Source organism: Eutrema salsugineum, unplaced genomic scaffold (genome assembly GCF_000478725.1).
Source record: "Eutrema salsugineum unplaced genomic scaffold, Eutsalg1_0 scaffold_22, whole genome shotgun sequence".
Lineage (NCBI taxonomy): Eukaryota > Viridiplantae > Streptophyta > Magnoliopsida > Brassicales > Brassicaceae > Eutrema > Eutrema salsugineum.
The window spans coordinates 1,307,420-1,526,628 of NW_006256812.1; the positions used below are offsets into that span (position 1 = coordinate 1,307,420).

Here is a 219,209-nt window from a genome sequence, read left to right on the forward strand (position 1 = left end):
GCATATGCGCGGATCTTGTTTTATTTTATATTTTAAATAATACCTTTTTAGAATTTGTTTTGAATTATATTTTTACCATCATTTTTTCGTTTAAAATATTTATATTTTTTTCGATTTCTTCTAGATGATACACTATTTGTAATTTCTTCCACATGAGTTGTGCCAAATATTTTGATTTTTTCCTATGGTAATGAGAGACTAAAGATCTACTATTTTAATTTATGTATAAAAACATAATATCTCATAGAAAAATTTACCAATTTGAGTTTTTTTGGTTATATATATTTTATTGATTGTATTTTTAAATTTTTTAAAAAAAAACTTTGTATGACATTTTGATGTATCTACTCTTCTTTTTACTATTACTTTTTTAATAACTTTTATTTTTTTAATCGTTTATTGAATATTTAGTCTTATAATTTTATTAGTTAGAGTTTTATATAAATTTTTTTAACTTATTCAGTCTCATAATTTTTTTTTTCACTTACATAAAAATTTAATTATATTTTTAGTTTGAAAATGTAGTTTAAGTCACTTGAAAAAAAGAAATAGAATGGTGCATTTATAAAATCTTGTATTATATAATATTTTAAAGTTTTGATATATTTAAAATAAATTTGAATTTTATTTATTTAAATAAATTTGTTCATATACATATTAATATTTATTAATGTGCTTTAATGTTTTTCTTTAAATGTGATTAGTTAAATGTTTTTCTTTAAATGTAATTAGTTGTTTATTTTATTAAGATTTTAAAAAGACAGGTGGTGCTTTCTCCAATGCTGATGTGGCAAGGGCAAGCAGCTGGAGAAAGTTGGCGAAGTTTTATATATAAGATTTTCTTTTGGCTAACGACCTTTATTTTAATACTAGGGGCTAATCCGCGCTTCGCGCAGAATTTTGTATTGTATTTATTGATATATTTAAAAGAAAACTCTACAATATTAATATTTTTTATTAAATTTAGTATTTCAATTTTTTATATATACTTATAGTATTTAATAATTTTATATAAAACATTTAAAAAATAATCAATTAATATATCAATTAAAACTTCAAATCAAATTTAGTTTGTAGATATCTTTATATTTATGCGGATTTATGATTTTGAAACATATATAATTCTTGATTATTGCATTCATGAAAAAATATATGTAATAGACAATTAATTATTTAAAAATATCTCATTTTCCTAACATATTTTCAAAATATATTCATAATTTTTTTTTTTACACCCATTCTCCTCGCCATCTCCCTCTCCATCTCCCTCTCCCTCTCCCTTTCCCTCTTCTCACTCTCCTTTTCCCTCTCACTCTCCTTTTCCCTCTCATGTTCTCTCTCTCATCAATGCAGCATGTTGAACTACACACAACATATTGGACTGGTTGAAATTTCTATCTTTCTCAGGTTTTTCTTTTTTCTAGTCACTCTCAATGTCACATCTCTAACCTAAGCTTTGTATAATATTTTAAAGGGAACTTCACCCATTTTATGTTTCAATGATTAGGTTGAACATGTTAACATTTTGAGATAGCACAATTTGTTTCACAAATATGCATTCTCACGTCTCTATATTATTATTTAAGTAGTCATTTTAAAAAATAAATTTTATTTCGTAAATTATTACATGATATTATATTACAAATAACAAAAATAATTAAAATACAAAAGGATATAATTGTTATTTGAGCTTTTTGAACTCGTGCAAATATTCCTAACCCGTCTATATGCATTTTAATTTTATAATATATTATTCTAATTTTCTTTAAATTTATATCTTTTGTTATATTCTAGTGTTTTATATCGGTTTTAAAACGAATTTGGATATTTTTAGATATTAAAAATTTTGGATCCGAGAATTTGTTTTTCGGATTTGACAAAACTGGATCCAAATCTGGCTATCTTAAAATTTTATGTTTTACTATACATATCTATTGAATCATATAAATAAAATAAATAATTTAAAATAATAATGACTAAATGTATTAATATATAAACTATTATTTATAAAGAGTGTCTTTTCATATTGTTGTTATATTAATGGATGATAGTTACTATGAGAATTAAAGTATAATAATACAAAATATAATAAATTATAAATTTATTGATGATGTGTCAAAATTTTAGAGTTTGAAAAAATGATGTGGCATCATATCATATGAGAAGAGAGAACATTTTACTTTATATATATAGATAAATGAAAACTACAAAAGAAGCCGACAAAAAAAAAACTACGAAAGAAACTTAAACACGGAAAATAAAATCATATATTGATGTCGTTTCATATATTTATACTCCCTATTTCTTTCAATCATTTTGTTACTGTTTCCAAATAAATAACGCTACGTCATTTTCTGTACAACATAAAAAGCAACTTTATTCCTACAATCTGTTGTTGTTGTTTTGATTATTAATAAATAGTGAAGAAACACGGATATTTTAAATGAATTTGAAATTTGTTTCTAATAATTTTGCATCCAACGAAACCATTATTTAGTAGGAAAAAGAGAGAGAGCTATCTAAGTACGTTTGTATAAAAATTGTGACGGCAATATTTTGTTTTCTGTATAAAGAGCTTTGGAGCCAGTTAAAGCTTGTTGCCATATTTACTGGTTTTTGTTTTTCGTCTAAAAAAAAAGAAAATCTGAGATTACTTCGGCCTTTTTCTCTTTTTGAGTTTTACAAATTTACCACTCTTTTTGGAGAGATTTTTAGTACTTTGACTACTTTCCTTTCTGTGGAAGAGATTTATTTTCAGTTTTTCACCACCTTCCTCTGTTTTAAAGGAACTCTTTTCACCATTATTTTTACAGAAAACATTTTTAAAAACTCATTTTTAAAAGCATTACCAATTAAAAGCTTTGTTTGTTCGCATTTAGGTGTAAATGAATTATTTCTCTTAAAAGAGTTTCCGTTTACTTTTTATGATTAAAACTGACTATCTTAATTTTATCATGTTTTGTATCTTAATTCTATTTCACGTTTGAATTATTTGACAATAAGTTTCCGGTTTTGTTTTATTATAATTGTAGTTTAGGAATCTTTAACTAAAAATATAATCGTACTTAAGGATTAATATTAGTATGAGTCGGACAAAAGAAAAAATATCCTAATTCACGTTTGCTTAACAATTTGAATGGAGAATAATCGATGCCATTGTCTCAAGCAGAAGAAATTAAAAAAAAAAAGAAAAAAAATCCAGAAAAGCTCCATGTCGCATTTTGTCGACGATGGGTCAAACTCCTGATCTAATAATTGAAATTCCGAAAATATTTTTGTTGTTTTTTCCTCTTTTTCTCGAAGAGATTATGGAAGTCTACACTACACTGCTCGTATATATTAACCACTTAAAACTTAAAAATTTTGTCGATAGTATTATGATATACTTTGAATACTAATAATCACACTAAGATAGCAATATAATCGTTGCACCAACAAAAAGAAGATATGAATATATTCACAATATTAACAAATATGCCGATTGATTTAAAATATCTTATAGTTTTAAAGTAACGACCTCGAATCAAAATTTCAATTATAGTGATCGCTGCTCCAAAATTTATAAAATATTTTTTTTTTTAACATTCAAATATAATCAATTTACCAGAATTTAAAGTTCACACTGCATGTGCCATAATTTCTCAAAGGTGTTGACTCTTGTTCCCTCCTCTCTCTTTTTAAGATATGATTGAGCAATATACTGAGACAATTAGATGTGGTTGACTTTTTCATTTCTCCATGCTCGATATTCGAAATCTACTAGATTAAAGTAAGATCTATATCAAGAAAAAAAGGTATGCAAGATATGGCGTAACCTGTTATTTTCATGGAAACCCGAATATACTATTTTGCAATAAACGGTGTAGAATTTCGTAACAAGAATCTAGCAGCTTTGTTCAACTTTGCCATACAAGAAATAATAGCTATAAATATTTCGTACTAACTGGCCTGGTTTAGCGGGTGCGCGAATATCATTTTAGCTTACGCATTTACAACGATCGATCTCGAATTTTAATCAATCATATAGACATGATATCAATAAATGTATTCAATGTTTCATGCGTACGCATGCACTATGAAGGACTAATAGATTGATAACTTGACTTTTTTTTGTTAAAGATAAATGGACATTTTTTATCTGTTGTTTTGATTGTGATGTATCTTTGATGTTCCATGCGTATGCACGACTAATAAATCGATAATCTAGCGTATTTGTTTCCGTAGATTTTCAAATCCAATCATTGGACGCCTCTGTGTCGTGCTTTAATGTTTGGAAAAAAGGACAATTGCCTAAGACCAAAATAAAATGAAAATGTTATAACACATATCATATATGGACTCTTATACCGGCCCATTAGGCCCATCAGGGCATTGTACTTAACCTAGATTCCCTATGTACTTTATATATACATTCCAGTGATTAATAAAGTTTCTAAGTTTTCACAACACGTTATCAGCACGATAAGACTCTCTGAGCGAAAAACCCTAATAAATCCGGCCACCACCAAAACCATAAAAGCAAGTCGAAACTTAAAAGACGCATATCTTCCAAACCGCCCAGAAGACGATCTACATATCAAATCGAAGCCCTCGAAGAGACGAATCTACTGGTGAAAACCGTTTGTCGATCCAACGTCGGACGCGCCCTCACGCACACTTATAGTACACGACGATCAACCGAAAAAAAAACCAGATCCGAGTTTTTCCTTCTTCAACCAGCAGCTTCTCCAGTTTTGGTGATCAATCCTTGGAATTTGTAGCGGCTAACTGAGGTCTATTAGCTCCCAGTTTCATTAGCCTGTCAGAAATCCAAAGGTGGAAAAGCACACCAGCAAATGGAAACCATAGTCGTAGATAGTGGATCCAGCCACACTATCTTAAGAAACAAAAGTTACTTCATAAACCTAACCTATCAAACCGCAAATATTAGCACCATCGTGGGTCCCTCAAACCTTAAAAGGATATGGCCATGCCTATGTGTTGCTATCAAATGGCACACAACTTGAAATACCAGATGCTCTATATTCTCCTAGTTCGAAGAGAAATCTTCTGAGCTTCAAGGATATAAGACAGAATGGTTTCCACATAGAAACCCAAAGTCAAGGGAACAAAGAATCCCTCCTAGTCACTAAAACCGTAGACGGCCATAAACAAATCCTCGAAACCATACCCGCGCTCTCTACTGGACTTTACCATGCTAAAGTCAGTATGATTGAAGCTAATACCACTCTCAAAGCCCGGTTTACTGATTATACTATTTGGCACGACCGGCTCGGTCATCCCGGTGCAAATATGATGCGTAAACTAATTCAAAACTCTCAAGGGCATACCCTCAAAGAAAACCGAGCTTATCCTCAACACCTCATGTGCAGCTTGTTCTCAAGGCAAATTGATCACTCGGCCTTCACCAGTTAAAATCTCTAAACAAACACTTCATTTTCTAGAAAGAATCCAGGGCGATATCTGTGGACCTATACATCCATCTTCCGGACCATTCCGGTACTTCATGGTCCTTATAGACGCATCGACCCGTTGGTCATATGTTTGTCTCTTGTCCTCTCGGAACCAAGCCTTCGCTAGGTTTTTGGCCCAAATCATAAAATTGTGGGCCCATTTCCCTGACTTCCCACTAAAGACTATCCGCCTTGACAATGCTGGTGAATTTACCTCACAAGCGTTTAATGACTACTGTATGGCCATGGGGGTAACCGTGGAACATCCTGTAGCACATGTCCATACTCAAAATGGATTGGCTGAATCATTCATTAAACGCATTCAATGGATAGCCCGACCATTACTCATGAGATCAAAGCTCCCGGCCTCAGCATGGGGACATGCAGTATTACATGCTGCTGAACTCATACGCATCCGGCCATCTAGTGAACACAAATATTCCCCATCCCAACTACTCTCGGGTCATGAGCCAGACATCTCCCATCTCAAAACATTTGGGTGTTCAGTATATGTACCCATTGCTCCACCACATCGAACCAAAATGGGACCTCAAAGAAGGATGGGAATATATGTTGGTTTTGACTCTCCCACCATCATAAGATATCTCGAGCCAACCACTGGAGATCTCTTCAAGGCCAGATATGCGGATTGCCAATTCGATGAATCGGTATATCCCTCTTTAGGTGGTGAGACAAACAAGCTGGTCAAAGATCTTTCATGGAATCAAACATCATTAAATTGGCAAGATCCTCGGACTCTAGAATGTGATTCACAGATCCAAAAGATTATTCATTATCAAAAGCTAGCTAATCAATTGCCAGATTCCTTTGCTGACCCGACCAAAGTAACCAAATCGTACATCCCAGCTTGTAATGCACCAGTACGAATAGCTGTCCCAACGGGACAGACCCAAGTTGCTACAGAGTCTGCACCACGTCTCAAACGGGGCAGACCTCTCGGTTCCAAAGATAAGAATCCCCGGAAATCAAAGAAAGGTGCAATAGCCGAAACCGGGATTCCTGCAATATCAGACATAGCCGCGGCTGAGATTCAATCTAATGAACCCTCAATGGAAGTTCGGGACGCCGAATCTCTAGGTTCAGAAGATAACAATGAGATCTCCATCAATTACAATATGTCCGGAATACAATGGAATCGAAAAGAAGTCGACTTAAATGCACTCTTTGCATACAAAGTAGCACTTGATGTTGCGCTCACGCAAGAGGATCGAGAACCCACGTCAATAACACAGTGTACACATCGAACAGATTGGCTAAAATGGAAAGAAGCCATAAACGTGGAGTTAAAGAGTCTCAAACTCAGAAACGTGTTCGGTCCGATCATCCGGACCCCATCACACATCAAGCCAGTGGGCCACAAATGGGTCTTTGTGCGTAAAAGGAACGAACTCGGTGAAGTCGTTCGATACAAAGCACGGCTTGTAGCACAAAGATTCTCACAGAGACCCGGAATCGATTATGAGGAGACTTATTCTCCAGTGGTGGATGCAACAACATTCCGATTCCTCATAAGTCTGGCCATAAGAGAAAATCTTGATCTGCGGTTAATGGATGTTGTAACCGCATATCTCTATGGGCCCCTGGACAACGAAATATATATGAGACTCCCAGATGGCATTGAACTAAAAGACAAAAATGCATCTCGAGATCAATACTGCATCAGGCTGAACAAATCCTTGTATGGACTGAAACAAAGTGGGCGTATGTGGTACAACCGCCTCAGCGATTACCTCATCAAAGAAGGCTACAAAAATGACCCCATCAGTCCATGCATCTTCATCAAGAAGTACTCAAACAAAGGATTTGTAATCATAGCAGTATACGTGGATGATCTAAACATCCTCGGAACATCTGGTGAGATCTCCCAAACAGTCGACTGCTTAAAAGCAGAATTCAAAATGAAAGACCTAGGCAAAACAAAGTACTGTTTGGGATTACAACTTGAGTACATCAAAGGAGGAATCCTTGTGCATCAATCGGCTTATATCAAAAAGGTACTCAAGCGATTTAATATGGACCAAGCTCACCCATTGACCAGCCCAATGGTAGTTAGAAGCTTAAGTGATGACCCTCTTGGTCCCAAAAAGGATGATGAAGAAATCCTTGGTCCTGAAAAGCCATACCTCAGTGCTGTAGGAGCGTTAATGTACCTGGCCAGTCACACTAGACCAGACATATGTTTCGCCGTGAACCTCCTCGCTCGATATAGTTCATCTCCAACTCAGAGGCACTGGAACGGTATAAAACATCTCCTAAGATACCTTCGAGGTATTCAAGACTTAGGACTCTTCTATACTAACCAAAATAAAGATGGGTTAGTCGGCTTCGCCGATGCAGGATATCTATCAGATCCGCACACTGCCAAGTCTCAAACTGGCTACGTTTTTACGCATGGAGGAACAGCCATCTCTTGGAGATCAATGAAGCAGACACTCACTGCCACTTCATCAAACCATGCTGAAATCCTAGCCATTCATGAGGCTAGTAGGGAATGCGTCTGGCTGCGCTCCATGACTCAGCACATCCGCAGAGATTGTGGTATGGACGAAGACACACAGCCCACGGTGATGTATGAAGACAACGCGGCATGCATAGCTCAGCTCAAGGAAGGATATATCAAAGGAGATCGGACGAAGCACATTCTACCGAAGTTCTTCTCAACCTCAGACTGGCAGAAGGACGGCACTCTCAGCGTTCAGCAGGTCCGATCCAGTGAGAATTCAGCTGACCTCTTCACCAAATCATTGCCTACTTCAACACACCGGAAGCTCGTCAAACAGATAGGAATGTATAGACTTAGAGATCTGCAGTGATGCTACAATCAGGGGGAGTAATGCGTGTTGTACTCTTTTTCCTTCACCATGGTTTTGTCCCACTGGGTTTTTCCTGGTAAGGTTTTAATGAGGCAACATTCCCCAGCGCATTATCGAGATCCCGATTGAGTAGCTGACCCGGTTCACTCGTCCAAGGGGGAGTGTTATAACACATATCATATATGGACTCTTATACCGGCCCATTAGGCCCATCAGGGCATTGTACTTAACCTAGATTCCCTATGTACTCTATATATACATTCCAGTGATTAATAAAGTTTCTAAGTTTTCACAACAGAAAAAGAATTGTAAGGCAAAATAATTTAGTTCAATATTATGTGTTGGGCTTTTCTATGAGAAAGGCTTCGTTTTAAAATAAAATTAATGTAAAACTTGGTTATAAAACTTGTTTATGTAAATCTGGTGAACGATTTTTGAAAGAGAATAAGAAAAATTAAAATAATATAAGATTAGTTACTCAGTAACAAAAATAGCGACTGATGAATTTAAATATATCAAAATTAAAGATTCGATCGCGCAGTCCAAGCTAAATGAAGATTTGATTCTCAAAGTTACAGTGTATTAATGGAGGCACATAGACTCAACTTGGATGCAACATCTCTCTATGTCTCACCTTGAAAATTCCCCAACCAAAAAGTGATGCAGCATTCTCTTTTTTTTCCCATAATCTCATCTCTCTCTATTTAATATTTATATTTGCACTTTCAAATTTGATAATCAACTAGTTAGATTGTTAGAATATGACAATATGTATAATGTATCAAATGAAACTTTTGACCTCATCGCCCTTTGTCACTTCTTTTTCTTATACGTACCAACTGGCTACACAATGTCGTCCCATTAGTTTTTAACTTTTAAGATGGATAAACTTCCTGATACAAAAAAAAAAAAAAAAAAAACACTACAAATTGATCGAACTCAGATCAATCATGCACTAAACGCTAAACCAGATTTTGACCAGGGTGTTTGAAATGGAGTATTCGCGGACATAGTTCTACAGTTATAATTTTGCAATCTACGCCAACTCATTTTGTGTTTATTTTCATCTCTTCTTAATCAATGAAATATATAACCGACCCTCTCTTTTTTTTTTCTTTTTTTTTTTTTGACTTTTTTGCTAAATGATAACCGACCGTCTTATATGCCAACTATCAATTGTCAAATTCAGCAAACGATTTATAACATATAACATATCCACAAGATATATCATCATATATCCATAACTCTCTTGCTTTAATTAGTTCGTTATCAGCTATATTTATATATACAAACAATCACATGTAATCTGGTGAATTGTGCTAGAACTATCGTTGTATCAACAACCGGATTCATTACCCGCATAATAATAAATGTCGACTATGAAAAAATAAAAATTGTTGTTTAGTATCCGCACACGAGGTCAATTTGGTAAATATAACTTCGGAGATTCTTGTTAGATAGATGTGAGGTCGATATGATTTTCTCGAAGTCTTTTAGTGAGGTCAACTTAGCGAGGTAAGAGTTAGCAATCACAAGTATCGAGTATTTTAGTCTTTATTTCAGATTACGGATCCCGTAATAAATAAAGTTACAGGGTTATTTATAGTGTTCAAATTAGGTTATATCTCAATCAGGGTAGCTTGGACGACCGGGTAGATAGATCTGATCGACCGTCTATCGGAATGTCACGCTGGTGAGTTGTTTCATCTACATCGACGTGGCGAGCTGTTTTATCAACGTTGACGTGGCGAGCTGCTCCTTTGATATGGGAGACTTATCTCTTCGAACGACCTCGTTTTGGCTTTGTGAATGGGTTTGTTCATCTTCGATCTTGCTGGGCTTCTCCAATTTGTTAACGGACTCGGTGGAAATTACAAAAAATGGGTTGTGCTCAGCCCACCTATAACAAAAAAACACCTTGAAGCAAATTCATCAGTGCAGATTTGTCAGATAAGTATACTTTGAACTCGAGATATTAGAGTTTATATGGGCACAAAATAGAAAGCCCATATATTAAGTGTTAAAAAGCCTATAGGATCTGTTTCTTAGATACGACGTCGTATCGAGCTGATCGACATAACAGCACGAGAGGCACGGAAGATTTTTAAAAGATAATTCATCGCAAAGAGTAATTCACTAATTTGCTTCTTTCCTTTTCTCGCTTTATGTTGCCGAGAAAGTTTTGCTCCGTGACCGTAAAATTTCTTGGTTATTCCATTTCTTGTTTCAATTACTTTTTGTTTCAGCAGGTCATATCGATTGATTATGTGTATTTAGTCTGCCATTATTGTTTTGTGAAACCCAATGGTGAATTCGGAAAGAAAGAAACCGTTTCATGATATTTATATTTGGCTCTGTTTTGATGCTAAATGTCTTGTCCTTAGTTCTTGTCTTGATCCTTAGAACGATATAAATTGTATATGATTCTATTGCCTTTTGAGTATTTTTATTCATCCAAATCAAGTCTTAAACTTACTAGTTTGCTACAAAGCATGATGACTACTTACTACTACTTATAACAGAATGATTAACTGAGAGAATATACGACTTTCTAACACACAATTTATACAGACAAAGACCACATGAGATTTCAGCTCAAAATCCCTGCTGCTGCTTTCGACGAGTCATTTGCTGGACCCAAAACCTCTATATCCGTGGCTCAAGTCATGTGATGGATACGTTTGCTTTTGTAAATTTCGGTTTTTGAACATGTATCCAATCTCTCTATTCAACATCTTTTAGTCTGCAAAAAGACTAAATATGTTTGCCTCTTCATTTTTGTTTTCATGACCAAAAATCCCACCATGGGTAATTGCTGCTTGACTGGTCCAAGAGATTAGTATCTGATCTGAAACCTCTCCAGTCATCAGATGATGTCAAGCAACTATCAGCTGGCTCCACAATGTTCATTAACTGATCTGCTTCTTCCTCAAACCCGCCCAAATATTCTCTCTTGATGTTGTTGTTGTTATTATGACCATCATCATGATGGTCATGATGACCCTTCTCACACATCTCCATCTCCGGTCTAAGCTCTTCCTGTTCGCGCCTCGGGTTCTCTTCGATTTCTGATTCATGATCCGTGCTGCTTAGAGCCACCACCGCTTGATCACCACAACACTGCCTTTCTTCCTCCTGTGTTTTCTGCATCGCCTCGTTTAACCTCTGCAACTGCCATAAGAAAGTATAACAACAACAACAACAACTCATCAAAAATCTCTTCTTTGCTTCAATAAACCATAAAAACAGAGCCTTTTTTATCTCCTGGTCGGTCCTGAGTTGCAGTATATAACCACTAGAGCATAGATTCTTATCATTATTAACCATTAAAGCACATAATCACTCTCCTTAAATTAGTCATGTTAAGAGAAACAGAGTCTAAACATACCTCAGAGACTAAAGCTTGCTTTTCTTTCTTGAGGGACTCAAACTGAGAAGCCAAGTCGTTGTAGTTTTGTCTGAGGATGTTGAACTCTGTCTCTAGCTGCTTTGACTTCCAACGAGCCCTCTTGTTCTGAAACCATATTGCCACTTGTCTCGGCTGCAACCCAAGCTCTCTCGCTAATTGAACCTTCTTCCTTGGCTCAAGCCTCGTCTCTGACTCGAACATCATCTCCAGTGACTTGATCTGCTCGTCGCTAAACCTTCTCTGGTTGTTGTTCTTTTGATTGCTCTTCTTCATCTTCTTCATGCTCATGAATGGATCTGCTGACATCATTATCGGAGAATATTCTTCTCCTTCTGTCATCTAATCGGAATTTCCTCAGAGGACCTATGATTTCTTTTTCTTTTCTTTTCTTTTCTGGAATCTCTATGTTTGTGTTGTTGGCTCTCTATATATGTGTGTTGAGGCTGAGATTATTATGTTAACAGTTGTATATATACAGATTTGATAATTTTATTTATTTTCTTTAATAAGATATAAACTTAAGGGGTTGCTTTATTGTAATTTTTTTTTCTTTTTTCTATTTTGAGCTCAACGATTTGTGGATCGACAGGTAGCAGTAGGGGCGGAATTTGGCTGCTTATAGAGGCGTCGCCATCACTTGTTAAGTCGAGTTTCGTTTCAACGCGAACTAACAATTAATAATAATTAAAACTATGAATCATTTGCAATTTTTGACTAATTATAAAACAATTCTAGTGGTTCGTATAGGAATTTCTTTGTAATTTGATATGGAGCTTTAAACGCGGATGGACGTGATACAAAATATCAAACGCTTACCATAATTTTAACTGATGATTGCAACTATTATTTTGTGAATATTTTAATACTCCTATGAATATGTCATCATGTGAGTATATTCTTTTTCAAGTATACATCTGATGTATATAACTATATAAGGACCGATGACATAAAAAATTGGAACAGAACTAACATGATGAAAAAATATGAGTTCCAATTTTTTATGATTCTGCAACAGAACTAACGTTCACAAGTCCGGATGTGGGACGGATGTTAGTATTACGTATGCCACAGATCATATATAAAAGATCTGATCATTTTTTTTTATCGCAAGTCTTTAATAGAGAAGAGCTAGCTAGCTCTATAGATACGTTTTTTTTCTATAAGGGTGTCGTTCTGTTGTATTTAAATCCGATTGTTAATAACCATTGAGGATGTTATAATTAGGAATATTAATCAGCGTTTTTTGTATTAGGTGAGTTTTTGCTTTAGTTAAAGAATTTTTTTTCGTCGTCCATCTCTTTGATTTTTTTTTGAATGAACATCCCTTTGATTTTTGTTGTAATAATGTTTGTGTTAACATTCCTGCAAAGAGGCTAGAACATAGAAATGTTGTCTTTTTACACGTTTAAAACTTTGTTCGTAAGAGCTTTCTTTTGTGATGAGTCCGATTTTTACTTAATGATTAATATATGAGATTTGCCGTAAAAGTAGATAAAAGTTATACTTTATAGATAAAATGTTAATAATCAATACACGTAAGACTTCCATGCAATTATGCAAGTGATTACCTTTGTCAACTCATACTCATATGTGATAATATTTGTTGGCTTATTTCACCAAAAAGACAGATACGTTTTCATCCCAAAAAAAAAGAAAAAAACTTAAGAGGTTCTTTACTTGTTTTTCTTTTCAGGGATCAATATCTCACAATTATGTATTTTTTTTGTCGATCGAAAAACCAGATTTGAACGAAATTGTATAAACTTTATCTTCTACACGGTAGCAATTTAAAACATAGTGGTAGTAGTGTGAAAAGCAACTTTAATTTTTTTTTGTGTGATTAGTTTAAGGTTAACGTTTACCTTGCTTGTCGGAGATTTCTTTTGACTAAGTATTACCAACAGCAAATTAAGTTGGGGCCATCTAGGCATGACATTTTTCAAACCCTAGTTTTATTTTATACATCTGATATTTTGGAGAAAAGAAGAACATAATTCACAACAATAAAAAAAAAATTAACGTAACTTCAATTGATAATTTTCGTTTAATAGGAAAAAAAACATTTATAAAATTTGATTGAAAATGTAAAGAAAGTGGCAATCGAAACCATCAAATGCGGCCACTGAAAACTAGCCAACGGGTTGTAATCAGAGAATGAAAGATCTTTGCTGTGGGACATCAGATTTGATAGAAGAGATGACGTGGCGGTTGATTTATGGTGGTGTGTCTGAATATTTTAGCAAAAGTTCACACGTGTCGCGATTAACTCGCCGTTTCTGATAAGATTGTAGGAGAAGACAAATTCTTCACTTCTTATTCTTTAATTATATTTTATATTTTGTATTTTGTATTTTAATTTCGGAAAAAACGTTTTCTTGTCTATGTTTGTGTTTGCAATCTCGTCGACTTGCCGCGTGTAATATTAATGTTTTCTTGTATTTACAATCAATTAGGACCTTTTTTTGTTAAATAATCAGTACGGTGTCACGTTCACAAAGTTTTTTTTGCTTTTTATATGATCGCAATAATCAAACGACGATCTACCGTATTTCATCATTTCCTTTTTTTTAATAAAAAGGAACTACCGTATTATACGAACGAAATTAGTTTTTTCCTTTATGAATTATGATACCCAATTACCCATAGATTTTTGTCTTCGTATCGATACTTACCGTACTTATATTACATTTCTCATCAAATTAGTTTACATTGGATCTAGTGCTTCTAAGCCTTGTATGTAGTCCATGAGAATCAGTCGTAATTATTCACTTATTTGGTTTGTGACGTTATGTCAATGTTAGAGGCCAAAATATGAATTCGTAGTGATTTTTTTATTAGACGTTAAGTTAAGTTTTGATGATCAAAATATCGATAAAAAAATGCAAAGAACATGCCAAGAGTTTTCATTCAAAAAAAAAAACATGCAAAAAGAATATTAAATGGTAAATATAAGTTCTAACATTTGTTTTCTGCTGTGTGTACTTAGGCGCAATGCATTTCTTTAAACAGTTTTTTATGTTATTTGGTAAAACATACTATATTATGTCTTTACCTTATTTTCGTGTTTAGACCGTAAATTTTCTGTTGCTTCTATAGAGAAAGTTTTTCCTAGCTTCTAAACTAATATATGTGTTACCGCTAACATTTGGTTCAACAACTAAACTCACGGCTAAAGTAATAGTGTGTGAAACAACTGGACGACTTAAAAGTTAATAAAATCTTGATATACAATTAGAAGAATTTACTCTTTACAGTTTACAGACTGTTAAAATGTTAACCTATCTTAGTTTCCAATGATAATATAATATTAGTACCACATTAAATATTATGAAAAGCAACATCAACGTTAATCAATACAAAACAACTCTCTTTTCATAATCTCCAGTTTCCCACAACTGTTTACATAATTAAAAGGGAACATCTATTGGAAACCCTCCATAATTATGGAATGGTATTTTCTTAATGATTATCAGTACTATCTAGAGTAACACTATCACATTCAAATAAATTAAAACGTATATTTGGGTTTTAAATGATAAAACATTATTGTTCATCTACTCTTTTTTTTTTGTTTACCAAGATTCATAAATTAGTTTCGTCACATATTTTTCATAAATTTAATTCTACAATTTTTCTTTTCATGATTTGGTCTTCCGTCTGTGTTTATTAAGCTACTAACTAGTAAAAGGAGATATTTTCGGAAAAAAATGGACAATAATAAACCCGCGACATTCGAAACTTTTCCAATAAGAGAGAAATTTATTTTGCGAAACTCCTAGATATGATGCTAACGAGGTACCAATGAGGACGAGACATTTCGCACCGTCTTATAAAAGCTTATCTTTTCCTGATAATAACTTTATGGGATTAATAGATGAAAACGAAATAGTATATAATTACTTTTGGTCAAATTCATCATTAGTTTATAATGCCAAAAAGGATTTAATAATCATAAATTTATTGTCACAGACGATCAAGTGGCCAACAATTGTACCCTACTTCTTTAACTACTACTACTCGTTAAAGGGATATTGGGAAATAAAGCGGCTCCACTTTTCTTACCGAGTAACTAAACAAATAAAACTCCATCTTTAGATCAAGATATTTTACTTAATACACCGAATCTCCGATTTTAATGATTCATTCATCTAATTTTTTTATCAACTCATGTTTCAATCTCAAAAAGCATGTTAGAGACATCGACAAAAAAAATTTCCAATATATTTATAAGATTAACTATTGAACCAGAGTTACAGTTAATTTTTTATAAGTAAATATAATTAAAATTTGTTACAAATTATAGATTACAGCTTTTTAAAAAGAAGAAACGAAATTAGGAAGAAAACAAAAGCAAATAAGTGAATTTTGATAAAGATAATGAGTGATAGGACATGCACTTTATCCATTATAGAATTTTTCTTTCTTTTTATTTGGTTTCGCTTTCTACGTGGAAAGAATATCTACAGTATGAGGAAGTACAAGTACGTTCATTGTATATGAAAGACTTCATTACTTGCTTATTTTTCATAATTATCTAAACTATAACGTATATTAGCTATATAAAAAATTAAATGTATTGGTCATGACATGAGCTGATGATACCATCTAAAGAGAGAACCAAAAAGATTAGGTGTTAGATGGTTTTGAGTGCTGACTTTGTCGGACCATAGACCTTCACCTGAATTTAGTCACGTTACTTTGTTCGTTTGCTTTAGGTTTCTATCTATTTCCACAGCCGAAACTAATTTCTATATTAAAATGAAGACAATTCTCTTAAATAGCTTATTTTATTAAAGAATTGTTCTAAAATAGCATAGCAAATTAAATTTCCAAAATAACATAAATTTAATATTAAAAAATGATTCAAAGCTCTTATCTCATAAAAAAACTAATTGCTAAACCGAAAAAGAAACTCTAACGTAATGTTTCAATTTTATTTGTAAACTATCTAGAGTAAACAAGTATTTTCACAAAATGATTTGTGCTATTTTATGATATTTCTCTTATCATTTTATAATAGGTCAGTTGTTTTGTTTTATCATATCTATTTCGGCCCACAAAAAAAGCTTATATCTTACCCTGAAATGTGTTATTTGTTATCTTCTGTAAACTTAATCTAATTCCCAATTTTATGAGGCCCATAATAGATGTTTGAGGCCCATTCTGCCTTAGCATTTCTTAAAAAAAATGAAAGGAAGTTCCTTAAGACTCGTTTGAAGTGAACTATAAGCCCACGCTACCCCAAATGGTAATATGTATATATATATGTATATATATATATATATAATATGGTTTAACTGTCATAATCACAACATTCAATGATGAAAGCAAAATGAATTCATAATATATGAAGACTTCATGTACATTGGGTTTGTGATTAAAAAAAGTACGTTTAGTACTAATCGATATAATGTGATTGTTGACAAAGATCGTGTACTTTTTGTTCTTGTAATCAAAGAAGTTTTGGACTTCTGATTTATAACCTTTTCAGGCTGGAGATAGTATAGAACATGTAAATTTAAGTCTCTCTCAAAATCAAAATGAAAATCGAACTCGTGACGTTGAGACCCCATAGTGTAACTTTTGTATTATCAGTTTGGACACGCCACTAATTACGGAGACAATTCCTATATGCTTGTTGGACGATATTGTGCATTAACAACGGACACATATATGATGTATGGTATATGATATATTTATGTGTGGAGATGAAGAGGGGTAAAAAAAAGATTGATGGAGATATATCGAAGATATGGTTAAAAACACAGTGAATAAAAGTTTTTGACAAGTGAGGGTCTCATCAGTAGACATTCGAGAAAGGGTCTTTATGTTCATTACCTTGAGATCCACACTTTTTCATTGATCTTTTCTTCGACATTATTTATCTTTTGTTACATTACGTACATGTACATTTAATACATATTTTTGGGTTTATTGTTTTTTCTTCTTCTTCTTTTACAGTCTTTCCACCGTAACCCCGGTAACATATAGATAAGTGTTAAAATGTGTAAATAGGAAATGTTTTTTTTTAAACCAAAAAAAAAAGGGTGAAGAGGAAAGATGGTTGAAATGGAAATTTAGAATCTGATATGAGGAATTGAATGGGCAGAGAGAATACGTACAAAGAGGCATTAAATGCTCTCTTGTCCTCTCTCTTTCCCTAATTTCAATGCTACCCCTCTATCCTCCTCTAGTTCTTAAATTAATACTAGTAATTACCAATAGTATGATTTACTATATTTTTCTTAGATTCTAATTGCTTTACTTCATTCAGTTTTTATAGAACACCCAAGTTTGATATCAAGTGCCATTTTACATCAAATTTAACAAAGAAGTATATTTTGTTTAGTGGTTAGTCGATTTATGGGATTGAAAGACTATTGTAATATTTTATAATTTCATCTAAGCATTGCAATTTAGAGTATGCAAAGTAAATGCTTGTCCAAAAAAAAAATGAATCCAAATAACATGATCTATCGTAACTTTCTATGCCGTGAATACAAATTTTCAGTTTAATTCATTTAATGTTATAAATAATTAAATTTCAGATGTTAAATTATGTGTCATTGCATCACTTTAACGTATCAGTAATCTTTAATAGGTTTTCAATAATTTGAAAAAAATGATTATAATAATCGCACAAGAGAAATTCCATAGAGTGGACTAAAAAAGGGGTGTCTTTATCTCAGTTGACCGGTCAATTAAGTCTATTTTTACGTGGAGATATAAACTTTTCTAAATAAACATAACACAATAGAGATGGGATAGAGATAGGTAAATGAATTAACCGATAAAATATGTAAAATTAATTAGCGTTTGTTTCTTAAAGGAATGTAAGAATGGACAACGTGGGTTCGGATATGCAGGGATTTGACATTTACGTCGTCTCTCTCTCGGACACAACACAAAACACAACTCTCGAAGACTGTCAAAAACGTTGAAATCTGTAGCCAGAATCGTCTTCTCCATTTGTCATTCTCATCCACAGTTTCTACCTATTTCTTAATTATATCATTCCATTATATAAAAATCTACGTGGAAAATTCATTAGATTTCTTGGACACTAGCTACCTAAACAAAATGTTGCAGCACTTGTCGCGGGCACTCTCTGGCTCTTTTTTTTTTTCTGTCATTAGTAAATTGATGAAATATGTACCATATATATATACTGAATATACATTTACAAATATAAATGAGAGTGAGACAATGACATATCAAAATGGTAATGCACCACAGCGTTACATCTACATGTTTCCATACACTAATTAGGGTTTTGGTAATCTATTTACATATCCTATGTTAATCTAATTAGGGTTTCTTACATATACATTTTTTACCAATTAAGTATTTGTATTCCAGCTGGCTGATTGATTAGCTTATTTTAAAAAGACAATTGTTAAAGCAGTAAAATTAAACAAACAAAAGTAGATATTAATTAGTTGACTAAAGGACAGAAATTTATTTCTAAAGTGAGTCATAGAAAAGTGATTACTTTTTCTTCCCCGTTTTTAGCGTAGAATTATTATTTACAATGCACAGATTTGACATAATAGTATAATACTAGCGGAGGCAACCGAAAAAAAAAAAAAAACCATTTTGTAAGTTTGAAGAAATTAAATTAGTGTATAATACACTGGAATATATAATCGTGTTAACATAATATAGTAAAACACATTTTTCTGATTATAGAAAAATAAATGAATGTTGCCAAAAAAAAGAAAAACAAATGAATAAAGATTGATGAGCTTAATTATGGCGTAAGAGGGAACAATTATACTAACTGCCAGTTTCATTAAAGTGATCTGTTTGCGTGAAAACAATGCACAGACAGATTAAATCTCTCGCTAAATCTCGAAATATCAGAGTATTAATTACCAGATTGATTACATTATTGCTTTTCTTTTCCTTCTTCGTTGACTAAAACGTTTACCGTTATAAGCACATGATGACTTCATCTCCGTTACATGCATTGTCACAGTTTTTTTTTTGAAAAAGGTAAAAAGTAAACCTTGTTGAATTTTGAGAAACTTTTTACGTAGCAAAATTAAATCCAAGTCGAAGATTACCATAAATTCCATTAATCTGTACGACAAGTTAACCAAGTAGACGATACCTTTTGAAGTAATCAAACAAAAATTCTTTAACCCTTCAGTACTGGGTGAATACTGAAATGGAGATATATGAATAAAATTATTTAGGATTAAAAAACAAAACAAAGAGTTATTGAGTTAGTTAATGAATGAATTCTTTACTATATAAAAGTGTATGAAAAGGAAGAGAGACTTTGACTTAAAACAACAAAAAAGAGTCACCGAGGGAAATGGTCCAATATTTAACTCATGGACCATTACACGAACCTCAACGACTCGAAACTTACAATAGAATAACATGATGAATTTGAAAATATATTGCTGTTAAAACCTCAGAGTTGCCGGTATAAACGCATTTGGTCTATTAGTTCGTAAAATGATTGGCGCCGTAACAGTTTCTTATATGTTACGAGTCTTTAACAGAAAGATATATTATATATATATATATATATATATATATAACAGAAAGAATTTGAAAATCTATATATATATATATATATATAACGAGTCAAAGTTTTTTTGGTGTCTCATCACGTTGCAAATTAAGTGGTTCGTCATGATCCTTCGTATTGTAGATGAGATAGTGTATTGGGATAACTGTAGTAGTCTGTCGTAAACGGTAGAGTTATCATGGTCTGGTCTCGAGTAAGTGAGATTGTATGGGCGTTGGCCAAAAAACCTCCTAATTATCTAAAAATATTACTGTTTGTAATTTGGAAAATCTCGTGATAAATACTGTCTAGAAATCTCGTAATAAATATTCTCGTGATAATTATCCTGTTCTGGTGTCGAGTATGTGAGATTTTTATATACTGCATATATTGGTCGTTATTTTTAAAACCGTGGCTTAAAAAAATGAGCAGAAGAAAATTTAAATGCATCGAGAAATAGGGGATGTGTAGTAAAAAAAATGTGGAGTTCTTTTATAAGTATTAAATTTGAAAAAGAAACGGGCGAATTTACTAAAGGTAAAGCAAATAGTATATTAAAATAACGAAGGAAACAAGAAAAAAAGGCGACAGACAATAAATGAAGAATGCTAATATTGGGCAGATCAATAACTCAACCACTCCTCTGACTAACTTTTATAGTCACTCCTTTTCCCCTTTTATTGATTCCCTTTCCATTTCTCAAATATATGTTTTTGTTTTATTGATTCGTATAATTTATTTCGTGATTCATAGTCTTTGTACTTTTCCTACTTTTTTTCATTTTCTTTCACCGCTCTTACGCGGTTATTCCAATTTCTTTTTATTATTCTATCTTCTGGGGACCATAGAGCTAGCTGAATCAATTTGTTTGGGTAATAGCTAGTCATATAATAGTTGGAGATATAAAGTTACGTTCTAGTATTGGTAAATGAGTTATTAGAAATTTGAGGCTGCTAAACTGGTGTATGCAAAATAACAGGTGATAGAACCCGATGCTCGTCTATATATCTCCATCTAAAAACAATATTGGAATGCAATTTTTTGGTTGGAAAATGGTTACTTACCTTGATTGATATCACCAATTTTGTTGTTGTTTCTGTGTTTATCATAACATATAATCCATTTTGCTCCATTTTGAAAAATGAATATTTAAATGCAATTCATTTGGGTTTCGTTTATTTAGCACTTTTCTTCCATTTTGAAATATGAATATATTCTTCTGATGAATACCTTGTAGATCACTCAAAAATATTAATTCTGTTATTAATAGTAATAACAGTCTAATTGAGTCATTCAACGTTTGAACTCTCGATCTACACTAATCGCATATATTACGTACGTTTTGTCGTTATATACCGTTAACGCCATTTAAAATTAAAACCATGACAATATATTAGAATAAATCATCAAACTGTAAATTTTTTTAATCATTTTATTTTCTAATTTCAACATTACGTAAGTAAATACATCGAGAACGTTGGATAAAAAATTAGTAAAAGGGGTGTGAACTTATATTTTTGCCTGAACAAGTAATAACATAGTAAATGGGAATCCAGTGACATGTCTCAAAACGTAAATCCAATGTTTTTACTGCCATATATATACACAGAAAGATAAAATATATATAGAGAGAGACAGAGAGAGAGCGTGTGGGGCCAGAGACACCCATGTTTCTTGTCTTGTATAGCTTTGGCTCTCCACTACTCAATTTCTTCATAAAAACCCCTTTTTATTTCTTCATTCTCTCTTCCATCATCACCACTCACTTATCTTCTTCTCTATCTCTCTCTGGTTATCCCTTGATATTAGCCGGATCTCGTGGGGGACGAACTGATAGAGAAAGATATTTAACGGAAAACTACAAACCCTATATTTTAATATCAATCCATGATGGTTCTTGTAAAGGAAGGGGCTTTCTCTTTTGAGGGGAATGTTGTCTGGCTCGAGGACTCTGGCTTTCTCTATTCATGTTGGATCTTCTTCGATCTAATTGAATCGAACCTCCAGGTTTGAGATCAGGTTTGAGATCTGATTAGGGTTTTAGCGTCGTCGGACCAGGCTTCATTCCCCCCAATTATTGCTCCCTGATTACTCCAAAGTTCTTCTTCTTGCCTTTCTCTTAATTTAGGGTTTCAGTTCTTGGGATTTTACCTTGATTTCTCTGATTCAATTACATGTTTTATCGATTATTTGCATTATTTTTTTTTCCTTTTATGTGTCTTTGGGGACCGGTAGAAAAACAAAAAAAAAGTTTTTCAGGTATTTGCAGATTGGTGTAATGATGAAAGAATCTGACTTTCTTACTCCTCTTGGAATCTGAAAAGTTTCATCATTACAACCTTTTCCACAGAATTTTTCTGCACTGCTATGATTCTGCTATGATTGTCTTCTTTTTTGTCACGAAGTATTAAGTTATAAGATTGGATCTTCATGGTAATGCATGATGATGATAGTTTAATTTCAGATCTGTCTGCAGTCTGTTTCTTATCAACTCACCAGATCTACTAGTTTCGAATATTTATTCTTAATTAAGTAATATATGTGACACAATTATTTTTTTATTTTTTAAAAAAACTTTTGTGATACAGTTAGGGTTTTCTGAAATTAATTAGTTACATATGTGAATTAGTATTTAATACAAGTTAAATCTAAGGATAACTTATGCAGATTGTTTTGCATGGGACGATCAAGAGATTGAATTTGGATGTCTTTTTCTCCTTCTAAATTACACGCATTGTAAACTGTATTTATCTTTTTGTATCACTCGGAATAAACTTAATTTTGTATGGTCTATTGTAATTACTTAATTGCTATATATAATTCTCTTTCGAATATTGTATCATCTGCTCGTGGAGAGTTGTTTACCGCATACCTTAGATCTTTCACTTGTGTCATAAAGAATCTTCAGTCCAGACTTATTCTTGACATCTTATCCTCTTAATGTGCGATGAATAAATTCCATATATTTCATAATCTAGACGAAGTCTACCCAACGTAAAGACGAACAAATTAAGTGGGTAATGTTATATATGCGAGTATGTAAATTTCAAAGTAATACTGTTACGCAAACTGAGAAACGCTTTATTAGTAATTTAAATCAAAGAAACAAAATTAGTGTGAAGTCGGGGGAAAGGATCGTAGTTGTTGACCAAAAAGAGCGTCTTTAAGAAACGATTAATACAAAAAATTAAATTAAATTTTATAAATGGAAATATGTAGTGAAAAATCTCTCTAAAAGTTAGTATGTGTTTTTGGTCGTCCTAAATATTTTCACGGATTACACAAGTTTCGATGACTCATCGGATTTATCTTTTTACTATGTACTTTTAACCGAAGACTTTGACCACATTTTTTTCTCTACGGTTTTCAGTATCTTTCCTGATAAAAACAACGGCTGTTATTTTATGTCAACTTAATTTTTTGTTTTTAATGACTTAGAAAGCGTGTTGTCAACTGTCAAGCACTTAAAAGGCGGTTTTACCACATGTGATATTCATCAATCATATTTAAAAGAATGCATTTTTTTCATAAAAGTGTATTGATTCTGGAAGAGGTTGATTAGACGGATTTCTGAAAAATGTTTGAATTTTTTAAACCGCTGTAGTACCAAATGTTTTTTTCAGTTGAAACTTAAATAGTGTCGATAGTGCACAGTCCAACTAATTTTATGTTTCCTTTCTAGTTTCTATCTACTTTATTTTTTATTTTAAAAAAGTAGACGTCTTCAGATTTTATTAATAGACTTTTTTAGGCTTTTTCTCACAGATTAAAAAAACACATTAAAATTTTGATTATAAATGCATCATTTTTGTGATTAATAATTTTATATATTTGGGCCAGGACCAGCCATCATATTGAATTAGCCAACAAGACTTAATTTAACACAAGGCCCATTACTGCTTTTATAGTTCATTATACAGATTATGAATTATATTCCTTTTGGCCCATTTTTTTGAGTGAAAAAAATAATTGGTGAAATAAAAAGTATATAAGGGGATGATAAAATAAAGATATTATCCAATGTCGACCCACACCGTCCCACAAAGTTGACATTTTTTGGAATATCGTTGTCTCATTTTTCACACAAAGTGAATATTGTTATCATTATTTTTAGTGTGCTCTGCTTTATCTTATCTATTTTGTATTTTTGTCGATCCAACTTTTTTTTGGGTCTGAAAGTTATATTGATTTCCTTGAATAGATTACATTATTAACTCATACGGCACTAGTATTAGCCCATAGAAGGAAAACAAATTCGAAAGGAAGAACAATTTACAAATGAAACTTATGAACGCAGGTAATAACAAAACAAAGTTGCAACGACCGCAAACTAACACACTTAAAAGTTAAAACCAATATTATCCTTTTAAAATTTTAAGAAAAAAGATCCTTGTTATTAGTTAATGAAGTTTTAAACGCTAAATAAGTTGGAAATCTGAGTCGAAGTACAATTCTCCAAGGCAAAAAAGACGTAAACGCTTGGGAATATCCCTTTTTTTTGTCGGATCCAACTTATCTCTTCTCGTATTTTTATTTTAGTAACAAAATTTTAAATGGATCGAAGATATTCATTTTCTTATTTAATTTTTGGTTCTAGATACTGATAGAGTGACATGTGCCTTTCTTTTTTCTTTTACTTTATACAAATTTTATATATATATTATTTCAATGTTCCATAAGTATTCGCTACCATGTCGTTACCACCAACTTGGACGGCCTCCTTTTTTATTCAACTCGTCAAGAAATAAGATCGAAAAACGATTTTCGTCAAAAAATAAAAAGAATCGAAAAACATATTTGTACTTTTAATATATATTTACTGTATATCTACGAATTCAAAGCTGTGGTACCAGTAAGCATAAAAATATTAAGCTAGAATATTCTTTCCCCAATTTCTCTTCTTATTAATTTATGTGTGTTTTTTGCACAAATCTTAGCCGTTTTCATTAGTTACTACTGCCTTACAATCTTTATTAGATTAGATAATATAAAACGCTCCGAACGAAATCGAACCGGCTGGTTTATGCTAAAATCCATTTAACCCAAACGACGGTACCGAATAGTACTATTTTTTTAGTGAGGCTTGCATATCAAATAAAAACCAACATATATTAAAGCTGAAAATTTCAGCCCAATGGTTAATGAAAAGGTAAGTAATGTTTTTATATAGAAAATTTTGGGATTCAATTTCCAGAAAGTATGATTTTTCAAAAATAATAGAAGTAAATTAATTTATTTTTTAAAAATAAGCATGATGTAAGTGGAACTGTTCATATATCTTATTCATTGTAGATTTTCATAGAACAAACAACTTCCGTTAATAAATTTTCTTATATTTGTTTTCATAATTTATAAGAATAATGATATAGATTGCCAAAAAAAATAGTTTATACGTGGACATGTCCTTAACCGGCTGCTTCTTGTTCATCTAATTGTCCCACACTTTGGATTTATGTCATCTCTATAAGAGTACTTAAAGTCTAAAACTCATATTTCTAAGTTTTAAATGATATAATATTACGTATATAGAAGCGACGTTTTGATTATAAAAATTCGAAATATACATCACCTTCACAATCCACATCTTCATCAAGTGACGACATTGATTCGGTTTCTTTATAACTAACAATACCTAAGCCGCTCCAATAATGATTAATTTTTTTTTTTTGTTTTGAAAACGAATAATTGCTACATGTATATGCAGTTTAACGAAACGAAAGCAGTCGACTGATCGGCATAATGCCAATAGCTTTTAAAATGTCATAATTAAAAAAAAATTTATCAGATATTCAAAAATAATAATTAGATTAATATGTGCAATAAGTTTCTTAGAAATTGTTTTATCCGTTTTAATAAAAATGTATTCCTTTTCTCAAAAAAAAAAAATGTATTCCGTTTTTCTTTGTATATATATTTTACACCTATATAAAGCCTATTTCGTTTTAGTATATAATCCAAATATAAAATTTTATTTTAACAAGATAACATATTTTACACTAATGACGAAACAGTTTTTCAATATTTATATCTCTAGCTAATAAATTGACATTTTGGATATATTTATATTTTATTTATATTCCTATTAAACAAGTTTACATTAAATTCTACAGGACATTAGTTGTAAAAAAAGATGATATATTATGTAATAGAAGGTGTATACGTTTTGGTCGAATCTATTTTAGATTTCTACTATTTTGCCCTTTAATATTTTTTTGGTGAAAGTCGAAACCATGAAAGATATATGGTATTTTTCTTTTATGATCAAACAAATTTGTTTATGATAGTTATAATTTAATGCCAATTTTCTTAGCTTAAAAATTCTTGAATGTATGAGAATGTAGGTCAATTCTAAATTTCATTTCTAAACTTTGATCACGCTTTTAATGTTTTTAATTGCTGTTACATTTTGCTTCAGGTTTTAGGTAAAACAGTAATATGTCCACTAATTTGACTAATTTACTCGGTTTAGTACTTGATTAAAGTTTAACCTTTTTTCTTGAGTCACCAATCCAATATTACTCGGTCGTCATTACTCATTAATGCTCAGACCTCAGTTGCTGACCACATTGGCACGCTTAAAACTATTTTTGAAACTAAAGTAAAATTAAGTATGGGGTGTGTATGAGCAATATATAGTAGTCAAAAATATTAATACTATCAGTTATACAAAGAGTTTTATATAAACAACTACTATATCTAAAAATATTCGTTCCGTTTCTTTTCGTTTTATGTTGAAATGTAACATCTAGGATCCGCAAAAATATAGATTATTTATGAGAAGTGGAATAATGAGGCAAACATTAAGTAAGAAAACATTGTTAATGTCTTCGTCGTGTCTGTATGTATTTATAGCTTTATAATTTCTGATTTAAGTTAAAGAAAAGTACTACGGGGAAAAAATAGACAAGAAATGTAAAGACCTAGAGAAAAAAACAGGATAATCTAGCTTTAATGGTTATTTTCATTCCACTTCTTTACATGAAATTTAGGCAAACAAATGTTTTAAAAATATTTTACAAATAAATATATTGTACATCTGTACTCAATGCCAATGGTAAAATAAAAAAATACTTGTATAGCTTATGAAACGAAGTATTATATTAAACAAGAATATATGTTGTCTTCTAAAGTTTCGCGCTTCACATTCTTTTATTATAATGTCTTATTGTATTTATTTATAATATAGGAAGTACTACTCGATAGAATTTCTCTTAAATATTACTATGAACTTTCGTTGATTTTTCATAATAATTGCAGATTATAAAGTTCTTAAAACACCCATTGGTTGATATCAGATTTTTAAAGCAAATGACAACCAACTAGGAAATTTTGAATTACCACCACTGCATTTATTATGAAAAATCGAATAAGAAGATATGAGCGTCTCATCTCCTTTTGATGGACTTTTTTTATTTATTATAGTATGTATTTTCTCTTTATAAACAAAGCTCCCTCATCTGATTGTTGTTATCTCCTCTCAAAAAAAAAAAAAAAAATGAGCAACATGACTGATTCTCTCGAACTCTCATCTCTTACACTTGAAGACCCATGGCCTGCTTTCTAGCCTAAATTTCCTCGAGATTTTTTTTTCTTAAAAAAACACAAGAAAGCTAGAATCTTTTTTCTTCTTTCTGAGTCTTTCTTCTTTTTTTTTCTTCATCTTATAAAACGTTTTCTAAAAATCATGGGTACTGGAGAAATATCTCTGAAAAACTTCCATTTACATCGCAAACAAACGGTCAAAATCAAAGATGTTCCAAAAGGATGTTTAGCGATCAAGGTTGGATCACAAGGAGAAGAGCAACAGAGATTTATAGTTCCTGTTTTGTACTTTAATCATCCATTGTTCATGCAGCTCTTGAAAGAAGCAGAAGATGAGTATGGATTCGATCAAAAGGGCACCATCACAATTCCTTGTCACGTGGCAGAGTTTCGTTACGTTCAAGCTTTGATTGATGGAGAGAGATCGGTTTATAATGGTAATAATAACCATCATCATAGACATAGCGGTCGTGACCAGTATCATCACCTTGTTGGATGTTTCAGAGCTTGATGATTGATGAGTGATGAAGATGAATAGATGGTGGTCAACAATTGTCTGTCTAAAATTTTTAATCTTTTCTTTTGGTTGATCTTGTGGAGTTGTGGAGCCAAAAATGGCCTAACCCAAGAATGAAGTGAATTTTCAGAATTTTTATCGGTTTTAGTTTATTTCTGTAATTTTCATGGTTTCAAGATAAAAGGAAGTTACGTTTCTGATTTTTTTTGGTTCTTTTAGTGGTTTAGCCATTTTTGAATGACTAAAAGATAATCACGACGACGATGATCACAAAGAAACGAAGAAGATGACACATTTTTTTCTTCTTTTTCGAAACTTGCATTTGTTATTTAGTTAAGAGACGTACACGATTGAAAGCAGTAGAAAACTTTATAGGAGATAAATATTTTAGCAAAAACAATATTCCAAAAATTCTGCAAAATAGTACTTTTCGTTGCCAAAATATAACAACCTTAGAAAAAATTAATTGAAAACAACTCAACTTTTTGGTTTATGAGTGTTCATAAATGATTCAGTACAATTTTTGGAAAAGTTTTCATATAGAGTTATAGACTAAATTTGTTGAATTCTGGATATAATTTGGTGATATTGGATAATCGAGCATATACAGTATATAGTATTTTGGAAAAAAACATTACTATTATCTGTCCATCAAATTTTATTTGAATATAGAAACAAAAGAAAAAAAGGAGTGATTCTCAAAATCTTTTTTCATTTAAAATATTTCCTTTTATCTTCCATTGTAACGGCTGGTCCTTTAAAGCATTCAATTTCATTTGACTTTAAATTTATTACTATTGTATTTTAATAATTAGAGAATTTACATACACTGATACACAGTCAAGTAAATAGCAATACATCTTCCATTGTTAGCAGGTGAGTAAATGCATCCTTGGGAGTCATTAACTATCATGCGTTAATTCCAAAGATCCTATTTTACCCATCACACACATAAAAAGGATATTAAACGACGAATTTTTTTTTTTAGTTATCATTATGATAATTATACTTTTCCCTTCAGTTTTTATCTTTAGGATTTTCATTTAGATTTATATTTTAATATGACTTGTATGTGTTGCAATAAGAAACGAATCATTGGTTTTACTCTCTTTTTTTTTTCAGAAATCTATGATGGTATTTTATAAACTTCACGGTTATAATTTCTTTTCTTTTGATTAATGAAACATAAAGTACTTGAAAAAACAGAAAATGCACTTAAAACATTTGATTACAATAACAGGGAATCTACAATTCCCTGTATTTCCGTAGACTAATGGGTACGAAGAAACCCACTCAGCTTACTTTCATAATTTGTAATAAATAGTCATGATTCGATTGTCGGCACCATTACAGAAAAGGAAAGGCTTAGCTTTTTTTGGGTTATCTTATCACTAATTGTTGTTTTCTAACTTTCATTTCAATTTTAATTTTGGTGATTTGGACAGCGTAACTTTCTTGTCCCTTAGCTACATAGCCCTCTAAACAAGATTACATTTTGTTTAGTACATCTGGTCTAAAAAATAAATAGTTTCTTGTGCATGAATCATGTATTAGACTATACAAAAGATTGCTGATAATGATTTAATGTAATAAAGATGATGAAGCGATTCGCTTTAAGAGAAATGCAAAAATAAAAAAGCAGATAACATATACATCTTTCAAATAAATCTTACTCGAAACCATAGTTTTCCGTCTTAAAATATATTGCAAAAAATGAGTGACATCCAATCTACCTTATGCACATTTTTTTTTCTCCTCTTCGTTTTAGTCTTTTCTGTACCTTCAAATTAAACTCTATGATATGATAAAGAAAAAAACCAAACGGACGAAAATACCCCTCACGCCTCTCAGAAGTCTGTTACTCTGTTCTGATGGAGAAAAAAAATATATAAAACAAAAAGGAAAAGAAAAACCTAAAAAAATTAAGGACGACTATCGAGGTCTTGCGTGAGCAGCACGAAGAGTAACACCATGCAAGAACTTTGTGAAACCTAAGAAACTCAGCTTCCCGTCACTGCTCCTTACCCACTCTCTCAAGTGTCCGTACGCAGACGCACCCACATTCAGTTCCTGTACAAATAACCGAAACCGGTTTGAAATTAGATCCCAAAAAAGGCCTGAAACCGGTTCGATGAATAGGATTCACATCATTTATTTACCCTTGCTAGTTCTTCGATTGTGATCACTCGGTTTCCCTCGGTTTCAAAATGCTGGAAACCGGCGGCTGCAATCCCATCCCAAGCTTCAACAGCTTCTAGTTGATGAATGCTAATTGCTGCTGCACAAAACTCTTCGAAATACATCTTTCTATACGCTAGAGATTCCATCTGTCAAAACAGATATTGATTGAAAACCCGAGCTCAGTTCCAGGTCTAAACGATTTAAACAAAAGGATTGATTTTCGGTTTATAATTGTCCTCACCGTGTGAAGAATTTCAGGAACCCTGGATTCTCTCATTGCGTCTGTTGCGTTTTGCATAACCGCCTGCAAGAATTGAGCTTACTTAGAGGTTCAAGAAAATCAAAGAAAACGAATGTGATTATGTCTTAAAACCAAAGGCCTTTCTTAAGGTTAGCTAACTTACCATCTTAAAGTTTTCGAGGGAGACGCTTCCATCTTTGTTTGGTCCCAAGAGCATGAACTGTGCTCTAAGATAGACTAGCTCGTTCTCAGTCAATGCTTTTGCTAAAGCCTGCATACATTTGTTCGAAAAAGAAACAAAAAAAAAAAACCCAACATTTCACTGCTTTAATCTTCCCAAGCAACTCTAAACCACTATTTTGCAAAGACGATCTTCTTGAGCTTTATGTATACTTTTGGGAATGTTTTTGTATAAAAAGTCAGGGGATACCTTCAAAGCAGCCCGTCTAAGAGGTGTTGCGTGCAAGTAGGATTTGACCAACTTATAGATCAGAATATCTAAAGGAATCGCTCGACTATCATCCCGTAGCCACGGATGAGCTGGCAATAAGAATTTAAACAGGATCATCAGTTCACAATAATAGAACTCCATGTTCAAGTTTATTGTAATCACAGGTGGAAAAAAAGAGAAAGAACTCACTCAAAGCTTGAACTGCAGACATTCGTTTCCTATAGTCTTTGTTGAGAAGTCTTTTCACAAACTCTTTACCTTCTGATGAAACAGAAGGCCAAGGTAAGTCATCGTAGTGCGGTTCAGTTCTTAGAACAGTGCGAAAGATTCCAGATTCTGTCCGTGCCCAGAACGGCCGGCTTCCACATAAGAGTATATATGTAATAACTCCAATACTCCATATATCAGCCTCAAGGCTATATGATCTGTGTAGAACTTCAGGCGCAACATAGTAGGCACTTCCAACAATATCATTCAGCCTTTCATCTGTAAGGAGAAGTTGAAACAAAAGTTCACTATTAGACTGCAACAAAAAAATTGTAGCTAATCAAGGAAAGCCCTTAAGTACGAAAAAATCTTACCGGGTCTGACAAAGTCCGAGAGACCAAAATCAATAAGCTTTAAATCTGAGTCTTCGCGGCTCGATGTAAATAGAAAATTCTGTTGAACAAGGTCATAGGAGATTTTTTAGTATTGATCTACTGGAGACAGATATAGAGAAAGTTTAAGAAGAGACAGACCTCTGGCTTTAAGTCCCGGTGCACAACTCCTTGGAGGTGACAAAAAGAAACAACATTTAGAATTTGTACGACAATAGCCTTTGCGTCATCCTCTGGGTATTTTCCACCCCTGAGACAAGAGAAATGCAATGTTTGAGCATATATGGATATGCATACATGCTGTAGAAAAAAAATAAAAAAATCCAAGAGCAATCAGATCACACACCTTGCTAAAATTCTGTCTAATAGTTCTCCACCATCACATAACCTGGCAAATATTATTTTAGGTACAGTAATTAGTTACAAGGTTCCTCTGGTTACAAAGATAAATGTATCAAGAAATGGAATAAAGAATTTTGTAGCAATGGTATAGGTGTGCTTTAACTGCTAACAATCCGAAACAAAAGAATATCTGATATGAAAGGGAAACAAGACATACTCCATGACTATGTATACGTTATTGGCGTCCTCGCATGCATCATAGTATCTGATTAGATGTTTGTGCCCAGATAATGATTTCAATAACTTCACCTCCCTGCGAACATCTTCAATTGCAATTGCTGTCGTCATCTGCCAAGCGAAAAGAAGATTAACTAGTCAGCAAATCACACGCTCGACTAACTTTTTCTTGTTTTATCGATGACAATGATAGCACCAGACTGTGACGACAAGCTTTCGTTACTAAGGTAAGCAAACAGGTGAAGAGACAAAATCATGAACATTCCAAAGTGAAACCCATACTTCAACATTATGTACTAATGCAGACAAAAGGATCTACCAATCTACGTTTGTCATCTTTTCTTGAAGATGGAACAGTCAACAAATATTACACTGAAGACCATAACATGCTTACAAATCGACAGCTAGGTAAATCAAATGTAACCTAAACGTGACGACGAGATTCACTACTACAATAAACAACGACATGAAGAATACAAAGCTCATGAAACATTAGAATATGAAACTACATTCTCTGATGGTGGCCATCCTGTCCTAATGCAGACAAATCAACAAAAGTTCAAACTATGGTCTACTCAACTCACTGCCAGACAAAAGATTTTCCTATCTAAAGAGACAACACTGTTCCTCTCAAAGAATTTGCAGGAAGAAAAAGACAATTCACTGTCCCACAGCCATTATCCAAACCCAAAGAATCTACTTTCACTACCACAATGTAAAGCATTACTCATTGCAGAATCCAGAAAAGAAAAAACCTCCACAGATTCTTCGCAGCGGTAAACAAACTCAAAAACTAGATAATGATCAAAGATGGAGGTTTAGACCTTAGCCTTGGAGATGATCTTGACAGCAATAGGATGATCCTTAATCTCTCCCTTCTTCCCACGCCCAGAACAAGTGTGACCGAAATGCCCTCGACCCACTTCTTTCCCCAATTCATACTTAGCCCCGAAATTCTTGCCATAGCCAAAGCTCTTATCAAGCGACTGCTCTGGCTCCGTTCCTCGCTCCTCCGGGATCGGGCCTTCCTTAGGCTTCACTCCAAGCCGTTTGATCAACGAAGCCTTGATGTGTTTCGCCGGAGACGGCGGAGGAAAAGGCCGCCGGAAGAATCTCCTCGGAGTCGAAGTCCTCGCCGGAGACGGAGAAACGCCGGAAGGCAAAGGACTGGCTGATCCGTGAGGGAAAGGACTAGGCCAAGGACTCGGATTCGAAGACCTAGATGGAGTGTTCTTAGCTCTTCCGTTTCCGTTACCAGGAGTGAGAGAAGGCTGAATCTGATTCCCGTCGCCGGAAACCACATAAGTAGTCGTATTAGCTTCGTCTCCGACATTAAGCTTACTCTGATTAACCTTCCCGTAACATTGCCCCATCGCTACTACTCCCACACGCAAATCCAAAAGGGGAGAGTCAAATTTGAGGCATCGGAGGGAGATGGAGCGAGAGTGAGCCGATACGGATCCGATCAAAAGGAGGAGAGAGAGAGAGAGAGAGAGATCTAATGTGGAGGAAAACGATAAACCAAAGGAATGAGAAAGAGGAAGAAGCAGAAGACAGAGACGACAAGACAGTGTTAAAAGAGACAAAAGAGAAACCAAAGTGACAGGCAGCAAAACGGAACGGACCTGGACGGGACGGTGGTGTTTTTCTTGTAATAGCCGTTGGATTAAAATCCGAGATGTTAAAATGGAAGGTGGAGATCTCGATGATTTTGTTTATTTAATCCTTAATGTGAACCATTTAACTCGTTCCAGCATTCAACAACTACCCTTCCGCTACTCCGGTATCTTTTTTTTTTGTTGTTGTTTATATATTTGATCAAGAAAAACTTTTTTTTTTTGTTTTGTTGTTGTGGATCGGTATATCAAGTGAGACGTTGGGAGATTGGGTATGGAGTTTGTAAATTTTAAGTATTTAGTTCCCTTACTATTTTGGAAGTAAAATTTTAGTTTATTTTCGATATTCGATTCAAATATGATTTTCGCGGGTAATTTGATCTATTTGATTTGAAAGTATAATGTATAAATTAGCACGTAATTTGAGTCTGTGTAATATAATCTCATACAATTATTCTTGATTTTTGGTAATATAAAACAAATAATTTGAGTCCGTGTGACATCAAAACAAATAATGAAAATATATAGTGGTAATTAATTGGTAAAGCGACGTCTATGGATTTGGGGATACTTAACACAAACATTACTATCTAGTAGGTGAGAAGCAGATTATTTTGAAATTATTTTTACAGATAAACCCCGAAAAAACAATTATACCTAAAAGTAAGATCAGTGAACGTTTAGAAAAAAACATTATTCGTGTGGTTGTATCAGCAGAGTTTGATAAAATATTATAGAATAATTAACATCGATACATGTCCATACCGCCGAACATAAGGATATAATTGTAAGAGATTAGATGTATGTTATATTTTTATGCATGTTAATTTGTAAAGGAAAAGTAAATGTAAATGGGGAATTGAGTCGACCTAAAAAGCAAGATTGGCTAGTCATAAGGTGCATGCTATTTAAATGGAGTATTAATTATTTTTGGAATGAGTTAAATACTAGTATTAAATATTGAACCGGTCGACTTGAAGTTAGTCCACCAACCTCGCTCTTCTTTAATTTAATTCACATATAATATACACAAAATAATTGTGATTTGAGTTCGTTTTCTATACAAAGTCAAGTCAAACGTCTAATACTGCTTTACTAGAGGTCGAGAAATATAAAGAACAGCGGGAAAAAAAGAAGTAGAAATCAGATATCATAGCCGCGTATGCTTTGGCCTTTGCGATTCTAAGACATATGATCCGCAGACTCTTCGTTTGGACTTATGCCCAGTGTCCAACATACATCGTTTAAGTTCAGTATATTAATATTTTCTTATCAACAGTTTAAAAATATTATAAACAACATGCATAAAATTTTATAATTTTCAGCTTACTATAAAAGTCACCGGGTATCATTATTTCAACTAAAAAATATAAGAGACCTAAAAATCACATAATCGACTAAAGATCAAACAAAACTATATAACTTACTTTAATTCCAAATTTAAAAAGCATACCTAGCGTACAAATTTCTTCTCATTAAAGATAGGGTAATTTACCATTTTTTGAGCTTTGATCGAGCTGAATCTCTTTTTCACTCTAATATGGGTGTAACTTTTTTCTGGGCCGAAAACATGTAAATAATATCCCGAATTGATAAAAATAATTTGACGAAAGGTTAGACCCAAAACATTTGACGACAAAACATTTAAGCCCAGCGTATCGTTAGCAGTGTAAGGCTTATTATAAGTATTCGAAGGGTATCAGTCTAATTAATATCGGCCCAATTTAATCCTTTTCCATGCCAAAAATGTCAACATAAATTAATAACTATCAAAATATTTCTCAATCAAAGTCAATAGAAGAATCCATAACGAAATAAGGAAGAAACAAACATAAATCACACCGACCTGATTAAAAATTACTTTTGCTTTCTTTCAATTACTACTAATGGTAGCTTAAGGGCTAAATCAAATGAAACATTGAAAAGGGCAGCTTGTATCTCTATACATACACTAGTTGGTGTGGTTTTGGTTAAGGTCGTTGCCACAACACCTAAATCTAGTGACGAGACATTATAAGAATCGAAGAGTAACTTTGAAGCTAACACTATTAAAAAAGCATACGAATGTATGTCAATGTCACTTCCTATAAATAAACTTCATTATATTCCAATCCGGGAATCCCTTTTCTATGCATACATGCGTGTATGTTGTATTGCTGTTTATAAAAAATACGTATTATCTTAAACATTAAATTTATATTTATATTTTTGCTTCTGCAAGAAGCATGCAGTCGAACATTTGGACCGGCGTTTTTTGGAGTTGTTGGATTGTTGGAATCATCTGATAATCTCAGCAGACGCATATACATTATATTCCCAATATGGATTTCAAGAGAAAAAACATATGGACTAACGATCTGAAACTGTATAACTCTCTTTAATTATAACCGCAGCTTCTTTTACTATCTATATTCAAAAACTAATATCTATATATAATCCGAAAAATAAACGGATCCATGAGACGCGTGATTATGAAGGGAAAAACTACACTATAAGAAAATCACTAGTTTGGTTTATTAAAAAAATTAGATAAGGTACAATAAAAAAAATTATAACGATGCGTTATTTGTTTGACATTTGACATTAGCTTTTGCCCTTAAAAGTTCATTTAGTGGCAAACATTTGTCCGCATCGACGGGATTAAAACAATTAAATGATCAAAAGAAAACAAAAATGTTACTTTCCCTAAAGAAAACTTTATGCTAACTTTTACTATACAGTACTTCATGTTTTAACTAGGGTCTATATGACAAATTGACAATTAAGATGGCGACACGCTAAAGAACCGGGAGAAATATTAAACCCGGTTAAGAAAATGAAATTTTGGATTTAGTTTTATTATTTCCTGGTCACATTTCTAGTGACATTATAGAAAAGGCAACATTAAATTATGTGAACATTTAGGTAATAACCTCATAAGTAAAACTGTACAAGTACTAGAGAGGATACATCACGTGAACCGTCGGATTGTTTGTTATAGTGTCTTCATCGTACGGCAACACGATGAATTAAAACAGAAGATATCACGTGAACCAGTGCTCATTAAATGCTAATGCTATCGTTAACTCAGACTTTAACGGCGTATACTCCCGATTTAACGCCGTCAGTTCAATAACTATAACCTAAATAATACTCCGGTGCAATAAATTACGCTCTTAATTATATAATGCAGCCTCTATTTGTTTGTCATAAATGGAGTATACGGGTTGGAATTTATAGGAAAAACAATCATAACATGTCGAAATAAGATCGCAAACGATGACTAATCTTATACATTTACAATGAGAAACAAAAGTTATTGAAAAAGCGAGAGTACATTGATTGTGATTAAGTGGTCTAATTATGGAAAGAAAAAACTTATAATTAGTAATGAATTAATGATGATATCGAATAAAACCAGCACGATCGTTTTCTATTATTCAACATTCTACACCTAAACAAAAAAAAGTAATGCGTTTATTTATCATTAAGCTTGAACTATAGAAGCACGATCTAAGATAGGTATGAGTTATTAAAAATATGTTGTCACCGAGCGAATCACATTGTATGAAAATACTTAAAATACAGACCATCAATTTTTTGTTTTATATAATTAATCTTAAACGAATCATAATAGGCTCGAATAATTTTGATACAAAATGTTTGATTGTGTATCTGACGTTTTTACAAGAATTTCGACGAACCAGTGCACATGTAACCATGTGACAACGTATCCCCAAAACAAAAACTAAACAAAAAAGAAGCCAAGACAATACAGCGAAGTCGTCTTTTTTTTATGTCGAGTTATATATCGTCGTCCCCACTAAACAACGACGTCGTATCATTAAATGTGCTTACAATCATATATATTAACAATGGAACGAAAAAGTATGTTTGTTCTTTGGCGATCTGTTTTTGTGTTTTTTTAACAATTCAATCAATTTAGCAATATTTGCATCAAGTTTGGGACGGTTAAATCCGAAAATCATACCATATGTTATTTTGGTATAACTTCTGGCTTTATTAAAACTAATAAACATTGCAATTTAATACAAGGAGTGGTAGCATGAACATTTTCAAATTCACAAAGATCAAACTCTCTTGGTCAAAAGAAGTGTCTTAATAACATGAGTCATAGAGACTGAAGAGCAGGGGAAAAAAATGAGCCTTAAGAAAAACAAAAAAATTATCATTGAACTAACCATGTAAATGAAACAAAATCAAAGAAAGTTCCAAAAATAACACTGACTCGTATGTCCCCCATTCTTACTTGTCACCCATCTCATCTAATCATCTCCTAGGCAGCCTCACGAGCCGTCGAACTATTCTATATAAAATCTTATCACAAGTATGACATATATATGTATATCATTGTTTTTTTTTCTTTATTTTTCACCATTACAAAACCTTGAATATTACTTACTTCCTAAGTTGATTTCATTCTCATTTACGTCTCCGTCACTCTTTCTCCCTATCCACTAAACACAGATCCCAAAAACAAAAACACAAAGGTAAAAAAAAAAAGAAGAAGAAGAGAGAATAGTCCCTTTGTTTCTACGCGATTTATCTGTAATTTTCCTCACTTTCTTTCTCACCAAACAGTCCCTTATATCCCTCTCTATCTCTCTCTCATTCTCTCTTTCTCTCACATTTAAAGCTTCTTCTGCTTAACTTCCACCATTAATATTACATTCTCTCATATTCTCCGGTAGACCAGAAAAGACTGACGATGACTAACTTCTCCCGATCCAAATCTACTGGAGCTACCGGGTTCCCGAATTTTAATGCGACCCGACCCGGTCCAGACATATACGAGAACATCAATGACGATGACGAAGACTACGAAGAAGAACATAGCACTACGAGCACAGACTACTACGACGTATCCACGCCGTTGAGCTCACACGGGTCGAGATCCGGGTCCGGGTCCGGGTCGGGTCAATTCACGATCCTCGACCTTCTTGCTGCGGTTCTGAGGAAGTCGCTGGTGATGTCTTGTAGCATGGAGAGAGGTGATGATGACGTGGCGACGTCTATGGATATAGGTTGGCCGACGGAGGTTAAGCACGTGAGTCACGTGACTTTCGACCGGTTTAATGGTTTTCTCGGTCTTCCCTCTGAGCTCGAACCGGAGGTTCCTCCTCGAGCTCCTAGCGCCAGGTCCGTTATATTTTTCATCACTATATTTTTGATTCGTTTGTGACATTATTCCATATCTCTTGAAAAAAAATATTAGGATATATGTGAGGGATTAAATAATTATTTTCATAGCTGGATCCCTGCATTTTACATGTTACTGTGTTGGATAGTATCATTAAGATGGTTGTTGTTTAGATTTAATGCATGATTATGACACGCTTTTTTTTTTCACAAAAAAAGTCTCTCTTATTTGTTTTTTTTTTTTTAAATAGAAGATTAATCAAGAGTCTGAAAATTCAAGAACCAAATATTCTAACCCACGAATATTATGATATATGAAACAATCTAGGCAGAAAGCTTGGTTTTTGTGATTATCTAACTTATAGGCAGTACTTGATATAAAAAAATTAGGACCCTACGTACAAGAATTTTATCATATAACAACGAAGACCTGATTACATATCTATATCATTTATCATACACGACAAACCGACTCTGTTTATAAGATATTGAAATTTGTTTTTTGTTTTGGTTGATAAAATCATTCAAAATTATGTTGGACGAAAACGTCGCAGAAAAACCATACACCAGAAATCTATCTCCTTCCGTTATTAGTTTATAAGTACTAGATTTATTTAGTCATGAAATTATAAAAGTGGATATCTAAGAATTGTGGGGCCACACGCACAAGAAAATGTTACATGAGTGAACAGTTAAAAATGGTTCTTCATACCATGAAACTTATGGATATTCACTAGTCTGGTTTGTGTATGTGTAACAAGTGATTTCTTGTTTCAGTGTGAGTGTCTTTGGAGTATCGGCAAAGTCGATGCAATGCTCTTACGACAACAGAGGAAACAGCGTCCCAACGATCCTTCTCAGGATGCAGAAACGTCTTTACACAGAAGGAGGTCTTAAAGTAAGTCTCCAATCTCTCTCTCTCTGGTCTCTTCAAATTTCTTAACAATTTTGGATTACTTCGGTGTCAAAAGAATCATGCTGATGATATTATGTATGATTGTTTGTTGCCTTAAGGCGGAAGGAATATTCAGAATAAATCCGGACAACGGCAAAGAGGAGCATGTCCGAAGACAGCTAAACCGCGGTGTGGTACCGCGTGGTATTGACGTTCATTGCTTGGCTGGTTTAATAAAGGTGTTAAAAAAGAACAATAATACTAGGTTTCTTCAATATGTCTGAATTTTTTAAGAAATAGATGGTTTGATTTGTTTGTTCATTGAAACAGGCGTGGTTTAGGGAGCTACCGACAGGAGTGCTTGATGTGTTGACACCAGAGCAAGTGATGAAGTGTAACACAGAAGAAGATTGTAGGAGGCTCGTGACTCTTCTTCCTCCGGTTGAATCTGCGCTTCTCGATTGGGCCATTGGTCTAATGGCTGACGTGGTGGAGCATGAACAGTTCAACAAAATGAATGCTCGCAATGTAGCTATGGTTTTCGCTCCAAACATGACCCAAGTCAGTCAACAATTAAAAATGCTGTTTTTCCTTTTAAGAGAAAGCTTTGATCTTTTTTTATGTTTTAATTCTCATGAAAATGTTTTGATACTGTAGATGGCAGATCCTTTAACTGCATTGATCCACGCGGTGCAAGTGATGAACTTTCTCAAGACTTTGATCTTAATGAACCTCAAAGAGAGGGAAAACGCAGATGTGAAAGCAAGGTGGATCGAGAAACAAACATCAGATCAATCAGAAGTATGGGAATCACAACACTCTGAGATATTAGGCCCTGAGAAACCCAACAGTAACCCTAAGTTCTTGAGAGTGGCTACTCTGTTTAGGCTAGAGGCTGACAATGAAGAAGAGTTTTGGAACACTGAGAAGAGAAACGATCGTAAAGATACAACTGAAAATACTGGGACTGTTCAGAGGCTGTGTAAGCATCCATTGTTTCAGTTAAGCAAATCAACAAAGAAACCTCTTGTAAGTAATCAAGATGAAGGAAGAAGAGGACGAGATGCTTGGGGTTCACGTCTCTCTTCTTTGCCTTGGTGAATTTCACTTGCCTCCCTTTCGTTCCCTTTATTTTTTATTCTGTTTTTAAGAGTGTAAAAAATATTGTGAAATACGATTATAGGTGTTAGTTGTTTGATATAGGTATAACGTTTATTCAATGAATTCAAAATGAACGTATAAGAGAAGAGATCAGAGGTTATCTTATGTCATTTTCTGGAAACCTAGGTCTCTTGGTTCATTCAAACCGACTTCGAGAGGTGTTTTTGAGATCTTAACTGAATTGAACAAACCTGAATCCTTATGCATGTGAGATCTTATCTGAGAGAAAATCCTACTCTGTTCCATGAAACAGAGCCATTCTCTGTTTCAAAAACAGAGTAAGCACATATAGTCTTCTCTGACCCTATTAGCGATTTTTCTTTGGTTTTTTTGTTTGGGGCGTTAAACTCACCATCTCTATATTTCAAAATTACTCTTATAAAAAACAACAATTAGACAATACTTAGAAAAATCATAGACCACTCGACCAGCTATTTTAAGTGCAGGGATTCGATAGCAGCTCCAAAGGACAAGTACGTGTCAATGGGCTAAAAAAATATACATTTGTGAACTAACAATACAAGTATGATGTCTACAGTGTATAGTTGGTAGTGGACTAGAGACATAGGATCAATTGGGTATCTCCTGAGTTCGACTTATATTTGGCGAGTGCGCTAACCTGGACTGGGCATCGGCCTGGTTTTTTCACCCCGAGATTAGTGGGGCTTTGGTTCGAATTACCTTGTAAGTAAAGAAGAAAAAAACAAGAAGTCTAATCTATTAGATTATTACAAATTTCATGAGATAAAGCTTGAAAACAAATATATAACACCAAATTAATACAACATCTCATTACTATATTTGTTGGAAGAATGTTCTCGTACATCCCAATCAAATCACATATTCAAATAACATCTTGATTATTGTAAATCATCCTTTTTAATCACATTTTTCTGTTTAAATGCTCTGAAGTGAATAGTTGTTGTGATTGTTTCATGCATTTATCTCTAATCCTTTTGACATACAGTCTTCTTCCCCTATCGAAATTCTCACGTTTTGTAAATGCTTGTTTTAAAAGATGCAAATATTTTTTTCAATTCAGAGTAGTTCGTAGAATCTTCAAATAACTTTTTCTTGGTGTGAAACGAGAGCATTACCATGCTTTTCTTTTACGTTTTCGTCATCTTTCAACTTCAACACAGTCAGCCACAACAGTAGCATTGAAATTCAGATTTTTCATTTTTGCCATTTTTTCATTAAAATAAAAACATCTAACCGCATGTTATCTACGGTGGCTTATACTGAATTACTGCAAAACCTTAGCTGTGAACATTTGAGTACTGTTTTTTGGGTATAACCGAAATTCTTTGATCAAAATCTAAATTAGACACAATATTTGTAACAGTGGAATATGATGCAGCGAGAGTGTACATAGTGAATATTCATACCGATCTTCGAATAAAAATACTAGATTTTCACTTAGAAATAAAAATACTCTAGATTGTAACCACTTGGCATAATAAAACCATGCCGTTTTATCAGTTTTTTTTGTTTGAAAGTTACAAAAATCGATTATGTATATATAGGCCTCGATATATAATAGTACAAGTACAACGATACAATCAATGCAATACCAGCAAAATATAGCACAAAAATGTGGAATACTGACTCCAAAAAAATATAATAACTATCAAAATTTGTCAAAAAGGTCTATAAAAAATCCAACATATTTTCAAAATTTTGCAATGGCTGTTTTTATCCCCTAACTATATTGTTTTGATTGATAAGCTTAACTTATACATTTTTTCAAGTAAATCGATTTCTTTTGTTGGGTTAATAATGTAATTCGTTTATTTCAAGAACAAACATTCTAAACGTCCCAAATTATTTGTCAGGCCAGCCTTCAAATAATAACAGTAGAATAAATATGTTCTTTTTTGTAACAACAAACAAATACGTTGAGCATGTACATCAGGGGATCAAGAAGGGTTCATTGCACAGTTTTTGAAGCAAAAAATCTTAATATTAAAGAGATAGTATTATCCCGACGAACCTGAAGAGACGTTATCATCCCAAAATAAAGCATCCTGATTGGTTGAAAATTATAATAATTAAAAAAAAATTTAAAACCAAAAAAAATATATTATTATATTCTGATGAACCCCTTTCTGATGAATCTTTTAGGGATTCACTGATGTACATGCTGTTAGTCGTATTTGTTGAGCAACATAATACATCTTTCTTCTTTCATGATGATCTAGTGCGTTTAATCTGATTGTGTTGTTCGTTGCAATCATCATTCAAAACCACATAAATATAGATATCTTTATAAACATCTGCATATAAGATATTTCCGTAAGAAAAGTGTGATGTAATTAACTGAGACGAGTTTGTACGATGTTGGATACAACAATATATGGCTGTGGAATAACTGTGACTTTATATATACGTATGTTTAGATAAATTAAATGGCCCAACTAACACACCGAAAATGTACGAATACACTGTCTCAATATATTTGTTTCTCATTGGTCCACTTCCAAGTTCCAACTTGGCCAGCCACTGACCACTTCACCTACAATTTAAAATAGACTGACAAATCTCCAACCAAACACTGATCCGTAATAAATCCTCTCTCTCTTTTGGAGTCCTTTCTCTTTTCGAGTTTCCTCTTTTGGATTCATTAGTTAACTACATAAATCAATTTGAGGGAAATCACATGATTCTAACACACTTCTTTCACGTAAAGTGTAAAAGTTTCGAAGCCGATAGATATATAAATATATGACAATTTAATTACTATAATGAAAGCTGTACGTGCAGTCGACGCGAAAAGATAAGAAAACTATCTATGTTTGGGAATAAATAGGTTAACAATATAATGGTTAAAATGCTTAAATAGTGACTTGAGATATCTTTTAAGTTTTAACTAATTGCTCTATTTTTTTCCGGAAAAAATTTGCTCTGTTAATCACGATCGAATTATCAAATTATTTTTCAATTTGTTTGAATCAGTCGTAATTATTTGTTCTTGGCGGCTATAATATTTGGCAACACGGCACTAAAAGATAACCAACTTTTTGTATGTCAATTTTTTTTTTTTTAAGATGACCAGATTTTTGTTTAATGTGAGATCACATATGGCTTGTTAATTATTTATACAACTTTTAACAAAAAAAAAATATTTATACAAATTTCGCTACCACATTTTTATGTTGCTTTTTTTCTTACGTTGCTTACTTGCTTATAAATTGAAACCAATCCAATAACCAATTGTTTCTCATATGCTCATCTCAATGGCAAATTTGAAGCTTCCTTTTCTTATAATTTTCGTTCTTTCTCTCTCTCAACATCATCTACTTCATTTTCACCATGACTTCTTCTCTTCTTTTCCGGTCAAGATCGGTTTAATCATTATATCTATCCTCTTCTATGCCTACTCAACCACCCGATCCAAACCGGTTTACCTCGTCGACTTCTCATGTCACCAACCCACCGACTCTTGCAAAATCTCATCCGAAACGTTCTTCAACATGGCCAAAGGTGCTCAACTCTACACTGAAGAAACAATCCAATTCATGACGAGGATCCTAAATCGGTCCGGTTTAGGAGATGATACGTATGCCCCACGTTGCATGTTAACCTCCCCGCCAACACCATCAATGTTTGAGGCGAGACATGAAGCCGAGTTAGTCATCTTCGGAGCTCTAAACTCACTATTCAAGAAAACCGGAGTCGATCCGAGAGAAATCGGAATCTTCATTGTAAATTGTAGCTTGTTTAACCCTAACCCATCTCTTTCGTCCATGATCGTAAACCGGTACAAGCTCAAAACCGACGTCAAAACATACAATCTCTCCGGTATGGGATGCAGCGCCGGTGCAATCTCCGTCGATCTCGCCACAAATCTTCTTAAAGCAAACCACAACACCTATGCAGTCATTGTTAGCACCGAGAACATGACTCTTAGCATGTATCGAGGCAACGACCGGTCCATGTTAGTCCCCAACTGTCTATTTCGAGTAGGTGGTGCAGCGGTTTTGCTCTCAAACCGGAGCCAAGACCGAGTCCGGTCCAAGTATGAGTTGACTCAACTCGTAAGGACTCACAAAGGCGCTAGCGATAAACATTACACTTGTGCTGACCAGAAAGAAGACGACAAAGGTATTGTTGGAGTCGCACTATCTAAAGAACTAACTGTTGTCGCTGGTGACACGTTAAAGACGAATCTTACGGCACTTGGCCCGCTTGTTCTGCCTTTATCTGAAAAGCTCCGGTTTATCCTCTTTATTGTAAAGAGTAAGCTTTTCCGGTTAAAGATTAGTCCATATATTCCGGATTTTAAACTATGCTTCGAGCATTTCTGTATTCACGCCGGAGGTAGAGCGTTACTTGATGCAGTTGAGAAAGGTCTTGGACTCAGTGAGCTTGATCTTGAACCGTCTCGGATGACTTTGCACCGGTTTGGAAACACTTCCAGCTCGTCCCTGTGGTACGAGCTGGCTTATACGGAGGCTAAGTGTCGGGTCAAGCGAGGAGATCGGGTTTGGCAGTTGGCGTTCGGGTCGGGTTTTAAATGTAATAGTATTGTGTGGAGAGCGTTGAGAACGATTCCGGCGAGCGAGTCACTGGTGGGTAACCCTTGGGGTGACTCGGTTCACAAGTATCCGGTTCACGTGGCATAAACTTTGGTTATTGATACACGTGGGAATTGAAGTCACGTGACTAGCTGTCGTAGATCAGCTATATATCTCTACCTGCATTCGACGATAAAATGTAGCTTTTTATTTTATGTTACGCAAAAATATAATTTAGGCGAATGAATTATCATCCATATTAAAAAAAAAAATTATCATCAATATAATCTGTATACGTCTGTCTATCTTTCTAAGAATATAAAATATGAAAGGATGATTTATAATTTAATAAAATCTTATATATATATATATAACCTTTTTTTTGTTACTATCATCATTTAATTTCATTTAGCTATACAGTAATGCAGTGGCCTCGGGTGCACATTCTATAGTCCTTGCGTGTAATCAATTAATTCTGGTTACTAGCGGTTTTTTCTGTCACAAGAAGCTTTATTGGCTGCCTTTTTTTATTAAAAAAAAAAGAAAAAAAAACTTTATTGGGCTGTTACTCATTATGTTTAGAACTTGGAAGGACAATAGTCTTATGGGCCTTATCTAAAAAGCCCAAAGTTTACTACTACTACTATATGTGGACTGGATACTCTCCACCACCGCAAAGAAGGTGACGGAGATAAATTCGCTCTCAGGAAATCGGAGTTATACGATGTGGACCGTGAAATCGGCGCCGATGCCGGTTCAATTTTTCAGGGGACGAACCGGAGAAGTTTTCGTCGGATATTCACAGTCTCCGCCGCTTAATTACAACGGGACCCACCGTCGACTTTGTAACATCCCGACGAAATCGCAAACATCCGAATCCGTCGGTGGATTAGGCCAGAAAATCATCCTCCGCTCCGCCGAATCGAACCAGAATAAACCGATCCCAAAGGAAAAGGAAATTAGTGGATCAGACGTGCTCTGGGCGATTCAGAGAGCGACGGCTCAGAGGAAGAGATCAAACGCCGACAAAAAGACGAAGAAGAAGAAGATAACAGGTGTGGAGCTGTCATCTTCTGCGGGCGAGTCCACTAGAGATAACGGTGTTGATTACAGTAACGTGAGGCCGTTAAAGATCAAGAGCGATTGGGGACACAGATTGGACGAATTCGAGAAACTTCTCAAAGAGTTTCAAGACACGGGACTTTGAGTTTGACTTTGACTTTTGCAGTTTACTGTATTCTCAAAGTATTTTTAGCTGTATATATATTATTTTCAATTCCCTTTTTTCTGTAACTAAAAACTACAGTACGTATATGTCAGTCATTCGACCCTAAAAAAACACTATATGTAAAAAAAATATGATTAATATAAATTTATCGCAAGCATACTATAAATGATAAGCTGTATTTATTAATTTTTTTTTAATCGTACCACATTATTATAATTATTACAACAACATAAGCAACGACTTGTCATAATAGATAAGATAAATCGACCCATTCATTAAGTGTTTATGACGATGGGGGAATTTCTGATGTAGAGGCAATGAAGTTGATAAATTATCGGCTGAATTAACCACACTTACGCGTTTATGTTACTGACACGTGTACAAACCCTAGCCTCTTTGTAAACTTTTCCCGGTCGACACAAATAGCCTTTGGTCGGAGCACAATGAGCATCCTCCGAACAAATACAAAGTCCCTCCAATGCACATCCATCATTTACAATTGTAGGGTTTCCTTTGATCCCTAGGATTTGATCCGTCCATTCGCTCGAGAATAATCCGTTGGGATCAAAACTCTCCTTTACTTCCAAGAAAGCAGGTGCGTTTTTGTATTTTTTAATCACTCCATCGAATGCTACATTTCTATTCTTACCCCAATGTGGCAATGCATTATACTTTAAAAACGCAACCTGCTCAATTTCTTCCACAAAATCTTCATAGAGTCTTGGTGCTAACGGATCTTTGGCTCGGTAATATGTTAGATCAAAGTCCAGGGCTTCCGTTTCTTTCCCAAGATAAGCCGAGGAGGTTGTGACATAACGCATTAGAATACCATTGTAAAGTTCAAGGCCACATAGAGATTTTGGATCGATTTTGACAAGAGATTTGATGTCATTGATGAAACTTTTGACTTGCGTGAGAGGAATACTGAAACATGTTTGATGAAAAAATTCGCCTTTCACACGTGAGTCCCATGCACACGCCGTACTTAATCCATCTTGTAAGCTATCTAGACATGATCCCGACGACATCATACTGTTTTGGCTTCCAATAACCGGATAGCCGGTGAATACAACTCCTTGAATATTTGAAAAATAAAGGTTGGATTGAGTAAATATATTCAGTGTCATACTCATATCAACCAAGACATAAACGGGAAAAATAATTATACCATTGTTTGTCAACCCGTATGAGCTAGCAAACAGTGTAGATGAAATCACTGTGGCTCCCGCACATTTCCCATTAGCATCTCTGACCGTCTCTTGCGTCTCCTCTAAAATTATTATACCAAAAACAAACATTTTAATATGTCTCTCTAAATTTTCTTTAATATTAAAGGTCAGAGATATGTTGAAAAAAAAAAGCGAGATGAGATTTTTAGAAGGTCAATAATGGAATCTTCATTTGATATAATTCTATTTAAGACTAATACTATATGGCAACCATGCACGTATAATGGTGTAATAAATATATATCCTCCAGAATTTTTAGAAATAAAGATAGCTAGCGAGGAAGGAACCTGATGATCTTATGGTGGCTATTGCAGCAGAGGGTTGCGAACGGAACGGCAAGTAATCATACAAACCGTTGCCGGACGTGTTGACCGCTACTCGATCGTCCATTCGATACACAACTTTGCCTTGGCTTGGTAACCATACGAAATCAGCAAACTCATGTTTTCTACCGAATGTCAACGCTTGATCATCAAAATCCAAATCGTCTCTCATAACATACTTTAACGACCTTTTGAACATCAGTTGTAAATCAAAAGTCACCTGTTCAAAAGAAATTTTGTTAGAAAGGGTTTTGATCACGATTAAAACCCAAAAAATGAAATGTAGATGGATCTAACCTGAGAGATAACGCCTAGAACGCCAAGAGAAACCTTAGCCGCGTTAAACTCATTAGGAGTCGTAGTCTCGCTTAAGACTCTAACCTTAGCATACCCATCGTTGACAGAACCAGGACTAACCATTCTAATCTCGGTTACATAATCATGGACTGCACTTCCTTTACCCCACAATGAGCTCCCGTGAGCACCGGTCCCCATCATGCCACCCACAGTTAGTCCCCACCAATACGGTGCATGAGGCAACGCCAATCCAACTTTAGCCGCTTCAGAGATTAACTGCCTAAGCGTCACGCCGCTTTCAACCGTCATGGTCATGGCCTTTGCATCCGCACGCACCGTATGGTTTAGAAACTTTGTGCTTATGAACAAACCGTCGGTTCCGTCAGTGCACGCGAGCTTAGGGATGCTATGGGAATATCGAGTTGTTACACGCATTTTCCGTCCGGCTTTAGTGGCTGCTGCCACGATAGAGACAAGCTCGGCTTCGGTCGTTGGGTAAGCCACGTTGGCCGCTCGACACGTGGACCGGTCTGGGAAGACTCCGTATGAGTTTGTGACTATACAATCCGTGTTTCCTGCTACACATCTGACGGGATCTTCCGGTGGTGTTGAGAGCCCCGTATGCACAAGTGTAAGTATACAATGTATCCCGAGAACAATCCGCCAAAACGCAGCGTTTTGGAAACCATGCGAAGGAGAATAACCAAATTCCATTTTCTTTTTTGTTTGTTTAAGTTTTGTTGAGTCTATGCATTTGGGAATGGTGCCGTTGGTATATATAGAGGTGATGTGGTGTAAAAGGTTGGTTCACTGCGATTTAAATATAATATCTTTGTTATTAAAATTAGAAAACGCTGATACTTCATGTGCTAGTTTGTAAGATATTGTAAAATTTCCAACAACATTCGAGCCATTATTTTTTTAGTGTCAAAAGAAATTCATTTGTATCATATGATCTTATAGACCTAAACCATATATAGTAGTACGAGCCCGCATCGGCGCTGGCATCGTTTATAGCTTTTTGAAATTTGTTAATGGAAATCGTTTGTGTTTTGTTATATTAGATAAAGAAGAAAAAAAACAGGGGGGATATGTTCGATCAGAAAAATCTCCTAGTCCATCCCTTAGTATCTTTTTCAAATTTGGCTAAAGATCAAATCATTTTAGTTTCTGCTTAGTATAATTAATTACTAGTTTTCTTCGTGATGTTTTCATGGAATTGTTTTGTGCATATGTATAGCTGAACAAAGAAATTCCTAGCAAATCGATGTTTGTGAACAAATTATAACCCCAATTTTACCTATTTTAACCCACGAGTCGATCTCTACCTATCTTCCACTCTTAATTTCACTTTTAATCAAGAGAATTATTCCGCTATGATTTATGGTTGTTCAACATTTTACACTTGCCCTGTTTTTCAATTTGATGAAGAGAATATCTTGATGTTCTTCAGCAAAACCAACCCGTTTTACAGTTTCACAAAGCCCCATGCAGTCTTTTTTTTTTTTTTGGTCAACCCCATGCAGTCTATTTGAGAGACTCAAAACACATGGTTTCACTTGCAATTTTTTTTTTGGGGTTACAGAAGGGTTTATTCGTTAACAATTTAAAGCTCACGGTCTAAAATATAATACCTGTCTATATATAAGTTAAAGGGCTTTTAGTTTCAAATCCCACTACATGTTTTTAGTTTATATATTTAATATTTGCCTCGTTATTTCTTTTCATTTCATTGTGAGTAACCGTCGACTTTGTCCACTTGCCAAGTTTTCTAATGTTCTAAAACAATACACTATTTCAGCTAGTCAACTGAAAATGGTTATATAATTCTACATTTAAAATGATTATATAATTCTACACCTTAAGAATGATTATATAACTCTACACATGAGAATAATCAATCTTCGATATGGACTTATAGAACAACTCTTTTAACAAATTAAAAAAATCATGCCTCGTCGTCTTATGCTATTTAAAGAAAAATCAGACGATGACTTCAATAAATAGGTGAACATTTAATCAATCATATATATATATATATATATATATATATATACATACATGAACGAAAAATCAACTAGTAATTAATTATCACATAAGTTTCGTATCAGTTAAGAAGTCAACTCTGGAATGCTTAACAATACGATCTATATATTATATGACTGAGGGAATGTTTTTGTTCTAACTTTGGAAAACAGAACATGAGCCAAGACGGGCAACTGTGCAAGTGGTAAGGAAATTTCAAGAAGACGTTTGCAACTTGTAACTTGTAAGAGATGGTGGTTGTGATGTCATAGGAGGATTGATAAGTGGCTGAAATCGCTGGAACATTAGATGGGTTTTATTATAATTATATACAAAATCAGTTGTCTCTGTTTTTTCAAAGACAAATCCGTTAGGTTTTGCCCTGTATTTTCTAATATTAATAACAAAAAGTCACTTTATATGTAAGATGGAGGATAAGAAAGTCATGGTATGTATGTCTCCCACAAGCCATTGTCTTCATTAAAAAAAAAAACAAATATATATATATATATATGTGTGTATATAATCTCATCTATTAATATACCTAAATAAAGAGATTCATCCCCGAAGTGGAATCAGATTGGAAGTGAGTTATAAAACTGTCAAAAACCAAACTTCGTGTTTATGTTCCTTTTGCAACGAAATAATGCGAGCGTTATTAGATCAAAGAATCAACAAAAAATAAGAAAAAAGTTTTTTAAGGCAAGAAACTCATCCAATTCTGAACAATCAGATTGAAATACCACAACGTGACAACCTTTCTCAATAAAGCATTTCATAGTTTACATCAACACCTCCATTTACTTCTTTCTTCCGTTTCAAAAAAGTAATGTGTTAAGAAATTTATTTTTTTTGTCCTAAACATATGATGTTTTCAACTTCTAAGTGCAAGAATTATCAGTTTTATAAAGTTTTATAACTATCTATATTCTCCAGTTTGTTTTTTTTTTGTGCAAATCCTTCATATAGAAATTTAATCAAATCCTTCATATAGAAATTCTTCAGTTTGTTTTATCATGGATTAAATTATGTCTAAGTAGATAAAATGCTGTTTTATTTTATTAAGAGAGATAACCCCAAGGACACCAAGAGAAACTTTGGCCGCCGTAGTCTCGATTCAAACTCTAACCTTTGCAAACCCATCATTGACCCAACCAGGACTAACCATCCTAATCTCGGTCACATAATCATGGACTGCACTTCCTTAATTTACCCCACAATGAGCTGCCCTGAGCACCAGTCCCCATCATACCACCCACCGTTAGTCCCCACCAATTAGGTGCAATACAACGCCAATCCAACCTGCTCAAACTCCCAAATAGACCTTACTAGTGATGCACATAACATATTGAACGTATGAAAATTTTTTTTCTCTTAATGATTTATTACGAACATGCATGCACAACGTAAGAATATACCTGGATCCAGTTCATAATTGAGATGTTGGGTCTGTGGAACCTGTCGTGCTATGGGTGATAGAGAGAGCGTAAGAAGTCGAGAGCCGCTTAAAAGAGCTTCAACTTAGGACACATTGACTTTGACCTTGTTTTTTTTGGAAAAAATTGTGATCTTTTCTTATTTCCTTCGTAGGATATTTAATGTTAACTTCTTCCATTTTTATCTGTAGTCAAGCTGTATATTTTCAAATTTCTTCATTGTAAATTTTTTATATATATTAAAATCTAGAGTCTAAACTTGTCGCACGGACGAGCATAGAAATAATTATCACCAACATAGAACCCAAATTTTTAACAAAAAAAAAACACAGTGAAATAGTTAAAAATCGTGATGCGTGCCTCTTGAAAATTCCAATCTTATTGCACTCGCGAGATTATTATATTTATGTTAATTAAAACAACATCAGCTATCACTCGCCATGATAATTATCCAATCACACGTAAAAGCACTTTCTGATACTATAAAGAAGCAATGAAGATTAATAACTTACTGATTGAATCACACTTATGCCTCTGGTACGTGCACAAACTCTAGCTTCTTTGTAGACTTTTCCCGGTCGACACAAATATCCTTTGGTCGGAGCACAATGAGCATCCTCTGAACATATACATAACCCCTCCAATGCACATCCATCTTTGACTATCGTCACGTTTCCTTTGATTCCTAGGATCTGATCTGTCCATTCACTCGAGAATAAACCCATCGGATCATAAATTTCTTTTACTTTCAAGAATGCCGGCGCATTCTTATACTTTTTAATAACTCTATCAAAAGCTAAATTTCTGTTCTTTCCCCAATGCGGCAATGCTTTATACTTGAACAATGCAATTTGCTCAATTTCTTCGATGAAATCTTCGTAAAGTCGTGGTGTTAGTGGGTTTTTGGCTCGGTAATAAGTTAGGTCAAAATCTAAAGCTTCTGTTTCTTTCCCAAGATAAGCCGGCGAAGATGTGACATAGCGCATTAGAATTCCGTAATAAAGCTCAAGTCCGCATAGAGATTTCTGTTCAATCTTGACAAGAGATTTGATGTCGTTGATGAAACTTTGGACTTGCGTAAGTGGAACACTGAAAGTTGTTTGGTGAAAGAATTCACTTTTTATACGTGAATCCCACGGACACGCCGTGATCAATCCATCTTCAAGACTGTCTAAGCACGATCCTGACGACATCATTCGGTTTTGGTTTCCAATGACCGGATAACCGGTAAATATAACGCCTAACACCGGTGAATATGTGAAACAAGAAGGTAAGAGAGGGTTAATATTCGAAGTAAAATTAATGAAAATGCACACGTAAATGTGAAATTATATATTTTTTTCAAAGTATTACCGTTGTTGGTCAAACCGAATGAGCTAGCAAACAGTGTAGATGAAATCAGTGTGGCTCCTACACACTTCCCATTCGCATCTCTGAACGTCTCTTGCGTCTCCTCTAATTAATACGAGACAGGAAAATAGAAGAAGAAGTTAAGTAAATGTACTAACTTTTATAAATAGGGGGATTTTTTTTTCTTTTTTTTTGGTTAACGTTAAAAAATAGTATTATTTAATGATAATATTTAGCTATCTTTCTCATACGTAAACACACAAAAATAAATAAAAGCTTTAGAAATAAGGTGAACCTGAGGATCTTATAATTGCTAATGCCACGGAGAGTTGCGAACGGAATGGCAAAAAATCAAACAAACCGTTGCCTGATGTGTTGACCGCTACTCGGCCATCCATTCGATAGACCACTTTGCCTTGGCTCGGTAGCCATATGAAATCCGCAAACTCATGTTTCTTCCCAAATGTCACAGCTTGATCCTCGAAATCCGAATCGTTTCTCATAACATACCTCAACGATCTCTTGAACATCGGTTGCAATTTCAAAGTCACCTTTTCGAACAATTGTAATAAATATGTGTCAGAAGTATGCTATTATTTTTCTTTGTAGTAAATTGTAAGATAAAAAATTAATAATTAATTAAATCCAACCTGAGAGATAACGCCAAGAACGCCAAGAGAAACCTTAGCCGCACTAAACTCGTTAGGAGTGGTAGTCTCACTTAAAACTCTAACCTTTGCAAACCCATCGTTGACAGAACCAGGACTAACCATCCTAATCTCGGTTACATAATCATGGACTGCACTTCCTTTACCCCACAATGAGCTCCCGTGGGCACCGGTTCCCATCATGCCACCCACGGTCAGTCCCCACCAATACGGTGCATAAGGCAACGCCAATCCAACCTTAGCCGCTTCAGCGATTAACTGCCTCAGCGTTACACCACTCTCAACCGTCAAGGTCATGGCCTCTGCATCTGCTCGCACCGTGTGGTTTAAAAACTTCGTGCTTATGAACAAACCGTCGGTTCCGTCAGTGCACGCGAGCTTAGGGATGCTATGGGAATATCGAGTTGTTACACGCATTTTCCGTCCGGCTTTAGTGGCTGCAGCCACGATAGAGACAAGCTCGGCTTCGGTCGTTGGGTAAGCCACGTTGGCGGCTCGACACGTGGACCGGTCTGGGAAGACTCCATATGAGTTTGTGACCGTACAATCCGAGTTTCCCGACACACATTTGACAGGATCTTCAGGTGGCGTTGAGATGGTAGTGAAGACTAGTGTAGTTATACAGTGTAATACGAGAAGGGTGCGCCAAAACGCTGCGTTTTGGGAAATAAACGAAGGCGTATAAAGAAATGCCATTATTGAGGTATCTTTTTTCAAATGTATTGCGCATTTAGTGTTTCTATTATATATACGTTTGGTATATATAGAGGTTGTGTGGCGTAAAAGGCCAGGTTTTAGTGTAATCTAATTTATAATATCCGGTTGATAAGAAAAGAAGTGAGATATGAGATGCTTGTAAGATAAGTTTAATCATGTGCTCTCATTATTAATTTCATCGATTCATCAATTGCACTCTCTCCATTTTCATTTGTATACATCTCATGGGTTTAAAGTGTATGGCGTATAGTCTATGACCACCAATCGGTATATCCCTTTTCTTACTTTTTGAGATTAATAAGACTTAAAAAAAAATACATTTCACTTCTAAGACTAAATTCTAGCCAAACTCACTTCTCAAACAATACACAAGATTATATTTTACTATTTGTTTTATTTTGAGTTATTAATGATATCTCGATTTTTTTTAGTTAAGTAAAAGCGAATAAATCAAGGTAGATCTAATGAATAAGTTGACGAGCCCTAACCCTTGCTGTTGAATTTACAAAAGACATGGGAGTAGATATACTAAAAAAATCTTAGATTTGTGTATCGTTTGTCGTGTTAATATTATCAGTTGATCTTTCAAAAGAAATCATCATCAGTCATACCTACTTTTAGATTGTACGTAACTACGTATAATTGTATTAATCAAATGAGAGGAGCCAACCAAAAAGAAAAATTAAATGAATGAATCAAATGAGAGGAGCCAACCAAGAAGAAAAATTAAATGAATGACACGTACATATTGACTATTAACCGTGTAATAACGGCACCGTCAAGGGTCAAGCTAGTAATATATACCAAAAGACTTCAAGAAAAAACTATTCGATCTTATTAGTCGTCGGACAATATTATCGAATTACACTCTTATTCTTAAACAAGTTTTCTACATAAAAAACGACTTTATTTTTAATATTATGTAATTTTTTTTGTAAAACTATTAGTTCTTATAATTACTTTTTCCAACAGTTACTTCCTTATAAGGGGATACATGTAAAAATTTTATTTAGGAGTCTAAATGTTATTAATTATACCCTAATTAATCACTATCTTGTATCTCTAGATATATATATGTAAAACTCATTCTAATAAGTTTTTTTTTTTTTGAACCTTATTTTTTAACACATTCAGCACCAATAATAACCACAATACTCCAATGTTTAAAAACGGTATCACCTAAAGTTTTTTTTTTTTAAGTCAATGTGTATCGAAAAATTTAATCGATGATTGTCATATATAACTAGTAAAATGCCAGTATTCGTCACGGGTGTGCCTTGCCAAGAAACTATATAAATATAATAATGTCTGATTTTTGGGCCTACTAAGAGTAATAACTGCTTAGAGCATCTGAATAGAGGTTTTAAGGGGATTTTTAGATGAGGTTTATGGATTTTTGGCATTTAAAATAAATCAATAAAACCCATTTTTTATTGAGTCAGTTCTAATTTAAGGCTTTTTAGAGTATGATTATCGCACAATTTTTAAGAGTTTTTTAGTTCTTTTTAATATTAAAAATAATGCAAAACATGTAGGATCTATTATAATATGCAAGAAACTTTTCATAATTGGAAATTATAAGAAACGTTTCTTGTATGTGGGATCCATTTTTAATATTAAAAATTTGTTTAAGAAACTTAAATGTATATTTAGCGATAAAGATGGTCTGATTAAGGGGGAGTTTATGCATGACGTGGCAGCATTTTATTGGTTGGGGTGGGGAAACTTTTTGTCTGACACATTCTCATACTTAGAGAAAAATTTATCTCTTTCTTTCACGTAAATTTTGTCTCGACTCTTCAAACTTTCTCTTTCTTTCGCATCTCCTTCTTTCAATTTCAATATTTTGTATTTTTTTATTTTCATGTAAATGAATAAAATTGTTTTCATACAAAATTATATATTTACAATTATATATAAAATTAATTATTATGAAAAATCGAATTATTTTTTTTTTATTATTACTATGAACTCCATAAAAGTTCACCATTGTATGTGTGATATTATGAAAGGTTCTAATTTTTATGGGAAGAAAAATTTTATTATTATTATATAAAATTAGAACCCATATGTGGTTCACCGTGCTCTTAGATTGAATGCCAAGTTACGCACGTCTTTCACAAAATTTAAACAAAATCTAGTGAGAGTCAAATGTAGGGAACGAAAAGAAACGTGTGGGTTGGGTTTGTTTTATCAAATTTGATTTCCATATTATATAGTTCTTTTTTATTTGGATGATCTTTTGTATGAGAAAAAGGGGAAGAAATGATCTTATATACTGTATATGAAATCGTCGTTTACAAAGTTCAAATTATTCTCCATAATGCTGGTCATGAATGATGAATTACGCAGAAGCAGAGTCTCTGCTGTGAACTTGATCATATCATTCTACAGATTCTTACTAGAACGGTCCATCAAGCCAACTTAAAAAAACTTCATAAATCGCAATGGATTACGATCTAAAATAAATCGCAGAAATTGAAGTCGTGGTCGTCGCGGTAACATTTGCTAATCCCAACACGGAAACACTAGCTGTAATCCTTGTAAAAATACTCCATCGTTACCGTTTCTTCTCTTCTAGGAGTATATGTTTTTCTAAATGTATGCACCATCTCTACTTTACTCTACTTGTTTGAGTTTCAAGTAGTCATCACTTTATACTGTTTGCAGTCATAGCTTCTAAAATGTTCTTTTTTAAAAAAAAAATTGAAACCCTTTCTGAAAAAAGAAGAAGAGAATACATTATCTGCTTAAAAACTTATATAGCTTCGTGCACGCCTCTTTGTTATTATCGTATAAAATGGGTTAGCCTCAAGAGGGACAAAATTACGTAATTTTTTTTTTATTCTTTGTTCCCTTGATCTAGTCGCCTTTGACTCTGAAAGTCTGAAGCGATACAACTTTTTGGTTGACCACCAATCTCTATTTCAGACTACTGGGCCGGATGTGCCAAATCTATTTCTGATCACTTGATTCTATATGGGATTTTATGATACTTTTTGAGTGGGCTTTTTGAATGAATATAGTAGATGCGCTACTCTTGCTTTTATTACGTCTATTTGTAAATTTTTAGCAAGAAAAGATAACCAACTAAGATGAAAATTTAGTCTTGACTAAACTTTACTTGAAACTGATTAATATCTCCATTCATTTAGCTTTATTTGTTTTTCTTAAGAGTGTTATTAATTTTGGTATATTTTTAGTAAATCTGTATACATAATATGAGGCATACCATTTTCTATATAAATACCCTAGAATCTAGATCAGATCTTCAAGCCAATTATATCAAATGACAATACATTCAAATCAATGACTATAAGGGTGAAACATATTTGTGTGTGAATAGTGTTTCGACAAGGAGTAATACTTGGATCAGGTTCACATAGATCAATACAATTTGGATGTTACATAGGCGCTATACAGCTTGGGTTTGAATAGGGCTTTATGTGCCGAAAAAAATACTTTATTAGTCCATGCAAAATAAAACAGAAGAAGTAAATATATACAATAGTATGTATCTGTTAAAAAAAGACGCCTAAAAAATGGAATGATGGAAAAAAGAAGGAAATCTTTGGATAAAACACCGAAGGTGTTCGTCCTAGCCGCATGTTCTCCGCCTCTTCTCTTCCTGAAAACCACCCTTCTCCTTTGTGGAGAATGTATTTAGAAGCCGGCGGTAGTGTCAAAGAAGAGATTCTCAACGCATCTGAGAAGGCAAGACTCTGTGAGAGATGTTCCTCAGCCAAATTTCAGCATCAATGGCATCAAAAACTAAAATATTTGTTCGGTCACCTTTAACTAACGGAAGAATTATTAATAATCTCGACACTCAAGCAAGTTCGAGAGTTGAAGATCGATATCTGATACTAGTCTTAGACTCCCAATAATTGCGTAAATCGATCACTTCCGAAACGCAGTTGATGGAGTTTCGAGATATTTTTAAGAATATCATCAATCTATTATGCGTTTAATGTATTTTAATTTTTGTTATGTAACAACTGAGAACTTTTCGATCTTAACATTAAAAATAATAATAATAATAATTAATAATAATAATAATAATAATAATAAAGTGTTAGAATCTCGAATACAGATTACCATATTAATTAAACATTCAATATCTAGTTCCATAAAGTGGAAATATTAAAGCTCAAAGCGTATAGCTAATGACACAATTCTAATCACATCAAAATGATGAAATTTAAATTCAAAAAGGCAAAAAGAAATCGAAGATTCCAAGCACCTTTTATATATTGATTAGTATCTTTTCACATTTGAACCACGAATATTAGAGTGTTATGGTTCATGGGATATATATATATATATATATATTTTTTTTTTTTTTCGACATGGATGATAGACCTCGTTGGCACGAGCTTGCACTATCCCATCGCACCTAGTTACCTACCGTTAATCATCTCCTTGATTTTTCTTTTTAAAAAGAATATTATATATTGTCTCCACCAATTTTGCTTTTTAATCGATATATTTATTATCTACCCCTCTTTGTTGAAAATTGTTAGTCCAATAATAATATTCTCACTAACAACTGAAAAACTTATATGACCGCAGTATATTTCAGAAATTAATTAGTTAATTTGGTTTATAAGTTGTAACCCTCCGATGATTAATAATATGTATGGTTTGGTTACGAAAGTAACTCACTCCAATGTTTTTAGAGGGTGATTTAGTTGGCTATCTCTTTCTCATAATGATTTTTAGTTTTTTTTTTCCCTCCATAATCCTTGTGGGTTTGTTAAGGATAAGATAGTATGTATGATTAGTGGTGAGAATTTTAGTAAAGGTGAAAAGAGCAAATGGGTGAACGATAGACATTAAAGGATAGTAGTGGATGAAAGAAGCAACAAAGAAAAATATTGCCTTGCCAGAATCATCCTCAAAATGCGTTAGTGTAAGAAAAATAAGTAACCAAATTAAAGAGAGTAAAATAAAAGCAAAAATTTTTTAAAAAAATAAATAGGCTTGATCTGAAGAGATTAGAAAGTGATGAACTTTAGGGCTATGTTTTGTCGGCAAATCCGTTCTCTTCGGTCTTTGTCTCCTTTTTGAAGTGTTTTTTGATTTCTTTAGTTGCGATCGGAAAATATACTCTGTTGTAATCATAATTTAAATACTAGTGAGATTGTTTTTTTTTTGTTTTTTTTAATTGTACGGTTTTAATTTATTTGTTTTAACAACAGAGTTCATCAACTTTATTTATCTTCTCTTTGTTTGAGTTTTCTTTTGTCTGAGTTTCAATAACAAAGCATAGAAATTGAATTAGCAATCTCTTTCAAAAAAAAAATTAAATTTAAATAGCAAATGAATTCTCGAGGCCAATGAATGAGTTATCCGTCCTTTTTTTCTTTGAGACTTTGATGTTATATACTTTTGTTGTTGTTTGACCAAAAAAAAAAAAATACTTTTGTTGTTGTTTTTTTTTTGGAGTGTTGTTTTCCTATAAATTTTTTGGTGAAAGTTAAATTAATGCAGTAAAAAAATCAAATAGATATTGATGTGTTTATATACATAAAAATATCAAAAAAATTACCTATAAATAATTACTGTTATTGAACTTATTGTTTAGTGGAGATGGTATTTTTCCAATAATGATAAATCAATTTATGAGATCATTCTGTGACGTCCTTTAAGAAATCAGTTTACCATCCAATTTAACGCACGTCTATCTATTCAACCATTTTATATATGTATCCAAACACGTGCATGGTATTTTTCGATTCCATGAGATCAATTATCTGTGAGTACGTACAAACTAAGAACGTTCCACGCAACACCAAGATGACGTGGAATCATATATGACTTTTGAATCGTACGTTGTTGAAATTTTGCAGCCCTTATAAGATGCCTTTACTATACTTAGTAACCCTTCAAATTTTAATCAATGACATGTTTATGTGTATATAATGGAGGAAATGTCAATTATGTGGGAAGATCTAGCTACTATGATAATTGATCTATCAACCCATACCTTACAATTTTCATTATAAATTATTAACAAAAGAAGGAACTTTCATTTTTCAGCTAACTAAGGAGGACAACCCCCATGTTGTTTGTCTCCAAATGTTAATTTATAATCACGGGTAGAAATTAATCAAACTATTATTGCTGATGGATAAATGGAGCGTTTAGTCTATGTTGTAGAGAAATTTCTTTGTGAATTCAGCAACTAGAAGACAAATCTTTTGTAAATAGAGAATAAACATGTGGTAGTTTAGAAATATCGATATAGCTAGTGTCCACCGTCTTTACGTTGGAAGGTAATTTTCAGTATCGAATAATATGGAAAAATATATATAGCTAACAAACGCATTATAAGCCCAGTTATCTTAAAATCAATCGATAAGAATAAATTACTCCATGTCAGTTATATATTAGTTAAGTATTTCTAAACTTTCAATATCTTAACATATTATTTCGAGATATTATGTCACATCTCGAACCAAATTCAATTACTACTATTCACAAATGCAGCGTTTATAGGTACCATGAGCAGAAATATCAATGAACCCCTAAGTTGCTAATCTCTACCTTTTGACATCTTTAATTACTTTCCTCTTTAAATTTTGTTGTTTATATATAATCTATTTTACAATATTTCACATAACCACTGTAATAATCACAAAGCTGACTTTCTTTTTTAATGTCTCAACAACTATATGGTATGATTATATCTTTCTACACAAATGTGAGATATCTTCTTTCTGTGTGTGTCTCCCTCTTTTCCCTTATCCACCACCATTTGACACGTGACAAAATGGGTCAGACGATGATGATAGAGATGATGTCGTCGTATTCCATAGCTCCATCTCCGGTGTATATTCCTGCGTTAAACCGGCGTTGTACGAACCGGACCGGTTTAGGCTAGGGTAGGGAGATCGGACGGGAGGCAAGGCGAGATGATCTTGATCCACGTGGCTTTCGTCGGCTGTGATTGAGTACGATGTGGGGCCGTTTAGCTGCGAGGCCACAAGCCGGTCTAAAGCGGCCCAGCTAGTAACGAAGCTAGTGTCGACCACGTTGCTGACGTGGACATCATTATTTGTGTCAGGAGAGCTGACGTGGCACATGTTGTTGACTGTTTGACTGTTAGGGCTCTCGAGGTTTGGGAGTTTTATGAACGGGTCTAGATTTAGCTCTTCTTTACAAGATCGCCCCATAAGTTCTAGGAATTGCTCGAGAGTATCATCGTTGAAGATCTGAGACGACGACGTCGTCCTCGCCGTGTCTCCGCTGCCGACACTCATGGAAGGTCCTCCAATGGGACTGCTTAGGGTTTTGTGAAGATTCTTCTTCTTGAATATTCGACACACCACCCATCCTTCGTCTTGTGACGCCTCCCCAATAACACTCACCACCTTAGATATTCAAAATATAAATTAACATTTATCAGAGAGCTTGCTCAATCCTCACTTTCGAGTGAGTCATGTCCACCAAAGTTTTTTGTTTTTTTTAAAAAAAAATTATTGATTTATTTTAAAATAATGTTTTGTAAGATATATGTGTTAGTATAGTTTAGTAATTTAAATAGAAAAGAATAAAATAAATATATATCTACACTTTTTACACATGATAGTGTTTGATGATAGTTTTCAAATGAAAATCACGACAGCACTTTAAAGAAATGTTTTTTTAACAAATGCATGTTATTGTCAATATATGGCTCATAATCAAAATCAAAATCGGGATTTTTGTGATGTTAAAATGAGACTTAATTAACAGTCTCAGCATATATGTCTGAATTAGATGTAACCGGCCCGTATAAATAAATTCAATGAAATTGATATATACCTCACGAACGGTGATATCCTCAGAGGAAAAAATGTTGTCGTCGAGTCTATATTCATGCATGATCCAATCAGATTTTTGGCCGTGAGGAGCTCGACCTTTGTAGAAGACAAGAGTCTTTCTCATCCCAATCCTACGGCCATTACTATATATGATCTTGTCGCGGCCCGTTGCTTTCCAAAATCCGGCCGCCGTGGCTCGGTTAGTTCTCGTTCCCGTTGGATATTTTTTGTCCTTGTGGCTAAAGAAATACCAGTCGTTCTGAGGCGTTGTTCCTATTTTACACATCTCTGCATAACGACAAAAATACTTTACCATTACTTATATTATTAACCATGCCTATCTTGGATCTTTGTCGTAACTAAGTCCTAATATAAACAAGCAACAACAACGACTAAGTGTAGATTCTTTGTACTCTAGTCATATTCTCGTAAAAGGATACATAAGAACGTCATGTATCGAAAGTAGTATAAACAAGACAACCATATATATAAAAGTAAAAGTTGATCAAATTCGGAAATTGAATTAGGAAATTGTGCAAAAAGAGAAAAAATTAACACATAAGCCATAAGAATTGATCTTATACTTAGCAAGCAAACAAAATAAAAGGAATTTATCTTATGCCGAAAAAGTAATTTATTTATGGAGCTAAACCTTGAATATCCCAAGGCTCAAGCTTGTTGAGATCGACGTCGCGAATAACGTCGAGATCGATCTTGATGCTATTGACTTTCTTCCGGAGATAATACTGCAACAGCTCTTCCTCAGTTGGGTGAAACCTAAACCCGGGAGGCACTTGAGATTGTCCGTTCACTGATATGCTCATAGATTCCGACACCATGATCAATAATTTTCAAGATTGACTATATAAGGAATCAAAAGATCAAGAACAGAGCATCTACTGTTTTTTATTTTATTTATAACTACCAATATGAAAGTAGAGAGAATGAGAGAGTTAGCAGAGGATGAGTCAATATATATATTGTTGTCTAAAATCAAAATGCATGAGGAAAATGCATGTGTCTCTTTGCAACTTTTTTGTTGTTGTCGATTATTAAATTCAACTCTTATTATAGCTTTTCCATTTGTTTTCATTAACTAGTTAAAACTTAAAATATAGGCCTTTTCAGTTATTAATAATTATTGTGTTTTTTTCTCAATTATTGTTACAATTCGATCACTTTTGCTATTTTTACCATTAATTATATTAATTTGCAAATTAAAACACGAGCCTATTAGTACTAAAACACAAACCTCTAAATGCACAATATGTGAGTATTATCTACTTATCTTCATCCATTCGTTCACAATTTTTATAGAACTATATCAGAAAAAAACTATTCGAGCATCAACCGAAATAAGTAACTCAAAACCATGATACGTAATGATTTTGAAAAATCGTTCTTGATCTATTTGCTATGTTTTCAGAAGACCTTAGTTCTGTATATTGACATTTATGGCAGCGAGTAAATTATCGTGAAGACAAAAAAAAAGAGAAAAGGAAAACAAAAAGGTGATGTAGTTATCAGAAAGAAAAAAAAAAGAGAGTAGGGTCCATAAGGCAACTAGATTGTAGGAAGCAAGCCCACATCGTAACGATGACCCTTGACCTTAAAAATCTCTATAGAAAAGCTCCCTTTAAACAAATTAACAACCCACACATCGTAATAGTAATGCATCCGTCTTCTTCTTTTTCTGTTGTCTTCAAATTTCTTAATATATTTGTAAATGAGCTCTTTTTTTACGTGCACACAAAATTTTTAATATGGCATGTTCAAAGTTTCCCACCGGCCGATGCGGCTTTTGTCATTAATAATCAAACGTTTCACTACAAACGTTTTTTGTTATTAAACCAAAAAAGTTGATCATTATTACAAAAACTATTTGATTTGGCGAAGATTGTTTTTGTGCATGTGACGAAATGTTTAAATATATTTATTTACGTGTAGTGTGTGTAGTATACATATGTTAATCAAATTTGTGAAATTATCTCCGGGAGAAACTGATAAATTATACGCCAAAATCTACAGATAATTTGGGGGTTCGAGAGATGAAGTAACTGGGCGTTGAATGTTCCTGTCCCATCTAAAATGAGGGGTTAATTTTGTATTTATTTTGTTCATTCACCAAAATTATTACTTGATCCTCGAGACGATTTTGTATTCATATGATCATATCTTACTGTAAATATAGAAAACCTGAATGGTGACAACGAAAAGACACATGTGATTAAATAGAACTAACAGAATCAATGTAATTAGTATAGCGAAATGAATTGAAACTGCATTGTAGAAAAAGCTGAAGAAACGTCCACTGATGTCTAAATGTCTATAATAGAACGATTTTATATGTGATGACTATGAAACTTTAAATAAACTTTTTCAACCTTTTTAATGACAAACAATAGTTTTTCTTTTCATATATTAGTTTTCTATTGTTATTCGTACCGGTTGGTTGTTACGCTCCCTGCTAGAGTCACTACATTAAAGGTGAGGCGATAGAAAAGTAATGATGACGTCAAAAGTCACGTAGTTATCACTAACAATGTAAAATTGAACTGTGTAAGTACGTATACTTTTTGTGTAGAAAGTAGAAAACGTACTAAGAAAACAAAGTTAATGGAGTGTTAATGTGATTATTAACAGCGGGTTGGAACTAGACGTTGTTTACGATTAGTTAAGAGGCCTTTTTGCAATTTTCTGAACACAAAATCATTTTGTTTCGATTCCAGAATTCCATGCTTGTAATCATTATTTTTTAGCTTGATTAATGACATTGCACCCAACATTTTGTGTCTTAATTCCATGTGTTTATTGGGTGAGCTTCTAAAATTCGAAAACTCTAATTAATATAAAAACATATCAAGGATAAAAATTTACACGTCATTAATTATTTCCAGTGACGAAGACAAATTTGTTTTGTAGTAATTTTGTTTGATAAAAGTAACTTTCCATCTATAATAGGGATATATCATATATAGATATAGAACTGTTACTTGAAATTGTGATATTAACCAACTGAATAGATAAATAATACTTTCTAAATTAGTATGTGTGCAATTTTAGAATTCAATTTGAAAATATGTGTTGTTTGATAATACAATTAGTCCTCTTTTAACAAACAAATATAACGGTGAATTCATCAACAACTTTACTTTATAGGGTATCATAATCATCATCAAGATAATTAGATACTATATTGAAAACCTCGTTTTACAATATAACCATCGAGATGCGTATCGTTATGTAGGCATTGTGTTTTTTCATAGGGCGCCCGTTATTAAGTACGTAGTTTTCTTTGGTGCCTTTGTCAATTTATATGTTGATGTCGTAAATCTATCACATTACTTTTTCGAAAAAAAAAAAAAAACTATCACATGCATATTATATTTACACGTACGTTTTTAACGACACGCGCGCGCCCATAGAGTTTATATAACAACGCGCCGCCATATTCAAATAATTACTTCTTCTTTTTTTGTTAAAAATTTAATTGATTACACAATTATTTTCTTTCAATTCCAAACTATATTTTTTCACATATTTTGTTCTTATATTAATTATTATTCTAAAATCTATTTATGGGATTGTGTCTAGGTGATAAATTACTGTAAATTGGTTATTTAAATTTGATCTTTCGTTATTTTTTACTAAATATGGAATGAGTATGTTTTCTCCAAAAAAATATGCATACATATGTTTTCTCTAAAAAGAAAATTCAAAATTTCAAGCTGAATCCAAAATTGTTACTGTTTCATCTAAGCTACAGAACAGAATACGTATTTTTCGTTAGTTGTGCAAAGTTACATATACAAACAATTTTTTTTTTTTTCAATTTTCTTAATATCATCATATTTTTAAGCGCCATGGATGTATTAATCGTACATGTTGTCCTGATCTGAGTAGGTAAAAATCGAAGAAAAAAAAGTATGGGATTTTTTGGTATATTACTGAATAAACAGTGAATTATTTATTTTATTTTTTCGACGAAATGGTATAATAAACAATGAAAGGAACTGGTCGTGGTTATGAACTTATGATTAAACTGAGGAAAAAAAGTATGGATACTCACTTTTAACCCCAAAAATAAAAAAATAGAAACTCTCTAGAAGCTGAAGAAAGTTTGCATGGGAAGCAATCTGAGTTTGGTGAATTTTCGTCAAAATTTGTTAAGCCTTAATGGTGAGACGTCATGACTACACACTCCGTCTTGTAATGGCTATGGGTAAATTCGTAGTTTCCACAGAATTTGGACCCATTCATGATATCCACGTGTGTTCATATAACTTATAAGTTCTAATACAGTAGCTAGTATGTTTTTTACATGGTTCTGTTTAACATCTATTTGTGTTGAAGCCTGAAAGGCTACAATTTAAAGTTTAGTTATTGTCGATTTGACATAATATTAGTATTCCTAAATCTTTTAAATAAGAACATTTCTTCTGAGAAAACTATTATTAAAAAGAATTACTAAAGGTTGGGGTTTTGTTTACCATGATAACAAAAAAACTTGGTACAACCTGACCTTTTTTTACTGCTACAACTTGACTTGACTTTTATCATTTATAAATGTTTTCTAATGAGAAACCTCGTTAATTTTTTAAAAAATTGATGATGGTTGATGATGCTGCTGGGACAGCTGATTCCGAATCGTTGCTAGATTTATAATAAATATTAGTCGCTTAATATCCGTGTCTTTCTACGCATTGGTATCTCTTGACGACCTCGTATTAATTGATTGCATGCAGGAGAGGAAGGTGCGTATCTTTTTCAAAAATAAACTAATACGATTGTTTAATTTTGATTCTGATGAACCAAATTTGCATGGTCAAATTGCTTTTTTTTTTTTCCTTTTAATACAAAGATGTCTTTAAATATTGATTTCTAAAAACTATAGTAGAACGTTTTAAGCTTACTTTATGATGCATTGTATGACCACCCAATGGATGCTTATAGAATAATTGTCTCTTCGTGATGATTATGTCCCTATAGATTGGGAACATATATAGTAAATTTTGTATAGCTAGGTGTCCTAGGCTGGAGCATAGCGGTTTGCTAATTCTGGTCAAGGAGTGAACCGTTTCATGATCAAATGTACATTTCATGGAAGTCTTTATCGTACGTTCAACTATAGAGTCGGGCGCGCAATATATATTAGATATGTGTATATTTTAGGATCAAAATTAGATGCTATCTTTCATTGTATTAGTTTTGTGGCCAAAACACTGTACTAATGTTGTAAAAACGTACTGAAGTTTTTTGTTTTTTTAGTCTATCAGGTTTAGCACATATAACAGAATTGAAAAACCAAACTCTAACAACACCAAACCAAAACTAAATCTAAAACTTTGGCTAGAGTTTTTTTTTTTTGTTTTTAAGCTCAAAACTTTAAATGTTATGGAGCCTTTTTGGCTAGAGTTCGGTTATAGTTTTAATTAATCTGAACTAACTGAACCAAACCCGAAACAAGATAGACCGACAGATACACTCATACACCCTTAATTTTACGGGTAAAGAGTACGAGTTTTCTTGAAGTGAAACTGAAACCTTAAATAAAACTTGGTTGGAATAGAAAACATTGTGCAGATGGGCCTAGTGCGATATATGCATAAATAGCTTAATACAGTGTGAACTTCGTTAAATGGGCGTAATAAGAAAATGGACTTAAGCCCACGAAGAGTCTTGCTTCTTCTTGCTAAGTTAATAGGACTAATATAATTCAAAGACATGCTCGTAGTACTGTTAGTTCCCTTTTTGATAAATGATTTACCCTTTTTATTAATATAAGTTCCATTTGCTAAGGAATATTCCACCACGTGGCACAGAGCGTTGACGGTCAAAATAACGGAATCCGTATCACACGCTGTCACGTTCATACGCCACGACACCAGAAACCAATAAACAGAGTCTCTAACGGATTTCAGACTTTAAGGAAACAAAATCGCTGGACACGTCACGCGTCAATACTTTTATAAGCAAAAAAAAAACATAAACATCACTGAGATCAATGATCCCATGCACGCGGGACCACGTACGCGTGAGAAAGTGTTATCATTTACACCGTTAGATTGAAAAGTGCAATTTATCTAACGGTACTCTTGTGCAAGTAGAGAAAATTATCATATAATTTTCTTTTTTAAGTGATACTATTGGAAAGTGGCTGACCACAAACATGTGCATGCCTGCCTGTATCTTGCAGCCTTCATGTGGATTTATCAGTGCGACACTATCCATTTATCAAATAACTCATATATACACTTTCATATATGAAAATATACGTACATTAAAAACCAAATATTGATATCCCAAAACTAACGGATTAGACGTGCCAAAATCAAAGAGATATGCGAAACCCATAATTTGGATAGTCAATGCAAATGAGTTAATTGGTGCCAATCAAAGCTACCTAACAATTTTTTTTAAAAAAAAAATTTTGAAGGTGATAATCACTGATGGATGCTGTTAAGAAAATTTTACAAAGAGTTTTGGCCTGCCGAATTTGATCTCCAGTGCTAAATTGACTTTAACACCTTGATCTGACGATGCATATATGTTGACACAATGGTTCACACTACATATATAAATTTCACTTTTTTCGTCATAGCCAAAAAAAAAAGAAAAATATATCATTGAGATCTGCCAAAAAAATATATCTATGTAACAATCAGTGCTTTGGTTTTTAGACATGACAATTAATTCGTTCTTGTTGTATTGTATCCGCACGCGAGGTCACTTTAGTAAATATGTTTAGGTGGAGCTCGGAGATTCTTGATTAATTAGGGGTGATATCGATGTGAGTATTTCGGGATTGTTTGAACGAGGTAACTAAACGAGGTAAGAGTTATGATTATAAGTCTCGAGTATTTTTGTCTCTATTTCAGATTACGGATCCTGTAATAAATGAAGTTACAGGGCTATTTATAGTGTTCAAATTAGGTTACATCTCGGTCAGAGTAGCTTGGGCGGCCGGACAGTTAGACCTGACCGACCGTCTATTAGAACGTCGTGCTGGCGAGCTGTTTCATCTACGTCAACGTGGCGAGCTGTTTCATCTACGTCGACGTGGCGAGCTGTCCCATCCGTGTCGAGGTAGCGAGCTGCTCCTTTGATATAAAAAAGTCATCTCCCCGAACGACCTCGTTTCACTCTTCGCGCATGGACTTGGTGGTCTTCGATCTTACTGGGCTTTCATCTCGCTAATGAGCCTAAATGAAATTACGAAAAAGGGGTTGTGCTCAGCCCACCTACAATAGTTCTTTGGTAAATCATCGTTACGGTGAAAGATTCTGAATCATGTATTATATTCTCTGTTAAATCGCCTAATGATTGGTAGACAATCGATCGCTCCTTGAGAGATTTCAACTAAGTTTGAATATCAATCCAACTAAGAAATATTTACGACTATTATTATAATATGGAAAATGCATATATTTCCACAATTACCGTTAATACTTAATAGTGCCCATTTGACGGCTCTGATCAAATAAAAGAAAAAAAAAAAGTTGACAAGAAAAAAAGAAGTAATACAGGAACTTCTTAAAAACAAGAACCAGATTCTGGAAAGTAGTCTGGTTCTGTGTTTTAAAACCAGATGCACCTTACAATTATAATTATCTTATTGTTTAGTAAATGGATTTGTATATTGTTAAAATTTGAGAAAAAAAGAGCACCCAAAAAAATTCGAAAAAAAGAGAGAGGTTGTGCCAAGTCGAGAACCACAAAAAACCATTATTAATCATAGACAGTATAGTATTATTATATTATCTTTTTACTGCACAAAGGTAAAATAAAGAAAAAATTGAAAAGCATTTTTCTGGGTAATAAACTTGTATACAAAAATCACCAGCTTATTCTATTGTGATCTCACCGTTATTTATATATTCTCGGAGACGAACGGTCAAAGTTTGGTTTATTTATCACTTATTTTATTTTAGTTTTTATTTACTAGTGATTGCAGATTTCAAGAGAGGAGGTTGAAGACAGCGAAGCAAATGTTTATGCAGCGGACCCAACACATATATATGTATACACGGAAATATATCGATATATATATATATATATATATACAGCGAAAAAGGTGAATTTGGGTCTTCTGGCTTTTCTCATTATTTCAATTGGTTCTCTCTCTCTCTCTCTCTTCTCTCTCTCTCTTCTCTCTCTCTCTCTCTCTTCTCTCTCTCTCTTCTCTCTCTCTCTCTAAATAGCCATTGACGTGGGATCCCACTAGCAGCTTTCTTGTCTTTTTTTTTTCTTTCCTTCAATCAACACAAACAGAGGCTTTCACTCTTCTTCTATTGTTTCACTCTCTGCGTATAACGATTTGATCGTTTTTTTTTTTTGGTTGGGAAAGTGAAAAGTTACATTTTTTTTTCCTTCTTCTCTTCTGTAATCAAAATTTCGAAGCCGTAGATGAGAGATTAGGTTGAAACTTTGATGCGAATTAGGGTTTGTTAAGGTTTTGATTTTGGGGAAAAATCAAATGGCTCAACAGAGACAGTTTCAGATGGAAGGTAGTAATAACAATAACGATACCAAGTTGACGAAAATCTTCGTGGGAGGATTAGCGTGGGAGACGCAGAGAGATACAATGAGACGTTACTTCGAGCAGTTTGGTGAAATCGTTGAAGCTGTCGTCATCACTGATAAGAACACTGGAAGATCCAAAGGATATGGATTTGTATGTTCTTCTTCGTTTCTGATTCTCTCAGACAAAAGTCTATTCTTTTATTCTTAAAAAGTTTGCATTTTTCCTAAAACGGTTTTATTGATCAGGTGACGTTTAAGGAAGCGGAAGCAGCAATGAGAGCTTGTCAGAATATGAACCCTGTCATCGATGGAAGACGAGCTAATTGCAATCTTGCTTGTCTTGGTGCTCAGAAACCTCGTCCTCCTACTTCTCCAAGACATGGTTTTTTTTTTTCTCTCTCTCTCTTTCTCTCCTTATATATATTCTCTCTAGAATGCACTAGAACTAGCTTAGGTCGATAAAAAAGTCTGATCCTTGGATCTTTCTTACTTGATTAACACGTGAAGGAGTTGAGTGAATCTTGAAGAAAACATTGATTTGCAGGAACAGGGAGATTTAGGTCACCAGGAGGAGCAGGATTAGTTGCTCCTTCTCCTCAGTTTCGAGGCTCTCCTTCTTCCTCTGCTTTTGTTCATCATCATCAACAACAGCAACACGCTGGTCAATTCCCATTTCCTTACTCTGCTTACGGGTGAGCAGAATGAATCATCACATCAATAACAAATAGATTGTGTTCTTATGTAACGAAAAGCCTAATGAAATGTTTGTGTTTCTTCTTGTGCAGGTTCTCTGGTTATTCTCAAGAGGGAATGTACCCAATGGTTGGTTAATTTTCATTCATCTTCCACAATAGCGCGCGATTGTTTCATTTCTCGCTGGATCTTGAAGTTCTTATCTATGTGTTCTTGTTGCAGAGCTACTACAATCATCATCTCTATGGAGGGCAACAATATTCTCCATATATGGGACCTCCATCATCAGGATCAGCAGGAATATTCCATGGTTACTATCCTTTTTACGGTCAATACAATGCAGCACAAAGCAGCAACCAGGCTCAAGCTCAAGCTCATCATCAACATCATCAAGGTTTCAGCTTTCAATATACTACTCCTCCTCCTCTGTTGCAGTACCCTTACATGCCTCATCAGCAATTCAGCTCTCAGCCTCCTCCGCCTCCAATCCTCTCCCTCCCAACCTCTTTGGCTCTATCATTAGCATCCTCAGCTTCATCTTCATCCTCTTCAACTTCCACCTCAGGTTTAATTTCACAAAATATCTCTTCTCTGTAATTGAAAACCATTGGTTAATTTCGATTCATCCGTGGTTTGTTGATTCTTGAATGTTTTTGTTTTGTTTTGTAGTAGCTGCAACAACAACAGCAACAAAAACAGTAGTTATTACTACAACAGCAACGAAAGCAGCAGCTGAAGCTAGCAACAAAGATGGTCATGAAACAATTACATCATCCATCAAGATTGAGGATTGATTCAGTACCGCAATAGCCAGAGCCAAGTGACTACTTCATTGTACACTAACTCATCATCAATCTCTCCAACGTGTTCTAGAAACATTTATTCATATACCGTTTTTAGGATTCTAGAATCTTAATTAGTACTTAGGAGGAGGAAGAGGATGAAGAAGAAGAAAGAAACCATCATCACATTCATTGTTTTATTTATTTTTCAAGATTCATATTGCATTTTAGGATAAAGAATCAAAGAGAAGGCATTGGTGGCCTTTTTTTGGATTCTTGGATTGATGCAGAAAGCATCATTCAATTACATTGATTCGGGGATTTATTTCAGGTTCAGAAGAATTGTTTTATGTCTTCTTTTGAACCCAAACAGGATTCCAAGCTTCGGATAAGCTTGGAAGCCCTTTTTCACATTTGTAATTCTTAAAATTTGTTATAATTCAATCTCATTGCTTGTTCTTATTTTTTGTTCGACATGATTATAACATTTAAAAGATAAGATCTTTAATCTGGTTCGTTCTGGGGAAACTCAAACCCCGTTCATAGTTCCCTTTCAGCTGGAATCTTCTCCCTTTTTATTTCTCAACCTGTTCATATGAATTTTTGTCGGTTTTTTATTTAAAACTAAAACTTTAAGCTTTTTATATTAATTTTAATTTTGAATTCGCATGATCATTTTCTTATAACGGTTCTCAGTGTAAATGATCATTGTCTTTGGATTCCAAAGGGGATCTTATGAAAACAAAAGTACCGGTCAAAAGACCGTTGGAAAAAACGGATCTTTTTCTTCGTCTATGGATAAAATTTCATGATTATTATTGCTTAAAAAATAAATTTGGAGTAAACCCCTCTATTTGTTCAACCCTTGTATTTGTTGAACATATATCATCAAATATAATTTGTGAAATTATGTGAGTTATTTTTATTCTTTTATTTTATCTTATATGAGAATTTTAGCAGAAGCAACAAAAAATTGTTTCTGAAAAATGGACAAAAAGTCAGAAACTCTAACGATATTTTCTTTCTTTCTTTTGTTTTGGTTTATCGACAGCTGTTACATATTTGAACAGATTTGAATGAAACAACCAATGAAAAATATGATTAGTCTTTGTGTAATACAAAACTTGAGTGAAATCAGATTCGGGCCTTCATATGGGTTTCAGTTTCACTTTCACCGATGCAAATATGGTTTCAAAGTTGAGCTAAAGTATACAACGATGATGGGCTCTTGTAAATCTTAAGGCCTAATTTATTACAAAGTCCATTAACTTTTTTATCCGTAGACGTATGTGGGCTGGGCAAAATATCCGTTATATTTGCTTCGATCCGTTATTCGTCTTGATTGGATCCGAAAAATCTGGATATCCGTAATTTTATGGAGCAAAACAAATACTAAAATTCAATATCCGTTAAAAACGGAGCAAATCACAAAATAATAAAAACATTTAAGACAGATATCCGCTCTGCTCCGTTATAAATATATATGTATATATAGATAGATAATAATTCATATAAAGTGTATAATTATTATATATAAATATAATTTTTGTGAGTTTTTGTTTATAAATTTGATTATTATAAATATTAAAATTTAATAAGTTAAGAAAAAAAATATTTTTTAAAGAAATATTGTAATTTTTAGCTAAATTTTGAATTTTTAAACTTTTATTTTAAATATATTATTATTTAAATATTTTTATAGAGCGGATCGGATATCCGGCAAATATTTATATTTTTGGCGGATATCCGAAAACCGGATAATTACGAAGTGGATACGGATCGGAAAAATGATTATCCGGACGGAGCGGAACGGATCACGAATATCCCCAAAATCTAGGATATCCGCTCCGCGCTCACCCTGTGCAAATAGTGTGTAACCACATTGGCCATAAAATGCTAATAGCCTTACATATGTAAACACGCAAGCATATGAGAAGTTGTTTATTACATATTAATTGTCTACATCATAGACCAATAATTATATTTTGGCGGATATCCGAAAACCGGATAATTACGAAACGGATACGGATCGGAAAAATGATTATCTGGACGGAGCGGAACGGATCACGAATATCCCAAAATCTAGGATATCCACTCTGCGTCCACCCTGCGCAAGTAGTGTGTAACCACGTTGGCCATAAAATGCTAATAGCCTTACATATGTAAACACGCAAGCATATGAGAAGTTGTTTATTACGTATTAATTGTCCACATCATAGACCAATAATTATATTTTTGTTACTATTTTGATGGGACATTTTTTCCCTACGCAAAGCACCGTCTACAGATTGTTCTAGAACTCAATCCACAGAGAATTAAACAAATTTGCATTTTCATTTGGAGTCCGAGTTTACACGGTGACCACAAAATATGATTTATCAATGCTTCTGGAATGAATTGATTTTTTAATTCCGAAAATTTAAAAATTTGTGTGCAAATTTTAAAAGAAAAAAAATATGATATATACTATGCTTTTTTGAAAAGAAAAAGGCCATCCAATTTGCACGATTATATTTATACAGAGCTGCTAAAAGTAAAAATATATCTACTTTTGAAGCAAACCAAAAACCCTAAAATAAAATTTAGCCACACAGATACATTACAACCCACGTGTCATCCACATGACCACTAGATCATCATTGCTTACGTGGCAATACGAAGACGAAGATCTTCACTTCCGTAAAACAATATCATACTGACACGTGTGCTGTGGACCTGCGAAAGCAGAGGACCACCTCCACCGAATCAGCGGCGATACAGAAAAATCAAAATAATGGCCCATATTCAGCCACGTCAGCCCAATGGCGGCCCGCCTTATTATTCACCGTTAATTAGATTTCCCAAATTGTTTATTTCTCTTTGCGATTTCCTCTAAGCATCGAAGTCGTCTTTCTCAGGGAAGATATTTTCGCGATTTGAGCGGTTGTGATCGAAAGTAAAATTAGATACTAAATATACAAAGAAAGAGTTCTTCTTCCTTCATCCTCACTGCGACTTCACATATCTTTTTCTCTCCTTTAATCCTTGATCGGAAACGGTTTTCTCGGCGAATTAAGATCCAAAATCTCATTGATCGAGATTCTTGTTTCGTTTACGGTGTTTATTTGACTTTGTTGCTGTTATCAAGTTCTGCTTTTCTCTGTAATTTTTGTTTTGAGCTCCGATCGATGGGAGAGTTTGTGGTTTTAAGTAGCGACGATGGTATGGATACGAATGAAGAGATGATGGTGAACAGAGGCAAGTCGTCGGAGGTTGTCCGGTGGGAGAAGTATCTTCCGAAAACAGTGCTTAGGGTTTTGCTAGTAGAATCTGATGATTCAACTCGCCAAATCATCACTGCTCTTCTTCGCAAGTGCTATTACAAAGGTCGATTGATCATTTCTTCATTGCCTTATCTGTTTTATACGATGTCTTTAACTTTCGTTATATGTCTTGATTTGAAGCTATAGATATATATGTTCGATCTGTGAAATTAAACTCGAATCCTGCTTTTGATTCTAAACAGTTGTTGCCGTTTCCGATGGTTTAGCTGCGTGGGAGACTCTAAAAGAGAAGTCGCATAGCATTGACCTTATACTTACCGAGCTGGATTTGCCATCTATATCTGGTTTTGCTCTCCTTGCTTTGGTGATGGAGAATGAAGCTTGCAAGAACATTCCTGTCATAAGTACGATGGTGATCCCCCAAGTCCTTTATAACTTTGAAAACGCTTCTCTTGAGTTATTTTGTTCTGATGCTTTTTTTGTTTGTTTTACTTGTGTTGCGAAATGAATAGTGATGTCTTCGCAAGATTCGATAACATTGGTCTTGAAGTGTATGCTGAGAGGTGCCGCTGATTATCTAATTAAACCCATGAGGAAAAACGAGTTGAAAAATCTATGGCAACATGTGTGGAGAAGACATTCTGTAAGTTGTTTTCCCTGCTTTCTTTTTGTTTCGACTTATGTGTCCTGGTGATATTTTCAAGTTTGAATGACTTATGTCTTTTCGGTTATGAATCAGTTGCGTGATGATCCTACTGCTCGTGCTCATAGCTTACCAGGTTCGCAGCAGAACCTTGAAGATACTGATGAAACTTGTGCAGATTCCAGATATCATTCTGATCAAGGAAGTGGTGCTCAGGTATGGTTGCGACCAATACAATCTCTATGTTCGGAATTGCGTTTTCTATGCACTTTTCCAGACCTTTTGTTGTATCGCATTTCAATAGAAGCTGATATTGTGTACATGTAAATTACGCAGGCTATCAGCTACAACGGCCACAATAAGCTAACGGCGGATGTCAAACCGCTGGATGAAAGAGATTCTGGTAGAATTGACAAAAAGCTTGAATCTTTTGATGTGACAATGGATTTGATTGGTGGAATCGACAAACGGCCTGAGTGTTGTTTTTATGGAGACAACACTGGTGACGAGTGTGTTGGTCCCGAGCTTGGGCTTTCTCTGAAAAGATCTTGCTCTGGAAGTTTGGAGAACCAAGCTGAAAGCAAGCATCAAAAGCTTAGCTTCTCTGATGCATCAGCCTTCTTAAGGTCCGTTTGCTTGCTTGAAACAAATATAAAAAAATAGAGTGACTCAAATCTATGATTAGTTTCTTAATCAATAACATTACGTAACTTGCAGATATGAGAATAGCAAGCCAGCAGAGAAAGCAGTCGTTGCTTTAGATGCGAGTAGTTCAGCGGAGCCAAAGACACCAAGCGAATCACATGAGAAGTTAAGAAAAGTAAGATGCGATCACGGAAGCGCTACAACGAGTAGCAACCAAGAGAATATCGGATCATCAAGCGTAAGCGGACAAAATGAGTTAAGCTTCCGTAACCAAGTTCTTGTTACAAGTCAGAAGCCACACCCGCAAGATTCTCCCTTTCCAGTAGAAACAAGTCGCCTGAAAGCAAGCAAGGAAGTAGAAGTTGGTACTCAAAGCACGTGCAACACCAATGAAGGGATCGCAGGACAAAGTAGCAGCACGGAGAAATCAAAGGAAGAAGAAGGTCTCAGTGCCCAGCAACGTTGGAGTCAGAGAGAAGCGGCACTGATGAAATTCCGACTGAAGAGGAAAGATAGATGCTTTGATAAAAAGGTAAGAGACCCACAAGCTATAGATTCAATTTGATTCATTATCAGCAAGGATCAACAAATTGATTCAAAATTGGCCATATGTATGAATTGGATTACAGGTTCGATATCAGAGCAGGAAGAAGCTAGCAGAGCAGCGACCACGAGTGAAAGGCCAGTTCGTGCGTGCCGTAAATTCAGACGCTTCAACTAAATCCTGAAGCCCAACCAAAGCGTTTTCACTATTTGTTTTGTTGGCCTGGATCCGGAACCAAGGAAAGACTTATCTCTCTTATCTACATGGAAAGACTTATCTAGATTTGTCATGTTATGTCATATATTTTAGTGTTTGAGTGTTTTCTTCTTAGCTAATCTGATCAACTACGGGGCGCAATTTTCCCCATTTTGTACAGATTTTTTATTATAAAATGACTCAAAAGTAATTACGTATCAGGTGCTTAAACATTCTTTCCGCTAAATGTAATCCTTTTCTTTTTTGTCGTTCCGCTAAATGTATATCCAAACAATGCAAATATGATTTTCTTTATTTATTTAATCTAGAGTTTTAAATATTTTCCACTTGTTTTATGCTTAAATTCATGAGAAAGTTGAAACAAATTATCTTTCTCACAACTGTAAGCCAATAAAACCTAAGAAAGAAATCTGAATATCAGAAATTCGGCCTAACCGTGGAAAACCAGTTCCCAATCATTTTGATAAACCGGTTGTTAATCCAACGGCTCCGTCAAACCGTGAGAAATCCGCTCGGTTTAAAGAGAAAACTTTTAAAAAGGCAAGAGAGCAAATATTACGGTCTCTAGCTTTCGTCCACGTGTAGATAATTTTGACCGTCAAAGAAAAACAAAAACAGCAACCATACAGATTCGAGATCCGGAACCAAGGAGATAAGAGAGAAAAGGGACCCAGAAGAAGAAAAAGGTAGGTGGATCTCGTGAAATCGGTGGAGATTCTTTTATAAAAGGGTTCCTCCTTTTTTTTTGAGCACAGCACGAGGAGATTCTTTTAAAGGAGGAGTGTATCAATCAATCAATCAATTAATTGTGAATAATCCCCAACCAGGAACTTGAATCTCGACTCTAAGCTCTTCCTGGTGAGTTTTTTTTTCTGTATTAGGGTTTTCGATTGTTGCCGCTCTTCCTCAGTTTTTAGTGTTTTCTATTCACATTCTGACTTTGATATCTGGAATTGGTCTTGAGTGGGACGCTGCGATTTTGTCATAGTTTATTATTGGGGGGGTCGAACTTGATTCAGTCTTTTGCCTAAGCATCCCTGTAGCTCATAAATCTCGGTTTAGGGGTTTTCTAGATTCTTCTTCACTTTCTGATTGTGACATCTGGAATTGTTCTGACTGTGACCCTTTGATACTCTCTTATACTTTAATTATTTGGGGTCAAAACCTTTGCTGTGTCTTCAATTGTATTTATGGGGTTTTGACTCTTGTTATGATGATTATTATATGCTGTGTAAGCGTTGACTAGTTTGCTGTTTTGTTTTTTTAATAATCTTTCGTATGCCTATGCTTTAAGAAACTCCTCCTTCTGCACTAGCCGTAGTTGGATGCATGTCCTCTTCCTCTGATTTGTTCTTTGTGGATAAATTTCTTTTCTTTTTGTTGAATAGATTGCCATATTCGGTACACAATTGCGCTCGAGATTCAGCGATCTTCTTGTAAAGGTTACTAATTTGTTGTCTAGTATTGAGCTCTGTAGCTCCTTCGTTGTTATCTCATTCCCTTTTTCATTTTTATTTTTTCAGATGGAGTCCTCAAGCCCCCAACATAGTAGTCACATCATCGAGGTTAATGTAGGAAAACCTGATGAAGAAAGAATAATCGGAGGAAGTAAAGTCTGTGGAGAAGCGCCGTGTGGGTTTTCAGATTCTAAGAATGCTTCTGGTGATGCCGCAGAACGCAATGCTTCTATGCGAAAGCTCTGTTACGCGGTGGTGTTATGCCTTGTGTTCATGTGCGTTGAAGTTGTTGGTGGAATTGAAGCTAATAGTTTGGCTATACTAACCGATGCGGCCCATCTTCTCTCTGATGTTGCTGCCTTTGCGATCTCGTTGTTCTCCTTGTGGGCTGCTGGTTGGGAAGCGACTCCGAGGCAGACTTATGGCTTTTTCAGGATTGAGATCCTGGGAGCTCTTGTATCTATCCAACTCATCTGGTTGCTCACTGGCATTCTGGTTTATGAAGCCATTATCAGACTTCTCACCGAGACCAGTGAGGTTAATGGATTCCTGATGTTTATTGTTGCTGCGTTTGGCCTAGCGGTGAATATCGTAATGGCTGTCATGCTCGGACATGATCATGGTCATGGACATGGACATGGTCACGACCATCACAATCACGGTGGGAACCATAGCCATGGGGTGACTGTCACCACCCATCACCATCAGCATCATCATGATCATGGTCATAGTCATGGAGAGGACAAGCACCATGCTCATGGGGATGTTACTGAGCAATTGTTGGACAAAGCGAAGCCTCAAATCGTGGATAAAGAGAAAAGAAAGAGGAACATCAATGTCCAAGGAGCTTATCTTCACGTCCTTGGGGATTCCATCCAGAGCGTTGGTGTTATGATTGGAGGAGCTATTATTTGGTACAATCCGAAATGGAAAATAGTCGATCTGATTTGCACACTCATCTTTTCGGTCATTGTCTTGGGAACAACCATCAACATGATTAGAAGCATCCTTGAAGTGTTGATGGAGAGTACACCCAGAGAGATTGACGCTACAAAACTCGAAAAGGGTTTGCTCGAAATGGAAGAAGTGGTGGCTGTTCATGAGCTTCATATTTGGGCTATCACAGTGGGAAAGGTTTTACTGGCTTGCCATGTCAATATCAGGCCAGAAGCAGATGCAGATATGGTGCTCAACAAGGTAGTTGATTACATCCGCAGGGAGTACAACATCAGTCATGTCACAATACAAATCGAGCGATAAAACCATAACAAACATCTGAGAGTTATTTTGTATCAGCATTCTCATTAACAATAATAAAATCAATAAAGTTTCTACCTTTTTGTCACTTTCTCGTGTTCATCTCTGCTTAGGTATATTGGTATCGTTTGGTTCAGCTCAAGTAAGCACTATTCCTCTTAAAGGAAGAAACTTTTTGTCCTTCTCTTTAAAAGTGTTTCCAAGGACACGACTTACTTAGAACAGATAACGTCATCTTAACTTTTCTGAGCTTAGGTCTGCTTTCATTTAGATCCATCATCTTCCTAGGAGTCACAAGGCTTGTTATTGTGTTAGAAACAGAATCTGATTGATTGTTAGGGTTTTAATTTGATATGTCACAAGTGGGCCATGTTTGTCCTGAGAGTAAGTAACCAGAGTTTGTAAGTTACATCAACAAGTACACACAGAGATGAAATCTCCAAAAACTTAAGTTGTGATACGGTTCCTAAAGCATAAAATACAAGGACTATGCAAAGGTTGAATCTTTTTAACTTGCTTAGGCATTTCTAGGCTGGTTCTTATTACATTAGTATGAACGAGATCTCGAGAATGCAGACAAATTGATTTCGTGCTTCTGAGTAATCTGTGTTAGATCTCGTCGAAGAAAGGGACTAGTTTTGGCTGTGTTAGACTTAACACGTGAGATAAACAGAAGCCACAGTTGAGAACATGGATAAGGTTTCTTATTGTGAGCTTTTATGATCAAATCTGCGTTCTTGTTTGCCCACAAAGAGATAAGAAAAACTTCGGATATGATTGATAACAAAAATATTGCAGAGAAGAATGGGTTGGAAAGGGAAATTGGATTGATTCACTACGACTTTTGTAAAAGAAGGGAAAGAAAAATTACAATTACAATTTTTTACGGCTCGTAAAAAGAATAAATCTGATGAAGAACAGAAAGGATAGTTAGAGGCAGGCACTGGTTAGTACCCGTAAAGCCAGGGCATCGACACTTCTATGCTTAAGAGATAAGAAGCCAAAATTCACGCGTTAATGAATTGATACTTCCTTCACGATTTCACACTTCTATGCTTCCATTCACGAAGAAGAAGAGGGGAAATTCACACTTCCTTCAAAAGGTTCAACTTTTATTTATTGGGTCTCATAAAAAATTAAAGCTTTTTCAAGACACAAATCAATGGAAGCTTTCATCTTCATCTTCTTCTCCTTCTCCTTCATCATCTTCTGTGTATTAACGAAAGTCCCCACAACTGTCTGTCTTCGCTGCCAGACAAAACTGCCACAGCCAATAATGTTTCTTTGAGGGACCTTTCTTCTGTCAGAGACTCTCTATCTCTCTCTTCTCTTTCTTTCTCTCTCCTGTTATTTGCTCTGCTCAGCCTCACCAACTCATCTTCAGTCCTCAAACAAACATCTGCTGTCATCTCTTTTTATTTTTATTTTACCTCTTTGTTTCCTTCCCTTTCTCTTTCATATCTCACTTTCAGTTTCCTATTTTCTCTTCAAAATCTTCTTAGCAATTTAAGACTACTATTCTATATAAAGCTAACGGCTTTAGCTTCAGAAGCTCTCATAACCAGAAGCCAGTACATGAATTTCTTGTTTTTACCTCTTTAAAACCCCTCACAATTATTTCTCCCCAAAGTTGGTCCTAGAGAGAGAAAGAGAAAGAGGTTTCAGCTTCTAATGGAGAGGATTCAGGGACAAAACAAGCTCTGTGTAATGTATCTTATCTCAATTTGGAACGTTTTTCTTATCTTCTAATCTCAATTCTGTAATCAAAGATGTGGACTTGCATTTACTCCCTTCTTTCAAATGACTCCAGAACGGGGTTGCATTCAATGCTATGATGTTGGTTATACCGAAAACACTAACAAATCTGCTCTCAACTGTTTACCTCTCTTTGAAACATTCCATTTTTCATTCTAATTTTGTTTCTCTACACTGACCCACTAACCAAAACCCACAGTAGAATACCTAATTTCACATCTTTCTCTTTCTCTCGCTCACTTGGTAGGTAACTCCTTCCTCTGTTTTTTTTTTTTTTTGTTGTTTTCTTCTTGCAGTCTTTGGATCAAAAAGTGAATGTGAGAAGAAGCATAGAAGTTGAAGGATCTGCAGAGTATAAAAAGAAATTTCTCGAGGACGAGCAATACTCAACTCCAAGCTTGCAAGATACAAGAATTCCATTTCTACAAATGCTGCAACAAAGTGAAGAAGACTCTTCTTCCGTTTTGTCCTTTAAAGACCCAAACTTTCTAGCACTACTCTCTCTCCAGACACTCGAAAAGCCTTGGGAACTCGAAAACTATCTCCCGCATGAAGTTCCAGAGTTTCATTCACCGATCCATTCTGAAACCAACCACTACTATCATAATCCATCCTTGGAAGCCATCTCAAGCCAAGAATATCAGTTAAACCCAATAGACAATGTGAATTCAAGACGCAAGCGCAGAAACAACAACAATAATTTGGCAACATCAATGACCAGAGAAAAGAGAAAGAGAAGGAGAACTAAACCAACAAAAAACACAGAAGAGATGGAGACTCAAAGAATGACGCACATTGCGGTTGAACGAAACCGCAGACGCCAAATGAACGTTCATCTCAACTCACTCCGCTCCCTCATTCCATCTTCCTACATCCAAAGGGTAATGTCGTGTGTATAACCAAAAAACAAAAATTCAGCCTTTTTATTCATTTAAACAAATTTCGTTTGCAATTTCCAAAGGGAGACCAAGCGTCAATAGTAGGAGGAGCAATAGACTTCGTGAAGATCCTCGAGCAACACTTGCAATCCCTTGAAGCGCAAAAGATAACTCAGCAAACCGATATGTGCAACAGTGATAATCCGAGTGGCATTCCGTCGAGCGAGTTGCGTGCGAGTACCGAAGAACAAACTAGTAAACTCAGAATCGATGCCACAGTGATAGAGAGTCACGTCAATCTCAAGATCCAATGCTTGAGGAAACAAGGACAACTTCTCAGATCAATCATTTTGCTCGAGAAACTTCGATTCACTGTTCTTCATCTCAACATCACATCGCCGTCCAATGCATCTGTCTCTTATTCCTTCAACCTCAAGGTACTTAAAAACAAAAACCAAAATTATTTACTTGTCGACATTTGGTGAAAAATCCAATCTTTTTTTATGTTTTGGTTTCTCAGATGGAAGAAGACTGCAATCTTGGATCGGCTGATGAGATAACGGCGGCAGTTCGTCAGATTTTCGACTGCTGATTATTGGATTAAAAAAAAAAAACACGAAAATCCCAACAAAAAAGAAGAAGAAGGAAAAGTAACGATCTTTTTCGTAACTTCGTTTTTTGGAGGAAGAGATGCTTTTGTTGGTATGTAATTGGAGTCTTCTCGGCATGGCACTTGACTTGGTTTAAGGCTACTCTACAGAATTGGGTCCCACCTGATAGATGTATATCAAGTTTGACCTTTGTGTCTTTATATCCATCATCATTGTCTTTTTATTTAGCTTTTTGCCTCTCTTTTGGGGTTGACTATTTTTGTTTAATAAAAGATCTTATCAGATGGCATTGGGTCTGAATGTTCGAGGAACTGTTCGGTCCAAAGATAAATAGCCCACATGTTTTTGTGTATATACAAACGAGGCCCGTTCCATGTTTTCTAACCAATATCACAATTCACACATTTCGATTTGTAATCTTTTGAACATACCTTTCACATTTGATATTTAGGATATGATAGGATCCGTGGAAAACCCGAATTTTTTTTTGGTAAAACAAGTTAGAATAGTTTAACTAGAGCGTGGTTCAGGAATTTTAGAAAGCAAAACGGACTATTTGTAATTGAAAGGACTGCACTAAAAAATTTTGTCGTCGTGGTTTATAGTAAAAATTACAATTTAATTCCGGTAATTTGTAATAAAAATTACAAATTTTTCCTACTGTGTTCTTATATTTATTCCAAAAGAAAAGAAAAAAAAAATCCAAATTTTAAAAATTTAGGCCCAATTAAATTGTAAGAAACCAATCCTATCCAATGAAAACTCAAAGATCGCCTGTAGGACAGCCACGTCAACACTATCCTGATCGGGAAACCCAAAACGAGTGGTTGAATCGCTTTCGACTGGTAACAGAGAAACCATCTCCACAATCCGGGGCCAAAGTAAAGTATCAAAAATCTCTCATCACATTTCTTCTCCACTAATCTCTCTACTAATTTGTTTCCGCCAACATTGTTGGGTTTCAAGCGCCAAGTCATGGCTTCCCTTTCAATCTCTTCCTCATCGACCATCATCGATTCAAGAGCTCCTCCTCGACAGGCCTCCGCCTCTTCTCCGTCTTGTATTTCCCTTCCCACGCTTCCTCCTCCGCCGCTTCAGTCCCAAAGCCGCGCCGCGAAAGCCACCGCTTACTGTCCGTTTTCCACACTCCATAAATCTGAAACCTTTTCTTAAAAAACAAATCTTTTATGTCCGATTGATTCGTGTGTCAAAATGCTAAATTTCGAAAATGGGTTTTGATTTGTAGGTCGGAAGATTGTGAGGAATGTTGTGACGAAATCTACAGGTGATGTTCCCGCCACTACCGAAACTGACACTACAGAGTTACCGGAAATCGTTAAGACCGCTCAAGAAGCTGTAAAGACATTTACTTTACTCCACTTGTTCATAATCCTAAATGATTATCTTGTATTATCTATCTCTGCTATGAAGTGAATCTGATTGTTTCGATTTGTTATTCAAGTGGGACAAAGTGGAGGATAAGTATGCAATTGGTTCTCTTGCATTTGCTGGCCTTGTGGCTCTTTGGGGATCCACTGGAATGATTTCGGTGAGGAGAAACATTCATTCATCTTCAAAACCAACCTTAAAGTGTTTAAGTTCCTTTATCTGATTCCAAAATTTGATCTTGTGAAACAGGCTATCGACAGGCTTCCGTTGGTTCCTGGTGTTCTTGAACTTGTAGGCATTGGTTACACAGGGGTGAGTTTCTAGTTGTACTTGTATCTTATATAACCTGAATCGGAACATGCTTTAGCGAACCTGTTTTTCAGGGTTTAGATGATTCATCAATTACCATCGCTTTTAGATTTAGGATCAGTCCTCTGATTAAAGTATCCGAACCAATTCAATTTAGTGTTTACATATTGAGATCTGATTTTACAAATGGATTGCTGCTTCTCATGAGTGCTTTTGAATCTCAAGACTAGCTTCAATCTCAAAGATTTGTTAGTTGCTTGATTCATTTGTGTGATGGAACTGAATGAGCATGTAGTTTAATCCTGTCGTTTTCTTGACGCAGTGGTTCGCTTACAAGAATCTGATCTTCAAACCAGACAGGTCAAGCAATTCTCTATAACCTGTGTTTGGTTTCTTCCAGTCGTTTAGAGAAAATAAAGCTCACATTAGCTATCGTGTTTATTACGAATGTTTCAGGGAGGTTTTGTTTCAGAAGGTCAAGGACACGTACAAAGACATATTAGGGAGCAGCTGAATCTGTGGAAGAAAAAGAAGAGAGAGCCGTTTTAGGCCGCTCATGAATTCGAATGAAGGAAATCAAAGAATCTAACAAATGCTACACCCTTTCCTTCGATCTTTCCTTGCGTAACTAAATAATTTTCATCCTCTCTCTTTCTCTCTGTGTGTGTGCTCTTTTTTAGCTCAAAAATATCATCCATTTATGTCAATGTTGTAAATTCCTCAAGACTACATATGAGATGTTTATTTCATTTTTCGTAAGTTTTCAAACTCTTATCTCCATTTAGTTTTCAAGAATACGAATCAAAGTCACAAAAGAAACATGATCATATAGACAAAATAAAAGAGGGTAAATTTATAAAATTTCATAAATGTGGGATTAGTTGGTGTAGTTTATCAAACAAGTGGCATAAGAAGCTCTTAAAGCTATAAAAGCGTCTAATATAAATTCACATTCAACTGGTCCCTGATAAACAAATTACAAACACACAAAACAAAAAAAGACAAAAGCAAAGGGATATACAATAAGAAGCTCTACCTTGTGCTATAGACAGTTTCACAACACACTAGTTTCCTTCAGCACATCGTAAGCTCACATGCTCTTAAACACCCGACGTTTGTTGACCTTGGATGACTCAGGGAAGACAGTTGCGGTCACCTATTACTTTTGGTTACAATGTCAAAACTGTCAACCAATCCCGGAGTTAGAGTGGGTGTATGATTGTCACTGTTACCAAACACGCATCGTAACGGGAGTCCCCGTGAGTCTCGTTCCTTGTAGCAAAGAGAAGGAGTAACCTTTAGATCTGACATTCCGTAATTCTTAATCTTTCCCTTGTTAAAATACAAATCTTTATTTTTTCTTTACATTTTATATTTCTTCTACTTACACGTATTTTCGTATACATAACATCGATGGGTAAGTTTAATAATAAAACGTTGATTAAAACAAGAGATTAGCGTTTTGGAGTAAAAATAGGAGAAGCTCGAGGTCCAATGGTGATAAATGTCAGCTAATCAACAGACCATTAGTCTTCCAATTCCCCAACTTCTATACTCTCCTCTCCTTCGCATCTCCACCCTCCATTTCTCAACCTATGCCTCTTATGATCTCGACACGTTTCATATCTCTTTCGCGCTCTTTTGGTCCAAATTCCAATTTTTTTTTTTAATTGTACCTTCCCAAGTGATTTCTAACAAAGACAACTGTGCACACACGCATGTCGATATTCAGTATATACTTATATATTTTCACAATTCCCAAATTAAAAAGTAAAAAAATTCAAGTCCCACGAATGTTGCTTTTGATGCATTGATACAAAGTCTTAATTATTTCTTTTAAGTTATGCAAAACATCTTTTACTCGTTGATTGTTGGCCGAAAAACCTGAAATGCATCCTCTGTTTCTCCATTCTTCTTCCTCCTCTGCTCTGTTTCTACTTCTTCTCCTTCTCCTCACTCTCCAAACCCTAACCTCCATCTCTCTCTCTCAGCCGGAAGCTCTCCGTTCACCGGAAAAGTGTGGAAACTTCTCCATCTCCTTCCCTTTCCATCTCTCCTCCCCTTCCTCCTCCTCCGTCGCTTTCCATCTCTCCTGCGAAAACTCATCAACTCTGTTTCTCCACATAAACCACCAGACCTACCGAATCATCGAATTCTTCACCGACGGTCTCCTCGTAGACTTCCCTTCTTCTCCTTCTTGTCGTCAATTCAACGACTTACGCTCTTTCCCATTCTCCGCAAACCAATTCTTCTCCATCTCTTTCGAAAACGTAATCGGCCTTTACGACTGCGAAGATTCCTCTCTCTGTAAAGCCGGCTGCGAAACCAACGACCTCTTCGGCTGCGATGGCAGAGAAGAAGACGAAACCTCCGGCGGAGATATCGGTTGCTGCTACCCTTTGTCCGATCACAGTGCGTGGCGTGCCGGCGAAGATTTCTCTGTTTTTGGTAAATATGGATGCAGAGGATTCTCTTCGTGGGTTGTTCCGAGAGGGACGAACAGAGGAAAACGAGGAGTTAAGTTAGAATGGGCGATTCCGAGAAACTCTTCCGAGGCTATCTGCGATCGTGAGGCTCGAACTGTCAACGCTACGGCTATTCAAGCAAGTGTTCGATGTGTGTGCCGAGATGGGTTCATCGGCGATGGTTTCTTCCATGGAACAGGTTGCTTAAAGTGTGAGTTTTTCCTTTTTTGGTTGTGATAAAGTTTGGTTATTTTTTAGATATTGGTCGGTTTAAAATGTAACTTCGGTTTACCCTAATGTAATCAGAAAAATGTTTCTTGAGTCACAATCAACTAACTTGACTTACTGGTTTACAGCTTGCTACAGAGATGGGAAGGAAGTATATGGAGACAAATGCGAGATCAAGAAACACAACGGGAAGAAACTCACCGTTTTAGCCGGTAATTAAGATAGCCTCATCTCAATAAATTTAAAATTTTCTTGCTAAAATCGTTTATATGTGTATAAATTATGCAGGAGTTTTAGCTCCTCTCTTCATACTCGGATCACTCTTAGCACTCTTCTGTCTCCTAAAACGTCCAGTAACAACAACTCACAATGATCAACAATTCGATCTCTCTACGAGAACAACTACTACAAGTGTTTCGTTTCGGAAAGGTTACAACAAGACTCGTCTCTTCACATACTGTGAGCTAGAAGAAGCCACCAAAGGGTTTCAAGAATCACAGAAACTCACACAAGGCAAGACCGGAACAATCTACTCAGGCAATCTAACAAACGGAACACGTGTGATCGTCCACAAGGTTCTCTGCGAAAACCAGATTGAATTCTTGGAGATTTCGTCTCAGATTGATCATCTATCAGCGGTTCTGCATAGAAACCTCGCCAGAATCATAGGTTACTGTATGGATATTGGACACAATCCACTCGTTGTTTACGAGTATCCTGTAAACGGATCGCTTGAAGATCGATTGCGTCTAGGGCTTGACTGGTGCAAGAGAGTTAACATTGTAGCTGAAGTGGCTGGCTTACTTGCTCTGCTTCAATACGAGAACTATCCACCGATTCTTCACAACCACATTGGTTCTGGTTACATCTTCTTAGACGAAGATTTTCAAGCTAAAGTCACAGGTTTTGGATTACAGAGGAAACAGAGGATTGATTGCAGTATGTACGATTTTGCGGTTTTGCTTCTGGAGATTGTGACTGGATTGAAACAGAAAGAAGAGACGGTGACTCAAGCGTTACAGAGGATTAGAAGCGGTAAGCTTGAAGAGATCGTGGATCCTTGTTTGTATTTTCATGAGCAGCCAGTGGCTTTGAGGGAGCAGATTGGTCTAGTTGCTGATATCGCAACCCGGTGCGTTTTGTTCGGTGGTGATGGGAAATTTGGGGTGGTTGATGCGGCTAGAGAGCTGTTACAGATCGCTGGAAATAACGGTGGGGGCGGTTGCGATAAGAAAGGAGATGGAATAGAGGAAACGTTTTCGAATTCGAGCTTGCTTCAGATGATTTCTATGTCACCTGATTCTATCTACCTCCCTAAGACCTAAAGAAAACAGAGAAAATTTAAGGGTTTTTGTTTTTGTTTTTGAATGTATGTAATTTAAAAGTGCTTTGCTTGAGAGTAAAGATACGTCTTTTTTTTAACCTCTTCAATGAAGAGATCGTGTTCTGAAAAAAAAAAATCGTGACAAGCAATTAGTATTCACGATTATAACAACGTGCAGGCAAAAAAAGAGAAGAAAGACCTTAAACAAGTACAATGTTTAGATATTCACATTTTCTCTAAATTAGATATTGAATTTCTGCAAAAAAAAAAAAAGAAAAAAGAAATCGAAAGGCTGAGAAAGAATATCTCCGGTACCAAAATCGCTTTTGACCAAATCGTAATGCTATTATTAAACACTTGTTTTTCTCGTGTATATATATTAAGAAACGTAGCTCTGTCTTTGCAGAAGTTAAATCTGTTTTGTCCCTTGTAAACGAAAGAAGATCCAAAGGTAATGAACACGAATCCCTGATTGTTTCTTGGTACAAAAGGTTGATGCTTTTGGATACTTGTCTCGTGACAAATCATCATCATGCTTTGCGATTGATAATAATCTTAACAGATGAGTGAAGAAACATATGAAGAAACTCAGGAAACAAGCCAATCTCCTCGCCCTGTTCCAAAACTCAATGAGAGGATTCTATCAACTCTATCCAGGAGATCTGTTGCTGCACATCCATGGCACGACCTTGAGATCGGTAACTTCACCATTTCTCTCGAGCGATATCCCTTATAATCGCATCTGATTCTCAGAACAGATTCTCAACACAAATTGTCTTCTTGCAGGTCCTGAAGCTCCATTGGTCTTCAATGTGGTATGTTCTCTTATACATACCTTAGAAATAAACCTTTTTTTCATTTCTGTTTTTTTAGTCTGTTAATGAGAGAGCCTCTCGGGTTAGGTTGTTGAGATCACAAAGGGAAGCAAGGTGAAATATGAGCTCGACAAAAAGACTGGTCTTATCAAGGTATTTGAAAATATGAACAACTCTGATCTCAGATTGTGATATTCTCTTCTCCCAATTAAGTGGTTCTGATTGATCCCATGACATTGGAATTCTCGATCTCAGGTTGACCGGATCTTGTACTCATCGGTTGTTTATCCTCACAACTACGGATTCATCCCAAGGACATTGTGTGAAGACAACGATCCTCTTGATGTTCTTGTCCTAATGCAGGCAAGTCTCACAGAGATCAAAAAATCATTTCATCATCCAACCCCATATTGTGTGTGTTTTAACTCGTGATTCTTCGTATAATAGGAACCAGTGCTTCCAGGATGTTTCCTGCGTGCTAGAGCCATTGGGTTAATGCCCATGATTGATCAGGTTTTTAACCTCTGCAAATTTCCTTTTGCAAAACTAAATCTTTCTTAAAAACCGGTTAAGAGCTAAAAAGTGAAAGCTTTTAGCATTGAGATCTAGTGCCTATAGTAATTAGGGAAGAATCAAAGATGAAAAATTTGTAATCTTGTTTGCTTTCAGGGAGAGAAAGACGACAAGATCATCGCCGTTTGTGCTGATGATCCTGAGTACAAACATTTCACTGACATCAAACAACTCGCTCCTCATCGCCTCTCAGAGATCCGTCGTTTCTTCGAAGACTGTAAGAAGAAGATCCTTTTGGACTCACATTTTCGAATTCCAAATCAATCAAATCCCTAATTTTTCCCTAATTTTTCATTGATCGCGTTTGCTTGTAGATAAAAAGAACGAGAACAAGAAGGTGGCTGTGAATGATTTCTTGCCATCGGAGAGCGCACATGAGGCAATCCAGTACTCCATGTAAGGAGTTTTACTAAAACCCTAAAGCCGAATACGTAAAATTAGAAAACTTGAGAAACGAATCTGCAATGAATTTTGCAGGGATCTTTACGCTGAGTATATTCTCCATACATTAAGGAGATGAAGAACACGACACGTTGATTTCCCATACGCGACAGAGTTGCTTCTTCGCACCATCCGCATATATAAATATATTTCTTGGAATATTATTATTTTATATATTTTTCAGAATCATTTCCCTGGAAAAAATATCTGTCTTTTACATCTCTTTTTTTTGTTTTTTTGGTTATGTTTGTTTTTCTTGTGCTATTGCAATTTTGTTGATTTTGTAATTTGATCAAAACTGATACAAATGACAAATGCATTTTTTTCCTATTCTTTTTTTCCCTTTGGTCTATTCACTAATTACAGTCGAAAAAAAGTCTATTCACTAATTACCAGACTGTTAATTGTTAACTCGTCCACTAATGGGCTTTAGACGCTATTTAGGCCCAAATATACCAAGTATTTTTTTCGAATTCAAATGAAATGTAATCAAAGAAAAATCTAAATGCAAATCGAAAGTAAAATTGTACTAACAGTAAAAAACTTATAAATTTAATTATAAGAGAATTTTTTCTAAGTTTATAATTTTATAAAGTATATTTTTATTAATAAACAATTGGAACCTTTTTCACACGGTAGAATGACACGTACTAAAATTGGTTTTATTTGTTATAACTATGCACAAAAAGAAAATCCTAACGAAAGATCTCTCTGAACACTACACTACAGTACAGTGAACATAAACAGGTTTTCTTAGTTGGGAAATATTGTGTAGTGTGGATCCAAATGAGAAAGCGACTAAACATGAGTAGCACATTTATAGATAGAGAATGGGCTTTTGGATTTATCATTTCATATCGTATTTATTTTGGGCCTCACTTCTCTTTTTATATAGGGACCACACTATAGTCCCCTCCATATTTTTCTTTCCTTTTTTCTCTTTTAATTTTGTAATCAACTAAATGACGAAATCAGTCGTAAAATATGGCCCGACATGTGTACGTGTGTATATATGTATATTTATAAATAAAATAAATACAGAAATAGATGCATCTATATAATATCATCAAGATTTAAGAGTGGGAACAGTGATGTAATGAATGAATGAATGAGTAAATGTGAATATAGGAGCTGCAGGGGATGCTGACTTTCGCAGCTACCACAGGGTCCTTATATATCCATGAAGTCAATACATAAAATATTCCAAAGTGTAAATAATATAAAGTTAGAATATATATACAATGCAAATATATAAACTCCTATTTTTGCAAAGAAAGCCTCCAACTTCAATAGTGTTTTTGGCCTTCAGAGTTGAGACAACCTGAGGTGGTTAATTCCTTTGTATCCATCCTTCCATACAAACCGACCCCACCGTATATATTTGCTGCATTTATATTTCATCTAAATCTTGAACAAATCTTATAATTTTCATTATTTGTTTGCTTTTAACTCTAGCTCTATAGAACTCAATTATAAACTAGGTGACACCATTAACATTAAATAATAATGAAAAAGTGAACGAAAGTAAGAACAGCAGAGCATGAAGACAATTTTTTGTGTGAAAATATTTGAAAACCATTTATCATTTTTCTCTGATAATATGCATTTGTTCAAGTTTGAAACTGGATATGATAGAGCAATGACACTGATATCAACTGATTTTTAACGAAAAAAATTAAGAAGTACGTTGAATTATATACAATTTTAATCGTGTACATTAGTTCTTTACATGATCGACTCGATGTTTAATACTGTATAGTCAATTTGGTAGAAAGAATTTCTTCATAACATGTATGTCATAATATCCAATCAAAATGCTATATAGCTTGAATCCATTTTGAAATGCCCATTGTCCGGTAGAGAATAATACTATATATTGAAAAATATAGGCATGAAAAATATAACTTTTGTTGTCTATACGATATATATTTCTTTGTCTATACGAGATTGAAATTTCAAGAATACATATTTTAACTAATTTTCCACAACTAAATCAACTTTCTTCTTTTTATTTTCTTTTTGCACATGAACTTTCTAAGATGCATGCTTAAGAATTAATTATGTTTTTCTTTTAAAAGAGAGGGTTGGCTAGAGAGATAGGGAGAGAGTCCTAGACTCTGGGGGCAAATTGACAACTGGTGCATGTTGTTGCCACTATCGCACCACCAATTCTGTATTTTTTTATATATCTTATAAATATAAGCAAAATAAAATTATAAAAAAATGGACCGCCTTCTACTTCACCACTACCTCTTCGATGGCGACCGATCTTATATGTATTATTATCAGATCTTTTTATACTCAATAATAGTCGATTTAATTAATTTAACCCGAGTGGCTCTACGGAGATCGCGTCGGTCCAAAAAACCAACAATTAATAATATATGATATTTTCTTTTTTAAAAACTGTGAAACCCTAATTTTCTAAGGGCTACGTTTTCTTGCATTGCCCCCAGACAACACACCTCGATGGATCGAACAAAAGACAGATTATAACCATATGTAATCAATAATTAATGTAATTCTACATGGAATTATATGTGTAGGTCGGAACACATATCTATGTTGCAAAAAAATATATATATGTTGGATAGTATAGAGCATTTTTTTGTTGATATTTGATTTATATATTTAAAAAAGCTTTACAGAGATTTTTTTTTGGTTTTGAGATCCAAATGGAATTATTGAGGATATGTCTAGAGTTTGGCGTTGGCATTTCAAAGGAAGCGAAGACTCGAGGGGAAAAGGAGGGTTTCAGGTGATGGACAAATTAAGAGAAAGGAGCGCGAGTGGGATTTAAGCAAGGGTTAATAAGTGTGCAAGTCTGGATTTTTCGTTATACAATTACAAAAGTGGTCCTTAACCTAAACCCCATCCTTTCCTTCTTTCATTATCATATGCTAATATATGTATCTCTATACGTACACCTACTCTACGCCATCATTATCTTAAGCTAATTTGGTACATTAAACAACTACTATAAAGCGGGTTTGCGAAATCCTAGTTTAATCCCACAAAACAACGATTTAATAAACTACTTCGATCCGTTTTTGTTTGTCAGTTTAAACCATAGTATAACGTAAATTGGGTACAAATTTTTAAGGTCAGGATGTTATCGAGGGTCTAAGACCATATATGCATGTTGCGGTTGTGATTATGAAACTATTGCTATATATGAAAATTGGCTATTTTACTTGCTTTCGTTACCAAAGTGTTTCGTTTTCAAACTAGTGGATATTGCATATTATTAGCTTTGAAAGAAATCTGTAAATGATTTTGAAATCTCTAGCAGCTCCAAAATTAATGCCAATTAACCCCTTAATCAAAGAAAGTCGATACAAAAGTATATACTGAAAAAGAGGGCTATCAATTATAAAACGTGATTGTATATTTTTTGAAATCTTTATGATTATATAAAGTATTATAACGGTAATCATTATATTTTGTACTGTCAAAAAAGGAATAATATATATGTTATATAACAGTACTGGTAAAACTCATGTCTGATCCGTTATGCGTTGATCTCTAGCTACACAACTCGAGCTACCGATATCAAGTAGAAACAATTAGAACAGATAACAACTATATGATCTGTTAAGACGTTAAACATTTTACATGCATTGAAACTGTTATTGCTATTTAGAGGATAATTAACACTGTCTATACTTTTGGAGAAGAGGATTTGTTAGCTGAATCTCTCTGGCTATCTTGCAGTTTGAAGATCGATCAAAATCAAGTTGATACATTTTTATAGTTTCAATTCAAGTATAAAATTTAGAAATGGTTGATAGGAATTGAAGAGTGGGATATTAAGAAATAGGGAGGTCCCCTTGGCTAATAGGGCATAGCTTGGAAAAGGACGACGCTACGGTTTCCTCGTAATTTCTTGATATTTATTGTATTGTTCTTTCTTTTTCTCTCTCTCTTTACAAGAAACTAAAGAAATAGTGAGTTGATAATATGTGAATATTAACATGAAAAAACAGATGTAAAAAAAGAACAAAAACAAATAGGGTTCATTTATATAAAGAAAGATTTAACCGTATTCATGCCTTATAATTTGTTGTGTTTCGCTATATTTGCCGATTTTTGGGAAAATAATTTTATCCGTCATATTTGTTTTGCTGATATTATTCAGCATAATACTATAATCTATACATATTAGTAGGGGCATCAGGCGACAAACCAAAAATTAGGGGCGTCATATTATATAAGATGCGCATATAAAGCAACACAACCCATTGTATTTAGAAAGTTTACAACGAAAAGGAGATAAAGTGATAAAAACCATATGCAAATGATTATGTATAAAAGCAAAATTTATCACATGCAATTTGATATATATTATTGTAGTTTTGATTAAGATACGAAAAAATAATCATATAGTAGTGTTGATTAAGATTCGAATTGAATCAATAACGATAAAACAGAAGAAAACAATGTACCGACTAGAGCTTTTGTGTCCAACCAATTATGTACTAAGGATGAGATATTGGACCACGTTTATGAATGTTCCATTACCTACTGCTTTATGTATAATTTCACCTATTTATTTATCTTATGATCAAATTCTTTAAGCCAAACTTAATATTGTAAGCTCAGCCGTCAATGAAATTTTTTGATATACTGATACTAAAAAATTAAAACGTCGGTTAACATGAAATAGACTGGTACAATTCTATTTTTAGTTCTAAGCTTTAATCATTAACCAGCCATTGATTACTGCTAAGTCGCTAAGCTAACCGAAGCCGGAGGAACATGAAGAGTGCTTATACGATTAATATTGACAAAACATGAAAACAATTAATAATTCCTTATTAAGTATATGTGGGTTCAAGTCACTAGTATGTTGTAGAGCAACATATGTAATGCTACTATACTAACCTTGTTACATGGATTATAAAAAAACGTTGTTAATTACATGCAGTTAGAATGCGCTGGAACAAACAAAGGTATCGATTTTCGTTTTATGCGAAAAGTTTATATATCTTGAGCCATAAACAATACGAAGTCTATATTTTTTATTTTTATTTTGGATTGGTTAAAGAGGTTCCTATTTGTTTCTCTCTCATATATAGATGGATTTTATGATGTTCCAAGTGATCATCATGATTTTGTAAATTCCGTGGAATTATACTCATATGCACTGTATATATACATGATCGGCAATTCACGAACCGATGGACAATATTCAGGATTTTTCAAGTAAATATAATATATCAGCTATGCAATTGTACATACAATGGTTTTTTTTTTCTTTTTTAAACATCAATTCATTATCACACGGTAGAAGCTAATACATCACAGATTAAACTTTCTTTTTGTCAACTATATATACTGTCATTATTTAACCAGAAAAACTATACTCATTAAATTTGTGTATCCTATTTTTAAATTTTTGAAGATTTTTTTTTATTAATTGGCCTGGCCAATTCTTTTAAAGAAAAAAGTAATTAATCGAACAACCATCATACTAAGATGGCGATTGATAGGTACTTTTAATTTCATTAGTCATAACTTTGAGAAGGTACAACAACAAATTAAATTTTATATTCTCAATCGGGAAATGCGTTTTTATATCTTACAGAAATTACTTAAACTTAAACTAGCTATATAATATTGATAGTAGACCGTAGATTTAATTTAATTTACCTGTGAAATAACTATTTTAGGTTGAGGATGTTACGTATGTTATAGCTCAGTTGTTAAGTTCTAAATTCTAATCTTCTGCCGACCAAAAGAATAAACTGGTCCTAATTTTCTATTATGGTAAGTTTTGGTGGTCTCACAGACTCTCAGCCCCAAACAAAAATTCTCTCGCATAATATTTGTCAAATAATAGTATGTTTTATAATTAGCGTGATTATAAGTTTATAACCGAATCAATTTTTTGATTGAACTATGATTTTGAATTTAATTATCTATATAAATAGCAAGGAGCGCACAAAGTAAAAACGAAACAAAAAAGGGGTTATTGGATTTTTCAAAAAAGGACGGGTAAGAGGTATAAATGTGTGACGAATATAAAAAGAATCTCTTACAAGTGGGGAAAAGTATACAACAAGTGTTGCAAATGGCAATAGTAAAACATGTAACACTCTCAAACAAAAACCCTCACACACACAATAGTAGAGTATATATGTGTGTATATGTATACACGAAGAAGAAATTAAGAGAGACCAGAACAAAAGGTCAACAGTAACGACCAAGACTAAAACAACATGCCAATCTTGTTTTTGTGAAACCAAAATTGCAGCAAACCTAGAAAAAAGTTCCCCTTTCGATAATTAGCATTTATTAGGGCGAGATTGTTTATTAAACTAAGTACTTACTGTATTAATCATTTGATTGTTTATACTCCACTAGCTTAAAGATTCTAATAATTTAAAGAAAAAACAAAAAGTTCTCCCTAAGCCCACGACATTATCATCTCCCTTCTCCTCATATCCCAACCATCCACGACCTGTATTCGTTGGACAAATCTGATTCTTTTTTCGATTTGGCAATAAAAAATAATTTTTTTTGGGAAATTAATTAAAGGAATATTTATGCAAGGGATGGAAAAAAACCAAAAAAAAAAAAAGAGAGAAGAAACTAGGATAGTGGTAAAAGGACAATAAGGTCACATGAATTGAACCAGATTATCCATGGGTCCCTCTAAATTGGTTCTCTCTTGCCCATATCTCCATCATTCTCATCATAACATTATAACATTCATGATTTCTCTCCTTTCTTTTTTCTCTTTCTCATTCTTCTTCTAAAAAATCTTAACAAGACTTCATTTGTTTTCTTCCTCTAGATTTCAAAGAGCTAGCTATCGCTGAAAACAGTGAGAGACAGAGAAGACAGAGAGAGAGAGAGAGATGGTGTTGATGGTCAGTGAAGTTAGGCAAAAACCAACTTTCTATTTATGTATAATTAGGTCAATCACATCACCAATTTAACTTTTTTCCTCCTCCAATTCTCCTCCTCTCCTAACAAAATTAGGGTTTCTTGCTTCTCTACTCTTTTCTCAGATTCCGAAGTCATTTCATCGGAATTCTCATCAGAAAACCATCGAATTCCATTGAAAAACCCAATCTTGGCCAACAGCATTAATCAAGAGATACTGAATTGTAAAGATGATGACGAATTTGTCTCTAACAAGAGAACTAGGAGAAGAAGACGAAGAAGCAGAAGCAAAGAGGCCCGTGGAAGAAGTGGAGAGAGAGCACATGTTCGACAAAGTGGTGACTCCAAGCGACGTCGGGAAACTAAACCGACTCGTGATCCCAAAGCAACACGCAGAGAGATACTTCCCTTTAGATTCATCCTCAAACGAGAAAGGTCTGCTTTTAAACTTCGAAGATCTCACAGGAAAATCATGGAGGTTCCGTTACTCTTACTGGAACAGTAGCCAGAGCTATGTCATGACTAAAGGTTGGAGCCGTTTCGTCAAAGACAAGAAGCTTGATGCCGGAGATATTGTCTCTTTCCAGAGATGTATCGGAGATTCAGGGAGAGACAGTCGTTTGTTTATCGATTGGAGGAGAAGAGCTAAAGTCCCTGACCATCCGACATCCATTGCTCACTTTGCTGCCGGAGCTATGTTCCCTAGCTTTTACAGTTTTCCGACAACAACTACTTCGACAAGTTACAATCTTTATAATCATCATCACCAGCCACGTCATCTCCAAAGTAGTGGTTATAGTTACCCTCAGATTCCGAGAGAATTTGGGTATGGTTATTTCGTTAGGTCAGTTGATCAGAGGGCGGTGGCTGATCCGCTAGTGATCGAATCTGTGCCGGTGATGATGCACGGAGGAGCTCGAGTTACTCAGGCGGTTGTCGGAGCCGCCGGGAAGAGGCTGAGGCTTTTTGGAGTCGATATGGAATGTGGCGAGAGCGGAGTAACCAACATTACGGAGGAAGATTCTTCATCTTCCGGTGGGAGTTTGCCACGTGGCGGTGGCGGTGGCGGTGGTGCTTCTTCGTCTTCCTCTTTGTTTCAGCTAAGACTTGGAAGCAGCAGTGAAGACGATCACTTCTCTAAGAAAGGAAAGTCTTCATTGTCTTTTGATTTGGATCAATATTGATGATGAGATTAGTTGGTATATATATCAAAATTAAGGAATACACATAATTCTCTTTCTATATATATATGAGACTACTTAATGCACTCGTTATAAACTTAATGCATAGTCCATACAGAGAAATTTTATGGAAATTATATGGATCCGGATAGTCTTTTGTTAAATGTTCTTTGAATATATTGATTGTGTATATAGATGAAGTACCTCTAGCATTTTTAACTCTTTTTTGTTTCGTTTGTCTCAAACTCTCATCATCTATCATTTGATTAAAATACATTTGGCAAAACATATCATAGGCTATGTAACTGTATGGAGTAGACAAATTTTGGTACAAATAAGTGAAATTTATAAGAAGAGACATGAACTAGGATTGGGATCAGTGTAAACCCATATCTCTCTTGTATGTCTCTGTGGTCAGAAAGTTTCAGAGTTTGATGGGCTGTCTTAGAAAAGTGAATTGTTTCTATATAGATTTATTGCATTTTATATATATATATATATATATATGCATCATTAATTATTGTCACTGCAATTAATTGCTTATGGGTTTCTATGTTTGGTTACTAAATATGGCTGCTGCTGCTGCTTTTCTCTGAAGCTATTGCTGGATATTAGTTAGGCAGGTAGACTTGCAGGAGATGGGCAGTGACAAAACAATAATTTTTTTAAAAAACTTATTTCTTTATATAATTATAGCAAAATAAAAAAGAGAAAAAAAACTTTTTTTTTTTCATCTTGGGGCGATCGAAAAAAGGTCTGATCTGTTTTCACATATGTATTCCGATGAAGTAATTAGTTATTAAAAAAGCTAAAGGCTACGAAACTAATAAAATTAGCAAACAGTGTTTTTTTCAGTTATGTAATGTATTTTTGGTTTCTCTTTTCGTCTCCTGGTCTGAACTCTGCAATGTCTATGTCTAGATAACATTTCTGAGACACAATTAATGTAAATACATGTTGTGTTTATACACATACGTAAGACGTGTGTTGATATTTATACCATATACGAGCATCTAGCTAGTAAGATTTATCACATGTGCATCTTTACCATGTAGCTAGCTAGTTAGATCTATATTCATAGATTTATCATAATGGTTGCTGTTATAATGCATATATTCGATTAGTCGCATCTCAAACGTTAGGTTTAGGGTTTATTTATATATGTGGTATATAGCTAATTTAACTCGCCTTATAGGCTCGGAATGGAATATTGATGATGAAGTTGCAAAAATGCATTTGCATGTATCTAAGTCGTGAAATCAATACATTATTATCATCACAAACACATGTTTTTGTAAGTCATTTGTTTCCATAGTTTTTACATCATCTCAAATTCTCAATATAACTTTTTAGTAGTCTTAATGATAGTTTTCCAACGGCTCCCCAGTCCCCAACGTCCATAGACTCCATACTTAGTCTTCTAAAATTTATTTGTCATTAGTTAAGACTACTGTATTATATAACTGAAACTAGAGAGAAAAATAGTTATATTGAGATGATGTGAAAACGAAAACCTAGTTTGAGGAGAATTTGGGATTAATTTTCTCGACTTTGTTGGCGGTAGAACTCACAAGACAAACATGCAGTTCTTGATTAAAACATCCAAACGTTTCGGCGTTTATTATTCGACTTTGATTTTTGATCCTCGGCGCTTGCACTCTTCCGGTATTTTTTAACTCAGTCCCTACACTAACTATTTATATACTTTATTAGCTTGAAAATAACTCATCAGTCCCTTCTTCATATCAGCTGATGCGAACATGACATACACACATGACACATATAATACATCCTAGGTGCTGTCAAGAACTTTCATAATTAACATGTTAATCAACATTACACCATTGGAGAAGAAACAATTGCCGCCGCAGGACCCATACCCATATTTGATTAATTAAGCATGAGTTTGCGGCTTTTAGTTTTGTTTTTTAATTAAAAAAAACTGGCTTTTTGTTACCACTGATTCAATATGACCCCTTTACATAAGCATCCAGTATTAAACTTCAATATATATATATATATATATATATTTTTTAAATACATGTTGTAATGAAAAACGGCCCGATGTTTTAATTTTGTTTCGCAGCTTATCTAAAACTTAAATCTGGTTCTGTCCCAATCATATGCCACAACTATCCATCCCCTACAATTATCGGCGTTACCATAAAAAAAAAAAGAAGGAAGCAAGTTTATATATTTCACGATATGTAGACTGTAGTTACATAATTGTCTACAATTGTTCAGTGTCGTTTATAATTTCCTATCTAAGAAACACCGTCGAATAAAATGCATATTGTTCTTCTTGATTACCTTCTGATCCTAACTAGCTACGTATTATTGTAATTTGTATCCATGGAAATTTTATCCATAAAGTAGCAAAAATAATCTTTTAAAAAAAAATTATAGTCATAAGTATTGTAACTCTATCTGTTTTTGTCAACAACAAAGTTATGATCTCCAAGCGGATGATTGGCCAGCACAATCAATAATGAATAACATTTTATTTAAAATTCATAATATATGATTGAGTGGAACATGGAAAGGGTGAGAGTTTTGCTTAAATAATGAACACTCTTGTTTAAACTCCCGGATATATTTTTATTTTGTATTTGATCACGGTCATTGCGACAAAAATAGGTCCATAATTAAACTGCAACACAAATCAGTTAGATTCAATGTTTTTGTGACAAACCATGAAGAAACAAAAAACATTTTTGAAGATAGCCAATTATGTTGTGGTTTGTCTTTAGATCTTTTCAAAATTATTTCATTCTTGAAAATTAACTTAGTTTTGTTTTTGTTTTCACAAACCATATGACTTGTGTGTTAATATTTTCATATTACGTTGAGCAAACATACATATGACAAAAAACATTTTGGTATGTTCGATTTGCACCATAGATAGCCATTTGATCACTCATATATTCTTGTCATTGACAATATAAATATATTTTGTAATTTAGTGGAACATAACGATCAGTGCATATATAAATGCATTTTACAAAAGATAAGCATAAAGATTTATGTAAAACATTTAGTACATCATTTGGGCAAAAATTTGTTATAGTGATCCCTAATTATGAATTTCAAACGGTTTTCATTCCCTAAAGTTTAAGTATATTGAAATTTTAGTACATCAATAATTCAAGTTCCAAATAATTCTTTAATGATTTTTAAGTTAATGAGTTCAATCACACACAAGAAAAACAAGCATGAAAAAAAATATCCAGAACTTAGTAAATTTTAACAAATAATAGTTTTAACAGCCCTAGAAATGTTCATTGCTCTGAGGAGTATTTGAGGTGGGCACAACAGCCACCAGGGTTCATGCAGACCTTGCATGTGGGATTCTGTGATAAGCAAAGGAAGAAGCTCCTTAGTTTCATCAGTGTTTTACTAGTATAAATCAAATTGGATAAAGAAGTTTTAAAATGATACAGATAATCATCTTGTGTTTTAATGAGTCTGAGAGGAAACATGGGTATTTGAGAAAAATGGCAGAAAATGATTTAGTTGAAGAGTATAAAAAGCAGTTTTTGTGTCGTAAGAAGGTTTTGATCCCAACTGCCCACTACTGAAACTATTTCTTCAACATTCACAAGATTGATTGAAATTGTAGCTGTTCATGCAACAGAAGTGAGAGAAATCTGTGAGTTACCATCTGACTCCATTACTCGAGGATTTAGGAGAACAAGAAAAAATACACTAATAAGAGAGCAAGAAAAAAAATTATTTTAATGCGAATTTAATTTACACAAACCAAACGAAACATGTCAAAGGATAAATAATAATGACAAGAAAAAAAAAATGAACCAAAACCATGCCAATAATACACAATGAAAGGATCTCTAGAGACCCTATTAAAACAAACAACAAAGTAATGACAATGTCTTCAAGTGTTTTTGTCTTTAATGGTAGCAGAATGAGACTTGAACCATGGAATCCATACGGAGGTTGTCTTCTGATAAGCTCTATAAGCTTGAGCTCTGTATTCTTGTTTCACCATACGACGCTCAACAAGAATTGTTACATAGACTAAACATAGAGTATTGACCAATGCACCTATAAAAGTCCATCCTTGACCAAGGTTCCAAGCAAATATGACCAATCCCCACCACCACAATTGTTCTCCCAAGTAATTAGGATGTCTAGAGTAACGCCACAAACCCGAGTCGAGATTGGGGATTTTGGGATGTCCTTGCTCCTTGAGTTTTTGGTTTCCGGTTACAAACTCGTGAAGCTGCGTGTCTGCGTAGTAGGCCATGACAATGCCCGTCAAACAGATAGCCGAGGAAATCAAGTCCCAGATGTTTAGTGGCGCATCAACGGAATGGATGATGTACAAAGGTAGACATATCCCAATGAGGAAGATCTTTTTGAAAAGAAACAAAAGAAAACGAAATAAGAAACAGAAACAAAAATATCAAGAGGATACGTAGAGGTAGAGAATGCATAACGAAAAGAATCTACTTTTCTCCAAATCATCCATCATCATAAAGGCATTTAGAAATCGTAGCAATAATTCACATAGTTAATCAAGATCTCTGCTCCTCTGAAAAGCAAAGCTCGTTCAGGCAAATCATCGAACAGTTGGTGGATAAAAATTACCTGCTGCGAGACGTAAACGGAGAAGAACGAGAGCCACCACCAGTGTTTCCCGTACTGCTTCCGTAAGTCGTTGAACCTCCAGTCTTCTCTAGCACCCCATTCCCAGTTTTCCCGCCGGAAATAGTTATGAGTCAACCTAATACTCCAGATCCATGTCTGGATTATGACAATCATGGATCTCCACTTATTGTATTGCCCCAATGGATGCGATGCGAAGTAATGAGCCAGCATCACGGGTATCACTGTCCAGTACACATCGATCATCTGCAAAATCAAGAAAAATAAAAATCTGACATTTCAGAAAGAGATCAAATTGCAAAAATAAATTGTGATATTTTTCTGGGTATGTGTGTACCCAGTGGCTAGATTGGAGTAAACCGATGACCCAGAAGAGCACATTGACGTTGAAGAAGAAGAGAAGGTTTGCCAGTAGAAGCGGGTGATTCAAACACCACGAATGAATAAAAGAGAGCTCGGAAGTGGAGGTGGAAGAGTAATTACGGAGAAATGAAATGTAGAAGACGATAGAAGGAAGTGGAGCAAGGAATGCGATAATGGCGTTTCGTAAGTTCCGATTCATTTTTCTCGTCGTTGATGGTTGGCTAATACAAGCAAAGAGGAGAGTGTGCAATTCCCTTTATATAATAAACTTAGCTAAAAAAATAACTTTTTCTTTTTTGGGCTTTTGGGTTGAGTTCTCTGTGGCGTGTATGGGCCCACTTTGATCACTGCTCTGCTATGATGAGAGTCTTCTGTTTAATTATACTTTTTGGTGAAAATTAAAATATACTACAAAATCAACTGTTGAAAAAGTTTACCTTTTGGTAAAGGAGCCGAAAAAGTGAGTGATTTTAACAAATAATTCAAATCGAATTGGACAATGATTTTTTTATCGTAATGATAAGGATGGTTTGAAATCTGTGACTATTAACAATATCAAAAAATGAAAGTAACAGTGTAAAGCATACACTAATCGATATATAAATCCAAAATTGTGTAATATAAGTGGTTCAGCAAAAATAAGACGGATATAATTATCGAAATTCAGAGAGAATCACAATCATCGTGAATTCGTGATTATACTACTTTATTATTATATATGTATGTAAAAGTGAATATATATAATCACTAGGAGATAATTAGCGTTGCTCGTGGTGACTCTAATTATTAGCTTAGCCGAAAGCATTGGATTCTAGTTTCAGATTCTTCAAATTAAAATCAATAAATTTCAATGCGGTCCAAATTTTGAAATTTTAGTATGGTTTAATACGCTATACATTTTCTTACACACCATGAGCTAGTTCGATTCCAACTGTGAACAAATATGGAAAACGACGACGGCTGATGAGAACGGCGTCGTTCTTATATGAGAGCCCAAATTTGACCGGTTTACTAATTTGATAATATATGACCGGTATCGAATTGACCAAAACATGAAGGATCGAAAACCAAAAATGCTAGACTCAAGAGTCTAGACTAACAAGCGAAGGATTAGCGTATCGAGATATCATCTCATCGGGTGTCTCCGCCGTCTTAAATCGACCTTGTCGGATTCCGAGACGACGAAGCAGGAGTAAATATGTCTGGGAGGTTGCTGAAGAAAGTTCTCAAGGAACATGAAGAATCGAAACACAGGAATCATCACGATGAAGGGGAGGAGGAAGAAGAAGAAGAAGAAGAAGAAGACGAGAATCTTGATGGTTCGAGAGGCCGTTCTTCGATTAATCCTTTTGATCTCTTGAACGAAGGTGATGAAGATCCTGACTCCGAAAAGGTCAGTCTTTTGGATTTTTACCACCAAAAATTTGACGATTAGGTTGTTTGGTCGATTGTAGTATCTGGAATCATGTCTTATGTTTATATCAGCATATGTCTTCATAAGAGCAATCGTAGATGTCAAATTGGGTATAAGTTGATTCAAATTGAATGCAGATAGTTGATCGTAGATGTTTCTAGTTTTTGATGTGTGGAGCTTATCCAAAATGCTTAATATGTATAGCACTTGGGGGTTTGATTGCAGGAGATAGATATAGATGATGAGTCTATAATTGAGATGAAGAATGAAGATGCTGATAATGTGCAACCGGCTTCAAAGAATAAGTCTAAGAAAAAGAAAAAGAAGAAAACCAAAGAGAGTCGTTCTAATGTGGCAAAGCCTGAGATCACTTTGGATGAAACTTTAGAAGCACTTTCTCTCGATGCTAACTCTAAGAAAGAAAAGTTTCAGGAAACAAAACCACCTTCTGATTCTGCGAAAAGGGCTTCTTCACGATCCGTGCTGGAAATAGATCCCAAGTATCTAAATCTTGAAAACGAGTTGAGGAGAATGTATGGTTCAAAGGTCGTTAGATCACTTGAGAGTAGCAGTCAAGCTGGTGGTAGCTCTAGACAGGGACGAGTAGGAAGACGTGGAATCCATCACATCACAAAGACGGTTTTGATTTCTCCGATGGAGAATTGGTCTCGCTGGGATCGGTCTTTCTCAATGGAGTTTCTAGAGACTAAAGATGGATACAACTACTTCAGGTACACAGATTTTTGTTTTTGTTGTATTTTTGGTGTGTGGATATAGAGATTGTAACTCTGATGGAAATACACATTCCTTTTTATGCACAGATATACCCATTCATCCACATATGAGCAGGCTCAGAGGGCATTTCAGGCCGCACAAGCCATTCATGATTTAAACGGTGTAGCAAGTGTCCTTATAAACCATCCTTACCATATTGATTCACTTATAACTATGGCAGACTACTTCAAGTTTGTGGGTGAGCATCAAATGGCTGCTGATGCCATCGGAAAATGCTTGTACGGTTTGGAGCGCGCGTGGCACCCAATGTTCACTCCGTTCCAAGGTAACTGCCGGTTGAAGTTTAGTCATGAGACAAACAAGCCGTTTTTCACGACGCTTTTCGCTCACATGAGGAACATGGATAGGCGTGGCTGCCATAGATCAGCATTGGAAGTCTGCAAACTCTTGCTTTCGCTGGACACAGACAATCCAGTAGGTGCATTGTTTTGTGTCGACTATTTCGCTTTGAGAGCAGAGGAGTATGCGTGGCTGGAGCAGTTCTCGGAGGAGTACCAAAGTGATAACTCTTTATGGCTCTTCCCGAATTTCTCGTATTCGCTTGCTATTGCCCGGGTTTACCTCGAGAAAATGGAGTCTTCCTCTTCCTCTGAAGCTGGTAGTCTTATGGATACTTCAAAGTCAAGCTCTTTAGATCTCATGATGCAAGCTTTGAAGCTTCATCCGACAGTGCTCAAGAAACTAGTGGACAAGGTACCTTTGAAAGATCAGGCATGGACAAAGATTCTCAAGCATTCTTACTTCCGATCAGAGCAATCAAAGAACCCGTCCTTGGATCACCTTATCAACATATATGTGGAGAGGAATTACCTTATATGGAGGCTTCCAGATGTCCAGAAACTGCTTCGTAGTGCTGCTGATTTAGTCATTGAGTCACTGGAAGAAAACGCAACCGAAGGAGAGGACTTCTTGCGTGCAAGGGAAGAAGCTTTCCCTGCTAAGAATAACGAGTAAGTATATTATTAAAAAAACTCACTTTCTCGATTTTCCTTTTGGCGAAAGCTGATCACATATGGTTCTATTCCATTGCAGGTACTCTCATTTATCAACACATGACTTCTCTGATTCGGTGCCGACTCTCCCACCAGACAATTTGCAGAATTTTGTGGCTGATCCAAGAATGGGAGGAGATCAAGTGGCTGCAGGAGTCGGTGGTCACCACCACCAAGCACCACCACCGCCACGTGGTTTGGAAAATCGGAATGCATTGGCTGTGTTGTTTGAGTCAATTCTTCCATGGGCACAATACGGAGATGAAGATGATGAGATTGCACATGATGCTGATCACCAGCCAGACAACAATGCCTAAATAAATGGGCTCTGTTAGGACTCTATGTGCTAAAAAATGTCGACTTTCTTTAGCCTGAGACAAACCAAGATCTGAGACTTTGAGTGACAGTTAACAGAACACACTTCAAGAACAGAGTTCTAAAATAACAGAGGAAAGAGATTGCAGAGATGATGAAATGCAGAAACTAACTGAAAGAAAAGGAGCACATACAAGTTTAACGAGTTCACGCCGTTAAAGGACGCTACATCTCGCCGAGGCTCACCTCGGAATCCACTAGAACCAATAGAGAACAGCTGTTACAACAAGAAGAATCAAGAGATCCGCCTAATGCCCTTCACTAGCACTTAGACACTCTTCGATTCTTACTTGTATCAAGAAAACTATTACAAAGCTTATGCTAAATAGAATTTTCTCTTAGCTACAATCTCTCTACAACCTCTCAAGTTCTCTTCTGTTCTCTCTCTATCCCAAAGCATCTTCCTTTTATAGTGCTTAGGCACCAAGGGCTTCCTCATGACCCAGCCGCTTGCTCCAGTCGATCCAAAACGCTAAACGCCAGTTGTTGTTTCTTGCTTTAGCTGTTGCAGACTGCAGAGCGTGACTTACTGCTTTTGTATACACGCGACAATAAGCCCTTAGAGGATAGACAATGCTCTTGTTCTTCCATTTTAAGCAATCGCCATTTCCCCATGTATGTGGTCCCAAAAGTAAGTTCACCTTTAGTTCAAAAAATAGTCACTGCAGTTAACTTCCATTTGTTACCGTTGGGTCATTCAAAGAAGAGACTTGCTCATCAAGACATTGTCTCCACAAATCTCCACCTGATGATCAAGTCATTTTCTTGTTCCTTTTGAGAGAGAGACGTTCCTTGAATTCTAGTTTCCTGGATCCCGGCCTCGGATTTCCTGAGTTTTATCACTCAGACCTGACCTGCAACAAGTTCAAAGCGGATTGAAACTTGTTCACAGGTAGAATCTTGGTGAAGATATCAGCTGGATTCCTTTCAGTCGAAATCTTCACAACCTCAACATCACCATTAGCAATCACTTCTCTGATATAGTGATGCTTGACATCAATGTGTTTGGTTCGCTCATGATGCACGTTATTCTTCGAGAGAGCAATAGCACTCTGGGAATCACAGTGAATCTCTACACTCCTCTGTTCGAAACCAAAATCCTTTAACAGCCCTTTAAGCCACAAAGCTTCCTTCACGGCTTCGGTCAATGACATGTATTCAGATTCCGTTGTGGACAGAGCGACTACTCTCTGCAACCCTGACTTCCAGCTTATGGTATTACCTCCCAATGTGAATACCAAACCTGTAATGGATCTCCTTTTGTCAGGATCAGCTGCAAAGTCAGCATCACAGTAACCCACAATCTTGAATTCAGGACTCTTTTTGTAGAACAATCTTGTCTTCAGTGTGCCTTTGATGAATCGCAGAACCCACTTTACCCCAAGCCAATGCTCTCTGATCGGCTTGCTCATGTATCTACTTATAATGCCTACAGGATAAGCTTGATCTGGTCTTGTTCCGATCATTGCGTACATGATACTACCCACAGCATTTGAATATGGAACAGACTTCATGTACTCTTCATCTCTTGCTAGCTTATCTTCGGTTGCTGCACTTAACTTCAAATGAGCCCCTAATGGGGTAGCCACTTGTTTAGCTTCTCCCATTCCATACGTTTCCAGAATCTTGTTCAAATACCCTTCTTGTGACAGCCACAAAACACCTTGTTCTCTGTCTCGAGTAATCTCCATACCCAAGATCCTTTTTGCAGCTCCCAGATCTTTCATTTCAAATTTGTTTCCGAGTTCCATCTTCAACTGATCTATAGCTTCCTTGTTTCGGGCTGCAACAAGCATGTCATCCACATAGATGAGTAGATACATCATTGAACCATCCACCAGAGACTTCACATAGGCACAATTGTCATGTTCACTTCTCACAAAACCGATCTCATTCATATAGTTGTCAAATTTTTCATTCCACTGTCGAGGTGCTTGCTTGAGACCGTACAAGGATTTGTTGAGAAGGCACACCTCATCCTCTTTAAACATTGACTCGTATCCTTCAGGAGGAGCCATGTAAATCTTTTCTTTGAGTTCTCCATGGAGGAAGGCGGTCTTGACATCTAACTGCTCAAGTTCAAGGTCTTCTTGTGCCACCACTGAAAGTAGAATCCTTATGGAGACATGCTTTACAACCGGTGCAAAGATTTCATGATAGTCTACCCCTTCCTTTTGAGCATATCCCTTAGCCACGAGTCTAGCTTTGAAGCGAGGTTCCTCTACACCAGGGATCCCTTGTTTATACTTGTAGATCCACCTGCAACCAATCACCTTCTGTTTCTCGGGCCTTAAGACCTTCGTCCAGGTGAAATTTTTCTTCTGAGAATTCATTTGCTCATCCATAGCTAGACTCCATTCCTTCCAGTGAATGTCTCTTTTTGCTTCTTGAAAACTATCCGGTTCAATTGCATCACCATCTTCAGTTGTGTATAAGGCTTCGGCATAATAGTCTTCATCATCAAATCTCCTCGGTGGTCTAATCTCTCTTCTGTCTCTGTCACGAACCAGACGATAACTAAGAGGTACATGATGGCTTCTTGATGCAGAGTCATCACTTGTTCCTTCATTTCTGTTCGGTGAGAGTGGATTTGATCTTGATGAGGACGTAACACCGGAGTGTTGCAGTGAGGCTCCACCTGAGCTAGAATCTCCTTCTGGCTCCAAGTCAAGATCAAGCAACGATCTGCAGGGATCATCCTCTTCAACTACAGGATGGTCATTCTGACTCTGAAGATCCTTGTAGACTGCATTTTCTTGAAATATCACGTTTCTGCTCACTGCACACTTCCTTTCTTCAAGTAACCAGACTTTATATCCTTTTACTCCAGTGGGATACCCCAGAAGCACTCCTTTCTTTGCTCTCGGACTAAGCTTGCCATCGTCTGTATGTACAAACACAACACAACCAAATCTCCTTAGGTAGCTGTATACAGGCGTCTTACCAAACCATCTCTTGTCGGGAATGTCATAATTGAGAGCAGAAGAGGGGGTCTTGTTTATGAGAACAACCGCCGTGTGAGTGGCCTCCGCCCAGAAGCGTTTAGGCAAACCTGAGTCACTCAACATGGTTCTCACCTTCTCCATAATTGTACGGTTCATGCGTTCTGCAACGCCATTCTGTTGGGGTGTGTATGCACATGTTCTATGCCTCTGAATCCCCTTTTCTTCACAGTAATTATCAAAGGCTTTGTTGCAGAACTCAAGACCATTATCTGTCCTGAGTGTCTTAATCCGTTTGTCACTTTGATTCTCCACCAAGTGTGACCATTCAACAAAACTCTCAAAGGCTTCATCCTTTGATCTCAGAAAATAAACCCATACTTTTCTTGTATAGTCATCGATAAAAGATATAAAGTACTGACATTTACCAAGAGACAGAGGTACGGATGGAGCTCCCCATAAGTCAGAGTGCACATATTCGAGTCTCTCTCTTGTGTCGTGTTGAGCCAGGTTGAACCCAACTCTTCTTGCCCTTCCATAGATACAGTCTTCACATGTATCAAATGTTGACACTTTTTTACTGTCGAGAAGACACTTTCTAGTCATGATACTCATGTATTTCTGACTCATATGACCCAGTCTCCTATGCCACAGCACCGTGTCATCTTCCCTTCTTGTTACTGCAAGTGACTCGTCAACTGCAGGTCTCCAATGAAGTAGATACAGGGTGTCAAATCTTCTTCCTGTCAGCAGATTTTGATCACCAGCTTTAATGCTGATATATCCATTTTCTGATTCAAACTTGTAACCGGCTTTCTCAAAGGTTCCCAAAGACAGTAGGTTCTTATCCATCTCGGGAATGTACCTCACATTTGCAAGTGAAACCGTCAGACCATCTTCGTTCTTGACTTTAACCGTACCAACACCTCTGACCCTGGCTAATGTCTTGTTTCCCATTCTGACAGAACCTCCTGCTTCTTCATTTAATTCATGAAACCAGTCCTTTCTATACGTCATGTGATAACTGCAACCGGTATCCATGATCCACTCATCTTCAAGATGTATGTCTGTAGATGACAAAGCCTCAGACACATAAAGCCCTGTCGCTTCAGCTAAGTTACCTTTCCCACTTGAGGATTCCCCCTTGTTGTACTGATCTTTTGCTTTACTCTGAGGTTTCCCTTTATTTGGACATGAACTTTTATAATGTCCTTCTTCACCGCAAGCCCAACATCCGCGTTTACTCTTAGACTTGGACCTTGCTCTTGACTTTCCTTTCTCTCTTTGTTCACTTCTTCCTCTGGTCTCAGTCTTCTCCTTGGCATAGAGACCTTCTGCTTGACCCTTTATACCCTTCTTCATAGATCCGAACTCAAGTTCCTTTGAGTGTATAGCTGCAACGACTTCATCAAGTGTTAACTCACGTTTTCCTGAGCTGTACTTGAGGGTATCTCTGAGCTGGTCAAACTGTTTAGGTAGTGACATCAACAAGAGAATGGCTTGATCTTCATCCGAAACCTGCACCTCCGTATTCTCCAGATCTTCTATAAGATGGAGAAACTCATCGATGTTTCCTTCTATGGAGATGCTTTCAGAAATTCTAAAGCTGTATAGCTTCTGTTTCAGATAGATCCGGTTGGGAAGGGCTTTAGACATGTACAGTTGGTCTAAAGCCGCCATCATTGAAGCTGCAGTCTTCATCTTTTTGACCTTCCTTAAGACTCTATCTGTCAGGCTCAAGACTATCGTACTCCGAGCCTTCTTGCATTTTTCTTCAAGTTTTTCTGGTTCATCCTTGCTCTCTACGCGTGCTTCCTTCGAGGTATCAGTTTCCTTGAGAGCTACACTGAGTCCTAGTATATCTAGGTGTGCCTCGAGCTTCTCTTTCCACATAGTGTAGTCTCCATGACCGTCAAACTTTTCCATCTCAACTCTTGACGATGACATGGTTCACGGCTTTGAGATTCAGACTTCGGAACCACAGATACCGCAACCTGGCTCTGATACCACTTTGTTAGGACTCTATGTGCTAAAAAATGTCGACTTTCTTTAGCCTGAGACGCAACAAACCAAGATCTGAGACTTTGAGTGACAGTTAACAGAACACACTTCAAGAACAGAGTTCTAAAATAACAGAGGAAAGAGATTGCAGAGATGATGAAATGCAGAAACTAACTGAAAGAAAAGGAGCACACACAAGTTTAACGAGTTCACGCCGTTAAAGGACGCTACATCTCGCCGAGGCTCACCTCGGAATCCACTAGAACCAATAGAGAGCAGCTGTTACAACAAGAAGAATCAAGAGATCCGCCTAATGCCCTTCACTAGCACTTAGACACTCTTCGATTCTTACTTGTATCAAGAAAACTATTACAAAGCTTATGCTAAATAGAATTTTCTCTTAGCTACAATCTCTCTACAACCTCTCAAGTTCTCTTCAGTTCTCTCTCTATCCCAAAGCATCTTCCTTTTATAGTGCTTAGGCACCAAGGGCTTCCTCATGACCCAGCCGCTTGCTCCAGTCGATCCAAAACGTTAAACGCCAGTTGTTGTTTCGCTTTAGCTGTTGCAGACTGCAGAGCGTGACTTACTGCTTTTGTATACACGCGACAATAAGCCCTTAGAGGATAGACAATACTCTTGTTCTTCCATTTTAAGCAATTGCCATTTCCCCATGTATGTGGTCCCAAAAATAAGTTCACCTTTAGTTCAAAAAATAATCACTGCAGTTAACTTCCATTTGTTACCGTTGGGTCATTCAAAGAAGAGACTTGCTCATCAAGACATTGTCTCCACAGGCTCTCTACTGAAGAATGTTACGAGTTTTGGTTCGTTAGAAGTAATATAGTTTGCAAAATGTTTCGTTGATGATGAGAAGAGATACACTTGTGGCCTTGCTTTTCTTGTACAGCGCCATTTTGACGAGTTATATTAGTCTTTTAAGAATCATTATGTATTTCGACCCAGACAAATCAAAAAAAAAAAAGGGAATCATTGAGTACTACTCGCGTGAGATTTGATACATCTGGAAGATTTGGGTCATTTTCGATTCTTTTTTTTTTTTTTTTTTTCTGGTGGAATCCTTGACAGGCTCTCTCAATTTTTTATTGATAAGAGTCAAGCACATGAGCTCAGTTTAGCTCGAGCCGATTCAGTCTGGTCAATATACGGCCACGTAATGTCGACTTCGCGCAAATGAAGAAATATCATCTTTCATTAGATGTTTTTTTCTTAAAAAAAATAAATGACTGTTCTGTGTTTACAACCCAGCAAAAACAGAACAAAAACACTGTTCGCTTCTTTTTGTCTGACCATCGTCTATTAGCTTTTGAGCTTTGAAGGTATCGCCTGAATTTTAAATTTCTGTTCACCCTTTTTCTTTTTCGAAGTTAATTACTATTCCGAGAAATTTTGTTTTAGAAAAAGCTGAATTTTGGAGAAGAAAAACAAAATCTGACTCTTGTGGGATAACTCTGTAAATTGTAATAGTTTCAGCCTCTTTTTTTTTTTATCTTGGATAATCTTTATCCATCGCACGTTTTGGGTGGTGGTGATTGTTAGCTTGAGGCCTCTTTTCCGTGAAGAAAATGGATCGAATTGCGTCTGCGAATTTCTCTTGCCCAGCGATTCCAATGCCTCGCGTCTGTAGAATCAAACCTTTTGGCCTAAGCATCGTTACCGACCATAGAAAGAGATTCTCGTGTCGAGTAGCTGTAGCTTCTGGAGATACGAAGGCTACGGTTTGGTCTCTGCACATTTCTGCTCTTCGTTCTATTTTCTTAACTGAAACAAATGGTTTGAGCATGTTCCGGTGATCACTCTCACTCAGGTCGTTGACAGTGAACTTGACTTAGAACACAAGAAACACAATCTACTGAGAGCTGTTCAAGAAACTCAACGAGGACTCACTGCCACTTCTGATCAACGATCTGTCATCGAAGAGGCTCTGGTACAGTAAATTGTGTTCGATTCTGTAGATGTATGGCATTGAGTGAAGATGTCGTTTTTCTTTCTTTCTTTCTTTATGAGTTTGGATTTGGTAGAAACTTTTCAGGTGACTGTGGAAGGGTTTAATGGCGGCGAAGCCATTGATCTAGTGAAGTTAGATGGAACATGGAGGCTACAATATACATCTGCACCTGACGTTGTTGTTCTTTTTGAAGCTGCTTCAAGATTTCCCTTCTTTCAGGTGGTGATGATCAGACAAAACAGAGAGACATTTTTCTGAGTTTTCGATTTTTAATTCTTTTTGTCGTTTTTGATCAGGTAGGGCAGATATTTCAGAAGTTTGAGTGCAGAGATCGATCAGATGGTGGGATCATCCGGAATGTTGTTCAGTGGAGTGTTCCAAGCTTGTTAGAGGTTTCTGCTTCTTCTCTACTTTTAACTCTTTCAAATTTCACATTTTCCAGACACAGTTACTGTAAAATGAATCCATGGCAGGAGCAAGAAGGTGCAACACTTGTTGTTACTGCAAAATTCGATAAGGTCTCTAGTCGAAACGTCTACCTTCAGTTTGAAGAGGTTAGTTGATTGTCTGTTTTCGAAGTTTTCAGTATAGTCTACATATCGCCGGAAGCAATCTAAACTCGGTTTCATGATTCTTTGCAGATAAGTGTTAGAAACATTAACATCAATGAGCAGCTTCAAGCTCTTATCGCACCTGCAATTCTTCCACGCTCATTTTTGAGCCTTCAGGTAAGAGAAAACTCTCTAGTTACCAATGCCTAGAAACCAAGACCTATCAAAGAGGATGACCAAGCTAAATAACTCCTTCAATGGTTTTCCAGATATTGCAGTTTATACGTACTTTCAAAGCTCAGGTTCCAGTAACCTCAACCAGTCCAGGAAGGTAGATGATAACTTCTTCTTTTTTTTTTAATTTCCATAACCTTTTTAAGATAAGTCTATGGATGCTTAAGATGTTCCTCTATTGCAGGAGATCTGTAGGTGGATTGTATTATCTGTCTTATCTCGATAATAACATGCTCTTGGGTCGATCTGTTGGAGGAGGAGGAGTATTTGTCTTTACAAAATCTCAGCCACTCGAGCTGTGAAAATCAAAAATTTCTGTAAACCTCTGTTTTTTTTTTTTTAACTGTATATCACAGAGATAATATTAACATTATGTTAGCAGATTCTGTTTATGTACAATCTATTCGAATTTAACTGGAGATCTTGTACAACAAAGCAAAAATGTCGACCATGGAGTATCATCAACCAAGCAGACTGTTCCACAGTTCTCTAAGAGAGACATAAGCCTGAGGACAAGGAACAGCCTGTAGCTTAATGTCGCCATCGATCAGTGCCTCTGTTACTAGACCAAGTCTCACCAACGTGCTTATAGCCTTCTCTACTCGCATCTCAACCTGTATAAGTGGTTTAGTGAGTCAGCTACAAGGTGTATTAATGTTGCTACTGAGAGTTGATGTTTTTATACAGACCTTTATTTTGAAATTGTCATACAGGAATCTCTCGCATCTATCTCGAACTCCTTGGTGAGACATATTCTGCAGGGAAATAATTCATTCATGAGCATCTGCGCAAAAGCTTCAACCATCCAAAAATGAGGCAATGAGACATGGCATTAAGCCATTAAGACAAAAGAGTGACTGGTTATGTCTAACCTCATTCTTTCCCGCTTGAAGAATAATTGCATACGTCAATATTGCCTCCTTGTACTGCAGGGAGCGAGTGATTGGACCATGAGTAGTAAGTAAAAGATTTGTCATTGAAATTCCCTCATGCATATTTCGAAAGAATCAAAGGAGAAATGAAGGAGAACATGCCTGTTGCTGCTCCGAGGCATCCAAAAGGAAGTGGACAGAGCCAAAACCACTGGCTAAGGTTTTCTCATAAAGCGTCTTGTTCACTAGCAACTGAGGAAGTAGATAAAATGAAAGGGAGATTTTCAAAACTAGAACACTAAAAGCCATTGGGGTGAAGGGAGTAAGACTTTGGATTTCAACTCACTTGATATCTATCCCATGTCTGCTTGTAACCCAAAACCACACGTGTTGCATATATTACCAAAGCAGTGACGGCGATCACATCAAGAAATAGTGCTGATCTGTATTGCAAACAATGTGAAGCAAAGAGCAAGTCTCAACTCTCTGTTCTTGTAAACCAAAGTGAAATAAAGAGACGCGTGTATAAGAAGACATACGGGGATGATGAGATGTTCTCAAACTTGTAGTTTACAAAGTATGCCGTAAGTCCCAAAATACTGGCGATATCCAGACGTACCTAACAAAAGATTCAAAGTATTGGGTCAACATATATAAGATCAGTAAAGTTGAGTGCACAATTAAACCGCACTTACTGTATCTATGATGCGAAAGTAAAGCTTTCTGTGAGGGAAAATTACCTGCATAAAACAGAAGAAATAAAATAATGGTGAAATCTTCAGGAAAAAGCTTACTGTCATAGAAGAAACATGAGGAGGCACTCATGATGTCGATGTAATATTCTTACAGGTAAATCTGGAATCGGAATTCTTTCAAATATCTCTAATTGTAATGATGATCGGGTTTCATCTTTATTCTTATCGCCCTTTTCACTCGCATCCTTTGTGTAAAGCAAAATTAGCTCTTCAAATGCTGGCTCCTATTCACCAGAGCAAAAACATACACTAAGAAATGTGATCATGTGGCCATAGCTTCTGATTCATTCAAAAGAAGAATGTCTATTACATTTGCATAGGAAAACAATACCTGCAGAGTTGACGGTGATAAAAGAATGGAAATAGAAGTTTTTATCCTTTTCCAGATATCATTTCCGCAAGCTTTCTTTGAAGCAGGTTTCCATATATCACCTAGTGTCATCCTTGATAAGAAAATCGGCCTGAGTGAAGAATAGGTTTCTAGTTAGGTCAAAGGTTTAGGAAACATGGCGCAAAGAATTGTATGCTTGCTTTAAAAAGCTCAACGACATGCTAAACGAAGTGATAAAAACACATCAAGGAATTTTGACACTTGTTTAAGTGAACATATATGCAGGTTCATTCGGGCAATCAAATCCCAAACTAAGTCTTGAAAAACATATCTGATATTGACATAAAAGATTTACACAATCAGCAACCAGACACCAAAATATAGTTTAGTTGGAAAGATGACTGAGAAAAAGAAGCCACACACCTTAAGTAAGGTTCAGATGCATTACTATCATTAGCTAGCTGAGATGGTATTTCATAACCAGGAGATATGAAACCAATCCAAGTGAGCAACTTTCTGAAGAGCTTTTCGCGAGGACCAACAGGTGTGAGAAGCCCCTCATACCGACTGACCGCTCTTTGTGCTGCTAATCGCATGGGGAGGACTGAATCTGAACGGATATCCCCTTCCAAAAATTTGTCAGAAGTTTGGACTAGGTCAAGATATGATTCCTTAAAAAGAGATAGCTCCTTGAGCCAAACTTTCATTCTCTCTGACAAATCTTGAATTTCTTGAGTTTGAGAAGCCTCATTTAGTGCCTATTCATGAGAAATTTGGAGAAAAAAATGTCATTAAAGTTTAGCAACTAACAAATCTCAAAGGTTTTCCCATGGTCAAGTAACATAGCATGTGCCTCACTGAATAGGCGTCAGACCTTGTTTATCAATTTTCCAACTTTTCTCAGGGGTTTTGAAATAGTAGAGAAGATTCCTCGTAGAACTATAGACTGGATATAGTCTAGCTTCTCCACAAGTAACAAACCCTTCTGCTTCTCAGTTGCATATCCGCGCCTGTAAAGAAGATCGATTCATAAGCAGCTTCTCCATTAATGCACAAGGACCTCAAGGTTTGCAAATGGAACATGACTCAAAAGAAACCGGAAAAGATGCCCCACAATAAAGACATTTATTTGGACCACAAAACCTATTGGAAACACGGCAAAACCACAGAATGAAGGTAAAAAAAAAGTTACTAAATCTTCCTACATTGACCCAAGAGGTAATAGAAGTGTTTGCAGTATCCAAAACGCCTCAAAAAGTTACCTGAAAACAATAGCATTGGACTCTGACGCCTTCTTCCAATCAACGTATACAGGCAAGGTAAGAAGGTAATCCGTGTTCAGAGCCGACGTCAATGCCAAATCCCTAGCTGAAAGCTCTTCAAAACCAGCATTTTCGAGAAGCTGAATGAAGGAACGCTGGAACCGGGTTGCAGCAGTAACACTGCATTCAAATATCACCAAGCTATTTTCAGACATTCGTGGCACAGAGATCTTCATTTCTCCCAATTTAATCGAAATGTGAAAATACATGTATTCCTCTATATTCATGCGGATCATTTCTAATACCTTTCAGCCGAACGTCTCTTTGCATGTTTGCCAGAGGATATTAAAAGGTTCCAAATGTCGAAACCATCAGCCAAAGGGAATGATAAACCCTCGTATCCATTAACACTCCTGGGTTCAGATTTCTTGGCTTTGAAATTAATTTCCTCCTCTGAGTCAATCTCTCTACCTAGAGTAGAAGTTTCTTCGTCATCACCAATGTTCACCTCTTCCAGGGACTGAGTGGCGACGAAATCGGCTCTCATTTGCTCTAAAACCCTCTTGTGCTCCGCGTGAAGGATAGAGTCCAAGCACCTAAACAAAGGAGTACCAGAAACACAGGTCAAGAGAGAGTTTCAAATAATAACTACGATGCAATTCGCGTAAACTTAGGATTTATTTATAATCAGCTTACGAGGCAAGGAGGAGAAAGATATCAGCGTCTCCGTCTTGGGAATCAAGGAGCGTTGTTACGATGCCGTCAACGAGATCAGACTTGGAGACACTGATGTATTTCTCACGAGGAACATGAACACTCGAAATCCCCTCTTCCTCCTCCGAATCGTCATCCTCAACTCCTCCTTCACGTCCCTCTCCGCCATCTTCCGCCGTGGGAAGCTCCTCTTTCACCTTCCAGCCACCGCCGTTCTGAAGCTCAGTCAAGCTAGCGATCGCTCGTTCCGACTCGCCGGAGACTACATCAAGAGGCGAAAAAGCTGCCGCCTCGGTCAGTCGGCAACGAACTGGCCGGCGACGCAAAGACGAAGACGGCTTAGACCGCGACGGAAGAGCTACGAAGCTAGTGAGGCTTCGAAGGGAGAGCATATTGGATCTGAAGCGTTAGCTGAAACGAGAGATTCAGACACATTTGCGTGACCATTGAAGAAGAAAGAAGCCGGAAAAGGGATTTTGATTTGATTTCCTCCGCCCAGTGAACGAATAAAGACGAAATCGTGAATTAACGGCTCAAAACGACTCAGACGCGTCCCAGCCTATAACCACCGATCAACAGTTTTATCTCTTAGATTACTGTTAGATCAAATTTCTTTTTTAAAAAAAAAAACTGTGTGAAAATAATTGTCATCTCCTCCTAATTTGATGACTTTCTAAATTTTGAGTAAAAGATAAATAATACACTTTGATCAAATCCTCTGTTCAAACAGAAGATTAGATTTTGGATTTTCAAGGAAGAGAAATACAATTAGGCATTTTTTTTTTTACTTCTGGAAATTGAAAGATTGTTTGAAAACAATAAGCTAATTTTTTTCTTCGTTGGTAAATTCATCTATTGACTTTTTGTTTTCTCTCTGGATAATATTGACCAGACGATCGCCAAATCCTGCCTTCAAGCGACACAACCATCACCGAGACATCATCATGGTACTTCCTTCGATCTCCTTGAGGTATATCCAACAGATCATGAAACTCCATCCCTGCAAACAGATCACACGAATGCTGGTTTACTTTGCACATTAACCGGCTGGTTTACCAAAAACTGTACAAAAGCCATCATCATTCGATTATCCAAACTGTACCGTTCTTGGTGGCTGCTCGAGAGAGAAGCTCTGCAATGAGGTATTGAGCAGGATCGCCTTCAGGAACGTTTTCGATGAACCAAGTCACGTGAGCAACAACCTCTTCGTTGCTGAAGTATTCATACAATCCATCAGAGCATAAAACCAGGAAACGATCGCTTGAAGTGAGCCTGTGATGGACAGTACACGGTTCGCAGTTGATGTACGGATCTGTTCCAATGTAGTCTACTCGGAACATCTCAAGCAAAGCTTCATTGAAATTCGGCTGCAACAACCATGAAATGTTCACAAGATGAATGAGTCTATACATTAAGTAACTATTTGGCAATGAAAGTTTGAAGATTTGTCTCTACCTTTTTGAGAAATCCAGCACCGAAAGCTCGAGTGACTTTGAGTTGGCCTTTGACTCTGTCTTTGAGTATGGACTGGTCATCTTCTGGATGTTCGGATCTAATACGCGATACTTCCTGAAACATGTAACGAAACTTGCTTTTTGGCAAACCAGAGCTACATTGGAGTGTGCAAATCTTATTATTTCACGAAAACTAAGATTCAGAACAATACATATGCATTTACCTCTTCCACACTTGTGCTATGGTCACTTGAGAGTTGAACGGCTCTCATCTTTAACCGGTAAGAAGTTACATCTTTGTTTTTGTTTGAGACACTGATCTGAGTTGTTTGATTGTGTATTGGAGATTCCTCTGATATTCTATCCAGTTCCATACGCACAAGTGATTCTCGTGACCTACTCTTATGCCCCATCCCCTCATCACTTCCAAACCCGGGATTAGAATGACGATCATGGAGCCTTTCTTGGGCTAAGATAGCCCGACTATCCCCAACATTCATCACGTAAACATCTTGGTCCTTCATTAGCATTACGAGAACACATGAACCCATTAGAGCAAGCTCCGGGTTTATGTTAAGAGACTTTTCTACCATTTCCATGTAAGCCTCTTCAGTAGTTTCTAGTGCTCTAGCCATTGCTCTTAGAACAGCATCATGGTCTACAGTTCCTGACCAGCGTCTCCTAATCGGTCTTGACGACTCCGCTATCTTCTCTTCAACGCAAGTCCCTTCTTCCCTGTGCCAATCATAACTCCAAGGAAACAGCTTTTTCCGCAAAGACTTCTGTTTTTGATACATTCTTCTTATCTTAGAGCTTATCTGTGATTTTTTTGTCCCATGGCTTGGTCCCGAGTTCGGAATCCCATCAAGGACACTACGGTTGGTGGTACACGGGTCATTTCCAGCTCCTCCACCCGATGTAGATAAATTTTCAACCTGATTGGTCGTATCATTTAGAACCACACTTCCTCCATGAGAATGTTTAAGTCCAATTTCTTCTCCATCCCACCGTTCCAATTGAAGTAGCTCGTAAAGTCTCGTGCTTTTCTTGCCAAGACCTGCTAGATTTCCAGGTGGACCATCAGCAATCTGAGTATCGGCATTTCCAAGGCTACTGTTATTATCAGTCATAACCTCTTTACTTCCTGCCAGTACTGACTCTGAATGATGCTCACTGGTAGTTTCTCGAACAAACGAGTTCTCTTCTGTAGATTGAGGTTCCTGCTCTGGCTGCAATGGATTATCTATAGATGACTCGTCATAATCCCAGAGAAGACCTTCCAATTCCTTGTCTATAGCTTTGTATAGGTGACTCATTACGAAATCTGGAGCATCCGGTCCACTAAACCCATCATATATCCCTATAAAGAGCCATCCTTGTTCTTCCGAAAGCACAACATGAACCCTGTCTTCTCCAGCTTTCCCATGAGCCCATTGCAAGTTACGGTTGCTCTCTAGACAACTTTCAGGGTCTTCCCCATGTAAATTACCTTCCTTTCCAACAGGCCATGAAACCCTAGTCTCTGGATGCAAGAAGAAACGATGCATCCAACTTAACCCTCCAGACCGTCTAGAAAATGTCCTTGCTAATGTACTTCTCACTGGTCCGCTTACACTTCTCATAAACCGCTGAAACCGAGGCTTTCTGCGTCTAAAAGCAAGCGGCGCCGAGAAATTAGATCTATCAGATGCATCAAGAGGTCCAGACATTACTCCTTTTTCTATAGGCCCTGACATGAAACCGTTGTTTCTATCCAAAGGACCAGATGCATAACCTCTCTCTAGAGGCCCGGACATGAAACCGTTCAAAGGTCCCGAACCACCACGAGGGACCGGCTGCAAAGGAATTGAAGCAAACGAGGAGGTGCTCTCAAATGAAGCAGCAGGCTCCAACACCTCACTTGAACACAATGCCATCTGATTCCCAGTCCTAGCCGTGGAGACATTGGCACTAACCGAAGCACCTGAGATTGCCTTAAACGTAGTTTCCCCCAAACCTTTACTGTTGTGTCTATTCAAGAAAGAAGGGTCATCAACGACCTCGTTTCGAAAAGATCCACTGAGTGTCTCGGAATCAAGGGTGCTTGAATCAATCGTGAACCTCTCCGAGTTAGACGGAGTTATATCCGGAGACTCGAAGATGCTTGGCCTAACGTAGCAAAAGGAATGGCCTAGACCTTCGTCTAAGGGTTCGAGAAACTCCAAATCAACGCCGTTTTTCTCGTTTGACGGCACGAAACAACCGACAACACGGGAAGTTCCGTTTCCCATCACTCAGGCAATACTACAAACACCTTTGATGCACAATCCCATGATAAACCTCTAAAGAGTCTCCGCAATTTCCAGCAGGTGATGTAACGGAAATTCTTATAAACCCTACAAAGATCCGACGGGTTTTGCAGAGTCCAAGCATCATCTGAGGTTCAATCTCTGAACATTGAAACGCAAACAAGCACCTGCTAGTATCAAATTGGGTTTCAAAAGGCGCAAACAAGAGAATCAACGGAATGTTCCCGAAATCTTTGGTTCAGAGCTCTTGAAATGGAAGCTTAAACAATTTAAACAGACGAAATCTTCAGTGATCTGACCTTTTCACCGCTGTTCAAAGCTTGAATTAGAAGATGGATCAAGCAGAATCTGGAAACAGATCTAAAGGAGCGCCAAAGAGACAGTGTATTGAACAACACATCGGTAGCAAATAGAGACTGTAAGGGGAAAAAACACCCCCGTCACAAAAAGTACCCATTTATAAAAAATTATACAAACAAAAAAACAGGAAAATTAAACGAGAAAATATAAATTAAAAAAGGAAGAAGACCTAGATTGAGATTGAACCATGCAGATACGACCAGCTGTTAAAGATCCAGTCTTTTCAGGAAAAACAAAAAAAAAAAAGCTAAAACCCAGAACGGTAGTTTAAAGTTTTCCCCTTCTTTCAAATATACGGAGAAACCGAGATTCAAAATCGACAAAACTAGAAACGTATGCCAATTAGATGAAGACGAAGAAGAAGTTTGAAACTGCAACTGGGTTTGATTTTGATTTTTTTCTAAAGCAGGCCAAGAATGATAATTTCAACTTTTTTTAATTTCTTTTTAGCTCATCGGTGAGCAGAGAAGAAAGAGGTGTCTTCTCTCTTTCTCGGGGTTTTCAAATGGTTTGGGAGGGTAAGAAAGAAAAAAAAAAAAAGCAGAGTTAAAAAAAATGACTAATTAAATCAAAATAAAAAATCAAAGATCAATAGGAAAGAGAAAAAAAAAATACAAACAGAGTAAAAGTTCTAACAATTGCGTTGAAAAATGCAAAAAGTGAAGAGCCTCTTTTAAAGGGTTTTTTTCTTTTCTACTATCGAATTTATAACAAAATGAAAGCTTTTAGAATTTATATTAATGGGGTTTGCAAATGATTGGAGGTATACAATTACAGGTGATTCACGTCATTATTGTTCTCGTTGATGGACCCTTTGCATGGGTTGAAGTTTCTTGTGGGGCCCGTTTTTATTCACACCGATTTTAATTTTTATTTATCTTCTTACTTATGTTTGTTTAATTTATTTCGTTCTTTTGTTATGTTCTTCAATTTTTTGTTTATAATTGGTTGCATTGAATCTTGCTCCTCATTTCAGAATATTTGACCAGTTTTAGTTATATTATATAGTTTGAACGTTGAAGTATGTTAACATTTTAGTCTTCTTTCTTAATATTTATCATTTTCTGGCTAGCAATTTCAAATCATATTATTTTAATCTCAACTGGCTCAAAATATTTTATTGAATGAGGCCAATTTAACATTTTTCGATGTCTGATATGCTAAAAACAACAATCTATACCGTAAAAATGCAACCGATGTCTTATTCATTATTTTTAAGTTACGTGATATGATTCGGGTTAACTTTTTGTTTTTACTGTTACAAAATACCAGAAATTTGGAAGATTGTAATTTGTAATGATGCCTAACATGCAAGAGAGACCAACTCCACGAGCAAATTGATTCGCATTAAATACAAATTTGTTGTTTGACTTACCAAATCCACTCTAGTTTCTGACTACTGACAAACTCTTTCAACGCCCAAGAAAGTTATGCTTATGGTTTCACATTGTTTGTTTTTGTTTTATTTATTTATCCGCATCAATGATTCACATATCCTAAACCGGAGCCATTATCAAATCATCCACTAAATTAACAAGTTACTTTATATATATTTTTGTGTCAACAGTTACTTTATATATTTTTTCTTCAATAAAACAAAAGTTATTGGGAGTAGACATCAATTCAATTAATCGTTTTGTTGGCACTAGTATTGGTTGCCTTTTTCATGTTTAAAGGAAAGTTCCGGCAGGTGGAGATTGTTGTAAGTTTTATATCAATCTTATGATCTGAGACATAAGTCGTTTGTCTTATATCTTTCAATGGTTCAATTCTAATCAGCTTCTACACTAGGACACAAGCAAATCCATGTTTCTTTTACTCTTGAAGGGCCTTATGAAGGTTGTACATCTAATCAGAGTCAAGCATAAATTCATTTTTTTAACTCATTAACATACAATTTTTATAGAAAACACTAAAAATTTGTCTAGAACTTGAACTATTAACATATTATCTAACGAATATTAAAATTTTAATGTATTTAAGGAGTCTTTAGGGGAATGAAATATTTTGAAATCCATAACTATCACTATCATAAATTTTTTGACAAATGAGGTACTAAAAATTTTACATAAATTTTGATGCTTAACTCTGGTATTTCATGGGTTTTAGATATGACCGACTTTTTCAATAAAAAAAGAAAGAAAAACACAAAAAGAAATTATGTTTATGTGTATATCCTTTCGACAAAAAATTATGTTCTGTGTATACTTTTCCAATATTACTAAAAATATGACTTCATCGTCATGAAATATATGCCAAGATTTGGTGCCTGATTTCATTATAGATTAGCTTATAATGAAGTCGTTACCATAAGATCTAACTTCTTTGTTATTTTTTTTACTAAATTACCTATCTGTGTGTGTGGCTTTTCATATATATTTTGTTCAAAAAGAGATTAAAATTTGGAAAATATATTGAAAAGCTAAATATCACTACATGAAATTATAAAACATCACTACATGAAATATAAAATTTAAAATCAAGATAGATTTTCTAAATGGACCAGATGGGTGCCAATAGTGAGCTGGGCGATATTGAATAGGCCCAGTAATTATAAAAGGCCTCGTTGCCTAAGATTGTGATTAGTAAGTGACTTAAGTAATTGAGGAGGAACATTCAACGACAGACACGCTCTTTGTCATGGTAATAAATGTAAATCCTAACCTGTGGAATAGCGGAATTGCGTTTTTAAGTTTTTGCTAATCAACAAAAATCTGCGTAATGAAAAAATATACACAAAAACGCAGACTGCGTTTTTGCTTAACAAAAATACAAAAGAAAAGTCATTTCGCAGAAAAGCGACTTATAAGTTGCTTAATCTATTCCGCAAGATTTTTTCCGTCATTCCGCCATTCCGCAAAGTTACCAATCAAAGCTTTGGCAGAAGAAAAATTAACTAATTTGCAAAAATTTATATCTACTCCCTCCGTTTTATAATAAATGTCGTTTTAGATTTCATTTTTTGTTTCAAAAAGAGTGTCATTCGGTATTTTTAATGTAACATTTTACCTTTATTTCTTGTTTTACCCCTTATTTAAAAATAATAGTTTTTATAATTAAATGTTATAAAAATATATTAATTAGGGATATATTTGTATATTTTATTAATTTTTTAATCTGTGTGAAATGTGTCAGAAAATTTATTATGAAACGGATGGAGTATTATTTTTAGAATGATATTTATTGCGGAAGGAAAGACATTTATTCCCAGATTTTCGGTGACGTAAATCAGTTATTACCAAAAAAAAAAAAAAATTATGCAAATGTGAGTGAGAGAATTTATATGAAAAAGCCCAAAAAAAGGCTTCACTCGCTATATCACACATGCAGTGAGAAGATTCGTCCATTGAAATCGATCTCAAGTCAAATTCTCAGCTCACGATGGCGGCGGAGACGAAGAGCGTGATGCGGATTGCGGCGGCGGTATGCTGGTTATGGCTGTGTTCCGTCATAGTTGTGGTTCGGAGCAAATCTAGCGATGAAATCGGGAAAGTGAGAGATACCGACGATGCGATCTCGCTACTCGAAAATCAACTGATGGTGACATCTTCTTCGCAGCTTCTCATGGTGCCTCTCACCTTGATTCAGGGAGCTTCCTCCAAAGGAACTGGTACGCTCTCTTTCTCTCTCGGAAATTTTCGAGATCCTTAGCTAGTGCTGATTTGAATCGTAAACCCAGATTCCTCTGCTCTCTTTTACTGTTGTCTGATCATAGAGAATTTGAAATTCCTTTGACTTGTTCCCCACATTTATGATTAAATGCAAACTTTGATGTCATTCTTTTGTTACGCTTATGTTGTGGCTCTTTGAATCTGTTTCCTAAGATGAAGTTTGCAAACTCAGTTTATTTACTGGATTGATTGAATATCCACATCGAACACTAAACTTGATTGCAGTTTGCCTGGATGGAACATTACCTGGTTATCATCTACACCGTGGTTCTGGATCAGGGGCTAACCGCTGGCTCATCCAACTTGAGGTATACTTTTATATATATCTAACTCTTATGAATGCTATCTTATTTGTATATTCGCTCATAATGCTAATGAGTTTTGACTATGAAAGATTCTTGGATGATTTCTTTTATCACTCTTCTTCTTTTTTTTTTTTTTTTTTTTTTAAATGTTTATTTAATTTGATGCAGGGTGGAGGATGGTGCAACACACGCAGGAGCTGTATCTTCCGGAAAACCACTCGGCGTGGTTCATCAAATTATATGGAGAAAGTTTTGGCCTTCACTGGAATTTTGAGCGATAAGGCTGATGAGAATCCTGGTTAGTACAGAATTATATATCATGAGCTCAACATTTGCTTGCAGTGAGTCTGAGTATCTTTTCCTCAGTTTCGTTTTTCTTTTTATGGACACTTTGCAGACTTCTTCAACTGGAACAGAGTTAAATTGCGTTACTGTGATGGTGCTTCTTTCACAGGCGATAGTGAGGACGAGGTTAGCCAGCGTATTACAGTGTTCTGAAATTTAGGATTTACCTTGGATACGCTATTTCACTATCTCCCTTTCTCTTGGCTTATATGTATTTCTTTTTTATTTTATCTAGAGTTCACAACTTTACTATAGAGGACAACGAATCTGGCAAGTAGCTATGGAAGAACTGCTCTCTAAAGGCATGCAAAAAGCAGAGCAGGTTTTTCATTTCTTCAACAGTTTATAGGATGTTCTTATGCATTTGTGACTCAGTAAATATCTATCACACAGGCTCTACTTTCTGGCTGTTCAGCCGGAGGATTAGCTTCCATCCTGCACTGCGATCAGTTTAAAGAACTATTACCGGGTACTACGAAAGCGAAATGCTTAAGTGATGCTGGAATGTTTATGGATGCGTAAATATCTTCAACTTGGTTTTGACTTTTATTAAGTTAAAACACTTCATCAAGTCTATGAACACATTGAAGCTTTAAAAGATTTTGATTGAAAATGTAGAGTGGATGTCTCTGGGGGCCACTCGCTCCGGAATATGTTCCAAGGTGTTGTCACAGTGCAGGTAATCTCAGAATCAGAGAATTTTCTTGTTGTAAAGGATTACAACGAGTTCATATTAATTATCTTAACGAGTTAAAGTTTTGTTGTTTTATTTCAAATTCTAGAATCTCCAGAAGGAACTGTCCACTACTTGTACAAAGCATTTGGATCCAACTTCGGTATAGTTCTCACTTTATTAATAATATATCCACTGGTCTTCCAGTGAAGCTTCAATTAAGACACAACCCGAGAATCCTTAACCTAACTCCTTCTGCCCTGTTTCACTTCCTCAGTGCTTCTTTCCCCAAAACTTGGTTTCAGAGATTAGGACTCCCATGTTTATTCTAAATGCAGCTTACGACGCATGGCAGGTTAATCCCTTTCTCTATTACAATTCTTTTCACTTCTCTATCAAACCTTCCATTCTCACAAAACAGAAGGAATGATCTCCGTCAGGTACAAGAGAGCTTAGCTCCTCCATCTGCCGACCGAGGTGGCTTTTGGAAAGCATGCAAATCAGATCACTCGCTTTGTAATTCATCTCAAATCCATTTCTTCCAAGGTGACTCCTTTTCTTCACATCTCTTTCTTATATAACTCTATATCTTTCTCATGAATTCAAATATATAGACTTCAGGACTCAAATGGTGGATGCTTTAAATTCTTTCTCGACATCGACTCATAACGGTCTGTTCATAAACTCATGCTTCGCACACTGCCAGTCCGAAAGACAGGACACTTGGTTTGCACCAGATTCTCCTAGGCTTAATGGCAAGGTAACACACATTTTTTTACAGTTCGTAAATGGTGATTTAGATTTCTGCAAATTTGCTTTTAACTTCTTTGTGTGTTGCTTGCTCCATTTATTTATTTTTTTTTTTGGGTGCAGACCGTTGCTGAATCTGTTGGTGACTGGTACTTTGACCGAACAACAGTCAAAGCCATTGACTGTCCTTACCCTTGTGACAAAACGTGTCACGATCTCATCTTCAAGTGAGTTAACAACATTTTCAAACCCATTACAGCTCCCTGATTCTTTCAACTATACCATAACATTAGTACAATTGTTGAAAAACACACAAACCCGCATCTCTGAAACCTTTTCATAATCTTTACATAATTTATGCAATACTCCTTGATTTTCGCTTAAAATTAAGTCACTATTGCGTGTCTTTTGTTGGTTTTTTTTGTTTTTGTTTTTTGTGCTTGAGCAAACAAACAATTGGGTTTAAAAACTTACTTGTTGTATATTGCTTACGATTTCAAGATATCTTTGATTGAAACAGCGAATCTTGTTAGTGAGAAGTTTCAGATCCTTGCATTTACAATATTCAATGAAAACAGGGGAAAAAAAAACTCTTTAGAATCATTGGACTTCAATACACAAAGCATCCGAATCCTACCCAAATCAATACTCTGCTTTTGATAAAAGTGACCTTTTTTTAAGGGTAAATTTATTTGGGTGCTTGGGCTTTTCATTCTTTTATATAGGGTCCCATTTTTGTGTTGAAATTCCATAATTTGATCGCTTTAGCGTTCTATCAACACTAAGATCACAGACTTCAAGACCAACACTTCAACAAACAAACAAAAGGGATCACAGAACCCCCAAAAAAAAAAACAAAGTAACACATAATCCACGTGAATGGGTTCTTTTACAAGTGATTGTGTAGCTTTATTTCAACATTCAATGAAACAATATAGTATAGCTTTCATATCTACAAACGCCTAAAACGAGTTACCGATACAAGAAAAAGCGCGAAGTAACTCGTAAGACTAGTGGGACAAAAATCTAAATTTTAGAAAGACCAAACCCTAATAAGAAGCGCTTAACGTGATGCGGAAGCTAAAGCTACCGCTTGTGCCCACATCTTTAATCTCGCCTTAACCTCCTTCGGATCATCCCCTAATATAATTAACAATAATCATAAAAAACAAGAAACTAAGACCATGTTCAATGGAGAGCTTTAAAAAAGTGCTTAAATATTATTTAATTATTTTTTGACACCTATTTCATAAACGTCTCGCGGAGCTTAAAGCTTTTGTTTAAGCATTCAATTTTTCTTTATTGCATTTATTTGATTAATTTTTTAAAAAAGAAAACACATAAACATTTCTGTTAAGCGTTCCATTGAACACGCTCTAAGATCCGAAATAGTTTACTCTGTGCATTAGAATTAATTAATGTGGGATTAAAATTAATGTTAAATAATTACCAGGACTTGAGATACGCCAGTTGGCAATGGGAGAGTTGCCGCCACTACTAGTCTGAGTCTCCCGGTTTGACCCGGCAGATACCGGAACCCGACCCGGAACTTCCAAATCGAAACCGAGATCTCTACAAGCCTTAACTTCTTCAAGGCCCATCTTCATCGACTTCTTTCCTCCTTTCACCTTCGTTAACACCGTCAATTCTCTTCCTCCAACGTAACGGTTTCCGTCTCCGTCGCTGTCTCTTTCCACACCGTTAAACCCGTGACGGTAATGATTCCCTCTTTTACTCTTTTCCCTTACTACCCTTCTTTGCTTTACTAAATCACACTTACTGCCATCGGTTTTCTCTTTTTCTAAACCGGTCAAAACAGTGACTTTTCTTCTCCGACGAGACATGATCGTCGGGAGATAGTAAAATCCGGGAGATTCCTTGTCGGAATCAGAATCTTCACCGTCATCGGAGATTTCTCCGTCCGCCTCAGCTCCGACGTCGTCAAAGCTCTCTAGCGACAGCTCAGAGATTAATTTGCCCAATTCTGTTGGGTGATTTGTGCAATTATCTTCGTCATCTTCGTGAAAGGAGCTCGTGCAGATAGATAACCTAGACAAACTGCTCTGCCTGGTCTGATAATGAAACCCATCATCTGTATCGTCGTAATCTTCGTCTAGAATTGAAGAAGAATTGATCATCCAGCTCTCTTCGGACGCCATTTAAGATAGACACTTTGCAAGAACAAGAAAGTGAAGAATTACTGTAATGTTTTGAGAGCGAAATTATCTCTTTTTTTGCTAAAAGAGATTTTTTTTTTTTGTTTCTTTTTGGTTTCCTTTCTTGAGTGAACAAAATGAGTCAACTCAGAGCTTTGCCCGATGATCTTATTTATTATGGCCGGATGTAGTTCATTTTAGTTATAAAAAATAAATCAACCTCAGAAATCAAATTTGGCCGATACGTCAAAAAGTCTTGAATATGAGCAGATTTTAACAAAATAGTAAAATAACCAGACCAAAATCCAAATAATCAAGTACTCTACGCGTAATGTTTATTTTGTTTATTACATACGGTAAAGTCGAAATAATTAATATTGTGTCTTTGGATCTAAAGCTGAGACCATAGTTGGTGACTTTTATCGTAAATCGACTGTCTTCTAATTTGTTTAGAAAATTCGACACTTTTTTTGCTCTTTAACGTCACCAGATCAGTGACCCTTTTTAAAAAAAAATTTAGAGACTGACTATTCAGACATTTTCCAAAGCTATCGATCACTCTCACCATTATAATTAGCGACACCTGTAACGCGTGTTTAAATGCATAATCCAAAATATGTAGCTTTAGGTTATCGACCGTCTAATAGATTTTCGTTCGTATGAGATAATATATCATATGCTCTAAACTACTATATTTTCCCCATAAGCAAGATCGTATTGAGGATCTCTGTTCTAGTTTCGAAATTGCCCCTTCTTATTACAGCCAAGGTTGATCCCATATGCTTCGCTTGTTGGGGGTAATTCTCATTCGGAGAATTACATGAGATATCAGTCAATTAATAATTTCATAGTACCAACACCTATGATTTTTGCTCATGTTTTCTACAATTTTATAATAAGTAAATACGATTTCACTAAAATATTAGTTATGAATTTAGATTATTATAATAATATAAAATTATCCACTGCTGATTTTCGACAATCAACCTAACTCATCTGCATTATGCGAAAAACAAATTCAAAAATCGGAAAGTAAGCTAGCATTCACCAATTTGATCACACACATTTAAACACATTGAAATGTTATAATCACTATATGTGTATCTACAGCATATTTTGCAACAAATAAAACATGTGGTGTGAAGTTGTGAACAAATAAAAGATATCATTCTCATAATTAATTACACAATAAATGTTAAGAGAGTTAGTGGTGCCGGCAGGGATGGCCGTATGTGGCTTACACTTTTTTCCGTCACTCCTCTTCAAAGTTTATCATGTGGATCCTCATTTATGTATTTATATTGATTTTTTTTTCTCACTATTTATCGCTAACGAATTTAATAATATTAGCATGTTATTTTCTTATTTGAACTTTTCAGCTAAGAAATTCAAATTCATTAATCGAATCATGAACCAACGAGTATGACCGGGCCCATAAGATGTTTACGTCTTCTAATAAACTATAAAGAAAAAAACAAATATACTTATTAGACGGGTCATTTTCTAACTTAAATACAATTGTACTCTACAGTGATATTTGTATAAATTATTAGTATAGGATGTAGATTTATTTGATGGTGGGTTGCTAAAGGGCGAGAGCAAGCCGACGGTAGGATTATTGAGTTTAGTAGTATACGTGTTGCATTAAGTAGCAATTATTAGCGATCATGGGCCAAAATGATTCATAACTGAAGCCCAATACCTCTTATTTAATAATGTTTTAACCTAAAACTGGGAGCAACTTCAAGCGTCGAGAGGTTGAAGAATCACCGGTAAACCGTACTGAGGCTGGAGAGTGAGGTGATCCGCCGGCGCGTGCTTATACTCACCGGAAAGATTAAGCCGGAAACGTTGAAGAATCATAGCTAGAGCGGTCTTGGCTTCCATCATGGCAAAGTTTTGGCCAATGCAAGCTCTTGGTCCGATTGAGAAGGCGAGGAAAGCGTTTGGGTGATTAGCGGCTCGGGAAACGCCATTTGCAAACCTCATAGGGTTGAATTTATCTCCGTCACTTCCCCAAATGTCTTTGTCTCTGTGCATCTTCACAATCGGTAGGATTATGGCCGTGCCTTTAGGGATCAATAGGTTTCCTAGCTTCATATCTTCTGCTGCTGATCGGACCATATTTAACACTGGTCCGTATAGACGAAGTGTCTCCAGCAACACCATGTTCATCTGAATAGATCAAGCGTAGTTAGGTTAAACTAAACAGGTTTCTTCTGCCACAAGAAACCTGTTGCAAGATATGTTAAGATGAACATGTTTCTCTAACCGCAAAAACAAAAAAAAAAGAAAAAAAAAATCGTAAGCACTTTGCATTTACCAGTTTGAGTTTGGAGCAGGTCTCTGAATCTGGGATTTTGTCTTTATTACCGCATTCGTTGAAAACCTCTTCTCGTAGTTTCTCTTGCCAATCTTGGTGCAAGCTAAGCAACATCGTAGTCCATGTCAGTAGATTCGCAGTGGTTTCGTGTCCTGCGAAGTAAAACGTCTTGCATTCCTCTATGATCTCATAAATGCTCATCTTTCTCTCAGACTCGTTCGATCTTGCAGCTGTTAACATGATTCCAAGAAGATCATTTCCATAATCTGACTCTATGTTCTTGGTTTTGGATTTTAGCCTAGCATTTATGATTCTTTTGATCGAGTTGTTCACTTTCCTATCAAGCTTCCATATTTGAAGATTCGAAGGCGTAGGAAGGTACCTTGTAATACAAGAAATAATAAAACCAATCTTCAAACCCCTAGAATTAATCAACGAAGAAGTTAAAAGGTAGAAATAGAGATTATAAACTTACTGGGTTCCAGGGATGAATACGTTACTGATAGAAGTAGCACAGCACTTTTGAAGCTCTCTTTGTGATTTAAACACTTCAATTCCTTCCGCATAACTACTTCCAAACGCAGCAGCCGCTATAATATCAGCGGTTAATCTCTTAAACTCTATGTTCATCATCACCACTTGCTCTGTTTTACCACCATTCCCCTGTTTTCTCCACTCCTCGAACATCCTCAAAGTACAATCCACCATTAATTTGGTCATAATCTGATCAATAACATGAAGAAATTACGAAACTTTAGTGATTTTCTTCATCTCCTAGCGTCTTCTAGCTAGTCGATATTGTAGCGAATAAAATTATAAAGTTATTAAAAAAAATAAACCTTGAGTTTGTCCATGGAGAATGCAGGATTTAAGATTCGTCTATGACGAACCCAATCAATACCATCGACAAAGACAAGTCCATTACCAGTAAGTTTAAGGACCTCGGGTCTTGTCTTTGGTTTAACAAAGAAACCAAATTTGTTCGATAGGATTTGTTTGACAAGTTCATGATCAGAGATGAATATCCTCGGCTCTGTTCCTTGCCAGTAAAGAAACGTCTCTCCTGATAATATATATATATATATATATATAATATTGGTAACTTGTGAGTTACGCATCCTTGTCTAATGGGAAACAAAATCGAAACAAAGGAAGATCGAAACAGAGAGAGAGTGCAAAAAGAGGGATGGAAACGGCACCGTATCGAGACATCCATTCTTGAAAATGAGGTAAAACGCGAGGGAAGATATCGTTGGAGTTTGGATCAAGAACCGAAAGCTTGGCTTCTTGCTTCATCTTCCTCATCTCGCGGAGGTTTCCGTGCAAGATCCTGTATTTTGGGCCAAAGATTCCTTGTTTCTTGAATCTTCTTGAAAGCATCAATGGCCGCCAAACTAGGATCCGACAAGCTTCATATATCTTCGGAACTACAAGGAGCAGAAGAGCTAGTGCTAAGAGATTGGTCGTGCTCAGTAGCTCCATTGAAAGAACAAAGAAAAAGAAAAAAAGGAGTCTTTTTTCCTGATATGAGTGCTGAAAGTGGGAATTTTCAGTTTTATGTGTTGTGTTGTTGTGCGAGTGTGAGGTCAGTGACTTGTGTTTTCTGATAAGCACAAGCACTTACTATTTATTTACGTTACGTTTTCAGAATCTAATGCATCTCATGAGAGCTTGACACGTGTGTGTGCCGACGATATATTTGGCCATCTGAAAATAAATGTTCTACGCAGAAATTATGGAAATTCCAGATTTTTTTTATCTATATTCTCTTCTGGCAACAACCGTTAGAAGCCTAAATTAGTTTTTCAAATGAATTTAAAGGTTTTTTTTTTAAAGGATTATGAATTTAAAGTTATGATTTTGAGTAAACCAAAAAAAGCACGAGACCAAAAACCACGAAATGAAACTCATTTGATAAGTTTATGCATTTTTCAAAACGTTAGTTGGCCTGATGACCATCTGTGTGGGGGCAAATTACTAATTTACTAGTGTCGTGTATAATTTGTTGAAACTTGAAAGCAGCAAAACGCTATAAAAAGCCCTAAAATATATAAATAGATATTGGGTAGCTAGTCGATGAAATTTGGAGGAAAGATGAGGTCATTGCTTATGCAAAAATCTTATCTTCTCAAAGCTTACAAGTAAGACACAGAGTTATATGACAAAGACAAGAGAATCGTATAAAATTTACGTCACCATCTCCAAAGGGCACCTTCGTATAATATAATCACTAAAACAACGATCCAGACTTTCTTTTTCTTTATTTTTCTTTCTTTTTGGCGATTTGCTACTTCATTATTATAATTAAAGAATCTAATTTCGGATCCGCTAGGCGCTGGAGTTGAAAGGAAGCGGTAAACTTCCCTTACGTGGATAGTTGACAAACTTTTGCATTTAAATTGTATTAAAAGAATTTTGGCTATTTCAGTCATATGTAATTATGTATGATCCGTTTGTATTTTTAAAGTTTTCTTCCTTATGTTGCGTTTGATATGTATGGCTCGTCTACTTTTTTTCGGTATAAGAACTTCGAGTACAATTTCACATTAATGATGAACATGACTCCTATTTTTAATTTTTTTAGTACAGCATTTAAAACTTGATCTTTATTTAAAAAATTAAAATCCAAAAAACTTCCTCCCTTCCGGGTTGAATTTTGTCCGACAATTTGTTCTTAGCCATATGTTAAAACAACACGAGTTCGTTATCATGATTTCAAAATTATATATCATAATTTCCAACAAAGACTTTTCTTTCAAAGGCCCACGCATGCAACAATTGACGATCACTCATAATTTCAAGTTGCTTTAGCTTTTATTTTTATGATACGATGATTACATTCTACTTTTTAATATCAATAGTTTATTATCTATGCAATGCAATATATCAATATGAAATTTGTGTAATAATATAGAGGAAACGGAGAAGGCAATTAATTAAGTAGTTTCATCATAAATCCGATCAAATTTGGGCATTTTTTTTTAATTACTTGAATTCTCCAAGAGGGTGGAGCATTACGGGTAAGCCGTACTGAGGCTGCACCGTGAGGTGATCCACCGGTGCGTGCTTATACTTGGCGGAGAGGCTAAGTCGGAATCGTTGAAGGATCATGGTGAGCACGGTCTTGGCTTCGATCATGGCAAAGTTTTGGCCAATGCAAGCTCTTGGTCCGGTGGAGAACGCGAGGAGAGCGTTTGGATGTTTGGCGGCTCGGGAAACGCCGTTTTTGAATCGCATCGGGTTGAATTTGTCTGCGTCTTCTCCCCAAATGGCCTTGTCGCTGTGCATCTTCAAAAGCGGGAAAATTATGGTAGTGCCCTTGGGAATTTCTAGGTTTCCTAGCTTCAAATCTTTTGATGCTTCTCGGGACAAAAATGGTGGTCCGTACAGGCGAAGCGACTCCATGAACACCATGTTCATCTGGAAAGACATAAAATAGATTTCTTCAACCACTAGAAATCTACGTTTTCACTCAACCACAAGAAACCTACGTTTTCTTCAACCGCAAGAAACCGTTTTGCAAAAAGGAATATTTAAGTTACCAGTTTGAGTTTGGAGAAAGTGTCTGAATCTGGGGTTTTTTCTTTACCACATTCTTTGAAAATCTCTTCTCTGAGTTTCTCCTGCCAATCTTGGTGCAAGCTAAGCAACATCGTTGACCATGTCAATAAATTCGTAACAGAATCGTTCCCACCCAAGAAGAAAGTCCTGCATTCATCTATGATCTCTTCAATGTCTAGCTTTCGTTCGTTCTCTTCAGATTTGCATGATTTTAACATGATTCCCAGAAGATCATCTTCGTAATCTGATTCTGATTGTAGTCTCGAAACTACGATTTTCTTGACTGAGTTCTTCAGTTTCCTATCCAGCATCCATATCCGAAAGTTCAAAGGCGTAGGAAGGTACCTTAGAATACAAGAAACAAGACCAATATATTCTCTTCAAATTTTAAGAATCTTTTCTGAACATGAAATATAAAATTAAAGAACTAAGCGATTTATATACTGGGTTCCAGGGATGAAGATGTTAGTGAGAGAAATGGCACAACACTGTTTAAGCTCTTCTTGTGTTCTAAACACATGGATTCCTTCGGCGTAACTGCTTCCAAACGCAGCGGTCGCTATAATATCAGCGGTTAATCTCGAAAACTCTCTGTTCATCTCCTTTTTCAGCACTAATTGCTCTGTTTTATCATCACTCCTCTGGTTTCTCCACTCATCTAACATCCTCAGTGTGCAATCCACCATCACTTTTGTCATGACCTGCTCAACATAATTAATGAATAATCACAACACTATAACACTCGGTTCTTCTATGGATCATTTTCTCAAATCAAGTTCAAATAGAAAGATATAAGACCTTGATCCTATCAATGGATAAAGCAGGGTTCAAGATTCGTCTATGGCGAACCCAGTCTACACCTTCGACAAAGATAAGTCCTTTCATGCCTACAAGGTGCAGGAACTCGGGTCTTATCTTTGATTTAACAAAGAAATCTAACTTGCTCGACAAGACCTGTTTGGCAAGTTCAGGATCTGAGATGCATATCCTCGGCTCTGTTCCGTTCCAGTATAGAAACGTCTCTCCTAATAATTATACACCATAGATAACTTGTGTGTTACGCAACCTAGCTCCTCTAAAGAACATTCATTTTTTTCAAAAAACATGTAAAAAGAAAGATCAAAAGAGATTGAGATGGAGCAATAGGCACCGTATATAGACATCCATTGTTGATAATGAGGGAAGATACGTGGAAAAACATCATTGGAACTCGGATCAAGAATCGAAAGCTGAGATTCTCTCTTCATCTTCTTTATCTCGTCGATGTTACCGTACAAGATTCTGTATCTTGGGCCTGAGATTCCTTGTTTCTTGAACCTTCTGGTCAAAATCAATGGCTGCCAAACAAGGATCGTAAAAGCATCGGATATCCTGAGAACAATTAGGAGCAACACAAGTACTGCTAAGATATGAGTAATCGGGACTATGAGCTCCATTGAAAGGGAGAAAAAAAAACGCTCTTTGTTGTGGGTATATAATTGTTGTTGTTGATTTAGTGTTTTAATGTTACAGTATATAAAGACATTCGAATATAAGTACTTTACAAGTATAAATTTGTAAAAAAAAAAAAAAAAAAAAAAAGAAGTGTGAGGCAACTGACTTCGATTTTGAATACGAAGTAAGCAAAAACACGTTTGTTACATTTTGAGACAAATGTAAATTAATTATAGAAAATGTGCCTTATGTATATGGTATGATGATAGAGTACTGGGTTCTAAATTTATCAGTGGCCTATATTGTTACGTAATAATCAAATTAGAAAAGGTATAAAGGAAACGTGGACTGGTGACAGTCTTCTAGCTTGATTAAATTGCTCATGAAACTAATCTTTGGGAGAGTATTTTGGCTTCGGAGATTAGCTTCTATATATTTTTCTTTTAAAAGAGTCTTTATAATGTGCTTATGATATGATATAAATACAGAGTCGGATTCTATAAATTCCTGTGCCAAAATATTGTTACGTGTTACGTGAATCGAGCAAATTACTTATTAAACTAATCCTTTTTTTGGGTGGTGGGGGGGAAGTTAATTTGGTATCTGAATTCAAACGAAATGTTATAGATATAGTAAAAATGGTTAAAGTAAATAAATTAGGATGAAGAATGTGATTGATCGTGACACCTAATCTTAACATGAAACCTTTCGTTTGTTGTTTGCTTTCCACACTGTTTCATATCTAAAAAATTAGTTGGATCTTTTTCTATCCTAAAAGAATTGGTTTAGATTTAACTATCCATTTCCATAAGTATCATGTTAAGCTTTTGAAATAAGAGTAATCTTTCTTTTTTGGGTCGAAAGATAGAGTCATCTTTTTAAAACGATAAAAGTTCACGTTAGTTTTTTCAAACGCACCTGAAAGCTAAAATATCAGCCGTTATTATTTTTTTTAAAAAAAATCTGTGTCCATGCGAGTCCCATATTCATCACTAGTTGGATAATTTCTTATGAGATTTTAACTTTTTTGGATATAGAATTCTTTAAAATCTCATAATAAATTATCCAACTAGTTAATGATGAATATAGAGTTGTTTAAAATTATAGGTTAAAAAGTAATTAATTTATCTAATAACATTCAAAATAAGTTTAGTTATACAAAGCTTAAGGTTGAAGAGTTAATATTTAAATTAGGTAATATTAGTCAAGATTTAGAATGTGATTTAATGTTTTAGAATGTAGATGCCAAATAATATTTTAAAATATACAAATTTAAGGATTTAGGGTTAGGTCTTAGGGTTTAGGGCATAGGGCTTAGGGCATAGGGCTTAGGGTTAGGGTTTAATGTATAAAATGTGATTAAGTTAGTTTATATTAATCTAGAACTAGAATGTAACGAGATACTTTAGAAATAGAGTGATGGTGATTATTTTATTTATTTATTTAATTTATTAAAAATATTAATTTTTATAAGGATTAATTCATTAATTTCGAGATATTTTGAAATATTTTAGTTACCTTGCTCTAATACATCAATACATCATACATAAATTTAGGAACTAGATTGCGGAGGCTTGGATTCCTATTTGTCTTTGATTATCCATGCAAATAAGGGTTAGCCATGATGTTGCTTAGCTTGCACCAAGATTATTTTATTTATTTATTTAATTTATTAAAAATATTAATTTTTATAGGGATTAATTCATTAATTTCGAGATATTTTTAAATATTTTAGTTACCTTGTTCTAATACAGGGTTTACATCCTACATAAATTTGATTATCCATGCAAATAAGGGTTAGCCATGATGTACATAAATTTTTTTTAAAAAAATAATTGATGAAAAAATAACAAAGCTGCAAAATAACATTCAAAACTAGTTTAGTTAATATTGATCTAGTCTTAGATTGATATTAGGTCTTCTAGAAATAAAATGAGGAGAATTAGATTTTTTTTAATTACTACATTTATTCATAAAATTGAATATTCATAGGGGTTAGTTCACTTATTTATAGGTCTTTTCAAAAAATTTAGGTATCTTGTTTTAATACTTAAATACATCCTATATGGATTTAGTAACGAGTCCATAGAGGTTTAGCTTTCTACATGTCCTTAACTATCCAAAAAGTTAAAATCTCATAAAAAATTATCCAACTAGTTAATGATGAATATAGAATTCTTTAAAATCTCATAATAAATTATCCAACTAGTTAATGATGAATATAAAGTTCTTTAAAATTATAGGTCAAAAAGTAATTAATTTATCTAATAACATTCAAAATAAGTTTAGTTATACAAAGTTTAAGGTTGAAGAGTTAATATTTGAATTAGGTAATATTAGTCAAGATTTAGAATGTGATTTAGTGTTTTAGAATGTAGATGCCAAATAATATTGTAAAATATACAAATTTAAGGATTTAGGGTTAGGTCTTAGGGTTAGGGCATAGGGCTTAGGGTTAGGGCTTAATGTATGAAATGTGATTAAGTTAGTTTATATTAATCTAGAGCTAGAATGTAACGAGATACTTTAGAAATAGAGTGATGGTGATTATTTTATTTATTTATTTAATTTATTAAAAATATTAATTTTTATAAGGATTAATTCATTAATTTCGAGATATTTTGAAATATTTTAGTTACCTTGTTCTAATACATCAATACATCCTACATAAATTTGGGAACTAAACTGCAGAGGTTTGGATTCCTATTTGTCTTTGATTATCCATGCAAATAAGGGTTAGCCATGATGTACATAAAGTTTATTAAAAAAAATAATTGATGAGAAAATAAGAAAGCTGCAAAATAACATTCAAAACTAGTTTAGTTAATATTGATCTAGTCTTAGATTGATATTAGGTCTTTTAGAAATAAAATGAGGAGAATTAGATTTTTTTTAATTACTACACTTAATCATAAAATTGAATATTTATAGGGGTTAGTTCACTTATTTATAGGTCCTTTCAAAAATTTTAGGTATCTTGTTTTAATACTTAAATACATCCTATATGGATTTAGTAACGAGACCATAGAGGTTTAGCTTTCTACATTTCCTTAACTATCCAAAAAATTAAAATCTCATAAGAAATTATCCAACTAGTTAATAATAAATATAGAATTCTTTAAAATCTCATAATAAATTATCCAACTAGTTAATGATGAATATAGAGTTCTTTAAAATTATAGGTTAAAAAGTAATTAATTTATCTAATAACATTCAAAATAAGTTTAGTTATACAAAGTTTAAGGTTGAAGAGTTAATATTTAAATTAGGTAATATTAGTCAAGATTTAGAATGTGATTTAATGTTATAGAATGTAGATGCCAAATAATATTGTAAAATATACAAATTTAAGGATTTAGGGTTAGGTCTTAGGGTTAGGGCATAGGGCTTAGGGTTATTCATGCAAATAAGGGTTAGCCATGATGTACATAAAGTTTATTCAAAAAAAAAAATTGATGAAAAAATAAGAAAGCTGCAAAATAACATTCAAAACTAGTTTAGTTAATATTGATCTAGTCTTAGAATGATATTAGGTCTTTTAGAAATAAAATGAGGAGAATTAGATTTTTTTTTTTTGAATTATTGCATTTATTCATAAAATTGAATATTCATAAAATTCCTATAAATTGAATGTTCACTGATTTATAGGTCTTTTCAAAAATTTTAGGTATCTTGTTTTAATACTTAAATACATCCTATATGGATTTAGTAACGAGACCATAGAGGTTTAGCTTTCTACTTGTTCTTATCTTTTTAACCTATAATTTTCAAGAACTCTATATTCATCATAAACTAGAGTGATAATTTATTATGAAATTTTAAAGAATTCTATAGTCATCATTAACTAGTTGGATAAAATTTATCTAATAACATTCAAAATAAGTTTAGTTATACAAAGTTTAAGGTTGAAGAGTTAATATTTAAATTAGGTAATATTAGTCAAGATTTAGAATGTGATTTAATGTTTTAGAATGTAGATGCCAATTGACATTGTAAAATATACAAATTTAAGGATTTAGGGTTAGGTCTTAGGGTTAGAGCATAGGGCCTAGGGTTAGGGCTTAATGTATGAAATGTGATTAAGTTAGTTTATATTAATCTAGAGCTAGAATGTAACGAGATACTTTAGAAATAGAGTGATGGTGATTATTTTATTTATTTATTTAATTTATTAAAAATATTAATTTTTATAGGGATTAATTCATTAATTTCGAGATATTTTTAAATATTTTAGTTACCTTGTTCTAATACATCAATACATCCTACATAATTTTGGGAACTACACTGAGGAGGCTTGGATTTGTATTTGTCTTTGATTATCCATGCAAATAAGGGTTAGCTATTATGTACATAGAGTTTTTTTTAATAATTGATGAAAAAATAGGAAAGCTGCAAAATAACATTCAAAACTAGTTTAGTTAATATTGATCTAATCTTAGAATGATATTAGGTCTTTTAGAAATAAAATGAGAGGAATTAGATTTTTTTTTTAATTACTGCATTTATTCATAAAATTGAATATTCATATGGGTTAGGTCAATGATTTAGAGGTCTTTTCAAAAAATTTAGGTTGTTTAATTTTGATACTTAAATACATCCTATATGAATATAGTAACCAGACCATAGAGGTTTAGCTTTGTTCTTGTCCTTAACCATCCAAAAAGTTAAAATCTCATAATAAATTATCCACCTAGTTAATGATGAATATAGAATTCTTTAAAATCTCATAATAAATGATCCAACTAGTTAATTATGAATATAGAATTCTTTAAAATTACAGATTAAAAAGTAATTAATTTATCTAATAACATTTGAAATAAATCTAGTTATTAAAAGTTTAAAGTTAAAGAGTTAATATTTAAATTAGGGAATATTAATCAAGATTTAGAATGTGATTTAATGTTTTAGAATGTAGATGCCAAATAACATTGTAAAACATACAAATTTAAGGATTTAAGGTTAGGTCTTAGGGTTAGGGCGTAGGGCTTAGGGTTAGGGCTTAGAGCTTAATGTATCAAATGTGATTAAGTTAGTTTATATTAATCTAGAGCAAAATGTAACGAGGTACTTTAGAAATAGAGTGATGGATATTCTTTTCTTTATTTATTTAATTTATAAAAAAATATTATTTTTATAGGGATTAATTCATTAATTTCGAGATATTTTTAAATATTTTAGTTACCTTGTTCTAATACATCAATACATCCTACATAAATTTGGGAACTAGACTGCGGAGGCTTGGATTCATATTTGTCTTTGATTATCCATGCAAATAAGGGTTAGCTATGATGTACATAGAGTTTAAAAAAAAAAAGTAATTGATGAAAAAATAGGAAAGTTGCAAAATAACATTCAAAACTATTTTAGTTAATATTGATCTAGTCTTAGAATGATATTAGGTTTTTCAGAAATAAAATAAGGAGAATTAGATTTTTTTTTAATTACTGCATTTATTCATAAAATTGAATATTCATAGGGGTTAGTTCAATAATTTAGAGGTCTTTTTAAAAAAAATAGGTATTTAATTTTAATACTTAAATACATCCTATATGGATATAGTAACCAGACCATTGAGGTTTAGCTTTGTACTTGTCCTTTTTTTTTTTTTCTTCTATCCAACTATTACAATCACTATTGGCCTATCAAAGAAATGGTTTGTGGACCATCTTCGACTGGCTCGTTATGATTGATTTGGGAAAAAATAACTCCTCTTGTTCGAGCTCCTTTTGCAAGACTATCCGCCCGGATATTTTGAGTTCTTGGAATATAGGATAAGGTGAACTCTGGGAAGCTCTCGCGAAGTAGACGGAGGAATTCCAACTCTGACATAAAAGACGGCCAGTCTGCCGGTGATTCACACATGCTTACGAGGTCCAAACAGTCGGTATGAAAGTGCACCGAAGTCACCTGTCTATCTCTCAGGTATGACATAGCCCATAAGAGGCAATCCATCTCGGCGTGAAGAGCCGAGAGGCTTCTACGACATCCCTGTAGTCCAAAAATCTATTTTCCTCTGCCATCCTTAAAACTCCAACCAAGGCCGCTAGCCTGTCCGTGATTGATCCAAGAAGCGTCAATCCGGCATACCGGGGTCGGTGGTACCTCGGGTAGCAATATCGTGGCCCGAGGGGGGGCCAACGCCTCAGCTTTGTACTTGTCCTTAACTATCCAAAAAGTTAAAATCTCATAATAAATTATCCAACTAGTTAATGATGAATATAGAATTCTTTAAAATCTCATAATAAATGATCCAACTAGTTAGTTATGAATATAGAATTCTTTAAAATTACAGATTAAAAAGTAATTAATTTATCTAATAACATTCGAAATAAATCTAGTTATAAAAAGTTTAAGGTTGAAGAGTTAATATTTAAATTAGGGAATATTAATCAAGATTTAGAATGTGATTTAATGTTTTAGAATGTAGATGCCAAATAACATTGTAAAATATACAAATTTAAAGATTTAAAGTTAGGTCTTAGGGTTAGGGCGTAGGGCTTATGGCTTAATGTATGAAATGTGATTAAGTTAGTTTATATTAATCTAGAGCAAAATGTAACGAGGTACTTTAGAAATAGAGTGATGGATATTATTTTCTTTATTTATTTAATATATTAAAAATATTATTTTTTATAGGGATTAATTCATTAATTTTGAGATATTTTTAAATATTTTAGTTACCTTGTTCTAATACATCAATACATCCTACATAAATTTGGGAACTAGATTGCGGAGGTTTGGATTCCTATTTGTCTCTGATTATCCATGCAAATAAGGTTTAGCTAAGATGTACATAGAGTTTTTTTAAAAGAAATAATTGATGAAAAAATAAGAAAGCTGCAAAATAACATTCAAAACTACTTTAGTTAATATTGATCTAGTCTTAGAATGATATTAGGTCTTTTAGAAACAAAATGAGGAGAATTAGATTTTTTTTAATTACTGTATTTATTCATAAAATTGAATTTTCATAGGGGTTAGTTCACTGATTTAGAGGTCTTTTATAAAAATTTATGTATCTTGTTTGAATACTTTAATACATCCTATATGGATATAGTAACAAGACCGCAGAGGTTAGCTTTCTACTTGTCCTTAACTATCCAAAAAGTTAAAATCTCATAAGAAATTATCCAACTAGTTAATGATGGATATAGAATTCTTTAAAATCTCATAATAAATTATCCAAGTAGTTAATGATGAATAAAGAATTCTTTAAAATTTTAAAAAGTAATTAATTTATCTAATAACATTCAAAATAAATTTAGTTATAATAAGTTTAAGGTTGAAGAGTTAATATTTAAATTAGGTAATATTAGTCAAGATTTAGAATGTGATTTAATGTTTTAGAATGTAGATTCCAAATAACATTGTAAAATATACAAATTTAAGAATTTAGGGTTAGGTCTTAGGGTTAGGGCATAGGGCTTAGGGTTAGGGCTTAGGGCTTAATGTATGAAATGTGATTAAGTTAGTTTATGTTAATCTATAGCTAGAATGTAAAGGGATACTTTAGAAATAGAGGGATGGTGATAATTTTCTTTATTTATTTAATTTATTAAAAATATTAATTTTTATAGGGATTAATTCATTAATTTCGAGACATTTTTAAATATTTTAGTTACCTTGTTCTAATACATCAATACATCTTACATAAATTTGGGAACTAGACTGCGGAGGCTTGGATTCCTATTTGTCTTTGATTATCCATGCAAATAAGGGTTAGCTATGATGTACATAGAGTTTTTTTTTAATAATTGATGAAAAAATAGGAAAGCTGCAAAATAACATTCAAAACTAGTTTAGTTAATATTGATCTAGTCTTAGAATGATATTAGGTCTTTCAGAAATAAAATAAGGAGAATTAGATTTTTTTTTTTAATTACTGCATTTATTCATAAAATTGAATATTCATAGGGGTTAGTTCAATGATTTAGAAGCCTTTTTAAAAAATTTAGGTATTTAATTTTAATACTTAAATACATCCTATGGATATAGTAACCATTGAGGTTTAGCTTTGTACTTGTCATTAACTATCCAAAAAGTTAAAATCTCATAATAAATTATCCAACTAATTAATGATGAATATATAATTCTTTAAAATCTCATAATAAATGATCCAACTAGTTAATTATGAATATAGAATTCTTTAAAATTACAGATTAAAAAGTTATTAATTTATCTAATAACATTCGAAATAAATCTAGTTATAAAAAGTTTAAGGTTGAAGAGTTAATATTTAAATTAGGGAATATTAATCAAGATTTAGAATGTGATTTAATGTTTTAGAATGTAGATGCCAAATAACATTGTAAAATATACAAATTTAAGGATTTAAGGTTAGGGCTTAGGGTTAGGGCGTAAGGCTTAGGGTTAGGGCTTAGAGCTTAATGTATGAAATGTGATTAAGTTAGTTTATATTAATTTAGAGCAAAATGTAACGAGGTACTTTATAAATAGAGTGATGGATATTATTTTTTCTATTTCTTTAATTTATTAAAAATATTATTTTTTAATAGGGATTAATTCATTAATTTCGAGATATTTTTAAATATTTTAGTTACCCTGTTCTAATACATCAATTCATCCTACATAAATTTGGGAACTAGATTGCGGAGGTTTGGATTCCTATTTTTCTTTGATTATCCATGCAAATAAGGGTTAGCCATGATGTATATAGAGTTTTTTTTAAAAAAAAAAATTGATAAAAAATAAGAAAGCTGCAAAATAACATTCAAAACTAGTTTAGTTAATATTTATCTAGTGTTAGAATAATAATATTAAGTCTTTTATAAATAAAATGAAGAGAATTAGATTTTTTTTTAATTACTGCATTTATTCATAAAATTGAATTTTCGTAGGGGTTAGTTCACTTATTTAGAGGCATTTTAAAAAAATTTAGGTATCTTGTTTTAATACTTATATACATCCTATATGGATATAGTAACAAAACCTTTGAGGTTTAGCTTTCTACTTGTCCTTAACTATCTAAAAAGTTAACATCTCATAATAAATTATCCAACTAGTTAATGATGGATATAGATTATTTTAAAATCTCCTTTGTTTCAGCGTTTGATAAAGTCCAATGAAGAATGATTCCATTGTAAAGCCCATCAGGCACAATTGTATGTAAGATTTGTCGCTTCTCTGCCTTGTCATTTTAGATTCTTCATTTTATAAACCTAAAACAAATTGGCACGATTCGTTTCGAATTCCAAGATTTAGGCCGAAGAGGTATCTTCGAATCCACATCTACATGGGGCCTTAGGGTTTACTTGGGGAATACTCAGTGTTTACTTGTGGAAGAAGATAGGAGAAAACCAGAATATACGATTCCGCTGAAAAGTAAGGAATATTCCCAAATTGTTTGATGTTAAACGAGTTAGTGGTAGTTGAGAAAACTTTTGAAACCCTAATTTCAATGAAAAAAATCCTAAGAAGTATGATTAGTGTTCGATGATCTCAACTCATCATACTAATTTATTTTTTCCACTGCTAATTAACTAGGGCTTCTTGGATGTTGTGTGTCATGAAAGCCCAAAAGGTTGGATCATCTTGCTCTAGAGATGCAATCAATAATATCAACTCTCTTCCAGATGAAATACTTGCGCAGATCTTGTCTTTTCTTCCAACAAAACGAGCGGTTTCTACATGTATCCTCTCCAAAAGGTGGAGGAATCTGTTTCCATTGATGAATCATCTCTTTGCTTCCCAAAATGATTTATACTTTGACGACTCGGATTTACTGCATCCCGAGAATCATTACTTAGACGACTCGGTTATAATGACAGAGTATCTACGCTTACGCTTAGGAGAGAGGCGGGAATTATGTTTAGTGTGTCATTGTAAAGGTGAAGAGATAAAAATTATGAGCGAGAAGGACGATGTGCACCGTGGATTCGGGGATTTCGTGGATAAAGCACTTTCCGGTCGCATGTCCATAAAGAAGCTCACGCTAAAATGTCTTTCCGGTAGTATCTCTGTCGCGCTTATCAACAAATGGACACGCATTGCCTTGGACCGAGGTCTCGTGGATCTTGATCTGCGTATAAGAACAACGGGATCGTATGAAGAGGTAGCTCTTTTGTCTTCTAATGCTGTCTTCACAAACAACACGCTGGTTAAGCTAACATTAGGAATAGAGGTTAATCATCTGGAGATGAGTTTACCAAAAGTGTTCCTTCCAGTGCTAAAGAGTCTCTTCCTCCATGGAATTCTGCTTAGATGCCATGACTTGTGCCTTAACATGCTTCCTGGTTGTCCAACACTTGAGGAACTATCCTTAGAATATTACCCAAGCAAGCTCCGGATTGATGAACTAGAAATGACAGAGTTAAGTATATCCCACAATACCCTCAAGAGACTCACATTTCACTACAATAGCTGTTGTGCCCTCTCTCCAGTCACGCAATTCAACACACCGAGTCTTGTTTACCTCGACTTCTCTGGTTTTGCCTTGCATTATAAGTCAGTTTCCTATTTCTTGGATTCCCTTGTCGAAGCCAAGCTAGATGTTGATATGCCACGGGAATGCATTCATCTCTGTCGTCCATCTATGATCATTAATTGGATGAGCAACGTCAAGAACCTTTCCCTGTCTTCTACTTCTGTTAAGGTGTGTGTGTGTCTGCTTCTTCCTTGCCTTATACTTAATATCATTTTCTTGGTCTGATCATATGACCAGTACTTGTGTGTGTGTGTGTGTGTGTGTATCAGCTTATCTACTCAAGCGGTACGGAATTTCCTTACCTTGTAAACCTTGTTAAGCTTTCTTTAGAGAGTAATACATCACATGGTTGGCAAGTGCTTCCGAGTCTGCTCAACAAATCTCCAAAACTTGAAACTTTGGTCCTCAAGGTGTTGTATCATCTATCTAATCTCTCAATTTTAAACTTAACCAGAGAATTAGTTAATGATCTGTGTTCTGCTTGCTCATCCAGGGCTTGCACTGTGTAAGAAATGAGGGAGTCCACATTGATCCAAGCCAAGTGAAAATGTTGGAGATGTATGGTTTTAGAGGAAATGGTGGAGAATTTAGTCAATCCAAGTGCTTTTTACGTCAAATGCAGTCTCTTCAAGTGATGAAAGTGGAAATTGATGCTGATGATAACAAAAGACTGCAACTCATCAGTGATCTTCTTGCTCTTCCTGACCATTCATCTAAATGCCGAATCCAGTTCTTTTGAGATTCACAACCCCTCCTAGTTTATTTTGCGTTTCCGTTTAGGATTTGATTCGGGTGTTTTGCATTAATTTTTTTTTTTTGTCTTAATTTCGGAACTTTGTTTGGTTTTATTTGACTTTCACGTGAACTCAGGAGAGACCGGAGTAAGGCAAAACATTCTCATTACTATATAAAAAGGCTCTTGGGTAATGCACTGGAATAAAACTGTAAACTATATTCTATACGAATGAGTCAAGCATCTACTATCTTTATTCACGTGACACCACTTCACAGAATATAACTTGGTCTGGTTTGGGTGCATTTTTACTAATAAAAAAAAAAGGAAATCAAGTCACGGCTCCTCTAATACTTGTTTCCCCAAGTTTTTTTTTATCAACTTTTAAGTGGACAATGAGTGACGTGTGATTGATTCTGCGAGACTCAGGTCAGTCGTCCTTCAAACATTCTGCGACAATCATCTTTAGCTGCAGCATCTTTCCTCTCGCAGTCTATGAACAAAGACACCAATTTCAGATTAAATGCTTGAAAATGATGACTTAACATTCAGACTTTGATTCTTACTAAGAGAAAGAACCAAGACTTGCCTTGTTGACAGAATTGATTCTTTTTGTCGCATTGTCCAGTTTTGTCTCGATGCCTCCTTCAAAATGCGCTATGAGTTTTTGGTGTGATGTTCCTGTCAATGAGAGAGATAACCTTAAGTGAGACTGGTCCTCCTGAAATATCATTACTCTCCTCTCTTTTGCCAAAAAGTATTTAACTTCGACACGATCGTTCCCATACGATCATGTTTCATAGCAGTTCTAATGTTAGGATAATTCCTTGTATTGAAAAAGCAAGAATTACAACGACAACAAAAAAATGAACATACTTTGCTTCTTTATGGCTCCTTTCAACTCTGAATGGTTTGCTTCAAGCCCTTCAATAGTACTCTTGAAATCTTCAAGATGCTGCCCGACATCGTCCTTGAACTTTTCGTGGATCATTCTCATTTTCTCTTGTTGCTCTGTCAGACGATCAGATTATCAGTGGACACAATTCAACACTCTAAGACAAGACACAAGTCTATCTTTCTATTCTCCTTACAGGAGATGAGCCTATATAGCTTTGCCTATGTTACATGGAAGTTTAGTGTCAATATGAGAGCCTAAAAACATGTTATATACAGCATATCAGTGGACAATTTAGAAGCAGATAGGTGAGTGATGTGTATCTCTTCAGCAGAAATTACGGTACCAGCTAGATTGTTAGCACTTCAACAGTATACAGAAACTAAAGAGCAAGAGTTGATATCCAGTTTCTGATCCATAACCCTGAATCAGGACTACACTACTACGATAGTATAATGAAAAAAAAAAAAGTTATACGCTTTCCTAATGTTCAGTTTATGACTGAAAATGAATTACAGTGATCAATATATGATGCATTAATGTACCTTGTAATCTTGTTTCTGCATGCTTTCTCTTAGTTTTGGCCAGGTTACTCGCCTTTCCCCTGTATCATAATTAACAATATCAGTGAGTGAATACTAAAACGGAGCAATGCAGAATCAAATACAAAAAAAAAACATACGCTTCTGTTATGATTTGAGACTTGACATTCTCCAACTCTAGATGTATCTCCTCAGTGACTGATGCTATAATTTCTGATGACTTCTTTTTAGCTGCAGATTTCAGTTTTCTCTCAAAGTTTTGAAGAGCCACAGCGAACAACGCAACAGCCCTGAGACATGATTAGTAAACAACTTAAGACAGGAAAAAAGATTTAAGGTAGAAACGTAATATTAGTTTATATCTACGAGAGACCTTCCCAAGCCTTCATCTTCATCCATCTCTGAAAACTGCTGGAAGGAATCAGTTTTATGGATCCCTGTTCATATTCCAGGACAAAACAAATGAGGGTGTCGTAGAAAAAGCCACAACAATGACTTAGAAATGAGCATTATACCTTTCGACAAAGACGAGGTAGGACTCATCACGACACGTCCATTGCCCTTAAGGTTAGAGTTCCGTTTAGCTGAGCTAAAGCATAGGTTAGATTTCTCATTACTCCAATTGGCAGTTTCTCTTTCTTCGGGACCTGAATTAGAAAATCAATAAAACATAAGTAAAACATAGATTCTGTTAAGAGAAAAATAAGATCCTCAGGTTTGTATTTGGTCTAGGAACAAAAAGTAAGAAGCATACTGTTGTCATCGCCCAACGCTGGTGAATTTTCTCTTGATCCATCCGAATCTCTTTCATCAGACGATGGATCTGACAGAACTAGTTCTTCATTTGGCTCTGCAGAACTCTCTTTTCTGAAAGAATAATCTCCTTTCTTCTCCAAGAAGTCCTGAAAAGATATAAGGAAACACAAAGGTGGAAGAAGAGAATGTAAAGTCAACACGCATTATTCTTAAGTGAAAATAAAGCAGCTTGAGTTTATGAAGGTTACAGGCAATCTCCTCTCTGTATCTGACGCTTGGCCTTTAGTCCCTTGCGAGGTTTTCTTAGTACCGAAGCTAAATATTGGTGTTTCCGTCTCATCAAAAGCGGGACTAATATTCCTAGGATGCAACGGAGATGCTTCGGGAGAAAAACAGGGGGAAGGGCTTAAGATTGGTGCTTTATATCCCAACGTTGGACTCTGGAATTCGTTTTCTGGCTCAACAGACTTTTCCCTGGAAACATCATTCGGCAATTCCTGCTTTTTGCCATTTTTAGATAATCCATGGAACATCTCTGGCGTAGCTGCTGTTTCAGCTTCTGGCGATGGATGAACATCTTCTTCCCTTGTGCTAATATCTGGTTTCTGCTTCGGGGCTTTGCTCTGTTGATGGGAACTTCCCTTTTTCTCCGATAATGAAGACCTTTTGACAGTTCTCGTGCTCTTGGAACGTAATGGAGTTTTACTCTTGTTCATCTCCCCCTGAATCCCAACAGCATCATCCTTTTCGCGAAAATGAGCCTTAAAGCATTTTACAACAGTATTTTTTGTCCTTCCCCTTTGTTTCTTCGGCATAACAGTGGTATTCATAGTAGGGCCAGTTTTTCCTCGCAAGCCTTCTTCAAAAGAGAATACATTATTTACTTGTTCTGTGCTTTTGCCACCTAAGTTGGCCCGAGCTTTGGTTCTCTTTTGGACACCTTTGGCTCCTACCCCACTCCGCAACAAAGATCTAGTTACCGGCCTTCTGGTTGCAGTGTCAGGGCATTCAGAATCCGTTTCAATAGAATCTGAATTGTGTCTAGGCTTAATACGAGGCTCATCATTTGAACCCTTGTCTTGACTCAACTTGGTCTTCACCACTTCTGGGGTCTTAGAGTTCAAATCTTCATTATTTGCTGGCGAAACTTTTCCCAATATTTCCCACAGTTTTGATCTCAGAACATCAGTACTTCCATTTTTATCCTTCTCTGGTTTATCCATCTCCTCTCTGTGCGACTGCAAGACTGCAGATGGATGTTCTTCCATCCTCTCTGGACTCCTATACATCCCTTTATCGTTCCTGCAGCCGTTCGGCTCAGGATCACTGTGCTGAGGACTCGAGATGGGAAAGTTTTGAAATGAGTCACGAGCTGGTGCCTGATGTTTTCCATTAAGTCCCTTGTTTACTCCTTTGCTACCAGACAAACTAGACGTTTGCTTACAAAGAACATTCTCCAGAGTTCCCAATTTCCGATAAGAGGATCTCGGAGACCTCCAAGGTGATGTCACATATTCTGTGCCCTGAGCTGGTTTCCTCCGCTTGATAGCTAAATCCCCTGTGTCTTTCTTGTTCGCCAGTACATCAGTCACTGTGGCTGATTTCAGTTCATCTCCATCACCCTTATCTGGCCCAGGGTTTCTCTTTGGTTGTGAATCCGCCATAACTCCTATAGAAATCTTTCTGGACTGGCTTGATGGGTGGTAGTTACTGCCGAAGCTTCTATAATCGCTCATCTTTTCCTGAGGAGTATCACCAGAAGGTTAACCATTCTACTTGGGAAAAAGAAGGCGAATATCAACGAACACATAATTCACTCGTGACTAGATCACAATTCATAATAATCAAAATACTATTCTGACTGCAACACAAGCTTGCTATCCCTACGCTGATGGCTAAAGCATTAAAACGCAGGTTACATTGAGCAGATATAATGTGAAATTGTGATTCAGTGAGGATGTCAAATGTACTAGCCAGAGAAATAACACTCGATTCTTGTATACCTATTTGAAAAAATAATGACGGCCCTTTCCAGAATTTTTCACAAGACGCTGTAATGGAAATACCCAAAAAAAAAGACGGTGTTAGATCTGCGTAGTATGAGAAAAACAAGAGGATAAACAGATTATAGATTCCAAATCGCATGGTGTTTTCAGACTGAAAATAGCTAATAGAACGAATTTAACACACCCGATAGAAATGTTCCGGGATTAGCAAACCCTAATCTCTAGCAACAGATTCATCCCAATGTTTTCCGATTTTGCAAGAGAACAATTACGCAGTACTAAACGAGGTTCCGGATTTGGAAATCGAGACGATATATCTCCATAAACAAAAGGGGATCGCAACGAATTTTCACAGAATTCGATAGTAACAAGCCAAAAATCGAAAACGGAATTAGAGAAAAATCAAGCGACGGTGTCAATAGCGAAGAATTACTTACTCAAAGCTCGCGGGTTGAACTGTGAGAGTCCTGGCTCCTGATTCTCGTCTAGAATAAGTGGGAGCACAAAGAGAAAGGAGATCACCTGAAAATCTGATCTGAGAAAATTTTAGAGAATCGAGATTTCTGCACTGGGAGAGATAGATAAAGAGATAAGCGAGGGAAATTGAAATTTTGATTTCGCAAATGGAAAAGCAACCAAAGAGAAAACCTGGGCCATAAAAGTGGACGATTTTGACCCTATGATTTCTTCAGAATTACATTATATCATTACCGTTCGATTGATGCGAAAAACACTTGTCGTCATCTGGTTACTATTTCCTAAAATTTTGGCGCCTTAATTCCCTTCTCAAAATATTTCAATCGGTGCAAACGTGGACGGGCAAGCTCCCGTTAAACTTGACGGTCCAGCTCAGATCGTTTATAACCGCTCAGAAGTTCCGTCCAAAGACTCGGGTCGTTAGAAAACGTTCATAAATTGTGACATAACAGATCCTTAATTTGAATTCTCTATTAACGTTCTATCATAATTTATAAAGGGTAATTGGAAATCATTTACGCATGTTAACAGAATATGTTAATTAGTCCACCAAGCAAAATTCTCTACTAATTAATTAACTTTCTTACAACTATCCAATTACTAAAGATCGATTTAAACTGCTTGAAGAGTCGAAAGGTAGTCAATAGGAGATTTATGGAGAGCTTGGGCCTTGGGAATGAATTCCCCTGGGTTTAGTCTGATAGGTTTAGCTGGTTCTATAAAGCCTTGTAAATCTGATAATTTAATATAATGGGGTTAGGAATAAGAAACTAAAAATCATTTCAGGATTTGGTAAATCTATATATACAATTCATGAATTGCGTGTGTAATCTAAACATTTCAAGGATTTTGATGAATATTATATAGTATCTATAAAAAGACACGCAACGCACGTAACATCTCGACTCACTAGCCGCACGCACGCATGCACGTATCTTTGATTTATAGAGTTTCAGCATAAACAAATGTTTTTATATGAACGTATTAAGCTCCAACATAAACAAATCGACCTCCACTTGACTGTCCTCGTGGACTACGCACCCTTTTTCTATTTCTTTAAAACGACAGATTTTAAAACTTTCGCTAACATACACTTATTTCAACCATAAAAAAATCTATCAATTTTTGTTTTAAAAAAAACAAATTTTGGCAAATGGTACTTTTTTGTTCCTAAATTTGTGTCGTTTTCTATTGCGAATCAGGTTCATTTTGAAAGAAAAGTCAAAATATTTATTTTAGTTGGATATCATATCCAGTGTTATAGTTATTCGTTCCATTTTTTTTTTTTGAGAAAGGGTTTAATTCATTCCTTTTTTCCATCAAATATAACCCCCCTGATTCCTAAAATATATATATACAAAATTAATAGATAATCCGGTATATATATATATATATACACAACAGTTGATCGTTTCAATTTTTTTTTTCATTTTGTATTTCAACTGTTCTGACTGCAAAAAAAGAAATACAAGTTTTATGCATATGCATTAGTGAGATATATTTCCAAACTTATTTCTAAACTAGTAGGTTCATTTAAGAGAAGGGTTTGATAGGAAAAGTGACCGAGTAATATCTCAAAACTTCAATTATAATGAATACATGTATATATATATATATATATATATATTCAATAGAAAAAATTAAATGATCCGATTATTCCAGTTATCTTAAAGCAAAAGGCTATGATTAGTCCAACAACAGGGGCTAGAAAGGCAAAAAAGCCACGAGACATGCAAATGCAATCACGCATCTTAAAAAGCAAGCCCAAGTTTTGACTGACAAGCAACCACGACGCAGTAAAGTCGAGTTCTCAAAATTAGCGCATAAATAAAGAAATGTATGAAAAAAGTACTTGATTTTTGTATGTATGTTTCCAATAAAATGCGATTATAATATATAATAATTTCCGAAATTGTAGTATATATTATTTTTCGTACAAATGAGTGTATTTTTCTTTCAAAAAATTACGCTAGAAACATATGAGGATTCTTTTTTTTTCATAGGAAAATAGTGAAAAACGGAGGGGACAGAGAGGAGGCGGAGCCAGTAAGAAAATAAAAAAGTGAGGATATTGTAATTTGTAGTGTTGTTAGGGAACATCTCTCCTTTATCCTTTCTCTCTTTGATTTTTTTGTTGGTTCCTTCTATATTTCTCCAAAGCTCTCAACTGGTTCCCAAACTAACGTACTGAAACCCGAATAAAATGAGGGGAACCAAGCCGAGCATACCATATAGTTTTCAATTGCGGTCCAAGTCTCAAATCTGTTTACATTGTTCAAGCCAAAGACTACTTACAATGAATTTATAAACGACATATATATATATATAATACGTTTAATTACATTGAATTTTACTCTTGAAATTAACTCTACGATATGGCATGCACCCATTAATACAATGTACATTCTGTGTAGGGCTGTGTTTGAGGGAGTCCATGTGGAAATACAAGTGCCACGTGGAGAATGATAAGAAATGTAGTCGTTGGTCGTTATGTCGTGTGTGTATGTGTTTCCTTTTTCTCGTGCTTGCAAATATGAGAATTGTGACGTCTCCTTAAGTTCCATAGACAAAGGAGCTCTCATTAGGTCCTCTCTTTAAGTGAACCATTCATTACTCATGCCTCCTGTCTTCCTTGGCCGTTTTTCTTTTAAACGTTTAAATTTCTCGATTTATTCATCTTTATTACCCAAAACAACTTCCCTTCTCTGTAATATGCTACGTATGATTTACATCACTAATAATGGGTATGTTTTAACCGCGCGTTTTCACGGTTTGGAATTATATATGGGTTGGATCAGATTAAATCCTTATGTGTTTCAAAACTAACAAAATTTACATCAACCTTGCCCCAATAAAACAGTGCCAAGCCGGTCCGTAGGTTTTCGGATTACCACAACATCTATAGTAAATACCAAAAAAAATTATTTTCGATATAACTGTTAACGTTTTTTTTATTGTAAACAATTTGTTCTTTCTCGAGCGTTGTATGAACGTAATCTCAAAAGAAAGCAATATTAGGAGAAAGATGAAAATTATATTTTTCATTAATTGCTAACACTTAATTATTCGATTCTGAATATTATTTTATTGTAATGTTAAAAACTGATGTCGACTCGAATCATCGTTGACTCAAACGTTTGGCATGCTTGCATATCAAGGACTCACTTTGTTATTTTCGTCATATTTGTTATTAAAAAAATTGAAAAAAGCAGAATTATAGCTAATGAACTTAAGAGAGAAGTGTTTAACCGATGATTAAGTAAGCATTCACCTTAACACTTTTTTATAAAGAACCTCTAAAATTAAAAATGTTAAGTGTATCGGGGTTATATATTAGAAATGAAGTAAAAAACACTTAAGTTCCAAACTTCATAATTTTTGTTTTAAATAATTTGTTATTCAGTTGTTAACATTAGCGAGAAAACCAGACCCACAAAATCATAACCAACACTTTCACCGAATCACCAATTGACACGTGTTTCTGTCTGCTACACTAACAACATCTTAGCGGACGCTGTCTCATCATTCCACCGTCGTATTTTTTTGTACTTGTGTATGAATTTTAAAACGAAATACGAAGGCCATATATACCATATTAAAATAACATTCAAAAATCATTATAGTTTCATCATCTTCTATATAAACACACACGTACAAACCAAGCATGGCGGCTCACTACTTATTTGTCTCTACCTAAAAAAAAACGTTAGAGAGAGAGAGAGAGAGGGAGAGAGATGGGAAGAGGGAAAAGTTCGTCTTCTTCCTCGATAGAGAGTAGCAGTAAGAGCAACCCATTCGGAGGCTCGTCGAGTACTCGGAACCTTAGCACAGACCTGAGGCTCGGACTCGACTTGGGGACATCTTCAGGGACGCACTATTTGAACGGTGGTTACGGGTATTCCGTTGCAACTCCGGCGACGGAGTATGCGGCGGTGGTGGCGGAGGAAGAGGAAGAAGAAAACGAGTGTAACAGCGTAGGGAGCTTCTACGTGAAGGTGAACATGGAGGGAGTTCCAATTGGAAGAAAGATCGATCTAATGTCTCTTAATGGTTACCATGACTTGATCAGAACCCTAGATTTCATGTTCAACGCATCCATTCTCTGTAAGTATATATATAATTACTGCATTCATGCAAGTATCGATCTCTGTATAATTATAGAGGATAATCGGACTGGTTAATTTGTTTGCCTTTCGTAATCTAAAAATAAAATAAAAATGGGAACAGGGGCTGAAGAAGAAGGTATGTGCAGCGAGAAGAGTCATGTGCTAACATACGCGGACAGGGAAGGTGACTGGATGATGGTTGGGGATGTTCCTTGGGAGTAAGCACCGGCCTTATTCTTCTTCTTTTTTTTATTGGTTTTTAAAAAGTTCATTAATTTTATTATATTGTTCTGTAGAAATTAAAAAGGGGTTTGTTTTTGGTGTTTTGTTTTGTAGGATGTTTCTGTCTACTGTGAGAAGACTGAAGATTTCAAGAGCTTACCACTACTGATATATAAGTCTATTTCCTTGTGTTTGATTATAAGTTATATGCCATGGAAAAAAAAGGTTTTGTCTTATGTAAAGTAAATCAATCATCGTATTATGTATTCAATTATTTCGAATTACGATAGTACATACGAAATTCTGAACTCACTCTGATTATTTCCTTGATAATACCGCCAAGAAAAGAAGAGCACAAGAAAAATAGTAAATAAAAGAAAAATCAATTATCTGATAGACAAACCAATCTTGAGTTATGGTTTCTACTTTCTAGCGGATCTAACAATGAACCTTCTCATTTGCTTAAGCCCAAATTTGGTTCCACCCCTATATTGTACTCCAAAATTTTTGTTTGCTAACTTTAAATCTTATATTTACGAAATTGTATAATCAGCTTCAGAAGTATTACTCGTGCATCGTGATGAGCCAGTATAATGTAGTTTTTGTTTGTTAATTTTAAATTAGAACAAATGAAAATTAATGAGAAATCTAGCTATCTTTTGTAAAATAGTTAGATACATAATTACATACAGACCAATCCAGAACTAAGGCTCGTGAAGCAATGACTTCAGGGCAACCTAAAAGATAATATTTTTGAGGCACCCAAAAAAACTTAATTTTTTTTTATAAAAGTGTGTAAATAAGTTTGTCTCACATCGAAAAAATAGAAAAAATAGAAAAAATGGAAAGAAAAAATTACCTATAAATAAGAGTCATTATCTAATCAAATATTTAAAAGAAAAACTGATTCTGGCTTATAATAATCGATTTTGGATTTAAGAAAATCGGTTTTGGCTTATAAAATTGATTTTGGGCTTAAAAAAAAATCGATTTTAGCTTTTAAAAATCGTTTTGTCTTTAAAAATAGATTCTGGGCTTCAAAAAATCAATTCTGAGCTTTAAAAAATTGATCTTAAGCTTTAAAAATTAATTTGAGCATAAAAAATTAATCTTAAGCTTAAAATATTGATTTTAAGCCGAAAAAATTGATTTTAAGCAAAAAAAAATTCGGCTCCATTTGACGGTGCACTTTGTCCGGGCCCTAGACACATATATTAGTTATGGAAGGAAGGAAGTCAACTGAAATATATGTAAACGTAATGACCATCCAGTCCCGAATTTGAATATCTACACACTGTCGTTGATATATTCCACCAATAGTAAAAGGGAAGGGAAGGATTTCTGAGAAATGCTGAAAATGGAAAGACAACGAACAACAATAAAGGGATATAAACGGGCATAATTGACCCTAAAAAAAAGTGAAGGGATATAAAGATAAAAAAATATTTAAGAAGCGGCACTCAGATGAAGCTGAACTAACGAAGCATAAACTCCGTCAGTGATATTAATCAAAGTCTCGTGCTTCCCCTTCTCGACGATGACTCCGTTCTTAACGACAGCGATTACGTCAGCGTTCTTAATCGTCGATAACCGGTGAGCTACCACAATCGTTGTCCGGTTTACCATAACCCGGTCAAGCGCGTCCTGTACCACGCGCTCAGACTCAGCGTCAAGAGCACTCGTTGCTTCGTCGAGTAGCAACACTTTGGGATCCTTGACGATGGCTCTCGCTATGGCCACTCGCTGCTTTTGCCCGCCCGATAACTGGATTCCTCTTTCTCCCACCATCGTATCGTAACCCTGAAAGTAATTTCGGGTTATTTTGGATCCGACCCGAGAACCTATTTCCATAAAAGAAAGCTTGATTTTTTGAAATTTACCTGCTGTAGACCACTGATGAATCCATGGGCGTTTGATAGTTCAGCTGCAGATACGATTTCGGATTCACTCGCGTCTCCTCCTTTTCCGTAAGCAATGTTGGCTCTGATCGTTTCGTTGAACAAGATCGGTTCTTGGCTCACGAGTCCCGTTTGTTGTCTTAGCCATTTTAGTCGCAGGCTCTTTATCTCCACTCCGTCCAGAGTGATCTCACCTGAATCTGGATCGTAAAACCTCTGTAGCAAAGCAATCACCGTTGATTTCCCGCTCCCGCTTTCTCCGACCAAAGCAACCGTCTGAAAAAAAAAACAGAGATTCCCTTTTCTTAAAGGTCCTGTCTTTTGTTTTGACGAATAATCTAAGTAAGGATGGATGGATGCAGAGTTTATGAATCCTAACCTTTCCTGCTCGAATACTTAGACAGAGATCCTGAAAGATTTGAACATCTGGTCTTGCTGGGTATTTGAAACTGACATGACGAAGCTCAATGTCTCCTTTAACGTTATCCAACACTCTTCCTGATTCCACACTTGGGTCAATCTTCGATTCCCTGTCCATAATCGCGAAAATCGAGGCAGCAGCTATATCGGCTTTGCTGGAATCAGGGGATAATGAACTCGATTGAGAGATAGCAATAGCCGCCATTGTCAAAGCAAAGAAAACCTGCATTATTATTATTGTAGTAAACATCATCAGAGACGATCGATCAGAGAGAGAGATAAATCAATCAGTTTTGCTCTGTTTCATTTTCTATAAGTGTACCTTGAAAACAGAGTCGAAGTTTGTTTTGCCGTCGTCGACAAGCCGTGCGCCCACATAGAAACTGGTGGCGTAAGAAGCGAAGAGGACGAAGAAAGAAAAACCGAAACCAATACCACTGACTATGCCTTGACGAATCCCTGTCTTCAGAGGACCTTCACATTTCTTTGTGTACATGTTCATCACTTTGTCTTCTGCGCAGAACGACGCAACGGTTCTTATGCTCCCAACCGCATCATTCGCTACCTGGCTAGCTTCCCCGTACATTTTCTGCCAAATGATTACACAAATCTCAATCAAATGTTACGATAGCACATTTGTAGTATACTTGTATGAAAAAGTTGAAAACCGAAAAGCAACTTCTTTACCTTTGCATCTGCGCTGAAACCTGTCATGAACTTCATATATAGAAATCCATTGAGTGCAATAAGCGGAAGCATCGCGAGGACGACGAAAGCTAACTGCCAGCAAGCCAAGAAGGCAATGATGAGACCAGCCAATATAGACGACAGATTCTGAACCATCTGAGCCAAAGCATCTCCCACTAGACCACGGATCGCTGCTGCATCTGCTGATAGCCTTGCTCCTATGGTTCCGCTCGAGTTCTCTGGCTCATCGAACCATCCGACTTCCATGTGAACCACTTTCTCAAAACACATACTTCTTATCCTCTGCACCAGTTTACATCCAGCTATGGCGAAGAAGAAAGTTTGCGCCGGGTACGCGATGACGGAGGCAAAACCAAGAACCATGAATATGATTGCCCAAAAGCTCGTGTCTTCTTTTAGCTCTTTAGGCGGTTTGAAAAACGCTTTGATAACGCTTGCGATTAGTATTCCGAAGATAGGAAGTATGACTCCATTTGCTGCTGCGGATATAGCTCCGAGTATAAGGACCGGAATCTCTGGTTTGTTTAGAGCAGCGATCCTGCGAATCGACACTTTCTTTTGTTTGGTTTTCGGAACCTCTTCTTGATCTTGAGCTACGTCGTTCCCTTCAATCCCTGCTGGAAAACCAAACATATTGAAAGAATGGCGGCTGCTGTTTCCTCTGGATGATCCTCCTTTGCTTAGAGACCGGCCTAGAGATGATTTTCTCAGACTTGATTGTTTGAATGATTCAATTGATGACATCTTTTGCTCATCCTCAGGATTCTCATCGGATCTCTTCTCTTCTTGTAGACGGATTAGTTGAGAATAAGCTCCTTCCGGGTCCTTCAGTAGTTCACTGTGAGAACCTGTTCATCAAATTCTCCATATCAAATCACACAGCAAAAAAGTGTAGGTATAAAGAATGTTAGTTAATTAACTACCTTTCTCTACGATCTTTCCTTGGTGAATGACAGAGATCATATCAGCATTTCTCACAGTGCTTAACCGATGAGCAACCACAACTGTAGTACGGTTAACCATGATTCTATCAAGCGCTTCTTGAACCACTCTCTCAGATTCTGCATCAAGCGCGCTTGTAGCTTCGTCCAAAAGCAAGATTCTTGGATCTTTTAAAATCGCTCTAGCCACTGCGATTCTCTGTTTCTGTCCACCTGAAAGCTGAGTACCGTGTTCTCCAACCATTGTGTCCAAACCCTGAGGAAGCTTGTCCACAAACTTTGACGCATTTGCAAGCTCCGCAGCCGCTTTAATCTCTTCGATTGTAGCGTCTTCTTTACCGTACGCTATGTTGTCCTTGATGCTTGAAGTGAACAAAACCGGTTCTTGACTCACAAGTCCAATCTTGCTTCTGATCCATTTTAGCTGAAACTCTTTTAGGTTAATCCCATCTATGAGAACCTCGCCGGCTTGTGGATCGTAAAACCGCTCGATCAGACTCACAACAGTAGATTTCCCGCTCCCGCTCTGTCCAACCAAAGCCACGGTTGTTCCACTCGAGATAAACAGTGAAAATCCACGAAATATTTGCTCATCTGGTCTCGCTGGGTAAGTAAAGTAGACATCTTTAAGCTCAATATCTCCTTTGATGTCATCCAACACTTTACCATTTGTACTATAAGAGTCAATGTCAGGTCTTCTCTCTATTGTCTCAAACATCTTGTAAGCCGCAGCTTGTCCAGCTGCAAACGCGCTTAAGCAAGGAGATGCTTGACCTAACGACCTAACAAAGGAACCAAAACAGATCTCAAAAATTAGGTTTCAGGAAAGGAAAGTTAACACACCACAAAAAAAGACGCATTGTTGTCGTCCTTACATGGATCCAGTTAAAACAGAGATGATGATATTGAGGACTTGTCCTCCTGTGTAACCTTTGTCTAGAATCAACTTTCCTCCATACCAAACCGCTAAAGCGTAGCTACAGAAGACTACGAGAAAGAGCGTTCCAAGTCCCAATCCAGTTGAACCACCTTCAATGACTCCTGCTTTATAAGCTGTTACAAGATGTTTATTGTAATTGCTTATCGCTTGTCTCTCTCCCGTAAAAGAAGCAACCTGAAAAATCAGACAAAATCCCTCTGTAAATTTGTCATCTCTGTTTTTTTTTTTTGGTATAAAGTAAGTAGTATAATTATACCGTTCGTATGGAACCAATTGTTTGCTCAACGACAATGGCAGCTTTGGCATAAGCGGTTTGTCCATGAGAGGCTGTTCTAGCAATGACGATGGCCAGACCAGCACCCGCAATTACAAGAAGAGGAATTGAAGATAACATAACTAATGTTAAAAGCCATCCTCTTATGAAAGCTATCACAAAGCCTCCAACAAAAGTTGATAAAAGTTGTATAGCTTTCCCCACCTGCCAAAAAACGTTATCTTTTTATCCACTGTTTCTTGTTCTGGGAAAATAAACCAAAAAAGTTGGAAACTTCAAAATTGTTTTTGTTTTTACTTGACTCTGTGTACCTTCTCTCCCATGGCATCTTGGATTAGCACAGTGTCACCAGACATTCTTCCAACGACTTCTCCGGTATTTGTATCTACGTCGAAAAAGGCGATGTCTTGTCTTAATATTGTCTTTAGATACATACTTCTTATTCTTGCTGCTTGTCTCTCTCCAGAAATCATCCAACCAGACAATTCTGAACATTCATAGACACCAAGAACGTTAAAAACTCTGTTTTTCGTAAGACCTTTACCAAAAAGTTTAAATTTTTTGATAGATCCAATAGCTTACGGAGAAAAGCAGCCGCAAAAGTACCGATTCCAAGCCATACAAACTTCAGAGCTACCTGTGAGTGAGTTAATAAACTGTTATTAGCAAAAGTAAAATCTCGAAACCGATCCTAAATTAAGAGAGAAACATCATCTGATTTATTTACTTTGGAAACTTTGTCGGTAACATTTGAATTAGCCTGATTCTGTCCAAAAGCATCTACTAGATCTCCGAACAGTACGGTCATAATAGGGAAGCCGAGACCATTTCCAATAGATCCAAGCGTCCCGAGGATCATCAAGAGGAAATCCAAGGAATCTGCAAAAGCAAAGAGCTTGTAAAACGGCACCGTTTTTGTTTTCTCATGATCTTCGTCGTTCTTCTCTGTTTTCTTCACTTCTTTCTCTCCCTCTTCTTCTCTGCTTCTCTTGGTCTCAGAAACCTCTTCTACTATATGTACATCTCCGTTGAAGCCGTTCTCGGACGCCATTAGATTTTTCACTGATTCCTTATGATCCTAAGCATTTAAAAGAACAGAGGAGAGACATGATAAGCTTCTAAATCTATGAGTTGAGATATTTAAGAGAGAGTGTATAATTAAATGGGGAACATAAAGGTCAGACCAAGAAGGAAAAAAAATATATAGGAAACAAAATCAAGGCTTTCACAATCAAAAGTTTTGTTTTTGATTTAATATCAATCTTCACCAACCATGAAAAAACCCTAAAGATCTAGTTTATATTTTATCTTTTCCTAAATCCTGTTTTTTTTTTTTCTTAACGAACATCTGAGCAAACGATAAAACCTGAAGCAAGATCCGTCAATTACAACAAGGCTTCACAGAAACGGTGGTGCAGACAAAAACCAGAGCTACAAAGTAGAGAATATATATACATGTATATATAAAGCAGAGAATATGAACATATTGATTTATATATATATATATATGTATATGTGTACCTATTTAGTAAAATATGTACCTGGAACAGGAACAAGAAGAAGCTGAAAAGTGAAAAGGCCGTTTAGCGACTCCTTGTTGTCTGCCGTATAAGCTGTTGAAAATTGTGCAGAGATCTCTCTGCTTCCTACTTATATCTATTTTGTTTATGTATATAATTGTAAGTGAAGTTTGTAAAGACTACAAAAAGCAAAGACTAATGTGAGTTTATTATATATTGCTCTGTTTTCTTGACGAACAAGCCGTGACTTGCTCAAGAGAAAGAGAAAATGGATGACAAACGAATAATAATTAAAATTCATTGAAATTAATAAACTTGGTCTTATGGATCTAATATATAGTCGCTTCTTTTCTTTTCTTTTTTTCCTTAACTCAAATGAATTCGTAAGATACTTTGTTGCTTGTCTTAATTTTAAATGATTTTCCATTCCCATTCTTGTCTCATAATGCTGACCAGACGAGTATCTAGCTGTTTTGTTTAATCACAACTCCTACTATTATTTTAACGTAAAGTTTTCAACTTTTGATTTGGCAGGACCGGTTGATAATTAAAAATCAGGTGTGGACTTCATTACTCTTTAATTTTAATATAAAACCGATCTCTAATAGCTAGCCAATTTCGTATGTACGTGTTTGTCTGTGCATATATGTACGATTACTAGGAGTGACTAGAGAGAGAGTAACATTTTAGTTTTAATTTATGATAAGCTATGTATATAATATTTTTTCAAAAAAAAAAACAAAACAGGTATACCACAAAGAACTCAATACAAAAGAAAAAGCTGATTTTTTTGTAATTTTCTTCCATCGGTTTAGTTGACTTTCTCGTTCGCATTAGTTGTGACTTGTGAGTCTTGTGACTATGATACCATTGGCAAGTGCAAGTGCAACATCTATTTTCTTTTAGCTGTAAAATCTGTAATCATAACTGCGTTTTGACAACGGATGTAAAGCATGTGCAACAAAATTCTGCATCACATACTAGCTTGTGCTGAAAGAATAAATCAAAGGATTTCGAATTCCCAAAATCTAGAATACTTTAATTATACTGCAGTTAAGCTAAAACATTATAAAATTGGATTTTGATATCTGATCAAATCTTTGCATTAACATATTAGCTGGGGAACCACGTGATCTGATTTGCCTTACGAGTTACGAGCAAGAAACTAGTCTAAAATTACTTATGATGAAAACGAAATATTTTTTTTTAGGTGAACTCCAGGAGTAAAAAAAAAGTAAAAAATACAGAATAAAAAAAGAAGAAGAAGAAGAAGAGACATTTCTTTTCTTTTTTTCAGGGAGGAATTGTCAATTGTCGACCATTACTTCTTTTGCGGGCTTTTTCCAGAATCAATGAATCTTTTTCTTATCCATCTAACGAATTAAGAGCCTGACGTCATTCCTGACATAAATGCTCTTTCTGTATTTATATCTATTGCCCACTTCTATTTATTTATCAATCATATACTTTTTTCCAGATTAGAAAATAATTACTCACTACTTGCAATATTGTTCCAAATAATGATGCTACAGTGTCTAAATCATGTGAGGCGCTAATGAGACATGAATTTGTGATTCGATTTTAGATTTTTTTTATTCTTGCTTTAAACTTTGTAAGTGTTCTGTTGTTGTCTCGCAATCTGGCTATTAGATAAAAAAAAATTCTGAAGTTTAATTCCAAATTCCTTTGATCGATTGCAGCAAGCACATTGTGAGGCGTAGACCTTTTTAGGTGGGGGGGGGGAAATAAAAGAAAATAAACCATTATAATCATTGGATTCCCCACTAAACCTTTGGAACTATATAAATTCCCGACGAAACCACAAGTAGATTTTGACCCGGCCCGAGAACCCGGATCCATGGATCTTGAATTTGGAACAACCTTTTATACTTTGCAGTCCACTGACGGAGCCATTGGCCCATGGGCCTGACGACCTAAAATAATGCACAAACGAGACGCAACATTTTAAACGAGACGAAAAAAATCTCAAACTTTTTATCATGTTTTGGCTCTCTAGAGTGCAATCAACAATGCTATGATTTCATTCACACACCAATACACCGGTTATTTCCGGTTCAATCAAATCAGGATTCACCTTCGTTCAACGCTCCTATAGTATCATAGCAGCATCAGGCATTCAGGCCCGTGTCTTAGTATTGTTATATCTAAATTTTTTAAGAATATCCATTTCATCTAGTATAAATCTTGATGGGTTTGCATCAGGATTCGGTTCAAACTGGTTTGAAAATAATCCATTAGAAAACAATGCAATTTTGGGAATGTCTTTATGAATCTGATCAAAAGCATTAATATGCGTTGCTTTAATCTGGATCAAGAAGAGCAAGTCATGGTTTATTCCTCATTTATCGCCACTAAGATAACAAAGAAGACTAACAGCTTCTTTGACTTCAAAAATCATTTATTACACATTGAATTGTTCACCAACTACCACTACACTCCACCAAAAACAGCTCTTTTTACCCATTAAAAACAACGGAAACTAAATGAAGAAGCAGAGGAAAAAAAAAAAAACAAAATGAAGCAATTGGCTCCAATCCTCGCTGTGGTAAACTTGCTTTTCCTGGTTCATGGATATGACGTATCTTCATCATCAGCGGTTGGAGATCCTGGGATGAAGAGAGACGGTCTCAGAGTGGCGTTTGAAGCTTGGAACTTCTGCAATGAGGTTGGTCTCGAAGCTCCTCACATGGGTAGTCCCCGAGCCGCAGATTGCTTCGATGTCTCTACTAAATGCAGCAAAACGCACAGAAAAAAACTATCAAACTGCACAAGTAAGCTTCGTATTCTTCTTCCTCCTCTGTTTTTCATCTCTCTGTTTCCCTCTGTTTTGAAAAAATATGATTTTTGAGCAGGTGGTTATTCCTTGGTGCACAAGGTATCAGATTCCGACAACAAGCTAGGGATCGGGAAGCGTAAATCAGGAATCATATCAGAACCAGCATTACAAAACCCTGACCTTTACGCGGTCGAGAAAGAACTCTATCTAGGTTCTCTCTGCCAAGTCTCAGACAAACCAAACCCATGGAGTTTCTGGATGGTGATGCTCAAAAACGGAAACTACGACACAAAATCCGGTCTTTGCCCTCAAAACGGCAAAAAGATCCCACCTTTTAATCAACAGGGAAAATTCCCATGTTTTGACACCGGCTGCATGAACCAACCGGTACTGAACCACGGAAAGACCGAGCTCCTTGGAGACGGTTACACAATGAGGGGCTGGTTCAATGGAACGTACGAGCTTGAAGCAGATTTGGGAGATGGGTTCGATGGGATAAGTTATTACGAGGTTGTGTGGGAGAAGAAAGTTGGTGGTGGAGGTTGGGTATTTAAACACAAGCTTAAGACTTCACCAAAGTATCCATGGCTTATGCTTTACCTGAGAGCTGATGCAACCAGAGGATTCTCTGGTGGATACCATTATGACACTAGAGGAATGCTCAAAACAGTAAGAAGCACATAATTAACCTTTTTTCTCTAGCTTAAAAGAGTTTTGATCTTTTTGTGTTTTTCAATTTTGAAGTGTTGTTTTTATAGCTTCCGGAGTCACCAAACTTCAAAGTGAGACTAACACTAGATATCAAACAAGGAGGAGGACCCAAGAGTCAATTCTACCTACTCGACATCGGAAGCTGCTGGAAAAACAACGGCGAGCCTTGCGACGGTGACGTAACCACCGACGTAACTCGTTACTCGGAGATGATCATAAACCCAAAGACCTCGGTTTGGTGCAACCCGGAGACTCTCCAAAATTGTCCACCGTACCACACGTTTCGAAACGGCACGAGAGTCCACCGTACGGAAAACCGGAGATTCCCTTACGGGGCTTACCACATTTACTGTGCGCCTGGAAACGCCGAGCAACTCGAGCTTCCGGTGGGGACTTGTGATGCGTTTAGCAACCCACAGGCTCAGGAGATTCTTCAGCTTCTGCCTCACCCGGTTTGGGGTGAATTTGGGTATCCGACCCGAATGGGTGATGGTTGGGTGGGTGACCCGAGAACTTGGGAGCTTGACGTTGGTGCTCTCTCTAGTAGCCTTTACTTCTACCAGGTGACTGGTTGAACCGGTTTGTCTTATTTTATTTTGGTTTCTTTCCGGGTTGAATTTTGATTTTGGTGCGGTTTAATTGGTTTTGTCTTAGGATCCCGGTACGACTCCGGCGAGGAGGATATGGACATCGGTGGATGTTGGTACGGAGATTTTTATTGATCAAGGAATTGCAGAATGGCATCTTTCTGATTTCGATGTTCTCATTACTTAGATTTCACTTCCCTGATTACCTATTAATAGGACCCAAATTGAATAATGCTAATATCAAATTAATTATTTTTCGAATTGTTTTTAATTTTAATTTCTATAACAACCAAACCAAAAATCTAACCAATCCAATCAAAAACAAAGTTCTTTTTCTTTTTTCAGATCAAAGCAAATAAATTCCGACGTATTGTGTAGTAGCGGTGTACCAGAAAGAATGCAATGTGTACTAATTTGACCCCCTAAATTGGTACTTGCGATGTGATTGGGTCCTACCACGTGGCAGCTTAATTATTCTCTACCTTCCGATTTCCCAATGTCCAAATACACACAAAAAAAGTCGTATAAAAAGTACAACATAGAGAGGGTGTTAAAGAATACAAGAAAACGTAATAATAGTTGTACTCTGTTTTTAGCTAAGATCGAAGTACAAGAATTTGCAAACACAAAGAGTAGTACAACTGGTGAATTCTCCCGTTGTACATCACAAAACAGGGTTCCAAAATCTATTTAAACCCGGTGACAAAAACACCAAACACAAAGAAAGAAACTCAAAGGAAATGGCCAAGTTCAAAGGGTAAGCCGTAACCCTTTCTTTAATCATCGGTCTTGCAAATGAAAGAAGAAGACAAAATGGTAACGAGACAGACAGGGAACAAGCAGAGCATGGATTGAGTTTACTAAAACATCAAACGACTGTGTTTTGTCTCTTCCCATGCACTGCCTCTTCCCTGGCTCCCTCTTTCTCTCTTCTCTCTTTTTCTCCTTCAATTTTTCACATCTTTTCTTTCAATGGATTTTATTTCTACTGCTAACGCCCTTGTGACACCTAAGGGCTTTGCTCTATGTTCATCAAGTGGAGCTGAATGAAGCAATGGCATCCATTTCTTGGCGCAAGAGAAGGGCATCGATGAAGGAGTCCAGATTCTCTCCCTGCATCATATCTTCAATGGCGTGGTGAGTGATTCCCACACGGTGATCTGTCACACGCCCTTGTGGGAAGTTGTACGTACGGATACGTCCGGATCGGTCTCCACTGCCAATCTGTTAACGGGATTTACACATTTATCAGCTCAGCTAGAAAATGATGTAAGAAAAATTGAAAACATAAGATAAAACAAAATTTGTTATTTACATATGTAAGGTACCTGTTCTGACCGTAGCTTTGATCGACTGCTCTGTAATCTCAACCTTTCGATCTCGTAGAGCTTTGCACAGAGTACTTTAAGTGCTTTGGCTTTGTTCTGTTATAAATAGAAAAAAAGTGGAGATTTTTCAGTAGGATGTACAAGTGTGTGAGAATAAATGATAGCGGTTGAAGTATTTAGCTACCATATGTTGTGATCTTTCGTCTTGGATCGAGACCATAATCCCCGTTGGAAGATGGATTATTCGGACTGCACTATTCGTTGTGTTGGCATGTTGACCACCGCAGCCGCCAGACCTGTAAGTATCAATCCTCAAATCTTCATTCCTTAGCTGAACATCTACCTGTAAGCCAGATGATCATAGAGCATTTAGGTTTGTAATATTAATCGAGAAGAAAGGTACAATGTAAAGTTCGTAAGATAAATTAAATAAAAGGTGTCAAAACTAAGATTGGAGAAACTTTGATACCTCATCAGCCTGGGGAAGGATGGCAACAGATACAGCGCTGGTGTGAATACGTCCAGATTTCTCTGTGATTGGAATACGCTGTGGAAAGATTTTTTTTAAGTGTTAAATAACTTAGAGAACATTCATTATATGAAAATATGTGAAATGCCAAAGGAATCAGAGTGTGGTTCATATATATCACACCTGAACCCTGTGAATTCCACTCTCGAACTTAAGTTTACCGTAAACACTGGCTCCACAAATCGCCGCACTGGCTTCCTGGCAATTACATTCAAGATCTTAGCTGCAGTAGAACAGAGCAATGGTGGAATACTAATATCCACAGAAGGAATAAAAATGCTTACTTTATATCCTTTCATATCTGACTCGGTGATGTCTACAATTTCAAACTTCCAACCTTTCTTCTGTGAGTACCTTTCGTACCTATCAAATATCAATATCCCAAAACCGGATTAAAAGAAAAAGAAAAACATATTAAAGTTAAAGTTAAAGTACGAAGAAGGATAACTAGCTTCTACTTGCAGTGTATTGATGATGAACTTACATTCTGAATATGTCCATGGCAAACAAAGAAGCCTCTTCTCCACCAGTACCTAACCAAGACATCAACTTGTCAAAAAGAAGATATCTTTTTAAAAATTCATGGATATTGTGGGAAGTGGCGTGGTGTTTAAGAGCATATAGTTCATAAGTCTACCTGCTCTCACCTCCAAAATGCAATCCCTTTCATCAGCTTCATCTTTAAGAAGCAGAGACTTAAGAAGCAATGTCTGCAGTCTTTTTTCTTCTTCCAAGGCCTCATCTAATTCACTTAAAGCCATATCAAGCATGTCCTTGTCATCCGAGCTCTCTGAGACCAGAGATTTCAACCCATCAATCTCCTGCCAAAAGGAATTAAACCTTATACATGATGACCTTTTGGATAAAGAAAAAAAAAAGTAGAGACTGTAAAAATCACAAATTCAGAACCTTTTGTATGGCCCTCAAATCAGTGATCAGCTCCATAGACTCTCTCAGCTTCCGGAGTTCCTTGTTAGCTCTTGAAAACTCTTCTTGTGAGTACTCAGGCTGTCTTCAATCAACAGAATGTCAAAAATCAATTAGCAATGAGTGAGGTGTGATAGATAGCAAAAATCGTTGGATGAGGAGTTACCTGGTTAATAAGCCTCTGAAGAAAAGCATTTCGATGTTCTATCGCCGATAGTCTCTGATCCATTATCTTGATAAGATCTGGAGACAGCTGAGGTTCCATTTCTGCCATCATAGACCGAATGAATAATCACGGTTTAGACTAAAGGGACATTCAGTGCAATGTTTGAACAGCCATCGACGAAGCTATTGATTTGTATTGAGAATATTAGAAGAAAAAACAAAAACGTACCTGTGGAGTACATACGAGCCATCGTCGACGAGAGAAACGGTGGTATGCTACGATCGACTGGATGCGTTCCTCTCGAGCAAGATCGAGCAATCATAACAATTGCCCGAGACATCCCCCTCATCTTTTGTCTTTAGCAGAAATCTTAGGATTATCTTTAGGTCTTTCTGATTAATTTTCAGACCCAACGGTGACGATGATGGAACTTTTGCCGGAAAGGAAGGACTCGAGGGTTTTGGTATATTTGTAATTCCAAATCTTCTTAAGGGTTATCTCGTCATTTCCTTTACTTAGTCTTTTTTTTTTTTTTTGTTCGTCTACCCCTTATTACATCATCACGTGTGACCAGTCGGAGAAAAACTTTAGGAGCCAATCTCGACCGGTTCGGAATGATGTATGTGGGAAAAAATTTGTCCCTTAACTCGGGCTCTCTTTGCAAGACTATCCGCTCGGAGATTTTAACTTTTAGGGATATGGACTAAAACAAATTCCGAGAAGCTTGTGCGGAGGTGATGGAACGAGTCTAATTCAGCTCTGAAAGATGGCCAGTCGGAGAGAGACTCTGACATACTTACAAGATCCGAGCAATCAGTCTTAACGATAACTAAAGAAATCTGCATTTCCTTCAAACATGACATAGCCCATAAGAGACAATCCATCTCAGCGTGAAGAGCAGATAAGTTTTTGCGACATCCTTGTTGTCCAAAAATTTCGCTTCCTCTTCCGTCTTCCAAGCTCCACCCGAGACCACTGACAGGTCCATGATCAATCCACGAAGCATCAATCCAGCAGATCGGGATCCGTAGGACCTCAGGAGAGGATGTCAGGATCAGAGGTGGGACCGAGGAACCATGAGAAGCGTCCTCAACATCTTCAGGTTGATTCGCGATCCTCTAGCTTTCCGCTTCCACCTTTACCTGAATCAGAGTGTCTCTCGGAAAAGTTTCTTTCCCGTTGAAGATCTTGTCGTTTTTTGCTTTCCAAATGTACCATAGGATTCAAGGATATACATCCTTTTGTCGTTTCTCGCTTTCCTTTACTTAATCTCTCTCACCCATTCTTCTCTTATTTGCCATCTATTGGGTATAAATCTAATATGTAGGTCCTTAACTTATAATAATAAGATTAAGAATTTACAGAACAAAACTTTAATAAATTAGAAATCATTTACAAATATTTTAGAAAATTACTTATTAGACATAGGTACAACAAAGTAGATAAATTTCATATATCAAAATATAAAAATAAAAATGAAACAACATATATTGTCAATTTTTTTTCCTCATCTTTCATACGTGAGACAAACAAAAAGCAAATCTTACAACTTCATCTCCGCGCATATTACCTCCTACCGAAAACGAACGTTGTATTTTTCACCTTTTACATGAACACGTACTAGTCCACATTGTGTTTTTTTTTTTGGTAAATTAATTTATAGTCCAAGCGTGACAGGCACGTTAGCTTCTTGAATCCAGTTAACCGGACCTAACCAGTTAGCGACGGTGAAGTCATTGACCTCAGCAGCAGACTTGGCGATCTTAACCCAGTTAACTCTCCTATTGGTGATAGCTCCTGGTCCACGGTTGTTGTATTCAACGTACCTACATGTCTTGTGGAAACTTTCTCCATCCCAAATTTTCCAACCTTCTGGTCTAATCACATCTCCGATCTCAGTGTTAATGATCACGGTGGTCGAGTATTGCTTCCACGGCCTTCCCAAGTATGACTCTACGGTTAACCTCTCTGCCGCTAGTTTCTTGTCAGGAACGATGCGGCAGTTCTGGAGGACGATACCGATCTTCATGGCTAATCCCTTTTCGTTTCCGTCGGCTGTGACCGTGTTGAATTGTCCCTTGTTTCCTTTACGCACGACGATGAGTGAGTTTTGGATAACTGTCGCTGATTTTCCGAAGATGAAGTCGACTGTTCCTGAGACCACGCAGTTCCTGTAGTATTGACGACCGTTGTTCACGTATAGAGTGTCTTGGTAACCGTCGAATCTGCAGTTGAAGACCACGGCTCGGTCTCCGTTGACTCGGATAGCCACGGCTTGGTGTCCCATTGGACCGGCTGTGTTCTTGAACCCGATCCATTTCGCCATGAATCCTTCAGATTCAACCTCTGTACACAACGTACATATATGTAATATATTAGTTAGATTATTATATATAGAGAGAGAGAGAGAATTAATAATTGATTAAGGGTTAATTTGGTGAGACTTACGGACGGTGCCACTAAGAGAAGTGGTGGTTCCAGGGCTGAGCTTAACACTTCTGTTGTAAGTAATAACGGTCTTTCTTGCACCATCTCCGAACATGAAGATGTTGTTCTTCTTCTTCGGGATAATAACTTGCTCTCTGTAGATACCAGCCTTGATGTGGATGATGCATCGTCCTGGGTTTTTCTCGGGACAAGCGTTAACGGCTTCTTGGACCGACTTAAACTGTCCGCTTCCGTCCTTGGCCACAACAAAGTTGGCTCTGATTCTAGCACCGCCTCCTCTTCGGCCACGTCCAGCATTAGCCATGAGCTTCCTGTCAGCACCAGAAACCCATGTTGGGACTCCGGTCTCGTCAATGTCTTCAAGAAGACGGCGAGCAGGACCATCTGGGTCAGCCACGGGGGATTCATCAGCGGCAGGAGTTGCTCCTTTGCCGATGGCAGCTGCTCCTTTGTCCATGATTCCGCCTGTCACGTTCTTGAACTCGTCGACCTTGAGGTTAAGCTTGGCCATCGCGCTGACGACAGTGTGGAAGATGTCGATAGCGTTGCTAGTGAGAATCTTGGAGCTTGCAATGCCTTCAGCAATCGTCTTTCTCAAATCATCTTCTTCGATATCGTCAAGACAATCGGTTTGGTAGTTGTAAACACCAGTTAACCATTGTTTAAGCTGGTCGATTTTGCTCCCGATCTGGTTAAGATCTTCACCCATTTCCTCAACAATGGTACCAAGATCCTCAAGTGCGTACATGAAAACCCTCTTGCAGTAATCAAGAACGGCTTTGTTGTTTGGAGAGATGCTCGAACCCATGTTTCCTTCGGTTTTACCCGTGAAGTTTGATGATTTGGTTAATGCATCTTGGGTTGCGAGCATGAAGGCCTTGATTAGCTTGTTTGGGTCATCGCTCTTGACCGGCTCGAGAGTTTTGACACATGCAGCTTTGTCGGAAGTTGCCTGGCAAATTCCTTGAACCGCCTTCATCTGCGGAGACAGAGGAGTGTCTCCATTTTTGTTAACGAAGGCAACGACTCCTATGACTACTCCGACCACTAAGAGGATGGAGGCTACCGAAACAACAACTTTTCCAATCATTTTTTAAGGTTTTTTTTTTATAAACAAAAAAATAATATTTTGTTTTCTGTACTTTTTTTTGATTTTTTTTTCTCCCTCCGGTTTATTTAGAGAAGTTAATCGGAGAGGGAGGGGCTTTATTAGAGAAAAGCCAAGTTGTTTAATGACTTGGGCCAGTGAAAATTATGATGGATTCGGGAGGTTTTTATATATTTTTTTTGGTTTCTAAAATTAGGGACGTGCATGGATTTTGCATGGAGAGAGAGAGATTTACGGTCGACGAGTGGCTGAGAATATCTGGCCAAAAAAAGCTTTAATTAACTGACGAGATTATGTAATTGCTTAGTTGTGAGGTTTAAAATTGGTCACCGCAAGATAAATATGGCGTACGTCTCCATATTAGAAGGTGTGGTGGCTAAATTGACTACAAATTAAAATCAAGTACTTATACAGATAAATTTCTTTAAAAAAGCCTAAGATATAATATCTTATTTTTGTAATTAAAAATGTCGGGACCACGTACAAAAACCTAAATAACATTTTGTCATAATAAACTTGTTTATTGCCACAAATTCTGTTTTTATAAGTTTTTGCCAATTGGACCTTAATTAGGGGCTTTGTTACATTTCACTTATCAAGCTTATATCGAAAAAAGACCAAATATACTAACGTTGATCGTCTTACGGTAAATCAAGATTGATTTTCTGAATATTAAACATGTTTCTAGCTCTAAATTAACAGCTTGAAATCTTGATAAAGGTTTTGCAAGCGGGTCCTTATCAATTCCTTCTTGGTAGAATGTCTATCTAAAGCTTTTATCTTCCTAAATATGACCAAACGTTCGATTTGAAAAGCTTCTGACGGTGTATAGTTAGTGGTAGTTTGCTAGCTTGAAGTTGTTTGTTAAGCTGTTAGAGTGATAGTTGCACATTTATGTGACTAATTTTATGTAAACAAAGCTACTTTACAGTTTGGTAATTTAGTTGATGAGACGCATTCTTTTTGCATTTCTCTCACTGTCTCGCTCGAGCTAACAGTATTATAATATAAGATCCACAAAAGATGACATTTCTAAGTTGTATTTTAGATTCTGTGAAATATCTAAAACTACAAGCCAGGAAAGTTTAATTGGAAGAGTCTATATATCACTACACACACACACACACAAAAACAGGATTATATTGCAGCAACAAAAATATGATTAGCTGTTCAACTTGGTAAAAGGTCGTTACATACACGTGAATTAAAATCTGTCGTTTTATGCTTTAATTTTTCTATTATGTAGTCATTCAAAATTTTAAGTCAAAATATAGAATCGACGAAGAAGAAAACGAATTAAAGTGTATGTAAATAAAAATAAATTATGCCAAAAAAGTTATTACAATTAAGTTTATTATTATTCGATAATAATCACGGTTTTCCATATCCTTTCCAACCACGAGGTCCATACATGATTATAATCCATAACATATTAATTACAAACATACATCAGAAGGAACCTTTCTTTACAAGATTCCAAGAATATCTGAAAAACCCAATCGATGCAAATTATTCATCACCATCGATGACGCCATACAATTTTTTTTATATATAAGAAATATTATATATTAATATATAAGGAATAAATCAATAGTAGTAAAACGACAAAGGTGGTGGGAGCAACGTATCGGTGTCTTTCTGGTTAAGTTTGGTCTTAATGTTGAAAGTGTTAAAGACTTTGCCCATTCCATCGAACACATCCACTGACTCACCACTCATTCTTTTCCCAAGCCCGATCCCTCCTTCAACCTCTTTCAGCAACGTCTTGTCGTAAATGTCATCGAGACAAGTCGAGTGGTAAGTGAAGATCGAAGTCATCTTCTTCTTACACGTGAAGTAGTTCTCAGCCATGCTCGTTAGGTTTTTTCCTGCCGCTTTCCAGAAATCTGCAAAGTCGTCCAAGGCGTTGTGCAGCTGTTTTTCGCAACCGGCGATCACATTTGTTGCAAAGGCGTTTCCTTTGTATTTGGGTTTGATATCGCCGAGGAATTTCAAGCCCTTTCTAACGGAAGTCTCTGCCGCCGTCGCTAAGTAACGGACCAAAACGGCGGGATCATCGCTTGGGACGTTTCTTAGGGTTATGCTACATAGACGTTTGTCTTGCACGACACTGCAGATTCCTGCGACGGCTTTTTCGTGTTCTGGTGTAACCGCGTCACGTTTGGTCGGGACTACGTATGCGGTTGCGGTTAGGGCGATGCAGAGAATGAGAAAGGCGAGTTTTATTGGAGTGTTCATTTTTTTTGTTTTTTTTTTTCTTTTTTTTTCTTGGACGTGGATTGGAAAGGAATAGATAGAAAAAGGAAGAAGAAAGGGTACGTCTATATATATAGATGTTTATATGGTTTTGCTAAATTTGGATGTTTTTAGTTTTTGGTTTTGACTATTTTCAAAGACGAATGGATGATAATGAGTAAATTGTGGCGTTTTTAATTAATATGTGGACATGCCATGATCCTGTCTTCAAAGAGACACTAACTCTTCATCTTCTTTTTTTCTCCTTTCTAATTTCCGACAGAGACACTCATTCTATCTTTTGTAAGGAAATTAGGGGAGACGATTAGAAAATGATCTAACCATAGTAAAGAAAAAGGGTATAAATATCAAGATAAAAATTATAAGTCCATAACATAAAAATTAGTTGAAAGAATTTAATAGTGTATGATCAGCGTACGCTTTTACCACAACATCAATGAAATCCAACAATAATATTGGCAATTTAGGCAGAGTCAGCAATTTTGTGGGGCGGTAAAACAAGAATCCAGGGATTTTCTTTTTTTTTTTTGTAAAAAATAAAAATTAATAATAAATAACACATAACGGAGATTTATGCACATTAAGTTTGATTAGTGTATATGGGAATAAAAATATCCGCGGAGGAGAAAGTGGTGTGGGTGGCTAATGTAAACCTTCGCCTGGAGCTGCGGCTCGAGCGTTCAACAAAGGTTGAAGAGCTTTGACAACAATACTCATATTCGGCCTAAAATCTGCTTCATATTGCACACACAATGCTGCAACCGCCGCTAACTGCGTTTCATCGTATCACTTGAGGTTAAGAACGGATCGTTTTAAGTAAAAGCAAAACTTGAGATTACCAAAAAATTAATTAAAAGGCCAAAGACAGTTCTGGTGATTGTTTATATACCTTAGCAACAGCTTTTGGAGGGTAATCTCCACCAAGTCTTGCATCAATGCATTGTTTAACCTTGTCTTCGCTCAGCTTAGGTGTAGCCTGATGCATAAGGAACAGTTTTTTTTAATGGTTTGAAAATCGCGGTATATGAAGACAAAAGATGTGTAAGATTGAGAGAAATCAGTACCCAAGTGACTAAACTTTGCTGGCCTCTGGGTAATCTATGATCCACAGGTTTTCGACCTGTAAGAAGTTCGAGTAAGACAACCCCGAAGCTGTACACATCACTCTTGGCATTTAGTTGCCCGGTCATTGCGTATCTGTTAAGACAAAAGGAAGAGCATTTGAGACTTGAGAGCTCACACTATTACATGTCGTCATCACAAGACAAATCTGCGTCCACTTACTCAGGGGCATGGTAACCGAAAGTTCCAAGAACACGGGTTGAATGAAGGCGAGCAGCCATATCAGGAGCTTGATTAGAGAGATCAAAGTCAGCAATTTTAGCAACATCATCATCAAAGAGTAGGACATTGCTGGATTTAATATCACGGTGAATGATGTGAGGGTTTGCTTTTTCATGCAAGTACTCAAGGCCTCTTGCAGCTCCAACTGCAATTTTGACTCGTTGATACCAAGACAATACAGGGCCTGGCTGTGCTCCCTTGACACCTTTTCTCCCTGAGGAATCATAAGATGTTTAAGCTAAAGTAATGCCCACAAAATCTAATATATTAGGTGTGCCTGGACTAGTCGTTTGTTACCATGAAGAATATCATGAAGGGATCCGTTCTTGGCAAACTCATACGCAAGTATCCGCGAATTCCCGTCAACACAGTAACCAAGAAGTTGAACAAAGTTATCATGCTTCAGCCTCGACACCATGGAAACCTGCAGCAAGCGGTAGAAATTCCCAAAGTTACAATCTTGACATAAATGAGAAGACATGAATGTTAATAAAACTAAAGCAAACCTGGGCAAGGAATTCATTGTCAGGCTGTTTGTTAGAATCCAACTTTTTAATGGCTGCAGGGAGGTTATTATTCAGCACCCCGTAATAAACTCTTCCATAGGAGCCTTCACCGATGAGAGAATTTGATCCAAAATCATCCGTTGCTTCCTTGAGTTCACTAACAAGGATGATTGGTACTTCGATTGGCTGCACCTTCACAATTTGAGCGCCCTTTTGCGCGGTTTCAGAGCCCTGGTGCCTCCCATCAGTGCCTGCGCCAGAATCCAAACTTCCATAAGGAAACAAAAACTAGCCAGTCTTGGATTTTTTGCTTAGTAAAGAAAAACACCAATTAGTAGTATTCCAAATACCTCCAAAGTGTTTGGCTGTGTTCTGGCCTCCTCCATAATCAGCAGCTTTATGCATATCATCCTCCTCGCAACAGCCAAAGCAGCTCATTTCTATCTGCGAGAGAACTGTCATATAGCAGCGTGACTTCCAAAACCAAAATCAAAACTTCACCTTCAAAAGAGATTCAAAATGGGAACACAAGTAGACAGCGAAACATAATGGCAAAAAGGTAAAAATAAAACTCAAATCGTCAGGTTATAGTTATACTTAAACCATAACAGACTCTAGTAACGGACAAGCTTTACAATCTCAAATCTAAATCTGACGTCAAGTCGGGGATATGAGTCAAGCGTGAATTTTAAACAGTCCCGCGACGAATCAGTAATGATACGAGATAGTAATGGCAATACTCGAAGATCAAAACATCATTTCCAAGTCCCAAATCGAGAACTCAAGGAGCAGAGCAAGCAAAAAATATCAAGAGCGAACCCAAAATAATCTACCCAAAAAAGAAGAAGGCTTTTTATACCTCTCGATCCAAGCAGAGAAAACACAGACGAATCAGTGGAAGTGAAAGGGAATGTGAGAGATTTCCGGAGATCTGAAAACGGCGAAAGTGACAATCTTTGAGCGTACGAAATTATAGGGGAAGAAAGTTGAAAAACGCGGAAACTTAATTGCAAATAAATAAGAAATTAAAAAAAATAATTATATTATTCTCGGCTTGATCATCGGTGGAGTGAAGCAGGTGGATTATATTAGATTAGCTCTCTAATCTAACTTTGACTTGTTTTCAAACTTAGATTAGTCACTTGACAGCGTGTCAATACAAGCGCCGTTGGATTATTTGACAAATCCAAAAGCCAATCTCGCCACCTTTTTTATTTTATCGTTTTAAAGAACCGGCGTTAATTCCGCCGTCGCCGCCATTCAACGAACCATGTTTTTTTTCTTCTTTCCCGTTGGGCAGTTGGGGTTCTTTCGTTTTTTTTTTTTCTTTTTCTATACGATTTGGATAATTTGTCAATTTTGTCTTCATTACAATATAATGTCAAAAAATCATGCATGGTCGAACCTAATATTTGAAATACATATTGATTCTTTTCTTAACATGCATCACTCAAATATATATTATTTCTGATAGAGACGTCTCTTATGAACTACTCATTGCAGTTATACATTATTTAAAAGTTCACACTTTCTTATAGTTTTCTTTTTTTTTTTAGTTAAATTGTGTCATCTTTTATATATGGGCAGGGGGTACTAAAACTATTAATCTTAATAGCTAGCTAGCTGCGTATGTTACGTATCATTTTATGTTTCCGCGTTATCTTTTGATATTGCGTTGCTTTCGTAAGAAACAACGACCATATGCATAATTTAGATAAATGATGCATATGGAGTTTGGTGAGTTGTGGGTCGTATATACGAAGTCGTTATCGAGCATGTGAACAAAATATGGCCATGTTCGAGAGGAATCATTGTGTCTTTTTGGTGACCAGCTTTATTTTAACACTAAAATCAATCCTTCTCTAACCATATGATTACCCGTTTTATATTTTCTTGGATTTTTTTTTCTTTCTCTTCTTCTTTATAGATTATGATAATTATTTATTCGGCTCCTAATTCAATATTTTTTTTGATTTTTTTTTTCCTTCTGAAAATGGCTTGACCTGGAATGGAATGTATATCTCACAGTCACAGACAACCAATAATCATGAGCATCATATGATTATAAGAAAGATGTGGAATAAATCATACTTTTAGGACGATTAGGAAATTATTGCATAATTTAATGGAATTAGATCCGTTGAGATTCTAAAGCTACCAAGACGATCGAGGAACATGGAAGAATATGATCCGACGTGGCGCATTGGATTCTCCGTTCTATTTCATGTGACTGGTCTCTTTTTGTACTCACACTAACAAAATTCGATTATTTCTCTATTCCACCTTAATTTATTAGAGGTCCATCATAAACAAGAAGGATAGAGAAAACATAAAACGAGATTAAACACAACAAACCAAATCTATGATAATTATTATTTTTATTAATTTAAGTGGGTTAAGTAAGTAGGCCTAATATGAGTGGGCCAGTAAAGCCCAGACCATTACGACCAAATGGAGACGGAAGGTTGACCCAATCGTGTCAATATTTTTTTGTTTCTATCGGTCAAAGTCAAAGCGCGTTCACTCAAACCGATCACCGACACTTTCTTTGTCAACTAGCGAATTCTACGGTCGTTCACTAGTCGCTGAAACACTCGATTTATGCCCCAAATAACTCGCAACTAACAAAAAAGCTTACCGTACACAGCTCCACAGAGAACAAAAACTCTCAGTGCACGAAGTGATCCCATGTTCCGCGAAGCAGCTGATTATTGATCTCCATTAGTACACTGCTTCACATGGGAAAAGAAAAGAGGTAGACAAAAGTCACAAAAGAATTAATTGTATGTTTTTTTTTTATCTTATAGTTTTTTCACATATTATATCAGTGTGGAAGTGGTCCCACCACTATTTTGTTTTGTTTTTCCTAAAAATTAAAATTATTTGTTTTTGCTGTACTAATTTTGTGGGTTCTCTCTCCTACCATCACTCTTTCTCTCCCCTAACCTTTTGTACTACCATAACCATTACCATACATACTCTTCTCCATCACGCCACAAACGCAGATTCACACATATTCATCTTCTTCTTCTTCTTCCTCATCGCTTGTTCATCGCCACTGGCTGTTTCTGTTCTAAGGTGTCGCCAGCTGTATTCTAGAGTTACTTTTCTTTGTATTGATTATTAGTGTTGGGACAGGTCAGTTTTCTCTTCTTGTTGTGGGACTGAATAGCTCTTGGATTAAATTTTAGGGCTATTAAGAGGTTTCCAGGGGTCTCCTATGGCGAAAGGTCTTTGATTTATCGATTTTTTGGGATTATGGGCATGTATATTGGCTTAAATGGAACCATGGATCTGTCACTGTGTTCCTTTCTAGATTTCTAGGGAAGAATCGAGATTGATTGAGAAGAGGCCTGAGTGTTTTCCTCTACCTTCCGATCTACAAAAAAGATCAATTGGGTTTTGTTGTATTTCGTATTTGAGTGTAGAAACGCTTGATTTGGGGTAAATTTGTGGAGTAGGTAATCTGTGATGGAAGCTAGAATCGAAGGTGAGGCTCAACATTTATATGGTCTTAGAGCCATGGATCTGAGGTCTGTAGGTAAAAGGAGTGTGGAGTGGGATTTGAATGATTGGAAATGGGATGGTGATCTCTTCGTAGCTACACAATTGAACCCTGGTGGTGGCGAAACGATGGGGCGCCAGTTTTTCCCAATAGGAAACTCGTCAAACAGCTCTTCGTCTTGCTCTGATGAAGGCAATAACACTGAGTTAACGGTCACAAGACCAAGAGAGGTTGAGAAGAAAAGAAGAGCTGTTGCGACAGGGGAAGATAATAATGGTGGTGGTGGTGGTGGTCTTACTTTGAAGCTAGGAGATGATGGTTATGATCTTAATGGTGAAAGAGAAGGGGGCTCTGCGGCGAAGAAGACGAAATTCGGAGGTGGGACAAATCGCGCGGCTTGTCAGGTGGAAAACTGTGAAGCTGATCTTAGCAAAGTTAAGGATTATCATAGACGTCATAAGGTGTGCGAGATGCATTCTAAGGCTACTAGTGCAATTGTTGGAGGAATTATGCAGCGGTTTTGTCAGCAATGTAGTAGGTACGCGTCTTTTGAAGCCTCTAAAACCTGATTAAGTAATCGAAAAAAAATGAACTTTAACTTTTGTTGTTCCATCTTGCAGGTTCCATGTTCTTCAGGAGTTTGATGAAGGAAAGAGAAGTTGTCGTAGACGTTTGGCTGGGCATAATAAACGCAGGAGGAAAACAAATCCCGAACCTGGCGCTAACGGGAATCCTCTGAGTGATGATCATCAATCAAGCAATTTTCTGCTCATTAGTCTCTTGAAGATACTCTCCAATATGCATTGTATGTTATTTGATCTCTCATAAAACATTTTTTTTTTTCTCAAAGTTGGTGTTTTTTTTTTTTGTTTTTTAAATTTTGTGTTCCATTGCAGCCAATCGATCAGACCATCCCGGTGATCAAGATTTGATGTCTCATCTTCTGAAGAGCCTTGTGAGCCATGCTGGTGAACAATTAGGGAAAAATTTGGTTGAACTTCTTCTTCAAGGAGGATCTCAAGCTTCCTTAAATATTGGAAACTCGAATTTGCTTGCAATTGAGCAAGCTCCTCAAGAGGATTTAAAGCAAGCTCCTGAAATTCCTCGGCAAGAATTGTATGCCAATGGGACAGCTACAGAGAACAGATCAGAGAAACAAGTCAAAGTAAATGATTTTGATTTGAATGACATCTATATAGACTCAGATGATGGTACAGATATCGAAAGATCTCCTCCTCCTACAAATCCAGCAACCAGCTCTCTTGATTATCCTTCGTGGATACATCAGTCTAGTCCACCTCAGACAAGTAGGAATTCAGATTCAGCATCTGACCAGTCACCATCAAGTTCCAGCGAAGATGCTCAGGTATATAAGCCTCTCACCTCATCCATCATTGTCTGGATCCATTTGCCCACTGATATTTCACTGTAACCTTATTTTTTTTCCTGACTCCATCTTCAGATGCGCACAGGTCGGATTGTGTTCAAACTTTTTGGGAAAGAGCCAAATGATTTTCCTGTTGTCCTGCGTGGACAGGTACTGTTCTGCTTGAGAACTCATTTTCTTACTTTGCGATATCGGAACTTATATTGATGTGTTGATCTCTCAATATTCAGATTCTTGACTGGTTATCGCATAGTCCAACTGACATGGAGAGCTACATTAGGCCTGGTTGTATCGTATTGACCATCTATCTTCGTCAAGCTGAAACTGCTTGGGAAGATGTAAGCTTACCTTTTAATTTTTTTCCTTCCTCTTTTACATTTCATCTCGTCTTGTTTAGAAGTTCCAGACTCATGAACTTGCATACTCTTTTGATTTTGGTTTGCAGCTTTCTGATGACCTGGGCTTTAGCTTAAGGAAGCTTCTAGATCTCTCAGATGATCCTTTATGGACAACTGGATGGATTTATGTTAGGGTGCAAAACCAACTTGCGTTTGTATTTGACGGTTAGTTTGAAATTACTTTCACCAGTTGAAGATTTCTCTGGAATTAAAAGTACTTAACGTAAATTCGGGGTTGCAGGTCAGGTTGTTGTTGACACTTCCTTACCGCTAAGAAGTCGTGATTATAGCCACATTATGAGTGTTAGACCGCTGGCTGTAGCTACAACAGGAAAGGCTCAATTTACAGTAAAAGGCATCAATCTCCGTCGACCTGGCACAAGGTTCTGTTTCCTTTGAAGTTTTGGCCTTCCGTATTCTTCTTCTTGATTTCTAACAGTCTTTGATCAACCTTTTTTACAGGTTACTTTGTGCTGTAGAAGGAAAATACTTGATTCAGGAAACAAAACATGACTCCACGAAAGAGAATGATGATTGCAATGAGAATAACGAGATTGTTGAGTGTGTCAGTTTTTCTTGTGATTTGCCTATAACAAGCGGTCGAGGATTCATGGAGGTGAGAGAACTTTCTATTTCTGATCTGATCATCAATTCACCGTCTCCTGTTTATTTGTCTGACTCATGCTTGGTTGATGATTATTTCAGATTGAAGACCAAGGACTCAGCAGCAGCTTCTTCCCTTTCATAGTGGTTGAAGAAGATGATGTTTGTTCTGAAATACGTATACTAGAAACCACATTAGAGTTCACTGAAACTGATTCTGCTAAGCAAGCTATGGATTTCATTCATGAAATCGGTTGGCTTCTTCACAGAAGTAAGCTTGGGGAATCAGACCCAAATCCAGACGTTTTTCCGTTAGAACGATTCAAGTGGCTAATCGAGTTTTCAATGGACCGAGAGTGGTGCGCTGTGATCAGAAAACTATTGAACATGTTCTTTGAAGGAGCCGTTGGTGATTCTTCCTCTTCCTCTGATGCTGCGCTATCAGAACTGTGCCTTCTTCACAGGGCCGTTAGGAAAAACTCTAAGCCTATGGTCGAAATGCTCTTGAGATACGTTCCCAAGCAGCAAAGACACAGCTTGTTTAGACCCGATGCTACTGGTCCAGCCGGTTTAACACCTCTTCACATTGCAGCCGGTAAAGATTGTTCAGAAGATGTGTTGGACGCTCTAACAGAAGATCCCGCAATGGTAGTTTTGATAATTCCCTCTTTCCTTCTGCCATGAATTTGATTCTTAGATCAAAAATCTTATCTTTCTGCATCTGATTCAGGTGGGGATTAAAGCGTGGAAAACATCTCGAGACAGCACAGGCTTCACACCAGAAGACTATGCACGCTTACGCGGTCACTTCTCATATATCCACCTGATTCAACGCAAGATCAATAAAAAGTCAACAACTGAAGATCACGTTGTGGTCAACATCCCTGTATCTTTCTCAGACAGAGAGATGAAAGAATCAAAATCAGGTCCAGTGGCTTCAGCCTTGGAGATCACCACACAGACTAACCAGCTTCAATGCAAGCTCTGTGACCATAAACTGGTGTATGGGACAGCACGCCGGTCAGTAGCATACAGACCAGCTATGTTGTCAATGGTGGCGATTGCTGCGGTTTGTGTCTGTGTGGCACTTCTCTTCAAGAGTTGCCCAGAAGTGCTCTATGTGTTTCAACCGTTCAGGTGGGAGTTATTGGACTATGGAACAAGATGAGTGTAAGTCTACTAATAAGAATCTTCTAAGATATAAATGTAAAAGTGTGGTTTCTATATGTAACTATATGAGTATAAGATATAGAGACATGTTTGGTTTAGAAGATTGTTGTCGTTGTGTGTAAAAGCCTTCTCCTCTCTCCGCTGAACCTCAGGATTCTCTCTCTCTCTCTCTCTCTCTCTCTCTCTCTCTGATTAGTATATATTTTTTGTTGACATAATTATAATGTTCTATTTGTAATTTTACAATGGAAATGATGTTGTACCAGTTATTTTTCTTCTTTTGGGTTTAGTGATTCAAAAATAAATACTAATGAAACTTGCATTCTTTAATCACTTGCATTTACGACATCCTCAATGGTTGCTTCGATGCCCATTCCAATACTTTCATGACTTCTTCCTTAGCTAGTACATGAACTGCGATGCAGATCAGAAGCTGTAAAGCTGGAATCCGAATCTCACAACCTCAAGAAGACAGCTCGATCAGTCGCCTTTGCTGCCATTGCCTTCATGTCTACCAGCTCTGGAGTCTTCTCAGAACCAAAACGGCTTAACAGGAGCTGAATCACGTCGTGTTACATATCAGTCTCTATCACGTGTTACTGTTGAAACCGATTTACTGATAATCATTGCAATTCTATTAAGAAATACAAAGCTGAGAGAAAGAAGAGTGAACAGATTCAGACAGAAACATTAACTCATATCAAAAGAGAGTAAAAAACATACATGATAAAAGTTTGATGATTGAGACTGAAAACCACAAACGATTTAAAGAGCTTCAAACCAACGTAAAACGTAGTTAAGAAAACGACAGGACGAGTCTTAAGCCTTGTCTGCCTTGAGGGGCTTAACAACCTCCCAGGTAAAGTCAGGATCTTCCCGACCAAAGTGTCCGTACGCAGCAGTCTTTAAGAACCTGCCATTGCCACCTCTCGTGAGGTCAAGGTTAATTGTCATCATGCCTGGCCTGAAATCGAAATTCTCCTTCACAATCTTGAGAATCTCCTTGTCTGGAATCTTCCCGGTTCCATATGTATCAACAAAAACCGACAACGGCTCGGGGACACCAATGGCGTAAGAGACCTGAACAAGCGCCCTGCGTGCTAGGTCGCTGGCTACAATGCTCTTAGCAGCTTGTCTAGCTATGTAAGCACCGCTTCGATCCACTTTCGATGGGTCTTTACCAGAGAAGGCACCACCACCATGAGCTCCCCAACCGCCGTATGTGTCGATGATGATCTTGCGTCCGGTTAAACCAGCGTCACCGTGTGGGCCACCAATGACAAATCTACCAGATGGGTTAAGGTGAAAGATGGTTTTGTCATCGAGGTACTTGTCAGGAATCACGGGCTTGATCACATGCTCCTTGAGGTCACGAGCGATCTCGTCGTTGGTGACAGTCTCGTCGTGTTGGGTCGAGATAAGAACAGTGTGAACACGGACAGGGACCATAGCACCGTTGTCGTTGTAGTACTCAACGGTGACCTGAGTCTTCCCGTCAGGTCTGACCCACGGGCAAGTCCCGTTCTTCCTAACCTCAGTGAGACGGGCACCGAGCTTTGTGGCCAAAACATGGCTCAGCGGCATCAACTCAGGGGTCTCATCAGTGGCGTAGCCAAACATGTGACCTTGATCACCGGCTCCAATCTCCTCAGGGCGTTTGGTGAAGTGACCATGAACACCCTGAGCAATGTCAGGGCTCTGCTCCTCGATGTTGACCAGTACTTTGCAGTTGTCAGCATCGAGACCCACGTCGGCTGAGACGAATCCGATGGCACGGCAAGTGTCACGGACGATCTTCTCGTAGTCAACTTTAGCCTTGGTGGTGATTTCTCCAAAAACCATGACCATGTTGGTTTTGGTGCAAGTCTCACATGCGACTTTGCTTTCAGGGTCTTGCTCGAGGCAAGCGTCGAGGACTGCATCAGAGACTTGGTCACAGAGTTTGTCTGGGTGTCCCTCGTTCACAGACTCGGATGTGAATAGAAACGACTCCATATCTTACAAGCCTGCAACATTTTAACAAATACATGAGATACTAAATTCAAGAAATATGCAGACATATTTCCGAATTCAGAGCTCAAAAATTAGGCAAAAATTCCGCATAGATTTTCGGAACCCATAAGCAAAACGAAATCCCAACGAGACAACGAATCAAGGGATTGGAAAAACATAAAAATTTGGATTACATTAATGGAGTCTATTCAAAAATGAAACTCGACATCAAGTGGAAAGAAAGAATAATAGAAAAATAAATTCCGACACAGATTAATCAAATTTAAGTGTATCCGTTGAAAACCCAGATCAGTAACTGGAAACCGAAATTAAACCTAGCAAATCTCATGTACTTAAATTAGTAAATATCAAACCTCACATATGCCCTAAACCTAAACCAAACAAAGCGGCAAATGATTGGCAACAGATCTGGATCAAATAGTGAGAGACAGAGAGAGAGATAGTTACTGTGATGAGAAGGAGAGAGAAAGAGATAGATACAGTATAGAGAGAGAGACCTGTGAAGAGGAGCAAATTTGAGGAAGGAGCAGAGAAGAAGCCGACACAGCAAAGCACTGGACGCAACCCTTAACGCCATTGCACGTCTTCCTTTTATAGACTCTTTTTCTCTCTTTACTTTTCTTTTTTTTTTAACCTTTTAAGTCAGTTATTACTGGCTGTATCGGTCGGATATTTTCTAGTGGAATTCCATTTATTCATTTTTACTCTAGAAAAACAGTCGAATACTATAATTTTTTCCGCAAAATTTCATAATCATATACGAACTAATTTTCTATTACTATTCGAATGTATTAACATTCACTATTGTTAATACATTTCATTTTAATTCACTATTGTTTTGTTTTTCATACTTGCCTAATTAACTTTTTTTTTATTTCTAAGACAAGTTTTGTTTCTGAGAAAACTTTAGAATTATAAAAGATGAAGTACAGGAACTCACAGAGGTATTATGAATGAAGAAGCTAATTTGTTTCAACATGTAATTCTTCTTAAAATTATATAAATAGCGGACACACTAATTTTTAGTTGTGATTTTAAGCTCCAATGGAATCAGTAAAGCAGGTTTAATTATTTAGTTTGGTGAATCCACTGGATTTATGCTATGCAAAACCTCAACGGTTTAGATATGCGGTAGTTGGTGATGGAGAATGACAGTTACCAGTTTTTCTCTCTATCCAAATATTTATACACCTATATATATATATATATTGAGTTTCTAATTATATATCCTTTTTCTGTAAAGTGCGAATCTTGCTTTTCTCGAAACTACCGGTTAATCACCAACCCTAGCCGGTAAATTCAGATTGACGTACGACATGGAATGAATGCCATGATGCTATGTTCTTATCAGTTTATCTGATTGGGGCTACTTGTAAGATTTTCCAAATGGATTTTGAGTATATAGAGTTTTCTGGTTTAGAGGTTAATTTAAGGCCAAAGTTTCCTACGAAAACCGTATGTGATGAAGATCTTGAACTACGAAAATAAATTTTAACTTTACTGAATCACCCATTCTTACTGCAGTTTCATCTTCCCTATATATTGATCTCTCCAATCCTTTCATATTTGATCAGGATTGTGTTACCGAAACTGAACCATAAATGTTCATGAATTCGGTAATTACCAGTTTCAAAAATAGCAGATCGCTTAAATTTTTTGTTTCTATTTTAGCTAATTTACATGAACAGGAAGCAGTTCGAGCATTTTGCATTCATAAGCTTGGTGTATAATGTAGTCTGCTTTGTTTGGTGTTATAAGTGAGCAATCCAAATAGTGTTTGTTGTTATAATCCAAACTGATCATAGTTGATAGTGATGTTCATTTAACTAGATTGTATTTCTTATACAAAAGACGTAATGTCTGATTTTAGTTTGATTTTGTTTGTGTGTAGTCTGTACTAATGGGAGAGTATAATAACATGGTTGGTTAGTGGTGGCTAATAAAAGAGCCAAGTAATTAAGTGGCACACTTACTCTATTTAGTGATTCATCTTCTTCTTTGTTTTTTCAGCATGTTTGTGCACTTCTTAACCATCTCTTCATTTTTGTTTTAGTGAATTTCATGTAAAAAAACCAAACAAGAAGGAACAAGAGCGTAAGGTATAAAAATCGAGGTTAAAGTCATGACATGAAGATATACGAGAAGAAGCAAGATGAAATAGATTAGTGAATCAGGTGTTTTAAACACATGTATTGCTTCATGGAAAATCCTAAAAATCTGAAACATAACAGAACGAATTTTTTATCATCAACCAATTGCGAACTTTGGATCAAAATTTTTTGAGAAAAAAACATTTTCTTATATCTTAACCATGATGACATAAACATTTCATGGAATACGAAAAGAACTAAAACTAAAAATTAATCTAAAACCGAGCTCAAAACAAGAAGAGCACCGGCAGAAAATTTTGTTTTATCAAAATTATATCATCATATTCAAAGTGGGTTTTGTAAAACAATTGTGACCTTTTGCTTCCTTTTTTAATAATGCAACAACTTTTATATTTTTTTAAAAAGAAAAAAAATATTAATATTATTATCTCCTTCCATTTTCTTTCCTATAAATGATATATGATTGGCCAAAAAAAAAACCACATTTTAATGGACGTTCGATTCTTGTTAACGGCCGTCAAGTTTGTCAACGGAAATCCTTCACGTGCGACGACCGTTTCCGTTTGCACTAACTGAATTTTGTGGAATTAAGGGCGCCAAATTTTTGAAAAGGCAGATTATGACGCGTGGAATCGTCTCAATCTGACGGTAAAGATATGATGTAAATTAGAAGAATCTCAGGGTCAAAATCGTCTAAATGTTGCTGGTCATCTTCATGCCCGGGTTTGTTATACCATTTTTGCGAAACAAATATCTCTGTTTCCCCGCCTCTCTGTTTCTCCAGAAATTTCTAATTTCTGCTTTTCTCTCAGTTTACTCAGATCGTAGCTCAAATATTTTCCGTTGATCTTCTTCCACAAATCTCGCCCTTCAATCCGGAGCTTTAGGTAAGTCTTTCTTCGTTGTTGATACTGTCGCTCGATTTTCTTGGTTTTTGTTTCGTTTCATGGCTTGTATCGGATACATTGATACTTTGTTTGCGATATTTTCGTCCTTTTCGTCCTTTGTTTTTTCTTGGTTTATGTTTCGTTTGATGGTTTGCGTGAAATTTTGTTGCTAGAGGTTTGGGATCGCCATGACTAGGTTTAGTAACCTCGATGCTGGGCTTTCTCCGTTTTTTTTTCAGTTCCGATTCATGGATTGTTACTATCGAAATCAGAGAAATCTTGCTTGCCTGTTTAGTAGATGTGAAATTGGAAAGGCGTTGGTATGTAATTTGTTGCTAGAGATCTGCGATCTTCGCTATGGTTAGGGCTTGCTAATCTTGAATCATATTTCTAAGAGTTTATTGTGATTTACTATCTGCTTGTAGGCCAAGCATGAAGCCGATCAAGCAAGACCCAGACAATCCAATTGAGCAAGGCAATTTCTCTGAAGCCTTTGCCAATAGCCTGAAGGTTTCATCTAGCAAAACCGAAATTGGTCAAATCGCTACACCTGTGGATGCAAGTAGGAGTCAGATGGAAGAGGATACTGCTGGAGGGTCAAAATCTCAGCTTGGCTCTGCAAAAGAGACAGCATATCCAATTCATAAGTTCTGGGAAACTCAACCTGTTGTGCAGTATAAGGATATTGGAGACACGAGTTTGCCTGAAGGCCCAATTGAGCCGGCGACTCAGTTATCTGAGGTCCGGCAAGTGCCCTACAAACTTCCTACGGGGTTGAAATGGACCACATGCGATTTGAGCGACGATGATATGTTGACAGAGGTGTGGAACTTTCTCAATAACTACCTTTGTGAAGAATATTATAACCGCAGATATATTCTCTCCAAGGAGTATCTAAGGTGGATACTGCTCCCACCTGGTTATAAGCAGAGCTTGCATGTTGGAGTTCGTGCCGATACCCCAAACTCGAAGAATCTCCTTGGCTTAATCGCTGGCGTGCCAACAAAGATCAGGCTTCGTGGTGAGGTTGTTACAATGGCCAAAACCAATCTTCTTTGTGTTCACAAGGATCTCAGGTCTAAAGGAATTACTCCTTTCATGATCAAAGAGGTCACTAGAAGGGCTCAGTTGGCGAATATTTGGCAAGGGGTTTATTGCTCACGGAAAGTGGTTCCTACACCAATCACCACATGCAAAAATTGGCTCAGATTTTTGGACCCCAAGAAGCTAATCGAGATTGGGTTGACAACGTTTGGTCCAAGAATGAATATGAAGAGGATCATCAGACTCTACAGCTTACCAGATGCACCGCTTACTCCTGGATTTAGGCGAATGGAACCACATGATGTCTCTGCTGTTGAAGGGTTGCTCAACGACTACCTTAGACAGTTTAGAGTTGCAGCGCACTTCGATTACTTGGATGTCGCGCACTGGTTTGAAACAAAAGAAGATGTCGTCGAGAGCTACGTAGTAGCAAACCCGGAAACTGGTGATGTCACTGATTTCTGCAGCTTCACCATTTTAAACTACTCTATCCATGGTAACCCGAAACACACAACAATGAAAGCTGCATATTCTTACTACAATGTCGCCACAAAGACCTCGTTTGTCCAGCTGATGAAGGATGCCTTAATCGTCTCTAAGCAGAAGAATTGTGATGTGTTCTTTGCGGCCGATGTGATGCACAATGAGAGTTTTTTTAAAGAATTGAAGTTTCGTGAAGGAGACGCAGAGGGTTCTCACTACTATCTGTACAACTACCGTCTGAGAAGTGCATTGAAACCATCAGAACTTGGGCTTGTTCTCATCTAAGTGGGAGCTTGTGAAAGGAAACTAAACTTTCAAACAATTCCAGCAGTCATTTTCTTGTCTTGCGTTTGATTTAGTTACTGATATTACGGCAAGTCGTCAACGCTTTTATAACGCTTAGTTCAATTGCTTTGAAGTTTCAAGTTTAGGATCTCTGCTGTTAATACGATGAAACTAGTACTCATTTGTAGCGTGCAAGTGTTTGAATTTGACTTTCAAGGTTTAAAGTAGCAGTGACTCCATGTACTATAAGATTGTACATCGCTTGTTATAGATGCTTGCGTCAGGCCTCGGTCTAACGATGGCCAGGCTCGAGAAGACCTAACAGTTGCACTTCTGTTTGTGTGATGTCTTGGATGAGTACAAGTCATGGAGTTACTAAATAAACTCTCTAAGTTCTGTCCAAATCTTGTTTGGTCACGGTTTGCTTGCACAGAGTGTGGAGGAAAAGAATACTCTCCCAGACATTAACGAACCTCCAGAGGTCCTCATAGGTTGAAGAAGAGGATGACCGTCGTTAGTGGCATAAGTGCTTGAGATTCCATAACTGCAAGATTAGTCTCGCGAGTAGATGATCGTATTCTTCAAAGGCGACTGTTCTGCGGAAATGAGCCTCTGTTTAATATTCGGTTGTTTCATGAATCCACTGACCCGTCTGGACTTATGTTAATGGTGAATCACAGTCGTCGGATGCAAACCTCAACGGTATAGATCTGCGGTAGTTGGTGCTAGAGAATGACAGTTACCAGCTTCCTGACTAAAAGCAAGAGCTTGACGGCATGAGTCAGCACATCACCACCAAGAATCCAATGTATATCTTCTTTTAGCCTCAAAGTCAGACCAACCAAACCAAAAGGTCCAAAACCGTATCCTAAACCAAAAATACTGTGCATAAACCGATTTGATTGGTGCCAGCTCAGCAGTCAGCACACAATTATGACTTATTCAAATCAATTTATAGCTCACCGTATCTGATGTTTCTTTTTAGCAAAACCAAAAGATTACGATGATTCACTCGTCAAATAACAAAACAAAAAAAATATTCAAGTTCTTAGGCGTCATTAACAGCAAGATCTAAATTAAGTTATCATTAGAAATTAAAAATAACTACCACTAATCTAAACCAGGGGCTCCTCTTTTGTCATAACATTGTTTGAGAAAGCCAAAGAGACCGGAGATTGTGGAACTAGGAGAAGAGTTTTGCACTTCCTCTCCGCCAAGCACCACGAAGTTGCAATCCACCGCTAGAGCTCTGGCTACTTTTCGAGTTATCATTCTTAGATGCTGGTTCAGGCTCCGGGTTGGAATTCTTAAGGTTTAGAGCTGCAGACATTGATTTCTCGCCCAGACGTGCTCTGTGAAACTTTGAAGTTTTCTTACATTGCTTGCCCGTGTTGTCTAACCCCACTCTAGCTGATGAAGAATCCACGGTTGTTGTCACTTTTGTTTTGCCTTTGTCTGAACGGTATGCATCCTTGTCTTCATCCTTAGGTCTGTCAGAGAATAGCAACTTAACTCCCACGGAGTCACTGCTACTTTCAACCTTCACAGCTTTCCCTTTGTTTTTCTTCAATCCGCAACTCTCTTGCGCCTGAGAACTGCTCCACACAGTGCACCTATTCTCCACTGTATTGTTTCCTCTTCTCAAGCAAGCATTGTGGGTATCAATGAGCTCCTTCTGTCTCTTAGGGTCAGGGCAGAGTCTAGCCATATCAAGAACCAAGTGAGACAAACCATAGCCTTTCACATACTCTAAATATGTTCTTGCATCGATCGAACCATGACGATACTTTCCTGATGTATCCTTAAAGGCCATGAATAACTCTTCATCGTGACCGAGACTGGCACGTATTGTTTCAACCAAACTCTTGTTGGTAGACTGCACATCAGAAACACCTTGTGGTTCTTGGATGTTCGGCACCTTAACAATGGTGGATGATGCCCTGCGATTTTTCACAGCAGAAACTGGAGGAGAACCGGAATGAGAAGGCTGATCTAATGATCTTGTATCAGACATCTTAGAAGTTGAAGATGAGTGATGATTACTCTTTGCATTGCCGGAATTCAGTGAAGAGGATGAACATCCACCAACTGCAGTATGTTCATTGCGAGCATCCTGTGGAGCTGCAGAAGCAAGATTTCTAGTAATTTCAGCCCTGGCATGGTGCCTAGTTTGAGACTGAGATTGAGCAGAAGCACTAAAAGATTGAACACTGCTGGTAATAGATGCTTGCGTTGGGCCTCGGATTAACGCTGGCCAGGCTCGAGAAGATCCAAAAGATGCACTTCTATTTGTCTGATGTCTTGAACTAGTAGTAGTCAAGGTGTTACTAAATAAACTTTCCAAGTTCTGTCCAAATCTTGTTTGGCCACGGTTTGCTTGCTCAGAGAGTGGAGGAAACGAAGATTCTCCCAGACGTGAACCTCCAGAGCTCCATACAGGTTGTAGAAGTGGATGACCGTCGTTAATGGCATAAGATGCTGGAGATTCCAGAACTGCAAGATTAGTCTCGCGACGAGATGATCGTCTTCTTCCACGGCGACTGTTCTGGTGTTGGAAAGCCGCTTGCATCTGAAACAACCGAATTTTAAACATAAGCAAGCAAAAATAAACACGAAAGAGCGATGCTCTGTAGAAGAACATGCCTGTATCGAAGTGCTTTGCTGAGATCGAGACATTCTACCTCCATGATCAACAGAATTATGCCTCTACAAAAAATGCAAGTGGTCTTTAGACATCACTGAGTGTCACCATCGAGCAGAACATAACATATAATGGGAATAAAAAAAAAGGGGGTTTACTTTCAACTCAGCTTCGAATTGGAAAACTATGAACTTTTTAGCAAGGCAAGACTCGTCTTCACATAGAAAATGGTCGCTGCGGAAATGAGCCTGTTGCAAAAACAAGTGAGAAACAATTACAGATAAAAAGAGTTAGAACCCAATGCAGCCAGAATATAATACCATAAAATTACATTCATACCTCCAAATCATCATAGTTTCCATAATATTCATATTGTCCCGGCTTCAGCCTGCAATGCCAGATTGAAGCAAATGCCATCATTTTGAGGACGATCAAAGTTCACAACTTTTAATAAATATATATTTCATTTACCTTTGGCATATATGACAGGTGTAGTGGTCTCTAGACATATGAGTGTAAAGCTCATTGCCACCATAGAATGGAATCTTACAGAACTCACACATGGGATGACCAGTGAAGCCTCCTCTCTCACTCTCACTTCCATCCACTTCCGAGTCACCGCTACTTATATGTTGATTCAGTTGTGCCTTAGTAAATAGCTTTTGCTCACAAATGAATACCTGTCATAACAAAAGCATGAGCTTTTTTCCATGAGATGAGAAATCGTTAGCAGAAATGTTAGGAAAAAGAGGGTAATTTTGGGGTCCTGACCTTACGGCCTACAAGACATAAACTGCACATATGCAATTTGTGCTGATGATTTAAGTGATCCTTCAAGTGTTCAACGCTCTTAAACCGCAAACGATGGTTAGATCCTCCTTTTGTTTGGATCTTTTTCGTCTTGTCACAAGAGGTGCAAGAGAGTCTGCACATTGCCTTAACCCTTGCGTACTGGTTCAAGTCATCAAAGAAAACTTTGGTTTCCTCATGATACCAGAAAGATCCTACTCGACCTTCATTTGGTTCCAACGGGAAGGTTGAGAAATCAGTAATCGTCTTTGTATTATCACCAAAAGCCTGCAGCGGAAAGAGCAGATGGTGTGAATGTAGCCCGAGATTCGAGTAATTTCAAAGCAGATTTGCGAGTTTTAGTTTCAGTTCATCACACTATCTTAGCAAATAAAAGAGTTGAACATTTCAGAGATAGTAAAGGAGAAAAGCCCCAACCTTTGTAACGAAGACGATGGGACATTCGGTTTTGCAGATACAGCACCGACGATCGCCGAATATGAAGCGAAGACGAACGACACATGTAGAACAAACCTCTCGGTGACCACAAGATCCGTAGGCAACCCATCCGAGATTCTCTGCGCAAACGGCGCAACAATCATCCATTTTCTCTACTGTGTTTCCTACGACGCAGCAACGAACCAGAGTAGAGAGTATTACCAAGTGAGAAATGAATGTATGAGGGAAAAGAAAAAGCCAGGCGAGGAATCCCCCGAGAGACGAAAACAAATGATATATATATAGTTTAAGTCAGACATTCTATCAAAACGGGGATGTAGCTCAAATGGTAGAGCGCTCGCTTTGCATGCGAGAGGCACGGGGTTCGATCCCCCGCATCTCCATCTTTTTTGCTATTTATATATCTTTTGGTATTCTAATTACAGGCCCATGCCCAATCTGCTCAAACGTAAGCCCATTTATTTGTGGTAAATCGTCAAAAAGGGGTAACTACGTAATTTTGCATAAGCGGAAGTCCAAAACCCTAGCCTCTACCTCAGCATATAGAAGAAGCACATAACTTTTCATCTGCCGTTGGCTAGCCAGAAGCAAAAATGCAGATCTTCGTGAAAACCCTAACGGGGAAGACAATCACCCTCGAGGTCGAGTCCTCCGATACGATCGACAATGTCAAGGCCAAGATCCAGGACAAGGAAGGAATCCCTCCGGACCAGCAGCGATTGATCTTCGCCGGGAAGCAGCTCGAGGACGGACGCACCCTCGCCGACTACAACATCCAGAAGGAATCGACGCTTCACCTCGTCCTCCGTCTCCGTGGTGGCGCGAAGAAGAGGAAGAAGAAGACCTACACCAAGCCTAAGAAGATCAAGCACAAGCACAGGAAGGTCAAGCTCGCCGTTCTCCAGTTCTACAAGGTCGATGGCTCCGGCAAGGTCCAGCGTCTGAGGAAGGAGTGCCCTAACGCGACATGTGGTGCTGGAACCTTCATGGCTAGCCATTTCGATCGTCACTACTGTGGTAAGTGCGGTCTCACTTACGTCTACCAGAAAGAAGGAGGCGAAGAGTGATCTCGCTTTATCCTAACATCTCCATCTTGGATTACTGCTTTTCTTAATTTTTGGGAATTTTCGAAGTGTTTTTGCTGTTATGGATCTTATTATGTTGAACATCTATGGTTCTGGATTTCGTATCTAGAACCCGAATTTCTAGGTTTATTTTATGGATATTATGCCCTCGTTGTGTTCTTCGTTAATGCTTGTTCAGTCTATTATGCTAATTCATTACTCATATCACCATTTCTTCGAAATTACCTCATCATCTGTTCTAAACTTATTGATATTTGTATATCACACAATCAACGAGAGATTACAATGTTTGGCTATACATAAATTAGGTTATAACAAAAGCATTTGGGAATAGATAAGGAAAGAATGTGTTCTTGGCTTTTACAATTGCAGCATAAGCTCCATAGCAGGGGATGTGAGCAATTGCCATGCATAAGTACCTGAGAAAGCAATGTTTCTGAATCTAGAGAGCTCTACAATAGTTTATGAAATTAATTCCGTAGTGATGTGATGAATATACGCAGTTGCATACCATAGTGGAGCCCATGGCCTATCAAGCTCGAGGAATGGATATGGCCACCTAAGTAGATACTAGATGGGTTACCATATAACTTCATACTTGCTGTGATATGTTGTGGTTAAGGATCAATGGAGATGATTAGCGCTTACCAAGCGAAGCCACATGCGTGGATGATCCATTGGAAGACGATATAGAGACAACTCCATATCACAAAGTATCCCATTCGAAACCAAGGGAACGGCTGAAACAAAGAAGCATATGTTATAGGCTCGCACTTAAGATTTCTTTTCTTGTTAATGTCAAATTGCTTACAAGGCGATTGAGTACTGTGTCGATTAGGAGGAAGCCTGCATTCGCCGTGTGCATGCAAATCATCAACTGCTCGAGCATAAAGCCCATGAAGTCAAGTTGATTCTTTTGTTAGAAAACAGAGAGATTTAGCTAAATGTTAATTAGTACCATGTTTAAGCCAAGGTGAGAATTCGATTGGAAGGGAACTATAAGTAGCCAAAACACAACGTCCGTGAGCACCACAGCCCCTGCACTTGTCTGCAACACAAACCCAGAATTAGTGTATGTGTGTATAAAGCAAGGTCTTGAATCTCTGTGCTGACACTGACCTGAAAAATTGTCTGCATGAAACAACCATAAACCCCTAATCTTTGCCTGAATTCATCTTCGACATTGTCTACAACCGCATTTTCCAGAGTTGGTTCTTTGGAACATTCCAAGCAACCATATACCGAAGCTAAAATCCCAACCTAGAGAAACACTCGATGAACATAAAGGAAACCTCGATTTATATTCGAAAAGCGTTAAAAGCTGCTACGACGTTACCGCAAAGTAGATCATCACAAGCATGAAGGTCCATCTGTTACAAAAAAAAACAAGTCAAAGGACGAAAAGTTGGGTCGGATTATAATCAAAATTTCGGATTGCAAAAGTAGAAAGTTCACTCTGTGTAATAGACGAAGATGCTTGCGTCCCACTTAATGAGGTCCCAAGCCAATAGAGCAGTCATGGAGAGAAACGAGATGGAACGAGTGAAAAGGATCCAGCCAGGATGTAACCTTCTCCAGCAGCTGGCCCATAACCGAACCGAACCAAGGCTCTCTGACTCTGATCTTGACATGAGTAACAAGCTATTCTGCGCCACCATAACGCCAACGTCTATGCAGCCTCTTTCTCTGCGCAATAGAAACCACAAGGACGCAACGATTGCAGCCAAGACTATACCAAAGCAGATGAAATCGTACCAGTAGACGATCAATGCCATAATTTTACTGCTGATCAGATGAATCAATGAGAAGGGGGTTTTGGAAACTGAGAGGTTTTGATTTGAAGTACATAGTTGATTTTATTCGGCAGTTGGGTTGTTTCCGACGTGAGACGACCAGCAGTTTTGACCGTTTGGTAATCGTCTAAATGGACAGGTAAAATATTACAGATGATAACTCGTATAAACAAAATAACATGTTTATTCGATTATTAACGTAAATGGATTTCAGTAAAATGTACTCATATATATAGACGAATGTTCCATTCTACTATAATTTTATTTATCTAGTGTGATAACTATTTGCACCCAGCACCCTAGACAGTAAAACAAATTGACATCCCAAAATTCCATGTTTTTGAACTAACCGTGTTTGTGTCATTGTAACAAAGTTAACTCCAAATGACTAAATGTAGGAAGAAAAAAATGAAAAAACAAAATTGCATGAGATTTTGTGTTATAAGCACAACACAAGTCCACATGGACCGCATCTGCAAATTCAAGGGTTTCTAAATAAATGATGCTTGATGAGATCATAACCAGAGTTAATGGACATTGACTTGGTTAAAGACTGAATGGGGATATGGCATGTATCATGTGTTCTCCTATATTAATGGGATTGTTTTCCACTTACTAACGTAAAGTTAATTTCTTTACATATCTGTAGAGTATATTATTTAAGTAACGATGAATGGGATCGGAGAAGAGAAAATTCTAGTAAAACTCTTCGGAACCTAACAATGTTATCCTTATTTTATTCAAATTTACCACCGTAACACGTAAGTGCTTACGTATAAACGATCATTACATGGTTTAAGAATACGATAGGTAACTGATAACGGAAGATTTTTGATTTTTTAAAAACTTTTATTTGTTGATATCAAACGATTGGGGAATTACGAGTGAAATGCTAATAAGTTACATGGAATATCTTTGATCGATATCTTTCACATCGGCTTAACGACGCTGTAACCACCGTCGACGGCGAGATTCTGACCGCTAACGTAAACGGAGTCATCGGAAGCCAAAAACAGAGCCGCTTGAGCCACGTGGCGAGCCTTGAGCACCACACCTTTCAGAATCCCAGTAGAGGCGCAATATCCCTCCACCATCCTCACCGTTTCCTCGTCACGGCTGTTGATCCCCGTCGCCACCGCGTACGGTGCAACGCCGTTGACTCGAATCCCGTGCTTCCCCAGCCCTCCACAAGCCGACCTAACCAGCCCGAGAAGTGCGTGCTTCGACGCCGTGTACGCGTGAGGTCCCGGACCACCGATCTCCGCCGCAACGCTCGTCGTACAGACTATGGACCCACGCGTGCCCTTCTCCACCATCGCACGCGCCGCGTGTTTGATAAACGCCGCCGCACCACGAACGTTGACCGCCACTGTTCGGTCAAACTGTTCGAGATCCAAGTCGAGGATGCTACAGGGCTGTTCCATGACTCCGGCGTTACTAAACAGAACGTCAAGCGTTCCGTGTTTTTCGACGGTGAACTTAACGGCGTTTTCCACTTCCGTCTCGTTTGTAACATCGCAGCGGTAAAACACTGCTTTGTCTAACCCGATTGAAACGGCGACGTTTTGACCAAGCTCTTCTTGTAAGTCAACGATGACCACCTTTGCTCCGTGCTCCGTGAACAGCCTCGCTGCTTCGGCTCCGATCCCACTCGCTCCACCTGTTACAATTGCGATCTTGCCTTCCAATCTGTTGTATATATATATTCCCATTTTCTTTAACGTTATTTATCTACTTCAATTTGTAACAAGGGTTATTAAAATGTATATATATATATTAATGTTTTGGCACTTACCTGAGTCCTGACATTGTTGATGGGTTTCAAAGGAGATACAAAAGAAACAAACTGTCGAGTGTCGATCAGCTGAGTGTTAGTATATATATATATATACTTGATGTTTTTATATATTAACTCGTTTTGAAATATAACTACCCCCTTTAGAACCATATTACTTAATAATACTCCTTCTCTTTAATGAAATTTTCACCTATATTGACAAAATATTTATTGCTTTTAATTTTTGTCATTTCTTTCATGTTTATTATATGTATCCGTCATTTTTCTATGCTAAACACTTTCTCTTAAAATCGTAACTATAAATCAGTATTACTTAATTTTCTACTCCCTCTGTTTCATAATTAGTGTCATTCTGACGCATTTCACACAGATTAAGAAATTAATAAAATATACAAATATACCCCTAATTAATATACTTTTATAACATTTAATTACAAAAACTATTACCTTTAAATAAGAGATAAAACAGGAAATAAGAGTAAAAAGTTACATTGAAAATGCAGAATAACACTCTTTTTGAAACAAAAAATGAAATCTAAAATGACACTTATTATGAAACGGAGTGAGTACTATATATAAGCTCGGAATTTTAAAAGCACTAATTAAATTATTATTTTTTTGGGTAGTGAAGAAAAGTTTCACGATAGGTACTCGACGACCAAATTTCGGTCAGAATTCAACGACTTGCACAACAAGGTTTTGCCAGCTTAAAAAAAAAAAAACTAAATAAAGACCCAACGGCATCACTGTCTTAAGAGTAAAATCATCATATATGATAGTCGGCACATTAGACTCTTAAACGCAATTAGAAAAAGGTTAATATAAAAGTCAAAAGGAGAACCACAAAGGCGGGTAGATAAAGAGCAGTTTTCTTTTGATATTCGTCTATCATCATATCAACAAAATAAAAACAAATCATTCTTCTTTGGGCTATATTATGTACGATTAAAAAAGCAATTTGAATTAGTCCAGACGTTGCAGTCAAGGACACTCATAATCAACTTGTTTGTCTATAGTAACATTCTTCAGCTCCTGCATAGGCTTTTTGGCTCTCCATGGTGAAATGTATGTATTACTTATGGTTATATCATATTGTCATGTTTACGAGAAAAGTGGCTATCTTCGGTTTGAATTGAAACAGATTGTTCAAACTTGATGAAAATGATCGAGAATTTAGTGAAATTAGTTGCAACTGTCCATTTCCTACCTATTATCTGGTAGATCTTTTAGATGTTGGACAAAGTTTTGGTATATCGGTTGGTTAAATTCAGGAATTAAATATTTTGTATTTCTAATACAGTACTGACTACTGAGCATGTGGACGAGATATGAGGGTCACATAATCCTAAATTATTGCCCCTCCGTCATCAATTTCAATTTAATGGATACTGAAATAGGGTCCATATAAGTCATTTCATAAATTATTTTACTGAAATAGGGTCCATATAAGTCATTTCATAAATTATTTAAATTTCATCTTTAATAATGTTTACTGAATTTGTTTAACTAAAATATATAACACAAGTAACCCTTACATGTAAAAGAGCAAATAGGCCACCTAAAAAAGAGCATTAAAAGCCGAATAGAAAGGCCCATTATCCCATATTATTTGATTAAACAAGTTTGTAATAGTTATAGTTTGTTTATTATCCTCGAGATGTGCAATGGGTTGGATAATGGATCCATATATAAAAATGCAACATCCCACATTCCCACGTTTCAAGGAAAATTCCAATGTCTCTAAGTCAACTTTTGACCCACTAAATTTGTTATACAATAATCATCATCATGGGATCTTTGTGGCCCAGTTGTAGCTACGGCTTAACCACCGTGTAACCGCCGTCAACGGCCAGGTTCTGTCCGCTAACGTAAGCCGACTCATCCGACGCTAAAAACAGAGCGGCTTCTGCCACGTGGCGAGCTTTCAACACAATGCCCTTTAGATTCGCCGACGCTGACGTGTTCTCCTCCACCACGTTTGGCTCCATCTTGAAACCGTTGCAAACTAACGGTGTGGCAACCCCAAACGGCGCAACGCCGTTTACTCGTATCCCGTATTTTCCCAATCCACCTGAAGCCGATTTGATCAAACCCAATAGCCCATGCTTCGACGCCGTGTATCTGTTATATATATTTCACATTAAATATGTATATATTTTCAAGCGACAAAAATGAATAGAAAAATAATTTCGTTACATTATAGTATGACTATTTTTGCGATCACCATCAACTAAGAAAATGTTAATTGTTAATTGTTTGCGAATTTCGATTTTACCCGTGTGGTGCTGTCCCGGAGATCTCAGCTGCAACGCTGGTGGTGCAAACGATGGAGCCGCGCGTGCCTTTCTCCACCATGGCACGTGCCGCATGTTTGATGAATGTGGCTGCGCCACGGAGGTTAACGGCGAATGTTCGGTCTAACACGTCGAGATTTAAGTCTAAGATGCTCACAAACGGCTCTATAACGCCGGCGTTACTAAACAGAACGTCAATCTTTCCGTGTTTTTCTACGGTGAACTTAACGGCGTTTTCTACTTCCGTCTCGTTTGTGACATCGCAATGATAGTAACTTGCCTTGTCTTCTCCGATCGAAACGGCAACGTTTTGACCGAGCTCGTCTTGTACGTCAACGATAACGACTCGAGCGCCGTGTTCAGTAAACAACCTGACGGCCTCAGCCCCAATGCCGCTTGCTCCGCCCGTTATGATTACGATTTTGCCCTCCAATCTGCAAAGAGTACAAAACATTACATATATATATATATATATATTATATATGTAAATATTTGGAACAGAAATGGTATGATAGATGCGGAAATTGCCTGCGTCCAGACATTGTTGAGCCTGTTCTTGATGGATTTAGCTTACGAGAACTGTGTCCGGATATTTATATTTTCATGTGTATATATAATATTTATATATGTAAGAAAGTCAACTCTATCGTGCCATGTGGGTTTCACCTTTTTTTGTTTGTTTTAATGGCTCAAGAATTGTTTTGACCATCTGAAACTCTGAATCATGCACCGTAATAAAACACTTGCTCTTTTTTTAAAAAAAAATAACGTACCTTTTTGGTTAAAATTCTTTTCTTTTTTTTTTTAGTTAAATCATATTTTGCTTAAATAGACGTATTTAGCTCTAGCAAGTCGCAATTGTATTACATAATTGGCTGTCTTGCCCGATTGAAACGGCGACGTTTTGACCAAGCTCTGCTTGTAAGTCAACGATGACCACCTAAGCTCCGTGAACTGCCTAGCGGCTTCGTTTCCAAACCCACTGGCTCCACCTGCTATGATTACGACGATCTTGCCATCCAATCTGCTATATGAACATTCGCGTAAATAGATCAATCAGCATAAGTGTGCGCGTCTTCTTTTGCGACCTTTTTTGGTTTATTATTAGTAAATTTGATTAAAATATTAAAGATTATGATCCCATGTTTGTGAGTGTTGATTTAAAAACGTATATATCAATATTTAACATAGGAAAAAATAATCTGCATAAATGAAACAACTGGGATTTATATATAACTCATTAATTGCAAGAAGTGGACACACAAAGCTATTGAAAACAGCACACATGAAGATCTCTCAGACAAGATAAAGAAAATGATATTGAGATATTGATAAATGGATGATGGACGCAATGAGATTTTGATAGTTGGTCTAATGGGCCTAATTGGCAATCGTGGCCATCAAGTCCTAACCTGATGATAAGAGCCCACTATGATAGCTAAGTTGGTTTCTTTGCTCGAAGAGCCATGGCACACGATGAATTGTTGTGTGGTTGAAACTTTAAAGAAACATAATTTGACTAGCAGAATAAAGTTAAAAGTATTTGTGTTTTTCTCTAATCTTGTCATGAAACTTCATTTGTTTCCTTAACTAAAAGAGTGACTGACTGACTGGTTGGACATGGAACTGTAATCGCATGTTTTGACATTAAATTTTTGACTGCAGAAAATCTGCAGAATTTTTTTGACTACAGCCTTAATGGACGTTGTTTTGTAAAAAGAGTCAAAGCCATATTATTATTGGCTTTAGAAAAACTAACGTAGCAAAAATAATGAAGACGTTGAAGGCTGTAACTGTGATTGGCTAATAGCCTAATAGTAAAATATCAATTATTTTTAGAAAATAAGAACAAATAAAAATGCAATCCCTCAGCCCCTATAAATTAGGATTTAGCGGGTTTTATAGTATCTTCAGGGGGCAAAAATAGAATACATAATAGAATGACCAAATACTGTATGTGTATCCTGAGCTAGTACTAACTTGAATACGATCTCGACTAACATGTTTTAATGTACACGGTATAGTTCGTAGATTTACAGATCAGTGGATAATAAGAGTGGTTTTTGGTCAAGCTACATTAGGATTGACACGTGGAAAAGGGTCAACGAGTATGTCTAATCTACTACCCCTCAATAGTGAAGTTGAAGAATGTGGGCTTTGCTTTTAAGGTGAGGAAGAGAGGAATGAATGCGAAAGAGTTCTGTTTTGGTCTAAGACAATAAATTAAAGAGTCGCAAAAAAAATAAAAATAAAACAAAGATCCTGATTTTAGACGGTGACCTATGCATAAGGCAACTTATCATTTTCATTATTGCAGACAGCAAGAATATCAATGATACACAAAATACATTTCACTATCGATCGAGTCAATAGTGCGAAAAACCAAAAGCAAGAGTTCCCTTTGCTAGCTCTTCTTTTTGTTGGCCAGTCACGTTTTGTTGATAAGTTTTGTTTTGGTAATAATTTAATACTAAAACATGCGTTAGGTGAACATTATAGTGAGCTAATATGCGTAATATTTAGTGTTTGTCTCAGTTTATTGATACTTAAAACATGCGTCTTTTCTGTTTCAATTCCTTTCTAGCTGCTGCAATATTTATTTCTACATAAGTTTTTTGTTCTAAATAAATTTACTCGGTAAAAAAAATGAGATATGCGTAAAATCTATTTGGTTATGTTGTCTAATCTATAACTCGCACGCGTACATGCTGGATTCAAACTTGGATTATATCTTTAAAATAGATCACATCTATTTGAGAATTATATTTGGAACTCACTCAGCAATCGTTCTGTCTTTATGGGTATCACATATTCACATGTTTATACGCCATAATTTATTATCTGATCTCAAAGCTGTGATATAGCTCTAGCAACAACAAAAAAAAGCGCAAATCTACATTAGATAAATCACTTGGTTAAGTTAAAACTCCGGGACCAAATAGTACAAACTTGATTGTACTAAAACAAAATCGATTGTTATGTGTTGAGATTACACCAAAGGAATGTGTGATTATCATTATACCAGCAAAAGAACCAAAATTTAACAATATTTATTAGAATAATTGTATGTTAAATTATCACCTTACCAGCAAATCGTATAAGATATATCATCATATGAATTCCTTTTCGACATCATCATAGGATTACAACAGCAAAATATATCATAATTTTGTTCTATATAAAAGTGGCTTTCTTTACCCAACAAGGTCGGTCTAAATTTTTTCGTGGCCTCTCATACATAATATTGCTACTCAAGTGCGATACTAATTTTCACTTTTTGGAGGATGATTAGAGACCATTCCTTTTCCTCTTACCCTCATAAATAATGACTAAATCCAAAATCAAAAGGCTTAAAAACTATTGCTGCATCACTTTTCCTTATTGACATCGAACATTCATGTTCTTCGACTTTTGTCTTCGTCTGGTTCCAATGTGGTATAGAAGTTGACCCTTGTATTGTTTTATATATTAGTACCAAAGTGCTTCTTCGAACGACATGACTTAACTTTAACCAGATAGCCACTCCCTTCATGCTTTTGCTTCTACATTGTAATAATTCAGGCTTTAATTTCCTTTTCCATTTGTTTCCCACTCTTGTTCTTACGTGCCTTTTGTTCACGTATTAATCAAAGGATCGTATGTACGTAAGTGTAACATCATAATGTATTTGATTTATGGACTGTTGATTTGCATGTGTAAATAGATCATGCGCACATAATTCTTAACTTTGTCGAGCCTGTTTTTTTATAAGAATTTTGTAATGCAAATACGTGTTGGCATCAGTTTGTCTAAGTGCATTTCCCCTAATTATTTTGTTTTGTTGAAATTTTATATTTATTGATCAACAAAACAACGTTTATGTACAATGCCCAATTAATTTTCAAATATAAAAAATACAAGACTCTATTACTGTTATCATATTTCTAGTTTGAAAATAACACAATCAGAATCAGTACATGGAGGAATATATATTATTCATTAAGATATTTTTTTTTAATGTTAATATATTAGTAGCTTGTTTTCGTTTGGAAATAGAGCTATTTAAAGATTGCTTACCGTTAACATTTAAGCCTTTTTACATATTTGCCCCTTATCATTACATGTACGTATTACGAAATAAGGAAGAGATTTTACATGACTCGAGGTCAAACACCAGAGCAGAGTGGAGGGGCATAAAACACAAAACACATAGAGTAAAGAGAGATTCAAGAAGGTTTTTCTTTTTTCTTTTTCTTTTGTCTTAAGAGCTAAGATCAAATTAATTAACTAATTAAACATTCAGCCTCATTGGGTACTGTTTTATTGAGCTTACTGAGTATATAATCTCAGTTCGACGACGACTGGTTCAAGGGACTCCTCCCACAACTCGCCGGCTTCGGACTGTTTCCGACTATACGAGGACTCATCTGACCCAACCTGAGTTCACCCACTCGTGGACTAAACACCTGAGACAAACTCCGATTATTGACCGGAGTCGAACTCGAACTCGTGACCTTAGGACTACTCGTGTGTCTGAACTCTCCTCTGCTTCGTGTAATAACCTCATCAAGAATCTCTGAGTCTCCTGGATACGAAGTTGTGGATCCAATCTCCGTCTCCTGTTGAAAATTAAGTTGGAAAAAAAAAGAAAAGAAGAAGCTTTAATAAACAAAAGTAAAGAAAGAAATAAATAAAAAACAGAATAAATGGATTTGTAATTGGGTTTTTGGTTACCGCTGCGAGATTGAAAGGTAAAGCCGGGGCTTCTTCATACTCTGCTGCGTCTAAGTCTTGAAGATGAGCTCCTTTAAAGAATCTAGGGAGTATGTATTGTCGTACGGGAATTAAGAACATGATCATTAAAGGGAACATGACTCCTGCGATTGGGATCCATGTGAGGCCAAAGCATATTAAGAGATAAATCGTTTGGAAAATGGTGAACATTGCAATTGTCTTGAATGGAACGGTTTCCACGAACGTCGCGTGGTAATCTTCAAGAACCCTGCAAATACAAATTTAGCAGAATTGAGCAAAGGGGAGGCTTTTTTTGAAAGTTGAATGAGATAGAAAGATTGGAACTTTAATTACTTGAAGCGACGGCTTGGGGCTGTGAAGAGAAGTAGGATTCTTTCCCAGAATTGGTTTCCAGGTAAGCTTTCTATGGCCATGAATGCGAAATATCCCCAAAGGACTGATGTTGGGATCATTTTAAGGATAGGCATAGCTGCAACGCATCCTCCTACCATTGTAGACTGAAGGAAGTTGCTCAACCGTTGTTCTTTGACTTCGACTGGTAACAAGTCATCAATTTCTTTCTCTATATCGAACAGGGTTTCATCAACTGGAGCATTGAGGTTTCCGGTGAATGTCGTTGCTTGGATTGTCGATTCTTTCAGTTCTTTTAAACCCTGCAAGTGGAAAGAAACTCTTCTTAGCTCCGTGTTCTCTCGGAAATAAAACCTAAATTTCATGAGAGATATTCGTACTTGAGGTTGCTGGTATACTAGTGGTGTCTGCATATGATGATAAGCTTCTTGCATATTGTTATAGAGTTGTCCCAAACTAGCATTCGTTTTGATGCTTCTTCGTGCTGTTGCCACCAATCTGTTCCGAAGCAACTGCAGAGAGAGCAAACGTTGATCTCAAAACTCAGAAATACCCCCGAAAAGTAAGACCCTGGTGAGTTTCGGTACCTGATATTTAAGAGTTGCTAAACTTTTGGTATGCATTGGAGATTGAGGAATGACACCATTTGAGGGAGGAACACCGAGTAGACCACACATTAAGGTCTGCAGTGAATATGACCAATAAGCTCCAAGAAAAAATTCAGGTAGATAAATCTTTTCTTCTGCAAATTCTTACCAAAAACCCGAGAAGCAGCAAATCGTAGTGGTAAGAAGACGGTTTCCTCAAATTGAATTCTTTCTGCTGCGCGAGCTGTGAAGCTACGCTATGATCGAAGTAGTAAAGCACAGCAATCATTGATGCTGGAATGAAAGCCCCAATTATGTGGACGATTGGAACATCAAGCATCTCCTACAAATTTCCAAGTCACTAAGCAATGTAAGTCTTAATGTTTCAGTTTGTAGAAGTGCATATGAGCGTGGAGATCAAAGAAAAAGACATACCTTTACTACGGTCCAATTACCATAAGCACCAGGGGACCAAGGATTTGGGCTAAAAAGTCGCCGGGGAATTCCTTTTGGAACATCTCCTGCTGGAATGTAGGAGACACCGGTCCACACTAGCACCATGAGTGGTACGCCATAGTCAGCTATTAAGCTTCTGAGCCAGCCTGCTCAAGAGAAGCAAATTGAATCAGTAAATGTTTGGTCTGAATCCCAGGGATAAGAAGAATCCAGCACATGAGATTAGAGATGTTGTTTCACTTACCAGATCCGTACCGCCATGATCTGGCTTTTCTGCTTCTAAGTCCAGTTAGGAGAAGGCCAAAGGAGAGAACCAGAGCGAACATCCCATTGGCAAACCTCCAGGAAGGTAAGAATTCCATCAGCTTCTGATTTTCCCGTTCAGGAATGCGAAATTCATCCACTAGCCCCTGAATAACCATGCGTTAGAGAGCATAAGAAAACCCACATTTGATCAAATATCGAAAAATCGGAATCTTGCCCAAAAGGTTCCTACTTTGATGGCTTGTTGCATGAAGAGCATAGCAATAAGCAGTCCAAACAGTTCCCCAGCTACTCGAGTGAACCTATTGATGAAGGAACAAGCTCCACATATAGCCAGCACAAACAGCATCAAAGCAGTCCAAACACAAACCCTACACACAGATTCAAACAGTAGTTTTCAACACCTGATTACTCTTTTAACCAAATCAAAAAGGCTCACAAGAAAACTTACCATCCAGACCACGCCAAGAACAGGTTTCGTCCCAGTTCAGGTCTCGCCTTTGCAAAGTTAAACATGAATGTATACATAATTACAGTTGGCTCTGCAACTCCGAGTATGAGCAGTGGCTGACCTCCGATAATCGAGTGTATCATGCCGCAAATGGTGGTGGATGCTAAGGTCTGAACAGCCGTGAGAACTCCATCTGCGAAATTTCAGAATCGTCAGGTGAAAATTGCAAAATTTATTGTGATAATGGTTGGTTGATAGTGATGCGTAAAGGTTGAAACTTTATTGGAAAATTTAGATGCAATTTACCGGTGTTTCTTTCCAGTTGTTCACCGAATGAGATGACAGGAATCGCAGACGCAAAGAATATGTATGTGGTGGGAGCCAGAATCCTACGCAATTAAAGTGTATAATCGATGAATAATTCACCACATAAAAAAAAAAGAGAAGAATTAAAAAAGTTACCATAATCAATGAAGAATATTCATATTTGGTTAATACCTAAATCCAGCCTTGAATCCTCCGGTCCAATCTTGCTTATAGCAGATCAATCTTCCTTTAAGATCATTCTTGATTCCTTCAAACGGCACAAAAGTCTCTTCCATGCCTTTCTACACTCACTCGCTCTGTTTCTCCGTTCAGTCAATTCGTCAAACACTTGGAGTTCTTCTACGGTGATTTACTCTCCGACAAGGGAAGAAGATTGAGCTCAAACCCGATTTAAGGGGGAAACACCTCATAAACTACTTCAAACCGGACAAACCCATTTTGAAGAACATCTCTCAATTCAAGGTTAGCGAAGAGCAGGAGATAAAAATGCAGGAAAACCCAATAAGGAGGTTCGTAAGAAGAAGAAGAAGAAGAAGATCGAATCTCGATGAAGAAGCTGGGAAACGATACATGGAAACAATTTACATGATATCGAGAAATCAATTAAAGAAAAAAAGCGAAACTGTGTGTGTGTGTGTTTTTTTTTGGATGACGAGAAAGTGATGAGTCGTTAAATTACATGAAGCTGCAATGTATTTTGTGTTATGTCTGGTGGCAACTGGCAAGGAAGAAGAAGCCGAAGGAATCTCCATTTATATAAGCTACTGAAAAATAAAATATAGTATATTTTTCATTTAAAATAATTTTAGTTACAAAAATGATTTAGGAGAGATGAGACAATTGCGTGAAATTTGCGATTATTAGAGAAAATTATTTATTTATCTTTGGTCGAAAGAGAAATGTGTTCTCTGTTAAAACAAAAAAAAGAGAGAAATGAGTTCATAAAAAAATGGGGTACCTTTTAAATTTTTACGTCATCAGCAAAGCTCATGCTTTTGCTTCCCCGCTATTTTTTTTTATTGTAATTTCATAATTCGAAATTATTTCTACCGAAAAAGATTGTCAAAGTGTAATAATCACCCTTCTTACTAAGTTAGGGGAAAATTAGTGATGATTAAATTTTAGGAAAATTATAAAATATTTGAAGCAATTAGTTTTACATACCAATGGATTATTTTTAGTTTATTTAAGAAAATCATAAATTTTTGAACATTAAGGATATTAGGACACGGATACAATTTTGCAATACGTGGATTACTGAAGTACGTGAAAACCGGGGATGGTTTTTTGGAACTCGGACTATATATGTTAGTATGATATATAATTATATATAAAAAGGTAAAATAACTATTAAAAAAACTGAAGGTAAGTGAGATTGGCATGCGTCTGTTTGGAATTATTCGTTTTGGCTGTCTCAATCTGTAAAATATCGAAGTTAAATGTGTTTGTTAATATCTTGCTTACCCCTCCTATCCATCTATCAGTATCGTTTCGATAATCAATTGGTCAACTTGCATTCTTAGACTCTTATTTGCATAATCGATGCCCTTATCTTCTAATTTTCGTTTAATTAATTATTATTACTTCCGTTGATCTATGTCACTATGTGTCCACTGAAATTATGCATAAAAACTATATTCTACGGGTGTTCTAAATAATCTTTTAAAGCATCTCTATTCTCTAAAGTTATGATTTTAATTAGATTTTCCGCTAAAAAATGTTCGAAATGTTTTTCGATACAAAACAAGGACTTTGGGAAAAGTATGATTTAATGGAAAATAAGAACGTAATAAAAATGCAAAATAAGTATCTTTTAATATATCAAGAGAAAAATGACACTTTTTTATTAGTCGTAATAAAATAGTAGATGCTGAGATATTAAGCATATATTTTTATAATCATGCAGTGATGTGGCAATAGTAAGAACTCAACTAAACACACAGAAGCATCTAAAGAACTAAGAAGCAAACTTGACCTAACTATCCCATCCCAATTTATTTTAAATTAGTTTTAACTTTCTCACTTTTTGTCGCCAATTGTAACTTTTTCACTAAATCAAACTCAGAAAATCATATTTATTAGGATTTGGATTCAGATACGTTTAAAAGTTGTCTTTCAAATGTTTGGCTGCGGTTTCGCACGCATAGCTTAATTTGGCTCCTTTAAACATGCCCCATAAGAGACTTCCGAGTAATTAATTTAGTAAAGGCCAACTAAATAAAAAGCTATATATTAGTAGTATATATATATATATATATCTATTTTTTTTTAGTAGTATATTTATACGTGAGGAATGCATGGCCCCCCCTCTTCTCCATTTATCTTAGATTTTTGATATATGTGCTTTACTGGATTTCTTTAGAAATATTTGATAGTGTACGGATAACATTGGATTGGTCCCAGCAAAAGTGTATTTTGTAGTTATAAGAAAGTGTAGTTGTAGAGGTTGAAATTGTTCTGTGGATGTGTTACATGTGTAGATAGATAATATAGATGTTTGAATGGAACAAATAACAATATTATATATGTGTGGTTATATATATGCACGTACATGTGTTTACAAATATATAACAAATATGTAATATATAATTTGGAAGGGTTATGACCCATGTGCTATTGACAACTCGACGCAATCTCACAAACTCAACACAATAATATAATAGAGAGCCTCCCGAACAAACTTCCTCGATTATTTATTATTCGAGACTGGTTAACAAAACAAAAAAAAAATTATTATTAGACAGCAGAATATTGATATAGTATGTTCTGCAGTGATCACTCTAAAAAAATATATCAACGATACTGATGCATCAAACATTTCATAACTTGATACATTATTTTACATAGCTCCAATAAGATTTGCTAAAAGAGACAACCCCATTTACATTCTCATTAACCAAATATAAAACCGATCAAAGGAGATAGTTAGTTAATTTAATTTATGTTTTAAAAAAGCGTCGCATTCGATACAAAAACATTTCCCTCATATTGTGGTATACATACTTGTATGTAACCTGAATAAGGCCCAAAATTATATAAATCTCCTCTCTATCATGACACTCATAAGTCATAACTCTCTGTTGTATATATACATGTATTAATTATCGGTAATGTTTAAGATGTCGGTTTAAACTCTTTTACTTTTTGCTTCTTCTCCAGACTGATACATTTACAAAATGTATAAAAACACTAGCAGGGCTGCGAAACCGCAGCCAAACTGATACATTTACAAAATGATACATTTGATTCTACTATTTTGCTTACTGGGCTGCGACCCAATTTTTTTTAAGCATAAAAACACTAGCAGGACTGCTTGTATTATTTTTCTTCTCATGCTTTAAATATGAAAACCACGTTCCCAAAAAAAAAAAACTCCTTTTCTTTTAGTAAAAAAAAAAACTTTCAAAAATGAATATAATATAGGCTGGTTAGCTTACAGTTTCAGTTCTGAATTGGATTCGAGCTAGTTCAATATATATTTAAAGATTAAGTTTTATCTGGTTTAATTATTTTTCGATCGACGTCAAAAAAATAATTAGATTTTGAATCAGATATACAGTTTATTTTCGGAAAAAAATAAATAGATAATATTTAACCTGATTAATCGTTGGTTTCTCTAATTGATAACCCCCCCCCCCACACCAAGTTTATTTGAAATAAAGTTTTTTTTTTTGTTTGTAATTAGTGGTGCTGAACCGGTGCATTTGGCTATATTACTCAAATCAAATAAAACATTATGATAAGTCATTATGTAATTTATTTATATATATATATGTATACAGTTACACTATATATGTGATGATAATTTGTTTAAATTATCATGTAATCGAAGAACTAATAATCGACGGCCTACCATCTTTTGTAATCTACGTAATTTTCCTACACTTTTTTTCTCCTAAAGCATATACTTTGTATCGGGACATTTCCTCGTGGCCCCCGCACCTTGTTTATTCAAAGAGTTTAAACAACAAAAGTAATATTAAACAATTAAAGACGATCGATACAGTTCGTGTAATTGTTTCGTTAAATTCGACCATTAATATACAATTTTAAAAATTAGTAATAAAATGTGCCAAACAAGTCGTAACTGATAATTGATCATATACTATGTGATTCAAAATGCAAGTAACTGTATCTACGGAAAATGGAAATCCCTGTTGCGTCAAGTAATTTAATCGGTTCTCTATAATGGTTATCGCGTCACTGCATGCACACATATTGCTTTAAGAAAGTATTAGGACTAACTTCTTTTTCATACTAATATGTATATACGTTACATTTTTAAAAACATATGTACGTTCAGCTGTTATCTGGAAAACTCCGTAAAAACAGGGTTAAATTATTCTATTTTTTAGGTGTAAATATATATATATATATATATATATATATTATTATATTCTTTGGTTTGATTTTGTCAACCAAATTCACACATTTCTCTGTTAACAGTAGTCACTGTTTCTACCACATTCACATCTTTATACAAACAAAAAAAACTTATGTTTCTTCTCCAACAAAAAGACTTACTCTCTCTATTTCAAATTAAGTATCTTCTAAAAAAAGTCGTTTCAAGTTAAGTACTGTTTAGATTTTCAATCTAAATTATGGCATTAAATAACTAATATGATTTCAAGTGCAATGAAGAATATAATAAAATTTATAATATGTTTTTAATATATATGAAAAACTTAAAACTACACTTATCATGAAATGGAAGAAGTATATACATATGAATCATGGACTTCCGTTTCCTTAATACCACGTTTACATGTATTTATATTTATTTCAAGTGTAACGAAGAATGCGATATATATTAAGGAATACAAATACAATATATATAGATATATATATATATATAGATATATTAAAAAACGATATATATCGTACTAAAATTCAGACTCTTCATTAACACCTGCAAAAAGTGAAAATTTTCTTTGTCATTTCATAAGTATGCAATATATAAATGAGGTGAGAATGAAATTGTGAGGTACAAACTTAACATTAATCTTCAACGTACATGAATAATTGTAATCTGCCAATAAAGCACCACTCATTTGTTTTTATATTTGATTTATTTAAGAAGCATGTTTGGTTATATTTGGCTGCCAATACAGAATACACAGAAACCCCACATACCATTTGATATTTCTTTGATACAAAGTAGGGAGATTCTTCGTTTTCACTTTCCATTAATGCGAGGTTCTTGCATGTTTATCAATCACCAAATTTGGTCAATTAATTAAACTACGGGAGGATTTGCATACACACACTTATACGCATCAACTTACGTCCACGTCCCCTTACATTTGTTGTAGAAATATTTATTTTGTTGCTGTATATCAAGTTGTTTAGCCTTTAGACCCATCAATTAAATAGAAGCTAAAATGAACAGTGGACGTGAAAGAAGAATATATAGACAACTCATCACGATTTTGTATTTGTCCCTTTTTCCCTGGGCGCAAGTCAAAGTGTCAGAAAACAATAAAATAAAAATGATTAGGAGACTTAACATTTTCTCCAAACTTAAATACAGTTTTCAAAAAAACAAGAAAAGAAAAGAGTTGATGGATTTTTGCTACAAAAAAAAAGAGTGGTCAATATCCTCAAAGTCATCCTAGCCTATTTGTTGCTTCGAAACTCTCATGCGAGAACAAAAGAATATGTGATAGTGGACTGATGACAACAGAAAAAAAAATCAATTTGAGGGTGTATAAATTGTTGAACAAATAAAAATATATAATTTAAATACCAACAACCTGACCTGTAAAACAATATACAAATTCCATCATTATTTAGAGAGGCGGAACAATTGTGGGAGGAAAACAAAAACATTAAAAACATATTTATTAAGCAAAAGAATTGAAGTGGGAAAAGACAAAAACCAACTGTGTAAAAAGCCGAAACAGATGACGGGCCCATAAAAGGCCGAACCTCCACTTCTATTCTCTGTATATAAGTATACAGATAATAACAAAATAAAATAAAACATCTCTCAAAGTGGTAGGCCCTTTTCTTTCATCATTTCTCATTTTTTCCCCTTTGACACCTTTCACTTCAACAACAATTCACATTATTATGAGTTATGACCACAGTTTTTTGATGGTTTAATTTAAGCCGAAGAATTCTAAGCCGAACCCATACGTTTCTCCATCACAAGACATAGACACAAGTTTGACCCTAATTTCTATAGTATTTTTTCATGACAGACCCGGCCCATGCTGACTGCCCTAATTACATATATGTAAGGCTCCAAACAAAACAAAATTTTAAGCCTATTGATAATACAAAAATATGAATTAGGGTTTGAACTTTCCACCTGAGGATCTTTTTCTTTAGAGAATTCCTTAAAACTTTATTTTAAATTTTCATATGGAATCATTATCAAGAACGACCATATGTGCATCGGATAGTGTTAATTTAACTAGTTTTCTTTTTGTACAAATTGATATAACTAGATAGAAGTGTGAGATCGAACTCGAGTACAAATACGGCTCTGTATCTTAAAAGTTATACACTAGACGAAGTATAACAACAACAAAAAGAGGTTATCACTCATATCTGTAATGAGCTAGA

The 219,209-nt window shown here is 35.9% G+C and overlaps 44 protein-coding genes and 1 non-coding gene across 66 annotated transcripts; 22 read left to right on the forward strand and 23 right to left on the reverse strand.

Annotated features, from left to right (window-relative positions):
- Positions 1-10,708: 10,708 nt before the first annotated feature.
- Positions 10,709-12,154, reverse strand: LOC18015762 (homeobox-leucine zipper protein ATHB-7). Its single transcript, XM_006397796.2, has 2 exons — positions 11,676-12,154; positions 10,709-11,458 (listed from the first exon to the last, which is right to left on the reverse strand). Exons 1-2 carry the CDS (start codon positions 12,033-12,035, stop codon positions 11,072-11,074), a joined length of 747 nt encoding a protein of 248 aa, XP_006397859.1. The 5' UTR covers positions 12,036-12,154; the 3' UTR covers positions 10,709-11,071.
- A 15,525-nt stretch (positions 12,155-27,679) lies between these two features.
- On the forward strand, positions 27,680-28,479 carry LOC18015763 (auxin-responsive protein SAUR32). The gene has a single exon (XM_006397797.2). The coding sequence runs from the start codon at positions 27,902-27,904 to the stop codon at positions 28,268-28,270; it is 369 nt and encodes a 122-aa protein (XP_006397860.1). The 5' UTR covers positions 27,680-27,901; the 3' UTR covers positions 28,271-28,479.
- Positions 28,480-30,019: 1,540 nt separating this feature from the next.
- Positions 30,020-33,918, reverse strand: LOC18015764 (CDPK-related kinase 3). The gene is made up of 11 exons (XM_006397798.2): positions 33,152-33,918; positions 32,308-32,438; positions 32,095-32,136; positions 31,890-31,998; positions 31,731-31,809; positions 31,339-31,635; positions 31,129-31,238; positions 30,862-30,969; positions 30,699-30,761; positions 30,436-30,603; positions 30,020-30,346 (listed from the first exon to the last, which is right to left on the reverse strand). The coding sequence occupies exons 1-11, from the start codon at positions 33,698-33,700 to the stop codon at positions 30,209-30,211; spliced, it is 1,794 nt and encodes a 597-aa protein (XP_006397861.1). The 5' UTR covers positions 33,701-33,918; the 3' UTR covers positions 30,020-30,208.
- Positions 33,919-38,173: 4,255 nt separating this feature from the next.
- LOC18015765 (rho GTPase-activating protein 3) lies at positions 38,174-41,241 on the forward strand. Its single transcript, XM_006397799.2, has 5 exons — positions 38,174-39,082; positions 39,860-39,980; positions 40,097-40,216; positions 40,308-40,538; positions 40,635-41,241. The coding sequence occupies exons 1-5, from the start codon at positions 38,652-38,654 to the stop codon at positions 41,076-41,078; spliced, it is 1,347 nt and encodes a 448-aa protein (XP_006397862.1). The 5' UTR covers positions 38,174-38,651; the 3' UTR covers positions 41,079-41,241.
- A 3,121-nt stretch (positions 41,242-44,362) lies between these two features.
- On the forward strand, positions 44,363-45,934 carry LOC18015766 (3-ketoacyl-CoA synthase 13). The gene has a single exon (XM_006397800.2). The coding sequence runs from the start codon at positions 44,363-44,365 to the stop codon at positions 45,761-45,763; it is 1,401 nt and encodes a 466-aa protein (XP_006397863.1). The 3' UTR covers positions 45,764-45,934.
- A 291-nt stretch (positions 45,935-46,225) lies between these two features.
- On the forward strand, positions 46,226-47,042 carry LOC18015767. Its single transcript, XM_006397801.2, has one exon. It carries the CDS (start codon positions 46,380-46,382, stop codon positions 46,860-46,862), a length of 483 nt encoding a protein of 160 aa, XP_006397864.1. The 5' UTR covers positions 46,226-46,379; the 3' UTR covers positions 46,863-47,042.
- A 194-nt stretch (positions 47,043-47,236) lies between these two features.
- On the reverse strand, positions 47,237-49,446 carry LOC18015768 (L-gulonolactone oxidase 5). Its single transcript, XM_006397802.1, has 4 exons — positions 48,733-49,446; positions 48,400-48,655; positions 48,052-48,153; positions 47,237-47,958 (listed from the first exon to the last, which is right to left on the reverse strand). Exons 1-4 carry the CDS (start codon positions 49,444-49,446, stop codon positions 47,237-47,239), a joined length of 1,794 nt encoding a protein of 597 aa, XP_006397865.1.
- Positions 49,447-52,625: 3,179 nt separating this feature from the next.
- LOC18015769 (probable L-gulonolactone oxidase 6) lies at positions 52,626-54,907 on the reverse strand. The gene is made up of 4 exons (XM_006397803.2): positions 54,194-54,907; positions 53,839-54,094; positions 53,547-53,648; positions 52,626-53,433 (listed from the first exon to the last, which is right to left on the reverse strand). Exons 1-4 carry the CDS (start codon positions 54,905-54,907, stop codon positions 52,694-52,696), a joined length of 1,812 nt encoding a protein of 603 aa, XP_006397866.1. The 3' UTR covers positions 52,626-52,693.
- A 6,674-nt stretch (positions 54,908-61,581) lies between these two features.
- Positions 61,582-63,655, reverse strand: LOC18015770 (NAC domain-containing protein 43). Its single transcript, XM_006397804.2, has 3 exons — positions 63,389-63,655; positions 62,738-63,024; positions 61,582-62,304 (listed from the first exon to the last, which is right to left on the reverse strand). The coding sequence occupies exons 1-3, from the start codon at positions 63,573-63,575 to the stop codon at positions 61,675-61,677; spliced, it is 1,104 nt and encodes a 367-aa protein (XP_006397867.1). The 5' UTR covers positions 63,576-63,655; the 3' UTR covers positions 61,582-61,674.
- A 7,278-nt stretch (positions 63,656-70,933) lies between these two features.
- LOC18015771 (probable RNA-binding protein ARP1) lies at positions 70,934-73,118 on the forward strand. Of its 2 annotated transcripts, none has more exons than XM_006397805.2 (6): positions 70,934-71,410; positions 71,506-71,641; positions 71,804-71,951; positions 72,045-72,081; positions 72,175-72,517; positions 72,622-73,118. In XM_006397805.2, the coding sequence occupies exons 1-6, from the start codon at positions 71,213-71,215 to the stop codon at positions 72,744-72,746; spliced, it is 987 nt and encodes a 328-aa protein (XP_006397868.1). In that variant the 5' UTR covers positions 70,934-71,212; the 3' UTR covers positions 72,747-73,118. The 2 variants fall into 2 exon arrangements, with proteins under 2 accessions (XP_006397868.1, XP_024010810.1); XM_024155042.1 differs by having other exon boundaries at positions 72,625-73,118.
- A 2,505-nt stretch (positions 73,119-75,623) lies between these two features.
- Positions 75,624-78,348, forward strand: LOC18015800 (two-component response regulator-like APRR9). Of its 2 annotated transcripts, none has more exons than XM_006397806.2 (7): positions 75,624-76,100; positions 76,240-76,409; positions 76,510-76,640; positions 76,737-76,856; positions 76,977-77,266; positions 77,358-77,817; positions 77,915-78,348. In XM_006397806.2, the coding sequence occupies exons 3-7, from the start codon at positions 76,512-76,514 to the stop codon at positions 78,011-78,013; spliced, it is 1,098 nt and encodes a 365-aa protein (XP_006397869.1). In that variant the 5' UTR covers positions 75,624-76,100; positions 76,240-76,409; positions 76,510-76,511; the 3' UTR covers positions 78,014-78,348. The 2 variants fall into 2 exon arrangements, with proteins under 2 accessions (XP_006397869.1, XP_006397870.1); XM_006397807.2 differs by having other exon boundaries at positions 76,240-76,401.
- A 325-nt stretch (positions 78,349-78,673) lies between these two features.
- LOC18015801 (metal tolerance protein 1) lies at positions 78,674-80,847 on the forward strand. 2 transcript variants are annotated; one of them, XM_006397808.2, is made up of 3 exons: positions 78,681-78,903; positions 79,434-79,487; positions 79,569-80,847. In XM_006397808.2, exon 3 carries the CDS (start codon positions 79,569-79,571, stop codon positions 80,760-80,762), a length of 1,194 nt encoding a protein of 397 aa, XP_006397871.1. In that variant the 5' UTR covers positions 78,681-78,903; positions 79,434-79,487; the 3' UTR covers positions 80,763-80,847. The 2 variants fall into 2 exon arrangements, with proteins under 2 accessions (XP_006397872.1, XP_006397871.1); XM_006397809.2 differs by lacking the exon at positions 79,434-79,487 and having other exon boundaries at positions 78,674-78,903.
- An 804-nt stretch (positions 80,848-81,651) lies between these two features.
- LOC18015802 (transcription factor bHLH70) lies at positions 81,652-84,330 on the forward strand. Of its 2 annotated transcripts, none has more exons than XM_006397810.2 (4): positions 81,652-82,463; positions 82,811-83,395; positions 83,476-83,829; positions 83,913-84,330. In XM_006397810.2, the coding sequence occupies exons 1-4, from the start codon at positions 82,431-82,433 to the stop codon at positions 83,982-83,984; spliced, it is 1,044 nt and encodes a 347-aa protein (XP_006397873.2). In that variant the 5' UTR covers positions 81,652-82,430; the 3' UTR covers positions 83,985-84,330. The 2 variants fall into 2 exon arrangements, with proteins under 2 accessions (XP_006397873.2, XP_024010787.1); XM_024155019.1 differs by having other exon boundaries at positions 82,402-82,468.
- Positions 84,331-84,790: 460 nt separating this feature from the next.
- LOC18015803 (protein CURVATURE THYLAKOID 1B, chloroplastic) lies at positions 84,791-86,474 on the forward strand. The gene is made up of 6 exons (XM_006397811.2): positions 84,791-85,135; positions 85,250-85,359; positions 85,466-85,552; positions 85,642-85,704; positions 86,024-86,061; positions 86,158-86,474. The coding sequence occupies exons 1-6, from the start codon at positions 84,979-84,981 to the stop codon at positions 86,213-86,215; spliced, it is 513 nt and encodes a 170-aa protein (XP_006397874.1). The 5' UTR covers positions 84,791-84,978; the 3' UTR covers positions 86,216-86,474.
- A 1,116-nt stretch (positions 86,475-87,590) lies between these two features.
- LOC18015804 (probably inactive receptor-like protein kinase At2g46850) lies at positions 87,591-89,719 on the forward strand. The gene is made up of 3 exons (XM_006397813.1): positions 87,591-88,377; positions 88,523-88,606; positions 88,683-89,719. Exons 1-3 carry the CDS (start codon positions 87,591-87,593, stop codon positions 89,717-89,719), a joined length of 1,908 nt encoding a protein of 635 aa, XP_006397876.1.
- Positions 89,720-90,120: 401 nt separating this feature from the next.
- On the forward strand, positions 90,121-91,707 carry LOC18015805 (soluble inorganic pyrophosphatase 3). Its single transcript, XM_006397814.2, has 9 exons — positions 90,121-90,169; positions 90,281-90,416; positions 90,505-90,533; positions 90,621-90,686; positions 90,789-90,896; positions 90,981-91,046; positions 91,203-91,323; positions 91,421-91,502; positions 91,584-91,707. The coding sequence occupies exons 2-9, from the start codon at positions 90,281-90,283 to the stop codon at positions 91,624-91,626; spliced, it is 651 nt and encodes a 216-aa protein (XP_006397877.1). The 5' UTR covers positions 90,121-90,169; the 3' UTR covers positions 91,627-91,707.
- Positions 91,708-98,327: 6,620 nt separating this feature from the next.
- LOC18015806 (B3 domain-containing transcription factor NGA1) lies at positions 98,328-99,761 on the forward strand. Its single transcript, XM_006397815.2, has one exon. The coding sequence runs from the start codon at positions 98,669-98,671 to the stop codon at positions 99,620-99,622; it is 954 nt and encodes a 317-aa protein (XP_006397878.1). The 5' UTR covers positions 98,328-98,668; the 3' UTR covers positions 99,623-99,761.
- Positions 99,762-103,341: 3,580 nt separating this feature from the next.
- Positions 103,342-104,834, reverse strand: LOC18015807 (uncharacterized protein C594.04c). Its single transcript, XM_006397816.2, has 3 exons — positions 104,583-104,834; positions 104,228-104,491; positions 103,342-103,991 (listed from the first exon to the last, which is right to left on the reverse strand). The coding sequence occupies exons 1-3, from the start codon at positions 104,805-104,807 to the stop codon at positions 103,512-103,514; spliced, it is 969 nt and encodes a 322-aa protein (XP_006397879.1). The 5' UTR covers positions 104,808-104,834; the 3' UTR covers positions 103,342-103,511.
- An 826-nt stretch (positions 104,835-105,660) lies between these two features.
- On the forward strand, positions 105,661-114,129 carry LOC18015808 (transcription factor 25). Of its 2 annotated transcripts, XM_024154973.1 has the most exons (5): positions 105,661-106,001; positions 106,248-106,753; positions 106,844-107,767; positions 107,850-108,134; positions 113,925-114,129. In XM_024154973.1, the coding sequence occupies exons 1-4, from the start codon at positions 105,807-105,809 to the stop codon at positions 108,124-108,126; spliced, it is 1,902 nt and encodes a 633-aa protein (XP_024010741.1). In that variant the 5' UTR covers positions 105,661-105,806; the 3' UTR covers positions 108,127-108,134; positions 113,925-114,129. The 2 variants fall into 2 exon arrangements, with proteins under 2 accessions (XP_024010741.1, XP_006397880.1); XM_006397817.2 differs by lacking the exon at positions 113,925-114,129 and having other exon boundaries at positions 107,850-108,525.
- Positions 114,130-114,233: 104 nt separating this feature from the next.
- Positions 114,234-116,297, forward strand: LOC18015809 (probable plastid-lipid-associated protein 10, chloroplastic). 4 transcript variants are annotated; one of them, XM_024154960.1, is made up of 9 exons: positions 114,243-114,467; positions 114,688-114,866; positions 114,956-115,075; positions 115,181-115,315; positions 115,393-115,488; positions 115,570-115,650; positions 115,738-115,824; positions 115,917-115,978; positions 116,077-116,272. In XM_024154960.1, the coding sequence occupies exons 2-9, from the start codon at positions 114,714-114,716 to the stop codon at positions 116,105-116,107; spliced, it is 765 nt and encodes a 254-aa protein (XP_024010728.1). In that variant the 5' UTR covers positions 114,243-114,467; positions 114,688-114,713; the 3' UTR covers positions 116,108-116,272. The 4 variants fall into 4 exon arrangements, with proteins under 4 accessions (XP_024010727.1, XP_024010726.1, XP_024010728.1 ...); XM_006397818.2 differs by having other exon boundaries at positions 114,247-114,467; positions 116,066-116,297; XM_024154959.1 differs by having other exon boundaries at positions 114,234-114,467; positions 115,393-115,650.
- On the reverse strand, positions 116,210-120,358 carry LOC18015810. Its single transcript, XM_006397819.2, has 14 exons — positions 119,798-120,358; positions 119,407-119,697; positions 119,102-119,281; positions 118,714-118,849; positions 118,263-118,597; positions 117,840-117,969; positions 117,601-117,732; positions 117,449-117,493; positions 117,293-117,372; positions 117,100-117,196; positions 116,916-117,005; positions 116,754-116,807; positions 116,571-116,636; positions 116,210-116,495 (listed from the first exon to the last, which is right to left on the reverse strand). The coding sequence occupies exons 1-14, from the start codon at positions 120,205-120,207 to the stop codon at positions 116,343-116,345; spliced, it is 2,199 nt and encodes a 732-aa protein (XP_006397882.1). The 5' UTR covers positions 120,208-120,358; the 3' UTR covers positions 116,210-116,342.
- A 142-nt stretch (positions 120,359-120,500) lies between these two features.
- Positions 120,501-124,371, reverse strand: LOC18015811 (protein phosphatase 2C 32). 3 transcript variants are annotated; one of them, XM_024154963.1, is made up of 6 exons: positions 124,087-124,371; positions 123,857-123,973; positions 121,494-123,724; positions 121,271-121,384; positions 120,918-121,182; positions 120,501-120,815 (listed from the first exon to the last, which is right to left on the reverse strand). In XM_024154963.1, exons 3-6 carry the CDS (start codon positions 123,537-123,539, stop codon positions 120,664-120,666), a joined length of 2,577 nt encoding a protein of 858 aa, XP_024010731.1. In that variant the 5' UTR covers positions 123,540-123,724; positions 123,857-123,973; positions 124,087-124,371; the 3' UTR covers positions 120,501-120,663. The 3 variants fall into 3 exon arrangements, with proteins under 3 accessions (XP_024010731.1, XP_006397883.1, XP_024010730.1); XM_006397820.2 differs by having other exon boundaries at positions 121,494-123,698; positions 123,857-124,371; XM_024154962.1 differs by having other exon boundaries at positions 123,857-124,371.
- Positions 124,372-127,186: 2,815 nt separating this feature from the next.
- On the forward strand, positions 127,187-131,288 carry LOC18015535 (pectin acetylesterase 3). Of its 4 annotated transcripts, none has more exons than XR_002899357.1 (13): positions 127,187-127,527; positions 127,814-127,896; positions 128,062-128,191; positions 128,291-128,364; positions 128,474-128,560; positions 128,632-128,756; positions 128,857-128,917; positions 129,021-129,074; positions 129,189-129,266; positions 129,352-129,457; positions 129,533-129,671; positions 129,785-129,888; positions 131,115-131,279. XR_002899357.1 is itself a non-coding variant. In XM_024155006.1 (13 exons), exons 1-13 carry the CDS (start codon positions 127,299-127,301, stop codon positions 131,119-131,121), a joined length of 1,284 nt encoding a protein of 427 aa, XP_024010774.1. In that variant the 5' UTR covers positions 127,187-127,298; the 3' UTR covers positions 131,122-131,288. The 4 variants fall into 4 exon arrangements, 2 of the variants coding, with proteins under 2 accessions (XP_024010774.1, XP_024010775.1); XM_024155006.1 differs by having other exon boundaries at positions 129,526-129,671; positions 131,115-131,288; XR_002899356.1 differs by lacking the exon at positions 131,115-131,279 and having other exon boundaries at positions 129,785-130,132.
- On the reverse strand, positions 130,534-131,995 carry LOC18015536. Its single transcript, XM_006397822.2, has 2 exons — positions 131,112-131,995; positions 130,534-130,801 (listed from the first exon to the last, which is right to left on the reverse strand). The coding sequence occupies exons 1-2, from the start codon at positions 131,818-131,820 to the stop codon at positions 130,725-130,727; spliced, it is 786 nt and encodes a 261-aa protein (XP_006397885.1). The 5' UTR covers positions 131,821-131,995; the 3' UTR covers positions 130,534-130,724.
- Positions 131,996-133,429: 1,434 nt separating this feature from the next.
- LOC18015537 (cytochrome P450 709B2) lies at positions 133,430-135,746 on the reverse strand. 2 transcript variants are annotated; one of them, XM_006397823.2, is made up of 5 exons: positions 135,340-135,744; positions 134,980-135,203; positions 134,616-134,863; positions 134,141-134,522; positions 133,430-133,992 (listed from the first exon to the last, which is right to left on the reverse strand). In XM_006397823.2, the coding sequence occupies exons 1-5, from the start codon at positions 135,620-135,622 to the stop codon at positions 133,561-133,563; spliced, it is 1,569 nt and encodes a 522-aa protein (XP_006397886.1). In that variant the 5' UTR covers positions 135,623-135,744; the 3' UTR covers positions 133,430-133,560. The 2 variants fall into 2 exon arrangements, with proteins under 2 accessions (XP_006397886.1, XP_024010718.1); XM_024154950.1 differs by having other exon boundaries at positions 133,503-134,050; positions 135,340-135,746.
- Positions 135,747-136,932: 1,186 nt separating this feature from the next.
- On the reverse strand, positions 136,933-139,202 carry LOC18015538 (cytochrome P450 709B1). 2 transcript variants are annotated; one of them, XM_024154951.1, is made up of 5 exons: positions 138,852-139,202; positions 138,500-138,726; positions 138,146-138,402; positions 137,730-138,046; positions 136,933-137,560 (listed from the first exon to the last, which is right to left on the reverse strand). In XM_024154951.1, exons 1-5 carry the CDS (start codon positions 139,135-139,137, stop codon positions 137,226-137,228), a joined length of 1,422 nt encoding a protein of 473 aa, XP_024010719.1. In that variant the 5' UTR covers positions 139,138-139,202; the 3' UTR covers positions 136,933-137,225. The 2 variants fall into 2 exon arrangements, with proteins under 2 accessions (XP_024010719.1, XP_006397887.1); XM_006397824.2 differs by having other exon boundaries at positions 137,031-137,560; positions 137,683-138,046; positions 138,852-139,199.
- Positions 139,203-148,661: 9,459 nt separating this feature from the next.
- Positions 148,662-150,318, forward strand: LOC18015539 (putative F-box/LRR-repeat protein At5g25860). The gene is made up of 4 exons (XM_024155093.1): positions 148,662-148,910; positions 149,013-149,747; positions 149,849-149,989; positions 150,073-150,318. The coding sequence occupies exons 1-4, from the start codon at positions 148,662-148,664 to the stop codon at positions 150,316-150,318; spliced, it is 1,371 nt and encodes a 456-aa protein (XP_024010861.1).
- Positions 150,319-150,553: 235 nt separating this feature from the next.
- Positions 150,554-155,085, reverse strand: LOC18015540 (meiosis-specific protein ASY3). Of its 2 annotated transcripts, XM_024155031.1 has the most exons (11): positions 154,949-155,085; positions 154,509-154,556; positions 152,754-154,247; positions 152,504-152,651; positions 152,265-152,396; positions 152,123-152,186; positions 151,890-152,039; positions 151,753-151,811; positions 151,189-151,323; positions 150,902-150,993; positions 150,554-150,805 (listed from the first exon to the last, which is right to left on the reverse strand). In XM_024155031.1, exons 3-11 carry the CDS (start codon positions 154,239-154,241, stop codon positions 150,743-150,745), a joined length of 2,331 nt encoding a protein of 776 aa, XP_024010799.1. In that variant the 5' UTR covers positions 154,242-154,247; positions 154,509-154,556; positions 154,949-155,085; the 3' UTR covers positions 150,554-150,742. The 2 variants fall into 2 exon arrangements, with proteins under 2 accessions (XP_024010799.1, XP_006397889.1); XM_006397826.2 differs by lacking the exon at positions 154,509-154,556.
- A 3,622-nt stretch (positions 155,086-158,707) lies between these two features.
- Positions 158,708-159,485, forward strand: LOC18015541 (auxin-responsive protein IAA20). Its single transcript, XM_006397827.2, has 3 exons — positions 158,708-159,092; positions 159,216-159,312; positions 159,431-159,485. Exons 1-3 carry the CDS (start codon positions 158,723-158,725, stop codon positions 159,483-159,485), a joined length of 522 nt encoding a protein of 173 aa, XP_006397890.1. The 5' UTR covers positions 158,708-158,722.
- A 1,058-nt stretch (positions 159,486-160,543) lies between these two features.
- Positions 160,544-166,287, reverse strand: LOC18015542 (ABC transporter B family member 4). Its single transcript, XM_006397828.2, has 12 exons — positions 166,039-166,287; positions 165,225-165,575; positions 165,080-165,134; positions 164,809-164,984; positions 164,480-164,701; positions 164,159-164,397; positions 163,266-164,065; positions 162,322-163,190; positions 161,957-162,223; positions 161,594-161,857; positions 161,197-161,490; positions 160,544-161,116 (listed from the first exon to the last, which is right to left on the reverse strand). The coding sequence occupies exons 2-12, from the start codon at positions 165,546-165,548 to the stop codon at positions 160,763-160,765; spliced, it is 3,864 nt and encodes a 1,287-aa protein (XP_006397891.1). The 5' UTR covers positions 165,549-165,575; positions 166,039-166,287; the 3' UTR covers positions 160,544-160,762.
- A 2,266-nt stretch (positions 166,288-168,553) lies between these two features.
- LOC18015543 lies at positions 168,554-170,319 on the forward strand. Its single transcript, XM_006397829.2, has 4 exons — positions 168,554-168,809; positions 168,891-169,483; positions 169,573-170,088; positions 170,180-170,319. The coding sequence occupies exons 1-4, from the start codon at positions 168,554-168,556 to the stop codon at positions 170,297-170,299; spliced, it is 1,485 nt and encodes a 494-aa protein (XP_006397892.1). The 3' UTR covers positions 170,300-170,319.
- A 536-nt stretch (positions 170,320-170,855) lies between these two features.
- Positions 170,856-173,482, reverse strand: LOC18015544 (peptide chain release factor 1). Of its 2 annotated transcripts, none has more exons than XM_006397830.2 (11): positions 173,291-173,482; positions 173,063-173,163; positions 172,879-172,977; positions 172,607-172,790; positions 172,454-172,502; positions 172,254-172,332; positions 172,093-172,167; positions 171,910-171,987; positions 171,625-171,783; positions 171,441-171,536; positions 170,856-171,336 (listed from the first exon to the last, which is right to left on the reverse strand). In XM_006397830.2, the coding sequence occupies exons 1-11, from the start codon at positions 173,409-173,411 to the stop codon at positions 171,145-171,147; spliced, it is 1,233 nt and encodes a 410-aa protein (XP_006397893.1). In that variant the 5' UTR covers positions 173,412-173,482; the 3' UTR covers positions 170,856-171,144. The 2 variants fall into 2 exon arrangements, with proteins under 2 accessions (XP_006397893.1, XP_024010896.1); XM_024155128.1 differs by having other exon boundaries at positions 172,879-172,981; positions 173,291-173,432.
- A 1,174-nt stretch (positions 173,483-174,656) lies between these two features.
- On the reverse strand, positions 174,657-176,751 carry LOC18015545 (pectinesterase 5). The gene is made up of 2 exons (XM_006397831.2): positions 175,511-176,751; positions 174,657-175,408 (listed from the first exon to the last, which is right to left on the reverse strand). Exons 1-2 carry the CDS (start codon positions 176,598-176,600, stop codon positions 174,720-174,722), a joined length of 1,779 nt encoding a protein of 592 aa, XP_006397894.1. The 5' UTR covers positions 176,601-176,751; the 3' UTR covers positions 174,657-174,719.
- Positions 176,752-178,026: 1,275 nt separating this feature from the next.
- Positions 178,027-178,918, reverse strand: LOC18015546 (probable pectinesterase/pectinesterase inhibitor). Its single transcript, XM_006397832.2, has one exon. The coding sequence runs from the start codon at positions 178,854-178,856 to the stop codon at positions 178,206-178,208; it is 651 nt and encodes a 216-aa protein (XP_006397895.1). The 5' UTR covers positions 178,857-178,918; the 3' UTR covers positions 178,027-178,205.
- Positions 178,919-179,247: 329 nt separating this feature from the next.
- LOC18015719 (probable receptor-like protein kinase At2g47060) lies at positions 179,248-181,770 on the reverse strand. 3 transcript variants are annotated; one of them, XM_024154969.1, is made up of 8 exons: positions 181,584-181,770; positions 181,075-181,168; positions 180,725-180,975; positions 180,516-180,642; positions 180,159-180,432; positions 179,939-180,071; positions 179,764-179,850; positions 179,248-179,645 (listed from the first exon to the last, which is right to left on the reverse strand). In XM_024154969.1, exons 2-8 carry the CDS (start codon positions 181,160-181,162, stop codon positions 179,517-179,519), a joined length of 1,089 nt encoding a protein of 362 aa, XP_024010737.1. In that variant the 5' UTR covers positions 181,163-181,168; positions 181,584-181,770; the 3' UTR covers positions 179,248-179,516. The 3 variants fall into 3 exon arrangements, with proteins under 3 accessions (XP_024010737.1, XP_024010736.1, XP_024010735.1); XM_024154968.1 differs by having other exon boundaries at positions 181,075-181,179; XM_024154967.1 differs by lacking the exon at positions 181,584-181,770 and having other exon boundaries at positions 181,075-181,570.
- Positions 181,771-183,636: 1,866 nt separating this feature from the next.
- LOC18015720 (squamosa promoter-binding-like protein 1) lies at positions 183,637-188,062 on the forward strand. Its single transcript, XM_006397835.2, has 10 exons — positions 183,637-184,767; positions 184,850-185,034; positions 185,126-185,595; positions 185,692-185,766; positions 185,847-185,954; positions 186,062-186,179; positions 186,256-186,397; positions 186,477-186,630; positions 186,720-187,265; positions 187,348-188,062. The coding sequence occupies exons 1-10, from the start codon at positions 184,196-184,198 to the stop codon at positions 187,783-187,785; spliced, it is 2,808 nt and encodes a 935-aa protein (XP_006397898.1). The 5' UTR covers positions 183,637-184,195; the 3' UTR covers positions 187,786-188,062.
- A 337-nt stretch (positions 188,063-188,399) lies between these two features.
- LOC18015721 (S-adenosylmethionine synthase 2) lies at positions 188,400-190,376 on the reverse strand. The gene is made up of 2 exons (XM_006397837.2): positions 190,298-190,376; positions 188,400-189,793 (listed from the first exon to the last, which is right to left on the reverse strand). The coding sequence occupies exon 2, from the start codon at positions 189,780-189,782 to the stop codon at positions 188,607-188,609; it is 1,176 nt and encodes a 391-aa protein (XP_006397900.1). The 5' UTR covers positions 189,783-189,793; positions 190,298-190,376; the 3' UTR covers positions 188,400-188,606.
- Positions 190,377-193,230: 2,854 nt separating this feature from the next.
- Positions 193,231-194,622, forward strand: LOC18015722 (glycylpeptide N-tetradecanoyltransferase 1). The gene has a single exon (XM_006397838.2). It carries the CDS (start codon positions 193,231-193,233, stop codon positions 194,608-194,610), a length of 1,380 nt encoding a protein of 459 aa, XP_006397901.2. The 3' UTR covers positions 194,611-194,622.
- Positions 194,623-195,630: 1,008 nt separating this feature from the next.
- Positions 195,631-198,662, reverse strand: LOC18015723 (E3 ubiquitin-protein ligase ZNF598). Its single transcript, XM_024154919.1, has 7 exons — positions 198,479-198,662; positions 198,023-198,328; positions 197,723-197,931; positions 197,591-197,639; positions 197,410-197,499; positions 197,254-197,316; positions 195,631-197,179 (listed from the first exon to the last, which is right to left on the reverse strand). Exons 1-7 carry the CDS (start codon positions 198,644-198,646, stop codon positions 195,794-195,796), a joined length of 2,271 nt encoding a protein of 756 aa, XP_024010687.1. The 5' UTR covers positions 198,647-198,662; the 3' UTR covers positions 195,631-195,793.
- A 147-nt stretch (positions 198,663-198,809) lies between these two features.
- TRNAA-UGC lies at positions 198,810-198,882 on the forward strand. Its single transcript has one exon. It is a non-coding gene; the product is annotated as a tRNA-Ala (tRNA).
- A 151-nt stretch (positions 198,883-199,033) lies between these two features.
- LOC18015724 (ubiquitin-40S ribosomal protein S27a-2) lies at positions 199,034-199,784 on the forward strand. Its single transcript, XM_006397840.2, has one exon. The coding sequence runs from the start codon at positions 199,093-199,095 to the stop codon at positions 199,564-199,566; it is 474 nt and encodes a 157-aa protein (XP_006397903.1). The 5' UTR covers positions 199,034-199,092; the 3' UTR covers positions 199,567-199,784.
- Positions 199,785-199,813: 29 nt separating this feature from the next.
- Positions 199,814-201,396, reverse strand: LOC18015725. Of its 2 annotated transcripts, none has more exons than XM_006397841.2 (8): positions 201,040-201,396; positions 200,921-200,954; positions 200,704-200,844; positions 200,543-200,632; positions 200,396-200,461; positions 200,233-200,324; positions 200,096-200,143; positions 199,814-200,003 (listed from the first exon to the last, which is right to left on the reverse strand). In XM_006397841.2, the coding sequence occupies exons 1-8, from the start codon at positions 201,357-201,359 to the stop codon at positions 199,889-199,891; spliced, it is 906 nt and encodes a 301-aa protein (XP_006397904.1). In that variant the 5' UTR covers positions 201,360-201,396; the 3' UTR covers positions 199,814-199,888. The 2 variants fall into 2 exon arrangements, with proteins under 2 accessions (XP_006397904.1, XP_024010778.1); XM_024155010.1 differs by having other exon boundaries at positions 200,096-200,154.
- Positions 201,397-202,092: 696 nt separating this feature from the next.
- On the reverse strand, positions 202,093-203,326 carry LOC18015726 (short-chain dehydrogenase reductase 3a). The gene is made up of 2 exons (XM_006397843.2): positions 203,173-203,326; positions 202,093-203,066 (listed from the first exon to the last, which is right to left on the reverse strand). Exons 1-2 carry the CDS (start codon positions 203,184-203,186, stop codon positions 202,307-202,309), a joined length of 774 nt encoding a protein of 257 aa, XP_006397906.1. The 5' UTR covers positions 203,187-203,326; the 3' UTR covers positions 202,093-202,306.
- A 1,454-nt stretch (positions 203,327-204,780) lies between these two features.
- LOC18015727 (short-chain dehydrogenase reductase 3b) lies at positions 204,781-206,054 on the reverse strand. 2 transcript variants are annotated; one of them, XM_006397844.2, is made up of 3 exons: positions 205,998-206,054; positions 205,451-205,903; positions 204,781-205,296 (listed from the first exon to the last, which is right to left on the reverse strand). In XM_006397844.2, the coding sequence occupies exons 1-3, from the start codon at positions 206,009-206,011 to the stop codon at positions 204,990-204,992; spliced, it is 774 nt and encodes a 257-aa protein (XP_006397907.1). In that variant the 5' UTR covers positions 206,012-206,054; the 3' UTR covers positions 204,781-204,989. The 2 variants fall into 2 exon arrangements, with proteins under 2 accessions (XP_006397907.1, XP_024010804.1); XM_024155036.1 differs by lacking the exon at positions 205,998-206,054 and having other exon boundaries at positions 205,451-205,923.
- Positions 206,055-209,507: 3,453 nt separating this feature from the next.
- On the reverse strand, positions 209,508-213,346 carry LOC18015728 (boron transporter 1). Its single transcript, XM_006397845.2, has 12 exons — positions 212,811-213,346; positions 212,619-212,701; positions 212,313-212,505; positions 212,094-212,232; positions 211,842-212,007; positions 211,577-211,743; positions 211,311-211,484; positions 211,142-211,237; positions 210,935-211,066; positions 210,537-210,856; positions 210,183-210,450; positions 209,508-210,067 (listed from the first exon to the last, which is right to left on the reverse strand). Exons 1-12 carry the CDS (start codon positions 212,912-212,914, stop codon positions 209,795-209,797), a joined length of 2,115 nt encoding a protein of 704 aa, XP_006397908.1. The 5' UTR covers positions 212,915-213,346; the 3' UTR covers positions 209,508-209,794.
- Positions 213,347-219,209: the final 5,863 nt, after the last annotated feature.

What these genes read in the sequence shown, in the direction of transcription:
- LOC18015762 (XM_006397796.2), bottom strand. Translation starts at nt 12,035, where the DNA reads ATGACAGAAGGAGAAGAATATTCTCCGATAATGATGTCAGCAGATCCA. An exon ending in AGCAAGCTTTAGTCTCTGAG is followed by an intron (nt 11,459 to 11,675) that starts GTATGTTTAGAC and finishes TTCTTATGGCAG; the next exon opens with TTGCAGAGGTTAAACGAGGC.
- LOC18015763 (XM_006397797.2), top strand. Translation starts at nt 27,902, where the DNA reads ATGGGTACTGGAGAAATATCTCTGAAAAACTTCCATTTACATCGCAAA.
- LOC18015764 (XM_006397798.2), bottom strand. Translation starts at nt 33,700, where the DNA reads ATGGGGCAATGTTACGGGAAGGTTAATCAGAGTAAGCTTAATGTCGGA. An exon ending in AACGTATACATAGTCATGGA is followed by an intron (nt 32,137 to 32,307) that starts GTATGTCTTGTT and finishes AATATTTGCCAG; the next exon opens with GTTATGTGATGGTGGAGAAC. An exon ending in CAATCGAAGAACTAGCAAGG is followed by an intron (nt 30,347 to 30,435) that starts GTAAATAAATGA and finishes TTATTTGTACAG; the next exon opens with GAACTGAATGTGGGTGCGTC.
- LOC18015765 (XM_006397799.2), top strand. Translation starts at nt 38,652, where the DNA reads ATGACTAACTTCTCCCGATCCAAATCTACTGGAGCTACCGGGTTCCCG. An exon ending in CCTCGAGCTCCTAGCGCCAG is followed by an intron (nt 39,083 to 39,859) that starts GTCCGTTATATT and finishes TTCTTGTTTCAG; the next exon opens with TGTGAGTGTCTTTGGAGTAT. An exon ending in GCTTGGCTGGTTTAATAAAG is followed by an intron (nt 40,217 to 40,307) that starts GTGTTAAAAAAG and finishes TCATTGAAACAG; the next exon opens with GCGTGGTTTAGGGAGCTACC.
- LOC18015766 (XM_006397800.2), top strand. Translation starts at nt 44,363, where the DNA reads ATGCTCATCTCAATGGCAAATTTGAAGCTTCCTTTTCTTATAATTTTC.
- LOC18015767 (XM_006397801.2), top strand. Translation starts at nt 46,380, where the DNA reads ATGTGGACCGTGAAATCGGCGCCGATGCCGGTTCAATTTTTCAGGGGA.
- LOC18015768 (XM_006397802.1), bottom strand. Translation starts at nt 49,446, where the DNA reads ATGGAATTTGGTTATTCTCCTTCGCATGGTTTCCAAAACGCTGCGTTT. An exon ending in AGCCACCATAAGATCATCAG is followed by an intron (nt 48,154 to 48,399) that starts GTTCCTTCCTCG and finishes TAATAATTTTAG; the next exon opens with AGGAGACGCAAGAGACGGTC. An exon ending in ATACGGGTTGACAAACAATG is followed by an intron (nt 47,959 to 48,051) that starts GTATAATTATTT and finishes CAAATATTCAAG; the next exon opens with GAGTTGTATTCACCGGCTAT.
- LOC18015769 (XM_006397803.2), bottom strand. Translation starts at nt 54,907, where the DNA reads ATGGCATTTCTTTATACGCCTTCGTTTATTTCCCAAAACGCAGCGTTT. An exon ending in AGCAATTATAAGATCCTCAG is followed by an intron (nt 53,649 to 53,838) that starts GTTCACCTTATT and finishes CGTATTAATTAG; the next exon opens with AGGAGACGCAAGAGACGTTC. An exon ending in ATTCGGTTTGACCAACAACG is followed by an intron (nt 53,434 to 53,546) that starts GTAATACTTTGA and finishes CACCGGTGTTAG; the next exon opens with GCGTTATATTTACCGGTTAT.
- LOC18015770 (XM_006397804.2), bottom strand. Translation starts at nt 63,575, where the DNA reads ATGGTGTCGGAATCTATGAGCATATCAGTGAACGGACAATCTCAAGTG. An exon ending in TGAGCCTTGGGATATTCAAG is followed by an intron (nt 63,025 to 63,388) that starts GTTTAGCTCCAT and finishes GTCGTTATGCAG; the next exon opens with AGATGTGTAAAATAGGAACA. An exon ending in AGGATATCACCGTTCGTGAG is followed by an intron (nt 62,305 to 62,737) that starts GTATATATCAAT and finishes TGAATATCTAAG; the next exon opens with GTGGTGAGTGTTATTGGGGA.
- LOC18015771 (XM_006397805.2), top strand. Translation starts at nt 71,213, where the DNA reads ATGGCTCAACAGAGACAGTTTCAGATGGAAGGTAGTAATAACAATAAC. An exon ending in TCCTACTTCTCCAAGACATG is followed by an intron (nt 71,642 to 71,803) that starts GTTTTTTTTTTT and finishes ATTGATTTGCAG; the next exon opens with GAACAGGGAGATTTAGGTCA. An exon ending in AAGAGGGAATGTACCCAATG is followed by an intron (nt 72,082 to 72,174) that starts GTTGGTTAATTT and finishes TTCTTGTTGCAG; the next exon opens with AGCTACTACAATCATCATCT.
- LOC18015800 (XM_006397807.2), top strand. Translation starts at nt 75,902, where the DNA reads ATGGGAGAGTTTGTGGTTTTAAGTAGCGACGATGGTATGGATACGAAT. An exon ending in ATCAAGGAAGTGGTGCTCAG is followed by an intron (nt 76,857 to 76,976) that starts GTATGGTTGCGA and finishes TAAATTACGCAG; the next exon opens with GCTATCAGCTACAACGGCCA. An exon ending in GATGCATCAGCCTTCTTAAG is followed by an intron (nt 77,267 to 77,357) that starts GTCCGTTTGCTT and finishes CGTAACTTGCAG; the next exon opens with ATATGAGAATAGCAAGCCAG.
- LOC18015801 (XM_006397809.2), top strand. Translation starts at nt 79,569, where the DNA reads ATGGAGTCCTCAAGCCCCCAACATAGTAGTCACATCATCGAGGTTAAT.
- LOC18015802 (XM_006397810.2), top strand. Translation starts at nt 82,431, where the DNA reads ATGGAGAGGATTCAGGGACAAAACAAGCTCTGT. An exon ending in AGGGACAAAACAAGCTCTGT is followed by an intron (nt 82,464 to 82,810) that starts GTAATGTATCTT and finishes TTCTTCTTGCAG; the next exon opens with TCTTTGGATCAAAAAGTGAA. An exon ending in CATCTTCCTACATCCAAAGG is followed by an intron (nt 83,396 to 83,475) that starts GTAATGTCGTGT and finishes CAATTTCCAAAG; the next exon opens with GGAGACCAAGCGTCAATAGT.
- LOC18015803 (XM_006397811.2), top strand. Translation starts at nt 84,979, where the DNA reads ATGGCTTCCCTTTCAATCTCTTCCTCATCGACCATCATCGATTCAAGA. An exon ending in TTAAGACCGCTCAAGAAGCT is followed by an intron (nt 85,360 to 85,465) that starts GTAAAGACATTT and finishes TTGTTATTCAAG; the next exon opens with TGGGACAAAGTGGAGGATAA. An exon ending in CTGATCTTCAAACCAGACAG is followed by an intron (nt 86,062 to 86,157) that starts GTCAAGCAATTC and finishes CGAATGTTTCAG; the next exon opens with GGAGGTTTTGTTTCAGAAGG.
- LOC18015804 (XM_006397813.1), top strand. Translation starts at nt 87,591, where the DNA reads ATGCATCCTCTGTTTCTCCATTCTTCTTCCTCCTCTGCTCTGTTTCTA. An exon ending in TGGAACAGGTTGCTTAAAGT is followed by an intron (nt 88,378 to 88,522) that starts GTGAGTTTTTCC and finishes ACTGGTTTACAG; the next exon opens with CTTGCTACAGAGATGGGAAG. An exon ending in GAAACTCACCGTTTTAGCCG is followed by an intron (nt 88,607 to 88,682) that starts GTAATTAAGATA and finishes TAAATTATGCAG; the next exon opens with GAGTTTTAGCTCCTCTCTTC.
- LOC18015805 (XM_006397814.2), top strand. Translation starts at nt 90,281, where the DNA reads ATGAGTGAAGAAACATATGAAGAAACTCAGGAAACAAGCCAATCTCCT. An exon ending in ATGGCACGACCTTGAGATCG is followed by an intron (nt 90,417 to 90,504) that starts GTAACTTCACCA and finishes GTCTTCTTGCAG; the next exon opens with GTCCTGAAGCTCCATTGGTC. An exon ending in CCGTCGTTTCTTCGAAGACT is followed by an intron (nt 91,324 to 91,420) that starts GTAAGAAGAAGA and finishes GTTTGCTTGTAG; the next exon opens with ATAAAAAGAACGAGAACAAG.
- LOC18015806 (XM_006397815.2), top strand. Translation starts at nt 98,669, where the DNA reads ATGATGACGAATTTGTCTCTAACAAGAGAACTAGGAGAAGAAGACGAA.
- LOC18015807 (XM_006397816.2), bottom strand. Translation starts at nt 104,807, where the DNA reads ATGAATCGGAACTTACGAAACGCCATTATCGCATTCCTTGCTCCACTT. An exon ending in TACTCCAATCTAGCCACTGG is followed by an intron (nt 104,492 to 104,582) that starts GTACACACATAC and finishes TTGATTTTGCAG; the next exon opens with ATGATCGATGTGTACTGGAC. An exon ending in CCGTTTACGTCTCGCAGCAG is followed by an intron (nt 103,992 to 104,227) that starts GTAATTTTTATC and finishes CTTTTCAAAAAG; the next exon opens with ATCTTCCTCATTGGGATATG.
- LOC18015808 (XM_024154973.1), top strand. Translation starts at nt 105,807, where the DNA reads ATGTCTGGGAGGTTGCTGAAGAAAGTTCTCAAGGAACATGAAGAATCG. An exon ending in AAGATCCTGACTCCGAAAAG is followed by an intron (nt 106,002 to 106,247) that starts GTCAGTCTTTTG and finishes GTTTGATTGCAG; the next exon opens with GAGATAGATATAGATGATGA. An exon ending in TTCCCTGCTAAGAATAACGA is followed by an intron (nt 107,768 to 107,849) that starts GTAAGTATATTA and finishes ATTCCATTGCAG; the next exon opens with GTACTCTCATTTATCAACAC.
- LOC18015809 (XM_024154958.1), top strand. Translation starts at nt 114,714, where the DNA reads ATGGATCGAATTGCGTCTGCGAATTTCTCTTGCCCAGCGATTCCAATG. An exon ending in TCTACCTTCAGTTTGAAGAG is followed by an intron (nt 115,651 to 115,737) that starts GTTAGTTGATTG and finishes GATTCTTTGCAG; the next exon opens with ATAAGTGTTAGAAACATTAA. An exon ending in GCTCATTTTTGAGCCTTCAG is followed by an intron (nt 115,825 to 115,916) that starts GTAAGAGAAAAC and finishes ATGGTTTTCCAG; the next exon opens with ATATTGCAGTTTATACGTAC.
- LOC18015810 (XM_006397819.2), bottom strand. Translation starts at nt 120,207, where the DNA reads ATGCTCTCCCTTCGAAGCCTCACTAGCTTCGTAGCTCTTCCGTCGCGG. An exon ending in TATCACCGTCAACTCTGCAG is followed by an intron (nt 117,733 to 117,839) that starts GTATTGTTTTCC and finishes TCTGGTGAATAG; the next exon opens with GAGCCAGCATTTGAAGAGCT. An exon ending in AGACATGGGATAGATATCAA is followed by an intron (nt 117,006 to 117,099) that starts GTGAGTTGAAAT and finishes CTACTTCCTCAG; the next exon opens with TTGCTAGTGAACAAGACGCT.
- LOC18015811 (XM_024154963.1), bottom strand. Translation starts at nt 123,539, where the DNA reads ATGGGAAACGGAACTTCCCGTGTTGTCGGTTGTTTCGTGCCGTCAAAC. An exon ending in ATAGCACAAGTGTGGAAGAG is followed by an intron (nt 121,385 to 121,493) that starts GTAAATGCATAT and finishes TACATGTTTCAG; the next exon opens with GAAGTATCGCGTATTAGATC. An exon ending in TCGAGCAGCCACCAAGAACG is followed by an intron (nt 120,816 to 120,917) that starts GTACAGTTTGGA and finishes ATCTGTTTGCAG; the next exon opens with GGATGGAGTTTCATGATCTG.
- LOC18015535 (XM_024155006.1), top strand. Translation starts at nt 127,299, where the DNA reads ATGGCGGCGGAGACGAAGAGCGTGATGCGGATTGCGGCGGCGGTATGC. An exon ending in GCTGGAATGTTTATGGATGC is followed by an intron (nt 128,757 to 128,856) that starts GTAAATATCTTC and finishes TTGAAAATGTAG; the next exon opens with AGTGGATGTCTCTGGGGGCC. An exon ending in TCAAATCCATTTCTTCCAAG is followed by an intron (nt 129,458 to 129,525) that starts GTGACTCCTTTT and finishes TCAAATATATAG; the next exon opens with ACTTCAGGACTCAAATGGTG.
- LOC18015536 (XM_006397822.2), bottom strand. Translation starts at nt 131,820, where the DNA reads ATGGCGTCCGAAGAGAGCTGGATGATCAATTCTTCTTCAATTCTAGAC. An exon ending in CTGGCGTATCTCAAGTCCTG is followed by an intron (nt 130,802 to 131,111) that starts GTAATTATTTAA and finishes TAATTATATTAG; the next exon opens with GGGATGATCCGAAGGAGGTT.
- LOC18015537 (XM_006397823.2), bottom strand. Translation starts at nt 135,622, where the DNA reads ATGGAGCTACTGAGCACGACCAATCTCTTAGCACTAGCTCTTCTGCTC. An exon ending in AGAATGGATGTCTCGATACG is followed by an intron (nt 135,204 to 135,339) that starts GTGCCGTTTCCA and finishes ATATATTATCAG; the next exon opens with GAGAGACGTTTCTTTACTGG. An exon ending in GTATTCATCCCTGGAACCCA is followed by an intron (nt 134,523 to 134,615) that starts GTAAGTTTATAA and finishes TTGTATTACAAG; the next exon opens with GTACCTTCCTACGCCTTCGA.
- LOC18015538 (XM_006397824.2), bottom strand. Translation starts at nt 139,137, where the DNA reads ATGGAGCTCATAGTCCCGATTACTCATATCTTAGCAGTACTTGTGTTG. An exon ending in ACAATGGATGTCTATATACG is followed by an intron (nt 138,727 to 138,851) that starts GTGCCTATTGCT and finishes TATAATTATTAG; the next exon opens with GAGAGACGTTTCTATACTGG. An exon ending in TATCCATTGATAGGATCAAG is followed by an intron (nt 138,403 to 138,499) that starts GTCTTATATCTT and finishes TATGTTGAGCAG; the next exon opens with GTCATGACAAAAGTGATGGT.
- LOC18015539 (XM_024155093.1), top strand. Translation starts at nt 148,662, where the DNA reads ATGAAAGCCCAAAAGGTTGGATCATCTTGCTCTAGAGATGCAATCAAT. An exon ending in TGTCTTCTACTTCTGTTAAG is followed by an intron (nt 149,748 to 149,848) that starts GTGTGTGTGTGT and finishes TGTGTGTATCAG; the next exon opens with CTTATCTACTCAAGCGGTAC. An exon ending in TTGAAACTTTGGTCCTCAAG is followed by an intron (nt 149,990 to 150,072) that starts GTGTTGTATCAT and finishes TTGCTCATCCAG; the next exon opens with GGCTTGCACTGTGTAAGAAA.
- LOC18015540 (XM_006397826.2), bottom strand. Translation starts at nt 154,241, where the DNA reads ATGAGCGATTATAGAAGCTTCGGCAGTAACTACCACCCATCAAGCCAG. An exon ending in ATACAGAGAGGAGATTGCCT is followed by an intron (nt 152,652 to 152,753) that starts GTAACCTTCATA and finishes ATATCTTTTCAG; the next exon opens with GACTTCTTGGAGAAGAAAGG. An exon ending in GAAGATGAAGGCTTGGGAAG is followed by an intron (nt 152,040 to 152,122) that starts GTCTCTCGTAGA and finishes ATCATGTCTCAG; the next exon opens with GGCTGTTGCGTTGTTCGCTG.
- LOC18015541 (XM_006397827.2), top strand. Translation starts at nt 158,723, where the DNA reads ATGGGAAGAGGGAAAAGTTCGTCTTCTTCCTCGATAGAGAGTAGCAGT. An exon ending in GTTCAACGCATCCATTCTCT is followed by an intron (nt 159,093 to 159,215) that starts GTAAGTATATAT and finishes AAATGGGAACAG; the next exon opens with GGGCTGAAGAAGAAGGTATG. An exon ending in GTTGGGGATGTTCCTTGGGA is followed by an intron (nt 159,313 to 159,430) that starts GTAAGCACCGGC and finishes TTTGTTTTGTAG; the next exon opens with GATGTTTCTGTCTACTGTGA.
- LOC18015542 (XM_006397828.2), bottom strand. Translation starts at nt 165,548, where the DNA reads ATGGCGTCCGAGAACGGCTTCAACGGAGATGTACATATAGTAGAAGAG. An exon ending in AGGAAAGATCGTAGAGAAAG is followed by an intron (nt 163,191 to 163,265) that starts GTAGTTAATTAA and finishes TTTGATGAACAG; the next exon opens with GTTCTCACAGTGAACTACTG. An exon ending in TCATCAGTGGTCTACAGCAG is followed by an intron (nt 161,117 to 161,196) that starts GTAAATTTCAAA and finishes AATTACTTTCAG; the next exon opens with GGTTACGATACGATGGTGGG.
- LOC18015543 (XM_006397829.2), top strand. Translation starts at nt 168,554, where the DNA reads ATGAAGCAATTGGCTCCAATCCTCGCTGTGGTAAACTTGCTTTTCCTG. An exon ending in AAAACTATCAAACTGCACAA is followed by an intron (nt 168,810 to 168,890) that starts GTAAGCTTCGTA and finishes ATTTTTGAGCAG; the next exon opens with GTGGTTATTCCTTGGTGCAC. An exon ending in GTAGCCTTTACTTCTACCAG is followed by an intron (nt 170,089 to 170,179) that starts GTGACTGGTTGA and finishes GTTTTGTCTTAG; the next exon opens with GATCCCGGTACGACTCCGGC.
- LOC18015544 (XM_006397830.2), bottom strand. Translation starts at nt 173,411, where the DNA reads ATGAGGGGGATGTCTCGGGCAATTGTTATGATTGCTCGATCTTGCTCG. An exon ending in TTCAGAGGCTTATTAACCAG is followed by an intron (nt 172,978 to 173,062) that starts GTAACTCCTCAT and finishes GATTGAAGACAG; the next exon opens with CCTGAGTACTCACAAGAAGA. An exon ending in ATTTGAGGGCCATACAAAAG is followed by an intron (nt 172,791 to 172,878) that starts GTTCTGAATTTG and finishes TCCTTTTGGCAG; the next exon opens with GAGATTGATGGGTTGAAATC.
- LOC18015545 (XM_006397831.2), bottom strand. Translation starts at nt 176,600, where the DNA reads ATGATTGGAAAAGTTGTTGTTTCGGTAGCCTCCATCCTCTTAGTGGTC. An exon ending in TTCTCTTAGTGGCACCGTCC is followed by an intron (nt 175,409 to 175,510) that starts GTAAGTCTCACC and finishes CGTTGTGTACAG; the next exon opens with AGGTTGAATCTGAAGGATTC.
- LOC18015546 (XM_006397832.2), bottom strand. Translation starts at nt 178,856, where the DNA reads ATGAACACTCCAATAAAACTCGCCTTTCTCATTCTCTGCATCGCCCTA.
- LOC18015719 (XM_024154967.1), bottom strand. Translation starts at nt 181,186, where the DNA reads ATGACAGTTCTCTCGCAGATAGAAATGAGCTGCTTTGGCTGTTGCGAG. An exon ending in CCTTCATGATATTCTTCATG is followed by an intron (nt 180,433 to 180,515) that starts GTAACAAACGAC and finishes ATGATTCCTCAG; the next exon opens with GGAGAAAAGGTGTCAAGGGA. An exon ending in AGCAAAGTTTAGTCACTTGG is followed by an intron (nt 179,851 to 179,938) that starts GTACTGATTTCT and finishes CTTATGCATCAG; the next exon opens with GCTACACCTAAGCTGAGCGA.
- LOC18015720 (XM_006397835.2), top strand. Translation starts at nt 184,196, where the DNA reads ATGGAAGCTAGAATCGAAGGTGAGGCTCAACATTTATATGGTCTTAGA. An exon ending in TTTTGTCAGCAATGTAGTAG is followed by an intron (nt 184,768 to 184,849) that starts GTACGCGTCTTT and finishes TCCATCTTGCAG; the next exon opens with GTTCCATGTTCTTCAGGAGT. An exon ending in CTGTTGTCCTGCGTGGACAG is followed by an intron (nt 185,767 to 185,846) that starts GTACTGTTCTGC and finishes CTCAATATTCAG; the next exon opens with ATTCTTGACTGGTTATCGCA.
- LOC18015721 (XM_006397837.2), bottom strand. Translation starts at nt 189,782, where the DNA reads ATGGAGTCGTTTCTATTCACATCCGAGTCTGTGAACGAGGGACACCCA.
- LOC18015722 (XM_006397838.2), top strand. Translation starts at nt 193,231, where the DNA reads ATGAAGCCGATCAAGCAAGACCCAGACAATCCAATTGAGCAAGGCAAT.
- LOC18015723 (XM_024154919.1), bottom strand. Translation starts at nt 198,646, where the DNA reads ATGGATGATTGTTGCGCCGTTTGCGCAGAGAATCTCGGATGGGTTGCC. An exon ending in ACCTGTCATATATGCCAAAG is followed by an intron (nt 197,640 to 197,722) that starts GTAAATGAAATA and finishes CTGGCATTGCAG; the next exon opens with GCTGAAGCCGGGACAATATG. An exon ending in AATTCGAAGCTGAGTTGAAA is followed by an intron (nt 197,317 to 197,409) that starts GTAAACCCCCTT and finishes CATTTTTTGTAG; the next exon opens with AGGCATAATTCTGTTGATCA.
- LOC18015724 (XM_006397840.2), top strand. Translation starts at nt 199,093, where the DNA reads ATGCAGATCTTCGTGAAAACCCTAACGGGGAAGACAATCACCCTCGAG.
- LOC18015725 (XM_006397841.2), bottom strand. Translation starts at nt 201,359, where the DNA reads ATGGCATTGATCGTCTACTGGTACGATTTCATCTGCTTTGGTATAGTC. An exon ending in TTGTGATGATCTACTTTGCG is followed by an intron (nt 200,845 to 200,920) that starts GTAACGTCGTAG and finishes GTGTTTCTCTAG; the next exon opens with GTTGGGATTTTAGCTTCGGT. An exon ending in ACACAGTACTCAATCGCCTT is followed by an intron (nt 200,325 to 200,395) that starts GTAAGCAATTTG and finishes TCTTTGTTTCAG; the next exon opens with CCGTTCCCTTGGTTTCGAAT.
- LOC18015727 (XM_024155036.1), bottom strand. Translation starts at nt 205,923, where the DNA reads ATGTTTTGTACTCTTTGCAGATTGGAGGGCAAAATCGTAATCATAACG. An exon ending in TCCGGGACAGCACCACACGG is followed by an intron (nt 205,297 to 205,450) that starts GTAAAATCGAAA and finishes TATATATAACAG; the next exon opens with ATACACGGCGTCGAAGCATG.
- LOC18015728 (XM_006397845.2), bottom strand. Translation starts at nt 212,914, where the DNA reads ATGGAAGAGACTTTTGTGCCGTTTGAAGGAATCAAGAATGATCTTAAA. An exon ending in TTCTTGGCGTGGTCTGGATG is followed by an intron (nt 212,233 to 212,312) that starts GTAAGTTTTCTT and finishes ATCTGTGTGTAG; the next exon opens with GGTTTGTGTTTGGACTGCTT. An exon ending in TGCTGCTTCTCGGGTTTTTG is followed by an intron (nt 211,238 to 211,310) that starts GTAAGAATTTGC and finishes TATTCACTGCAG; the next exon opens with ACCTTAATGTGTGGTCTACT.